The sequence below is a fragment of the Narcine bancroftii genome, chromosome 6 (genome assembly GCF_036971445.1).
Source record: "Narcine bancroftii isolate sNarBan1 chromosome 6, sNarBan1.hap1, whole genome shotgun sequence".
NCBI lineage: Eukaryota > Metazoa > Chordata > Chondrichthyes > Torpediniformes > Narcinidae > Narcine > Narcine bancroftii.
The window spans coordinates 80,261,970-80,548,050 of record NC_091474.1 but is presented as its reverse complement, the minus strand read 5'-3'; the positions used below and the strand labels follow the sequence as shown (position 1 = coordinate 80,548,050).

At 43.7% G+C, this 286,081-nt stretch overlaps 1 protein-coding gene and 1 long non-coding RNA gene across 5 annotated transcripts; one reads left to right on the top strand and one right to left on the bottom strand.

Moving 5' to 3' along the window:
- Window positions 1-54,390: 54,390 nt before the first annotated feature.
- Window positions 54,391-66,672, top strand: LOC138737541 (uncharacterized). Its single transcript, XR_011341008.1, has 3 exons — window positions 54,391-54,641; window positions 63,727-63,915; window positions 64,795-66,672. It is a non-coding gene; the product is annotated as an uncharacterized lncRNA (long non-coding RNA).
- Window positions 66,673-119,709: 53,037 nt separating this feature from the next.
- LOC138736266 (PH and SEC7 domain-containing protein 1-like) lies at window positions 119,710-284,992 on the bottom strand. 4 transcript variants are annotated; one of them, XM_069885488.1, is made up of 19 exons: window positions 284,700-284,992; window positions 240,386-240,487; window positions 231,568-232,594; window positions 223,495-223,606; window positions 220,872-221,346; window positions 215,447-215,947; window positions 198,710-198,763; window positions 191,548-191,742; window positions 185,511-185,591; window positions 184,375-184,487; window positions 183,229-183,287; window positions 177,920-178,009; window positions 154,167-154,210; window positions 145,137-145,327; window positions 143,223-143,293; window positions 140,380-140,537; window positions 139,490-139,634; window positions 128,547-128,690; window positions 119,710-124,344 (listed from the first exon to the last, which is right to left on the bottom strand). In XM_069885488.1, the coding sequence occupies exons 3-19, from the start codon at window positions 232,495-232,497 to the stop codon at window positions 124,102-124,104; spliced, it is 3,606 nt and encodes a 1,201-aa protein (XP_069741589.1). In that variant the 5' UTR covers window positions 232,498-232,594; window positions 240,386-240,487; window positions 284,700-284,992; the 3' UTR covers window positions 119,710-124,101. The 4 variants fall into 4 exon arrangements, with proteins under 4 accessions (XP_069741589.1, XP_069741590.1, XP_069741591.1 ...); XM_069885489.1 differs by lacking the exons at window positions 215,447-215,947; window positions 220,872-221,346; window positions 223,495-223,606; ... (1 more) ...; window positions 240,386-240,487; window positions 284,700-284,992 and adding an exon at window positions 206,631-207,281; XM_069885490.1 differs by lacking the exons at window positions 215,447-215,947; window positions 220,872-221,346; window positions 223,495-223,606; ... (1 more) ...; window positions 240,386-240,487; window positions 284,700-284,992 and adding an exon at window positions 198,988-199,416.
- Window positions 284,993-286,081: the final 1,089 nt, after the last annotated feature.

Below are 286,081 nucleotides of genomic sequence, written 5' to 3'. Positions count from 1 at the left end.
CTACAATGTGCAACCCCTCGCACAGATCCGAGTTAAACTCCATCTGCCGTTCCTAGGCCAACTTTCCCAGTTCAGAATTCATAAACCAGGGAAGGATGAAGGATGACAGACAGGTGGGGAGGCATCATTCTTGTGTTGTTTCAAGCTTGCTCACAGACGGGAATAGGACCTGTAATGTGGATTGAGGAGGGTCATGTGACCTCTCCATCTGAAACCTGTGGATTGTGGAGGTTCACATGACCTCTCTGCCTGGAACCAGGTGGGAGAGTAGATTGTGGAGGATCATGTGACCTCTCTGTCTGGAACCTAGATGGAAGTTGCATCACCAGTCAATCAAGATTTGACTCTGCTCACCCATTAGTGCACACCTGATCTATAGCCCCTTTGATCGCTTAGTGATTACCTGAGCCAGATCCCCCTATTTACTCCACTATAAACTCCATCACGTGCAACAGCTCTGAGGTCCTGTGATGAACCTGACTGCACTCCAAGTTGGAAACTGTGGACAATGCTGGAAGAATCTGTCTTTCAAGTCTAGCACTTCAAGCACTGTGTTTACTTTGAATGGCGTCGTTGGTAAGGTGTTCATTACACAGGGATTGGTGCAGTTAGATAGCATTGGACCTGTGCCCATGTTAGACAAGTGACAGCGGGTAGCATCTGTACATGATCAGGAACCGTTCGGCACCCTCAACACCCGCTTGCATCCCAGTTCTGATACCTGGTACTCTTTCAGCCAGTCTCCAGCAGTCTGCAGGCTGGTGTGAACGCTTGTTCACAGTCACCAGCCATCCGCAGCCTGCAAGGGTTCTTCACCTCAAGTCGCCAACAGCCCACCATCTGTGTTCTGCAGCCTCGGAGCCCCTCACTAGACTGCCGCCAAAGTCACTATCCCATGGGTCATCTCTTCTGCTTCTCCTTCTCAAACAGGGGAAGGGGCGGGAATGATCTCCTCATTTACTGATGCCCAACTTTGCTTTTCCAGAGTCTTTTTTTAACCACTCGGCCCCTATTCAAAATCCACCTGGGCAGCAGGTGAAGGTAGGACCATGTCCATGAATTTGTCAGAGAAGCTGAAAGGTACACAAATGAACACTGACAAATTGAGGGGAGAGGTATGTAGATTTGTTGATCCAAACCTAGGCTTTTATTAACTAAAAGACTGGAACATATCTCAAGTTGGTCAACCAGTCCAGAATGACCTGGTCTGGCTAGGAGCAATCTTTAAGACCTGCCAGTAGGTGTGCCTATGCTTTCAGCCAATCACAGTCATCCTACACTACAATCTGCACATATACACATTGGTGATAGAATCTGTACTATCACATTCACCCCTTCTTTGAGGGGGCCTGACCATCTGACGTGACCACCGTGGTGCCGGGATTGGGGTCACCGGGGTCGTGTCACCGGCAGGCCCGTAGGGTGCGACCACTGCTTTGCTCAATTAACCAATGGCATTGTTGACAGTCTGTCCTGAGATGGTGGGGTGGTGCTGGTCCCTCTGTTTAAGCACATGACCTGGGGGAGAAGGAATAGGGGAAGTGGGGTTAAAGGCACTGCTGCACCTAATCCAGGATGGGCTAGGTCCCTTACCAAGACTGTGACCTCCCACCCGTCCGGGTACTCAACGTAGGCATAATGCGGGTTCGCATAGAGCAGAGTCATTTGGTCAACCAAGGGGGTCATTCTTTCAGTACCGGACGTGGCGTCATAAGAGGACCGGACCGGGAACTGTGATCCACGCCAGTATGGTCTTTCTCAATTCAGATTTCCTCAGGAAGGAGAACATCCTTTCATAGGGGGTGGCATTGATCACGGTGCATAGGACGGAGCGGATGGAGTGTAGGGCACTAGTGAGCACATCCTGCCAGCGAGAGGTGGGGAGTCCTTTGAACCAGAAGGCAAGCGTAACCGCTTTCCAGACGGTGGCATTCTCTCTTTCGACTTGCCCATTACCGCGTGGGTTATAGCTGGTGGTCCTGCTTGAAGCAATACCACGTTCCAGAAGGTACTGCCGCAACTCCGCGCTCATAAACGAGGACCCCCTGTCACTGTGGATGTAACTGGAGTACCCGAAGATGGTGAAGATGCTGAGCAGGGCCTCTATGACTGAAGAGGCGGTCATGGTCGAGCAGGGCACAGCGAACAGAAAGTGGGAGTACTCGTCGATGGCTGTAAGGATGTAGGTGTTATGGTTGGTCGACAGTAGGGTCCCCTTGAAGTCTACGCTGAGACGCTCAACGGGGCGGGTGGCTTTGATGACGTGGGTGTTCTCCAGATGGAAGAAGTGGGGCTTGCACTCAGCGGGCAGGCTCGGGTCATGGAGCAAATCTCCTCAACTGTGTAGGGCAGGTTGCGAGCTTTGACAAAGTATGCGAACCTAGTGACTGCTGGATGACAGAGCTCCTCGTGGTGTCTCTGCAGCCTGTCCAGTTGTATGTTGGTGCAAGTCCACCTGGAGAGCGCATCTGGAGGGTCGTTGAGTTTACCAGACCGATACAGTATGTCATAATTAAAGGTGGAGAGCTCGATTCTCCACCTGGCGATTTTGTCATTCTTGATCTGACCTCGCTGGGTATTGCTAAACATGAAGGAGACCGCGTGTTGATCGGTCAGCAGTGTAAAGCACCTGCCAGTGAGGTAGTGTCTCCAACGACGTACTGCTTCGACTATGGCCTGGGCCTTGACAGTGGAATGTCGGCTCTCAGATCCTTGGAGGGTTCTGGAGAAGAAGGCTACCGGCCAGCTGGCCTGGTTCAAAGTGGCTGCCAGTGCAAAGTCGGACGCATCGCTCTCGACTTGGAACAGAATGGACTCATTGATGGCGTGCAGCGTTGCAGCAGCAATGTCCGATTTGATGCGGTCAAATGCCGCTCTGGCTTCGGTTGACAGGGGGAATGAGGTGGTCTTGATGAGTGGCCGTGCCTTGTCGGCATAGTGTGGAACCCATTGGGCATAGTAAGATAAAAAACCCAGGCAACGTCTGAGTGCCTTCTGGGTGTTGGGGGGGGGGGACGCATGCGGTCAGGGTCCAGCATGACCACCCCGTTCTCCACCACACAACCTAGAATTGCGAGCCGAGTGGTTCGGAAGACACACTTGTCGAAATTGTAGGTCAAGTTCAGCCGAATTGCAGTCTGAAAAAATTTCTCAAGGTTGGCATCATGATCCTCCGTGTCATGGCCGCAGATGGACTAAAAGACTGGAGCATATCACAAGTAGGTCGACCAGTCCAGAATGACCTGGTCTGGCTAGGAGCAATCCTTTAAGACCTACCAGTAGGTGTGGCTACACTCTCAGCCAATCACAGTCATCCTACACTATCATCTGTACATATGTACATATACACATTGGTGATGGAATCTGTACTATCACATTGTAAAAGCAATTGTAATTACAAAGCTCATTATTCCACACTACTGCTCGAATGGTGAAGGCACTTGTGCCCAATTGACCACAAGTCTCTTTCAATGGAAAACCAGCTCCGTACAAATGCAATTATTTGAAACTGGCTCTCCCCCGAATCACTCTTTGTTCTGAAACACCTGTGAGCCGGTAACCCGTGGCGATCGGATAATGACTCCACATTTCTCTCTAATGTCACCTGTCACGAGATTACACGGTGAATGATTCTTGTATTTTGTTGCGCCTCATGCAATTGGTTCCAGTTTGCTCTTACATTATGCTGTTTATTCCTGTTCATTCATCTAGTGATTCTGATATCTGTGAGACTCGATCACAAGGCCAATGCAGTATTGCCCACAGGTCACCATTAAAAAGGCTCAGACTCCAGGACACTCCTGTAGCGATGAGACAAGACTTTTTACAGTCAGTGACTATATTTGAGGTGTGGTCACCGAAGGAAAACAGTTTGCAGGCAGCAAGAGTTCTTCAGAAATAGCAACAAGTCAATGAAAACCAGGGATCCAGGTTCCATCCAGACTTGGGGTGCTGCCATTGCAAGCTTTCCCTTCTTTCTCCAGAACTTCATGGGATTTCCCTGGAAGCTTCCATTCCCTCCCTCGTCCTACTGCCATGTTGTTAGCTTAACCACAACGGAACGGCCCTTAGTCCAGATTAATGGGAAAAGGATGGGAGAGTTAATTGATGGGCATGTTTGAGAGAAGGGGGAACAAGGGCTGAAGAAGAGATGGAAAAAACAAATGGGATTATTCTTCTGGGAACTGATATGGACCTAATGGCTTCCCTCTGTGTCACAATGAGTGGCAGATAAAACTTGATCATTTGTGTTAGTGGTGTTGCTTGTGGGATTAATATTAGTCAGTTCTTCTATAGCAAAGTACCACCACACATTTCATATCAGCCCAAAAACATCCAACATCTCTTCGATAGGTCTGTGCGGCTTTGTCTCAGTAACAGAGAATAGACAGACTCGAACAGCCATTTTCCACATGGGCCCCAGCACATTTAAGTAAATGGCTTTGGGTATTTCACTGTCGTACGTGATTTCCTTGAAAGGAAATCCAGCAGAGTGTTTGTCAATCACTTTCGTACCACTTATCCCACCCTCCAAAACATGTTTCGGGTTGAGTTCCATCACAAATAGAACTTAGCCTTGGGCAGCATGGTTAGCATAGCGTTTAGTGTGATACTATTACCGTACCAGTGTAGCATTGACTGGAAGGATTTTGTACATATTCCACGTGGGTTTTCCCTGGGTGCTCCACCCCCCCACCCCCCCCCAAAATGTATGGGGTTGTAGGTTAATTTTGGTGTAAATGGGCAGCACAGGTTTTTTTCAAATTTAGACCTACAGTACAGTAATGGGCCTTTTCGGCCCACGAGCCCGTTGCGCCCAATTACACCCAGTTAACTTACAACCCCTGATACATTTTGAAGGGTGGGAGGAAACCGAAGCCCCCAGGGAAACCCCACACAGGCATGGGGGAAAACTCCTTACAGACAGCTCAGGATTCGAACCCTGGTCCCAATCGTTGGCGCTGTAAAGGCGTTGTGCTAATGCTATGTCAACCGTGCCTCCCTCCATGCTAACTGTGCTACCATAAATGATTTTTGGCATTTAAATAACTAGAATCAGCTTCTACCATGCTGAAATAATTTTTTTTAAATGAAACTGGTACCAAGAATAGAACTAAATCTCCTCCCAACTGAGATCTGAAGCACCCAGATCCAACGGGAATTCTCTTATCACCCTCTCTGCTCCCCTCTCATCCTCCTACTTTTTAAAACCTTCAATCAAGCCTTAGTCATATGTTGGAATATTTCCTCTTGTGCCATTGGGTCAAATTTTGATTAGTAATGTTCCTTAGTGACATAAAGTTAATGCTGGATTAGTATAATGACAGTGACACACAGTCTTTGACAGCTAGAGACAAACTCACAGCCAAACACAAAGAGAAAGGCAGAGAGATGGAAAGGAAGAGATGGAGGTGAGGGAGAGAGAGAGAGAGAGAGAGAGAGAGAGAGAGAGAGAGAGAAAATTAATTTCATTCTGTGTCACAGTTCATGTGGGTGTGAGACTGTGCATCAATCTTACTGCAAGTGAGATTGTGCCTGCAAATGTGTTTGTGTGAATACACAAAAATGCTGGAGAGACTCAGCCAGTCCCGTAGGAGGCAAAGATGTATCACCAACATTTCGGGCTTCGTCATTGTCTCCAGCACTTCTATGTCTACAATCACGGCATCTGCAGACTTTCGTGTTTCAATGTGTTTGTGTGTAGATGTGATTGTGGTCTTTTTGTGCCCAATTGTGTGTCACTGTGTGCGAACGAGGGTGAATAGTGAATTGCAAAATTCTTTCTCTGCAGTCTTCTGTCACTCTGTGTTGATGGTCAGTGAATGAGATTAAACTTATTCACAACAACCAATCGACTTTTTGATCAAGATTTTGTACTCTAACGGGGTAAGAACAGGATCCTTACAACGTCCTGCCAAATAATCCTGATTCAACCCAGAATTGCAACAGACTGCATGCTGAACAACTGAATGGAGTTTGTGCACAAATTCCTGCTGCATTTTTGACAACATAAATAGCTTAAGGGAGGGGTGGCCAACATTTTAATTTTAAAGTTAGACATACAGCATGGTAATAGGCCATTTCAACCCAAAGTCCATGGCGCCCAATTAACCTACACCCCCAGTTCGTACTCATGGGGAAATGGCCTGTTACCATGCTATATGTCTAACTTTAAAATTAAAAAATTGACCACCCCTGCAAGGCATTTCTGGTTGGGAACATGAAAGGTGCTATATGTTAAACAACATTTTTTTTTTAAACACAAACTCTAGGAGGGATAAATGCATCTTCAGAGTAGTCTGGTGGGAGGGAGGGGTTGTTGAGAAACATTAGCAATTAGATAGAGGTGGAAGTAGAAAGAACCCCAGGTAAATTAAGTAAGTCACGAAAATCTGTGGACACCATGGTTGCACTCATCTCTCCTCACCTATCGCCCCTCCCCTCCATGGAACCTTCCCCTGTGCCCGCAGGAGGGGCAACACTTACGCCAACACCTCCTGCCTCACCATGGTCTGAGCCACAAGCAGGCTTTTCAAGTGAAGCAACACTTCACTTATATATCCATAAGACTGATTTACTTCATCCGGTGCTCCCTTTGTGGCCTTCTCTACATCAGAGAGATTGGTTGTAGGTTGGGAGATCACTTCGCTGAGCATCTCCTCTCAGTCCACAGTCCAGTGGCCTCCCAGTGGCCAACCATTTCAATTCTGAGTCACACTCCCAGACTCACACGTCTGTCCATGGCCTTATGTACTGTCCCACCCTGACCACCTGCAGATTGGAGGAACAACACCTTATTTTCTGCTTGGGCCCCCTCCAGCCAGATGGCATTAACATTAGATCCTTTCAAACTGCCATGTAAAGTGGGGTTAACCAGGCAATTGGCCCAGTTAGTGCAGCAGTTAGAAAGGGTCTGACCCAGTCAACCCTGTCGGAATCCAACCAGGTCCATGACCTACCTCAGAGATAGTCAGGGAACCCAGTTAAACTTAACTAGGTCACGTCCAAAGGCAATTTGAACAGGAAAATGGCCGTGCGTGCATCACTGGGCAGCCAGCATCCGAACCTCCGATAGTAGGTGAGTGCGTGATGCATCATTGCAGGGTCAGGATTCAGGTGGGTGATTTTATGGGTAGATCCCTCTTCGATTTGAAAGGTGCTTTGCCCTTTGTTCTCACTGGTAGGTGAGACCAGAACTAGGGGAGAGCCTTAAGATTCAGGGGAGTAGATTTAAGATGGAGATGAGGAAAAACTGTTTTTCCCAGAGAATAGTGTATCTGTGGAATTTTCTACCTGGGGGAGCAGTGGAGGCAACCTCATTAAATATATTTAAGGTTCAGTGTGATAGAATTTTACATAAAAAAGGAATTAAAGGATCTGGGGAAAAGGCAGGTAGGTAGAGTTGAGTCAATGATCAGAACAGCCATTGAATGGCGGAGCAGGCCTGACGGGCCAGATGGCCGAAACCTGCTCCTATTTTTAAAAAATCTTATGGGGTGGATATTGAGACAGACGTTATTGTGATGTGTGAGGGGTTATTCAGATAACCATTGTGGAATTCTACACAATTTTAAATATAGGGTGTTGTATAAATGGAAACAGATTTGTAAAAAGTGCAGCAAGCTGGTGGCAAGGTTGTGAAAAGCACTCCACTTATTGTCGGCCAAATCTCAGAACAAGTAGCCCATGCCACTGTGAGTGAGTGAAGCTATATCCCATTGAGTAGCCATTGGGTTCTGTAAGACCCATGATATCTGGCACCTACGTAGATCAGTAGATGCTGGATAAGTACGATTTTCAGTTGCTTGTTGCATGAACTGACAATTTTAATCTTCTGTATTTTTTTACTCATTTATTTTCCACAATTTTTTTTTTTGCCAGTTGCTTGAGGTTACCTGTTGCTTGAATTTCTGATAACAGGGATTTTTACTGTACTTCGTATGGATTTGTAATAGAATCCTTTGCTGTGCTCACAGTCAAACATCTCTACCTCTATCGCCCTCACTCTTCTTAAACCACTCAAGCACAGTGCCTGAAGAGTTGACTGACCATTCCACTGACTTGGATTGCATTCCCAGCTCAGCTCATTTACCTGTCTGTGATCCCGTGACAGCTGTGCATCAGCCACTGTTGCTAGGCGCTGAGAAATCCCCTTAAAGACATCAGCAGAATCTTGTTATGTCGTTCCGAGTGCAGCGGTTGTTCCTGCTGACTCCAGCTAGCTGTAACTCCCAGCTTTTCTCTGCAGGGATTGACGATAATCGGGGGTGGGGGGGGGGGAAGAAGATGCAGGTCGGTGGGTGCTTGCTGGCTCTAATGAGCTTTACAAGGCGTGATAAAGCCTGGACTGTACCATCTGGAAAAAAAAAACTGCCTGCAGAAATCCCAAACTGAAGAGTAGGCAGCCAAACGAGATAAAGGAGCAAATTTAGCCATTTAGTCAAATTGTTGAAAAGCTGCTTCATTTTGCCAGCTTATGTGTTGTTCATAGATGTTACGCTGACAAAAGCTGCAATCTGCTTTCCCAGCAAGAACAGTTCACTGGCCCGAAGCAGTGATTGCAAAACATTTGGAGAGCTATGTATAGAATGCGTGAAGGAGGGAATGAGGAAATCCAGAAATAATCACGAGGTAATGATCAAAGCCGGCTATAAGCAGAGCAATTCCATCATTCCCACAACCCCATTTCTCATTTCCCTGTTCCAGTGGAACTTGTTCTGCAGTTATGGGTTATTCCCCACCTGTGTGTCCTTGTAAGTGAGCACGGTGATGCAGCAGGCGGTGCAGCTGCCTCACAGCCCCAGTTGACCCCAGGGTTCTATTCTGACTTCTGCTGAGATCCTGTGGGTTACCTTCATTGCTTACGCATTCTACCCTCACCCTGCAGGTGAGTTGGTTGGTAGGTTCATTGGGTCAGTGAATTCATGGGAATGGGTCACAGGGAAACAATTTTTAATTTAGATGTGCAGCGCGGTAACAGGCCCTTTCATCCCGTGCTGCCCAATTCCCCTACAATTCCCGCACGCTTTGAACAGTGGTAAGAAACAGGAGCATGCAGACATGGAGAGAACATACAAACTCCTTACAGAATATTCTGGATTCAAAGCTTGGATGCTGACGTTGTAAATACCGTTGCGTTGACCGTTGCACTAACTGTTATGCCCAATAATTGGAAGAATGGCATTGCTCAGAGCTGGTGTATATTCAATGAGACTAACTACCTCTTTCTAGGTCGAAAGGAAAGAAGAAATGGGATGAACTTCCTCCTTGGGTAAAATTGGATTGTAGTTTTGAGCCTGGCTCACCTCCTGTGCCATACTGATCGACTGAAGCTGTGCTAACAGAGCCTGGTGTTGTGACTGTTGTTCCACAAGATATCCCGGTCAGTCTGTGGGCAGTATGTAGGTCTCAGGCATCACATGCTTCACCCCTTACTGTTTCCCACCCAGGGCCTTCTGTGAGCTTAAGCTGTCAAAAGTCTTCTCCCTGTCCAACCATGGCAGATAATCAAAGAACCCATTGGAAAAAAAACCTAAGAGTTAAAAATAGGTTCCTATCTGGTGAAAATTAAAATATTAACAATTAAAAACCATAAAAATGTGTCCATGCATTCACGTATGGGTACATGTGCTTTAATGTGTGTGTGAGAGCATTTGTATATGAGTCTGCATATGGGTGCACAGGTTTGCGTGTGCACATGTGTGGAGCCTTGCATAATTAGCTGATTAAATGATGGTCAGGTCCCTTCTCATCCATGCTTTATCTGGAGACATTTAATTGCATGGGAAGGAAGGAAGGAAAGCAAAGTATTGCTATCAATAGACATGTTTCAGACATCAAGGAGCAATTAAGTCAGTTTGACTTAATGAACATGAGCACCAGATCATTGGAATTGCGGTTAATTTGTCAGATGGAAGGATGATTTATACCCAACATCAAAAATGAAGAGATAGAATGATGTTAGCCCATTTCAAAAGCTTTCTTGGCAATCCTACCTAATCAATATTCCCACAATTTCATTTTATGGGAGTCAGGTGTATCTCCAGTACCAATCCATACTAAATTAGCACAGTTAATCCCAAACTACCTTTATTGACATGATGTAAAGTAGGTGTGAGTTAAAAGGAGCCATCTAATAGAGATCACTTTCAGCGTGGGTGGCATGATTACAGCTAAGGCGATCAGGACTGGGGTCCGAATCCGGGGCTGTCTGTAAAGAGTTTGTACTGTATCTGCGTGTGTTTTCCCCGAGGGCTCTGGTTTCCTTCCACTGCTCAAACACCTCCCACAAAGCTCAGTATGCCCTCTTCTACAGAGGTGATGATGTTGAGGTCCTTCATTTCAAGAGGAATAAAATGAAAGATCAGGGATTTAATGTTGAGGCTCTAGAAGCCACTGGTGAGACATGACTTGAGTATTGTGAGCAGATTTGTGCTTCTCATTTGAGAAAAAATGTGCTTATGTTGGAGAGGATTTAGAGAAGGTTCACAGGAATGATTCCAGGAATCAAAGGGTTATCTTATGTGGAACATTTGATAGCTCTTGGCATGTACTTGTTAGAATTTAGGAGAATGAGGAGGGGATCTGAATGAAACATTATGAATGTTGAAAGGCATGGACAGAGTAGATGTAGAAAGGTTGTTTCCCACGTTGGGAGAGTCTTGGACAAGAGGGCACAACTTGGGGAATGAAGGCCGTCCGCTTAGAACAGAGATGTGGAGGAATCTCTTCAGCCAGAGGTGGTGAATTTGTGGAATTTGTTGTCATAGGTGGTTGTGGAAGCCAGGTCACTGGGTGAAATTAAGGCAGAGATTAGCCAGGGCATCAAGATTATGGGGAGAAGGGTGGACAGTGGGGCAAAGTAGGAGAATGGTTGAATGGCAGGGCAGACTCAGTGGGCTGAATGGCCTATTTCTGCTTCAAAGTCTTGCAGTCAACACAATTTTAGTCCCTGGTCCTCAGCTTCCTTGAATGTGACTTGAACCTTCCAAGTGAAATATACACATACAATACACAAGCCACTTGCAAACTGTACACAAAGCTAATGATACTCATTTTTGCCACTGAACACAGAGCTCCGGTCTTGCCTCGGAAGTGCGGAGCCAACAATGGCTTAACCTGGCAAACATGACCCTTCCAGTTGTGGTGACGACCAGCAAGTGGTTTGGTTATAACTGCAGAGCTATGAGCAAGTGCAGCTGAATTCACATCCCAAAACTGCTTTCCACTGTGAACAGCTCCCAACAAACTTCGGGTGCCATACTTTCATGGAATGTGGCATTTCAATTAAGACCTAAAGTTTTAATATGTGCAATGTTTTGGTCAAGATTCTCAAATTTTAAAAAAATCTATTTTTTTGCGTCAAATTCAATGAATTTTCTTCTATTGGAACTGTACTTTACCAAGGCTGGTGTAGATGGCGAGATTTAAAGATCAGTATGTGATCAAAGAAATAATCATTTCTGAATGGTTTTCAATGCTCAGAGAAGGAAGAGACTTTACTCTAAAGAATTGTTCTAATGTTCTGCCATATGTTTCGCAGTCTTGCAAAACCCATAGCATGAACCCCATCGTTCAGTAATTGTATATTTATCTTTGAATCACTGGGTTAACTGGTTCAGGTCCCACTTTGGAGAGATGAATACAACACCCAAGACTACTGTCACAGCAGAGGAGCTCTCCTACAGAAGTGATGCTAAAGCACAGTCAACATCAAATATCCCAGGGCACGACTGTGACGATGAGCAGGGGCATTGCCGATGAAGTCCACGTTAACCCTGAATCAACATTGCCAAAGAGACAGATTTGCCTCTGGAGGTGAGGACCCCACTTGCTCAACTTGGCATTAACATCAACTTCCCCGTTCCCCATTCACTACCCCCCCTCCCCCACTATCTATCCCCAAGTCTCTTTTCCTATAGTTCTCTGTCTCTTTTCCCCCAGCTCTGCATTCCTCTACCAATTCTAACTTTCCCTCTCTCGTACCCATATCCAAGACACACCTTTTGTTTGTTGTCCTACACTCCTCCCCCTGCTTTTTCTGTCTTTCTCCTCAGCCTTATTACCTTGAAGAAGAGCTCAGGCCCAAGACGTCAGAAATATATCGTGACCTCCTATGGTAGCTGGGAGACCTGCTGAGTCCCTCCAGCATTTTTACTACAATCACAGTGTGATTCAAGCTACTGATTTATTTGGTGAGTGTCTTTTTATTTGCTGTTTGTGGGAGCTTTTGTGCCAAAGTTGGATGCACAGTGTGAAATATAAAGTGTTCACAATCACTATTCTGGAGACAAAGTCTTGGAGAACAGCTTCAGCTTTATTTCGGGTCTGCAGAGCCGGGTGTCTCTTAGTCCCAAGACACACCGGAGGTCCAGAATCATCACTCTTTTGTACAGTCCCGCGCTCAACATCACCCCACCTCCATTTAGTCTCTTCCAATCGGAATTGCAATACCTTACAACCTTCCACTTTCTACTTTCATCCCTGCAGATACCGCACAATCCCTTCCTCATCATGCATCACATGTTATGTTAATCAGACAGTCTCATCATTGGGTGTTCATGCCTTCATTAAAGCAAGTGCAATGGTTACTATGGGATACCCTAGGTCATCTTGCCAATTTACACCAGATTCCGTTATCCTTGAGGCTTGTGATAAGAAAGGGGCCCACTAGCTGGTGGCTAATTATTTTCAAGCTCTAATCTACATATTTTGCATTCCATCACCCTTTACAGAATCATCTCCAGCCATTTTTCACAACAGTGATCGCGCTACAAAAGTATTTCATCGCATTTTGTGGCTCGCCAAGGTTGTAATGGCACTTGTTTAAACGGAAGTCTTTCTTTCAGAAGGGCTGCAAATCCAAATGACTAATAGCATGCATGCATGGTTACTCTGGCTATAACCTCATCACTACAGCACTGCCTACCTTCATCCAAATCCAGCTTGTGCACACTCATGCAATAGTAAATGATTAGGTTTGGCAATACATCTTTGTTTTTTTATAGATGTTGAAAAGACAGCTGAGTTCCTCCAACCTTTTTACTACAATCACAGCATCTGCAGACTTAGGTGTTTCAAATGATTAGGTTTGCCCATGGTTGAGCTGTGAAGTTCAAGGGCGCAGTTTATCCAGTGGACACCGACCTGCTTGTTAAGGCATTGACATTCAGGTCTGCCGTAGCAGAGATGAAGGAAAACTGTCGTTAAGGTGTCTCCCTCTTGGAAACTCCATTTTGTCTGGTCATTCATGTGTATTATGTCTGTATATTTCCCCTCGGAGAACGCTGTTTCATCTGTACTCGTGCAATCAGATGATAATAAATTTAACGTGACATTCATTGACAATAGTGTAAGTCATGTGGCTCATGCATCCAGCTGTGTACAAATAGAAAGGGAAGCCAACACCAAGATCAAACTTTGACCCTCATTCATTCAACACCAATCTCCTTCTCTTTCCTTTCCCCTCATTCCCATCAACTCCCCCTCAGATTCTATTACTCTCCTACACACTAGGGGTAAGTTACGGAGGCCAAATGACTGACCCAGCAACCTGCACAACTTTGGGAGGTGGAAGACTCTGGAGTACCTGGGGGGGCAGGGGGCCGGGGAAGAGTTGTGTGGCCAAAGGGAGCTCAGGCAGGATCAACACAAATAACACGGTAAGTCAGGACTGATTGCTGGAGGTAAGGGACAGCAACTCTACAAGTTGTATCACCGTGCCTTGTCCATTCGCCAATCTATCCTCAGACGACTTCATAACACACCTACTTACAACAAAGTTTGTGCTCAGCCGGACACAAATGTGATTGGAATCCAGGTCAATACAATGAAGTGATAAGGACACAGAAATGAGGTTTGATACTCTGATGGGGTCCTGAGAAAGTGCTTACTTGTCAGAGGAGCCATCGTTCATATATGAAGGTGCAGACATGACAGCTTTCTCATTGTAGATGTAAAATGAGTGGTATCACTTCAAAGGCAAAAACACACTGATATGATGAAGGAACTCAGCTGGTCTTTCAGCGTCCATAAAAGACAAAGATGTATTGCAAACATTTCAGGCCTGAACTCTTCTTCAGGGAATAAGCAGAATGAGGCAAATGCAGGAGAACTCAGATTTGGTTAGGGTATTTTTATAGAGGGGTAAATTTTCGAGAGTAGCTTTAAATAAATTAACTTGGAAATATGAGTTTGGGGGATTACGTTTATCACATTTTCAAAATTATTATGAGGCAACCCAACTTAAATTTATTAGTTCATTGATGGATTTGGTACGGCCTCCTAGTTGGGCTAAAATTGAGATGGCAAGTATTTCTGAATTTGAAATACATCTATTTTTTGTTTAGGTGGAATATGAATTTGTTACAACAATATAATGTGCCTATACTAAAACATTTAATGAATTATGGATAAAGAAAAATAAAATGATAGGTTTTAGGGGTAAATTATTGGCTTTGACTCCGTTATATAATAATCAACTTATTTCTTTTTCAATACATAATCAAAGCTTATTGCATTGGAGATTTAAAGGTGTGAAAAATTTGGGAGATTGTTTTAAAGAGGGTAAGTTTTCATCTTTTAATCAGATGAGGGAAGATTTTGCTATTGATAAGAATTCTTTATTTCTTTATTATCAAATTTGATCTTTGGTAAATTGTAAGTTTGGTAGAGATATGATTTTACCTAAAATGACTAAATTTGAGACTTTTCTTATGAAGGTACCAGAGAAGGGTTATATTTCATTTATGTATCAAATATTACAGGATGGTATGGATAAAAAGGGTTGGGATAGATCTAAAATTAAATGGGAAGCGGATATTGGTTTTATTTTTTCTGAAGAGGATTGGTTAGATATTTGTTATGATAGTGTAACTAGATTGATAAATGCACATTATGCAATGATTAATTACAATTTTTTACATCAATTATATTTGACACCTGAAAATTTTTTAAAAATATGGTTTTAATGAATCAGATTTGTGTTTCAGATCTGGTGATACGGTTGGAACTTTTTTTCATGCTGTTTGGTCATGTATACATATACAATCTTTTTGGAAGAAAATTCATTCGTTTTTAGAATATCTGTATAGGATTAAAATAGTTTTAGATCCAACAGTATTTTTATTGGGTATTTTGCAACCTTTGAAAGGCTTGGGATTAGATAAGTTTCAGCTTGCTTTTGTATATTTAGCTTTATCCATAGCGAAAAAATGTATTGCTAGTACATGGAAAGATACAAATATGATTGATATTAATAGATGGCATAATGAGATGAAATATTGTTTAATAATGAAAAAAATTACGTATGTTTCACGAGATAATTATAATTATTTATTAATAAGTGGTTGTTATTCTTGGAATATTTACATTTCAATTTATATTGATTAGATTTTAATATGTATATTTAACTTTTTAAAATATTCTTTCTTTTTTCTTTTTATATGGCTCTCCTTAGGAGAGTTGGCTGAAGCGGAGTGGGGGGGGATCTTTTCTTTCCTTTTTTATATATATATATATATATATATAAAAAAAATGTGCATATTCATGTTTAATTGCTGTATATGTCATATATTATTTGTTTTTTGAATGAATAAATAAAGTTAAAAAAAAAATGAGAAGAAAATGTTTCTTTGGCCTCCCCCTGAATCCTTTCTATTTAGTTTTGGTAATGTATGTCAAGGAGGATTCCTATGAGGGAGTGGCGAACATAATTAGACATACAGCTCAGCTTTTGGCCCATAAGGTCATGCCGCCCAATTACACCCAATTGACCAACAATCACTCCCCTCCCCCATATATTTTGAAGGGTGGGAGGAAACTGGAGCACCTGGAGGAAACCCATGCAGACATGGGGAGAACATACAAACTCCTTACAGACAGTGAGGGGATTCGTTGCACTAGTCATTTCACCTTATGCATCATGTGATATGATACTCCCAGTAACCCCTAAGAAAGTACAAAGACGTAAAAAATATGGACAGGAATAAGACATTTGACATGCAACAAATGGTTGTAGTCCACTCTCACTCTCTCTCTCACTCTCTCTCCATGGTTGTAGTCCACTCTTTCTCTCTCTCTCATTATCTCTCCATGGTTGTAGAACACTCTCACTCTCTCTCTCATTCTCTCTCCATGGTTGTAGTCCACTCTCACTCTCTCTCTCTCACTCTCCATGGTTGTAGTCCACTCTCACTCTCTCTCCATGGTTGTAGTCCACTCTCACTCTCTTTCCATGGTTGTAGTCCACTCTCACTCTCTCACGCATTGTTGTAGTCCACTCTCACTCTCTGTCTCACTCTCCATAGTTGTAATCCACTCTCACTCTCTCTCTCTCTCACTCTCTCATGCATGGTTGTAGTCCACTCACTCTCTCTCTCTCTGCATGCTTGTAGTCCACTCTCACTCTCACTCCGACTCTCTCTCTCTCTCTCCATGGTTGTAGTCCACTCTCACTCTCTGTCTCACTCTCACTCCATGGTCGTACTCCTCTCTCACTCAGTATCTCGCTCTCTCTCTCTCTCTCTCTCTCCATGGTTGTAGTCCACTCTCACTCTCTCTCTCTCTTTCTCTCCCACTCTCTTCATGGTTGTAGTCCACTATCACTCCCTCTCTCTCCATGGTTGTAGTCCACTCACTCTCTCTCTCTCTCTCTCTAGCTCACTCTCTCTCCATGGTTGTAGTCCACTCTCTCTCTCTTTCTCTCCCACTCTCTTCATGGTTGTAGTCCACTATCACTCCCTCTCTCTCCATGGTTGTAGTCCACTCACTCTCTCTCTCTCTCTCTCTCTAGCTCACTCTCTCTCCATGGTTGTAGACCACTCTCTCTCTCTCCATTGTTGTAGTCCACTATCACTCTCTCTCTCTCTTCATGGTTGTAGTCCACTATCACTCTCTCTCTCTCCATGGTTTTAGTCAACTCTCTCTCTCTCCATTGTTGTAGTCCATTATCACTCTTTCTCTCTCCATGGTTATAGTCCACTCTCTCTCTCTCTCTCTCTCTCTCTCCATTGTTGTAGTCCACTATCACTCACTCTCTCTCTCTCCATGGTTGTAGTCCACTATCACTCTCTCTCTCTTCATGGTTGTAGTCCACTCTCTCTCTCTCTCTCTCCATGATTTTAGTCCACTATCACTCTCTCTCTCTCGCTCTCTCTCTCTCTCTCTCCATGGTTGTAGTCCACTATCACTCTCTCTCTCTTCATGGTTGTAGTCCACTATCACTCTCTCTCTCTTCATGGTTGTAGTCCACTCTCTCTCTCTCTCTCTCTCCATGATTTTAGTCCACTATCACTCTCTCTCTCTCGCTCTCTCTCTCTCTCTCTCTCTCTCCATGGTTGTAGTCCACCATCACTCTCTCTCTCTTCATGGTTGTAGTCCACTATCACTCTCTCTATCTCCATGATTTTAGTCCACTATCACTCTCTCTCTCTCGCTCTCTCTCTCTCTCAATGGTTGTAGTCCACTATCACTCTCTCTCTCTCTCCCTCTCTCTCTCTCACTCTCTCTCTCTCCCCCTCTCTCTTCATTATTGAAGTCCACTCTCTCTCTCTCTCTCTCTCTCTCTCCATTGTTGTAGTCCACTATCACTCACTCTCTCTCTCTCCATGGTTGTAGTCCACTATCACTCTCTCTCTCTTCATGGTTGTAGTCCACTCTCTCTCTCTCTCTCTCCATGATTTTAGTCCACTATCACTCTCTCTCTCTCGCTCTCTCCATGGTTGTAGTCCACTATCACTCTCTCTCTCTTCATGGTTGTAGTCCACTCTCTCTCTCTCTCTCTCTCTCCATGATTTTAGTCCACTATCACTCTCTCTCTCTCGCTCTCTCTCTCTCTCTCTCAATGGTTGTAGTCCACTATCACTCTCTCTCTCTCTCCCTCTCTCTCTCTCCCTCTCTCTCTCCCCCTCTCTCTTCATTATTGAAGTCCACTATCACTCTCCCTCTCTCTCCATGTTTGTAGTCCAGTATCACTCTCTCTCTCTCTCTCTCTCTCTCTCTCTCTCTCTCTCTCTCTCTCTCTCTCTCTCTCTCCATGGTTGTAGTCCACTATCACTCTCTCTCCCATTATTGTCTGGTTCTTGTCTCACACCCAATAATCAATCATCTCAAAAGTTTGAAGTGGGTTTTCCTCCACTTCCCTCTTCCTCAGGCGTGAAACAGATTCTCCCCATATTTTTCCTGTTCTGTAGATGGGTCATTGGTGTTAAACATTAACCTGTTTCTTTGGATTATGTTTTGTGTTTCCATTATTTTTATTTTAAGATCTTGAATATGCTCAATGAATCAGTAGCCACAGCTCTTGGAGCGGGGAAGGGGTAGAGTGTGGAGAATAATCAATATTCACATGCCTCAAAGTGAAGTTGTTTGTCAAGTCAAGTCAAATTTATTGTCATCTGATTGTTCAAGTACAACCTGATAAAACAGCTTTCTCTGGTCCTCGGTGCCAAATACCCAGGCGTACAACCAGACTTAACTCACACAGAAACAAACAATACATATGGAGGACAAGTATTTCATCTCTACAAATAAATAAATAAATGTTACTTTATGCGTGCGAGAGTCTCAGAGGGCGAGTGTGAGCAGTTCCGTTGGTTGTTCCGCATTCTCACTGCCTGTGGGAAGAAGCTGTTGCCTCACCCTGGTGGTGCTGGCTCTGATCCTCTGTATCTGTTTCCCTATGGGTGCAGCTGAAAGATGCTGTGTGCAGGGTTGAAGACGCACCCTCTTCAGACAATGATCCTGGTAGAACACATTGACTTGAGCGGAGCGGGGGGTGGGGTGGTGAGGTGGAGGCAGGGAAGGGAGACTTCAGTGATCCTCTCTGCTACTCTTATGGTCTTGTGGATTGACCTCCAATCCATTTCTCTGCATAGTGACTGCAATAAATATGAAATCTGAATCTGATCCCTTATCCAAATAAGGGACCCTTCTCCTATCTACATGTAAGTATGACCTTAATTCGACATTCTCAGACCAGGAGAACCAGCCTGGTTGAGGTTAGAATCTAAAATCATTTGATTCATTGCCCTGGTCTGTCTGTTCAGCACCTTGCTGGGTTTTATAGTTGCACACTGTGTGCTGTTTTCCTGCCATCTGAGCTATCCTGAAAACAGATTGAACTCCTGTGTGAAACCTCCAGGAAGCAATTTTCCGCTATTCACCATTAATAGTCAGACCTGAATGATTCTAACCTACACACAGTGGGGAATGAAAATTGTGGCTTCAGTTGGTCAGGGCTTTTGATCTTCTTGTACACACTTGCGGTCTCACCACAAGCCTTTGGGGAGAAGTCATAAATATCACATCACCACCTGGATCACACAGAGATACAAGGATTTGGAATTTGCCTTGCTGCACTATAAATCAGTCAAACTGGAAAGATTCTAATCTCACATCAATGTTGGGTCAGTACCTGGGATTAATTATTCTGGGCAAGGTAAATCAGAGCTGGGAGATGAAATATAGCAAAACTCTGATAATCTGATAACCAATTCTTCGGAAATCCTGATGATTTGGCATCTTGTTTGTGGTTTATCTTTGCCTACGCTCCCTTTAAACTCACAGGGTGGTGTTTCCTGCTGTCCTTTTAAATTCTTTCGTGGCTTGTTTCCAGCACTCTCTTTAAACACACAGGGACTTTGTCACCTGTGCACGCTTAAAACAGACTAGGGTCTTGTATCCACACTCTCATTGTTCACTGAAAAATTAATTTTACGACTGCAATTTTATTTTAGAAAAGTGCACATGTTGATATATTAATTGGAGTAACTCCCAAAGGCCCAGAAAACCTATCAGTCTACGACTGGAGCAGGATTGTTGGAATTTTACCTGAATGGAAAGGCAAATTAATCCAATTTCAACTTGTTGCAATGATGAGGGTGCAGGAAAGAATGATATGCAGTTTCCTTTGAAATCCTGTGCTGTCTGTAAGACATTCTTCCCTTGTCTGCGTGTGTTTCCTCTGTGTTCTCTGGTTTCTAACCACCCTTCAAAGTGCACCGGGGTTGTAGGGAATTGGGTGGAATGGGCTCGCTGGCTGGAAGGATCTATTACTGTATGTCTAAATTTTAAACAAGTCATGATAAGTTACCTCATGCTATGAACTAGGCCGACAGAGGCAGACGTATGCTGGAAAGGATGAGGTCGAGTTTGAATGGAGTAGATGGACTACTCATCAACCATGTCTTGGTTGGTTGGATCTCGGCCATTAATGCAAGAATGCCTTCTTAACCCTCTTTCCCATCAATCATTCTCTCTGAAAGAGCTCTGGAAAAATGTTAAAGGGAGTGTTTTCTGTTGATCTCTCACTCCCTCCCATCCTGCACTGGCTTTCTCTCCTCTGCACACTCAGACATGATGAAGCCCACAATGTTGGCAACTCCCTTCTCTCCCTTCTCTCCCACTGATGCGACTTTACCCTCTTTGAGTTCCTCCAGCAGTTGGCTAATTGCTCCAGATTCCAGCATTTAAAGTATAGTCTTCCAGTTTATTTCTTCCATCAAAGTTCATGACCATGAACTTTCCATTTCACATTTGCCGCTTCTCTGCCCATTCTCCTAATCTGTCCATCCTTCTGCAGCTTCCTGTTTCCTCAACACTACCTGCTCCTCCACCTATCTTCATATCATCTGTAAACTTGGCCACAAAGCCTTTCATTCTATAATATAAATCATTGCTGTACAACATAACACTTTGAGCTATTGGGTGGATCCAAAGAAGGGATGTAGGCAGAAGACTGGAAATTATCGGCCAATTAGCTTGAGGTCTGTAGTTGGAAAAATGCTGGAAGCCGTCATTAAAGATGAAATAGTGAAACTTTTGGAACGTAAGGGTTCAATCAGGCAGACGCAGCATGGTTTTAGAAAGGGAAGATCTTGTTTGACAAACTTGTTAGGATTCTTTGAGGATATAATGGGGGTGGTGGATAGAGTGGAACAGGTTGATGTTGTATATTTGGATTTCCAGAAAGCGTTTGATAAGGTGCCGCACAAGAGACTTATCAGTAAGTTACAGGAAAGTGGAGTCCGGGGAAGTATATTGGCCTGGATTGAAAATTGGTTGTCTGACAGGAGGCAGGGAGTTTTTCAGGTTGGCAGAGAGTGGTAAGTGGGGTGCCGCAGGGGTCAGTGTTAGGCCCACAACTGTTCATCATTTACATTGATGACTTGGAGGAGGGGACAAAATGTGGTGTAGCCAAGTTTGCGGATGACACCGAATTGAGTGGAAGAGCAAATTGTAATGAGGATGTGGAGAGTCTCCAGAGGGATATAGTTAAGCTGGATGAGTGGGCAAAGGTCTGGCAGATGGAGTACAATGTTAGTAAGTGTGAGGTTATCCACTTTGGCAAGAAAAATAAAAGAGCTGAATATTATTTAAAGGGTGAAAAACTACAGCATGCTGTTGTGCAGAGGGAATTGGGAGTGCTTGTGCATGAATCGCAAAAAGTTAGGTTGCAGGTGCAGCAGGTTATTAAGAAGGCAAATGGAATGTTGGCCTTCATCGCTAGAGGAATTGAATTCAGGAGTAGGGAGGTAATATTGCAACTGTATAAGGTACTGGTGAGACCGCACCTGGAGTACTGTGTCCAGTTCTGGTCTCCATATTTGAGGAAGCATATACTGGCTTTGGAGATGGTCCAGAGGAGGTTTACTAGGTTGATCCCTCGGATGAAGGGTTGACTTATGATGAAAGATTAAATCATCTAGGATTGTATTCGCTCGAGTTCAGAAGAATGAGAGGAGATCTTATAGAGACATATAGGATTATGAAGGGATAGATGTAGGAAGGTTTTTTGAGCTGGCCGGGGAAACTAAAACGAGAGGACACAGTCTCAAGATTCGGGGGAGTAGATTTAGGACAGAGATGAGGAAAAACAGTTTTTCCCAGAGAGTAGTGAATGTTTGGAATTCTCTATCCAGGGAAGTGGTTGAGGCTGCCTCATTAAACATATTTAAAATTCAGTTAGATAAATTTTTACATGATAGAGAAATTAGGGGATATGGGGAGAAGGCAGGCAGGTGGAGTTAGGTCATAAATTAGATCAGCCATGATCGTATTGAATGGCGGAGCAGGCTCGATGGGCCATTTTTGGCCTACTCCTGTTCCTACTTCCTATGTTCCTATGTTCCTAAAGTTGAAAGTGATATGTTTGCATATCATGAGTTCATGTGATATGAGGAACAACCCAACTAAGCAGATAAACCTCAACCTTATTGAATGGCTTGACAACCAAATGGTCCATTGCTGATTTGATTTCTCATGGCCGTAAAATCTGAGACAGGTTTCCAAGAATAAGAAAACCAAATGTTTTAGTCAAGGAGGCTGTTTTTAAGGGAGACTTGGAGTGAAATGTGAGGACAAACAGGTTGATGGAGCCAATTTGAGATCTTGGAGGTTGGAGCACTGCCATTAAATTTAGATATACAGCATGGTAACAGGCCATTTCAGTCCACAAGTCCATGCTGCTCAATTTCATCGAGTGATTGCCATGCTAGGGTGGGTGAATTGAATTGTTTATCGTCACATGTATCATTGAAAGTTTTGTTTTGTGTGCTATTCAGGGAAGTCAATGCAACATAAATATAGCAGGTAGTGCAATAGTGCGGAGTATAGTGCTACAGTCAGTCAAAGAAGGAAGAATAGTGTGTTACGATGCAAAATGCTGAGTGTTGAGAAAAGTGTTTAAAAAAGTGCAAGCATCACCTTTGAGGTGACTGGCTACATCACAGTCTGGTATGGGTACACCGATATCCCCAAGTGTAAAGCAAAAGGTAGTGGACACAGCAACTAGGACATCACAGGCTAAACCCTCCCCACCATCAAGAACATCTGGAGGGACCTGCAGCAATCATCAAGGATTTGCACCACCCAGCACATGCTCTGTTCTCACTGTTACCATCAGGAAAGCAGTATCGGTGCCACAAGACACTCAGCACCAGGTTCAGGAACAGCTGCTCCCCCTCCACCATCAGACTCAACAACAAATTCAATCAGGGACTCATTTAAGGACTCTCACTTGTGCACTTTTTTGATTTTTTTTCTGTCTAATTTGCACAGTTTGTTTACATTTCTTTATTTGTTTTCATGTGTACATTGATTATAGTTTTTTTTGTACTACCACTAAGTGGTAATTCTGCCTCACCCCCACAGTAAAAAGAATCTCAGGGTTCTATGTGATGTCTTATATGAACTCTGACAAGAAATCTGAACCTTTTACTGATCAGAGGTTCAGGTTAGAGACTGACAACACCAGGAAAGAAACTGTAGGTTTTTTGCAAACTGGCCAACAGAACAGAAGTTAGGGAGGGGGAGAGTCAGAGAGAGTATTGCCTCACAAAGGCCTGCACAATTTCAGCAGGTCTTCCAAATCTGATGGGACTGGTGTGTTCAGAAACAGGTAGCACAATTCTCAGGTTTACGGCCAAAGCATGGATGGCAGACAGTTAGAAATGCCATTTTGAGGCATACTCTGAGCATGAAGGTGTTCCCGAGGCAATGAATCCATTAAGTTCCTCCTGAACAAATGTCCATTGAACAATTCAACGGTGAGACTGCTGACTGCATTACCTATTCCCCAGATGATGTGGAGAAAACAATTCAGTCACACTCCTTATAGAGCTTCGATGAAATGAGAATTGTGTATTCAACAGCTTGATCTCAAGTATTCTGTTTGCACCACAGGCATTGATATAAATTAGGATAATACAAGAAATGTAATTAATTTATTGCTGTGTGACTGATTTGTTATAAACATAAAAGGTTCTGCAATATCAGATGGGGCCGCTTGTGAAGGGCCAATCACCTCTGAAGTAGCATTCTGCATGAAATCTTGAAAATCCTGTTCGCTGGGATTAAAGGACTCTATGACAGGCAGGTGCAGACTCAGTAATAATGCTTTCATAACCCACACTGGAGTGGCTTACTTTGCCACTCAATCATTTGTTTACCCTTAAAAAGGTAATGCAGGAATGCTGGTAAATTATGTCAGAGGTGGCACGGTTAACGCTACGCTGTTACAGCGCCATCGACTCTCTAACCTTATATCTATCTTTTCTTGTTTTGGTAAAAACACAAGATGCTGTAGAGAAAGTCAACAGGTCAAACTTTATGTAGCAATGGCAAAGATACAGAACCGATGTTTCGGGCTTGAGTCCTTCATTAAAGTATTGTATTTTGATGAAACATCGGTTCTGTATCTTTGCCATTGCTACATGAAGGACAGAGTTTGACCTGTTGAGTTTCTCCACAGCATCTTGTGTTTTTACTTCAGCCATAATGTGTCTGCAAAATGTTGTGATTTCCTTCTCTTCTTTCAGACTTCTTCACCTGGTGAAAAGATTTTTGCCCTGTCCTCTATCCTCCCTATAATTTTGGATACTTCTATCAGATCACCCCCTCAACCTCCTTTTCATAAGGGAAAAGAAAAGTTTCATTACTGTGGAAACCAGACCTGGAGATGTTAAAGTGTGGACCCGGGAACGATTCCATAGCACCAATCTGAAAGGCAGTTCTAACTAATATCTACATGCCTTCAATCAATGATACCTCACATCTTCATACTGCTGTCTGAAGCTCCTTGTGGGGGACAAATTGGTTTTCCACTCGATTACATCAGAAAAATGCTATTACAGTGACAGCAAATCTGATGCTGTGAGGAGTTTGCACGTTCTCCCTGTGACATGCCGGGATTTCCTCTGGGTACTACAGTTTTGTCCCACTCTTCAAAACATACAGGGCTGAAGGTTAATTGGTGCATTTTGGCAGCACGGGCTCATGGGCTGGAAGGGTCCGTTACTGTGCTGTATGTCGACATTTAAAATTTTTAAAAAAAATCACTATAATGACCACATTTCAAAAGTAATTCACTAAAAAGGATGTGAAAGGATTTTTTATTTTAGTAGTGTGAACATTATTTCATTGTGCCACTATCTCATCTTCATTTGAAAATGGTAATTTAGAGACAATCCCTTAATAAACCCAGGCAATCAATTCTATCCAAACTGGAACACCTTGTCTACAAATGGAATCTTCAACCCAGCAGCAAGGCTGTTGAGGGTGGAATTGCTTTTAAATGTAATTAACCCACATCCATATCATTTAATCTAATACAGTTAGGAATCCTAAAACAAGCAAATTCATATGATTTAATCCAAAAGAACCATTATTTTAGACTTTATTCACAATAAATTATTTACACAAAATTATTGACTCCCTCTGTACATCCCCATCAATGTACATTGTCACATTTGTTCTCTAAAGACACTATTACCCCACTGTGGCACCTTATCATTTCTTCCTCCCCCCCCCCCCCCCCACTATTATTTGAGTGATTTCCCCAGGGTCTCAGCCTCTCAGTGCCCAGTAATTGTGGTCCTTCCCCACAGTGTCCTCATGTTGTCTGCATCAAGCCTCAGTGCATCCCTCAGCTCATACTTCTGCAACCTGGAATGTGCCAGTCGGCAGCATTCCCTCACTGACATTGCCTTGTGCTGAAAGGCCAAGAGGTTTCGGGCAGACCAAAGTGCATCTTTCACCGGGTTGTTGGTCTTCCAGCAGTTCTGGCTGCCTGATGCGGTGAGAGAAGCCCTCCCAGTGGGATCCTTCCTGGACAAACTGATCCTGAAGAACCTGCTGAGGTTCTGTGAACTCTGCTTGAAATCTGAATAGGATTGAATAACCATGTATGAGATAATCTTGGGCACATTCACACAATCACTGAACACACACCACTGAAATGGTTTAAAGTAAATAAAATAGAAATTTGAGTAAGTGGATTTTGAAGTGGTTAAACAATTAATATTTGTGGAGCACCTTGGGAACTCCTTGGAATACAGGAAATTACCTTCAGTCCTGATAACCTGAATAAATTAGGGAAATGAATTCCATTAAAGAAAGAAACACAATACCAGCAGCACTGTGAGGAAGATCGACAATGAATTCGACTTTGAATTTGCATGATGGTGTAAAACATCTCCCCAGTAGCTAGCAGGCAATTTTACATTTATTCCAAACTTTAGTTTCTGTGGTGATATGTAATTACACCACAATATCACCAGGGGTCATTCCAGTGACCTTGTATATAAAGCAGTCCAGAGCGACAGTCGAGCCTTCCAGGTTCATCTTGCAGAGAGACTGCTGGTGTGGTTATTGTCAGTACAATTTAATAAACTAATATGATAGCTACTAGGATGGAAGCTGCTTCTGCTCCAATGCGCATTCTCGACCACCTGGAGACTCTTCCTGAGGAATGGAATCCGGGGACAACTAGCATGCATGTGCATCCGAGGACAGAGATGGCGAGGGACCGCTGTACTGGAATCATGGTGGAATGCAGAGAAGACCACAGAAGTATGATAGGGCAGGTAAGAAATGGCCAAGAGCCCTGTCTGTCCGTGGGTGCACCGGTACAGGCACCACTGACCCTAAACCCTGGTCCGATCAGAAAGGGGCCATTACAAGCGCGGGTGGAAGACTCTCCACAACTCATGCTCCCGATCGCCACACATGTGCAGAATTCCCGACCACTCCAGAGCCAGGGAAAGCAGACACCACTACCACTCCTCCAGCAGCAGTTTCCCCAGTACCACGGAGACCTGACACTAACCCTGGGATACCACCCTAAGCCCGCTGCAAATGTCCCAAAGCCAAAGACTCAGCCAAACAGCCCCAAGCACCCAGGTTACTCCTCCAGCAGACACAAGCCCCACAGAGGCTCTACCAGCAGCTCCCGGTACCCCAGGGTCCACCCTTGCTACACCTAAGGGACCAGAGACTGCGGCTTAGCCATGTGCTGCAACCAGACAGGCTGGAGCTTGACACCAGAAATCCCAGAGCCGGCACGCACTTCAGCTGCTGACAGAGATGCTTTCTGAATTACGTGGAGGGTGTTGAGGCATCAGATAAAGAGCTATTAATGCTGCTGTTACCGCAACTGGGAGACCACCCTTACTCCCTTATACAGGATGCCAGGTCCTACCAAGAGGCAATGAGCACTTTACAGAGGCATTACAGTAAGACATTCATTGGAGCAACTTCATCTCCATCATCGAAGTACTCGAGATGGCAGAGGCTGACAGCATCGAATCCATGCTGCTGAAGATCAAACTGCGCTGGGTAGGTCTCGTCTCCAGAATGGAGGACCATCGCCTTCCCAAGATCGTGTTATATGGCGAGCTCTCCACTGGCCACCGAGACAGAGGTGCACCAAAGAAGAGGTACAAGGACTGCCTAAAGAAATCTCTTGGTGCCTGCCACATTGACCACCGCCAGTGGGCTGATATCGCCTCCAACCGTGCATCTTGGCGCCTCACAGTTCGGCGGGCAGCAACCTCCTTTGAAGAAGACCGCAGAGCCCACCTCACTGACAAAAGACAAAGGAGGAAAAACCCAACACCCAACCCCAACCCACCAATTTTCCCCTGCAACCGCTGCAACCGTGTCTGCCTGTCCCGCATTGGACTTGTCAGCCACAAATGAGCCTGCAGCTGACGTGGACATTACCCCTCCATAAATCTTCGTCCGCGAAGCTAAGCCAAAGAAGATAGCGAACTCCACTCCCGGTAGACACATGACCAGGTCACAAGTAGGGGAGTCTGCCAGAGACTTTGTACTCTCTCTGAACGACCTGGCGAGAGGCTGCAACTTTAAAGCAGTATCAGCTCAGGAGTATGCGGAGGACCTTGTTAGGGACAGAATTGTTGTGCGCATACGCTCCACTGAGATGAGACATCGATTGCTGGAGAAAGGAATGGTGGGGCTAGATGAGGCAGAGACTATTGCAGAAGCTTTAGAAAGCACCAGGAAAGTATTGGAGGAGTACTCACAGGACCCTGGGGCTGGGACAAACGTCACACTGCTGGACTCTCAGCCCCACGAAAAGAAAAGTATGCTGCCTCACAGGAATTCACAGCAGCAGCAGCACCTTGAGGGTCCCAAGTGTTTTTTCTGTGGATAAAGAAAGCACCCCAGAGCCCTCTGCCCTGCCAGAGAAAATGTCTGTTCCAACTGTGGAAAACGTTGGCATTATGCAAAAGTCTGCAGAAGCCCCAAGGCCACAGCCAAGGCCCATTCTCATGCAATGAGAGGATGAGAGGCGGGAAAGCTCTTCTTTCTCCACAGACAAACAGAAGAAGAAGAATGCCATGTGCAGCTGGCCATCTTGGATAAATGCTACAAAGCAGAGGACACAGTCTTCAGGAGATGAATATGATGCCGAGTACCATCGGATGGAAGGACATGAAGGACACGCCAGACTTGCTTCCCTACGCATGAATCAGGTGAGTCCACACAATTTATCTGATGCCACTGTGTGCATCAAAATTAATGATGTGAGGGTAAATTGCTTAATAAATAGTGGAAGCACTGAAAGTTTAATAGACCAGGGGTTAGTCAACCACCTTGCCTTCCCCACTCGCCCGAGTGAGCACCAGATCCTGTTAGCAGCCAGCAGCCTTGCGCCTGAGGTAAAACAGTTTTTCACGGTTACTCTAGAAATCCAGGGCACAAAATACAAAGGGTTCAAATTACTAGTACTCCCTCACCTCTGTGGCCCGGTACTATTGGGGTTAGATTTTTAGTGCCAGTTAGAAAGCATTACAATAGTCCACAACGGGCCTCACCCCCCATTACACCTTACCATATAACCAAATAACGAAGAAACAACTCTGCAGCCTGTCTGTCCTGAACATAGAACCCCCTCCGCTGTTCACACACCTGACACCAGAATAGCCACAAAGAGCAGGAGGTACAGCCCGAGGTACAGAGCCTTCATTAGGACAGAGGTCCGCAGGCTACTATAGGAGGGCATCATAGAGCAGAGCACCTGTCCCTGGAGAGCCCAGGTGGTTGTAGTAAGGTCAGGAGAAAAACTGCGCATGTAGTGGATTACAGCCAGACAATCAACAAATTTACACAACTAGATGCCTACCCCCTGCCACGCATAGCAGACATGGTCAATATCATTGCGCAGTATAAGGTGTTCTCCACTATAGACCTGAAGTCAGCATACCACCAACTGCCCATTAGAAACAGCGATCGCATTTACACGGCATTTGAGGCAGATGGCAGGCTGTATCAATTTCTGCGACTCCCCTTCAGTATCACCAATGGAGTGTCCCTGTTTCAGAGAGAAATGGACCGAATAGTAGATGAGTTCCAACTGAAAGCAGTGTTCCCCTACTTAGACAACATGAGAATCTGTGGCCACACTTAGGAGGATCATGACACTAATTTAAAACACTTCTTCCAGGCAGCCGAGGAAAGGAACCTAACGTACAACAGAGACAAATGCATCTTTAGCGCCAGGAAGTTGCCAATCCTGGGCTTCATAATGCAGAATGGGGAAATCAGCCCAGACCCAGACCGTATGCGCCCTCTCCTAGACCTCCCAGTGCCACACACGCTGAAAGCACTAAAAAAGTGTTTGGGACTGTTCACATACTATGCCCAATGGGTCCCCAACTACGCCAACAGGGCCCGCCCACTTATAAAAGCCTCGGTTTTCCCACTGTGCCCAGCAGCCACCAGAGCATTCAGGGACATTAGGGACCATATCGCTAAAGCTACCATGCGGTCCATAGATGAGTCAATCCCATTTCAAGTAGAAATGGATGCATCCAATGTGGCTCTGGCAGCCACCTTAAACCAAGACGGACAACCGGTGGCCTTTTTCTCGCGAACTCTACAGACGTAAGATACTCAGCAGTAGAGAAGGAGGCCCGAGCCATTGTGGAAGCAGAAAGGCACTGGCGGCATTATCTGGCGTGCAAACACTTCACCCTCATCATGGACCAACGGTCTGTGGCTTTATGTTCGATAACCAGAACAGGGGGAGAATTAAGAATGACAAAATCCTGCGCTGGCAGATAGAATTGTCTACATTTAACACCGCCCCAGGAGACTCAACGAGTCCCCGGACACGCAGTCCAGAGGCACTTGTGCCATCCTTAACCACACGTCCCAGTTGCAGAGCTTGCACAATGAGCTGGGCCTCCCGGGGGTCACTAGACTGTTTCACTTCATTAAAACCCAAAACCTCCCTTTTTCGGTAGAGGAAGTGAGGTCAGTGAACAAGGACTGCCCCATCTGTGCGGAATCTAAACCGCAACTTTACCGGCCAGACAAAGCCAACCTGATAAAAGCTACCAAACCTTTTGAGCGCCTCAGCCTCGATTTTAAAGGCCCGCTCCCGTCCAATAATAGAAATGTCTATTTCCTAAACGTAATAGATGAATATTCCCATTTCCCCTTCGCAATCCCGTGTTCTGATGTATCGGCAGCCACTGTTCTAAAATGCCTCCAACCCATCTTCAGCATATTTGGGTACCCGAACTACATACACACAGACAGGGGTGCTGCATTCATGAGCATAGAAGTACAGCAGTACCTGCACGAGAGAGGGATTGCTACCAGCCGCACTACAAGTTACAATCCCAGGGGGAATGGACAAGTCGAAAGGGAAAATTCCACTATCTGGAAAACTGCTTCTCAGACTGGAGGCCTGTGACTAGTGGGGGACCTTAGAGATGTGTGCTGGGACCATTGTTGTTAGTCATCTGTGCCAAACCATTGTTTTTTGCCCAGTCCCACTGAACCTGCAACCAGTCTATAGCCCTCCATACCTCTCCCATCCATGTACCTGTCCAAATTCTTCTTAAATGTTAAAATTGAGCACACATTCACCACTTCAGCTGGCAGCTCGTTCCACACTCCCATCATTCTCCATGTGAAGAAGTTCACAAGATCAAAAAGACAAAGGAACAGAAGTAGGCCATTTGGCCCATTGAATCTGCTCCACAACACTGCCCTGAGCTAAACTGTCATCACATCTTGTTCCAATTTCCAGCCTTTTCCTTATATCCCTTGTTTCCCCTAAACTTTGCTCCTTTCCTCTGGTTTGCTTCTCACCTACCCTCAGTGGAAAAAAACCTATCTACATTTACTCTGTCTATCCGCCTCAGGATTTTAAATATCTCTCAAATTTCCCCTTTCTTCTACGCTCCAGGAAATAAAGTCCTAACCTTTCCCTGTAACTCAGTTCCTGAAGACCAGACAACATTCTAGTAAATTTTCTCTGCATTTTTTCAATCTTACTGATATGCTTCCTGTAGTTAAATGTCCAAAACTGCACACAAAATTCCAAATTTGGCCTCATCAATATCTTGTACAATTTTACCATAACATCCCAATTTTCATACCCAAAATTTGGATTTATGAAGGCCAATATTCCAAATGTTTTCTCGACAACCCTATCCACCTGTGATGCCACTTTCAGGGAATTATGTATTCCCAGATCCTTGTATTCTACCACACTCCTCAGTGCCCTAACATTTACTGTCCTTTCTTGATTTTTCCTTCCAAAATGCAACACCTCACACTTTTCTGCATTAAATTCCATCTACCATTTTTCCAGCTGGACCAGATCCCTCTGCAAGCTTTGAAATCCTTTGCTGTCCACCACACCTCCAATCTTAGTGTAATCAGCAAACTTACTGATCCAATTTACCGCATGATCATCCAGATTATTGAAATAGATGACAAACAACAATGGGTCCCAGCACCGATCTCCGAGGCCGCCCACTAGTCACAGGCCTCCAGTCAGAGAAGTAACACTACTCTGGCTTCGCCCATCTAGCCATTATCAAATCCATTTCACTGCTTCACCATGAATACCTAGCATCTGAACCTTCCTGACTCATCTCCCATGTGAGACCTTGTCAAAGGCCTTACTAATGTCCATGTAGACCACATCCACAGCCTTTCCTTTTTCATCTTTCCTGGTAACCTCCTCGAAAAACTCTCAAGGTTTGATTAAATAACGCTCAAAGCCATGTTGACTATCCCTTGTACATCTGATCTCTTAGAACACCTTCCAGTGACTTACCTACTACTTATGTCTGGCTCACCGGCCTATCATTTCCAGGGTTAATTTTACAGCCTATTTTTTAAACAACAGATCAACGTGAGCTACCCTCCAATCCTCTGGCACCACACCTTTGGCTGAAAATTGTTTAAACATTTCTGCCAGAGCCCCTGCAATTTCTACAGGAGCCTCCCTCAAGGTCTGCGGGAATACCTTGTCAGGCCCTGGGGATAAATCCACCCTTATTTGCTTTAAGACATCAAATACTTCCTTGTCTTTAATCTGTATGGGTTCCATGACCTCACTGTTTGTTTTACTTACTTCCCATGACTCTGTGCCCCTTTCCTGAGTGACTACTGATGAAAAAAAAATTTAAGATCTCCCCCATCTCTTTTGGTTCCATACAAAGCCAATTACTCTGATCTTCAAGGGGACCAATTTTATCCCTGATTATCCTTTTGCTCTTAATATATCAGTAGAAACCCTTAAGTCTTTCCTTCACATTGTCGGCCAAAGCAATTTCGCATCTTCTTTTTGCCTTCCTAATTTCCTTCGAGGTTTTTCTTGTATTTTTTATACTCAAGTATCTCATTTGCTCCATGTTGCCTATGCCTGCTCTTCACCTCACTATTCTTCCAAACTAGATTCCCAATATCCCTCAAAAACCAAGGTTCCCCATGTCTGATAACCTTGCTTTTTATCCTCACAGGAACATACAAACTCTTTACTCTCAAAATTTCACCTTTGAAGGTCCTCCATTTACCTCACACATCCTTCCCCTAAAACAACTTATCTCAGTCCACCCATTCTAGATGCTTTCTTATTTCTTCAAAATGGATCCTGTCTGACCTGCTAAGTTCCTCCAGCAATTCTTTGTTTGCTCAAGATGTCAGCATTGACAACTTTCGTCCCTATTTGCTGGTGCTTGCAAAAGATCCCACGTATCTATTTTGAAAAAGGGCTATGATATCCCCAGAATGATGTTTTCCAAAGTCCTGCATTTTGATTGTATAGAGGATCACATGTGTCAAGTGACCCTACCAGCAGGCACCTAGTCAGAAGTCACCTGACCTGCCAATCAACGTCAAACCCTGCCCACAGGTTAGTGTACACTTCGTCATTGGTCCTTTTAATGAACTCAAACATACCTGGGCTGGATTCTCCAGCCAATGGCATCATAAACTCCACAATATGGGCCATCCGTCTTTTTTTTCTTTCCCTGGAATGGGGGAACCATGTGCACTGACTAAGGGTTGGGAGCTGTAATATTGTGTGTCTAGAAATCACTGTCCCTAGTTTAGTTTAGTTAAGAGCCATGCCTGCACTGTATCAAGCCGTGGCTGGTATCATATACTACTTGATTGTGCAGGTACCTCTCTGCTGGTGTTGCAAATATCTGGTAGTTGTTACATCCAGTGTGAGTGCGTTGTCCAATCCTATGAGTATGTGTGTAATTTATCCCTGTATCTGTAAATAAAGATCACTGTTTAACTAACCTGTGTCCAGACTCATGAGACCTGTTGAACATGTCTTTCCACGCACCCGGCCCTTCTGGCCCACGAGCACGTGCCGCCCGGTTACACCCAATTGACCACCACCCCGGTACATTTTGAAAGGTGGGAGAAACTTGAGAGGAAACCCACACAGACACAGGGAAAACATGCAAACTTACAGACAGTGCTGTATTCGAACCCGAGTGACTGACACTGTAACAGCATCATGCTAACGTATTCCAATAAAGAAAAACACTTAACGGGTTAAGCAGCATCCATGGAAGGGAAAATGACAACTGATGAAGGGTTTCACCCGGAAACTTCAACTGTCCATTGCATTCCATGGACGCTGACCTGCTGAGTTCCTCCAGCATTTTGTGCATTTCTCCAGGTCTGCAGTATGTTTTTATGTATTGCTCTCTGTGGGATATTGGTGAGCACAAAGTTGTTTGCTGCATTTTCTTTATTAAAAGTAGTTTAATTGGCAGTAAAGTGTTTTGCGGTGTCATGAGGGTGTGAAAAGCTGTTCAAAAATGTGCGTCTGTTTTCCATCTCGGATGTCAATATTTTTAGAGTTTTGTTTTCTTGATGAGGGATAAAATATGAATCTCTAACAATTTTTTATTGAAGTGATACTTAAATCCACAATATTCAAATATTTACTTGTGGTAATGGAGACCTGAGTTATTAAGGGACAAGCCTCAAATTGTGGGGTTGAAGTCTAATCGCTGAGCAGAGCTGTCTTTGCTCTTCCTTTCCCACTGCCATTTTTTTTATCCCCAGCTTCATAATAAACAGGGGGCCACTCCAGTGAATATGAAGCAGCGAAGAGGTCTGCAGAGATACTGCAGTGTGTGCTTGTCAGACTCCATGCTGAGCTGTGCATAAAATTCTTCAAAGCCTTCAGGAGTTTAGCGAGCCAGTGGATTCAGAAGAAAGGCTACAGCAAATCTTACTGGGTTCCTTAATCTCAGCTCATTCAAAGCTCTGCTGCACAAGTTCCATTCTCTCCTCTCCGTTTACACCCCTGCCCCTAAACCAGACTAAGTCAATTATAATTCTTATCCTTATATTTAATTCCTACAATTCCTAGTTTCCTCAGTGTAAATAAGAACTACATTTCCCAACACTCTCAGAAACCTCTTCAGAATCAATTGTCATGAACATCGTGAAATTCATTGTTTTGCTGCAGCGTTACAGTGCCATTAAATTACATTTAAATCGAAACAAATTAGTGCAAAAATAAGAAAAAAGGGAGGTTCTATTTGTGGTTCATAAATATACATTTTTTATTTTAAATTTATATTTATTCATATCGCATGATTACAAGCCATTTCAGCCCACAAGCTCATGCTGTCCACACCACCCAATTGTCTTACAACCCCCAGGACGTTTTGAACATTGGGAGGAAATCGGAGTCCCCGGGGAAATACCACGCAGTTATGGGAAGAACGCACAAACTCCTTACAGAGTTTGTCTATTCAGGGAACTGATGGCAGTGGAGAAAAAGCTGCCCTTGTGTCGCTGAGTGCTTGTCTTCATGCTCCTGTATCTCCTTCCCAATGGTAGCAGTGAGAAGAGGACACGGCCTGGGTGGTAAGGATCCTTGATGGTGAGAAGACTGGTGCCCATGATGGTGTTGACTGAGTTCACAACCCTCTGTAACGTTTTTGCTGTCCTGTGCATTGGCACCTCCATATCAGACAGTGATGCCACCAGACATAACGCTCTCGATGTTACACTGTAGAAGTTTTTGAGTCTTTGATGACATACCAAATCTCCTTAAACACCTCACAAAGTATAGCTACTAGTGAGCCTTCTTTGTGATTGCATCAGCATAAAGGTCCCACCACAAATCTTCAGTGGTTGACACCCAGTAACTTGAAATTCTTAACCCTTTCACTGCTGACCCCTCATGAAGACTGTTTTGTGATCTCCTGATTTCCCCGCCCTGAAGTCCACAATCAGCTCCTTGATTTTGCTAGCACTGAGTAAAAGATTTTTGTTGTGGCACCAGTCAACGAGCTGATCTGTCGGTTGAGAGAAAAAACAGAGTTCGTCTTTCAGATGAGAATAGATCAAATGTTTTTGACCTGAAATGTGAATGGCTTCTCTTTCTGCAGATGCTGCCTGGCCTGCTGGGCATTTCTACCTGTATCCAGAGAAGGCTTCTCATAGTTTAGAAGAAGTTTCCTCTTGTTGAAGATTCTAGAATTGGGGGAAGGGGGTCACTATTAAACAAATAAGTTTTTCCATTTTAAAATCCAGATGAGGTTACATTTCTTTGCTCATGAGTCTTTGAAACCTTCTTTCATTAGTTTGCATTTCAAATCTGGGACTTTTCAACACACCCTGTTAACTAAAAATGAACAAGATTCATATATTTATCTGATACACTTGGTTTGTATAATTTTATTGTATAAAATAAATATGATCTAAATAAGTAAAATGGCACAGATGCAACCCTCAAAGGGTACATATTAAAAATCCATTAAACATCTGCTTTCAAAAGAAATGCCAGTTCTGGTCTTCTATGTTTGCTTTGATCCACAATTAAAGGATTAAAAAAGAGTGCACTCTGCGGAACGTAGATTTGAATTGCAGTCTCCTATTGTGCTTTGAAACAGACAAATTTCTTTTCTCTTTCACACACACACACACACACACACACACACACACACACACACACACACACACACACACACACACACACACACACACACACACACACACACACACACACACACACACACCCTACCTACAAGCATACACGAGCATACATCACACTCATTCTTACACACATGATGCATATCCAGTTACATTAAGTCACATGCATAGCCTAATAGCCTGAATAGGCCTGAGATTGTCTGGTTTGATCAGTATTTGGAGGGGAGACCGGCCTAGGAACACCAGGTTTCTGTGACAAGCACTGGAGAAAGTGACGACTCTCTGTCTGCCTTACGGTAGACAAATGTTAAATAATTTCATGAATGTTACATCCTAAATGTAGTATTAGGTGACAATAATGGAATCTTTACCTTTGAACTTAAGATTGACACATTCAGTGAAGCAAGTTCCAAAATGGCGGCCCTGCCCTGTAATGGAAGTGCTGCTGCTGGTACAGATCTTGGAGAGTCGAGGCGCAGCACTGCTCCAAATGCTTCAACCACCCAGTCTCAATGTCAGTGACTCCATGCAGGCTTTAAATGGCCTGGTAAAGGAACCACGACGGCTGCGCCCAAGATGGTGGCACTTGTGCTCGGCAGCGGCCACAAGGGGTTGCAGAGTCCAGGGAGCAGCAGACTGGCGCAGGGCACCAGAAACAGGGTGAGCACCCCTCCCCCGACACACACCCAAGAAGGAGAAGCAGAGGAGATGATCCTGGGCCAAAATGGCCTATGAACATGCTGGATGTCTAATTTAAAATTTTACCTTTCCTGCCACTCATTTACACCAGGAGACACTTACATTAATCAATTAACGTCCCAACCAATACTTCTTTGGGACGTGCAAGGAAAGTGGAGCAGCAGGAGGAAACCCACGCAGACACAGGGGAAGACGTGCAAACTCCACTCAGACAGTGCTGGAGGTGAGGATTGAACCCGGGTCATGGGAGCTGTGAAGCATTAACCTGACTGGTTGAATCATGGAGCTGTGCTTTTCCTCTTTTGCAGTACTTGGTTAGAAGAAAGGCAGTGACTGGTAGAAAGACTATTGAGGAAACAATTATTGGCCAGCACATCTCACATTGCCCTCATCACTCTTCCTCAAGCCCATGGTGTGGGATTGCTCACTTTGAAATCAGGAGGATTTGTAACAATATTACAAGGATGATGGCACCCTTGATAGTGCAGCACTCCCTCAGTACTCCTCCGGAGATTCAGCATAGATCACTCCCAGAGTCTGACGGAGTGGGATTCGTTTTTAACCCGGCAAACACTATGTTTTCTGTTCCGATTTCATCCACATCCTCATGGAATGACTCGAATCGGGTTGGATAAAGGCTCAAAATCTCAGCCTGCTTCTGACTTTCATGCACACGAGTATCTATTCAGTCAAAGCAGAGGCCATGAGAGTGAAGAATAACTTGTTCTGATCACCGGTTTGAAAACTCAGCCTGGATTTATGCTCAAGACGGAAGAATCGGAGAGAGTTTAGCCAAATGCAGCACATGATCCCAAAGGGTAAAGCTCTCGAGCTGTGAGAAAAAGAAGCCTTGCATTCTTGAGTGAGTATCATTGAATTATATTAAAGATGAACTGGCAGAGATAAAGTACAGACAGATTATCACATCAATGTAAGCAGGGAAACCAGCCCCCAAGGACGTGTATGGAAAATACGAAACAATAAATTTTAGAACTGATTGTGTGTGACTGAGAAATGTTTGGAATTGCCTGCTGGGTGAGATAATCAAGGCAGGAGCACTGGTGATCTTCACCAATGGATAATATAGGGGAATGGCTGGTTGAACACCACTGAAAAGTTAGGCTGCATGGGATTGAACTAGAAGAGGGTGGAACTCATTGTAAAAGTTGATCTTGTCTGGACAGCCTCCAAATGGATGGCATTAACATTGACTTCTTTGGCTTGCGTTAAACTAGTGGCTCTCAACCATTTTTTTCCACTCACATACCACCTTAATCCCTTACTAATCACGGAGCACTGATGGCATAGGCAATACTTAAAGTGCTATGTGAATGGAAAGAAAAAGGTTGAGAACCACTACGTTAAACTATCCCCCTTATTTCTTCCCCGTCACCTTCCTGCCAGCTATCAGTATCTCTCGCCTTTCACAAAGCCAAAATCAATTCTCGCCTCTTCTCTTATCATATCCCATGAACACCTTTTGTTGGTCTGAACTCTTCTCCCTTCCTTATTCTGACACTTTCCTTTCTTTGCTTATATCTCAAAGGGCTCAGGCTTGAAATGGCAGTAATATATCTTTACTTCCTGTGGACCCTGCAAGTTCTGCCAGCATTTCTGGATGTTTTTCCTACAATCACAGTGTCTGAAGGCTTTCATGTTTCACTTGGATTTTGGATGCCCTGAAAATTCCAGAATCTATTCTGCATCTGAAGTATGTTTGCTGGAAATTACGTGAGTTTTGTGTGTATATTTGAGACATATCACACGTGACAAATGTTGTGCGTTAATGATAAAGTACACACTCTTGGCTTCTGGTGTCTCCTGCAGGTTATTATAGTTGGAACTTCTATAACAGGTCAAATCCAAACACATGTCAATTGGCAAAGAGGATAACAACAGTAAATCAACACCTATCAGCTCTGGTGTGGTGGAAAGAGCACTGATCAACTCCATCATAGTCTGGTATGGGGACACCAATACCCCTGGCCAAAAAGCCCTCCAAAGGTAGTGGACACAGCCCATGACTCACAGGCAAAACCTTCCCTACCATCGAGAACATCTACAGGGAACGCTGCTGTCGGACAGCAGCAGCGATCATCAAGGATCCGCACCACGCAGCACACGCTCTGTTCTCGCTGCTGCCACAAGACTCACACTGCCAGGTTCAGGAACAGCTGCTCCCCTTCCACCATCAGACTCCTCAACAACAAACTCAATCAGGGACTCATTTAAGGACTTGTCCACTTTATTGGTTTTCTTTTTTATTCTCTCTGTATTGTACATTCATTATCTGCTTACAGTTCTTTGTTTACATGTTTACGCTATGTAGTTTTTTTTGCACTACCAATTAGGTGGTGATTCTGCTTCACCCGCAGGGAAAAAGAGAAGAACCTCAGGGTTGTATGTGATGTCATGTATGTACTGACAATAAATATGAAGGGAAAAAAAAGTGATCTGGAATCAGGTGGTGCTGACAGGTCAACGGGCAGTGGAGCCAAAAAGTTGCACTCTTCATTTCAAGAACCACAGAGAGCCAAAATGTACAATTGAAAAATGGTCATTTAACCCTAGATCTATAATCATATTTTTCTGGATCAAATAAATGCTTCGAAAACTTTTCACAGGAAATGGAATGCATGTTATGGAAATACACAATGCAATGAAATAAGCACTTGACATCATTTTGCAATAAATGACACCACTTTGTTCTGAAATTTCAAGAACTCCAGGAGATTATTGTGGAGAGAATTAACACAGAGACTGGGTCATGGATCGCCACCAAATATGCTATACTTCAACTCCTTGTACTGTTGTGAATTACTGCTGATGTATTGACAAGTCTTGACAGGCATAGAAAGGTAAATTAAAATCGTGGTGCTGCTGTAACTGCAATGTTGGGCTGGTGTGGGCCCGTGGAGAGCAGAGACAGAGCACTCCCCCTTGGGATCCAACGGCCCATTCTGCCTGCTGTCATCTCCTTACAAGCTTTAAATGTCCTGTTAATGGAGCCAATATTTATTCAAATATTCTGTGACCGCAGGGTCTTGCGTGCCCAAGATGGTGGCACCTTTGATCAGCAGCAGGCACAATGGGTTGTGGGCTCTGGGGAAGCAGAGGACTGGCTCAGGGCCCCAGAAAGCAGGGAGAGCTCTGCTCCATTTGAGGAGGAGAAGCAGAGAAGATAACCCAGTGACGGTCTCTGCGGTGAAAGAACACAAAGGTGGAGGGCATGCTCGGGGTAGGAACATGCTCCAGCTGTCAGTCAGTGACGACTGCAGTCGAGGGATTCACTCCAGGTGGCAACTGCTAGAGACTGGCTGAAGGGGTACCAGGTATTGAAACTGGGTTGTGAAAGGGTGCTGAATGTTTCCTGATTGTGTCGGAGGTCTGGATCTGGAGCTCGGGTTACCGATGGTTGGATTAGACTCTGCGTGACTGCGACAGCTCTGGAGGCGAATCCACGGACACTCGGTGACTCCAAAGGGAATCTCTTTTGCTTCTCTTTCTCTGACTGTAAGAGCCGCTTCAGGCAATTTCTGCTGATGGCGAATCTGTCTGCCTTGTGGCAGACTAAGGCAAATATCAGGTAATATGGCTCTGTTGTTATTCCATGACAATAAAGGAATCTTGAATAAATGCAAATCGGCTTTTTCCACTGAGGGTAGGCGAGATACAAACTAGAGGATATAGGTGAAGGGTGAAGGTGGAAAAGTAAGGGGGAACATCGAGCAAACTTCTTCACACAGAGTGAGAGTGTGGAACAAGCTGCCAACTGAACTGGTGAATGTGGGCTCATTTTTAACACAAAAAGTTTGGATAGGTACATGGATGGGAGGAGAATGCAGGGCTATGGACTGGGTGCAGTTCAGTGGAATGAGGCAGAATAATAATTCAGTACAGACTAGAAGGGCTGAAGGAGCCTGTTTCCTGTGCTGTAATGTTATATGGCTTATTTTAAGGTTCTGTACTTTCGCTGTTCATTGAGCTTATGGTGGAACCCGGGATCAAGAGGTCATTTCAAAAACAGCATCCAAAGGAGATTAGGAACAGGCTTCAGTCAAGTAGCTGCTGGGAATCAAGGGATAACGACTACATAGGAGCGCGTCTTCCACAAGGTTATGAAAAGTGAATGTGCCTTTTGTGGAATAGAAAGCTGCCTCTATCCTGAGCACTGGTTGTATCTGGAAGGACCCTCCATTAGAAAGAGAACTGATAAATGACCCAATGGCAGTGTGCCACCTCCCATAGACTAAAGACCAGTCACTAATGAGTAATTGATAGAGACAGGGTATTATGTTTATTGAGGTTTGTTGCAGATGATTACATTGTAGGGGAGGGAGTTCAAGAGTTCAGCCTTTCTCCTCATTGCACCCTCAGTCCAAATTTAATATTAATTGCCTGGGGACAGCATCATTCCAACTGCATTGTATCATGGTGTAGTGTGGATTGTGGAGGTTCACATGACCTCCCTGTCTGGAACCTGGTGGGAAGTCACGTCATTGCCAAATCAAGGTTGGACTCTGCCTACCTGTTAGTGCACACTTGACCATTGGCCCAGTTAATCAACTAGTGATTAACTGGACAGGACTCTCCAGCTTACTGTATTATAAAGTCCACCACATGAAATAGCTCTTTCTCTTTTGTCCTGATGTGAACCCTGCACCACTCCATGTTGCGAACTGTGTACAACATTGGAGGAATTGTTGGTAAGGTGTGCACCACACAGGGACTGGGGCTGTTAGACAGCATTGGAACATCAGGTAACATATTTGTGGTGAACTGCTGTATTGCTGATTACCTAGTTCCGCCACATTCTGTGACTGTGCCTGTGGCCCCTCCCTCTTTGACCTCGCAGGAAGCTTCCAACACCTTGATCCTTCCCCAGAAAGCCCAGGTCATGGCACAGGTTGAGGTCCCTGTCCATTGTGAATAAGAGCCTGTAAATCAGTCTCAGTCTCTCGAGTTATTTACTGCGTGTCAGTATTCTAATCCTTGGTTGTGATAAGCCTGGCACAGTTGCTAGTATTGGTAGAGTTAAGTTCAATGTGACTTTGTACTGTGTTTGTATGACTGTATGCAGTAGCTAGTATCGGTAGTGTGGAGTCCGATGTGACTGATTAGACTGTGTTACGTGATTAAGAGTACTAGTGTGCATTATCCCTTTTCCGACCCCCTGACATGTGTTTTAATAAGGATCCTTCCTGTGCTCAACCTGTATCCAGACTTGTTGCTCTTTGAACCCAGCAAACTTTACCCTTACCACACAACACACAGCTATGGTATCACATTGTGCGCTTGGAGATTTAAGGGACGGAACCTCTAACTTATTGCAAACATCCACCGGCGTTAACCTTTAACAACCATTGTAAAACACATCCAAAGGCTTGCCATCTTATTAACGAAAATATTGATGATGTCAATCCAAACAGTTGAGCATAAGAATGGTTAGAGGAGGAGGCCCTGAGAACATCTGTGAGGTGGAGAAAAGTTGGCGAGGTTTAGGAAGGAGATTCCAGAATTTCGTACCTCCTGGTGGAGTGGAGATGTTCAGCAATGGAGGAGAGTGAAGATCCTGGAAGATTGATGGATAGAGGAGATGACAGCAAAAAAGAGGAGTGAGAGCATGGGAAAAGGATCTGAAAAATGCTACATTTCATTTGTATTTTCTGCCCTGCTGGGTTCGTGAACAATATCACATGGATTTCACAAGATTTGTTATCCATGATGCATCACAACAATAATGAATCAAACTACAGAGAAGAGGTGGAAAATCTCGTGATATGGTGTGAGAATAACACCTCAAGTCTCAACGTAGACAAGATGAAGGAGATGATCGTGGACTTCAGGAGGACCAGAAATGACCACCCTCCACTACACATCAACAACTCTATAGTAAAGAGAGTGGAGAGCACCAAGATCCTTGGAGGTCATTTAACTAGTGACCTATTGTGGAAACACATCTCCTCATTTGTCAGGAAGGCACAACAGCAACTGCACTTCCTGAGAAGACTGAGGTGGTCAAAGCTATCGGGCACTAGCATGTTAACCTTCTCTTGGGACACCATTGAGAGTGTCCTAGTCAGTTGCATCACAGTGGGATACATTTGCCATAGAGAACTAGATTGGAGGTCAATCTGCAATACCATAAAAGTGGCAGAGAGGATCACTGGAGTTTCCCTTGCCCCGCCCACTCCAACCTTCCATCAACATGATCTACCAAGATTGCTATCTGAAGAGGCTACGCAAAACTGTAGAGGACCCCTACCATCGTGCATGCAGCATCTTCCAGCTACTCCCGTTGGGATAGCGATACTGGAGTACCAGAGACAGCATCTCCATGCCGGGGAAACATTTTCTCGCGGACAGTGAGAATGCTGAACCACCAAAGAATTGCTCACACTAAAATCATCCATGGCTCTAATCATTACTAGGCAATATTTATTTCTTTTTAATCATGTATCTGTCCTGTATACATATTATTTGTCTGAGCGTCTGGTTGTGTGCCTGGACACTTTGCACCAAGGACCAGAGAACACTGTTTCGTCAGATTGTACTTCTGCAATCGGATATTAATAAACTAGAACTTAAACTTGAGCCAGCGGAGTCCATTCAATGTCTATATCATTTCATTCTGTTGTAGCCATTCCCCTTCATAGCCTTGGCTCAGTGAGTGATGGGCAAAGCCCCCCCCCCCCCCCCCATTTCAGATACCTAAGCTCCATGCCTGGTCTACATTGAGGGAACCGCTTGCCACACCTTCAAATTGAATGAGCCATTGAGCCACTGCTTCTCCAGTTCTCGTATTTCTAAGTTCTCAAAGCACGCCTCAGAAGAGAGATCTCTGAACCAACATCATTCAAATGCATTGCCTGCTCATCCTCTCATTGTTCATGAGATCTTGCTGTGTACAGACAGGCATTCCTTCCTCATGATATTGAGTACATGTCTAAAATAGTTCACTGGCTGGAAAGCATTGCTGGATGATTGAATGCTGCAAATGTTTTTGAAGAAGGTCTTGGGAATGCTTGGGCATGAATTGCAAAAGGTTGTTTTGCAGGTTCAGCAGGCTATCAACAAGGCAAATAGAACATTGACCTTCATTGCTGGAGGGATTGAATTTAGGAGCAAGGAGTTGACACTGCAATTGTACAACATTACAGTGAGGCTGCATCTGAAGTACTGCATGCAGGTCTGGTCTCCTTGCTTGAGGAAGGATGTACACTCTTTGGAGGTGGAGCAGAGGAGGTTCATCAGGTTGATTGCAGAGATGAGGGGGCTACTCTATGAGGAGAGATTGAGTTGTCTGTGACTGTACTCACAAATTTAGAAGAATAAGAGGGGATCTTATACAAAGATATAAAATTATGAAAGACAGATAGAGGTAGGTTAAATTGTTCCCATTAGTGGGTGAGACTAAAACTATGGGACAAAGCCTCAAGATTCAGGGGAGTAGATTTAGGATGGAGACGAGGAGGAGCTGCTTTTCCCAGAGGTTGGAGAATCTGTGGAATTCACTGCCCATTGAACCAGTGGAAGCCACCTCAGTAGATATATTTAAGACAAGATTGAATAGATTTTTACATAGTAGGGGAATTGCGGGATATGGGGGAAAAGGCAGGTAGGTGGATCTCATTGAATGGCGGACCAGGCTCGATGGGCCGGTTGGCCGACTCCTGCTCTAGTTTCTTATTTCTTATAAACACGTCTTCCTTTTGATAAATTCTAAAATATAAAGATCTTTAAGTGTTATTGAAACACAACTTAATTTTGCTTTCACTAGTGTTACAGAGAAAATTTATTATCTACCAATCTTTCATATTTATTGTTGCCTTCCATAAAATAATAAAATAATTTTGTAACAAATGAATCTGTTTGGCTGCAACAAGTAAGAATTTTGCTGTATTTGCACATTCTACTTAAATGAATGACAATAAACTCATTAGTGTTATTATCATTAATTAGCTCTGGCTCAATTCAATCTGAGTAACATCTTCTGGCAGAACATTGCAGCCCAGCTGTGGTTGCCAAGTGAACAAATGTGTTGAGTACTTGATCATTTTGGAACATTCCTCGAAACCTCCGCCACTTATCCTCACCAATAACACTGGACAACAATTTTTTTTCCAAAAGGTTTGCTTTCTGAAAACAAATTGGGGATTAGGATAGACAAACTGAATTCGAACCCAAAGAGAATTTCTGATTTTCTGTATCACGTAGGAAGTTGGAGAAACATTAAATTAACTTTTATTCAATTTAGCCTGTTTAATTGCATAATGATGCTGACACATTGCGTCAGTTCATTTGACCTAAAAATCTTGTGCCACTGATGTTCATTTGTACTCAGCATCTGATGCCTCTCATGTCAGTATCCAACAATAGTTGGCCAACATTGATGGATTCCAGTTGCTCTGATACTGCTTTTCCATGGTCACAATGTCCTGGTGAAACCTTTCACCGTGTCCGTCACTGACTGCACCAAGATCAGCAGGGAAGATGTCCAAGTGCGAACGCAGAAAATGAATTTTCAGTGACATGGTGCTCTTCGTGGCTTTGTATCCTTGAAGCATGTTAAAAATATTATGGGAAAATCACAAAAATATGTTACATCTAAAAAACGGTACGGGATAGGAAACTTTTCAGGTGATTTTCATGATCAGCATCCCAAAATCCATAAAATACACCCAAAAGTGTTCAGGAAGCAAAATCTCCGTTGTCCACCCTCTCAATGAGTACAACTATTCCCGTAGCTAATAACACTGTGAAATCTGGATTTCTCCAGAGAAGTTTTTGTTTCTTTGTCCTCTCCTCCTCAAAACCATTCTCCTTCTGCCATCCACCCTAATCATGGAGGTTGGCACATGATTTCTATGACAGATTTTCTCCCGTGGAGCAAACACAAGGAAAGAACAGAAAACCTCTGCAGTGACCCGAGATATAATCAGAAAACCCTCCACACATGCAGCAAGCCAGGCAGCATCTAAATTTAAATTTAAGCATACTGTACAGTAACAGGCCATTTCAGCCCACAACCTACAACCCTGGTACATTTTTGAACGGTGGGAAATAACTAGGAGGAAACCCACACAAACTCCTCACAGACAGCACTGGATTTGAAAGCTGGTCCTGGATGCTGGTCCTGTAGAAGCATTGCACTAACTGCTATGTTAACTGTGCTGCTAAGAGGAGAGAATCAGTGAGAATGTTTTAGGTCAATGTTTGATAATTGCAGTAATGCAACGTGACCTACTGAGTATTTCCACTGCTTTCAGTGTTTTTCATCCTGTGAAGTACCCTGGGTGGTCACTTATGTTCACATTGTTTCTAAATTAATATTTCTTTATGACATAGGAGGCGATTCATCCCAACAAACGCTAGTGTTCAAGACATTTGAATCAGTCCCATCCCTCAATTATTTCTCTGTAACCAATTGCCTATCAACACCACACTGATTCTCCTGACTACCAGGACTAATCAAAAGCTGTCAATTAACCGCCCAACCAGCACATCTTTTGGGATATGGGAGGAAAATGGACCCCCCCCCCCAACCAAAGAAAAATCACATGGTCGCAGAAACAACGTCCCAAGCCACGGCTGGAGATCAGGATTAAACCCAAAGTCAAAGTGAGTTATCAGTTACCTACAACAAATCGATGTCCCTTTCACTAGCAAATGGGAGCTGGCAACACTGCAGGGGACTCTTGGGTGAGACATTAAAACAAGAAGCACAAACATTTTCAAGTTGACGCAAGGGATACCAAGGGTTTAATTGGAAGAAAATCTTTGGTGTTCTTGCACCCTGGAGCAATAGTTAAGATTGCATTAACAAAGCATTTCTTGCATTGTTGTTGGGGTTTTTTTATTTTTAGGGTGTGCGCCTTGTTCATACGTTGAATTACATAGAATGATCAACTGAGAAATACGTCATTGAGTCCAACTAGGTCTCCACCCATCCTTCCTTAAGTAACGTCTTTATGTATCTGTCAGCTCTTTTCTCCCTTCTGCATTTATTCAGCTTCTCCTCAGCTACATTTGTTCCACTCTATTGAGATGTGTGAAAACATCTCAATACAGATACCACACACAGATTACAATCCAACACTAAGCCCTCAATGGGAAAGCAGATGGTTGAAGAGGACATGCCACTTGATTGGTTGGCTGGGCTGGGAATGATTGTAGGATACATTTCCAATTACCTTTATTTCTTATTTGGGTTCAGCTTTCACCAGGAAACATATGGCTGCCAGGGCGCAGTGGCTTGCTTGCACTAAAGGATGCCACGGGTGGCTTTCTTTTTGCTCAAAGAAGCCTTGAAAACAAGCCAGGCAGCTCACAATGTTCTTCCTCACTGAAAGCTTTGACTGGACCTCGTACAGAAGGAAGTATGTCACCATCTGCAAGGCTGACCTTGGCAGGATTTTCGAGTGGTGACCCCAGGAAACTGTGCAAAATGATGGCAACCAGACCACACCCTGCTGGAAACGCCTTCTCCGCACACTTGAAATTTGCAACCTCACACAAAACCTGTTTCCTGATTCAAGGAAATCTGCAGGAACCACAGGAAACATCCTGGTTCTGACTCTCTTAGATAACACGTCAAGAAATGTCATGACCCCTCACTGACAGTCCTGAGCAGTTACTGCTTTGTTTGGATAATTCTCACTTTATAAAGAGCACCCGGTTAATCTGCCACACTAATTAGTTTGCCTGACACAGAACATAAACTCTTTTCCTGCTGGGCACACCCCAATTACTAAGAACGAAATGCTCAGTTGGCAAGAGACAAGACACTCCCTTGGATGCTTGTAAAAGTTAGTTTGGCCTAACCCAAAACAAAATGCTGATAAATTTCTCCCTATTGTAATGCCAGTGAAATTACTTAATGCCACCAAATGCAGAAAATGTAATCCACTCACCCAGACAATTGAACACAATGCTGGAGAAACTCAGCAGGTCAAACAGTGAACTTCATATAGTAAATATAAAGGTAAATGATGCAATAACTTCAAAAGTTAAGAAGTTATGTAAAACTGATAGGCTTTTATTAGCAATAGAATGGAAGCATGTACATGCTGGTCGACTGTCCTGAAATGGGGAGGGGGCTATGGGTCAGTTACCTTCATTCAGGGTCTGTTAGAGTGGAGACAGGTACAACCAGCCAAAGTGGCCATGTCCAGACAGTTACATTTTCATACAGTGGTTTAACTAGTACATAACCAATGTTTCAGATATGAACCCTTCATCAAGATATGAGCAAAATGTAGGCAGGTGCCTGAAAAAAATGGGAATAAAACACAAAAGTCTGCAGACACCGTGATTGAAGTAAAAACACAACACTGGAGAAACTCAGCAGGTCAAACAGTGTTAGTTATTTAAATGCAGTACATGGGCAGGACGGTTGGCAACACCTTTACAGTGCCAGTGAGCTGGACCGGACTTGGGTTCGAATCCCACGCTGTCTGTAAGGAGTTTGTATGTTCTCCCTGTGTCTGCGAGGGTTTTTTCCAGGGGCTCTGGTTTCCTCCCACCGTTCAAAAATGTACCTGGGGTGTAGGTTAATAGGGTGCAAATTTGGTGGCACAGACTCGTCAGCCAAAATGGCCTGTTACTGTGCTGCATGTCTAAATAAATTTTAATATGTAACAAAAATAAAGATACACAACCAATTTGTTCATATCTTGATGAAGGGCTCAAGCCCGAAACTTTGGTGATGTACCTTTATCTTTGCTATACAAAGTAGACTGTTTGACCGCCAGGCTTCCCCGTTTGGCTCCCACAAGGATCTGAGGTACCTACAGTAATCCCTATTGTTTGACCTGCTGAGTTGCTCCCGATTTTACTTCAACCACAGTGTCTGCAGACTTTTGTGTCTTACCACAGACAATTAAAGCCCAGTCCACACCCAGTGGTCTGAATGACTGCTTCAGCTCTGTAGTTGTTTATATTAAACAGCCCAACCTCCAATGAAATGTTTTAGGAAAGTTCAAAAAGATTTTTAATTGTGCTTCTTGACTTGATTGTATTCAAGACCATTGATGCAACTACTGCTCATTGACCTCATGGCAACTGGATGTACCACTCTAACAAGTCCATGATGGTTGAATGATCAGACTGATGTCCCACCAATGCCCACAGTGTAGGGTAGGGTTGAATTTGACACAGGGACTTCCTGATTCCATTTCTGTGACACCAGTGCTTACAAATTTGTTATTGGGAAACCAGAATTCATTTGTACAAATGGAATTACTATTTCAACTAATTAAATCACAGCTACATTTCCACCTGCTTTACTGAAGAACCGATTAAATAACCAATTAGTTGTTCAATAATCTACAATGGGATTGAAAACACAAGGATCTCCACAAATACTCTTGGCCACGCAGGACTCCAAACATAGGAACAAAGGAACATAGGAAGTAGGAACAGGAGTAGGCCAAAAACGGCCCATCGAGCCTGCTCCGCCATTCAATACGATCATGGCTGATCTAATTTATGACCTAACTCCGCCTACCTGCCTTCTCCCCATATCCCCTAATTCCTCTATCATGTAAAAATTTATCTAACCGAATTTTAAATATGTTTAATGAGGCAGCCTCAACCACTTCCCTGGTTAGAGAATTCCAAACATTCACTACTCTCTGGGAAAAACTATTTTTCCTCATCTCTGTCCTAAATCTACTCCACCGAATCTTGAGACTGTGTCCTCTCGTTTTAGTTTCTCCAGCCAGCTCAAAAAACCTTCTGACATCTATCTTATCCATACCCTTCATAATCCTATATGTTTCTATAAGATCTCCTCTCATTCTTCTGAACTTGAGCGAATACAATCCTAGATGATTTAATCTTTCATCATAAGTCAACCCCTTCATCCCAGGGATCAACCTAGTAAACCTCCTCTGGACCGTCTTCAAAGCCAGTATATCCTTCCTCAAATATAGAGACCAAAACTGGACACAGTACTATATCCCTCTGCAGACTCTCCACATCCTCATTACAATTTGCTCTTCCACTCAATTTGGTGTCATCTGCAAACTTGGCTACAGCACATTTTGTCCCCTCTTCCAAGTCATCAATGTAAATGATGAACAGTTGTGGGCCTAACACTGACCCCTGCGGCACCCCACTTACCACTCTCTGCCAACCTGAAAAACTCCCATTTATCCCGACTCTCTGCCTCCTGTCAGACAACCAATTTTCAATCCAGGCCAATATACTTCTCCGGACTCCACTTTCCTGTAACTTACTGATAAGTCTTTTGTGTGGCACCTTATCAAATGCTTTCTGGAAATCCAAATATACAACATCAACCTGTTCCCCTCTATCCACCGCCCCCATTATATCCTCAAAGAATCCTAACAAGTTTGTCAAACAAGATCTTCCCTTTCTAAAACCATGCTGCGTCTGCCTGATTGAACCGTTACGTTCCAAAATTTTCACTATTTCATCTTTAATGACGGCTTCAAGCATTTTTCCAACTACAGACATCAAGCTAATTGGCCGATAATTTCCAGTCTTCTGCCTATATCCCTTCTTAAAAAGTGGCGTGACATTTGCTGTCTTCCAGTCTGCCGGAACCTGCCCAGAATCCAAGGAATTTTGGTATATGACCACCAATGCATCAACTATAACTTCTGCCATTTCCTTTAGAACCCTTGGATGCATATCATCAGGACCAGGTGATTTGTCTGGCTTTAGTCCCAGTAGATTCTCCATCACTACTTCCTTTGTAACAACTATTTTATCAAGGCCCTCCCCAGCATTCGCATCCTTAACTCCGCACTTGAGCATGCTGGACGTGTCTTCCACCATGAAGACTGACACAAAATATTTGTTTAATGCCTCGGCCATTTCCTCATTTTTTGCTACCAGTTTTCCTTTCTCATCCTCCAAGGGTCCTATGTTAACTCTGGCCACCCTCTTCCGTTTTATATATTTATAAATTTTTTGCTTTCTGTTTTTATATTTTGTGCCAATTTACTTTCATAATCCTTTTTCCCATTTCTTATTACCCGCTTTGTAACCCCTTGTTGTCTCTTAAAGTTTTCCCAGTCTTCCAGTTTCCCACTGCTCTTTGCAGCTTTGTACACCTGCGCCTTCAATTTTATACTCTCCTTTATTTCCTTTGTTAACCACGGTTGATTTTTCCCTCCCTTGCTGCCCTTTTTCCTGACCGGAATATATTTTTGTTGAGCATTACAAAATATTTCTTTGAAAATCTTCCATTGTTCCTCAATTGTTTCATCAATTAGCCTGTGCTCCCAGTCCACTCTGCCCAATTCCTCCCTCATCCTATGGTAGTCACCCCTGTTTAAATATAATATATTAATTTTAGATCTAACTATTTCCCCTTCCATCTGAATAAGAAATTCAATCATACTATGATCGTTATTTCCCAGATGGTCTCTGACTATTACATCATTTATTTTACCTATCTCATTGCACAACACTAGATCCAGGAGAGCATTTTCTCTTGTGGGTTCCTTAACATGCTGCTCAAGAAAGCTATCGCGGATGCATTCCATGAAGTCCTCTTCCAGACTCCCTGGGTGGTGGGGGTCTTTGAGGATAATGGCTGCTTTCTTAAGACACTGCTTCTTGTAGATGTCCTTGATGGAGTGTAGACTGATAGCTCTGGCCAAGTTCACAACTTCTCTGTCGTTTTTTTCCCGTTCTGTGCATTGGCTCCTCCATACCAGACCAGTGATGCAACCAGTCAGATTGGGGTGTGGGGTAGGTTAATTGGGTGTGAATTGGGCAGTACGGATGTGTGGGCTGAAATGGCCTGTTTCTGTACTGTATGTCTAAATTTTAAAAAAAATAATAATTTTGAGAGAGCCAATATTTGAATAGTGCTCTTTTGAGGGATGAATATTGGACAGGATACTAGGAGATTTCCTCTGCTCTTTGATATGCAAAAGCAACCCTGGTTTAACATCTTGTCCAAAGGATAACACTGCCTCATTAGATCTGACATCACTGCCTCAGTGACAGACCAAAGGTTCAGCTTGGATGACAAGCCGAGCACTGGAGAAGAACTTGAACCAACCACCTGTGACTCAGGGAGTGATCATCCTATCCATGAACATTAAAGAGACAACATGATTACCTGAAATTTAATTTGTATGGATGGCTGGTGCAACTAACTGCCAGAGATTCTGTAACGATTGCCAAATTAAAGCACAAATACATGACATATAATTAATCAAAGCCAGGCCCTCATTACACACAGACACGTATTCAGTTTAAAAGCCTGTTGCCATCTGTTCTTCACTGAAAGTTATTTAGTCTGGGCGGCTGACAATTTGTGTTCTCAGAATTTGGTTTCCTTTTAAGCTGAGCTTATAAGTTTATGGCTTGACAGGAACTCCATCACAAATGGGGCAGATTGAGGACCACTCAGAAGGGTGGGGAAGGGAAGATACCATTGGGTCAGCACGGTTTGTGCAACTCTGTTACAGCACCAGCGATTGGGACTGGGATTTGAATCCCGCACTGTCTGTAAGAAGTTTGTACATTCTCCCCATGCCTGCATGCGTTTTTCCCCCAGAGGCTCCAATTTCCTCCCACTATTCAAAATGTATCGGGTGGGGGGGAGGGGTGTAGGAAAACTGAGTGCATTCTCTGTGGATTGTCATCATCGTGGTGGAGAGGCTTCTGTGATCCTGAGATCTGGCAAGTGGTGTCATCTGGTGCTATGCTCCTAGTAGGGTCACCCAGGTCAAGGGGGAGGACTCTGACAAAGAACAATCCAACCAAGTCCTCAATGGTGAAACAGGCGGACAAAGTTACTCTGAACTCAATGGCTGTGAAGGTGGACGAAGACTGCAACAAATCCATCAGCTCCATGATTTCCATGCCATTTGGAACTAGTTGGTGATTTGTGAAGTATCATGTGCTCTTGGAGTGCAACATCAAGTACACGTTAAGCAAATACACGCACAGGCATCTTCGCTCTGTCAGAACAAAGCCCATCATCCTCGACCCAAGGGATAGCCACGATGGCGATTTGGACAGCATGGGCTCGTGCTTCTGGACTGAATGTTTAAATTTAAATTTAAAATCATAAAAGAATTTAATTTCTCATACTCAATGTTTATATGCCCATTCCCTTTTTGAAGTGGTGTTCCCCGCAGGACACGTTGACAAAACGTCTTTTCCATCTTATTTACCTGTTTATCTTTGGTCTTTCTCTTTGTCTCGGGACCAGAGTCATTGGTGTCAGAGAGGGTTACTGGGACAGGACAAGCTGTAGGCTGATCTTTGGGATATTTCTCATCTGGCCCTGCATGGGCGGTGGGGCAGGGGGTTATTGGGTAGAATGAAACAGGAGACACGTTGTCAGCGGAATATTGGACCACTGATGGGCAAAAGGCATTAAATATAGAATTTAGCAAGAAATGTACGATTACCACAGAAAATCTTCAGGACAGGTGAACAAAATGAATGATTCACCCTTCAGGGGCTTTACTTAGCATCACTTACACATCTGTGCCAGAATGACAGAAACGTCTTATTCCCTCTGACCAGGAAAGGTCACGTTATTACAACATTATTAAATTGTGCTCTCTGTGAGGGCAAAAAGACCAGGGTATGTAATTCAATTGGACTGTCATGTTCAATAGGACTCACAAAGGAAGACACATGAGACATAATTAATTCAAACATGCCTTTCTGTGGATGTCAGGTGAATTAGAACTGGTGGTTACACTGTGCTAACTACATTCCCTCTGCATGGTGCTTTAATAGAGATTGAGCAAAGATTGACATCAAAACCGGTATTCCAGAAGGTGATGGGGATCTTGGTGAAAGCAGTTTTGAGGAGAGCCTTTGTGCAAAGATGGAGAGAAAAGGAAATTTTCAACACCTGCTCAGAGATAGGGTGGTCATTCCAAAAGGAGGATATGGCCATAGTTTATATATTCATATGTGTACATACACAGTGTGTTTCAAAAATATATATATTTTAATATAAGATTTAAATGGTGTTGCAAAAACAACAAATGCAAACATACTGTATAGTAACCTTGGACCGTGTCCTTCTGGTAAACCATTGTCATGTAAAATTGTCTGGTCAGACACACCTATTGGCCAGTTGTACCTGTGGCCCCTCCCACAGGCTCTTGTATAAAGGTGACTGTTCCACAGCCCCCTTCCTCAGTGAAGGACCACCAAACACAGAAGAGGTGCCTGTTTTCTTCAGAGAATAAAAGCCTATTGGTTTCTCTAGAATAGTCTTTTGAGTAATTGGTGGTGCATCAGTTTTATTCACAAAGTTCTTTTTTCACAATGGAGCAGATCCACAAGCAAGAAAAGCTGGAAATCGATCCTCAATTGCCTGAGCTTTGAGTTCTGGCTGCACGGTGTAGTGAACAGGGATTCACTAGAAGTGTGCTGTACTGACGACTGGCCTGCCTCCCAGCTCCTCCCCCCGGGGGCCTGTGTATAAACTTGGTTTCCCGCCTAAACCCTGAACCACTCTGAAGCCTGTTCATGAACCCTACCTGCGTTGTAAGCTAATAAAAGCGTTAGTTCTCCCTCCATTCAAGTGTGAGCTTTTATCTACACTACACACTGTTTTAAAGCTTTCCTGCAGGCCTCCTCTGCCATTGTGCAATCGGAGACTGACAATCTGCAAGTGCTGCTCATCTGCGTCAGCACCCTGGTGTACTCCATGATCAGGGACGCTACATTGAACCAGGAAGCCATGGATTTAGTCAAAGAACAGTACTTGCATAAAATCAATGTTATCAACATCAGACAACTCCTAGTGACTTGAAAATAATGGGCCTGTGAATGCAAGGTTGTGTCTGCCACAGAAGACCTGATCCGGGACACCTGTGTCGCAGGGATCAGGTCGAACTACGTCCGACAGAGACTCCTTGAGCAAGGAGAGCTCAATCTGTGGAGATCAGTTGAGCTAGCAGGTACACTGGAAGTGGTTCTCCAGGACATGGAGGGGTGCGAGGGGAGGGGGGCAAGAGGAGGGTAAAGGGCGAGGGGGTGGTGAAAAGGGTGCAGGGGGGGGAAAAGGATGTGAGGGGGGGCGAAAAGGGTGAGAGGGGGGCGAAAAGGGCGAGAGGGGAGCTAAAAAGGGCAAGAGGGGATCGAAAAGGGTGAAAGGGGAGCGAAAAGGGTGAGAGGGGAGCGAAAAGGGTGAGAGGGGAGCGAAAAGGGCGAGGGGGGGGCGAAAGGGGGAAATTTGAGAGAGAACAGGGAGAGGAGCGAGAAGAGAGAGGTGGGTAGGCTGGTCTGGGGAGTGGGAGAGCAGGGAAAGGGGGAGAAAGCTGGGGAAGAAGTTGAGTCTTGTGAAGATTCCAGAAATTTCCATTATTTCAGGGATTATTGTAAGCAAACACTGTTTTTTGTGAAAACTATTCTTGTCAGGAGGAGGGCAGTGAATCATTGCTTCTATTTGGGTTCAGTTGTTGAGCAAAATATTATGTGTTTTCAACATGCAGTGAGTGTAACAAAGAGGCAGCTGTTTTACTTGTTGACAGAGGCAGGCTGGTCGGTGCTTTTTATCCCCAGCTCTGTGAAATCATTGATGTTCCCGCGGTTTCTCCCACTGACTGTGTTCAACGCAACAGAGATTCGGACAATCTGCATCAGGATCTTGTGAGAGGAGCTGGACATTTTGATATTAAAATGACCTGTGATTTTCACCAAACTGCAGCTAAAACAAGGAGGCTTGCATTCTAAATGTAATTTAAATTCAGGCATATAGCACAGTAACACGCCCACGTGCCCATGCTGCCCAATTACACCCAATTGACCTATGGAACTGTGGGAGGAAACCCATGCAGACATGGGAAGAACAAACAAACTCCTTACAGTCAATGTTGGATTTGATCCCTGGTCGCTGGTGCTGTAACAGCATTGCACGAGCTGTGACACTAACCGAGCCACCCCTTCAGCACTTTAATCCAATGCTCAGCAATGTCTTTAGAGTGGACTTTCTCTTCAGTGTAGTGAGTGTGGTGCAGAAAAAGCAAAAGTCACGAAATGCACAGTGAGATCCCATTGTGAAAAGCATGAAAATATCAGTTAACCTAAGCAAGTTTGCATAAAAGAGTGGGGGAAAAGAAAACTCAGCAGCGTTCCCTGTGTAGCAAAGAGATGTAACCAACATTTTGGGTAGGTTTGAGTAAAATGCAGGCAGCCGGCTGAATAGAACAGTGGGGGGAGCACAGACCCACAGGTAAGAGGGGCATGGTGAGCACAACGTGTTTACAGCGCCAGCAACAGGGATTCGAATCTGGTGCACTTGAATGTTGTTTGTATGTTCTCCCAGCGTCCACTTGGGTTCCCTCCAGGGGCTCCTCTTTCCTCCCACCGTTCAAAACCTAACAGGAGTGGTAGATCAATTGTGTACGATTGGACGGCACAGGCTTGTGGGAATGGAAGGGACTGTAAATGTCGGTCTCAGGTGGATAGGGGTGCGAGGGCAGAAAGGGAAACAAATCTGGGAAGTGACGGGGTTAAGGATGACTTTGAGTGGGTTGGGAGCTGGAGGAATGGCAACGGAGGCATGGGGAAAGAGAGAGTCGGGGAGGGGCTGAATAGAAACCAGAAACATGAAAATGTGATTTGTTTTTGCTAGAGCTGTTTGGGGTGGGAGGAAATCGGAGCCCCCAGGGAGAACGTACCAACTCCTTACAGGACAGTGTTGGATTCGAACCTTGGTCCCAGTTGCTGGCACTGTAATGGCGTTGCACTAAATGCTATGCCAACCATGCCACCCTTTGACTTCCACCATTACTCCATCTTCCAGGTCCATGAACATTGAGATTTCTCTCCCCCCACAACCCAAAGAACCTCCTGTGCCCCTCCAAGTGTTTTTGAAATAACAAAGAACATTACATCACAGGCCCTTCCTGCCGACCCATATAAACCTACACAGCAATCCTAACCTTCCCAACCTCTCATCCATAACCCTCTATTTTTCTTACACCCATGTGCCTGTCTAAAAGTCTTTTAAATATCTCTATTACCAAAAGAGGGAAGTTCTCTCTGAAAATTACCCCAACACTAACCCAGTTTTAACAGAGAGCAGATGTTTCTGAAGACCAGAATTCAGTCACTGGACAACTGCCCCGTTTCAGGGAGGATTTCCTTCATTCCCCCATCTTGTGTTCGGTCCCGAAGTGGGGAATCAATCTGGCAGCTTCACCCGCTGGAGAGGTGGTGCTGAGAGAGTACGCCGGACACCGGGCAGAGCTGGCACACATCCCGAGGGACTCCACTCTCCTGCTCTGGATGGTGGTGTTTGAATGATGAATCTGCTCCCCACCCTAAATCCTGTTGGGGGTGAGTGCGGAGCTCTAAACTCCGGACCAGGTGGACCAGGCGCGGACTGTCGGCGAAGATTTAAGCTGAGAAAAGGCTGTTTACCGCACCTCACTTCCCTCCTTCTCATCACTCCCATCAGCAACGTGATGAATCCTGACCACACTCCAGGTGTACTGTGAATTCACCAAAATCAATTCGTTAGTCAGTGATTTTTTTTTGGTCGATTAATTTTTCATCAGTGGGTTTTCCGTCAATGAATTGATTTTGATGAATTTACCACACACACCAACACCGTGCTGTATTTCTAAAAAAAATTAAATAGTCCTGGAAAATGGCTGACCAGAGTTGGTCTCTTGAGTTACTTGGGAGGCTTCTTAAATGACTTAGAGATCCAAGATTTCATTTACAGAAAAGACTTACCAATGCCTTTCCCCATCGAAGGAAACTGTTCGCACACGCTCATACATATGCCACACAGTGGGGCACTACTGTTACCACAGTGAGAAGGATGTATTCTTATGCGGTTACAAAATAGTTCACATTATCCCGACTATATAACAGTTGGTAAGACTGGATATTTTTCTTTTGCTTTACATGTAGCATTTGATGTTCTCTTGATCATATTCTTTTTTCCAAGCTAATCACCATTGCAGGGCCTTATTGCTAATTGGTTTCTCATGCTCTTTGTTGATATGCACTTCTCCCCAAATAGAATTCCGATGATTATCTCAACTTCAGTCCCATCAGAGGATTTGGTTTCATGTGATTTTCCGCTCCCCCCCCCCCCCCCACCAACCCTTATGCCTCTGTGAAATCTTGGAAATGATTAAAATATAGGGAGATATAAACCCTGCTGCTCTAAAGGGGTTGCCATGGCGACAGCATAATAATAATGGCATCAGAAGAATCTCAGCTTCTTTGCACTGGTGAAGGAGAAAATTAAACAACACAATAATAGGTGAATTCCAGAAGGACAGAGGCCAGGGAGGTGCCTTGATTTGTTTAAAACCTTGACAGCCATAGGCAAATTATGTCCCACATTAAGAATTACTAATTAACCCCACGCTTCTCATTTCTGATTGGCTCACAAATGCAAAACCAAAATTGTTTGCAGAATGATTGAAAATTTGTACCTTCCACATTTCTTTACGACATAGAAGGAGGCCATTTGGCCTTTTGAGTCCACACTGGTTCTGAGCAATCCCATTCCCCCCCCCCCCACCCCCATTTCTTCCACAATTTCATCTGCACTACCAACACATGGTAGTAAATGCTCAAACTCTCAATTAGGAGAATTAGGCGCAAATGCAGCCATTCTCAATCTTTTTTTTTTGGCTATTGCCCTCTTCAGATTATTCTCAAAGTGTACAGGCCCCTTTCCCTGTGAAGCAGTCAAGTTGAGTTGGTTTCTTCTCTCCTCCTAAAGAACATCAAAAGTATTTTAGGATTTCAGCCCATGGCCCATTTTAAACGTGCCTCAGTCTGATCCCCATTGAGAACTGGAGTATCCAGAGTCACAGGGAGGACACTCAGTTAATACCATCTCACTGGAGCTGTGAGGCAGCAACTCCATTGACTGTGCCCATAGGAGGAGGCCATTCAGCTCTTCGGGGCCAAGACATTTGAGAAAGGATTATTGGATGAATTCCATTTCTCCCTTTCACTCAACGTGCATGCTGGCAGTGTGATTGTTACTTGCCATTTATCAGGTGATGAAATAGTCTGCATGAACAAAGAGAAGCTGAAGAAACTGAGGGAGTCAGGCAAGATCATGGCTAGAAGTAGTCAGACAACGTTTCGAGACCCTTAATTGAAACAGACATTTCCCATTGCCTGGATCTTGTTATTTGTAGGCATCGGCTGATTCATCTGAGGAGTTGTTCTTCTTTGGCTTGGCTTCGCGGACGAAGATTTATGGAGGGGGTAAAAAGTCCACGTCGGCTGCAGGCTCGTTTGTGGCTGACAAGTCCGATGCGGGACAGGCAGACACGATTGCAGCGGTTGCAGGGGAAAATTGGTTGGTTGGGGTTACACCTTAGTTAAATCTCCTTCAATCTCATCGGTTCTTCTCCAACCCAGCCAATTCTTCTGAACGCTTGTCATCCCCATCAATGCAAGATCACACCCTCATTGTCGCTCCACAGCAGATATAACATAGTTGGCTCTGAATCACCTCGAAAACAGCAACTCATACATACGACTGCTCTTCATCGACTACATCTCAACCTTCAATGCCATTATTCCCTCAGTGCTTGTCAAGAACTATAAACTCTAGTCTCTGTACCCCCCTCTGCAACTGTATCCTCTACCTTCTCATCGGAAGACCACAGTCAGTACAAATTGGAAACAACGTCTCCTCACTGATCATCAACACAGGCACACCCCAAGGATGTGTGCTTAGCCCACTGCTCTACTCGAGACTGTGTTCCAATGCTATCTGCAAGTTTGACGATGACACCACAGTTGTTTGCAGAATCACAAACGATAATGAGGAAGTATTCAGGAGGGAGATAGAAGAACTAGTTGAGTGGTGTAATGACAACAAGCTTACTCAACGTTAGCAAAACTAAGTAGATGATTGTGGACCAGAAGGAAGTCAGGGGAACACGACCCAGTCCTCATCGTAGGGTCAGTAGTGGAGAGGGTCAAGAACTTTAAATTCCTGTGTATTAACTTCTCCAAAGATCTGTCCTGGAGCCTCCATGTTGATGCAATCATGAGGAAGGCTTGGCAGCGGCTGTACTTTGTGAGGTGCCTGAGGAAGTTTGGTATGTGGGTGAAGACTCTCAAAAACCTCTGCAGGGGTACCATGGAGAGCATTCTGGCCGGTTGCATCGCTCTCTGGTCAAATCTCAGGACTTGTGACTTGTTAACTCGGCCTGTGACATCAGAGGCATCAGACTTCACTCCATCGAGGACATCTATATGAGGCGGTATCTTAAAAAAGCAGCCTCTATCCTCAAAGACCTCCATCACCCAGCCCATGCCCTCTTCACTCTGCTACCATCAGGGAAAAGGTCCAGGAGCCTAAAGACGAGCACTCAGTGGAACAAGGACAGCTTCTTCCCCGCTGCCTTCAGATTCCTGAATGATCAGTGAACCAAAGACACTCCCTTACTTTTCATGCACAATTACTTTTAACATATTTATATGAATGTTTGCACTAAGATCAGTAGCATTAATAAGACCCCCCCCCCCACCACAGGCCTGGACCACCCCCTCCTCTCCGTTGTGTCCCAGGCTACCCCCATTGATCATCACTCCCCAGCAATGGCCTGGCACCAATCACTACTGGCCTCACATTTAGCAGTATCAGCTGCTGGACATGAACCCCTCTCATTGTTCACTTACTACCACAGATGACAGGCTGGACATTGGTGTTTCAGAGCCCCTCCTCACACACGCTGCAAATCTTCATGCCGCCACCGCCAGCTCCAAGAAACCACCTCACTTGTCACCACAGCAGCGGTGTGATGCCGACTCTGGCCCACAGTCACTATTTTACCCGTGCAGCAAGTGTGAAATGATAAACTGAGACCAGGCTACCCTTCACTTCATATAGATGGTGTGTGACCTGCTACAGCACAATCACAGTGTCTGCAATCATGGACATGGTCAACACAATATACTGTGTGCAAAAGCACTGAAATATCTCCGGCACCTCATGGTCCCCTTACCCTCCGGGCCCCTAGGCTTCAGCCTATTCAGCCTAATGGTTAATCCACCATTGACTATTATGTTGCCACAAAACACCGAATTTCATGACTTGTTCATGACAATAAATTCTGATTTTGATTGTCATGCGGTAGCAGAGTCACATTGCCATTGTTGATAGACCATTTCTCTCCAAGGGTGCTGTCTGACCCACTGAGTTCCTCTGGCTTCTCATTGCTTGTTCAAAGATCTCATTGTTTTAAACCTTTCTCTCCTCTGATGAAGGTCTATTTATTGCCAAACGAAAGCCTAATATTCCGGCTGGGCCCTCTCCAAACAGATGGCATTAATATTGACTTCAGTTTCTGCTTGACCACTCCCCATTCTCCCTCTCTTCCCCATCCTTCTGACTCCTTTCCTTCACCTCTCCACCCCTTCTCTCTATATTCAAAGAGTCATCCCCCCCTCCCCACGTTAGCTGCGTGTCCTCCATCCCTTATCCAACTCTCGGCTGTGGGTCTGCATTCCTCCCCCTCCCACCATCGTATTCAGATGCCTGCCTACACTTGCTCATACTTTGATGAAGGGCTCAAGCCCGAAACATCACTTATGTATCTTTATCTGATGAAGCTGGTCACCTGGGTTTCATCTTGCATTCGTCCCCACACATCAATGGTAGCTGCAGTGAGATTGGATATCATAGAATGGAACACAATAGACTTGCAAGCCGCTCTTCCCACGTTACTGTGAATGGTCTTGTGGGAGCTTTAAGGATCACTTGGCACCTCAAGATTGATAGACCAGGGTTGCCCCAAAGGAGTCCTCCACTCTTGCTGCTTGATTCAGCAGAGGTTCAGGTTGACACAAAAGAGCCATTGGCAATTGTTCACAGAGACCTCAGATAATTTTCTTTATCCTGAAATCAACAGTGTTCAAATAAAAAAGACAGATTTTATGATTTGCTGTTTATGAGAACCTCAATTTCAGTGGTTCTCAACCTTTTCTTTCCCCCACTCAGAGACCACCTTAATTAATCTCTTACTAAGCACAGGATGCCATAGGTGCTCTGTGCTTAGTAAGGGATCAATTAAGATGGTATGTGAGTGGGGGGAAAAAAGGTTGAGAACCACTGCTCTATTTCCTTTATTGCAACAAAGAAACTTCATTTGTGAAACTCTTTGGGATCCCCATAAGAATGATGGTTATCGGTAAAGAAATTCAAGTCTTGCATCTCTACCTTAGGCCAGCTGGTGATAGCATTTTGTCTCCTGCATTTTCTTTTTCCAGGTTTACCTATTCTGGCTGGTCTCTCACTTTCCTCTCTAAAAACCTGAGCAAATCTGGTATTCTACTGTGGCAGATAGAGTACAATCCAGATAAGCGTTTTGGAAAGTCAAACCTAAAGGCAGAGTACATGGCTAAAGGCAAGATTTTAGACATACAGCATGGTAACAGGTCATTTTGGCCCATGAGTCGGTGGAGCCCATTTTACTCCCAATTAACCTGCACCACTGTTATTTTTCAAATGGTGGGAGGAAACCAGAGCCCCCAGGAGAATCCCATGCAGACATGGGGAGAGAGTACAAACTCCTTAAAGACAGCACGGGATTCAAAACCTGGTCTGGTCCTGATTACTGGTGCTGAAATGGTGTTGCGCCAACTGTGCTCCCCCACAGTGTGGAAGCACAGAGGGACTTTGGGGTCCAAATCCATGCATCGCTCACAGTTGCTGCTCAGCTTGATAGGGCAGTTGGCCTTCATAGTTGGTGGATTGAGTTCAAGAGCCGTGAGGTAATGCTGCAGGTCTATAAAACTCTGGTTAGACCACACTTGGACTATTGTGTTCACTTCTGGTCACCTCATTCCAGGAAAGATGTAGAAGCTGGAGAAGATGCAGGGAGTCTTACCAGAATGATGCATGGATTGGAGAACGTGTCTGGTGAGACAAGGTTCACAGAGCTTGGGCTTTTCTCTTTGGAGTGAAGATGAATGAGAGGTAACTTAATAGAGGTCTACAAGATTATTATAAGCATAGATCAGGTGGACAGCCAGTTGCTTTTTACCAGGGTGAAAGTAGCAATTGAGGCTGATACAATAGCGATATTTAAAAGACTATTAGACAGGCAGATGGATGCAAGAAAAAGTGAGAGCTATGGGTGTGAGGTTGGGAAGGTTCAGATTGATGAGTTGGTTTATATAGGTCAACACAACATTGTAGACTGAAAAGGCTTTAGTGTGTTGTGTTCTATGACACACATACATTTTTTTTTTACCATTCACCCTGTATTCCACAGAGAAATATTGGCTGCCTGCAACATGTTTTATACACCTTTCTATGCTCACATCCCTCGCTATCTCTGTAACCTCCTTTAACTGGACAACAAAGATGTTCTTTAAGAGTGAAAGATATAGTCCTATTTGTGATAGAGGTCAATCAGAGGTGCCTTCTCTAACTTGTATGTTTTGGTCATGCCCCATGTTGGAGAGGTATTGAAGAGATATTTTTAAGACTTTGTCAGCTCAACCGGGTATCAGTTTGCAACCTAACCCATTGACTGTTCTTTTTGGAATTATACTTCCAGAAGTGGGAAATGTTCCCACTTCCACACATCGGGTTGTAGCCTTTTCTACATTGTTGGCTAGAAGAGCGATCTTATTGAAATGGAAAGATTCTAATCCACCTACTTTGACTCAGTGGCTCTCTCAAATTATGTCATGTTTAAATTTAGGGAAAGTTAGGAGTCAAACATTTGATACTTCTGTTAAATTTGAAGAGATTTGATGACCTTTTTTCCTTATTTCCACATGACTTAGTTAGTAGAATTTATTTAATTTTATTTCTTTTCTCTTTATTGGTGAAGACCAGATGATTAATTTGTATTAATAAATTCTCAGGATAAGGTGCCCAGTCTTTTTTTTCTTTAGAATAGATGGATTATAATAAAATATTTTTCTTTTTTTGAAGACTTCAGTATGAGGAAATGAAAACATATTTGTTAATTGTGGTTTAATGTAATATGGTCGATTAGATGATGTCATCTAGTGATTTTTCCCCTTTTTGATCAGGTACTCCTCCTCCTGTGTTGTTTACCTATATGATTAATAAAAAGATTGAAAATAAGAAAGAGCAAAGGATGAAAGTCCACAGACACTGTGATGGCAGTAAAAACAGAATTGCTGGAGGAACTCAGCTGGTCTCACAGTGTCCATCAGAAGACATATAACCAACGTTTCAGGCCTGAGTTCTTCATCAAGGTATGAGCAAGCTGTAGGCACTTCCTGAATAAAAAGGGAAGGGAAGAACAATTGGAGGAGTCTTTAAGATCCTGGAGAATGTTGAGTTGTGATTGGCGGAGCGGTTAGCGCGATACTGTTGTAGCGCCAACGACCCGGGTTTGAATCACGCGCCATCTGCAAGAGGTTTGTACATTTGCCCCATAACTTGTGTGGGTCGATCCTGGGTGCTCCAGTTTCATCCCACCCTCCAAAAGGTTAATTGCATGTGATTGGGCGGCACGGGTCTGAATGGCCAGAACTGGCTTCTACCAATGCTGAAAGAAAAATTTAAAAATTTTTAAAAGTTAAAGAATCTTATTGTTAGTCGGGATGCACTTTTAGTGCAACACTTTACAGCATCAATGACCGGGCTTTGAATCCAGCACTGTTTGTATGGAGTTCATACATTCTCCTCATGACCACAAGGGTTTCCACCAGGGGTTTTAGTTTCCTCCCACCGTTCAAAGCCAAGTGGGGTGTGGGTTAAATGGGTGGCATCGGCTCATGGGCCGAAAGGGCCTGTTACCGTGCTATATGTCTAAATTTAATTTTTTTTTAAATATAGTAATGCCCTCTGGTGGATGAGTATACACAAGAAAAATGACTTCTTGCCCAGAGATCCACGTTTTCAATGTGAGATCGTGACAGTTGCTTTTACCTGATGTGTGCATACATTCAAGTGTTGTTACGATAACAATCACTTCTCATCATTGAGGGGTATGCCAAGAGCTGAGAAGGCTCTAAGCTGTGAAATCTGCTCACTAAACCTCTCTGTTTCACTCGCTCTCTGCTCCTTTAAGGCCAGTTAAAACACACATCTTAATTCCAGCATTCATGATCTCTCTTTTATTTCCACAGTCTCCATTTCTTTCGGATTATACTGCTATGAAGTGCCTGGGAATGTGTTAAAGGTGGCGTAGGTTGGTGTTAATGCCTAACTGACGTTAGCTTCTGCCTAATAAAAAAAAGTGCTGCCAGCCCTTCTAATATGGAACAAAGTCATTTCACATCCACTACTCTCAGGACAGCAGTTTTACTAAGTGGTTCCATCTCGTCACAGCTTCACATTGCAGCACACAGAGTTCTTCATTTGCAGGGATCTCATTTAATAACATTGGTGGCACTGGAAAAGCGAAAACGGAGAAATAAAATCCAGACAAATGGTTTTAATAAACACAAACAAAAACAGTGAAATGCTGGAGCAACTCAGTAAGTCTCGCAGAATCCTTCGAAGGTCAAGATATTTAACTGATGTTTTCGACCTGAGTCCTTCTTCAAGGCAGGTCCCTGAATTAAAAGGCAAGGGAGGAGGAAAGAAAGGGAAGGGAGAGGAAATGCAGACCAACATTTTACATGGAGATGAGGGCAGGAGCGAGGAAAGGGGAGATTTGATTGGAGGAGGAGGAGGAGTGCTTGGCTCTGTGAATGCAGATCTGGAGAGAAGGGGACAGAGGGAAGGGAGACCAGAGAGAGGAGACATAGGGATAGATTGGAAGGGGGGCCTTACGAAAACTGGCGAAGATGATGTTAAGGCCATCCTGTTGGAGGTTGCCCAGTGGGTATCTGTGTGATGCTGTCAGTCTTTCGCTGTGCTTAGTCTGCTCTCTTGACATTGGATGTGTATTATCTCTATCTCTAAAGACACTCCCCTTGGGTATAACTGTGTACGCGCCCATTATCATTCATGCAGAGCTGCGCCAAGCTCTGTTACGCAAGGGGATAGCCACCAGCCACACCACGAGCTACAACCCCAAGGGCAATGGGCAGGTCAAAAGGGCTAACGCCACAGTCTGGAAGGGTGTCAACCTCGCGTTAAAGACACATGGTTACCTTGTTACTCGGCGACAGGAGGTGCTGCCTGAGGCAGCACATTCTATTCAGTCCCTATTATGTGCAGCAACAAATCAAACCCCTCATGAATGTATGTTTACTTTTCCTTGGAAATCAGGGACTGTGATGGACTGGCCAGCCTGTCTATCTGAACCTGGAACAGTACTGCTGAAGAGAAACGCTCAGATGTCCAAAATGGACCCTCTAGTCCAGTTCAACTACTGCACACTAATCCCAATTATGCCCACATGAAATTTCCAGACAGGAGCATGGACACAGTACCCCTAAGAGACCTAGCCCCACCTGGCTCACCCCTTCCGCATGCCCCCCACTCAGAGTGATCCTGATAGTTTGGATGTGCCACCCTAGCCTGTGACCCCAAGTAAGCATTCAGATCACCATGCTGAGGCCCCACAGCCTCATGCAAGTGATTCTGGAGCAGGTCCAGAAGTCCTGCCATCTCACACTACAGACCAGGGAACTGTATCAACACCACCAGTTCCCAAGGTTGTCACTCCTGCAAAACCACCATCTGCTCCGATAGGGAGGTCTTCTCACATTCGAAAACAACCCAAGAGGCTCCACTATTCATCAACATCTCATTATATTCTGATTGCGCTGATAGTTGCTAGCCTTGTTTTGGCTATGTCAGTAAATTCTCAGTGCCATTTATTCGACCATTATATGTTATGCTTACAGTAGAATTGCTTGTTCACTTCATTGTTACCTTAGAAACTGTTCGTTTAATATTAACCCAACTTCTGCCGGGGGGAGACTGTGATGAATCTGTGTCTTGCTGTCAGTCTTTCGCTGTGCTAAGTCTGCTCTCCTGACATTGGACGTGTATTATCTCTACCACTAAAGACACTCCCCTTGGGTATAACTGTGTATGCACCCATTATCATTCATTATTGTATTACTAAGTTTCTACTAATAAAAGCCATGATTTCTGGTTAACTACACAGCCTTCGGTTTCTTCGTTAACTGGAACTTCAATATACGAGGTGCTGGTCCTCCAATTGTGGGTGGTCTCAGTCTTGCAGTGCATGAGACCATGGAGAGATATGTCAGCAAGGGAATGAAAAGGGGAATGGGGACTCATGGTGTCGTTTACAAAAAAAACCTCAGTTTTACAAACTAAATATTCCTAGAATCACTTCTGCTGGAGAAATTCAAGGAAAGAGTTGAAATTCTGGACACCATTGGCCTAACCTGATGTGCTAACTGTTCTCACACAGCCAATGGTTTGTTCTCTGCAAGCCCCCACATACAGCAATGTAATTATAACTAGTGACTGATTAATTGTCGGTCAGTGTACAAGACATTGCACAACACGGAGTCATGGTATCTTTCGTTACCAGCTGAAAGTGCAGAGGGCTTAACAATAAAAGCAAATGGTTGACAGTTGCAGTGTAGAAGATCTGCAAAAGATTCCACAACAAAGTCCAGAGGATGGTGATATTTTATGCAAAACCTTATGTGTGCCCAACTACCTTTTTTTCCATCTTTATATTTGATTCAGGTCTTTACTTAGACTGAGAAAAGTAAAATATCACTGTTGGATGGGTTATCAGATCTCAGATTTAGATGTGAGTAGGGAGATCTCCCACTGCCCTGATCCAATATTCTTCCTCTTATCAGTGCACAGAGCAACAATAGCAAATATGTCACTGTTGTAGGGCATTACCAGTAACCTCAAAGACAAGCTGAGGGAACGATAGGCTTTAGTACACAGGAGAACCTTGCTGGCCTAAATCCCAGAATAGGAATGGTGGCAAGGGAAAGGTGGCTCAACCTTTATGGCCCAGGACTACAGGGGAGGAGTCATAGGGTATGAGTCATCCATGCTCCATATATACATTTAACCTAATGATAACTATATACAATGGAGGAAATATATCACCACAACTATGTCATCCAAAGATTTAGGGGTAGTAGAACCCAAAGTCTTCTCATTCAGCAGTGCCTCCTCGATCAGTCCAATGCATCAATCAGTCAACAAATATTTAAAAAGTTATAGCGAACTGGAGGAAACCAACCCCAAGAAGAGAGAAGCAAGATCATTTCTTGCCACTAAAATTTCTTTCCACGGGTGACACAGTTAGCACAACTCTGTTAGAGAGCCAGCAACCCAGGTTCGAATCTGGCGCTCTCTGTAAGGAGTTTGTATGTTCTCCCCACGTCTGCGTGGGCTTCCTCTGGATTCTCCGGTTTCCTCGCACCGTTCAAAGTGTAGTAGAGAGGATGTAGGTTAACTGGGTGTAATTGGGTGGCACAGGCTCTTGGGCCAGAAGGGCCTGTTACAGTGCTGGATGTCCACACTTTAAAAAATACATGAAGGAGATGGAAACTTCTGTTGGATACCTGGATAAAGTTCATCCCGGTCAAGCCATGTGTGACTGACAGGCGAGTTAGTCTATCAGCTGCATTCTGCCCAAGAAGAGGTACGTAATATAAAAAGGGGCCCCTTTATCTGTTGAAATAGACAGTAGAGTCAATGCTTTATTACTGATCAAATAAAGACATTGTGAGGTAAGTAAACCTTTTGCTGTGGCCACAGAATAACCTTCCAAAGCAGTGCCCTTGGATATGAATGAGGAGGGGATGGTTTCTTCAGGGTGGTAAATAGTGTTAAGGTTGGAATAGCCTTTAACCTAAATAGTTGAGGACAATTTGGAGAAAATTAAAATTGTAAAGAGAAAGGACAAAAAGATGATGTAGGAGAGGAAGAGGGGAGAGATACAGAGTATCAGGGCCAGCACCGCCAGGCCGAGGAACAGCCTCAACCCACGGGCAGTGAGAATGTTGAACGACTAAAGGAACTGCTCACACTGACCACCCGAGATTCTCATATTCATGAAACAATATTTATTTATTTGTACATATGAATACTTGCCTTCTGTATGTATTGTTTGTCTGTATGTGCGTTATGTCTGGTTGTGCATCTGGGAGTTTTGCGCCAAGGACTGGAGATCGCCATTTTATTGGGTTGTACTTGTACAATCAGAGGACAATAAACCTGACTTGATAGGCTTTGTCTGTTCAGAAGTATTGGATGTGGTTTCATTGAAACCACATTTCCATGGGCTTGGGGTAATAAATGGAGGGAAGAGAATTCACCTGTTTGAGAACCTATGATATTATCTTAAAATAGTGGGATAACTATTTTACCAGGAGTTGGGAAATTCTCCACCCAGATGAGCTATGGAAGCTCATGACTGATTATATTCAGGACAACAACTGACTGATTTCAGGATATTAGGGAAATCAGCGAATTAATGTACGATTCCAAGATGTGCACAAAACATCTTGTAGATACCCCACATACCCGCCAACTCCTGGGAACCTCTGACTGCTCAAAATGGAGAGGGAACGTTCAAGATGGCACGGAAAGCCTAAGTTGGGAACACACAGAGAGAACCTGCAGATGTATGGGGAGGAGTGCACACTTTGCAAGCAACCCACCCACACGACCCATCTGCAACCTCAGTGGAAGAGTCTGCAGGTCCCACACTCTCCTCGTCTGAAACTCAGAAGCCACAGGCTGGAGCAGGAGCAGCTCTTCCTCCACGTTAGTGGAGAAAGCAAGAAGCACAATCTGCTGTTAACTGCAGGCAGGGTGAAGCCCGTTGCGATAACATTCAGGGAAAGGGAGCACAGAGTAGACTGAATCCACTTTATGAAGGAGAACAAATTGCAAGACTCTGCCATGGGCATTGACAGCAGCTGATTTGTAAAACTACCTAACATTACAGATCAGCAGATATTACAGAGAATGAAAACTCATCATTAGACACTCTCATGCACAATAATAAAAGTTGTATGTTCAGTATTAGGAATACCATTTAAGATCAGATTCAATTCAGCAAGCACCTCATCACAGATAGTATCACACGAAGCACTCTGTCTCCAGAAGCAGTGCGCCTGGCTGAGAGAGAGAGTGTTTACCAAGCACTCCACTTTATCTCATCTCCAGTATCCTCTCAATCAACCCAGTCCAATCCCAGAGAGAGTGGGCCAGGTAATAACTCTGGGCTCCTGGAGTGTTGGGTTCAGATTACTTCAGCAATCTGGTTCTATTGTTCTGCTGAATAAATGACTTTTACCTTCCCATCGGACAGTAATCTAAGGGGAAGGCCAACACATTTTTCATTACCTGGACAGACCATGACAAAGGGCACAGGTGAGGGAGAAATGGTCACCTATCTTACAATTGGCTTAAGGGGAAATTATTTCACTTACATAAAATAGCGGGGCCCAATTCCCCATCCCATTCCCTTGCTGACATGTCTGTCCATAATCTCATGCACTACTAGACTGAGACCACCCACAAATTGGAGGAACAACACCTCATCTTCTCTCTGGGGACCCTCCAAACAGGTGGCATTAACATGGACTTCTTTGGTTTCCATGAACCCATTCCCCCTCCCGTCCTCACCCATATAACTCTCTCTCTCTCTTTTCACAAAGCCAAAATCAATTCCCACCTCTCCTCTTATCTATCCAATTAACATATCCTAATTTTGTTGGTAAGGACTCCTCCCCCCTCCCCCCCGCCCTCCCCCCCCCCCGCCACACACATTCTTCAGTCTTTATTCTGACTCCTTCCTGTTCTTTGATTATACCTTGAAGAAGGGCCAAGGGCCAAAATGTTGGTAATATATCTTTGCCTCCAATGGACGCTGTGACTTCCTCCAGCATTTCCTTGTGTCTTTTTCTGCTTTAAGTGGTCCCAGAAATCAAAACAGCCAAGATGATCACTCTCCCCTTCCTATTTTGACAGCATTTACTGGGAGCATTGCTTAAATAGAGCTCAAAAAAATTATTGAGGACCCTTTCTATCCAGCGCACAGTATCTTTGACCCACTACCATCAAGGAGATGGTACAGGAGGTGGAAAGTAGCTTCTTCCTGCAAGCTGTGAGACTTGATGAACAAACAGTAACCTGTAACGAGAGAGCAAGGTGCCAGGAATTCTAGACAGGCAAGTTTGACTTGATTTTCATGGATGCGATCGACTGGCTTTTGGGCGGCACAGGATATGTGGAGTGTTCAAGTTTATTTTCATCTAAGGACACAAGTACAACCAGACAAAACCACCTTCTCCAGTCCTCAGTGAAAAACATGCAGACACACAACCAGACAGCACACACCAACAATATAAATATAAAAATAACTAAATAAATATTGTTTAGCAATCATTAATCATTCCAAAATATTTTTATTTTATTTTAAAATCTATCTTTTATGTGAATATTATATACAGTAGATTGTGCACGTGTGTAGTGTTTCGTCAATTGTTTGTGTAGTCAGATGATAATAAATTTGAATTTACAGATGCTCAATCTCTGAGTTTTGTAAAACACCTATAATCCAGCCCTCTCAGGACTTTAAGTGGTGTTGGACCTGGAGATTTTCCTACTTGACTCTTAATACAGTGATTCTACTTTTCAATATTACATCATACTATAATAAATGTTCCAATGAATATAAAAGAAGTAGATAATGTGCAAGCACTCCAGATCCTAGCTCTGGACACAAACTCACCCTCATTCCCAACCCCAGTGTCCAAACCCCAATCCCTGCTTCAGCTGCACTCTCACTGTTCAGGTTCCACCCCTGGCTGCACTCTGGTCTCCAGCTGCACAAACTGCTCACCCAGTAAAGAACAGAGATGGTTCATGTGAGCAGATCCTTGGGTCATCCCGCATTCTCACTGCCCGTGGGAAGAAGCTGTTCCTCAGTCTGGTGGTGCCAGCTCTGATACTCCAGTATCTCTTTCTGATGGGAGCATCTGAAAGATGTTGCGTCCAGGGTGGAAGGGGTCCTCAATGATTTTGGGTGACCTCTTCAGACAACGATCCCAGTAGATTGTGTAGATGGGGTGGGAGGGGGAAGGAGGGAGATTCCAGTGATCCTCTCTGCCACTCACGGTTCTGTGGATTAACCTCGGATCCAATTCTCCTCAGCAACCGCACCACACTGTGATGCAGCCGGCCAAGGCACTCTCAATAGAAGGTGCACATGATGGTGGCCAGTAGACCTGCCTGCTTCAGTCTTCTCAGGGTTTGTGCAGTTGAAGTAAAGCATCTGACTGATGATAGAGCAGTTTAAAGGGAATGTGTACCTATTCAGGACGATAATTGAGGGTTGGGCATCAGACAATGACCTTGGCAACAATGCCCGCAATTCATCAACAGGTTTAGAAACTGCCTCATTTGTTGTTTTGTTACCAATGGTAACTCAACCACTTTCAGAGGAACTTTGAATAATTATGTTCCATGTTCAACCATGACTGTCAACAGCTGTTACTCCCCACGACAAACTTCACCATCTTTCATACCGGCCATTTCACCTCTCCTCTCCTCTGAAACCTTCATCCATTCCCTCATGGAGTGAGATCGTATAGAGAAGTGTCACTGTCAAATCAGTAACTAACAGCAAAGGCACAAAATGAGTGACTTTGGATTGAGTTTGAATGAGATCCATATTGGGTGCCCCTTGTTCTGGCTCTGAATGGAACAATCTTGGGTTAGTCGGAGAGGAGCTGACTGTTCTTTGTTTCTCCTCGAGTCTCAAAGATGCCATAACAGAAAAATATTTAATTATATACATATTCTCATTTAGCCCATGAATGATGATTGCCCATCCTCACTCTGTTAGGAGGTCAATAGTCTCTGATAACTCCAGGGCAAACTCCTCCACTAATTAATTGGTTTCCCCCTCTGTGATATTGATCTAGGTTGATCTCTCATCCCTTCCCTCACCTCTTGATCACTCTTCCTTCTCAATGCACTCCATCACTTGATGCCAACATGGACAATTGTGTGGGTGTGATTGGGTGGAATGGGACAGGAATGGCAGTGATGGAAGGAGTGCCAGAGTTACCTATGGGGTAGGTGGGGGGAGGGGGGGTGATGTGAGGTTGGGAAGGATTTCAGAAATTCCCACTGATGTGACACAACCAATTGGCTGAAAGCACTGTCTGGCTTCATGGGTTTTATTTCCCATTCTATGATTGACCAGAGGTACCTCACTTCACATAGGGTCCCCTTGCCAGCGAACGTCAACTGTCTTGGACTTGCAGCAGACCTTGATCTTCCCCTCCTTCAAAACACCTGCATTAAAAAAAATCTGCACCCCAGTCACTAAGAAGGGTGGAGGGTGTCAGTAGGTATGACCCCGAATAGAGAGGACATGGGTTGAAAGGTCGATGGGGTATGGAGAGTGCATATTCTTCATCTCAGAGGAAGGGGGCACTGGGTGCATTGGCCTATGTACAGAGACAGCAATCTGCCTTGATTGCTGAAAAGGGAGGTGGAACATAGGTGGGGGAGCAACTCCTTGGAGAATCGACGGGTCTCTACTTATGGGTTGAAGCCCCATGAGGGGTGGAAGTTGGGAAAGAAGTGAGTGTTGAGGGGGAGTCCAGGGGTCCACGTTGAGGGTCAGGTTGGATGAAGGTGATTGGGAACGGGAGTAGGGTTTGAGAAGGGGCAGCACAGTTAGTGTTACGGTTAGCACAATGCTGTTACAGTGCTAGCAACTAGGACCCAGGCTTGAATCCCGCATTGACTGTAAGGAGTTTGTAGGTTCTCCCCGTGTCTGCGTGGGTTTTCTCCGGGAGTTCTTATCCTCACACACCATTGATAACGTACCAGAGTTGTACATTGGTCAATTAGGTGTAATTGGGCGGCGTGGGCTCGTGGCCTGAAAGGGCCTGCTGTATGCATGTATGTAAGGTGAAGGAGATTGAAGAGGGAATAAAGTTGAGTTGGAGAATTACACCCCTTGCCCTGTAGCAACATTTATCCCTTAGTCAGTATAACTTGTAGTTGTTACTGCTATTGATGGGAACTTGCTGTGCATTCACTTGCATAAATTCACTTCAAAGATCCTTCACTGAAAAGGTGCTATGGAACTGTAAATCTTTGTTTGAAAGGTATATAAAACCTGTGGTTGCCTTCCACTCGAAGGCAACTGTATAACACATCACAAATCATTAAATGTTTACTCTGAGTACATGTCACCAGCTGGAGCTGGAAGAACCTGTACAGAAACGATGTCCCGAGGTGTTTGCAACGACGGTGCTAATTCTAAATTCACAATTAATCTATCGGGATGAAGATAGAGAAAGTGGCCTGATTTGCAGAGATAAATTGGTTGAGCGGGTGCATCAGCTGATGTCTCTGACAGCACTGTTCCCCACAAACTTGAAAGAGTAAAAAGGGCAAACTCGCCCCTTTTGCATTGTGGATTTGCCAGGTGTCCCGCCTTCCCCCTTGGTCTCATTCTGCTGGGTGACTATGAAACAGGGGACTCTCCCTGCACCACCCAGGGCAATCAATTGCTGGGAACCAGGCAGAGGTGTTTCTTCCCACACAAGTCTGTGACTGGCCTGGACTGATACCTCATTTGTTAAGATATCGGACCTTCCCCGGGCCTTTTCCGTCCAGGAAGTGTGTCAGAAACCTTGGCCTTCCTGTCACACCGCCCAACACCACACTTAAATATATTTCATACAGAACACTGGCAAGGCTCAAATGCGGCTAAGATTAACCCTTTGCACCTCTCAATGTTTTCTACTGCGTCAAGTCATTTAATTCCAACCCACTTTTGAGCTGAATCACTTCTCCCCAAGGGAGAGAGTCAGAGGAATATCCGTATTTGCTTGCCAACTTGGATGGTCAACATTATTCCCATCATTTTCCCTCATCTCCACCCAGATTCCAACACTCACATCACCCGACATACTGCGGCCAATTAACCCCCTGGCCTGCGCTCACCATTAAAAACAGTTCAAAGCTCCCGGAGGAACATTCAAACTCCAAATAGAGAGCGACAAGATTGAAACCAGGTCTCTGGAAGTGAAGCTGGGTCATCCTGATGAAGGACAAACTAAAGGATCAAGACACGGGGAAAGAGACAAGATTTCGACGAAGGCATTGAATAACATTCCACTTTTGCCTCACAAAAAAATTAATTTGAAGGGTTGTTCTTCTTTCTGTTATCCGTGCACTCACTGGGGTAAAATGGTCATTATGCTTTTCTGTTCTGCAATTACCTTTCTCTGCATCATTGCAGAGAGTTTCTTGTGGCACATATATTCATAGATTTTCTCTGTATGATGTCTTTTTATGCAGTAAAATCCCTGTTTTTGCAGAATTCAAGCAACAGGCAAAAAAAAATCACGGAAAATAAATAGGTAAAAAAATCCATAAGTTTAAAATTGGCACCCTCTAGTGGTTAGTTTTCGAAACACACAACACGCAATTTCAAGCAACCGGCAAATTCACTTATCCGACATCAAGCAATCCCCATACGTGCCGGATACCAGAGGTTTTAATGTATTTCCTTTGACAGAGACATTCAGGACTTTTACTTGTGCACTTTATTGTTTTTTTTAATCCACTCTTTATTGCACAGTCAGTTTGTTTATATTCATTATCTGTTTAGTTCTTTATTTGCTTACATGTATACAATGTGTACAATAAGTGGTAATTCTGCCTCACCCCCAGAAAAGAAAATCTCAGTTTTGGATGTGATGTCACATACGTACTCTGACAATAAATCTGAAATCAAAATTGAGCTTTCGGATTTTGAAAAACTTCACATGGGCGAGCAAATGTAAAAGGTACAACTTCATTCACTCCTGATGCAACTTGACTGAAGTTTATGCCACCTGCGGTCTCATATCAGCCATCATGCCATGGACAGAGGCAGCAGTTTCGAGGAAGTTCCACTGGCCACATGCACAACTCCACACATAGTCCATCCTGACTTGGAAGTGTATCACTGGCCCTTCATTGCCAATGGATCTAATTCCTGGAACTCCCCCTCCCCACAGCACTGTACCTCACTGCCTACCACCTCCTTCTCAAAGACAATCTGGGATGCTGGCTTTATTTGCCAGTGATGCCCACAGGTCAGAGAATTAATTTTAATACATGCTACACAGCTAAACATGAAAGTATGGAAATGCACAAATGTGCTGGGGAAAGTCAACAGGTCTCACAACATCCTTAGGAAGAAAATGGAGGCAAATGTTTTGTCCTCTGTTGAAGGAACCCATATCAATACCACTAACAGCATCACCTAACGTCAATGAACACTGAGGAACAATGATCACCTTTGGCTTTCTTTTGCACTGTTCTCGTTGATTTGCCTGGATAGCACAAACTCAAAAGTTTTTCCATTGTACCTTGGTACATGTGACAATAATAAGCAACTCAAATTATACACCGCTATGAGATCACATTTGATCCTGGAGTTCAACACCATAAAACAATCTTCACCCTCCTGAAGAAATTAGCATTTGAAGATCAATTACCTTAGTCTTCCACGTCCTGTGATGAACATCCAGAGCCTTCTGGGGAAGAGGTTTCCAAACTTCAACAAGAAATCTCTAGCATCCATTTGAGACGGCCTTGGTTCAACATCACAATGAAAATTGGCACCTCCAACAGCTCAAGTCCTCCTTCGCCACAGCACTGGAATAAAAATGGAGCATCAGCTCAGATCTTTGTGGTCTGGAATGAAGAAAGTTCTCCTTCCTTCACTCCGAAATGGGTGTACTCCACCCATTCCCCCCCACCCCCACCATTTCCAAGATAACACCTCAGCTCTGAAATCTCCTGCCAAAAGAAGCAGCCCAACACCAACAGACCCTCGACACCACACCAAACATTATCCGTTACAACATGATCCATTTTAAAAATCTGGATCAATTTGGAGAAAGAACTAAACAATAAAACTTCACTGCAACATAAGTGCTGAAATAGATTTTAATAAAACAGGTTGTAAAATCAATGAGCAGTAGTTTACTAGAGGTCAGTTAAGCAATTCTCTTCCCGAATTCTCTTTCCTCATCTTATGTGCGGGAGAAACCCTTGTCTGCAGACTTATTACTCCAGATGAGGTCTGTCTTGTAACAGGACCAATGTCCTCCTACATCCGTAATCTCAAGACTGTATTGGATTCCATGTGTCCTGTCCTACAACTATTGTGCTCTCTGATCCACACTCGAGTCCATCTTGCTTTAAAAAGTTATATCACGGCCTTACTGATGTCAAACTTCTACAGGAGCTCTCGAGAGAGAGACAGAGAGAGTGTCCTGGCCGGCTGCAACACAGTGTGGGTACGGATGCTGCAGAGAAATGGATCAGAGGTCAATCTAGAGGACCATAAGAGTGGCAGAGGGGATCACTGGAGTCACCCTGCCCACCATCAAGGTGATCTACTGGGATCATTGTCTGGAGAAAGTGCAAAATCGTTTCCACTCTGGGCATAGCATCTTTCAACTGCTCCCATTGGGAAAGAGATTCAGGAACATCAGAGCCAACAGCACCAGGCTGAGGAACAGCTTCTTCCTGCGGGCAGTGAGAATGGTGAATGACCAAAGGAACTGCTCGCACTGACCATCTGAGACTCTCATATTCATGAAAGAATATTTATTTGTATATATGATTATTATCCTGTATGTGCATTGTTTGTCTGTAAGCATGTTATGTCTGTGTGTTTTGAGCCAAGGACTGGAGAATGCTGCTTAATCAGGTTGTACTTGAACAATCAGGTAACAATAAACTTGACTTGACTTGATATCCCCTCTTTTGAACTCACATGATCTCCCTTCGTTCCCCCAAAAAACAACCATGGCCTCTTGCTTCTCCTCAAATTTAATGGCTCCATTAGTGGCCATCCTTTCAGCAGACAGAACACTAGATTCTGAACTCTTGCCTCCATCTTCAATTTATCTTTCCTAATACATGGCTTGGTGTCTATGCTTATTTGGCCTTTACTGCCCATGCTTCATGCATGAAGCGAGGTGATCAGGTTTCCTTGTGCCCTGTCAACTCTTTCAGGAGGTGACTTCAAAGTTGGTTGTGAGCCACAAATGATCGAGAAAAGGGAACGATGGCAGAGCAGAGCTCCTCGAGGGGCTGAGTAAACCTGACCAGGTTATAATGATTTGGTAGCATCGATATCAGTTCACCTGCATTTCCACCCAAATGTTTAAATTTACATTTAAATAAATTATTTACAGCACAGTGCCACCAATTTATACCCAAATTTACCTACGTTTTGAAAGGTGGGAAGAAACTTGAGCACTTGGAGGAAAATCCTGCAGCCATGAGGAGAATGGACAAACTCCTTTGAGACAGCACCAGTTTCAAACCAAGGTCACTGGCATTGTAATAGCGTCACGTTAACCGTGCTGATCCAATGTTTTATAAAGTTTCCAAATTTCCAGGCTATCATTTAAAATTATGTTCCTATTGATCAATGCATCAGACTCTGGATTGTAAGTAATTGAACCAGGTGTATCCACATCTACTGTCTGTTCCCAACATCCAGATGTTAAGAAATATTGAAGAAGCTTGAATAAAGTTTAACATAACATAACAATTACAGCACGGAAACAGGCCATTAGGCCCTTCTAGTCCACACCGAACCAAACACCCCTCTCTAGTCCCACCTCCCTGCACAATGCCCATAACCCTCCATCTTCTTCTCATCCATATACCTGTCCAACCTTTTCTTAAATAATACAATTGACTCCGCCGCCACTATTTCTCCCGGAAGCTCATTCCACACGGCTACCACTCTCTGAGTAAAGAAGTTCCCCCTCATGTTACCTCTAAACTTCTGCCCCTTAATTCTGAGAATCCCTGCAAATTAATCTGCCTGTGACAAGATTGTTCCACGAATCAGGCTTGCTCCTTGCCTCTCCTCTGCTAAACTTTCCCATCAGTTCCTCGTTGGCCCTATGTGATGCAAACTACCTTTTTTCTCCACTCACATACCACCTTAAGCAATTCCTTACTAACCACTGAATCCGATATGATGCCATAGGTGCTCTGTGGTTAGTAACGATCTGTGGAGAGAAATGGACTGTCGTCGTTTCTGGTCAAGACCCATTAACTAGACTCAAAGTAGAATTATTGTCACATGCACAGAGGTGCATTGAGACAGGTTGTTTGGCGAACAGTCCAACGAGTCAACCCATACACAATACAAGTGGTAAAATACAATACAGAATGCAGAGTTACAGAAAGAGAGATCAGTTAGTACATTTCACAATTCTGAGCTTCATTCTTGAATCTGATGGTTCACAACTTCTTTCCCGTGGGGCAAGGAGAAGCATGTGGCTGAGGTTGGATAAGTTTTTTAGTTCCCAAAGCAGCAGGAAGTGTAGATGGAGTATTTGGAAGGGAGGAGGGTTTATGTAATGGTCCGTAAAGATAGCCATCATTAGGAGGAGAGGGAACACAGCCCAGGACATCAGAGGAAAAGCCCTCCCCACCATCGAGAAAGTCTACAGGAAACACTGCCTTTGGAGAGCAGCAGCAATCATCAAGGATCCACACCACCCAGCCCAGCACACGCTCTGTTCTCACTGCTGCCATCAAGAAAGAGGTGTAGGTGCCACAAATCTCTCACCACCAGGTTCAGGAACAGCTGCTACCCCTTCACCAGCAGACTCCTCAATAACAAACTTAATCAGGGACTCATTTAAGGACTCTTACTTTACATATTATTTATTACTTAATTTTTTTTCTGTATTGCAGTCAGTATTTTTACATTTCTTTCTTTTTTGTAGATTTTTTTCTTGAATATAGTTTACAGTTATTGTTAAGTATAAATTCTGTCTGGCCCTTAAGAAAAAGAATCTCAGGGTTGTACGTGATATCAGATAATAAAATCTGAACTTTGAGGTGTGGGGCAAGAGCTGCCATTGCCATTGACCCAACAGGCCTCACCTCTTGATGCTGGCTCTCTGCCCTCTAATCTTTCAGTCTTGCAGAAGGAACTCAACTCAAAATGTTGACTGTCCATTTACCTCCCTGGACGCTGCCTGACCTGCTGAACTCTTCCTGCAGTTTGTTTTATTGCTTCAGATTTCAGCAAATGCACTTTTACATCTCCAGTATCAACTTGTTGTTGGTTTCATCAGATGAAACTCCCCACTGGCCAACAATCAACACTTGTTGTCTTCTTATAAGTTTCATCAGGTTTTGCTTTAACTGGCCAACTATGATTTGCAGGGGTTTTTTTGAGTTTTCATCATGAGACATCTGGTTTCATTGCCCCTATTAGATCCCACAGACTTTTTCTCCCAAATCCAATATTTTTCTTTCTGATACCAAACTATTTCAGGTTTTTTTTTTAAAGAGACACACAATCTTTCTCCAGTTCTAGTTGCTTCCAAAAAAATCTGAAGTCTCAGCACTAATTCATGACCTTGAGTTTATCTGATAATTTAGTTTTTATTAATTGTGACTGTTTTTGTTTCAATCTGCTGTTCCAAACCCACACAGAGATTATCCAACAAATTCTCGGGAATAATTAAAAAGAGAAAAGAGGAATTAAGAACAGAAAATGCTGACAGTGGGTCTCAAAGCATTCGTGGGAAGAACTTCAGTTTGGCTGGAAATCTACCCCACAAATTACAAACAAAGAATAATTGTGGATTGTCATCGAGTCCGATCTGGATCGTTGAAGGGACTCACAGCCACCTTTCCCAAGGGAGAATTTGTGATGAGGGATAAATGCCAACCCTTGCCACCAGACTTAATGCTTTCAAAGTGAGGGTCACAAAGCAAATTGGGGAATCATAGGCTTTTCCACAGAGGCGATGGTAGTTCATGGGTTGAGAGAGTTGGGGGTGGGGGACATGGTGGAACATGGAACTGAGGGCATGTCTGGGCATGTCCTCACTGGGCTGGGCAGGTTGGCTCATCTGTAGCCCCTCCCATAAGATCCCCTAGCCCTAGCCCTAGTTTTCTCCCTCATACCTCCTTGGATGAGCCTGCAGCATGTACAGGTATGTATGGGTCTTCTGATCAATAAAGCCTTTGATTCTTGCTTCATGTCTGCGAGTGGTCATTGATCGCGCCACAATTTATTGATCAGAATCTTAAAGTGCCATGGAGAAGGCAATCTGACTGGAGAAGCTGGAGATCGATCTGAAGGAACCAGAGGCCTCCGTAAAGTTTGATTTGTGGCTATATTGTTTGAAGGCCTACCTGAGGCACCATGAAATCACAGCCAATGGTGATCGGTACGACCTGCTCTTCACAGTAGTGGGCCACCAAGCGAACTGCACTGGATACGAAGAGGCAATGGCCCTACTCCGACACCAATACGGAGCCCCAAGGAACGTGATGCACACACACTTCCAGCTTGGCTACCGATGCCAGGGTCTGAGCGAGTCAGTTGATGACTTCAGGTGCCAGGATGTGGTGACTTACTAGGAGGAGGTCATCTGTAACGGGCTTGTCGGAGGATTCCACTCCCATCAAATATGGGAAAGACTCCTGGAGGAAGGCAATCGGTCCATACAGGAAGTAGCGCAGATGGTCCGTGTGATGGAGACTGCTCAAAAGAACGCAAAAGCCTACTCAGCGGGCCATGTGGCCACCAGGTGCGGAGAACGGGCAGCTCCATCTTGGGACTCAGGACCCTGACTGCCACTGCCACCGCTAAGCACGTAAGGTCCAACTACTGTGGCCAAAGCAAACATCCGCGAAAGAACTGCCCGGTCTGTAGCGCAACCTGCTTGAACTGCCGGAGGAAAGAACACTGTGCTAGGGTATGCTATTCTAAGCCCCTCTCTAACAGTGTCATGTGTGGACTGCAACCCATGTGGGCCGGCCCATCCCATCATCATTTCCAGTTGCTGAGAACTGAACTTCCTGGCCGAGGGCACGACGACAAAGAGGGACGTCACATCCAGACGCCACCACGTGTGATCCATGGGGACAGCCATTTTCACGATTTCCCAGGTGGCCATCTTGGTGGCAGCCAACCCAATGACATAGCAGCAGCGATTCGGACAGGGAGCTGACATTGGCTTCCATTGTGTTGGCCCAGAGTAGACCACACCAGCTAGGATGATCGATGATAGACATAAGGTAAATGGTCACAGCACAGGCTGCCTGTTCAACAGGGGAAGCACCGAGAGCTTCATACACCTGGGCTCGGCCGAATGTTATTCCCTGACCATGTCCCCAGCCAAGTGCAAGGTAGCACAAGCCTCCAAATCCCTCTCTGCAGAAATCCACGGAAGATTCCCCGTTGGGGGCACCAAATATAAGTACTTCAGACTGCTGGTGATGCCCCATCCCTGCGCGCCCGTCATATTGGGGCTGGATTTCCAGTGCCAACTTAAGGGAGTGCTGATGCAGCTTGACAGGCCCCAACCTCCCCCCCCCCCCCCTCACCGTCAGTAATAACCAGTTCCGGGAGGCCCCTCCCCTCCCCCTGAAGAGGCCCAATCACTCTCCCGAATGCCGAGCTCCCAACCTGCAGACTGGCCACTCTCAGGATCCCTCTGTCTCCACTGCTCCAAAACCTCACCCCAGACTGCAAACCTGTGGCCACTGAGGGCAGGCAATACAGCCATGAGGGAAGGGAATTCATTAAAATGGAGGTGGAGTGGCTGCTGGGGGAGGATGTAATAGAACCGAGTAACAGTCCCAGGAAGGGTGCAAGTAGTGGTGGTGAAAAGAGGGGAGAAATACCGGATGGTGATAGACGACAGTCAGACCATCAACCCGTTCACTTTACTGGATGCCTACCCTTTGCCCCACATAGCTGATATGGTGAATGAGATCGCCAAGTATAGGGTCTTCTCTATCATAGACCTCAAATCTGCCCACCACCAAATCCTGATTCACCCAAAAGACCAGCCGTATATGGCATTTGAGGCCAATGGCTAACTCTACCATTTCCTACAGGTCCCATTTGGCCTCACGAATGGGGTGTCGGAGTTCGAAAGGGAAATGGACCGCATAGTGGATGACAATGAATTAAATGTATTCATATCTGGACAATGTCACCATCTGCAGCCATGACCAGAAGGAACATGACGAGAACCTGCAGAGGTTCTTAGCCACCGCAAAGTCCCACAATAAGAAAAAGTGTGTGTTTAGCAACAAGATGCTGGCAATCCTGAGATACGTGATGGACCATAGTGTCATTGCCCCTGACTCCAAGCGCATGTAGCCCCTTCTGGAATTATCTCTGCCACAGAAACCCAAAGCTTTAAAAAGATGTCTGGGGCTCACTCTTCTCGTATTATACCCAATGGATCCCAAACTATGCAGAAAAGGCCCAACCTCTAGTGAAAACTATTACCTTTTCCCATCAGTGGAGGCCTGTGAGGCTTTCAACAACATCAAGGACGAGATTGCCAAGGTGGGGATGCCCGTCAATGATGAATCCGTCCCGTTCCAAGTGGAAAGTGATGCCTCCAACTTTGCTCTGGCTGCCACACTGAACCAAGCAGGCAGGCCAGTGGCATTTTTTTCCTGCACCCTCCAAGGCTCCTATCACAGGCCACCTGGAATGAGGGTCAAGGTATAGTGGAGGCCATGCGCCATTGGAGGCACTACTTGGCCATCAGATCATTCACCCTGCTGATGGACCAGAGAGCCATTGCTTTTATGTTTCAAATAAACAGCGAGGTAAATTAAAAAATGACAAGATCATGAGGTGGAGAATTGAGCTGTCCACCAACAGTTATGACATCTTGTACTGGCCAGGCAAACTCAATGAGCCACACGATGCCCTGTCCAGCGGAACCTGTGCCAGGATGCAAGTTGATTGCCTCCATGCCCTCCACGATAGTCTCTGCCACCCTGGGATCACAAGACTCATTTTGTGAGGATCCGTAACCTTCCCAACTCAGTGGAGGAAGTCAGGGAGCTGACTTGCAATTGCCCAATCTATGAAGAATGCATGTCAAATTTTAAAGTCCAAAGAGACCCCTACTCATCAAGGCCACTCGCCCCTTTGAACGTCTCAGCATGGACTTCAAGGGGCCGCTCCCGGCTATGAATCTGAACATCTACTTCCCGAACAACGTGGACGAGTACTCACATTCCCCATTCGCCATCCCCTTCCCTGACACAACCACATTAAAGCACTCCGTATTCTGTTCGGGTACCCCAGTTATGTTCATAGCGACCGGGGATCCGCCTTCATGAGCGAGGAGTTACAGCAATCCTTTCCAGGGGCATAGCCACGAGCAGAAAGACCATCTACAACCCCCGTGGGAACGGGCAGGTGGTGAGGGAGAATGATACGATCTGGAAGGCCGTCCTTTTGGCCCTCCAGTCAAAAGAGATGCCCATATCCCAGTAGCAAGAGGTCCTTCCAGAAACGCTGCACGCAACCAGGTCCCTGCTTTGCACAGCAACTAACGCAAAATTGTTCTCCTTACCTTGGAGGTCGGCGTCGGGAACCATGCTGCCAGTCTGGCTGATGACCCCGGGGCCGGACTTTGACTCTTGCACCCTCATTTTGATAGCAATTAGCCAGAGAAGTCCAGGATTCAGATTTCACATCAGAATTCAAACTTGTGGTCAGAGTACATACATGAGATTACATATACAACCCTGAGATTCTTTTTCCTGCGGCCCATCAGCATCTTTGTCAGTCAAGGCTCTCCTAACCACTCGAGGATACAGCCATTGTAACCTTGCTTGTAGTCAGTGCAACACTGTTACGGAGCCAGCAACCCAGGACTCATACCGTCAGTGAGGAGTTTGTACATTCTCCCCATGTCTTTGTGGGCTTTCCCTGGGGACTTTGGTTTCCTCCCACCGTTCAAAAACATATCGGGGGTTGTAGGTCGATTGGGTGTAATTGGGCTGCACAGGCTTGTGGGCTGTTACTGTGCTGTAGTTTAAATTTTAAAATTTTAACTTAAAATTCCAGATTTATCTGTGATAACATCGAAAGTTCAATGTATTGCTTTTTTAAAAAGACACAACCATTAATATGCCAATTATTTGAGTACACATTTATTGTCAGAGTGCATACATGACACCACATATAACCCTGAGATTCTTTTTCCTGTGGATGAGGCAGAATTACCACTTATTGGTAGTGCAAAGAATCCGTACTCAATATGCATGTGTAAACAAAGAAATGTAAATAAATTATCTGTGCAATACAGAGAAATAAAATCAATAAAGTGCAAAAGTAAGAGTCCTTAGTTGAGTCTCTGATTGAGTTTGTCGGTGAGGAGTCAGATGGTGGAGGGGCAGCAGCTGTTCCTGAACATGATGTTGTGAGTCTTGTGGCACCTTGACCTTTTTCCTGATGGCAGCAGTGAGAACAGAGCATGTTCTGGGTGGTGAGGGTCCTTGATTCCTCTGCTCTCCAACAGCAGCATTCTCTGGAGATGTTCTCTATGGTGGGGAGTGTTTTGCCTGTGATGTCCTATGCTGTGTCTTCTATCTTTTTCAGAGCTTAACGGATAGGGGTATTGGTGCCACCATACCAGACCATGATGCAGCCGGTCAGCACATGTTACACCACACATCTGTAGAAATTTGCCAGGTTTTCCGCATACTTCATTGGGAATGATAATGGCAATGTATTTATTGTCATACACAGGTCCACCAAAATTCTTACCTGCTGCAGCCAACAGGGATTTTTTGAAAAATCATCTGCAATTTTATACAGTCAAATCCCCATTATCTGAAATTGAAGCAACTGACAGCCTCAAGCATCCGGCTAAAAAAAAGAATGGAAAATAAATAGGTAAATAATACAAATGTTTAAAATTGGCCACCCCCCCCCCCCTCACATTCCCACCACAGTGATTACAGTACTTCACCAAACATGCAATCTCAAGCAACTGGGAAATTTACAAAAGATAGACATCAATAAAGATTCAATGTTACACTTAATGCAAGTAAAACACAGGGTTTCAATAGGGCACACAGTATTATTTTGTGGCCTGGCCTGGGCTACTTTACAGTAGGTTCATAAGGGGAGATTTAAGAACCTAATAGCCATTGGAAAAATCTGTTCTTGAACTCAGAATTTTGCATTTCTTCAAGTAATCTAATCGTGGCATCTGTTGGTTATTTATTGCCACTGCTCACTGAGGCAAATATCAGAGACGGAGCTGCCAGTAAAACATATTTAATTGAATGTAATCATCTTCAAAATTGAAAGCAATGTACAAAAATTCAAAACACATGGTGCACTCAGTGCTTACGTTGACACTCATTCGCATGTACACAACACCTTATAGTTCAAGGATCTGATTACATTGGGAAGGGTGAGGATCAAGTCACAAACTGCTTGTCCAAGTCAATGGGTCAGTGGGATCTGTGGAGGTAGAGGGAGCTTCAACATTTCACTTCGAGGTCCAGTCTTGGGATCCGATGCCATGCTCCTCAGCCTGTTGAATTCTTCTAGCTGTTTGGAATTTTGCTCCAGATTCCAGCATCTTCAGTCTCTCCATGTGTCCATGACCCCACAAGGACATTGCCTGGATTTGATTATTTGACCAGAGGGGGCTGGGAGATGACCTGATGGAGGGACACAAAATAATCTGGCAACTTTCTGCGGACTGTCTCCATCTTGGGAGACAAGCTTTTGGCAGACATTTTCGACATATCCACCAACTCCCACAACTACTTCGACCCAGTCCCCTACAAGGATTCTATTCTTTTCTCTCCATTCCTCTGGCTCCCAAGATGAAGCCTTCCAGTCCAAATCATCTGAAATGTTCTCCTTCTGCCAAAAATGTGCCTTCCCCTCCACCATCAACTCAGCCCTGACCCATATCTCCTCCATTTACCTGTTCATCTGCCCCGGTCACCTCTGCCCTGAGATGCAACTAAAACAGGATTCCCCTTGTCCTCACCTATCACCCACCAGCCTCTGCATCCAAAACATTATCCTCCATAATTTACATCACCTGAAACATGATCCCACCACCAGACACATATTTCACTTTCTTTCCCTCTCCGTCTTCCATGGGAACCATTCCTTCTATGACTCCCTCATCCCTTCTCATTCATTGCCCCCTTGGCACCTTACCCTGCATTTCTGGAAGTGCCACTCTTGTGCCCCCATCTCCTCCCTCTCCACCATTCAGGGCTCAAACTCTCCCCTTGTGAATATGCGGGAGTCACCTACTGCATCCGGTGCTCCCATTGTGCCCTTTTCCACAATGGAGAGGCTGGATGCAGATCCCCTCACCAAGCACCTTTGCCCTGTCCGCATCAATGACAGAGATCTCGCAGTGGCCAACCTCTTCAGTTATGCACCCCTCTCCCATGCTGATGTGTCTGTCCATGGCCTCATGTACTAGGAACCAAGGACATCTATAAATTGGATGAGTAACACCTAATGTTCCAACTGGGCACTCATCAACAGGATGGCATTAACAGTGATTTCTCCACTTTCTGCTAGACCACTCCCTGTTCTTCCCCATCCTTCTGTCTTCTTTCTGCCAGGTCTCCAACCCCTTCCCTGTCCATTCACAGAGCCATCCCCCTCTCCCCCTGTTTTCTGGTATGTCCTCCCTCCCTTATCTACTGATTACCTCCTGCCTGTGGGCCTTGCTCCTCCCCCTGCCCCTTTACCCCACCATTTTGTGAGAGGTGGAGAATTTTTTCACACACCGAGAGTGGATAGAATTTGGAACACTGTTGGAGTGGGTGGTGGTTGAGCCACATACGAGCAACACTGAAGAAAATATGTAGACAAGCACGTGAATAGCCAAGAGATGGAATGCTAGCACACCATTCTGATGGTGAATGCAGTTCCAAACATAACGCACATTCCTTCAAACACCCTCCCCCCCCCCCCCCCAAAGGACCCCAACCACATCCCCTGCTGCCTCGGAAAGGCAGCTGACATATTGAAGGACCCATCCAAACCCTGACATGAATTGCGGGCGGTGCGATTGGCATATCAGTTAGCACAAAGACTTTACACTGCCACCGTTGGTTCAAATCCCACGCTGTCTGTAAGGAGTTTGCACATTTTCCCTGTGTCTGTGTGGGTTTTCCCTGGAGGATCCGTTTCCGCCCACCATTCAAAACGTACCAGGGGTTGTAGGTTAAAAAATTTTAAATACACAAAAGTCTGTAGACACCGTGATTGAGGTAAAAGCACGATGCTGGAGAAACTCAAAAAGTCAAACAGTGTCCTTTACAGAGCAAAGATAAAGATACAGAACCAACTTTTGAGCCCTTCTTCAAGGTAGGTAAAGTACACTGTTTGACCAACCCAGATGCACTCTCTTCTCCCTCCTCCCATTCGGAGAAAGCCCAAAGATGTGAAATCATGGCCCCCAATAAGTTTCAAGATAGTTTCTTCCCCACAGTTAATGGTCTCTTGAATGCACCCCACACAAGAGCCCTCATGCTGCACCAAATGTGTATGAATTGATCTTTTGCCTGGTGACTCAATGCTCTGTAACTGTGCTTTGATCATGATACTATGCACAGCTGTATGATTGCAAGAGTTGATTAGCTAGATCTCCCACCATATTAACCTTCTCACTGTATCAGGTCTCATGTGGCAATTAATTTTATCTTGAACTTGACTGGGTTTCCATTTTCAGAAGCTTTTAGTCCACTCATGTAAATCTGGAGGTGTTTGAAAATTCCAATGTGCCTTATTAGTTATAGTGTGCTCCCAGTGTAAATATGTAATTCAAAAAACCCATTTGTCAGACTAAAATATTGCAGTAAACAATGCAATTGTGGGAATTGAATTGAATGGTCTGTTGTCATCTTTTTTCTTCAAGGTACATGTTGAAATGGGGTTGGAGGTTCTACAAGAGTCTGCTTATCAAGATGAATAAAGGGTGTTGCATTTACCAGCTTCAGTACATCCAGTCACAAGGTTCTTCTATATTCACAGTCACAACAAACATAATGGTCAGCATGGGCAAAGTGGGCAGAAGGGCCTGTTTCTTTGCTTATGACGGTAACCATGACTTTACATGGAGTAATTTATAGGTGACAATCCTCTACTCATTGCATTGCTCAAGACTGGAAGAAGTTGCTTCAGATTAACTCTCATCTGTCCTTCACATGGCATGTTTTCAGATTAAACATTGTGTTTGTTTTGCCGACAACATTTTGCTTCTGAATCTTTTGTTTCACCTCATCCCTCCCCCTTGCATCTCGAGTTCACCGAATGGTACAGTGTTGACAATAAATATTCTGACACCAGGAGAAAAATACGCATTGGGGAAACAAATTTTCCCTCTTACCTCATAGGTAGACGTGATCCACCTGGATGATTGTCTGAAGAGGGTGTGCAAAATCATTGAGGACCCCTTCCACCCCCCCCCCCCCCCCACACACACACACACAGCACCTTTCAGCTGCCAGAGAAAGAGATCCAGGAGTATCAGAGCCAGCACCACCAGACTGAGGAACAGCTTCTTCCCATGGGCAACGAGAATGCTGAACGATCAAAGGAACTGCTCACACTAATACGAGACACTCATATGAAACAATATTTATTTGTATAGATGAGGTTCTTGTCCTGCATATGTATTGTTTGTCTGTATATGTGTATGCCTGGTTTGTGTCTGCATGTTTTACACCGAGGACCAACAATGCTGTTACTTCGGATTATACTTGTGCAAAATCAGATGACAATAAACTTAATTGTCAACCCTTGGCAACGTGGGATTGTTGGCTGCCCTGTGAGATGCCCCAGTGAGCCGTACTGAACTTGGGTAGACAGCTACACCTGCTCCGTCAATGAATTAAGTTGAAGAAAACATTGTCAGAGGTTTGTGAATCCTTCAAACTCTCATCTTCAGAGAGCAGTGGAAGAAGGGCTTTGAAGACTGTTAGGGAAGTATAGTCATGACTGATGGGAGTGGAAGACCCGAAGTACACGCGTATGTCTGTTACTTCGGAGGGAGGGGGAGGTGTGACGGTGGCACACGGAGGAGGTCCATGGCAGGTATGTCAACCAGCACCCCGCTCCCCATCCCCGCCACCGAGTGAGTTTTTGAATGTCAGCTTGTCCTCATCACCCCACGTCCCCCCCCCCACCCCACAATCCTGTGGCTACCATAATGCCCCCATTAGATTTATTCTGACACCAATCCTGCCCCATAATGATAATCTTGTCAGCAAATTTCATGTAATATTACAGCTGGTTTATTACATGACTATAAAGGAATCTTGAATTCTCCCTGATCTCCCTCCTTTCACTTTGTCTTCAAAAAAGAATACCATTTTTTATAATTAAAATTTGAATACCTTTACTCCACATTGAAGAAACCGTTAACTGCCACCGTGGTTATGTCAGCATCGTGAGAGATCAGCGTTCTTCACTTTGGGCAAGCGCGGGAACAGATGGGAATTTGAAATTGAAAGTATAGATTCAAACTACTGTAACTTTGAAAAATCATGTCGGACCAACGTAAGGAAGGGAGCATCTGTATATTTAAATTCATGGTGTTTTTAAATGATGTTTTACTGGAGAACTATCAGAGAGAACTGCTGTGACCAAAGGAAACCAGACATTGAGAAAGTGAGAGCACAGTCAGAGTGGATAATTTTAAGGACTGTTCATAAGGCGAGACAGGTGGGGAGGCTATTTCCTGAGTTAATGGCATTGCAAACTGATGCCACGCTGGCAAACACAGTGATTAAAAGCAGAAACCTTCATCATATTAAATGGACTCTGGCCATTTTTAACCTCATATAATATAGACTTCGGAATGGGTCCATGGGTAAACCATAGTATAAACACCAACACAAACAAGCTGGTGGTTGGGAATAAAACCAGTCCCGGAAAACCGGGGCATGGAATACATGCACTTGATGGTGCCTGAAAACCAGGACACGGAATTCAAAGCAATAAACTAAAACTGATAAACCTCGGCCCCAGAGACCAAAGGGTAAAATACTCAACTGTCCAGTCAGAACCATCATAAACAATAGTTCTTCTGCTTCCATCTCCAACATCACCTGAACCCACACTGATCTGAAACAATGTCTTAAAATAGACAATATTCCAAGTGATTAACCATTGAATTCTCACCATTACCTTGGGCCATCTTTACTCCTCAACCGATCACCCTGGAGCCAATTGTCGAGCTTGCTGTGCACAACTTGGCTGCCATGCTCTCTTGCTCGACATCAGTGACCGTTCATTTCATGCTGGCTTGACAATGCCTCGGGATGTCCCTGAAGGTAACACTGGAAGTCTATCTTTTAGCTGAAATGCTGACCCTCATGCTAAGCAGTGTTCCCTCTAAGCTGTGTGCATGCACACTTGCACAAGCCAGCAGTGTGCGCACGCACATCTGCACAAATGCGCACACCTTGATTCCTTTTGTGTACGCGCACACAGATTATTTCGTACGAATGTGCACACACACAGCTTAGAGGGCACACCGATCATAAGAGAAGCAATACTGCATTAAGGGCAGGTAGGTAGAGATGAGCCTATCGTCAGATCAGACATGATCCTACTGAATGGCAGAGCAGGCTCAACAGGCCCGATGGCCAACTCCTGCTCCTATTTCTTGTTCAGTTTTAAACTGGATTGATTGAGATGTGAAAAACTGTTTTTATGTACATCACTGTTTCAGGTAATGTTTCTGTGATTTTCAAATCTAATTTAATCTCCTGTTGTTATAGCAGTTAAACAGCTGCATTGATGTGTGGGTAGACTCCAGATGGCTAATTAGTGCTATTATTAACCAGAATGCAATCAAATAATCACAAGATTAGCTGAGAGTTGCATCCCTTCACCAACATGCATTTCTAGACCACCTCTGAAGTCTTGTGATGCTTCACATGTCGAGGGGAGGGGAAAATGTGTGGTTCCAAAACTTTGTCAAGGAGACAGAGGACTCAAAATGGAGCTAGTGTGGTGCCGATGTTCAATAGGGATCACAGGTGTAAGTGAAATAAACCACAGAGAATACAAAGTAGTTCGATGCATGGAGAGAACATCATGTTTTCAATAACTGTTTAGCATGGGTCAAATCGTAGTGCAGGGACCGGACAGTTACAAGCAAACTATTGAAAGTTGGGCAGAGGGAGGAGAGAGGAATGGAGGTCATAATGAGAGGAACGAAACACAAAGGTCTGCAGACATAGAGATTGTAGTAAAAACCCAGAAATTCTGGAGGAACTCAGCAGGTCTTGCAGTGTCCATGGGAGGTAAAGTGACAAAACCAACTGTTTGGCCCTGAGCCCTTCTTTAAGGTATGAGTAAAAGCACAGTAAGGTACCTGAATTTAAAGGCTGGGGAGAAGGGGCACACCAAAGACAAAAAGTGTTAGTTGGAAATGGACAGGAGAACAGGAGAGAGGAACAGTAAGAAATTATTGGGGGAAGGGCTGGGAGAAAGGAGTCAGGGAAAAGTGAAGAGAAAGCGAGCTAATGGAAAGGAGACAGAGGGGAAGATGGGGGGGAGGGGGAGTCTAACGGAGACTGGAGATCTCTGTTACTGTCATCCAGTTGGAGGGTGCCTAGACAGATTATGAGGCGTGATTCCTCCAATGTGCAGGTGGTCTCAGTCAAGCAGTGCATGAGACATGGACAGGCATGTCAGTAAGGGAATGGTATGGGGAATTGAAATGGATGGGCACTGGGAGATCTGCACTGTTGCAGTGGACAGAGCTGAGGTGCTCAAGGGAGGTGATCTCCTAGTCTGTACCAATGAATAAGCGACCAGAACATGTGCTCTGGATGTAGTAAATGACCCCTGCAGACTCACAGGTGAAGTGTTGCTTCACCTGGAAGGACCATTTGGGGCCCGGAATGGAGGTGAGGGAGGAGGAGTGGGCACAAATGGAGCATCTTCTAAGGTCACAGGGGTAGCTGCCAAGGGGACAATAGGTGGGGAGGGAGGAGCGGACGAGTACATTTTCCTGTAAAGGGCTTAGATTCCATCAGGAAGGTTATGTGGGCAGAATAGAGAAATGCTAAGAGATCAAGTTCTTCATACATTTCTAATTACAGCGCCAGCGACCTGAGTTCAAATCCCTTGCTGTCTGTGAGGAGTTTGTACGTTCTCCCCGTGTCTGTGTGTGTTTTCTTTGGGTCATTTGGTTTCCTCCCACCATTTGAAACGTACCGGTTTGTTGGTTAATTTGGCAGCACAAGCCTAAGGGCCAAAGGGCCTGTTACCGCACTGTACGTCTAAATTTAAATATTTACATTTAAAATGGCTAAAAAAAAAATTTAGAAGGGGAGTGTCAGCATTTTCAAGAGGTTACTTTTCGTACAGTTGTCCAGTGAAAGAGGGATTAAAAATTCATTGTGGCTCAGTAAACAGATGTTTGGAGGGGGATTTTAGATGGTGTGTGGAAAGCAAAGTTAAAGAATCATTTGAGCAGTACTTTAACCAGTTAGGATGTTGAGCAAAAGATAACACTGGACAATGAAGATTTTTCTTTCTGAACAATTTTGTGTGGATTTTATGGATTTTGGACTGCTGATCATGAAAACCGTCTTAACATGTTCTTTTCACGTACCTTTTTTTATAGATATAACCTATTTTTATGATTTCTTGTCATATTTTAAGTCCCCTTGCAGACAAAGCAAGCTATTTTATTTTGTCCAAGCAGGCCTGGCCAGGCACTCAGTGCAGGTGTGATGCAAATGTTGTCTTAGGCCTGGGCATGCATGGAAGGTATTTAAATATGTTGTTGAGAATTTTCTTGGCAACTACAGAGCACCAAATTACAGCCATCTGATTGACAACATTCTTTAAGCATCCAAAACCATGAAGTGCAAATGTCGTTGAAAATTCATTTTCTGCATTCGCACTTGGACTTGTTCCCTGCTGATCTCGGTGCAGTCAGTGACGAACATGGTGAAAGGTTTCACCAGGACATTGTGACCATGGAAAAGCGGTATCAGGCCAACTGGAATCCATCAATTGTTGGACACTGACACAAGAGGCATCAGATGCAGAATACAAACAAAAATCAGTGGTAAAAACATTTTTAGATCAGTTGAACTGATGCAATATGTCAGCATTGTTATGCAATTAAACATGACAAATTCAACAAAAAGTTAATTTAATATTTCTCTAACTTCCTACATGATACGTAAAATCTGAAATTATCTCTGTGTTCAGCTTGAAGTTGTCTATCATAATCCCCATTGATTTTTAGAAAGCCAAACCTTTTCAAAAAAATTATTGTCCAGTGAATCTGCTGGAGGATTCAGCAGATCGGGCAGCGTCAGTGAGAGAAAAGGAATGGTCAATGTTATGGGCTTGAAACTCTTCATTAGAACAGCAAAATGTGGAGATATGGATGTGTTAAACAACTGTTCAGTGTGAAATGCACATAAAGTGAAATCCATGAACCAGTGTGATTGATGTAACAGCTGCTGGGATGGGGATTATGAATTATTTGCTTTGGTAAGGGCTTCTTTGCACAGATTTTTGGATCTCAGCTTTTTTTCCCCCTGCAATAGCTTGATTATTTTGAGCTGGTAAACGGTTTGCAAGGAATTTGAAATCAAGAAAGCTGTAAAACTGATTAATAGCATACTGTGTGTACAGTTAGGGAAGGGCGCTGGGATCAGGGATAATGATTATGAGAGATTAGTGGAACTGAGGCAATGGTTAGGAGAGATTACTGGGATCAGGAGCCATGGGTAAGCAGCTGGGGGCTGGGGGCGCTGCATGGGAAAAGTTGTTAGGATCAGGACAGAAAAAAACACAATGCTGGAGAAACTCGGCAGGTCAAACAGTGTAATTCATAAAGATACATAACCAACATTTATTACTTGGATTTTTGTGATTGTGGGATGTCCGACAAGCAAGATTTCAGAATGCGGAAGAAAGAGAAAATGACTGAGAAAAGCTAACTGGAAGAAGTAAAAGGCGTACGAGAGATTTTTTGATTGCTCTGGGAAAAGTCGTTTAATAAAGCTTTGGTTCCTGCTGACCTGAACCAGTTATTGAATTCACCAATCAAATACAATATGCTGGTGACCCTCAGAACCATATTTGTGTGACATTCCAGTGGGTGCTATTTTAGGTGGACAATAACCCACTAAATGTAAGTGCCTTAATATCTGTGCTGGTAGTTTGACAGGAGAATGGGATATCATGCCACATTACACACAACATTTTACAATGCAACAGGTTATTCAGTCCATTATGTGACTCTGTCTCTTTTTGGAAGAGCTGTTCTAATAAAGTCCTACACCCCCTGTATATTCTCCAATTACTTCAATTACTCTGGTTCTGTCCACCGCAATAGCTTGGATCTCCCAATGGCCACCCATTTCAATTCCCTGTCTCGTTCCCTTGCTGGCATGTCTGTCCATGGTCTCATGCACTGCCAGACTGAGACCACCTGCAAACTGAAGGAACACACTTCATCTTCCATCCAGGCACCCTCTATCCGAATGGCATTAACATCGACTTCTCCTGTTTCCTCCCTCTTCTTCTCCTGTCACCTTTCCCCCAGCTTTGTGTGTGTGTGTCTCTCTCTCTCTTCCCTTTTCCCTGTCTTGTTTCGCATAGCCAAAATAGTTTCTCACCTCTTATCATATCCTTTCATCTGTTGGTCTGGACTCCTCTCCCTCCCATTCTTCTCCCTTTCTCCAGTCTTTATCAGACACCTTCTTACTTTTTGCTTACTCCTTGAAGAAGGGCTCAGGTCTGAAACATCATTCATATATTTTTACCTCCTATGGACGCTGCAAGACTGGTTGAGTTCCTGCAGCAATTTTGTGTGTTTTTACTACAATCACAGCATCTGCAGATGTTTCACCAATAACCTTGCCAAATCGTCGTTTTTTGTGCATTTCAATGAAATCTCCTTCAAGCTCTTTTTTTTTTCCTGGCAGTATGGACCAAATCTAACAACTCTCTGAGTGAGAACCTTTTTTTGCTGGTTTCCTCTCTGGTTCCTTTCCCAATTCTTTTAAATCTGTGACATCTGGCTATCCACCCACTTTGAAGAAAGAGCAATTTGCTCCATCCAAAATCTTTGTGAAGATAAACACCTTCACTGAGTCCCTGTTCCAAAGAGAAAGATGTTAACGTGTCTAATTTCTGCAACTTGGAATGTATTTCTACATTCTCTGCCCAGATCCCTTCTAAACTATAATACTCAGAATCAGTTGTAAAGCCCCAAAGCAGTCATTTGTATGGCATGAATTCCTTGTTTCCATGTTTCTATTTATAAATCCAAATATCCCACAGCCTTTCCTCTCTGTCTTCTCAGATTGTTTTGGACTCCAAGGTTTGAAATGATCTTCTCTCAAGTCTCTCATCTCATGCACAGAAAGAGGTGACAACAGGGTATTGATGAATAAAGTGAGAGGGCCAAAGTCCAACAACAGGGCTATAGTGCAGAAAAATGTGAAACCATCTTCTTTGACAGGGAAAATAAAAATGAGGCAGACTATCTGAATGGGGAAGGAATTCAGAGCTCTGGAGGGAAGAGGGGGAGGAAATTTAAGTTCTTGGGAGTCACTCTCTCGGAAGGTCTTCCCTGGACCCAACACAATAATGGCATCATGAAGAAAGCACGTCAGAGCCTCCACTTCCTCAGAAGTTTGTGGAGGCTTGGTACGACATCAGAAACCTTGCAGATTTCTACTGATATGTGATGGAAAGTGTGCTGACTGGCTGCATCATGGTCTGGTTATGGGGACACCTGCAAAAGGTGGTGGACACAGCAGGCAAAACCCTCCCCACCATTGAGAACATCTCCAGGGAACGCTGTTATCGGAGAGCAGCAGCAGTCATCAAGGATCCATATCACCCAGCACATGCTCTGTTCTTCCTGCTTCCATCAGGAAAGGGGTATAGGGGCCACAAGATTCACACCACCAGGTTCAGGAACAGCTGCTCCCCCTCCACCATCAGACCGCACCGACAAACTCAATCAGGGACTCATTTAAGGACTCTTACTTGTGCACTTTATTGATTCTTTTTCTCTCTATGTGTTGTACAGTCTGTTTGTTTACATTATTCTTTTACATGTGCATCTTGAATTTATTTTTGCACGAAGACTAGGTAGTAATTCTGCTTCACCCGCAGGAGAGGAAAATCTCAGGGTTATATTTAATGTTATGTATGTTCTCTGACAATAAATCTGAAATCTGAGATGCAGAGGGAACTGGATATCACAATGATGAAACATAGCACAGAAAAAGACCCTTCACTCCACCACATTCATCCTATCCATGTCTACACCAATACTCACATACCCATTGATTTGCCTCAGATTTTATCGCTCACTCACCGATATTCTCACAGCAACTTACCACCAACTGGCACATCTTTGGTACATGGGAGGAAACTGGAAAACAGGGAGAGCATGGAAAACTCTCCAATGCAGCATGGAGGGCCAAGATTGAAACTTCCTAGGTTGGAAGGAAACAAGCATGTGCAACATCCACAGGTGAAGCAAGTCATTAGGAATATTAACAGAGCATTATCATTTACTAATGGTGGAATTTCAGAGTTCAAAGTACTAAGTTCAGATTTATGGTCAGTGTACAGAGTCAGGGCGGCACGGTTGGCGTAGCAGTCAGCACAATGCCTTTACAGCGCCAGCAACCAGGACCAGGGTTCGAATCCCACACTGTCTGTAAGGTGTTTGTATTTTCTCCCCATGTCTGCATGGGTTTAAAATGTACTGGGGGTTGTGGGTTAATTGGGCATAAATCTGGCAGCATGGACCCGTGGACCAGAATGTCCTTTCACTGTGCTGTATGTCCAGATTTAAAGTATGTAAATGACATCGCATGCAACCCTGAGATTCTTTTCCCTGCAGGCCAGGCAGAATTTCTAATTATTGGTCATGCAATCTGTACTCAAGATAAAGATACATAGATGAAAGAAATGAAAACAGAGAAAGAAATGTAAACAAACTGACTGCAATACAGAAAAAAAATTCCGCAATAAATAATTTGTGAAGTAAGAGTCCTTAAATGAGTCTCTAGGTGAATTTGTTGTTTCGGTGTCTGATGTTAAATTTTAATGTAAATGTACAGCACAGCAACAGGCCCTTTCAGCCCACGAGTCCATGTCACCCAATTACACCCAATCAACCTACAACCCCCAATATGTTTCGAATGATGGGAGGAAACTGTATATCCCCCCCCGCCCCCCACCCCTCTGCTGTGGAAAACTCATGCAGACATGGGAAGAATATACAAACTCCTTACAGACAATGCGGGATTCAAACCCCAGTCCTGATCGCTTACACTGTAACGGGATTGCACTCACCACTGCGCTAACTGTGCTGCCATGGAGAGGTAACAACTGTTCCTGAACTTGGTGGTGCGAGTCTTGTCGCACCTATACCTCTTTCCTGATGGTAGCAGTGACAACAGAGCAGGTCCTGGTTCATTTGGATCCTTGATGGTTGCTGCAGCTCTCTGACGGCAGTGTTCCCTGTAGATTTTCTCGATGGTGGGGAGGGGTTTCTTTGCCTGTGAAGTCCTACCTTTTGCAGGGCTTTCCTCCACACATCTGTAGAAATTTGCCAGTTTCCGATGTCATGCCAAACCTCTGCAAACTCCTGAGGAAGGAGAAGCGCTGATGTGCTTTCTTCACGATGCCATTAGTATCCGAGATAGAGACTCCCAGGAATTTTTTAAAAAGCTCACCCTCTCCACCTCTGATCCCCTAGTGATCACTGGATCATATACCTCTGGTTTTTCCTTCCTCGAGTGCACAATCACCTCCTTGGTTTTGATGATATTGAGGACAAGGTTGGTGTTCATTGGGGTAGTTATTTAAACAGGGAATTTGTGTGGTCACTTCTCAAGTTGTGTGTACAGTATTGATTTACATACTTAAGGATGATGGTGCTTTGGAAACAGTTCAAAAAGATTTGCTGGACCAATGCTTGACATTGCAGATAATCTTGTGTCCTCTGGAGTTGAGAAGATTGGTAAGGGCCTTGATTGAAATAAATGAACCGGAGACATCTTTACAGTGTAGATGTGGAGAGGATGTAACATCTCATGGGAAAATCTAGAACTAAGGATCCCTGGGAAAAACTAAGGGGTCATCCATTTAAGACTTAGATGAGAGAAGTTACTTTTTTCCTCAGGGCTGTGATTCTTCTGAATTTTCGTCCTCAAGGTGGAGTAGTGTGGAAGCAATTTAATTTTTTTTAAATTTAGACATATAGTACGGTAACAGGCCCTTTTGGCCCACGAGCCCATGTTGCCCAATGGCACCCAATTGACCTACAACCCCAGTACGTTTTGAAGGATGGGAGGAAACCCATGCAGACACAGGGGGAATGTATAAACTCCTTACAGACAGGCCTTGATTTGAATACGGGATACTGGCGCTGTAACAGCATTGTGCAAATGGCTACGTTAATCGTCCCACCTTTGAATATTTTAAGACAGAGGAAGATAGGGGAGGGTGAAAGGTGACCAGGATAGAAAAGCATGTGGAGTTGAGGTCATAGCATTATTGAGTGGTGCAGAAGACTCAATGGTATTTCACTTCAGTTATATTACATTCTTCCAGATTAAACACATAAGATTAAACATGCAGGAATGTTACCCTCAGATGAGACATGAGACAGTATTCATCATCAATAGTTAATTCTAGGCAAAGTCCTGAAGATTGTTTCACACCTAACGAACACAATGTCCTGCCAATCAACATAAAATCCTGGTTGTACAAGTTGATACACAGCTTTTTTCTTCCCTATAAACACTTCCATCTGTGTTTAACATCCTGCTTGGTGGGTACACCGTTTGTGATTGTATTAACTACTACTTAGTGCTTTATAAATAAACCCTTCTACAAAATCTGTCCAAACACAGCATATTTTCTGAAAAAACTTGATCATCACTTATTGTCCAAGACAAAAATAATATTACTATCGGTGACCTAACAGTGGAACACATATTCAGAGTCTTTCAACCTAAATGAATGATTAATATTTTTGGAAGATGTCCAATTGAAATGTAAATGTTAACATTTATGGTCCAGTCTGATAAAAAGGCACTATTTACACAACTGCACTCTGAGATGAGAAAATCCATGAAAAGAGTGAGGGTTTGTACCAGTGCAGTAAAGCCTTACCCTCACCTGTTGAAACAATCCATTTGTCTATAGCAGGGAACCAACATTGGGCTCAAACAATTAGGGAGGATACTTTCCATCCAGCTCACAGTATCTGTGACCCACTACCATCCAGAAGAAGGGACAGGAGCATCAAAATCACGACTGCCAGGCTGGGGAATAGCTTCTTTCTGCAGTCTGTGAGACTGATGAACGTCCCAAATCATCCCCAAATATTTACATCTATTTATTTTAAATTATATCTTTTGATTTAGATTTCAGAGTTATTGTCAAGAGACAACGACATGATATCTCATGCAACTCTGAGATTCTTTTTCCTGTGAGTGAGGCTGGACTATATACGGATATTTGAGATTATTATGTGCTGTGTATGTGTGTTCTCCGTGGTCTGGAGAGACACTGTTTCTCCTGGTTTTATACATGCAGTCAGATGATAATAAACTCGATCTTGAGAACACATTTAGATAAGCTTTTATTAGGGCTGGGAGCTGTCGAGAGTCTCAGGAAGCACTGATGAATCTGCAGAATGCTGAGAGCTGTCAAAGAGTTCAGCGTGAAGAGTGATCATTAGGCAGAGACCAGTGATTAATTAATGGACAAATGATCCAGAGTGATGATTTCAAATCCACCTCAGGCCGCTTGGGAGTTCAAACACTGCATGGTCTCTTTTTTTTTGCACTGGTTATTTATCTTTGAAAATCTTGGATTACAGAATTGCAATTTATAGTCATTCGGCACTTTGCCCTGCACAATACTGCTGCCTCAAAACAACAAATTCCATGACACGTGCTCATGACAATAAACCTGATTCTGATTCTGGACTCATTTCATTCAATACATCTCAGAAAAGAAGTTGCTAGCATCAGTCGCAGAGGTCAGGTCACCCTGAACAAACTTCCTCTCAGGAAAGGATGCTGCCACTCTTACTTGGTCTGCTTCTCTGGAATGAAAAAAAATCTTTGGTTTCCTCCCACCCTTCAAATTCTTCAGCCATTGCAGTTGGGGTATTCCTCAGGGGCTGGAAGGGTCCTGTTTCCATGCTGTATGTCTAAAAAAAAGTTTAAAAATGTTAACTTGGCTTCTGAAGTGGTCCAGCAAGGGTCTAATTCCACTTTGTGCAAACACACAAAATGCTGGGGTTTGAGTCCAATGAAGATCAGGCAAGAAATTCTAGCCTCAGCCAGCAATGTCCACACTACGTTAGTGAATGAAAAATAGGTTCCTGTGAGCCTAGAGTCATAGTGTCATGGACTGGACATTGGAAGGGGATGTCGCTGATAAATATTAACAGGCACAGTCTGACAGATTGTTACATTTTATATTTTATCCTTTATATGTTTTATAGGAGATAAATGGTGGCTGGTTTGGTTTAGTGTACAAACACTTCAAAATAGATCTTATTTAAAATGCCAGAGCTCTGCTCAAGCCAGACAGTCCAGGCTCTGGGTGCCTTTGCACAAACTTTGAAGAATGCCTATAAGGACTTCACAAGTAAGTGTGAATTGGACAGGCTATGGAGTCATGGATTATTGGTTTAGAAAGCAACAAATGAACGGACTCAGAAGATTGGGTCTGGAGCCGCAGTCTGAGTGCAGTTGGCTGTTCTCAGAGGGTCGTGTGATTTTCTCTGAGTGAGAGAGAGAAAAAATTCAGTTCTACTGTTCTGAAGCAGCAGCTGGGACTGGAATATGACAGGCTAGCAAGCTTGTGGGAGCCACCAAAGCATGAACTGGTGTTCAGACTTTTACCTGAATAAAGCTTGTTGTACAGTCTTTGAGCTCTTGTGCTTGCTTGTTGTTACCTCAGCGCACCACACACCCCCACCATTTTGTTCGGGTGCCTGCCAAGATATTGCTCATACCTTGATGAAGGGCTCAAACCTGAAACATTAGTTAAGTATCTTTAAAATTGCTATATAAAGTACAGTGTTTGACCTGCTGAGTTTCTCCAGCATTGAGTTTTTACTTCAATCACAATGTCTGAAAAAAACCTGGTATGGGAATCACAGGCAGCATGAAGCAAGCTGACAGCATGCAATTGGATCTCTGGGCCTTCGAGTGGAAGAGCATCCATCTCCTGTCCACCTGAAAGAGGCTAGAGGTACTGTTATTCTGAAGCTCTGACTGACTCCCCGACTCGCCACCAGTGCAAATATCTTCCACCTCTAGGAACAAAGAAAGAGCAGAGAGAACAGGGCTGATTCAACAGCTTTGTCAAGAACTCTGGGCAAACTGCCCCCCTTTCCTTCTGTGGCACTAACATCTGGGCTGCCAGATGTTGCTTGCTCTTAACTTTACTTCAAGGAGATGTAACAGTCCTGCATTTATGTCTCAGAGGATCTTTCTCAACACACAATGGCATTGTGAAGAAAACACGTCAGCGCCTCTCCTTCCTCAGGAGTTCGCAGAGGTTTGGTATGATATTGGAAACCCTGGCAAATTTCTACAGATGTGTGGCAGAAAGTGTGCAGACCGGCTGCAATACAGTTTGGTATGGGGTCATCAATATCCCTGAGTGTGAACCCTTACAAAAGGTAGTGGACACAGTCCAGGACAAATCAGCAAAACCCTCCTCACCAAAGAGAACATCGACAGGGAGCGCTGCCATCAGAGAGCAGCAGCAATCATCATGGATCCACACCATCCAGCAGACACCCTCCTCCCTGCTACCACCAGGAAAGAGGTATCGGTGCCACAAGACTCGCACACCAGGTTCAGGAACAGCTGCTACCCCTCCACCATCAGACTCAATCAGGGACCCATTTAAGGACTCTTACTTTTGCACTTTATGATATGTTGTATACAGTTTCTTTCCCCGACCAATAAGCAGTAATTCTGCTTCACCGCAGGAAAAAGAATATGATGTCATGTCTGTCCTCTGACAATAAATCTGAAATCTGAAAATCTTTATGCAGTTCCTTCCAATCCAATTGAACTCCACAAAATGCAATGAGTTCCAATTTTTCACAGACGGCATGTTTCTCTTTGATGGTAGAACAGAATAATGTGTTATCAAACCAGTGACATTTATATTACTTCAATTTTGCCTAATTAGCTGGCAGTTACAAATGGGTCTAAATTATTTTGACAAACTGGGGCACTGGGTTACTGAATTGATTGAAAGCTGCCCTTAAGCAAATTTATAAATCCACGAATTGAGAAGAGAAAACATTCAGAAGGTTCTATTTGAAATGAAGCATGTGACTATGGATCTGGATAAGGCATAGCAGGTAAAGGGAGACACCGATCAACTGGCAGCAATGAGGCTCCAGACATGGTTAAACATACATCAGACTAGCTACCTCCGTGTATGAGAAAAGCACAACATTCTGCATCTCCTTAGCACTTTTAACATCACTAAACAATCCAGACATGTTCTTCAACAAGTGGCAACTGGGGAACCAGGTGATTCGACCCCAGACCCGGTCGTTGGTGCTGTAACAGAATTGTGCAAGCTGCTACACCAACTGGGCCACCCCACTGGGCTGGAAGACCTTTACTGTGTTGCAATGTTCTACATTCCATGGGAATGATGTGTGATAGTATGGGATCCTATCAGCACTGAATATATTCACGTATTGTTGTAGTGATTGGCTGAGAGCTGTAGCCACGCCTACTGATAGGTCATAAAGGCTGCTCCTAACCAGACCCAGGTCAGTCTGGAATGGTTGACCTCGATGTAATACGCTCCAGTCTTTTGTTAATAAAAGCCTTGGTTTGAGTCAACAAGTCTTTGAGTCATTCGACGCGCTACAATTTTATTAACAAAAAGTTTCAACGGATGGAGCGAATGCTGCGACCAGAACGCCTCAGCAATGACCCGCAGTCAGCTACTGCCCAGAGTGATTTCAGGCACTGGGTGAGGTGTTTTGAGGTATATCTGCAGCACTCAGACCCCATCGTGGAGGAAGACGCCGATAAACTGCTAATTCTGATGTCCATGAGGGTCTACGAAAACATCCAGGTCGTGACCTCCTACACGGCTGCCATGAATACACTGAAGGGAGTCTACGAGCGGCCTGGGAATAAAGTCTATGCTAGGCACATGCTGGCAACCAGGAGGCAGCAGCTGGGTGAGTCTTGCAGAGTCTACCTCCAGGCACTAAGGTTGCTGGGTAGAGCTTGTGCGTGCACTGACAAAACTGAGGTCGGGATCATAATGATGTCCATGCATTCAGGTGGCAAAGCATTTCATCCAAGATAACGCTATGGAATTGAAATAAATATAAAAATTCTGATTGAAATTAAAATGGCAGCAGCATTTAGAAATAGCTTTGATGGAGATATCAGGTTGGACACTGGCGCGCAACAAATTCCATAACTAATGTTCCTGTACCATAATTGTGCCTGCTTACAGGGCAATTGGAGAGTGATTTATTACTTGGAAACCAAAACAGAATACACAATAAGTTTTATAAATGAGAGGTGATCAGGCCAATTGCTATGAGAATTGTAGGTTTTTGGGGGAAGAAAAACAGAGGGAATCCATCTAATATCCCTGTGGGGAATAAAAACTCTGACTGAGGACCTGGATTTATTGTCGATGATCTGTTCAGTGAGAATATCAGATAGATTTATTGATTTAACTTTGATGGATGTGGAAAGCAAGAACACTGAATGGCAATATAATCTGATACAATGTCCCCTCATATGATTAACAGGAGGTAATTGAACCAATTGACTAAACATAAGATTCCTTCTGGGTCCAAAAGCCTGAAGGATTTTGTACTGAAGTTATTATCTACTTGAAATGGAATTCTTAACTTTATTATGTTAATAGTTGCTATCACAGCAGATCGCCATTAAAATCAGATTTCAAAGTATTACTATTAAATGTTAATATCGTCATAATGTTCATCTGTTTGGCCATGCACACTCTCAGCTGAAACAGCGTGGATAATGAACATTTTCGCCCAACTCTTCTGACAACTCCACCCATGCCTCAATTAAAAGGATTGTTACAAATGTTTAAAGAGGATCTAACAAACACCAACATTGTGCTCGTTTCACCATCTTCCCTGCCTTTCAAATCCTTTCCCATTGGATCAGTGGTTCTCAACCTTTTTCTTTCCACCCACATCCCACTTTAAGTAATCCCTACTCCACCAGTGCTCAGTGATTAGTAAGGGATTGCTTAAGGTGAGATGTGGATGGGAAGGGAAGGTTGACAACCAATGCTCTCGACCCAATTGTTACTATTTGCTTGATAAAAATTGTCATTGGGCCCATTTCCTTTGGAGTTATGAGACCATGCACATAACGAGTCAATTAGGGACAATTAAAACAGTTTTTAATTGGCAACTTTTTCTTGCCACCTTACGCAGTCCCTTACTAATCACAGAGCATTGATGGCACAGGAATTACTTAAAGTGGGATGTGAGTGGCAAGAAAAAGGTTGAGAACCGTTACTTTAAAGCCTATCTGTAATTTAGGTCACATTTTTGTGGGGCCCTAGTTCAGCTGCACCACAGTAAATCTGGCACTGGAAAAACTCCATTTCCTCGGTGCCCTAAGCATATGCTTATTTTGCTTCTGGCCATAACCTTAACCTCAAAACTACTCTGGGACCACCAAAAAATTCTATCGAAACGTTACTCTTTTCACCAACAGCAACTGCGAATATTTATTATCTCTTTTGCTGTCTCACAGCATATTGTGGCAAGTTCATTTATATTATTGTCCTATCTTACCATCCTTTGTGGCTGCAGCAAGTAAGAAATTTTGTGCATCTGTACTTTGTACTCATGTATGTGACAAAAAACTCTCATCATTATCTGTTGTTAATAGACTATCAAGATGAGATTCAGTACAGAACATGTAATATTACCCAAAATTGCCTTCTTCCCACAACACCCCCCCTTACAGTAACAGAGAGAGCCCCTTCAGAATCACTGAGTGTCCATGGATTCACCTCCAGTGGTCCCACAGCCACGCAGATCCCCGCTCGATCTATTGGCAGCAACCCGAGCTCCAGATCACTTCTCCTTCTCAATAGCTGGGGGGGGGGGGGGGGGCGGGGAGTGTTCTCCCCATTTCTGGTGCCCTATGCTCCTCCGCCATTCCCAGAGTCTACCACTCCTCGTGGCCGCTGCCAAGCACATCTTGAACACAGATATTTGGGTTTGCAGGGTTTCTCTTCAAGACGCCACTGGCTTCTCTAACAGACCATTTAATGCCTGCACAGACAGTCAAACCCTTCAAGGCAGCGACATGACTCCACTCTACCCAGGTCTGCAGGAGTGGCAGTGCCACCATGTTACTTCAGCCAAAACGCAGGTCTATTTATGTAGAGACACAAGTTCAATTCCCATCATGGCGTCTGGGAAATGGAAAAAAGTTGGGAATTTCAAACAAAAGGCTCATCTCAACATTCAAATGCTGTCTGTTTCTGCCTACACTTGTTGTCTAACCCAATGAGTCCCTCCAGCAAGTCTTCCTTGTTTTGTCAATTGCCAAGATTGGACATGATTGAGAGTAACACTTTGCTGATCTCTTGTCAGGTTCCCACTGAATGTAGCAGGAGGTTTAAAGCATTTAAAAAAATGGCGCCAATGTTCAACGGCGACTTTCTGCAGGGACCCCTACTTGTTAAGGCTTCAAAATTCCACCTTTTCCTGGAAGATTTGCCTGCAGCAACATTTTAAAAATAGAAGTGGTGTGAATGAGATTTGACAAGTCCCCACTCACCAGAATGACTGGGAGTTTGTACGAGGCAATTACTGTTCTGTGTATTACATGCTTCTAAATTGAGCGTGGAGTGTGTATCAATACACTGCAATGTTCACCTCACTCAGCTGTAAAAGTATCAGCAAAAACCTCAAACTATTAGATTTTGGATTGTGAAATGAATGGAAGATTTTAACTGTCGGTTTGTCAGAGTAAATCATGATATCGCAGCTGAATATAGCTTGAATTTTTAAAATATAAATGACCTAGATGAAGGATGGGTCAGTAAGTACGCGTATGATACAAAAGTTGGAGGTGTTGTGGATGGTTCTGAAGGTTGTCATAGTTACCACAGGATACAGACAGGATGGTACAGTTAGGTGAAAAAGTGGCAGATGGATTTCATTCCAGATTAGTGTGAGGTGATGCATTTTGGAAGGTCAAACCTGAAGGCAGAGAACAGGTTAATGGTTGGTTACTCAACAGTGTGGGGCTTTGGGGTTCAAATCCATAAATCTCTCAAGGTTGCCAAGAGGTTGATAGGATAGTTAAGAAAGCCTATGGGATGCTGGGCTTCATTAGTTTGTGGATTGTTACACACTAACAACCCTTCTAATTATGTTTGGGACTAGAAGGTTTTTGTTAGCATGAACACAGGAACAGCAATGGAAAATTCACCAGACAATGGCAAATTCAAAATAATAGTTTTTATTCAACTATTAATAATAACATTTCATATTTAACTCTAAACTTAGTTAACTCTAAACTTAACCCCACCACATGCAAATATGTACATGTGTGTATAATTCAAAGTCCCATTCTGAAAAGTCAATCTTTAAAAGTTCTGTATCATTTTAGTCTTGCTTGAAGATCTTAAATTCTCAGTTTAGAAATAATTATAAAGTGCTTTTAAACATCATATCTTCAGGCCTCTTTACTCACAATTATGTTTTCCCCACAAAGAATCTGCCCTCTTCTCAAAGACAGCAAATGTGTCCAGACAAGGGTTAATCAACTGTGGTTATCTTCTTCCACGATGAGTCACAAACCAGATAAGGGTTAAATGAAGTGGCCAAACACAGAATTAGACCCTGGAGAATTCCGTTTTCTTTTCCAAAGAGATAACAAAGTAGTCTTCATTAATTCAATAACCACTGATTCTGTGTTCCCCTTCTTATGGGAGTAATACACAACAAACAGCACGAATTCTGGTCACTCTTACTCAACCCTGTCTTTAACAAGGTTTCAACCCCTGTATGTCATAGGATTTTGACTTCTGTGAACTCCAACCTGAAGTGTTCCAAAACTGAACTCAAAATGTCTGAATTTGGTAATATATTTCTCCAAATCATATGACTGTTACATTATCACCGAGCTGAGTCCCAATTCTTGGAAACCATGCGACCATCAGTTTTATTTCCACCAAAATTCTGTTCCTTTCCCAAAACCATTTCATAAACATAACAACCTTTGACCTCATCTCTGTTCAAGAAGCTTAAGTGGTTTTGATTAAAAACAGATGGCTTCCTCAACAGTTCTTGAATAATTAAGACCCACTTGAAACCTATTCGTTCTGTCTGTCCAAGACACCTCAGACTCAGAGAATGAACACTCTTCTCAGAAAATAATGGTTCCCTATAAATGTGCTGTGACCTGTGTGTGACCCTGTACCAATTCACATCTAACTTAGATACAATATTTTAACTCTATAATTTACTTTACTAAGACATTTTTATAAAATATAGTTTAACATGAAATAAATCTGACATTAAATCTGAACTTTGAGATAGTGTTTCAGGCCCTTGTTCTGATTAAGGGTCATCAACCCAAAACAAACTTTGTTTCTCTTTCTACAAATACCATCAGACCTGCTGAGTGTGACCAGTAATGTCTGTTTATGAAACTATTTGCTTCCTCGGATGATGTCAAAGATCCTGTGGCAGAGGAAAAGGAAACAGAAGCCACCCAGCCTGTCCCTCCTTCTTGTTCTGCCATTCAATTAACTTATTTCATTGAATTGAACAGGAATCTTAAATTCAATTAATCTATTTTCCCCATTCTCCTGATTGACCCTTTCTTTATCCCTTATTTCAAGCATCTCTCACTCTGGAGGTGAGATACAAGGCAAATAAGACCATAAGACACAGGAGCAGAAATAGGCTCTTCAGCCCATCGAGTCTACCCTGACATTTAATCATAAGCTGATCCATTTTCCATCACCCCCACTGCCTGGCCTTCTCCCTATCACCCTTTGATGCCCTGGTTAATTAAGAATCTATAAATCTCTTTCTAAAATACACCCAATGATCTGGCCTCCACAACTGACTGTGGCAACAAATTCACTACCCTCTGACTGAAGAAATTCTTCTGCATCTCTGTTCTAAGTGGACGCCCTTCAATCCTGAAGTTGTGCCCTCTTGTTCTAGACTCTCCCAATGCGGGAAACAACCTCTCTCCACCTTGTGAAGGGGTCAAGCCCGAAACGTTGGTGATGTACCTTTCCCTTTGCTACATCAAGGCACTGTTTGACCTGTTGAGTTTCTTCAGCATTTGTGTGTTTTTTCACCATTCTCCATCTATGCTGTCCACGCCTTTCAACATTCAAAATGTTTCATTGAGGACCCCCCGCCCCCACAAATGCCTCCTGCATTTCAAATGCAAATCGAATTTAGAAAGTGTGATTTCGAGGAAGAGCTCAAGCATGAAACGATGGTTCTCTATCTTTATCTTTGCAATACACTGTGTGACTGGCTGAGTTTCTCTAGCATTGTTTTTACTTTAGAAAGTGAGAGCTGTTCCTAAATTAGAATTGGCCTTCACTGAGCTCCCTTCATGATTTCCAATTTGTACTAAATCACCCAATTCATACTTCCAACCCTCCGAGAAAGCGGGAAAACTCGGGATCTTTTCCCACTGCACCATGACCTGGTACTCGAGATGGCAGAGGTCGACAGCATCGAGTCCACGCTGCTGAAGATCCAGCTGCGCTGGATGGGTCACGTCTCCAGAATGGAGGACCATCGCCTTCCCAAGATCCTGTTATATGGCGAGCTCTCCACTGGCCACCGTGACAGAGGTGCACCAAAGAAAAGGTACAAGGACTGCCTAAAGAAATCTCTTGGTGCCTGCCACATTGACCACCGCCAGTGGGCTGATATTGCCTCAAACCGTGCATCTTGGCGCCTCACAATTCGGCGGGCAGCAACCTCCTTTGAAGAAGACCGCAGAGCCCACCTCACTGACAAAAGGCAAAGGAGGAAAAACCCAACACCCAACCCCAACCAACCAATTTTCCCCTGCAACCGCTGCAACCGTGTCTGCCTGTCCCGCATCAGACTTGTCAGCCACAAACGAGCCTGCAGCTGACGTGGACTTTTTACCCCCTCCATAAATCTTCGTCCGCGAAGCCAAGCCAAAGAAAGAAAAAAGATGACCTGGTTAATCAGCAACTCAGCATTTTAAGGGGGGTGGGGGGGTGCAGAGTCCCACCTCCAGCAGTGATGAAGCAAGAGTAAGTTGTGGTTTCACACTGCCAGAAGGCGATTAGTGAGTTAACTCGGCCGATTTCTGACACTTGCCCCCACCAATTTACCCTGCCAGGTTGGGACATTTCACACTGCACGATTACCAGGAACGGACCCGCCGGATAACCCACACGGAATCAGCAGTGTGAAAGGGGATGTCTCAGAGTTTGTTCCTTACTGTTCTTCCTCCTCTGTCCATCCCACCCTGGGGGAATCTTTGTGTTCAGAGCTTTCTCTCTCTCCCCCTCCCTTTCTTTCTCGGCCTAATCTTCAAACCTTGGAGAAACCCAAGGAATTTAGAGAGCAGAAATTAGAAATGACTGCAGTATCTTCCCAATGGCAGCACAGTTGTCAGTCCTGGTCAACCATTGCCACCTGCAGGCACTCTGAAGTGCTGCAGGACATTTGGAAATGCAATGAAAATAAACCTTAAATACATGCAAAGCACTTTATCAGAAGCAGGACCAATGAATTTGATTTTCCACAATTAAGGAAAGATTATTTACTTCAGTGTATGGCTGATGTGGACTGCATGGTTTTCACAACTGACAGCTTGGGTGGCACAGTTAGCATAGCAGTTATTGCAACACTATTACAGAGGTCAACAACAGGATTGCCAAAGCCAGCACCGACCGCCTTTGGGAGACTCCATGAGATCGTCTGGGAGTGGAGAGAACTCAGGCTTACCACCAAGCTGAAGGTCTACTGTGCAGGGGCCCTTACCATCCTCCTTTATGCCAGCAAGACCTGGACTGTCTATGGCAGACACGCCAAACAGCTCAACCACTTTCACCTGAGCTGTCTCCGCAGACTCCTCCACATCGAGTGGCAGGACAAAGTCCCCGACACGGAGATCCTGGAATGAGCTGGGCTCTGCTGCGTACAGCCTCCTGCTGAAAGCCCAAGCTAGGTGGGCTGGACTTGTGGTCAGAATGCTAGACACCCGATTGCCTAAGCAGTTGCTGTATGGAGAAGTGTGTCAGGGCAAGCGCTCAGTCAGTAGGGGGGGGCAGAAGAAACATTACAAAGACTGCCTCAAAGTGTCCTTCAAAGCCCTGGGTGTCGACATCAACACGTGGGAGATGCTTGCCCTTGACCGTCCAGCTTGGCGCAGCAAGATCACCGTGCAGCTGAAGTCAGGCGCATCGTCAAGGCACAACAAAAGCGTGCTGTGCGCAAGGCCCGAGCAGTATCCACTGCTGTGACAGCACCCACCCATGTGTCCCACATGTGGCTGAGCCTTCGGGGCCTGGATTGGCCTCACCAGTCACCTCCGGACCCACAGCTACCAATCTCCCATTTGACTTTGAAGCCATGGTCATCTTCGACTATGAAGGACGGACAACAACAGCAACAGTGCCAGCGACCGGGGTTTGAATCTGGCGCTGTAAGGATTATGTATGTTCTCCCTATATCTACATGGGTTTCCTCCAGATTCTCCAGTTTCTTCCCATCCTTCGAAACATATTGAGGTTGTCATCAATTGGGCGGCACAGACTCATGAACCAAAGGGCCTGTTACCGTGCTGCATGTCTAAACTAAATGCAAAAAAAATTAGAGACTTGGTTGGGTTATGGTAACAATTTATTAAATGCTGATGACTTGGAGAATGAGCACATTTATGGTGCAGTCGATGTTTTTTGCCAGTAGGATACTTTCCCTTCTCTTCCAGGGAGCTGAAATCTAGATCAACATCACATTCTCCAGATCAACATCACCATGATATGTCACATATAAATCTTCCACGCAAAGTATTTGTGAAGTTGGGGGAGTCACGTGATGGAGTGGCTGGTCGAGTGGAAAAAAAAGTGTGAAAAAACAGAGCTCAATAAACATAAAATACAGGAAGAGAAAGATAAAGTGACAGAGAAGAGACAGAAAATGGCACCCAAAAGAGAGAAAGTAAGAATAACAGAGAAAAGGGAAGAAGGCCCTACCTGCACGTCGGAGCAGAGAGCCACCATGGAGAGGAGCGGCTGATCTCCGGTTTTGATGAGTCCCCAGAGGAGCGGTGTCCTCCTGACCGGCGGACTTCAAAAATGGATCTCAGAGCCAAGAAGAGGTGCGCAACTACGCATGCGCGAAGAGTTGCACACGCGCAGTGCGCAAGTAAAAGAAAAGGTAACGCCGGCGGGAGGGGGAACTCAGCTGGGGAACAGCCAGCTGCGGAGCAGCCAGCTGAGAGGCACCCAATATCGGGGCATTCAGCTGGGGGAAGTAAGCAAGAAAGAAGAAGAGTGGTGAGGAAGAGAATGAAGGGCTGGAAGAGGGTGAGTGGCAACGGGGCGACTGACAGTGGGACGACCGACAGTGGGACGACCTGTGGCGGGAAGGCCAGCAGTGGGACGACCTGCAGCGGGAGGCCCCAAAACGGGTCGACCTGCAGCAGGAGGCCCAACAACAGGAGACACAGCAGCTGGAGGCCCAGCAAGGATACAGAAGCAGCTCACCAGAGAAGGATGAAGATACACAGATACAGAAAAGAGAAGATGACACAGACCTAGACACAGACACAGAAGAGGAAGAGGAAGAAGAAGACCAAGAATTTCAAAGGAAAAAAGAAGGTAAAATAAAAGGACAAAGTTTAGATAAAGCCTTTATCGAAGAACAAATGAGGTCATTAAAAGAATGGCCATCATTAGAATTTAGTTCAATCAAAAGAAAAATGAAAAGAGCTGAAGACGGAATGCAAAGCTTAGAGTTGGTCACGACTGAAATAGGGAAAAGAGTAGAAAATGTGGAGGAACGAGAAGCTGCTGTAGAAATGGAGATAAATGATTTAAGAGGGAAGTTGGAAGAGAGCAGAAAAAAAATTAAAGAGACACAAGATTTATTGTCACAAAAAATTGACGTATTGGAAAACTACAGTAGGCGAAACAACATAAAAATAGTGGGTCTGAAATAAGGCAAAGAAGGGTCAGATATGAAGGAATTTATAAAAGGATGGATCCAGAAGGTGCTGGGAACGACAGATTCACATGAAGAAATCGAAAGGGCGCATAGAGCGCTAGTACCGAAACCGCCACCACATCAAAAACTGAGATCCATATTGGTAAAATTTCTAAGATATACGACAAGAGAAAACATACTGGAGCAGGCAAGAAAGAAGGTTAGAGAAGACAATAAGCCATTGGAATACAAGGGACAATTTTTTTTTTTACCCAGACATAAGCTTCAAACTTTTAAAGAAGAGGAAGGAATTCAACACGGGGAAAACAATCTTATGGAAGAAAGGGTATAACTTTATATTAAGACATCCAGCAGTGCTCAAAGTATTTATTCCTGGGGAATGGAATAGACTGTTCTCGGACCCAAAGAAAGCCCACGAATTTGCTAAACATTTGCAGGACAGGAGAAGAGAGGAGGAGGAGTGACAAAAAGGATGACCGGCAAGAAAATATACAAAAATATGTAAAAATGTAAAGTAAAGATAATGTATATATAAAGATTTAAAGATGGATAAGAGAAGGGGAAGAAGGGGAAAAAAAGAGAGCTTTGTTATATGTATAGGAAAATAGTGTTCTCGGGGGGGGGCTGGGGGTGGGAGAATAATGGTCACTGCGAAATCGGTTGACGCTTGTGATAAAATTCGCAAACCGAATGGAAAGGGGAGTTGTGGTTGCCGTCAAGGGACAGGAGGCAATCCAAGGAGGGGAGGTTCATTTGGGGTTAAAGGGTTATTGCTTGTGGGGATTGTTGGGGTATTTCATGTCTTAAGTGTGTTATCCTATATTGAGATTAAAAAGGAAAACTTAAAAAAACAGTCATGGAAAAAAGGGATGGAGGTGATGAAGAGGAGGAAAAGAAGTGAAAATAAAGATATAAGATGGCCATGTTGGACTAAATGACTATAAACATTAACGGGAATATATAACCAAGTTTAAGTGTCTCCCATTGGAAAAAAAAATCACATATAATTTAAAAGACAAAGTTATAATGATTGGGGAAACCTGGGAACCATATATGGAACATGGCAGAAAGAGCAGGCCTCGGACCACCACCACCTAAAATGATAAGAAGATGAACACGATCAGATTTAATGTGAATAAGTAGATGATGTGTCTATTTTGTTTGTATTCCTTTTGTATAAAGATATTGTTTTAATGTATTTTATATGACCAATATCTACTGTTTTTGGAGGACGTGGGAAGGGGGAAGGGAGGGATGGGGGGAAATGAGAAAATGTTACTGTGAATATTTAGAGATGCATCTGTAAATATTGGTTGATGAGGTTCATAGTGCGATAAATAAAGAATTAGAAAAAAAAGTATTTGTGAAGTTGCTGCTGAAGGTTGGAAATGGAGTGAGATCCCATGGCACAAATCCCATCCCATCTGCATCTGAATTGGGAAGTCAGTGACATTTAGAACAGCCAGCCAGCCTCCTGCACCTGTCTGTTACTTGGCACCATTGCAGCTTTCAGCCAATGTAAGCTTCACCTCTCTCCAAGCATGAGGTGCAGTAAATGTATATATACACAGGCACCTCTCCGAGGTGCATACTCCTTCTGAGTATGTGTGCGTCAGAAACTGTATGGCTGTGTCAGAAAGGCAATGAAGTGCTGGACATCTTCCAGGGGTACATTCGCACCCGGGTGTCTTTGGAAAAGGAGCACGCGCTGTCCACGGGAACCATGCAAGGGTTTTGGGAGCGCTGGGCACCTTGGAATGTGTACATCATCCTTGACAGGGATGGCAATATTTTAATATAACTAGAAAGTTGTTTTGTGGTTTGTGTATAGTAATTGGTGAATCCAGTATATTTGTGTAATGATGTACATGTGAAATAAAGTATATTTTTACCAAAAAAAGTGTCTGATAGCTTCTGTTCAAGTACATTTGTCACAAAATTCTAAGTGAGTTCTTCTGCAAGCAGACTGACAGGAAGCTCTAACATTCATACAGAGGACAATTACAGAGTATGGGATTACAATAAAAAGGAAGGTCAATGAGACCTCTATTGCTGGTTTCATTTCGGAGCCTGGTGGCTGAGGGGAAGAAACCATCTTTGAGCTTGTTGGTGCATGTTTTCACACTCTTACATCTTCTTTCTGATGGGAAGAGGGGTAAGAGAATGTGCCTGGGGTGTAATGGGTCCTTCAGTACGTCAGCTACCTTTCCAACACAGCAGGAGAAGTGAACGGAGTCCGTGGAGAGGAGGGGTTTGCTTGATGTTCACCACCTTCTGTGTGTGTGTGTGTGTGTGTGTGTGTGTGTGTGTGTGAGAGAGATTGACAATGTGTGTGAGATTAACTTTGTGTATGTGGTTACAGAAGGTGCATGTGTGTGTGAGTGATTGAGAGCGAGAGAGCTTAATTGTGTGCGTGTGACTGAGTGGGCGCGCATGTCTGACAAAGTGTGACTGTGGGAGAGGGAGATTAACTGTCTGTGTGACTGAGAATCACGCGTGATTGAGAGAGTGTATTGAAGATGATGTGTCTGACAGACCTTGTGTCAGAGACTGAGTGAGTGACGCTCTAAGGGCAGAATGTTCTAGCCCCATCACCTCTCCACAGAATTGCAGTTGAGACCTCATTGGCCACACATTTGCTGCAGTGTTGTCTCACAACAGTCACTTCAGCACTGAGCTCATGAGAGGGGTGAGAAATAAAAGCTTTTTTTTCAGTTTTGTTTCTTTCACAGAGTCACACAGCACAGAACAGGCCCTTTGGCCCAACCGTCCAATCAGCATTCCAGGCTCATCCCATTTGATCCATACCCATCTAAACCCTTCCTATCCATGCATCTCTCCAAATGTGTTCACTCCAGGTAGGGACCACCCTCTGAATGTTAAAGTTGCCCCACAGATCTTGTCTAAGTACCTCACCTTAACCCTACGCTCGCTGGTTCCAGAATTGTCTACCTGGGGGAATGTCCATGAGCATTCATTTTATCCATGCCCGTCATGACTGGAAAGACATCCAGAAGGTCACCCCCATCAGCTGGCTACACAACAGGAATGACCCACCCAGTCTATCCAGTCCGAGCAACATCCTGGTGAGTCTCTTCAGGGCCATTTCCAATAGTTGACACTCTCTGGGTAAAAACACAACCCTGAGAAACTGGAGACAATGTCGGCCATGGAGCTGCGCTCTGCAGATGAAGAGACTCGTTGCAAGAAGCAACCAAATTGCATTGTAACCTATTGTTCTCAATGTGGGGAGCAGCATTCTGTTTGGCCTTTGCTCACTCTCTGGTGGCTAAAGACTGCATCTGGGGATTTGGCGATGGGGTGCTCTGTTCTTTCTGTTCTCTACACACACATGCACATGCACACATACACACATACAAATGTAAACAAACGCACCCGCAAACACTCACTCACACGTGCACATATTCAAACACACTCGCAGGCATGCACAGATACACACACACATGCAGACACATGGATGGACACACAAAGGCTCACCAATAAACGGAATTGTTTATTAGTACATGTACCTTAGTACACTAAAAAGCTTTATTTTGTGCACTATTCAGTGAAATTTTGTCAGAGTTTACTCTGATGCATAAACTCTGAAAGACTTTTTACTGTGGTTAGAAAGATACAGGACAATATAGTTCATTCTAAAGTTTTAAACTTTAAATTTAAATTTAAACATACAGTACAGTAACAGGCCATTTTGGCCCACAAGTCCATGCCGCCCAATTAACACCCAATTGACCTACACCCCTGGAACATTTCGAATGGTGAGAGGAAGCCAGAGCCCCTGGGATAACCCATGCATATGCAGGAAGAACGTACAGACTCCTTACAGGCAGGCATTGCGCTAACCACAACACTAACCATGCTGCCTCTGTGGCAGGAGGTGCTCTCAAATTCCTGCTCATCTTTGATCAGACACTATTTGTTCTCATGTAATAAAACAGAAATACAATATTACAAGAAAATGCTTTTTGTCACCAAGAGTCACCATTAGTATTGCCTGGTGCCCCCTTACAGCTGGAGAGAAAGAAGCAAAAGGGAGTCTACTTTGAGTCACCGAGTGTCCGTGGATTCATCTCTCGTGCTCCTGAGACCTCTCCAGTTCAGTCCAGCAACCTGAGCCCAGATCCAAACCTCTGACAGGCTGAGGAAGCCTTCAACTCCCTCGAGTCGCAGGCCCGTCAGAAACCCCTTTTTCCCTCAGCACATTCTTGAATCCGGTTCCAGCACATTCCAGGCCTTTTGCCCCACAATGTTGCACCAACCAATATAAACCCTCTCAACAATCTAAACGTTCCCTACCTCACACGCATAACCCTCTATTTTTCTTGCATCCATGTGCTTGTCCAAGAGCCTTTTCAATGTCCCCATTGTACCAGCCTCCACCACCTCCCTGACAATGCATTCTAGGTACCCATTACTCTCTGTTTAAAAAAAAACTTACCTCCTTGATGTCTCCCTTAAACTTTCCTCCTCTCACTTATACAAATGTCCTCAGGTATTTCCTATTGTCATCCTGGGAAAAAAGTGCTGGATATCTCTAATAAACTTACTTCTTACGTACATAAATACTTCTCCTTCACCTCTGTCAGTCATGATGGACATGGGTATTGCACTTTTGGTAGTCACTGGTTTGTTTAGCAGCATCAACTGTGGCTATGGAGGGTGATCCTAGAACAGGAGGGTCTGCCACAGTTGCTGCAAATATTGGGCATCATTAAATTGCTGTCCGCTGTGCTCTTCACTCCTCAAACTGACTCAAGATCATTCTTTTGCCTTGCTCTAGGTGTTGATGGAAGAGTACCTCACCATTTGTGGTGGTCATCTGCTGTATCCTCCCAGAACTCTGTGTTGATTTTTAAGGCTTTCATGTCATGCTTGCAGAGGTTGTTGAAGCAAAGCTGAGGTCCACCAACATTCCTCTTGCCTATTGCTAGTTCTCCGTAGAGGATGTCCTTTGGCAGTCCACCATCCTTCATACGATGCATTTGGTCTAACCAACGTAGTCTGCATTGTCTTAAAAATGTGAATACATCCCTCTCCAATTCGTTTGGCACCTCTTGTCCCCAAGGGAAATTAACACAGAAGTTTGAGTTCACATTCTCTCACAGTTGCAATCAAGAACATTCTGTCAACATGTATTGTCTATTACATTTGAGTTACAAACTCTGAAGTAAACCAGAGGAAATGCTTTCATTGATCCACCAGGGTTTATTGCAGAAAAATGAAGAAGGATAAATTGTGGACAGTCTCATTTATGACATCTGCAATGAGGCTTTCAATGGAAATGTCAAGAAATGGCTTATTCATACACCTGTGCCATCCATTGTCATCGCACAAACATCAACCCTAATTTGATGTGGGAGAAGCAGCAAAACTGGTTAGACCGCACCCCAAATGAGGGACCCTTCCCCGGCTGGTGGCCTCTTCCCCGATGAGTGGACCCCTCCCCTATTGGTGACAACCTCCCCAACCAGGGGACTCCTCCCTGTCTGGTGAACCCTTCCTCTCTGACTGGTGAACCACTCCCCGATCGGTGGACCACACCCAGACTGCTGCCAACTGCAGAAGCCCTTCCCCCTTTTGAGGAATCCCTCCCAAAGCATGAAGTGAACTCTTTACTTTAAATGTAGCGTGTGTTTATTGTCATTGATAGGTAACCATTGACATTAACAAAGAGGTTATTTGCCTTGTCTGAGACATACAATGGTGACAGTTCCTCTTGGGACAAACATAGACTCACCAGGTTCAATGTCGTTGTTTGAATCAATCCATTCATTCATTGAATTATTTTTGACATTATGGATCACTTTTTGTTTTCAATAATAAAAGGAGGCTTTGATGCAACAAATCTTTGCTTCAATCTCCAAATCTCTGCTTTTGCCCATATCTTCCACTGTCTGCTTCTCTGCCCTTCTAGATCTGACCATTAGTGCTTTACACCTACCGCTTCACCATCACCACATGCTCGTTACCTGCTGCTACCTTACCGCAGCCCTCTTGTTAAGGCCACCAGTTTACTTTCAAATGGACAGGAATAAAGACAAGGGGAACAATAAATTACTCTGGGATGAGAACATGTCGTACTCACATCAATGAAGGCCGCATCTGTGATGATGCAAAGCTCTCCAAACTCTTACAATATTCCCTTGGTGCAAGCCCAAAGAGCCACTGACCTGAAATGTCAGCTAATCCACGTCTTTCTGCAGATGCTGCTGTGTTTAGATTTCCTGCCATCTTTAACTCTGTAAAAACAATAAAAAACCTGCAGATGCTGGAAATCTGAGATAAATTACTGGAAACACTCACCAGGTCAAATAGCATCGATGGAAAATGAAACTGTCAATGTTCAGCTGAAGCATTAGCTATTTGCCTTTCCACAGGTGCTACCTGATCTCAGTGCTCCTGGAATTTTCAGTTTTTATCCCGAATTCCTCTGCAGTAGATGTGAGATAAAAGCAGAACACTGGAAGAAGTGAGGCCAAGCAGCATCCATGGAGGAAAAAGATGTCAATGTTTCAGGTGGAGAGAGTCAAGAATGTCAAATTCCTGGGTGTCAACATCTCCGAGGCTCTGTCCTGGAGCCTCCATGTCAATGCAATCACAATGGGTGGCTCGCCAGCAGCTGTACTTTGAGAGGAGTTTGAGGAGATTCAAAAGACTCTTGAAAACTTCTATAGGTGTATCATGGAGTGGTTTCTGGTTGGCATGGATGTGCCAAGGCTCAGGACAGGAAAAATATCCAGAGGGTTGTTAATTCGGCCTGCAACATCACAGGCACCAGTCTTCACTCCATCAAGGCGGTGTCTTAATAAAGCAGCCTTGATCCTCAAGGACCCCACCACCCAGGCCATGTCCTCTTCACTCTGCTACCATCAGAAAAAAGGGACAGGAGCCTAAAGACAAGCACTCAGCAGCACAAGATCAGCTCCTTCCCTGCTGACATCAGATTTTTGAATGATCAATGAACCACAGACACTGCCTGACTTTGACTTTTCATGCTCTAATTTTATTTATATTTGTAAGGTATTTATATTTATATAAATATAAATGGTTGCACTGGGATGTAATGAATTTTTTGACATGTTCATGACAATAAATTCTGATTCTGAGACTCTGTATACGAGGATCGAGAAAAGATTGCCAGTACAAAGCAGCACATGGAGGGAGGGGTGGTAGGTGATAGGTGGGAACAGACATGGAGGCAATGATGAGAAGGTGGAATGTGGTGGAGGGTAGGGACAAAAGGGATGAACAAAGGATGGACAGGTGAGTGTGTGGGTCTGGACAACACTGGGGTGTTGGTGACCGGACATTGGAATACCTTTTAGTTGTAAGCTACTGAAACGGAACATGAGAAGATCAGATGAGGAGCACCCCCCTACCCACAGCTTTGCTGCCTAGGCTTGGGGATGGTGGATGCTGCAGGCTTGGAGGGACCAAAGTCAGGGTGGGTGTAGGCAGTGGTGTCAACATTGTGTTGACAAATGGAAATGAAGGGATCAAGGGAGGGTAAAGAGGGCAGAAGTGCGAGCATTGGAGGCAGGAGAAGGGGTTGTCAGTGGAGGGGATGGGGAGGACCTCTCATTGGAGGTGTCAGGGAGGAGGAGGACAGGAAGATAGACTGAGATGAGGTGTGCAATCAGGGGATGAAGAGGGAGAGGGAAGGGCGAGCTATTTGAGTGAGTATAAGAGAGTTGGATGGGAGAGAACGAAGAGCCCTGCCCTGCATCGGGGTGGGGGGCTGGAGATTGTTGTGGCAGTGAATAGGATCTCCAAGAAGCGACAGTGAATGTGGAAGAGGACAAAAAAATAAGAACAGTGGAAGGGGGATATTTGAAACAGTGAGAAACAAAAAGGAGGTGGAAGAGAGAGAGAGCCAAAAGTATAAATGGCTGGTGGTGAGGATGCAGGTATGAGGATGAACAGGGGGAGAAGAGATGAATGGCGTGAACCTACCTGAGATTCTGGCTGGAAACAAACTCAGAAACCTGAAGTGAAACACAAAAGTCTGCAGTAAAAACACAATGCTGGAGAAACTCATCCGGTCAAACAGTGCACTCTATATAGCAAAGACCATGATGAAGGGCTCAAGCTCTGACATTGGTTATTTAACTTTGCTACATAAACTGTTTGACCAGCTGAGTCTCTCCAGCATTGTGTTTTTCAGAGAAACCATTGAACACTACAGCATGGAAAACAGGCTATTCGGCCCTTCTAGTCTGTGCCAGCCATTATATCGCTGGTTCCACTGACCTGCTCACATTCCATCACCCTCCAGGCCTCTCCCATCCATTTATCTACCCAATTTATTCTTTAAAGTCAAGACTGAGCCCACATTCACCACATCAGATGGCAGCTCATTCCACACTCCCACCACTCTCTGAGTGAAGATCATTCCCCCAATGTTTCCCTTTCTGCTTAAAATTATGATGTTTCATATTTATCTCCCTGAACCTAAGTGGGAAAAGCCTATTTGCACCCACTCTATCTATGCCTCTCATGTGAACTCGAGCTTGGATGCAAGGATGTGGTGATCTGTTGCTCTTGTCCTTCCAGTTCTGAACAAAATCTCCTGACCTCGAGTTAGATGCTTACCTACATCCCAATCTCAGTCGGGGGACGTTGAGAGGTTCAAATGACTAAACCAAATTCTATAGGTTTGAGCTCCAGGGAACCTCTCTGCTCTGATATGTTCACACACCCTCTTTTTTCACATTTTATATGGGTTACCTTTGATTAAAACGGAATAATTAGACGCATGAGGCATTTAAAGATGGCGTGTAGGAGCTGAGCCCAATGTTGGAGATACAATATTAAACATGCTTCAGTCAGTCAGCTCCCTGTGTGTGGGGATACTGTTCTGTTCTCTTCCCTCTGAGTTACACATGCACCAAAACACTTGGTTCACCTGTCAAGCAAGGTTCAAGCACATGTCATAGAGTGAAAGCCATCACTAGCAGATCTGTGGGGTATTTCATGATAATTATCCAACACACATGTAATTCAACTAGCCAGACCATTGGTCCTCTTGAGAATAACAAAAGCAACCCTTCCAGCAAACATCTTGGACTATCTCCTCTGTCACCTGCCAGATAACTGGGAATGAACCAGTGCAAAACCCCTTTGAGAGTATAATTCAGAACAATTGGATTTCAATTCCACACTATAGTGCAACATGGATGGTGGTGCTGAATGGTCAAGCCCACCCACCTGACTCAAGGCAGGAAAAGTCACACAGAGTGTAGATCTGCCCCATTTACCCTCCTACATCACAAGATATAGGAGCAGAAGTAGGCCCACTGAGTCTGCTCCGCCATTCTACTCACGAGCTGATCCATCCACCCACTCAGCCCCCTCTCTCTGGATTCCTCTCCATAACCCTTGTTGCCCTGACTAATCAAATACCTGTCAATCTCTGCCTTAAATACACCCAACGACCTCGCTTTCACACCTGCCTGTGGCAACAAGTTCCACAGCTCTGTTTTAAATTGATGCCCTTTTATCCTGAAGTTGTACCCTCTTGTTTGATACTCCCCTACCATGGGAAGCATCCTTGCCACATCTACTTTGTCCAGGCCTTTCAGCATGAGACCATGAGGACTTCTCTCATCTTTCTGTCCTCCAATGAATATAGTCCAAGAACTGACAATTGTTCCTTATATGCTAACCCTTTCATTCCTCTGGTATCATTCCAGTAAATCCTCTCTAATGCCAACACATCTTTTCTCAAATAAGGTGCTTAAAACTGTTCACAGTACTCCAAGTGAGGCCTTTATAGAGTCTCTTATATGCTATTCCTCTAGAAATGAACACTAACATTACATTTGCTTTCTTCACCACCGAATCAACGTCATTTCATGTATTTATTGACTTTGAATTGTTGTTGAGTTTCTGTCATTAGAATTCCCCAGCACCTTGTCATCAGGGAATGTCTATCTTAGTATGGGACAATCTGCGAAACTTAAAAATGTCACCTTAAAATTGGGGTCCTATACACTGGGTATAAAATCAGTGCCTTGCCAGCGAAGTCACCATTTTCCCACCAGCTCCAATACAACGTTGCCCATTTAGTCGATTATTTACGAAGTCTCAGAGCTCCTCAGCAAGGTCCATCCGCCCAGTCCAACTGCTGTCGGCTCTGTACAGGCTTTGAACAGCCTGTTGTTTATAAAATATCCAAATAAAATTTAAACCTTTAAATGATCATTTGTAATTAATATATTGTGATTTGCTTTTAACAGCATCCACTGGTCAGCGGTCAGTGCAAGATTTTGGGCGATGGGGGGGGGGGTCAACTTATCCAAACAGTATCACTCAAAACCAAGTGGAAATTCGTGGGTTGACCTATACTCGAGTTGTCCTATACAGCGGCAAATACAATAAATCGCATCATCGACTTACGATTTATCGAAATTACGTCGGTTGTCATGATTAAAAATTGTTTTTTTTCCAGTATGGAATAAAAGGCATTCAACATTTAATTATAAAATTGAGTTTGTTTTAGATAGATTTTCCCAGCTGTAGGCTACGGTAAATGGTCTGAGCGTGTTTAAGGTTGGCAAGGCTATGATGTTCGGAAGGTGCGATACTGTATCTTTTAACACACGATTTTTCCACTTACGATGGGTTTAATGAGATCGTAACCCCATCATAAGTTGAGGAGCACTTTTACGCGGGCCCAGTGTACGCCACGGGATAGGAAGAGGTCCACTAAACCAGTTCCCATTTCATTCTGAGGTCCCGTTTTAAGAAACACGCATTCAACCATGGAAATAATTTAACATTCACAAGCTTGAGGGGAGAAAGCAGGTTCACACACAGAGCTGAGAGATAAAAGAGGGAGAAAGAAGAACGCAACATGAATAAAAGGTTAAAGTCTGCTGCCACAAGGCTGATGGGATGTCACCACGGCTGGGGCATTGGCCAGTTCCTCAGCCTCCATCAGAGGGGGTCCCAAAAGCTTTATTTTCCAAATGCTCTCGCCATGTAGCAGCAGCAGGGACCAAAATGCATCTCCAATTGTCCTTCTGGACCCTGATCCGGCCGGAACATCCTTACTCATTCGCAGCAGTGGGGACCACTTCAAAGGGCTGTCCATTCTTTCCCGTAGCTGAAGGGAGAAGGCCAAAGCGCTTTGCAGGGGGAGGATCTTGTTGGGGGAAGGTGAGACTGGGTCCCGCTGACTGACGACCGGTCAGAGACTGGCTGACCCTCCCCAAAAGTCTCACAGCGCAGCCTTGCTGTCTTGGCAATGGGAGCCTTTCTCTCTGCCATCCCGTCCTTGATGCAAACATGCGCCAACCAAATCGAGAAGCCTCCATTGGCTCCACACTCCCGTCCTGAATGCACAGCACTCTGGGTGGGACTGGCCATGTGCTACACCTTCTGCTTGGTGCTGGCGGAATGCCGATTGCTCCGACGCTCCGAGATGTTGCGCTTGACCTTCAGCGCGATCGCCGGCTGCTCCAGGTTGAGCGAAGGGCTTGACCGAGACTTCTTCAGGCCGTTTCCTTCGCTCTCAGCGGCATCCAACAGAGCAGCATCAAACTTGTCCAAGTCATCAGTTCCAGCCTTCAGCTGAGCCCGAAGCAGCGAGACATACGTGCAGAATCGCATCTCCTGTTGGAAAGAGAGTGGTCAGAATGGAATTAGAGCACTGCAGCTCTGCCCTGGCCCTTCAGCCCATAGTGTTGTGCTAACCTCTGCAAAGCTGTCCCACAATTGTCTAATCCTTCGCTACATCACTCCCACAACCCTCTAACATTTTCTTCGTTCGTTTACATTTTTCTCTCTTGTATATGCATCTTGTCTCGAGTACAATTTATAGTTACTGATAAGTAGAAATTCTGCCTGGCCTGCAAGAAAAATAATCTCAGCATTATGTGATGTCATGTCTGTAACTTTGAATATCCATGTGCCTGTCTCAGAGTGCAATACACAAACATGCTCAAGAAATTCAGCAGGTCATGCAGCATCCAGAAAAAGGAATTGGGAACCAACGTTTTGGGCCTGGGCCATTCGTCAGCTTTCTTTCACCTCTTATGGATGCTTGTGGCCTTCCATGTTTCTCCAGCACGTTTGTGTATCGCATCGGACCCCAGCATCTGCAAACTTTCTTATTCAACGCCCATCTGAGGGTCTGTTGAACGTCCCTATTGTACCAGCCTTCACCACCACCTCCGGCAATGCATTCCAGGTGCCCACCACTCTCTGTGTACGGTTGACAAAGCCAGTTAGCGCAATGCTATCACAGTACCAGTGACCTGGGTTTGAATCTGGCACAGTCTGACAGGAGTTTCTCCACGTGTCTGCAAGGGTTTCCTCCGGGTGCTCTGGTTTCCTCCCATCTTCCAAAAATGTACAGAGGTATTTCTGTGGCATGGGCTCATGGTCCAGAAGGGTCTGCTACTGTGCTAAATTTTAAAATGTTTAAAATTAAAATAATTTAAATTGAAACTCCTCCTCCTCTCATTTTAAACAAGTTTTCTTTGGGATTTGCTATTGGCATGGTGGGAAAAAGGTGCTAGCTGTCCACCTCATGCAAGACCTTCATAATGTTACATACTTCTCATCCTTCATCACTCCAAAGAGAAAAGCCTCATCAAGCTTGCTCCACAAGACGTGTTCTCCAATCCAGGAAAATCCTGGTTAAGCTCCTCTGCACCTTCTCTTCAGCATCTACATCAGGGGCTGGCAACCCAATGCAATATGCACCATGTGACCCGGCTGACCGATACAAGTACAGGCAGTCCCCATGTTACGAACAACACGAACAACTCGTACTTACGAACTGTTCACCAATCCATGCACGGGCATAATTGTGCCCTGATGGTAGCATCAGTGTGGCTCTCCGTTCAAACACTGACACACCATCTGGTCCATGCATGCTAAACAGTTGCCTGCCCTTGATCTACATCCTTCTTGCATGTGGCGGCCAGTTGAAGGGAAATGCATGGCAAGATTCCACGATGGGAGGGGAGTCCAAAACTGGGGAGTATCGATATCATAATGAAGATGGAGAGATTCAGCAGATCAGGCAGTATCTACAGATAGAAATGGTCAATGTTGTGGATCAGGAGATATCGAACCTTTGACTGACCTACATCTACTCAGGTTGCAAGTATGAAGAACTCTCTCCCAAAACCTCTCCATCTCTCTTTTCTCCTACACTCACCATAAAATCTTTGACTTGGCATCCACCTTGGTATCTTTTCAGACTACAGAAGAAATCCAGACCATCCGAGAATCCAGACTTTTCGAAAACACTCAAATTTTTTAAATTTAGCGGGCTTTTGTGTGCATGCGTGCATGCACAAGCGCCACAGATGAATGCACAGTGGCAACTATATATAGCCTACACAGTCACAAACCCATAATGGATCCTGAAGCAGATAAACTTCACGGTGTGAGGAGAAAGAAGACGTTGAAATTGAGTGACAAACTTGAAATAATTAAGAAACTAGAACATGGTAAGAGCGATACTGTTCTCTTGGGAATATACAGCTTTGGAAAGTGTCCAATTTACGATTATAAAAAAGGCTACAGGTCATCCCAGACTTTTGATAAGATTCCATTCTGGCACACCCGTCACAAGTCAAAGCAAGCTGAAAAAGAATATTGCCTCTACCCTTTTTAGAATTGAATGTTGAATACAGAGACTGTGAGTCGGGTTAAGTCAGCATTGCGAGAAAGTGTGCTGTATGTTACTCTCGTGGGATGCTGCCTTCGCCTGGCAATGTGCAAGAATAGTGTGCTGCATATTGCCCACACGGTGACACGTCAGAACTGGACATCTTAAGTATAGATTCAAACCATCGGAACTTTGAAAATTCCTTAGTCAGACCATCTGTACTGCAGGAAAGTCCATGGAAATGGTTATTAAATTTGTGGACAGAACCATCTCTTCAGTCTTCAAGACTTCATGCATGTGCAGATGGTGCAGAAAAATCTGATCACAAAGAAATGACCAAGTTGTGAAAAAGGTAATATACAAAAGAATTTAAAGAAAACAAAAGAACCGTCTAGCAGTGCAGCAGATACAACAGAAGCTGCAAGCCTTCCATCCACAAACAAAACACCTTTATTCTACCATCAGTTTGAATTTTAAAAGGTCTGCCTGAAAATGCAAAACATCCAAAAGTTCGGACCTACCCAATCCCCGAGCAGATCAGATTTTCAGACTTCCACTATAACTTGTTTTCTCAGTTTGGATAAAGGGCCTTGGACCTGAAATGTTGATGGCTTCTCTTTCTGCAGATTCTGCCTGACCTCGACAATTAATGTCTCCTGAAGGGAAATGATTGAGCACCTGAGGGGGAATCATTTGGGCGGAGAAGGAACTGACAAGACTGTTCTACCAGAAGCTAGAATTAAATCAATGGCCTCGCCTTGACCTGGAACAACTAGGCAGATTTTTGCAGAACAAAAAAGTTCTACCTGGTGTCCTACTCAATACTTATCCGTCAACCAGTAACACACACATTAAAATCAAAGTGATGTGGGGATCAGCATAATGCTGTTTATGGGATCTTCCTGCGTGTAAATGATCTACTGTGTTTCCAGTGTGCAAAAGGGACAGCTGGCTGGAGAGAACTTTGGGATGTTTGGAGATCACAAGAGTAGGCCCATTGAGTCTGCTCTGCCATTCTAATCATGAGCTGAAGGGTGCAGAGGAGATTTACCAGGATGATACCTGGTTTAGAGAGTATGCATTATGAGCAGAGATTAAGAGTGCTTCGGCTTTACTCTTTGGAGAGAAGGAGGATGAGAGGAGACATAAAGGAGGTATACAAGATATTAAGAGGAACAGATAGAGTGGACGGCCAGCACCTCCTTCCCAGGTACCACTGCTCAATACAAGAAGGCATGGCTTTAAAGTCATGGATGGGAAGTTCAAGGGAAATACTAGAGGAGGGTTTTTTTTAACCCAGAGAGGGGTTGGTGTGTGGAATGCACGACCTGGGTCAGTGGCGGAGGAAGGTACATTGGTGAAATTCAAGAGACGAGTGGATACGCATATGGAGGAATTTAAAGTTGAAGGTTATGTGGGAGGCAGGGTCTAAAAGTCGGTACAACATTGTGGGCCGAAGGGCCTGTACTGTGCTGTATTGTTGTATGATCTATCCTCCCACTCAGCCCCAGCTTTCTCCCTGTCACCCTTAATGCCCTGACTAATCAAACCCTTGTCAATCTCTGCACCCAATGTCCTCACGTCTGCAGCCACCTGAGGCAACAAGCTCCACAGACTCACGGTCCTCTGACTAAAGAAAATTTTCCGCATCTCTGCTTTAAATTGATGCCCTTTTGTTTTAAATTAATGCCCTTTTATCCTGAAGTTATGTCTTCTTGCCCTAAAATCCACCACCAAGGGAAACATCTTTGCCACATCTACTCCGTCCAGGCCTTTCAGCATTTGAAATGTCTCCATGAGGTTCCCCCCTCATCCTTCTGTTCTCCAATGAGCCCAGTTCAAGAGATGGCAATTGTTCCTCATATGCTAACTCTTTCATTCCTGGTATCATTCCAATTAATCTTCTCTGAGGCCTCTCCAACACGAGCACCTTTTATCAAATAAGGCGCCCAAAATTGTACACAGTTCTCCAAGTGAGATCTCAGCAGTGCCTGATAGAGTCTCAACATTACATTCCTGCTTCTATATGCTATTCCTCTGGAAACAGATGCCAACTTCTTCAATACCGACTCAGCCTGGAGGTTCACCTTTAGGGTGACCTGCACGAGGACTCCCAAGTCCCTTTGCGCCTGAAACGTGCTGTTTAAAACCAGCAAAGCTGTTCAAATCCTGACTGTTGCAATGAGACTACCTCAAATTCCAAGTATTCCTCCTTCTGTTTGTACTCTTCCAGCTCTTTTGGCTTTGCTTTCTTATCAGGAGGGAACGAATGATGGTCGGCCAGGTCCGCAGTCATTGCCTTTAATCTCGCATCGTGGGCCTTGATCTGCTCCTCCTACAAGATAAGAAAAAAATATAAAGAACAGGCTTTTAGTTTTCTCCCTGCTCCCTCCACAGGATGTATTAAAAGCTGAAAGCCTCTGATCTGGAGCCTGATGCGCGATCAATAACTGCAAAGACTCGAAGTTACCTGACTGATAGGCTTTTATTACCAGAAACAGAAGACATGTCTCATATAGCTGACCCGAGCTTGTTCTGGGGAAAGGGTTATTCGGGGAATCAAGGGGGAGGAGCCACAGGTACAATCAGCAAGGGGCGGGCCAGCCATAAACACACCAACAGTAGTTCCCCCTCAGGAACATCAAGCATTTAATTTCTCCCACGGATGCTGTTCGACCTGCTCAATTTCTCCAACCAGGTGGCATTAACATTGACCTCCGGTTTCTGTTCGCCCACCCCAATCTCTCTCCTTCCCATATCCCTCTTTCTCCTTACCTCTCTCTCCTTTTCCTCCACTCTGCATTCACAGAGCCACCCCTCCTTGCCCAATTAATTCTCACCTTTCCTCTCCCGCCACCCTCCCTCCCCATCTGTGTCCAAAGATCATCTTTTGGCTGTTCGGAGTGCTCCTTTCCCCCCCCCCCACCCTTTCTTCCCTCCTCTCCATGCCTTTATATTCAGAGACCTGCATGCTATCTGCACACACCTTAGTGAAGGGCTCAGGCCTGAAATGTAATTTATATATCTTTGCCTCCAAAGGACACTGCAGGATCTGCTGAGGTTTCTCCAGCACTTTTGTGTATAAACTACAATCGCAGGGTATGCAAACTTTCATGTTTCACTTCCTCCAGCAGATTGCTTAAGACTAAAATAAAAACACAATGCTGGAGAAACTCAGCAGGTCAATCAGTGTACTTTATATAGCAAAGATAAATATATAACCAATATTTCGGGTTTGAGCTCTTCATCAAGGTATGGACAATGGAGTAAAAACTCAGAAATGCTGGAGGACCTCAGCTGGTCTTTTCAACATCTATAGGAGACAAAGATATATTGCCGACGTTTCAGGCCTGAGCCCTTCTTCAAGGAAAAAAAATCAGAAAAGGCAGAACCAGGAGATATCAAAAAGTCTTAGAATTCAAACAATGGGGGAGGAATCCAGACCAACAAAAGGCATTAAATGGATGTGATAAGGGACTGAGGTAGAATTGATCATGTCTGTGCGAAAGGAGACAGGGAATGGAGGGACCAGGGGGGAAAGGTGGGAGGGGGAGGGGGTTTTAATGAAAGCCAGAGAATATTAATGCCATCTGGTTGCCCAGTCAGAAGATGAGGTGTTGTTCCTCCAATTTACAGATGGTCTCAGTCTGGCAGTGCACGAGACCATGGACAGACATGTTGGCAAGGGAATGGGATGGAGAATTGAAATGGGTGGCCACTGGGAGATCCACACTATTGCGGCGGACAGAGCCGAGGTGCTCAACAAAGCCAGTCTGCGTCCAGTTTCTCGAAGGTAGTGGAGACCACAGGTGGAGCACCGGATGCAGTTACAGTTAGGCAACATGTAGGCGGGTGCCTGAACAAAATGGTGGGAAGGAGAGGCAGGGGAGGAGCACAGGCCCACAGACACGAAGTGGATCAAGAAGGGAGGGAATCCCAGCAAATAGGGGGAGGGAGGATGGCTCTGTGAATGGAGATTGAGCGCTGGAGGAAAGAAGACAGAGGAATGGGGAATACAGGGAGAACGGGGAGTGGGCTAGCAGAATCCTAAGTCGATGTTAATGCCATCCAGTTAGGAAGTGCCCAGATGGAAATTAGGTGCTGCACCTCCAATTTACGGGTGGGCTTGGTCTGGCAATGCATCAAGCTATGCGCAGACACGTCAGCATGGGAGTGGGGTGCAGAATTGAATTGCTTCGCCACTGGGAGATCCCTGTCGCTGATGCCTCCAGGTTTTTCAGCATCCACAGACTCTTGGAAAAGAGCAGACTACCTATTGCCTTCTATGGATGCTGCCTGACCCGCTGAGTTCCTCCAGCACTTGTGTCCAGTTTTCCACGATCTGCAGTCGTTTGGGTCTCTCCTTGAATCTCACTGGCTTTGAAAACAAGAGCTGTGAAATTTCTGCCATTCCCCCTGCGACCACCAGAGGACCCCACAGCTCCACAAGTGTGTTGGGCCATCTCTGTGGGATTGCACGTTTCGGGCAATCTGGTCTGTTTTGGTTGTGGCTCAGTGCAAGATTTTTTGATTCATTCTGCCCTTTGGCAAGCAACTTACGTAACGTTCGTGACCTAAGAACACAAGAAATAGAAGCACTGTATGAAAATCTATTCAACCTTGTCTTAAATGTATTCATTGAGGTAGCTTCCAGCCTCCATTGCTTCAATGGGTAGTGAATTCCACAGATTCAGTACCCTCTTGGAAAAGCGGTTCCTCCTCATCCCCGTCCAAAATCTATGACCATGAATCTTGAGGCTATATCCCCCAGTTCTGGTCTCCCTCACCAATAGAAACAACTGATCTACCTCTGCCTTATCTATGCCTTTCAAAATTTTATACATTTCTATAAGATTCCCTCTCATTCTTCTAAATTCCACCAAATACAGTCCCAGACGACTCAATCTCTCCTCATAGGCCATCTTTGGGATCAACCTGGTGAACCCCCTCTGCATCACCTCTAAAGCCAGTATATCCTTCCTCAAGGAAAGAGACTAGAACTGTAGGCAGCACTCTAGATACAGCCTTACTGGTACCTTGTAGAGTTGTAGCATAACCTCCCTGATCCTACATTCAATTCCTCTGCATAAATGCCACAAGAACACAGGGTGACATGCTAACCAGCAGCAAATATCTGCAAGATACCTTGCAGATGACATCCGCAAGATAAGGTGTCTTAAGAGAGCAGCATCTATCCTCAAGGACCCCCAGCACCCAGGCATGTCCCCTTAACTCTGCTACAGGATCAGCGCCAGAATGCACGTTAAAGGGAGGTAATAGTGATTTTGAGGTGGGGGGGCTTGATCAGTGGGGGTGGGTGGGGTGCTAGCAGGGACCTGTCAACAGGGGTTTGTAAGCAGGGACCTACCTGATGATCGGAGCGGGGGGGGGGGGGTGGTTTTGGCAGGGACTGACTTGTCATTAACACCATCTGCCCTCCGACATGGGGCACAAGGGCGCACTTTTTATTGCATCAAGCAAGGGATGGCTGCTACCTTATGGGGGGGCATTGCACCTCGTTTAGGGGGGTAATGCCACAGATGCCCTCCTTGGCGCCGACCTTGCTCTGCTACCCTCAGGAAGGAGGTCCAGGAGTCTGAAGACAAGCACCCTGCGGCACAAGGACAGCTTCCTCCCATCCGCCATCAGATTCCTGAATGAACAACTAACCACAGCTCATTTTCCCCTATTATTTTTATTTTTGAAATGTAATTTATTCCAATATTTGCACAGTGATGTTGCCGCCAAACAATATGTTTTGTGACACGTTCATGACAGTAAATTTTGATTCTGAAGCAGAGAGAAGCTGGAGTGAATCCAAAGGTCAAGCGGCATCCAAGGAGAGAAATGGACAGTCAACATTTCAGGTCGGGACCCTTCCTTGAGTCTAATTTTTCCCGTATTCGAGTTCTCGCATCGTCCAGTTCTCTCCACAGACGCTGCCTGCCCTGCTGAGGTCCACCTCCCCACACCAATGCTTGCTCATAGATTCCAGCATCTCCACATTTTTTTTTCTGACACCTACCAGCTCATTGCAGTGGAACAGCTCGGGCAAAGAGAAACTGGCCTTGGTGGACTACAGGCCCACGTGGCTGGGTAGCCACATAACAGCCTCGACCAAAAGACCTCGGAATTCCTTTGTGTATTTGTAGCAGAGACACAGTGTGGGAACATTAGCCCATCAGTAACATACTGTTACATAATGTTATCCTTCCTTGAGGAAGGTTATTCTATTCCATTGTCTGCTGCTTCATCTGAGGACCAATTCTAGCCTGTTGTCCATCTCCAAACACAAAACCTTCAGTCGCTGGAATCTTGAGCTGTAAAAGGCTTGCTGGAGGAATCAGACAACATCCACGGAAGGTAATAAATAGTCGGCATTTTAGTTGATGTACCCCTCTGTCTTCTTTCTTCCAGCTCTCCACTCTCTTCCCTTTCCTCCCATAGAGCCATCCACCCTCTCTCTGCTTGCTGATGTTCCCTCCTCCGCCATTCTGTTTGGCCGCCTGCCTACGTTTTCCTCATGCCTTGATGAAGGCCTCAGGTCTGAAGCAATGGTCATGTATCTTTGTTATATAATGGAAGATTCTAACCTGTTTTTTTAAACTTGCAGCTCTGGGTTCTGCAAGACTGAGAACCTGCTTGTGTTTTAGAATCAGTAGACATAAGCTAAATTCCACCAAGGGGCCAGAGATGCTGTTATCTGACGAAAGGACATCTGTGTACCAAGAACATTTAATCTTCCTGCTTGTTTTGGTCACAGACTGTCAGAGGCCTAGACTTGATGCAAAATAAACCATTGTATTCAAAGCAATAAGCTGAAAATTATGTTATTCATTAGAAGCCTAGCATGCTAGATTGCTCGCTTATCTTTCTTGCTGTGCTGGGAATAGGTGCTTGGGTAAGCAGTTTTTGGGTAATATAAGCCATGGTCCCGCTGCTGAAGTGTGAGACTCTCCGAGAGGTGGCAACATCTCTCAGCAAGAAGAAGAACTTCTGGAGTCCAGCCAACGTCCCGGTCAGGGGAGGTGGAGAAGCTGCTACCGGCATCCTGACAACCTACCACAAGTGTGCAGTCGTTGCCTCGCTTCGGCAGTTGGGACCAGTCCAAGCGTTGATAAGTATAGTTGGGAAGGGCTTGCATATTGTAGTGTGAAATCAACTTTTGAATTTGAAATAAACATTTGTATAAACTGAACTGCTCTCAGTGTGTGTGTGTCTATTTTCTTTCGGTAGCTCAAACACTGTGACCAATGTAAAATGAACAAAGTGAGAGGTATAAGTTTACCCAAGACAATTGGCGCAGCGAGCAGGGTTGGTCTCAAGATGTTTCGCCGAAAGAAAGAGGTGAGCCCTGAGCAGTTCTTGATTCCAGGATGGAGTTCCAAAGGCGATGGGTTTGGCATGTTAGCCAATACCCTGTCTTTGTTGGGACCACCCATTAGTTGGGATGAGAAGTTAGAACCATCAAGTGCACCTCTGGGAGAGCGGGTTGACACTCTCCTTCGAGAAAGAAAATTTCCTGATAAAAAGGGGACGCTGTCGGATTGTTTTTGGTTGCTGGCCACAGCCTTACGCCACTCCGTTCAGCGTGAAGCAGAATCAGTTCAAAGAGAAGTAGAATCTCAGTGCAAGAGAAAGCAATTAGAGGAGGAGATAGACGCCATGCGACAACGCTGTTCCATGATGAGCGAAATTGTTCGCACCAGTCAGGACAGAGCCAAAGAATGGGAAGATAAGCATGTCCAAACGATCTGCCGTAATATTAAACTCCGGCAGCAGCACTATGCAGATAAGGAAAGGCAAGGAGTAAAACCCGATCCATATCGTATTCGTGCCATGATAATGAATGGTGACGATCCTGATGTAATTGAGGATTGGGATGGGAATATCTGGAAGGACATCCTCAGGATGTGCCTAAAATACTACCCTCTCCACCTGCTGTTCACGCCCGCCCCATAAGGCAGCAGACTTCCCTAACAGACGGAAGGGGGGATGATGCAAGGGTAGAGATTGAAGGGATAGATACCCCGATCTCCCAAGAGGACCCAGGGGAAAATACCCGAACCCCTGCTTATGCTCAATGGCCCACCCCCTCTACGGGATGGCCTAGGCCTCGTCCCATCCACTGGGTAAAGGACCCTGTGGGCCAAAGTGGGAGAAGAGGTGATACGTGACTTCTCTATAAAAGAGCTGGCTGCCATTGGAGATCGATTTAGGCAAAAGGCAGGAGAAACTCTGGCAGCCTGGCTCCTGCGTGTTTGGGAGCAAGGAGGGGCTAATGTATGTTTAACCCCTGAGGAATTGTTGGGGTTAGGAACATTATCTACTGATATCCGGGTCACTGCTGAGCTGCGGGGCCGAGGGAGAGAGATGGATTACTTATTTACTACTCTAGGGGATGCCCTGCTACGAGTATACCCATCACCAGTAGATTGGGATTTACATTTGCAGAATAATTGGGGAACCCCAGAGGAGGGTATAGCAATAATTCGTCAACAGGCCCTGGCCTCTGCCTTGTATGCAGGGCGTTTGAGTCTGTGGGTACATGGGGGGAGCCCTGATGAAGAGATATTCATGGCCGGAATGCATACCAGATTAGTTCGTTCCGCCCAACCCACTACACGGGGGCTGGTTCTGTCCGTAACTAGTCCACTAATTGGGCACCCTGTGTCTGAGGCAGTGCATGCCTTATCTGGGCTTAGAGAATTAGAACTGGGAGGTAAAATCCACTCATGTACAGCCCAGGTTAAATCAGACAAGCAGGATGAAAAGAGAGGGGCTACTGCTAATAACGGACCGACAAGAAAGGACCTTTTTCTAACCTTGTTAAAGTTAGGCGTACCTAAAAGTGATATTGATGGGAAACCTACTGCAGTCCTTTATGCCCTTTATAAGAGAAAAGCAGGGGAACATTATCCCCAGCTGCTGAGTCCTCCTGGCCCAGCTGTGCCCTCTGCTCCCACTGTTGCTTCTATCGAGCCGGCTTCTCCTGCTCCAGTTACTCGTGATGAGATGCAACAAATGGTTAACAAGGCTCTTATGGATAATAGTGGCATGTGGGCCTGGAAGCCCCTGAACCCTACTAAAGCATGAAGGTGTGGGCAGGGCTCCCGTGTCTACACCATTGAGATACAGCGGATACATGGCCCTACATACCGTTAACAATCCATTGGGGTGAGGGTAATGACCACCAATATTTGGCCTTGGTTGATACCGGTGCGGAACACTCGGTGATTCCGGGTAACTCCGACCTCTGGACTGGACCGAGCTTTCGAATAGAGGGGTTGGGAGGAGCGGTCACCCTGGCAAAGGAAATAAAAGTCCGTGCCACGGTGGGTGATAGCCCTTCCCCTATCTGGTTACATGCCCTGGTGGCTGCTACTGACGAGTGTATCCTGGTTATTAATATGTTGGCCGGTACGGCCCTTAATACTAGCCAAGGGAGATTTGCGTTTGGAATTCAGACTATTACAAAAAAACTAGTAGTGGGTCAGGCTAAGTGGGATCCTGTGGTGGTGCCACACCCCATGAAACCAGTGTGCATTCCACAATATCACCTCCCTGGAGGGCAAGAAGAGATTAGTGCCACCATTGATGCTTTGCAAGAAGAAGGGGTAGTGAGGCCCGCAACGTCGCCCTTTAATAGCTCTGTTTGGCTGGTCCAGAAGCCGGACGGCTCCTGGAGAATGACAGTTGATTATCGCTTTTTGAACAAACATGCCCCACCACTTGCTTCAGCAGCTCCGGACATTGTTACCCTTATTGAAAACATTGCTACTGGGAACTCAGGAACATGGTATGCTGTCAATGATCTCGCTAACGCCTTCTTCAGTATTCTTATAGCTGAAGACTCACAGGATCAGTTCGCCTTTACCTGGAAGGGGCGCCAGTATACCTTCCACCACATCCCTCCCTCACTATTTGCCACAGCCTAATTGCCCGTGATCTGGAGACAGTGCCAGTATCGCCTTCCCTCTCAATTCACCATTATATTGATGATGTAATAATCCAAGGGGCCACGTAAGAGATGGTAATGAAAGCAGAACAAGATGCCTGGTTTACTGATGGTAGCAGCCGGTGGCTGCAAGGAAAGAAAAAGTGGAAGGCAGTGGCTTACCATCCCAAGTCAGGAACTCACTTATCAGAGGAGGGGGATGGTGGCTCCAGTCAGTATGCTGAGTTGAAGGCAGTCACTTTACCACTAGATCCCCCATGATCACCCTCTTTGCCTGTTTACTGATTCCTGGGCTGTGGCTAATGGACTTGTGGTATGGATGCCTGATTGGCAAAAGAATGACTGGAGGATACATGACCGCCCAGTGTGGGGCAAACAGTTGTGGCAGCTGTTGTGGGATGCTTCCCACCACCGTGAGATAACCGTGTATCACGTCGATGCCCATACCAATGTGGCGACTAACATGGCACAACATAAAGCAGTAGCAGATCAGCTTGCCACTATCAGCTGCGCTGATACCGTCCCACTGGCTCGATGGGCACATGAACAGAGTGGTCATTTGGGGGAGAAGGGATCAGCTATGTGGGCATGTACACATGCTTTACCCATCCATCAGGATGATGTCCGCATGGTCGTGCGTACATGCCCAGAATGTCAGCTTGTGAAGTCCCGTACCATTCCTCCTGGTCCACATGGCCGAATAAGACAGGGAACTCACCCAGCTGCTGTTTGGCAAATTGATTACATAGACCCCATGGGTATGGGTAAACGTTACGTCCTAGTAATGGTTGACACCTTTTAGGGCCTGATTTTTGCCTTTCCCACCAAGACAGCTGGCCAAGCTTGTACTATCCAAGGACTAAATCATTTAATTTCTCGTTATGATGTTCCAGAGGAGATTCAGTCTGATAATGGCTCGCACTTCTCCGGAAAGGCAATCTGTGATTGGGCAAATGACAACGGTATCTTATGGGTTCACCATATTCCTTATTACCTGCAGGCTGCTGGGTTAGTTGAACGAATGAATGGCTTACTGAAGGAACAAATTCGTTTGTTAACACCACTGGGAACCCTGAAGGGGTGGTGTCATGTGCTGCAGCAGGCAGTTGACAATTTGAATCATCACCCTTTAAAGGGAGGTACACCTTTCCACCGACTTCTTCGCGCTTCTGAACTGCAGCCTATTCCAGAGGAAAAACAGTCATTGCCCCCCACTCCTGAACTAGAGAATGTCGGACAAAAGGTATGGGTGACACCACCAGGTAGTGCCCCTCCTGTACAAGGAGAAATAGTGACACCTGCCTAGGGTAACACTTGATGGGTAGCTATTGAGGGACAGGATGATTTAGTCTGTTTAAACACTGAACGCTTACGGTATCGAGAGTGACGTGTCAGGCTTCTTTATTCCAGGTTCTCCGTTTTACGCTCCTGGTGATCTGGCTTAACAGCTGCTTTGGTGCCAACAATTGGATTTGTAATAACGAGGACATTCCGAGGGAGTTGCCCGTGGGAGACAAGGTCCGATGCATTACATCAAGGAAGTCCTCGGTCTCCCGCCTCAAGTGCAGCTTGTATAAATATGTTATTGTTCAGCATGTTTCAAAATCTGTTCGTGAGCTCCAGTGTCTGAGTATTGTGGCCAACAAGGATAATGTGAGCCTTGGTTGGAATCCTTTTTCATGGTTAGCTGGTCCATTTGGGGGGTTGGGCCACACTATTCTCCGTTGGTTGCTCGCATTATTGCTTGTTTTTGTGATTATTGTAGTTTTAATTTCTCTTTTACGCTCTTTTTGTACTCTTATGCTTGTCAAGTCTCGTGTCCGACAGCCTGTGACCAAGGGGTGGAATGTAATGGAAGATTCTAACCTGTTTTTTTCAAACTTGCAGCTCTGGGTTCTGCAAGGCTGAGAACCTGCTTGTGTTTTAGAATCAGCAGACATAAGCTAAATTCCACCAAGGGGCCAGAGATGCTGTTATCTGACGAAAGGACATCTGTGTACCAAGAACATTTAATCTTCCTGCTTGTTTTGGTCACAGACTGTCAGAGGCCTAGCCTTGATGCAAAATAAACCATTGTATTCAAAGTGATAAGCTGAAAATTATGTTATTCGTTAGAAGCCTAGCATGCTAGCTTTCTTGCTTATCTTTCTTGCTGTGCTGGGAATAGGTGCTTGGGTAAGCAGTTTTTGGGTAATATAAGCCATGGTCCCGCTGCTGAAGAGAGAGACTCTCCGAGAGGTGGCAACATCTCTCAGCAAGAAGAAGAATAACTTCTGGAGTCCAGTCAACGTCCCGGTCAGGGGAGGTGGAGAAGCTGCTACCGGCGTCCTGACAACCTACTACAAGTGTGCAGTCGTTGCCTCGCTTCGGCAGTTGGGACCAGTCCAAGCGTTGATAAGTATAGTTGGGAAGGGCTTGCATATTGTAGTGTGAAATCAGCTTTTGAATTTGTAATAAACATTTGTATAATCTGAACTGCTCTCGGTGTGTGTGTCTATTTTCTTTCGGTAGTTCAAACACTGTGACCAATCTAAAATGAACAAAATGAGAGGTATAAGTTTACCCAAGACAAGTGCGCTGTTTGAACTTCTGAGTTTCTCCATCTTTGAGGTTTTGTCAGATTTTGGGGTCTGGACTCTTTATTAAGACTTGACAAGTGGTCCAGACTCAAAACATTTCTACCCGTGGATGATGTCTGGCCTACTGAGTTCTTCCAGCAATTGTTTTCCTGCTCCCATTTTAATGGTTCCATTTCTGGAGGCCAAACCTACATCTACTAAGGTTGTAAGGCTGCAGAGTTCCCATCCCTCTACTTCTCCGCCTCTCTTCCCTCCTTTAATGCTCTACTTAGAATCCCTTGCTCCTCTACCCTGCTATCCCCTGAGACTAATTTTGTTCATCCTTTTCACAGTTCAGATGCAGGGTGATGGACCTGAAACATTCATGATTTCTCTTTCCACAGATGCTGCCTGAGCTGCTGTTTAAAACATCTTCTGTTTTTATTTCAGATTTCATCTGCAGGCATTTTGATTACATCCTTAGTCTCGTTACCCTCTACTCGGTTGTGGAGCACCCTGTAGGTTTTAGATACATTAAAAGCCCTATGGAAATGAAAGTTGCAGCTGTTGACAGAGTTGGGATCTTTTGCTGATTACCAACAGTAGCTGGTTACTCACCAGAGACAGCCTGGTCACAGCAGTGGGCAGCAGAGGCCGGCTGAACTTCTTCTGGGAACCGATCGCAGCAGGAAACGGTGGGGCTGAAAACATGGCAGACACCAGGTTTATGCGGGTAATCCAGGACTGCATCAGCTCAGAACTCCTGGAGACAATAGAGAGTCGCATCTATGAGAGGCGGCCAAATCCAAGTGCTGAGAGAAATACTGAGGGGCACGTGGGCCGTAACACGGGTGTAATGGTGAGCGCGATGGTGTGACAGCACAAGCAGGTTTAAATCCCTCGCTGTGTGGAGTTTGTACGTTCTTTCCGTGTCTGCGTGGGTTTCCTGCGGGTTCTCCAGTTCCCTCCCACCATTCAAAACGTACCGGAGTTTGTTGGTCAATAGATGGAATTGGGCAGCAGGGGTTCATGGGCCGAAAGGGGCCTGTTACCGTGCTGTATGTCTGGGGGAAAAAAATCAGGATTAAATAAATTGGGGAAGGTGAGGAAGAGAAGATTTATACCCTTGCCGCCTTAAAATGGTGCTCATTCACCTAACCTGCTGCCACTCTCTCAAATTGCCCACATTATAATATCATCATAAAATTTGGCTGTGAGATGTGTTGGGATGTTTCAATTCATAAAATAAAGCAGTTTATAAATGGAAATCTTTCCTTTTGCATGATTTGTCCCCACTCCTTTTCATCTCTCAGCCACCTCACCCTCTCTCACAACACAGCTTAATTTAGAACATCGGTTTAGTTGTTATTCTTTAAGACCTAATTTAGAAATTGTTCGCCCACCAATGAAATATGAAGCTGGAGAGCCGGATTTACTTTCTAAACAGATAAGGAGCCAGTAATGTCTTCGCTGCTTATTGCAGAGGTGCCACAAAACTTGTCACTCACGGGGCTTGGAGAAGGAACACTCTCCAATCAGCTGTCTTCAGGTAGAAGACATTGGGCTTCTTGCTGTAGTCAGATGCTCGTACTGCCAGTGAGTGGTGAATGCTGATGGCGTTCTTCAAATCTTCTTCTGATAACTGCTTATCTGACTTGTAGGCATCCTGTCAAAATCAAAGGAAACTAATGAACACCCCTCTTCCCATTCACGGAGAAGGAAACTCTACGATTAAGACAATACAGCAAAGTCTGACCCTTCAGCCACAACAATCTAACACTTCCTCACCTCACACCCATAACCCTTGATATTACTTGTATCCATGTGACTTTCTTATTGTTACGAGCCCAAAGGACCCCAAAACCCAGCAGCAATAGAAATTCACCAAGACAAAAGGTTACTTAAACAAAAATCGCTTTTAATTATCTTCAAACATGAAAACAGGATCAAACTCTAACTTAACCCCTTTCTAATTCTAAGCACACGTGTATGTAACGTGTAAACAAGTTCAGAAAAGTTCTTTGATTCATAGTCCAATCTCACTTCTCATTCCTCCAAGTTTGCTGGTTGCAGGCAATTCTTATACTGTGTATAGAATTTAACTTTTATGAATTAAACCAGGCTTTAGTGGTTGAAAGGTAAATGGTTATCACTCAGGAAGGTCCTTGTCAGTTTTCAGAGAGAGATTTGTTGCTCGTTGGACACCCACAACTGATGTACTTCCATCAGCCACTTCAGTGTCTTGCCAGAGAAACTTGCCCCACCAAAATTTTCTTTCTTTTAGGTCACCACAGAGTTCTTTTTGTTTCCCTTATTTCAAGTGAAACCTTATACAGCCTGTCCTCACTTCTTGTATGGACCACAAGGGCTTTGACCAGGCTGAACTGAGAACTCACAACCCGTTTTCAAAATCGGGTTTTTCCACAAGCTTGCCAGCTTGTCCTGTTCCAGTCCCATCTGCTGCTGCTGAACTGTAGAACTGAATTCTCTCTCTCTCTCTCTCTCACACACACACACACACACACACACACACACACACACACACACACACACACACACACAGAAAACCCATATGACCCTCTCAGAACAGCAAACTGCACTCAGACTGTGGCACCGGACCCAATCTTCTGAGTCCGTTCATCTGTTGCTTTCCAAAACAATAATCCACTACTCCACTGCATGTCCAATTAACACCTACTTGTAAAGTCCTAATAGGCATTCTTCAAAGTTTTTGCAAAGGCACTCAGAGCCTGGACTGTCTGGCTTGAGTAGAGCGCTGGCATTTTAAATGAGATCTGTTTTGAAATGTTTGTAAGTGATCTACACTAAAAAAACCTGTAATAATTTATCTCCTATAAAATATAATATAATCCATCACACTTAGAGCCTTTAGATCATTCCTGGTAATACATTCCACCAAGATGAATTTAAAAAAAACTTACTTGGCATCTCCCCTAAACTTTCCTCCATCCACTTTAAACAGACGTCCTTTGGTATTTGCTATCGTCACCCCAGAGAAAGGGGGCTGGCTGTCCACCCTCATAATCTATCTCCTTCTATCAAGTCCCCTTTTATCCTTTGTCGCTCCAAAGAGAAAAACCAAGCTTCAATCCAGGCAAGCGGGTAAAAGGTACAAATTAAACCCCAGACACACTGGTGACAACGGTTCCTGCAGAATACGGTACAAGCTGCACCTGTGATTCCCTCACATGGTAAGCCTCCTCCTCATCCGGGCCCAAAGAAATAAGAGACAATATTCTACAGGCAGAATTACTCCTTCTCCCTCGGTTCAGACATTAGATTGGGTGATTACTTCTGAAGGAGTTTGGTTGTTGAATATCGGAGAAACTCAGCAGGTCACTCATACCCCTTTTACACAGCCATTAAAAGACGGGACTTAGCCACCTTTTAACCACTTCACTTACCTGTGTGAATGCAATGAACGTGGGATGGGGTTACTTTCATCCTGTGTATTACCTGCCAAGGTAGGTAGTATCAGAACCAATATGCGAGTTGCTACGTAAAAGGTCGCACTGACCTGGCTTTTCTTGGTTCAGTTTGAAGAACTTGACCTGGCTTTAAACACGGGTTGTTTACATGCCAATTAAGTGGGATTTTTGTATATATTAAAGATAAATAATGAATGTTTCAGGCCTGAGCCCTTCATTAAGGTGTGATCAGTATGTAGGCAGTCGCCTAAATAAAATGGTGAGGGAAAGGGGCATGGGGTGGAACACAGAACCATATAGCTGGAAAAGGAGGGAGGGCCCAATGGGGAGGGTGTTGGGGGAACAAAGGAGGGGAGGAAGTGGGGGGACTGGGGAAGTTGGGGGTGGGGTTTAACATCAATTTTAAGTATCTAGTTTTCTCTGCTATTGTAAAATATCAGGGTTATGGAAAAATTTACCAACGTTCCATGTAAAAATAGCAGTGTGCAAGTCTCACTAGTTTGTGTGTCACTTTGTTCCAGTAACACTGTTCTTGGGTTAAGATGCATTGAGCTATTCCCCTTCAAATTTTAGGTCAGTAATTAAAAAAAAACATTAATTTTCCCCCTAATTTATTCCTCAGGAATTAACTGTTATATTTTACAATTTTGTTGCATCGTGTTTAGTGAAAGATGGGGAAGTATGAACATAGAGGTTAATTAATAGTTTGAATATGAACATGCTTCGTTCCACTTTGCCCAGTTTTATGAGACAAACATGCTGCCTTTCAGTGGTCCTTGTGTATCGCTTTCCCACTCCTGTCGGGCCTTTTTCACAGATTCTCGGGAAGTAGCACTCTCCTTTCTTCACCAAGGAAGTATTTCTGAATTAGATCAAAATATCAGCCTGCAAAAACATCCCACCTTCTGCAAGTACAGGATCATCCCCTTCAGCACTCCGTAGAATGTCTTCCAGCCTCTTCTCCCTCGGGGAGCTGTATAGAGAGAGAGAGAGAGAGAGAGAGAGAGAGAGAGAGAGAGAGAGAGAGAGAGAGAGAGAGAGAGAGCAAAGACTGATGATTTGTTGTTATTTTCCAATCACATTGGGAGTTGATTTGGTGTGGAGGTCCTCTGATTACTGAGATACAGTAAAACCCCTGGTATCCAGCACCCACGGGGATGTGGATGTTGGATAAACGAGTTTTTCAATGGCTTGAGGCTGTGAGTTATGAGAATGGAGAACTAATGGCGAGGGGTGCCAATTTTAAACTGCTGTGATTTTTATTTTAATTCTGGATAAGACTGATTTTACTGTATTCGCAAATTAACCAGCACCTTCAGGTATCTCTGCTCCAATTCTTGCAGTACACTGGGTTGGGAGAAATAACAACTATTGAGATAGAGGAATGTAGACATTTTGAATTGGGTGTCCACATATTCCTAAAGATTACAGGGCAGGTAAGTCAGGTTAAGAAGGGGTATGAGACACTGTTCAGGACCTTGAAACATCAGCATTTGAAGAGCTCAATATCTGGACCAAATTCAATACCAAATTTAGGAACAGTCATCTTAAAAATCCCAGTCAAACAAAGATATAAACGACATCTGCTGTACATTGTAGTCCACCAGGGTAAGTTAAGTAGAAGCAATGTTGTGAGACACTGGTTGGAAACATCTACCTCATCTGCACGACAACAGCTCATTTTTTCTTGCCACTTTCCTTACTCAGTACCGAATGGGCGTGATTATTCCATGGGAAAGAGTTCATTCCTTGAGAGTGAAGGCTGATGTGCAGGAAAATATATTTACTGCTGCAGCAATAACTGGCATTTGACATCAAAAGTGGCCCAGAGTTACAACGGGGAAAAAAATGAAACCCAATTCCTAGCAGAAATCAAAATATCACAAGATCTAGGAGCAGAAGAAGCTCAATCAAACCTGCTCCGTCTTCTATCAGGAGCTGATCCATCCTCCCACTCAGCCCCTCTTCCTGTCAGCCTTGATACCCTGACTCATCAAATACATGTATCTGTCAATCTGGTCCAGAAGATTATTTTTAGGGTGGAAAGATAGTCATAGAACATTACATAACAGTAGAGACCCTTCAGTCCACGATTTTGTGCCTGAACAACTTGAGTACACATCCACCAGTGGCAAATCAGTCATACTGAATGAAAGCCGGCCCTTCGGCCCATTAAATCTGTGCTGACAATCCATCACACTAATCCTATTTTATTCTCTTTATATTCCCATCAGTTGCTGCCCACCACTGTTTCTACCACTCAATAGGGGCAATTTACAATGAGGTTTCGGTGGAGTAAAGGTCAAGGTTCTATTATTGTCATGCAATGCTATATTTAGAATGTACATACATGAAATTCTTTAACCTTGCCTACTGTAAGTAAGGCAAGAGTCGCCACTTTGTCCAGCCCCCCCTCAAAGAAATGAGGCCCCAGCAAGGAGTTTGCAGGATCTCCCATTGACCACTAGGTTTCCTCTGGGTACTTCGGTTTCCACCCACAACTCAGTGACCTGTGAAATGGTAGGTTAATTGGCCACTGTAAGTTGTGTTCATATATCTGATTTTCAACTGCTTCCTCAGTTCAAGGGCAAAGAGGGATGGCCAACAAATGCTGTCACGGCCGAGACATCCACATCGTGTGATCCACACTGGATGTTCACAGTGGCCAACATCTGGAGACCCTTGTGTTAAAGGCACGTCTGACCCCCATTGAATGCAGGAGAGTGATGGCATGTTCCTGGAGCTGATGGCAATGCAGCCGTGCATGCTAACCCTTCGGTGTCCTTGCCCAGCAGTCTGATTTCTGCGGCACTCACTTTTTTTCCCGTCCGAGTCGGCGTGCACCTTGCGGACCAGGAACCCGTGCTTGTAGGTCGCTGCCTTGGGGTCCTGCATGATGTCCAGGAAAGGGTTCCTACCAGTGCCGATCCTCTTCATGGCCTTCAAGCTTGGATCAGTCCGATCATCAGCCAACTCAGACAACGACTTTCGCAATTCCTCCTCGTTACTATCAGAAGGAAACAAAATATGCATCTTTAGCACAATTGAAGGCCTTTTCTAACCACATTCGGAGCTGATTTGGTGCCAAAGTCCCCCGATTACTGTGGTACCTTCAGATATTTCTGCTCCAGAAAAGAATTGCAGCTCTACCAGAATCGCTGCAACGGCAGAGCCGCCACTAGGGTGGACCTGCAGAGAGCAGGGAATAGAAACACAGTGCCACTCCACAGGTCCCAACTGCCCAGTCCAACTACCAACAGCTCTGTACAGGCTTTAAATAGCCTGTTAAAGGAACTGATGGAGGTTCATGTTAAAATCCTGTGACCTTGGGGTATGGGTGTTGCCTGAGATTGGCACCAGCCTCAAGGAGTTAGAGGTTATAGGGAAGCAGAGGACTGGTGCAAGACACCAGGAAATAGGGCAACCACCCTCATTTGAAATAAGCAGAGGAGGCAACCCATGGGATGGTAACCACAGTGGCGGATCAGTGACCGGCCACGTAGCTGAAGGACACATAGGCAGTGGGCTATTGGTGACTTGATGAGAGAAACCCACGGAGGATGCTGGTGACAGCGGTCAAAGGACTCACAACAGGCTGCGCACTACTGGAGGCTGGCTCAAGGCGTACCAGGTATTGGGACCGAGATGCGAGAGGGCACTGAGGGCTTTGCGTCAGAGGTCCAGATCTGGACGATGGTTTGGACTGAGGTCTGTGTGGCTGCAAAGGCTGCGGGAGTGCTGGAGGCGAGTCCGCGGACACTTGGTGACTCTGAAGGAACTCTCTTTTGCTTCTCTTTCAGGGGTGGCGGGCAATTTCTGCTGATGGCAAATCTGTCTGCCTTGCGACAGACTGAAGGAAGTTTTGTGTAATATTACATCTGTTTTATTACAATAAAATTAATCTTGAATCGATTCTTGAAGTTCACTGGGTTGGGAGAAATGACAATTAATGGATAAAGAAAAATGGAGGAAGTTTAAATTGTGAGTCCTAAAAATTACATCACAGTGGAGTAAGAATGTTATAAGAAGGCATATGACAAGCCAAAGCATAGATTATGAGGCAATCATGGAAGAGTTGGGCAGCATGATTAGCGTAGCAGTTAGGACAATGTTGTCATGGTGCCGGTGACCTGGGTTCGAATCCTGCGCTGTCTATAAGGAGTTTGTACATTATCTGCATGGGTTTCTTCCAGGTGCTCTGGTTTCCTCCCACTGAGCAAAGCATACAGGGTTTGCAGATTAATTGGTGTATTTGGGCAGTATGGGCTTGTTGGCTGGAAGGGCCTGATATAATGCTGCATCTCTTAATTAAGATACGATTGGAGACTTGTATGATTCCGGTCAGCTCACTGCAGAAAGGAGCTGAGGCCATGCAAGAGCTTGTAACAGAGACTTAAGAATTGTTGCTGAAGCTGGAAAATTTCAAGGGGAGAGATTGAACTGGTTTGAGTTGCTCTCTTTGGAACAAGGACATTTAATCAAAAATACACTAAAACCCCTGGTATCCAACACCTATGGGGATTGGTAGATTCTGGATAAGTGTATTTTCCAGTTGCTTAGTCTAACTATTGCAATGCCTAACTCATACACCTGCATTAAGAATAAACCATTTAAAAGACAAAAATTCTTCACTACTTCCACTGAACAAACTTTACCTGCATGAATATATAAACCTCAAAGCATTTTACTTTATTTTCAGTCAAAATCTTTGAAAACATTTAACCGTCACTGCATCTGCAGGTTCCTCCCCCTCCACGGAGCCGCCCAATAATTACATCATAATTAATCTCTCCCCCAAGTTTACAGTCTTACACATATATTTAATAATATACTAATAAAAGATAAAGACTCTTGCTCAGCAGGGATAAGGAGACACTTTAAGAGAGTCAGCCCAACAATGAGCGGCATCAACCAGGGTGATGCCATTTCATTCAAAAACAACTTTATTCAAACATAATTCAAAATAGCTGCAAAGCACGATCAATGCCCTCTGCTGGCTGAATATTTGCTCCAAAATTTTATATTTTCCTGCAAAATTTACAATTTTAAACTTTTATTTGATTTATTTATTCTTATTCATTTTAATTTTTAAAATATATTTATTTTCCTCATTTTTTTTTTGCCAGTTGCTTGAGATTGCCATTTGATTGAATTCCTGATGCTAGAGGTTTTCCTGAATCATATAAAATTATCGGGAAATTGAGTAGAGTGAATCGGAAGAACCTATTTTTTTTCCCTGGAGACTAAGTTGGAAGTTAATTGATAGATATTAGAGGAAAGTTATGGAAAATTTTTAAAGTGTACAAATAATGACGTAGGTCTAGAACTCACGTCCTAACAGGTTGATGGAAGCACTTTACCACATTGAAGAAGCACCTTCAAGAACTGCTGAAGTGTTAAAATCTACAGGACACTGGTCAGTAAATTGAGAATTTCAATTAGTTTAAAGTGCTCCTTCTTGCCAAGAAAATTATAAATGGGCTCCTTCTGCACCATCTTTCTGTGATTTATTTACTGCAAGAAGCCTCTTAAAATCCACCCTTCTTTTAAATTTAATTCTTGAAATTGATGAGGTTGATGCAGAAATTGTGTTTGCCTTTGTTGGACTGGCTTGGATCAGGATCAGAATCAAGTCAAGTTTATTGTCATCTGATTGCACAAGGACAACCCGACAGAAGAATGTTCTCTGGCCCTCAGTGCAAAATATGCAGACACACAACCAAACATTACACATATAAAAACAAAATCTATGCAGGACAAGAATTTACCAATTAATAAATAAATATTGTTTCATGAATATGAGAGTCTCTTATGGTTAGTGTGAGCAATTCCTTTGGTCGTTCAGCTTGGACTGACCAAAACAGCTTGCTTTGTGGGCAATATACTAGTTATGGTAAATACCTGAAGGGAACAGTACAATTAAGGTCAATGGGGAGGGCTAATTGGATAGCTCTTTCAGAATTGGCAGAAGAACTGTGGCCAAATAGTCCATACTGCAATGAGAGACTTTTTTTTGCTTATTCTTAATCCTTTGGACTCTGGCTATTTTTAACTTTTTACAACACATACGCCAGACGGGGTCCATGGATAAACTACAGCATGAACACCAGTACGAACCAGCCCTGGAAAACGGGGACACGGAGTATATGCATTTGTTTGTAGTCCCTGAAAATAGTGACACAGAGTCTTAATGATGAACACAGTGTGAAATGACACCAATACTTATTTTTAAAAGAGATACAGCACAGTATCATGTCCTTCTGGCCCACAAGCCTGTGGCGTCCAGATACACCAATTAACCTACAAAACCCATACTTTTTTTTTAAAGAGGGTGGGAAGAAATCAGAACACCGAGAGGAAACCCACGTAGACCTGGGGAGAATGTACAGACAATCCCAGATTCAAAACATGGGTCGCTGGTGCTGTAATATAGTGAATAACTGCTACGCTAACCGTGCCTCCTGTGACAGAGTACATAGATATGTCTTTGGGGGATAAATTGGGAACTGTTTGTTCGAGTAGGTTACATACAAACACTTTAAAACAGATCTTATTTGAAATACTGGAGCTTTGCTAAAGCTAAACATATCGGCTCCACAGCTTTTGCAAGAGCTTTGGAGAGTGCCCGAGCCTTCACTAATGGATTGTTGTTTACAAAAGGCAACAGATGAAAGATCTTGTCGGATCCGCCTTCTGTCTGGAGTAGAGCTTGCTGTTTTAAGAGGGTCATGTGGTTTTGCAAGCAGAGAGAGTCAAACAGTCTTTCACATAGAGAGAGAGAGAGAGAGAGAGAGAGAGAGAGAGAGAGAGACAGAGATCATTCTACAGTGTCACAGCCAGCAGAAGCAGCTGGGACTGGAACAGGACAAGCTGGCAAGCTTGTGGAAAGCCCCATTTGGAAGATGGCATGGTCAAAGCCCTTGTGGTTCATGCAAGAGGAGAGGACTGGCTGTCTAATGTTTCACTTGGAATAAGGGAAACAAAAAAGAACTCGGTAGTGACCTGAAAGAAAGAGGTTATCATCTGGAGAAGCAAGTTTTGTCAGCAAGACACTGAAGTGGCTGATGGAAGTACATCAGTTGTGGGTGTCCTGGAAAAACAAATCTCTCTCTGAAAACCAACAAGAACTTTCCTGAGCGGTAACCATTTACCTTTCAAGCACCAAAGCCTGGTGAACTTCATAAATGTTAAAAATCTGTGCACAGTATAAGAATTGCCTGCAACCAGTGCACTTGGAGGAATGAGAAATGAGATTGGACTGTGACTCAAAGAACCTTTCTGAACTTACACACACATTATATACATGTGCGCTTAGAATTAGAAGGGGTTAGTTAGGTTAGTTAAGTCAACAGTGATAAGTTAAAGTGTGATTCTGTTTTCACGTTTAAAAATAATTAAAAGCAACTTTGGTTTAAGTAACCATTTGTCTTGGTGAATTTCTATTGCTGCTGGGTTTTGGAGTCCTCTGGGCTCATAACACTCCCTTTCTCCATAATCCAAGGATGGCAGGGTTGGTTATTGGCAATCAAACTGGCAGAGTGATGGCTGGAACTCCAGCAATCTTTCATGTTTCGTTAAACCTTATTTTTCTGCATTAGTATTCACCACTCAACAGACATTAATCACCTATCGCAGCTTGCAACTTCCTGTAACCTTGGCAACACAGGCACCAGAATATTCTGGCATGCCAAGTTCTTGAAATCTGTTGGTTTATTAAAATTTCAGAGTTTAAGCTAAAATCCAGAGGTGTGAAAGATAATTACACTTGGAATTGTTGCATTTGACTGAATGAGGTGGGAAGATTTAATTACGTATATTACGTGTATAAAGTGAGTTTGGGACAACAGAGTCTGAGTCAACCATCAAGCATTCATTTACATCAATGCCATTTATTTGTATTAATTCCTCCCCATGATTTTCCCACTCACCTCCCTACTCAGAGCCAATTAACTTCCCAACCTGCATGTCTTTGGGACACAGGTGGAAGGCTGAACACCCGAAGGAAACCCACAAAATCAGAGGGAGAATGTGCAAACTCCACACAGACAGCATTAGAGACTGAGTCGATGGGGTACTTTAAATGAACCTTAAAACAAGGGCACAATCAAATTAAATTGGGCTTTTTTCTTGCTAGATGCGAAAAGATCTCTCCAGCTTCATCAGTTATTTGTAAAACCTTTGGAGAAAAGGTGAACCTCGTTCACCAAACAGCAAATGCATGCAGGAGTATCCCTTCCAGTTTTTAATATCTATTCCCTGATCTATTGGAGAATCAAATGAGCTTGGGTTCAGTGTATCTGATAATCAATAGCCTCACCCACTTCTGGTTATTGGTTCCTGACTGAAAACAAAAGTACAGTAACCCCCATTATCAAGCAACCGGCAAAAAATTTTTTAAAGTTGCAGTAAATAAATGGGTAAAAATTCTGGAATCTAAAACTGGTCCGTCTCATCATTAGTTCTCCGTGCAAGTCGCAGTCTCAAGTAATTGCAAAACTTGCTTGTTCAGCATCTACCAATCCCCATATGTGCTAGATATCAGGGGTTTTACTGCCGTAGAAAATGTGATTTTTTTTAATATTTCTATTTTAAATATTTTGATCTGCAATATTTAACTTACTTGAAAGGTGATTTGCTCTAACCTGTTCAAGTGATTGACCAGGTAATGAATTGCTTACAGAACTCACATTCAGCACAGCGCCACTGTGCAGCTTTGACAGAGAGAACAAGCATCTTTACAACCTATGATTCTCGCACCCCCTTCCCTAAAATCCCTCCACCTTCCTACACTCCTGATCTGCACCTCAAGCAACTAAAGAAGAACAGAGTTCATTTTTAACAAACTCTAAGTCAGAGTTTGCATGCAGACCGAGCCGAATGGTTGATGCAGCTCTCACTGAACCTGTTGAAGAGGCAGTGTTCTGAGCCTGCCCACCCACCTCTCTGGGAAGGCTGAGTGATCTTTAAATATTCACATTTGACGTCACTACTTTCCTCACCTAATCTCACTAGCAGCTGAAGCCAGCAACAATATTTGTACCACTGTCAAGAAAATGCCAGATTCCTCTGAACCACATTGGCTTTTTAATTCTCCCGACAGCACAATGACAGATTCCCAGTGGCATCGTACATGATGAGAGCTCTTCGTACGGTTGCAGAAAAACAGCTAGCCCACCTCCGAACTAACGTGCTAAGTATGCTGAATAACGAGGTATTCATTTTTTCTGTTTTATGCAGCATGTTTCTTTTAATATCAGAACATTTGCAGAGGTTTAAAGAAGGCAGTTCACCTCAACCTTCTCAAGATATGGGCAATAAATAGATGCATGAGAGAGGGTGCAGAGAAGATTTACTCGGATCATGCCTGGATTGGAGAGTATGTCATATGAAGCAAGGTTGGCTTTTACCTTCGAAGTGACGAAAGACAGGAGATGACTTAATAAAGGGGAATAGATAATTATGAGGGTTGGACAGCCAGCATCATGTTCCTGGGACAACAGCAAATACCAGATGACATCAGTTTCAAGTGAGTGGAGGAAAGTTTAGCGGAGAGGTCAGAGATGTCAACGCCATGACAGCGTCAGTGATCGAGACTGGACCGGGGTTGTCTGAGCTGTCTGTTAGGAGTTTGTACTTTCTCCTCTGTGTCTGCATAGGTTTTCTGCACGGGCTCCAGTTTCCTCCCACCGCTCAAAATGTGCCGGGCATGTAGGTTAATGGGGTGTAAATTTGACTCATAGGCTGAAATGGCCTGGCAATGTGCTGTAGGTCTAAATTTTTTAAAAATTAAAAATAAATTAAGTATTTTACTCAGAGAATTGTGGGTGCCTGGAATGCACCTGGGGTGGTGGTGGAGGCTGGTATAACAGAGGAATACAAAAAACTCTCAGCAAGGCAAATGGGTGTGAGGTAGGGAAAATGAGATTGTTGTGGAGTAGGTGACAAGTCAAAAGAACATTGTGGGCGAAGCTCCTGTCTTGTGTTGTAATGCTCTTTCAATGCTGGCCCAGTCAGCAGTGCCCAGGTCTAATCGAGGGAAGAAAAATAAAACATCACAAGATGCTTTATTGGAAATGGTCAGAGGATCAAGAACTGCTGCACCATGGTCAAGGTGAGTCACATTGTCCTTCAACCTTGTGTCAGTCAATACTTTACAGAATGATGTCCTAAATGCCATCTGATTTGCCATCAACTATCCCGTGGGAGATGTTGTGGCAAATACTTAGCTCTCAACATGCATCTGGAGCAGATAATTTCCTTTAGGACATGGTTTAACTGTCTGTATCAATTTGTTAAGATAGTAATCTATCTAATTAGTGTGCAAATACGAAATTGAGACAATCATTTCAACCCATTAGCAATAATAAAACAGAGGGCGACAATGTAGTTAAAGAAATCTTCCCGTCTTCCTCATTCATGGGCGGTAAAAAGCATCACAAATTCAGTGTCTTTCTACTGATCAAAGTCCAACCAATGACAGCGGAGAAAATCACCTGTCTGATTCCTGGGGAGGGCATGAGGATGATCAAAACAGTTCAAGTTCCAGAGACTGGAGTTGAATAATTTGCTTTTATGTTATTTCACAAATTGGGAGATAATCTCCATAAGGAATGCATCAATATTTACATGGTGGGTTCTCAGTGAGAGTCAACGTTGACAGGGATTATTGAATGTGTGATTAGGAGGTCCTGTGGAAAAATAACAATATTGGCATGGGGCTTCCTGGCAGTGTTAGTATTCACTAGTGTCTCCTGGAGTGTGCCAGAATTCACAAGGGCCCTGTGTATGTGCTAGTTTGTCAGGAAATTAGAGAGACAGATCAATATTTCTCATGGGGTGTCCATGTTCACAAGGGTATCTGAGCGTGCACAAGCAATCTCTGGGTGTATGTTTTCCTGGGAATTCCTTGGGGGTGTGTCCATTGGGGTTCTCTGGGAATATGACATTATTTACAGGGGGTCTGCAGGATGTAATGGAAAATATAGAGTGCATCAGAAAAGATGCCACATCTACATTACAACCCCAAACTCTGTAAACACCTTGGATTGAAGTAAAAACACAATGCCGGAGAAACTCAGCAGGTCAAACAGTGTCCTTCATGCTGCAAAGATAAAAAATACATCACCAACATCCTGGGCTTGAGCCCTTCATCGAGGTATGATAAAAATTGTAGGCAGTGTCCGAATAAAATGGTGGGGAGGATGGAAGGGGCAGGAGGTAGTCAGTGGGTAAGAGAGGGAAGGCACAAGAGAAAATGGAGGTAGTCAGTGGGTAAGAGAGGGAGAGCACAAGAGAAAATGGGAGGGGGAGAAGAGAGGCAGGGGAGGATCACAGGCCCACTGGCAGATGGTAGTCAGTGGATAAGAGAAAATGTTGGGAGGTGAGGGTGGATAGCTTTGAGAATGGAGAAGGAAGGGGATGGAGAGCTGGAGGAAAGGAGACAAGAATAGAGGAGGAAGAAAGAATGGATAGTGGTCTAACTGAAACCGGAGCAGTCTGCAATTACATCTGAAAAGTGTTCCTGACAGTGAATTACTGGTCATTTTATTCCTCCGTGTGGAATCTGTGGGCAAGTTCAGAACATCCTGCCCACACTTAAATGAGAAAAGTGGGAAAAGACTTCCTGAATCAGGGTCATCACTCTGGGTGAAGATGCTTCCAGTGGCGTTGTGTGGATAGCTCCGTGCTTTCACCCAGTAAGAATGAATGAATGGTGACATACTCCCTGTTCAGGATGGTGGGGAAAGAGTGCTGCTCTGACATGCTTGCCTTCTTGCTGGTGGGTGACAGGTTTTGAAGGTGGAAGCCTAGCTTAAGTCATATCAAGCAACAGGTTTTAAACTTACATTGTCCATTGTAGTTTCTCATTTTTTATGGAGCTGTACAAAACCTGCAGAGATACAAAGAGAGAGAAAGAACAGAATGAGTCATGATCATCAAGGAATTTCTTTGAATACACTGGACAATGAGGATTTTGCTTTCTGAACGCCTGGGTCCATTTAATGCATTTCGGGCTGCCGATCACGAAAATCACCTTTAAATTTCCCTATCACCTACTGCCTCCTATTTTTGTGATTTCCTGACACATATTTTAAGTGAACTTCAATTATTTTAAAAAAAACCATGAAGGGTCACGTTCCACTGCTCACTTGTCCCAAGGGCAGTGGGTGTTCAGCAAAATATTACTGAAATTTTCACAGCTTTCTGAATAATTCAATTGTTAAACACAAATAAAATATGCTAACAATCTCAATTATGCAGGAACGTGCCAAATTCTACAGATTATATTTATCAGGGTAGAACAGAAAGAAGTGGATGGCTTCCTGGTTGAGATTGGTTGAATTTGAGGGTGTATTTACTGCAAGCTTTAACAAGGTGAGCTATAATGCTTGACGGGATAATAGGCCCTACCCCATTACTAGGTATAATGCTCGTTTTTGTCACATTTAGTCTAAGGTTGATTTCTTTAATCGCTTCCTGCAAGTCCCAAAGCACCTGAAAATAATTCATGTAAAAACAGCTGCACAAGCTCTGGAGACATAATTGAAGGAGACCCAATTTGAGCATGCCAATACTCAATGTCACAGACTGTGGAGTCAATTGGTGGCCAACTGGGAGCAAGTCTGCTTTCAGTTTGTGAAACTGGGCCCCGCAGAGGACTTGCTGACAGAGACGGGTTGTGAAATGCATTTCCTCTCAGGGGGAGAAAAAAGACCAGACTGCCAAGGTAACAGGGAGTACAAGCATCTTGAGGGAGAGCTGGAAGATTCTTGGGTAGTAATTGGCGGTATCTTTTTCCATGAAAAATCTATCGATCTGGAAAATCATTCACTGATTTGCTGCATTTTGCAGCCAACATTTCCATAGCCCTTTGGACAAAGGGGAGGTGTGCAAAGATTACACTGGACAACAAAAGATTTTTCTTCCAGAACAGTTTTGGTTATATTTTATGGATTTTGGGCTTCTGAACACAAAAATCATCTTTAAAAATTTCCTATCACATACAGTTTTTTTTTATATAACCTATTTTTGTGATTTTCTGTAATATTTAAAGCCTCCTAGTATATTGCCCACAAAGCAAGCTGTTTGGCTCAGTCCAAGCTGACCTGGGCATGCCTTCAGTGCAGGTGTTATGCAAATATTGTATTAGGCCTGGTATGCTTGGAAGACATTTAAAGATGATGTTGAGAATTTTCTTAGCGACTACAGAGCACAAAACTACATCCAGATGATTGGGAACTTGCACTTGGATTTCTTCCCTGCTGATCTTGGTGCAGTCAGTGATGAACATTATGAAAGGTCTCACATGGAAAAGCGGTATCAGGGCAACTGGAATCCATCAATGCTGGCCAACTCTTGTTGGACACTAATACAAGAGGCATCAGATGCAGAGTACAAATGAAAATCAGTGGCAAAACATTTTTAGGTCAGTTGAACTAATGCAATGTGTCAGCATCATTAGGCGATAAATTCAAATAAAAGTCAATTTAATGTTTTTACAAATTTAATTTTTTTTAGATATCCAGTACAGTAACAGACCATTTCAGTCCACGAGTCTGTGCCACCCAATTAACCCACAACCCTGGTATGTTTGAGAACGGTGGGTTTTCCTTGGGGGCTCTGGTTTCCTCCCACCGTTCTCAAACATACCAGGGTTGTGGGTTAATTGGGTGGTGGCATTTCAAGTAAGCAGCCTCCATCCTCAAGGACCCTCACCATCAAGACTGTGCCCTCTACTCACTGCTACAATCAGGAAGGATGTCCAGGAGCCTGAAGACAAACACCCAACAGTACAGGAATAGCTTCTTCCCCTCTGCCATCAGATTTTTGAATGGACAATGAACTGCAGACTCTCTCTTCTTTTTAAAAAAAAAATGTGATATATAACTACCATAGCGTTACAACAAAACAATGAATTTAGAAACATAGGAAGTAGGAACAGGAGTAGGCCAAAAAAGGCCCATCGAGCCTGCTCCGCCATTCAATACGATCATGGCTGATCTAATTTATGAATTTGTGTCAGGTTCATGACATTAAATTCTGGTTCTCATTTTCATAGCTCCGATTGGTTTTTACACAGTCATTATAGCCATTACAGACAGAAATTCCATAATATGTACTAGCTTGAACTTAAATCCTCCAAAAAGTATCCTGGGATTCAAACTCATGTCTCAGATTGATGGTGTATGTTCCTGAAGGCTAATCCAGTCAACCTAACCATCATATGCTATTATACAAGTTCTGACAAAAGGTTTCTAACCTGAAATATGAACTCTCTTTCTAAAAATAATGCTGTTTCACCTGCTGTGCGTTTCCAGCATTTTTAAATTTTATTTCATGCCATCACATACCAATTGATCTATCAAACAATGAAATTTATGAACAAGGCTTAAAAAAGTCACCATGCAGACACTGCATAGTGTAGCAGTTAGTGCCACGCCTTTACAGCGCCAGCGATCGGGACCGGACTTCAAATCCAAGCTGTCTGTAAATAGTTTTTTATGTTCTCCCAGTGTCTGCGTTGGCTTTTCCTCTGGGTCTCCAGTTTCCTCTCAATGTTCGAAATGTAAGTTAATTGGGTGTAAATTGGCAACATGGACTTGTGGGCCAAAATGTCCAGTTACCGTGCTGAATGTATAAATGTAAAACGTGGGTGTATAAGACGACCCAGAATTTCCATATAAAATGTAGGTTTTGAGTTAATATTCACTGGATTAGACCACCCTAAGTCTGGCAATTACCACTGACCACTTGCTGTTTCAATAATTCTTTACCAACCAATCCCAATGACAAGTAGAGTGATGCTGTCACAATATTTTAAAAGCTAATTACCTGGTAAATTTTATTAGCATATTTTAAAATAGACCACTGTCAGCTCCTTTAACAGGCTTTTTAAAGCCTGTACAGAGCTAACAGCAGTTGTACCGGGTGGATGGATCCCACAAGGAGCGCTGAGACTTTGCTGTCTTCAGCTGTTGTAAATGGCGACTGATGTATGCTGTCAGCTTCCTTTGCTGTGCTGTTACTTTAAGGTCTGTTGGACAGGTTTATAATATATTTTTGTTATTCTAATATAACATTACTACTAATCCAGCTTCCCAAACAAAAGTTTCAGTAGAATAATATTTAGTGGTAGAGGAGTTATGCTGTTCTCCATCCCCATGGGGGATACTCTAAACCACAGGATATTAAGGTTCAGATTTTGTATTTGGTCTTTTAAGGTGACTCCTGTTTTTGGGGTGACATTTTTAAGGTTCAAATACTGTCTTATACAACGACATATATTGTAGTTTTATTCTGGGTTGAGAGCAGTATGTTACATGGGATTAAGATTTCAGTTTAACAATCCACTGTAAAATTTGCATTGAGTAGGTGTTTGGAGTCATTCATTTGTAGCCTGGAGTGTAAGCAGTCTTAGTCTTCCATCAGGGGAATGGATCACAGCACTTCAAGACTGCTTAGCTAGTTAAATGATTCATTGCTCATCTCCATATCAACATGACGCAACTCTACAGCGAAACTCCAATAATCTGGTACCCTTGGGACTTAGATGGTGTAGAATGAGCAGATTTCCAGGCTTTTGGATGTTACTCCTATTAATACCCAAACACACCTTTAATTGGCTTTGTAATACATTGCACAGTATTACAGTGAAACACTTGACATCCAGCACCTAGAAGGATTGGTAAATGCAAGATAAGTGAATTTTCTGGCTGCTTGAGAATGCATATTGCATGATTGGCAAACTTCTGGCGAGGTGCGCCAATTTTAAGCTTCCATATTTTTTTACCTATCTATTTTCCATGATTATTTTTCTTGCTGTTTGGTTGAGGCTGCCAGTTTCTTGAATTCCAGATAACAGGGGTTTAACCATATTATAACATTTTCCAAGAAGGCAGAGCGAGCCAGAGTTTTCCTGTAATTTCTTGTTTTCTACATTGGATAAGCTTTCCTTTTGCTGTCTCTTAACCCCTTGCTTACCTGAAAGAAGCAACTGAACTCTTTGTGAGGTGCCAGGTTCTTTGTTCAGAACAAAGAACCTGGCACCAATAAAATACAAAGGTAAAGATATCATTATTCTCATGTAATATCACATTTAGAATGTAACATAAATGAAATTCTTTAACTTTGTCTTAAAATAAACAGAGAGTCGCCCCTTTGTCAAGTGCGCCTCAAAAATGAGGCCCCAGCGAGGAATGAACTTGCAACCCCGGTTTACAAGACCAGGGCTCTAACCACTGAGCTACTGGAGCTAAAAGAACGAAGAAATGTAAACCACACTGTGATGGTCCATGGAGCTGCAGTGAACATCATGTACCTGAACATGGCTCACTGGTAATCTGCACATTCAGGCGAAGACACTCAAAGGAAATGTCATGAAACTATTCAACATGGAAACAGGCTCTTCAGGCAATCACAAGATATCAGAGCAGAAGATCATTCAGCCTGTTGATTCCACTCCACCATTCCATAATAAACTGATCCATTCTCCCACTCCCCTGCCTTCTCCCCATAACCTCTGATACGCTGACTATTCAGACATCTGTCAATCTCTGCCTTAAATACACCCAACAACCTGGCCTTCACAGCCACCCTTAGCAGCAAATTCCAAAGGTTCTCCACTCTGGCTAAATAAATTCCTCCACATCTGTTTTAAATGGGCGCCCTTCAATCCTGAAGTTGTGCCCTCTCTAATATGGGAAACAATTTTGCCACATCTACTCTGTCCAGTGCTTTCAACATTCAAAATATTTCCATGAGGTCTCCCTTCATTCTTTTGAACTCCAAGGAGTACAGTCCAAGAGCTAACCTTCATATGCTAAGCTCTTCATTCCAGGAATCATTCTTGTATATCTTCTCTGAACCCTCTCCAATGCCAGCACATCCTTTCTTAAATTAGGAGCCCAAAACTGTACCCCATACTCCAAGTGAGATTGACCGTTAAATATCCACCCCACCAATTCCATTCCTGCAGCAGCTGCTCTTCATTGGCTTTGCAATTCAAGTGCTTGTCAAGTTACTTCATGAACACCCTGAGAGTCCCAGGCACCACTTCCCATTCCAAATATCCTGTGGGTGAAGAAAAATCCTCAGAATCCCTCTGAACCTCTACCCTTGCCCTATCTCCTCTCGTTTTTAACCCCTTCTATTATAGAGAATTATTTCCTTCTATCTAACTGATCTCAATTTTATAAATTCAGTCAGGTCCTCCTCACATCAACTGGGAGTGGGCAAGTTCTAAATCAAACCAGGAACAAAAAGGAGACCAAACGAACGAGAAAGGGTTTCAATTGGAAAACAAGAAGTTTGAAGACGGGCATACAAATGCTCCTACATTACAAAAAGGCCCGCAACCCAACATGTTGGCTGTTTACTTCTCTCCATGGAGCGGATTCCCTCTGGCTCCTTCTTTGTTTACTCAAAACTTCAGTGAACAAACAGGAATTTTGAATTGACAATCATTCACTCTGGCGGATGGAACTTCACCTTTAATCTTTGATTGGCAGACAAATTCTGGCAGGTTTTATGGCAATTACTGCACATGCAGCTCGGAGCCTGGAAGAAGGTTATGCCTGAAATAGTATTTGGCAAAAATTAAAATTCTTGGTAGAGTGGTTCAATCCATCAATCAGCCCGAGACATTCATGATTCTCAGCAACTGTCTCCTTGCCTGTACCTTAACCACACAGCGCATCTCCACACTCTTCTCATCCGTTGATTCAATTCAAGATTCTTTTATTATCAATGTAATAAAACAGATGTAATCTTACACGAAATTGCATTTAATGTGCCTTAAGGCAGAAAAAAAAGATACAGTCAGAAGAAATAGAAGCAAGAGAGTCTCCCAGAGCGAGTCTGTCGAGGGTCATCACACCATGACATCAAACCAGTCCATTTCTCAGCTGTAAAACACGAAAGTCTGCAGACATGGTGATTGAAGTAAAAGCACATTGCTGGAGAAACTTAACAACTATTGTCGTACCTTGATGAAGGGCTCAAGCCCGAAACATTGGTTACCAGCTACACGAAGTAGTCTGCCCTGCTGAGTTTCTCCAGCATTGTGTTATTACAATATTTCTCAGCTGTTCTATGTTGAAAACAAATGCTGTAGAAACCCGGAGTCCACCCTCACCATTTTTCTGCCTGGACCCCACTTCTGAGGTCTGCCACACTTTGAAAGCCACGGATTGGGGATGGCATTGTATCAACAGCTTGCTCCCTTCCATCCATCGCTGCTCGGTCCCTGTGGTGGGCAATTTCACATCATCAGCACTAGGTGCTGGGAATTGCAATGAGGGTGGGCTGGTGCATCCCACCTTGGGGACTGCTCCCAGCTGCGGATTCTGCAGCCCCTGCCTGCCCCTTCCGAATAAATGAAGGGGGGGAGGTGGGCTGGTGCATCCCACCTTAGTGACTGCTCTCAGCTGCGGATTCTGCAGCCCCTGCCTGCCCTTCCGAATAAATGCTGCAATGGCAATGCAGCAAAACTGGGAGAGAAAAACGGACCCCCCGCCCCCTCCCCGGGACCCTGCTCTCCCCCGGGAAATGCTCTCCCTTCGCCTCTTCAACCGGCCGGCGCAAGGGAACAGGCGGACAGGTCGCCCATCCAAATTCGGGCACTGCAGCCGAGAGGCTGGGGATGGTTTACGCGAGGAATGGGTGTGCCATTGCTATTTTCACCCATCTGGAATGAAGCAGGCACACAAAGCAAGGCGCGAATCCCCCGTTTACCTTCTGCTTCCCGTGGAGTTTCGCCAGACCCTGAGGTCCCAGCGACTTGGAGCGCTGCGGCGGGCGGTAGCGAAAGGTCTCTGCCCCGTAGTAATCCCGGTGGTGGCGAGCCCCCGCTGCCCGGAGCTGCAGGCTCCCGCTTGAATGCATGCTGTTCAGTCCGATCATCGCTCGCTCGTCTGTGAGACAAGGCAGGGAAATGCACCGAGGTCCCTCTGGACGCCGCCTTGCAACCGCAGACCGGTGTGGATCGCACACACCAGCTCGCTCGGCTGTTGCCTCTTCCCACGGAGTGACAGACTTGGCCCCTTTGCTTCCCGACCTCTACGGGAAATTGGTGGGGGGGGGGGGGGGGGTCGGCTCTCCCCAAGAGAGGCTTCCGACTCCCACTGGCTTGTTGAGTAGGCGCAGAGCGTTTCAACGTGTCAGCACTTAATTAGCACTGTGGCCAACGCTGAGCGCTTAATAGAGCAACATCTGGCTTCAGACGGAGGCTGGGCTTTTTTTCCAGGAGAAAGATACATGTGAGGGGATGTGTTTTCGTTGGTAGGACCACCCACGCGCTCAAGTGCCTGGGGGTCTAGGTCCTAGCTGGTGGAGAACACGCCAACAAATACGTCCCCTCCCTTCGAGCAGCCCTCGGCACCCACCAAGGAGAAACAACCACGGTGACTGAAGCTGGACCCCTTGTCAGAACTGATGCTCCTTCCAGAGATGCTGCTGAGTGTTTCACCACGTTCTGCTTTCAGTTCAGATTTCAGATTTAACACCATTTTAAAGGGGAGCAGAAATGTTTCATGGAGGCTTCGAATCTATTCTATGGAACAAGACAGCACAGGAAGCCGGTTAATCTCCAGGATGAGTCAGTGGTGAAGAAGGCAAATGCAATGTTGGCACTCATAGCTAGAGGGAGGGCATGCAAGAGCAGGGGTGCAATGTTGAGATTCTAGAAAGCACTGGTGAGACCTCACAGAGCACTGAGAAATGTTTGGGGCACCCTGTTTGAGAAAAGACGTGCTGGCGTCGGAGAGGGTTCAGAGAAGATTACTGGAACTATAGCAGGAATGAATGAAGAGGGCGCACAAAATCAGTGAACCGGTGCGGACGCGAAAGGCCAAGGCCTGTTTCCGCTCCGTAAATGGTCAGCTCTTGGACTGTACTTGTTGGAGAACAGAAGGATGGGGGCAGGGGAGGGGGTGAACAGACCTCATGGAGACATTTCAAATGCTGGAAGGCCTGGACAGAGTCGATGTGGCAAGGCTGTTTCCCACAGTAGGGGTGTCGAGGACAAGAGGGCACAACTTCAGGACCAAAGAACATTAATTTAAAACAAAGATGTGGAAAATTTTCTTCAGACAGAAGGTCATGAGTCCATGGAACCTGTTACCACAAGTGGATGGTGAAGCGAGGCCGTTGGGTGTATTTAAGGCAGAGATTGACAGGTATTGGATGAGTCAGGGCATCAAGGGTTACAGGGAGAAAGCCGGGGAGTGGGACTGAGTGGGAGGATGGGTCAACTCATGATTAGAATGGCGGAGCGGACTGGGCCAACTTCTGCTCTTATATTTTGTGAGGAATAGACCATTCAGCCCACAATATCCTGCTCAAAACATGTTGCCGAATTAAAAATAGATCTCTTCTGCCAGCACACGATTCAAATGCCCCCTCCTACCCCCCACCATTCCCTGCATAGTCAGATATTTATTGAAAAACTTCAAACACTGCTATGATATGTGCTGCCACCACCGCTCATTCCGAGCATCCTCCACTCTGTGTGTAAAATAAAAACTAGCCCCACACATCTCCTTTAAAATTACCCCCATCAAGTTTAGAGCAATTAAAAAAAAAATCAAACCAAAAATTGACAGATCCCAAGGTCTTTGTTAAGGAAGCCAGGTTTACAGGAGTATATGAAAGGGGCAGTGGAAGATCTTCCATGGGGAGTTGAAGCTTGGCCTTTGAGGATAGATTAATGTAATTTGAGGATAATCAGGATGCTGGAATTGGAGGGCATGGAATCATTGAGAGAATACGTGCAGAAGCATTGGCCCTTCAGCCCATCCCAAACATTTACTCGAATCTTTCATCATCTTGGAATGTTATTGAGGTGGACGAGGAGAAAGAACCAAGGAGTGATGAGTTTTGAAAACAAGGGCTAGAATTTTAAATTGATGCAGGTTTAGAGTGTCAGATGAGATGTAGACAGCCACTTGCAGTTAATTCTCAATATTCCCCACAGTCCCATTGATGGAGTAAACTCAGTAACACAATCGTTCATGAGTGAGCAATCAAAGAATTCTTCAGGGAATACACTGTATCCCAAGCAGCTACAATTAAACCAGCCACTATTTGCAAAACCATGTGCAGCACTTTAAATTAGCCCACTGTATTCCAGACAGTTCATTTCAACAAAGCACTGTATGCCAGATAATGTAGAGTATGCTTCTTCATCAAAACTCACTGTACAGGCAGTCTGACTTACAGACAACCCGTACTTTCCAACAAATTGTTCCCCCAATTCGCGTATGCATACAATGTTACCTCACGAATGCCCCTTCTGGTGAGCAAGACGTCAACAGAACAAAAGTAAGTGTTCACTTTTAATCGTGATCTTTTTTCTTTTTTCCCCATAGAAAGATAATATATTATATATTAAGACAAACATTTGGCTAACTAAAGCAAACTAAGAATTAGTTCCGACTTACCTACAAATTTGTTTAAAGATAGGCTTAAGGAACAGGACTCGCTCGTAACCTGGGAACTGCCTTTACACTAAAACTATTGATATATTTGAAAGCATCCTATTGAATACAAGAATATGCACAATTGCATTATAAAATCAGCAAGGTGGATACTAGAATATACACAGTGTAGAATAGACACATAACTCTACAGGATTTACACAGTGGATGGTACACAATCCTTTATCCGGAACCCTTGGCGGACAATGTGCTCTGAATTTCGGAAAGCCAGATTTAAGCCCACCCAAACTGTACTGCTTTATCCACCCCCACCCCCTTCCAGTCATCCTGCCATCTCCCCCTCACCCCCCCTTGCCCGCCCAACTCGCGCTGCCAATCTCTCCCACCCCCACATCCACCCGACTCGCGCTGCCGGTCTCTCTCCTCGCCCGCCCAACTCGTGCTGCCGGTTTCTCGCCCTACTTCCAGATTTTGGAGCTTTCTGGATTTTAGATGTCCAGATAAAGGATCATGTACCTGTACACAGTGGGCTCTGCACACTGAACTAGACAATACCTATTAAACCATTTTGCCAGTTAATGGATATATAGCACATTTTAATCCAGTCCTCTGTATACTATCCCATGCACAGTACATATTAATCCATGCACACATTATACATGACCATTCAGTGGGCATTATATTGTGTTATTACACAATATAATATGTATTTTAAACCAGACCACACAACACATTCTAATTTCACAATGTGCATGCAAGACAATGCTGTGCATATTAAAATAGTATTCTATATGCAGGACCATATGGGTTCATATGAAACCAAGGACATATTATTGTGGAAAATGCAGCAAAATCAATCTAGTATATAGAATTGAAAACAAGTCCTTTGGCTCTTCTAGTCTGTGCCTAGTCCCATTGACCTGCATCCAGTCCATTGACCTCTATACCCTTCCCCTACATGTACCAATCTTTTCTTAAATGTTAAAATTGAACACTCATTCACTCCTTCAGCAATGCCTTTAGTATGGCATATTTGTCCATGTAGTGCATTTAAAACAGCTCTATGTAGTGAATACTAAGGTTCATATTAATCCAAGTACAATGTATACTCGTCCTGTAAATTAAATCAAAACATTGTATTCTGCATTATCTGATATCTACACAAGGTAGCACAATTTATATTGAAATAAGGAGTGCATACCAATTTAGTCCACTGCATGTCAAACCATGCAGGACCTAGTAACCAGGACAGTATATACCAGACCTTGGAGTGCATATTAAACCAAACACATTACACAATGGAGAATGGTGTCTATAAAAAAACAGCCCTTTGTGTACTGTATGTTAAATTGGCACCTGCATCTTGCAGTGCATGTTAGACAAAGGACACTGGACCTGAATCAGACACACACAAGGTAAAGACTGTACAACAGGCTTTAATCCACAAATCCTCCACAGAGTATGTAAGACCAATACGTACTTATTAAACCAAGTTCAATGTATCTTGTACCATTTGCTGTACATTAAATCAAGAGCATAATGAACTGGACCATACATAATGTGTAATTTGCCAGCACAAGGCCAACCAGACCATTCACAAGTATATTCTAAATTAAAATCTTTTATAATGGCATGCATATTTAAACAGCATAGCAGAGACTGGACAATATATATTCTACTTGTATAATATATGCCATTAGTGTGTGTGGTCCAGGAAATATCTTCCGAGATAGTGTCTCCCAAAAACTTAAATTTGCTCACCATCTCCATCTCTGATCCCCCAATGATCACTGGATCGTACACCTCTGGTTTTCCCATCCTGATGTCAACAATCAGCTCCTTAGTTTGGGTGATATTAAGTGCGAGGTTGTTGTTGGCACACCATTCAGCCAAATTTTCAGTCTCTCCCCCTGTAAGTCGACTGACCACCCCTTTTCCCTCTTAAATGTATTCCTGCAACTCTTAAAGAATTTGCTTAATTCTAGCCACCTCCACCTGCCACCTTCCTCCTCCTTTTCCCCAACCTGCCTCTGTGACCATCTCAACCTCTGGTGACTCAGCTCCTTCCAAGCTCACAAAAAAATCTTAATGAGCCCCGAGATGACAACAAGTGATGGGACCATTAGAAGTGCCGTCATGGCAACACCAGCTCACCGTAACAATCTGAAACACTAAACCATTGCAAATATAAGAAAGAAAGACTTCATCTAAAATTAAATTCCTGCTGGTATCCCAAGTGTGCAATTTAGCAGGTCTCTGAGCATAACAGGCAGAGGAACAAATTAGATGTAGGGGCTTTAAAATGTAAGCTTAATTATTTTGGTAATTTTAAATCTCCCATTCATCATCATCTGGGAAAATGTCCACTCAATTTTTTTTGTGCAGGTTGGGGATTTTATTAAAGGAACACATCTTTTGAAGGTTGAGCAGACTATTTTGTCCTTCTCAGATAGGGAAGAAAGCTTACCCTTATGTGGTGCACTGTTAGGCAGAATGAGACACACACAAGGTAAAGACTGTACAACAGGCTTTAATCCACAAATCCTCCACAGAGCCAGGCTGGCTGTAGCTGCAGCAACTTGGTGTAAGGCCTCGGGAGGCCAGAGGGTGATTGACACCCGACCGGATGGGGCTTGATCCCTTCAGGCCAACTGATTGGCAACCGGCCAGGTGTTGTCCTGTCCCCCTATACACCTGCAGGTACAGAGGTTACCCCCTGCAGTAGGCCGGCAGTGGACCACCTCACCTTAAACCCCCAAAAGTGCTTTGCTATAAGATGAGAACAAGCCTGTGCCACCGATATGCAATTGCATTTATTTGCAGAGCTAAATCAAGGTTTAGACTACGAGAAAATAATTAAGTATCCTGGTACCATCTGTCTGCTGGGCACTGCTACAAAGCTTGCACTGTAAACTCAGGTGTGAAATGGAACTGTATTACATCAGATGATAGCTGTCAGATGGTAATTATGATATATAATCTGCAAGTTTCCGGAGAGGCCTCCAGGAATTAAGAAATCTGTGCTGGTACCATGGAGTTCCACAAAGGCAGATTGTGCCTGTCTTCAGAATGCCATTTTACTTCTGTGTTTTATTCTGGGTTTTTTTTTCTCCTATGTGGTTGACAATTATTTCAGTTCCTATAATTCACTACAGGCACGTCGTTGCAAGGAGAGGGTCTGTGCTAAACTGGGCTGCCAATGTGGTCTTTCAACAAGTGTTCCTTTGAGGATTCCAATAGTGTCAGGATGGTCTCCCGAATTTCATACCCCCACCCCCCCCCCCCCCCCCACAGAGGATCGCGAGCAGACTGTTAATGCTTACAGATGTTGTGATCCTTCTGTCAATATTATCTGGGCAACTTGGACAATGCAGCAATATTTTGAAGTATCTGTATAATCAGGGGTTAGTGCGCCATGTACAAGTACTTTTAAGGAATCCTGGATCATCGCTATTAGCAGGAAGTGTTTCAACACTTTTGTGAATTAGTCTTGATGGACAAACAGGTCTGCGGGGACAGGGTGATCAGAAAGGCCTGTTCCTGTACTGTACAATAGCAAGTTTATTATTGGTGGTCCGTGGTGAGTAAAGAAATTCTGAAAGTGGCCTGAAAATTTTAAAACGGTTGTAAAAACACAGAAGTGCCAGAAGAACTCAGCAGGCCTGAGCCTTTCCTCCAGAATTTCTGGTTTTACTACAATCACAGCATCCGCAGACTTTCATGTTTTACTCAACAAAGGTTGCAAACCTTTCAAAGCCCTGGAACACCTGGACAGAAAAGATGCATTCATCAGAATGTTTCTTATCAAACACAATTTAGCATTGAACACCATCATCCCATCAAAACTGATCAGCAAACTCAAAGACGTAGGACTTAACACCCCAATGGATCCTGGATTTCCTCACCTCCAGACCACAATCAGTGAGGATTGGTAAGAACATCTGCTCCACAATCTCCATCAGTACTGGAGCACCACAGGGCTGCATTCTTAGCCCCTGCTCAACACACTTTACACCAATGACTGTGGCCCAGTACGACAATTACACCATTTATAAATTTGCAAATGATACATTGGTAGTGGGCTGCATAAAAGAAGGGGATAAGTCCACATACAGGATGGAGATTGAAAATCTAGCTGAATGGTACATTAACAACAACCTCACACTCAATGTTACCAAAACCATGGAGCTGATTGTTGACTTCAGGAAGGGAAAACCAGAGGTGTATGATCCAGTGATAACTGGGTGAATCTGGGTGAGTAAATTTAAGTTCTTGGGGGGGGTCACTATCTATCCTGGAACCTAACATTCTAATAGTATCTTGAAGAAAGCATGTCATCACCTCTACTTCCTCGGGAGTTTGCGAAGGTTTGCTTTGACATCAGAAACCCTGGCAAGTTTCAACAGAGGTGTGGTGGAAAGGGTGCTGACTGGCTGCTTCGCAGTCTGGTAAGGGGACACCAATACCCCTGAATGTGAAGTTTTCTAAAAGGTCGTGGGCACAGCCCAGAACATTATAACATCTCCCCAGATCAAGAAAATCTACAGGGAATGCTGCCGTCGGAGAGAAGCAGCAGTCATCAAGGATCCGCACCACCCAGCACACGCTCTGTTCTCACTGCTGCCATCAGGAAAGAGGCGTAGCTGCCCAAGACTCGCACCACCAGGTTCAGGAACAGCTGCTACCCCTCCACCATCAGACTCCTCAACGAAAAACTCAATCAGGGACTCATTTCACTTACTTTTGCACTTCATTGATTTAAAAAAAACTATTATACAGTAAGTTTTCTTACATTGTGTTATCTGTTTACGTGTACAGTTTTTAATCGCACTATCAATTCTGCCTGGTCCTCAGGAAAATGAATCTCAGGGCTGTATATGATGTCACGCATGTCCTCTGACAATAAATCTGAACACATTCATGTTCCAAATGTTATACGTCCACTCCCACCAGGCCATCCACAAACATACATACATCTTTGGCACTCCCTTGGGATTGAGGAAGACTTGCTCCCACTCTAATTTTGAAGTAGCTGGTGAGGGTAATATGGAAATTTCAGACTCTTCCAATGTAAGCAGAGGTAAGCTATGGTATGTCTTAAACAGGTACACGGATGAAAGAAAAATAGACGGTTATGGACAGTGAGGGAGGAAAGGGTTAGATTGATGGTGGAGTAGGTTTATATTGGTCAGCACAACATTTTGTATAAAATATACACAGTGTTCCAGATTCAACTTGTGTTCAAACTCGCACAACCCCCAGGCAGTAGGGTTGAGGTGAAGGAAGTAGCTTCAAAGACCAGCATTTCCACAGATTACAATCCTCTTCTATAGTCCCTGTCTCCACCTCTTCCTCTGGCAACCTCTTCTGCATTCAAGCAGAGCTGACAAACAAATGAAGAATACACTCATTCATTTCTTTCAGCCACACCATGAAGTCGACTTTCTTTTTATTATTCACTCGACACAACATTGCATTCCTCAACTCCCCAAACACCGCCCAGCTAAACCCCTCTGACCTTCTCGCTAGCTCACTGCCACACGGGCGATCCTGACACTCTCCTCCTGACGAAGGTAAGAGCACAACCACGACATACCCACCACCATCTGTGTGAAGTGGGTACCCCTCAGGTTCCTTTGAACAACCAAAAGAACTGCTCACAGTAACCATCCAAGCCTCTTGTATTCATAAAATTATATTTATTGACTTGTATACCTGAATATGTATTGTTTGTCTGTCTGCGTGTTTTACATCGAGGACTAGGGAACATGTTTCATCAGGTTGTCCTTGTGCAATCCATCAGATGATTTGGCTTTTAAGATATTTCCCTCTCATATTTAATCTTTTTTTTTACAACCTTAATGCAGAATTTCTTTGCTGCATCACTAAAGGCCTTCATTTTAACCAGCAATATTCTCCATGGGAGAGCCACATTAAAGGGATTTCAATTGTCACAGCACCAAAGGCAAGGTCAGCATGCAGCTGCCCAATAACTTCAGAGACCTGTTTAATTCTACTATGTGCTACATGTGGTGTTTGCATGTTTTCCATATGACAGCATTTGTTGTTCTTCAGATTCTCCCCATTTCCTCTGCATCCCACATAATTGCTCAATGGTTCTCAATCCTTTATTTTCCCCATTCACATACCACCTTAAGTGATCCCTTACCAACCTCAGAGCACCTATGGCACAGGATGTATGTGAGTGGGGACAAAAAATGGGTGTGAACCATTGATCTAGAGGGAACAACAGAAATGCAGAGAGAATAAAATGAGTTTGCATAGGATCATTGTAAAAAAAAAAGGTGTTTGATGGACAGTGCAGATTGAATGGGCTGAAGGGCCAGTTATCGTGCCCCATCTCCACCACTCTTTGGTGTGAGTGTGAAGTTAGAGTATATGTGAAAACAGAATGCAGAGAAGCAATGGATTCACAAACAGGTGAGGGTATCTGACAGCAGAAAGCCTGAGATAGGCTGTATCAATGCAGAGGCACTGGACTGTTCTTTGTGTGGCCAGAAATGGTCAGTTTAAACACAAAGTTTGATCACAAAAGTGTCATTTAGCTCAGTTACTGCCCAAGAACTATCCAGCAGCATATTCAGACATAAAAATATCCTGACAGGCTTCAAATGACCTGGTAAAAGAGACAACGGTGGTTTTATTTAAAATCCTGTGATTACGGGGTCTGGGCCCAAGATGGCGGCATCTATGATTGGCAGTGGCCTCAATGGGTTACAGACTCCGGGACAGCAGAGGAATGGCACAGGGCACCAGAAAACAGGGAAACCAACAACCCCCGTTTGAGAAAGAGAAGCAGAGGAGATGACCCACGGGATGGTGACCTGTAGCGGCGGACCAGCAATGGGTTCAGCGGATGAAGAACAGGCAGACCGCGGGCTGCTGGTAACTGTGGTCAAAGGATTCACTCCAGGCCGCGGACTGCCGTAGATTGGCTCAAGGGGTACCAGGGATCGTAATCGGGATGTGAAAGGGTGCTGAGGGCGTTAAAGGCTACCTGATTGTGTTGGAGGTTCAGATCTAGAATTCAGGTTGGCCAATGTTTTTTAATATATTTTTTTATTTTTCACACTATGAACCATATCAACCAAAATATGAACAAATGTTTCTCACTAAATTTACACAATAGTCTTTTCTCCCCTTTTTTTCCCTCTTTCCCTACCTCCCCTCTACCCACCCCCCTCCAAAACCCATAAATATTCAACATATACAATACAATAAAACCATAAAACAATATTTTCACACAAAGGAAAATAAACAAGAAAAATGCTCCATCTATTTATTACACACTGAATCTAGTCGTTTTGTCTTATCATCATTTTCATTCTCATTTTAGGGGATGGAGATCGTAGGCAAGCTCTCTCTGATATGTTCCATGTATGGTTCCCAAATTTGTTCAAATAATGTGACTTTATTTTTTAAATTGTATGTTATTTTTCCAATGGAATACATTTATTCATTTCCATGTACCATTGCTGTATTCTCAGGCTCTCTTCCATTTTCCAAGTTGACATGATACATTTTTTTGCTATCACTAAGGCTATCATAATGAATTTTTTTGCACTTTATCCAATTTGAGGCCTAATTCTTTACTTCTTATGTTACTTAAAAGAAATATCTCTGGTTTTTTTGGTACATTATTTTTTGTGATTTTATCTAGTATCTGATTTAATTCTTCCCAAAACGTATTTACTTTCGTACATGCCCAAGTTGCATGTAATGTCGTTCTCATTTCTTTCTTACAGTGAAAACATCTATCCGATAATGTTGAATCCCATTCTTTTTAATATTTGAGGCCCACCTCACTGACAAAAGGCAAAGGAGGGAAAACCCAACACCCAACCCCAACCAACCAATTTTCCCCTGCAACCGCTGCAACCGTGTCTGCCTGTCCCGCATCGGACTTGTCAGCCACAAACGAGCCTGCAGCTGACGTGGACTTTTTACCCCCTCCATAAATCTTCGTCCGCGAAGCCAAGCCAAAGAAGAAGAACCAATTATACTGTATCATGCGTAACCTTGTGTTTATTGTATTCTTCATAGTTCCAGAACATAACTTTTCCCACACTTCATTTTTTATCTTTATGTTTAGATCCTTTTCCCACTTCTGTTTAGGTTTATAGTTTATTTCATTTTCCTTATCTTGCAGCTTAATGTACATGTTGGTTATAAATCTTTTAATTATCATTGTGTCTGTAATCACATATTCAAAGCTGCTTCCTTCAGGTAATCTCAAGTTGTTTCCCAATTTATCCTTTAAAAAAAGCTTTCAATTGATGATATGCAAACATTGTACCATGAGTTATTCCATATTTGTACTTCAACTGTTCAAATGTTAATAAATTATTTCCAAAAAATAGTTTTCTATTCTTTTGATTCCTTTTCTCTCCCATTCTCTAAAGGAAAGGTTGTCTATTGTAAAAGGGATTAGCGGATTTTGTGTCAATAGTAATTTTGGTATTTGGTAATTCATTTTTTTTCTTTCTAAGTGGATCTTCCTCCATGTATTAAGTAAATGATGCAGTACTGGTGAGTTTTTATATTGCACCAGCTTTTCATCCCACTTATAAAGTATATGTTCTGGAACCTTTTCCCCTATTTTATCTAGTTCTATCTTAGTCCAGTCTGGTTTTTCCCTTGACTGGTAAAAATCTGATAAATACCTCAATTGTGCGGCTCTATAATAATTTCTAAAATTTGGTAACTGTAAACCACCTTGATTATACCTCTCTATTAATTTATCTAACGCTACCCTTGGATTCCTCCCCTTCCACAATAATTTTCTTATTATTCTCTTTAGTTCCTTAAAGAATTTTTCAGTTCAGGGAATGGGTAATGTTTGAAATAAGTATTGTATCCTTGGGAACACGTTCATTTTAATGCAGTTTACCCTCTCTATCAATGTTAGTGGTAATTCTTTCCAATATTCTAAGTCTTCCTGCAATTTTTTTTATTAGTGGCTGATAATTTAGTTTGTACAAGTGGCTTAAGTTATTATCTAACCTGATCCCTAGGTATCAGATTGCTTGTGTTTGCCATTTAAATGGTGATTCTTTTTTAAATTCTGTATAGTCTGCATTACTCATTGGCATCATTTCACTTTTATTTGCATTGATCTTGTACCCTGATATTTCTCCATATTCCTTCAATTTCTTATTTAATTCTTTTACTGATCCCTGTGGTTCTGTTAGGTATACTATGATGTCATCTGCAAATAAGCTGATTTTATACTCCTTCTCCTTTATTTTTATCCCTTTTATTTTATTTTTTATTCTTATTGGTTCTGCCAAAGGTTCCATTGCTAAGGCGAACAATGAGGACATCCCTGTCTAGTTGACCTGCTTAATTTAAAGTGACTCGATCCATATCCATTCACTGTTACCTTCGCCAACGGTCCATTATACAATGCTTTAATCCAATTTATATATTTTTCTGGTAAATTGAACTTCTGTAATACTTTAAATAAGTAATTCCACTCTACTCTGTCAAAGGCTTTCTCTGTGTTTAGAGCAACAGCCACTGTCGATTTCTTATTTCCTTGAACGGCGTGGATTAGATCAATAAGTTTACAGATATTGTCCGCTGTTCGTCTTTTCCTAATAAAACCAGTTTGATCTTGTTTTACTATTTTTGGTACACAATCGGCCAATCTGTTTGCTAATAATTTCGCTATTATCTTATAGTCTGAATTAAGTAGAGATATTGATCTATATGATGCTTCCCAGTGTTTGGTATTACTGTAATTATTGCTGTCTAACATGAATCTGGCAAGTTTTGTGTTTCTTCTACCTGGTTCATTACTTCCAGGAGAGTAGGAATTAATAACTCTTTAAATGTTTTATAAAATTCTATTGGAAATCCATCCTCTCCTGGTGTTTTATCGTTCAGCAGCATTTTTAATATATCTGTACTTCCTCTATTTCAAATGGTTTTATTAGTTTGTTTTGTTCCTCTTCTTGCAATTTCGGCAGTTCAGTTTTAGCTAAAAATTCCTCTATTTTATCATTTTTCCCCTCGTTCTCAGTTTGATACAATTGTTCATAAAATTCCTTAAAATTTTGATTAATCTCTGTTGGGTTATATGCAATTTGTTTGTCCTTTTTCCTTGATGCCAGTATTGTTCTTTTAGCTAATTCTGTTTTAAGTTGCTGTGGAGGAAAATCTGAACACAAAGGGTTCACCCATAAGTTGCTTACAAGAACATACAAGAGTCATTTGCATACTGCTTAAGTGGAGGCAGGGAACCTCAAGGTTGCGATTTATCTGCAGACATGATAAGCTTTGGAATTCTGTGAAACAATGATTAAATTATTGCCAAATGTTGACAACGATAAACTATTGTCAGGTCGACCGCAACAGGAAGCCCACATGCAGGAATGCACTGCCATTTATTGTATATAAACTCTGTTAAAACTGGCTGTGAGCAAAGCAAGCTCAGGCTGGATGCTGGGCATACTCTCCAAGATAACTTTCTAATAAAACTCTTCCGAAGCGTTATCCTGGTGTCGGTAGTTGATTCTTTCTCCGCAACAGTTGCCAGGCTAATATTTTATGTGTTTTTTCTCCCAGTTTGTAATACTTTTGCTTTATTTTCATTATGTTCTTCTCCACCTTGTACATTTGTAATGTTACGTATTTGATTTTTTTATCCGCCAATTCTCTCCTTTTCACTATATCATCCCTTTTTACTCATTCCTTTTCTGTACTTACTATCTCTCTTTCCAACTGCTCTATTTCCCGATTGTAGTCCTTTTTCATCTTAGTCACATAACTTATTATCTCCCCTCTAATGAAGGCTTTCATTGCGTCCCACAATATAAATTTGTCTTTCACTGATTCCATGTTTATTTCAAAATATGTTTTAATTTAGCATTCAATAAACTCCCTAAATTCCTGTCTTTTAAGTAGCATGGAATTTAACCTCCATCTATATGTTCTTGGTGGGATGTCCTCCAGTTCTATTGCTAATAACAGGGGTGAATGATCTGATAGTAGTCTAGCTTTATACTCAGTTTTCCTAACTCTCCCTTGAATATGGGCTGACAACAAAAACATTAATCCTTGAGTAAGTTTTGTGCCTACTTGAATAATATGAAAATTCCTTCTCTCTTGGGTGTTCCCTCCTCCGTATATCCATAAGTTTCATTTCCTGCATTGATTTAACCATAAATTCGGCTACTTTATTCTTTTTACTTGTCTTTTGTCCAGTTTTATCCAACATTGGGTCCAAATTAAGGTTAAAATCCCTTCCTATCAATATATTTCCTTGTGTATCTGTAATCTTCAAAAAAAAAATCCTGCATAAACTTTTGATCCTCCTCATTAGGCACATATATATTGAGCAAATTCCAAAATTCTGAGTATATCTGACACTTTATCATTGCATTACCTCCCTGCTGGATCTATTATTTCCTCCTCTATTTTGATTGGTACATTTTTGTTAACTAGTCTGGCTACACCTCTAGCTTTTGAATTATATGATGCTGCCATTACGTGTCCTACCCAATCTCTCTTTAGTTTGTTATGTTCTGCTTCAGTTAGATGTGTTTCCTTCACAAATGCTATATCTATTTTTCCCTTCTTCAATAAATTTAGTAGCCTCTTCCTTTTAATTTGGTTACGTAATCCATTAATGTTTATAGTCATATAGTTTAACATGGCTATCTTATATCTTGCATACACCTCTTTTCCTCCTCTTCGCCACCTCCATCCCCCTTTTCCCCATTTTCATCTCTTAGTTTTCTTTTATTACACTTAATGTACGACAACATATTTAAGACACAAAGTACCCCCGCAGTTCCCACATCCACTAATACCTTAACTCAAAAGATCCCCCCCTCTCTGAGTTGCCCTATACCCCTTGCTAGGCAATCACAACTCCCCTTTTCATTTGGATTGCGATCTTGTTCGCAGCGTCAACTGATTTTGCAGTGACAGTTATTTCTCCTCCCCCAAGCCCTCTCCAGAAAACACTTTTTAAAATAAAAATACATATAACAAAGCTCTCTCTTCCCCCCCCCCACACTCCCTTCCTTCCCTTCTCTTTTCCCTCTTTAGTTCTTTACATATACATTGTTTTTACATCTTTATATATACTTTATTGCTGTTCTTCATTCTTGTTACATCTCTTCATCTCTTCTCCTGTCCTGCAAACGTTCTGCGAATTCTTGCGCTTTCTCTGGATCCAAGAACAGTCTGTTTTGCTCCCCGGGTATAAATATTTTAAGCATGGCTGGATGTCTTAATATGAATTTGTAACCTTTTTTTCATAAAGTTGATTCCACTGTATTAAATTCCTTCCTCCTCTTTAGAGTTCAAAACTTATGTCTCGGTAAAAAAAAATTTTGATCCTTGTATTCCAATCGTTTATTATCTTTAATTTTATTCCTTGCCCGTTCCAGTGTATTTTCTCTTGTTGTGTATCTCAAAAATTTTACTAAGATGGATCTTGGTTTTTGATGTATCTGTGGTTTTGGAGCTAATGCTCTGTGTGCCCTTTCTATTTCAATTTCTTCCTGCATTTCTGTCATTCCCAGGACCTTCGGGATCCATCCTTTTATAAATTCCTTCATGTCTGTGCCTTCTTCACCCTTCTTCAGGCCCACTATTTTTATGTTATTTCACCTACTATAATTTTCCAACATATCAATTTTCTGAGATAACAACTCTTGTGTCTCTTTAATTTTTTTTGTCACTTTCTTCCAATTTTCCTCTTAAGTCGTTTACTTCCATTTCTATAGCCATTTCCCGCTCTTCCACATTCTCTACTCTTTTCCCTATTTCTGTCATTACCGGTTCTAACCTTTGCATGTTATCTTCTGTTCTTTTCATTTTTCTTTTAATGATGACCATTCTTTTAGTGATCTCATTTGTTCTTCAAAAAAGACTTTATCTATATTCTGTTCATCAGTTTTACCTTTTATTTCTTTGTCCATCAGTTTTACCTTCTATTTCTCTGTGAAGATCTTGGTCTTCTTCCTCTTCTTCTGTGTCTATATCTGTGTTTGTGTCTTCTTCTCTTTGTGACTGTGTCTCTTCTATTTTTCCTGATGAGCTGCTTGTATCTCTTTGTCGGGCCTCTCCTTGCTGGGCCTCTTGTTGCTGGTCCTCCCCTCCTGGGCTGCTCGTCTGTTATGCTTCCTGATGTTGGTTTTCTTGTCGGTCTTCCCTCCATCTATCTCCCACGTCTGTTTCATCGCTCCCTCTTCTGCTGTCTTCCATGTCCTCCAGCTGAGAGCCCTGGTGTTGGGTGTTCCTCAGCTGCTCGCTCTGTGATAGCCCTCCCCTCTACTGAGCCCCCCCCTCCCAGCCCTCCCCTCTACTGAGCACCCCCCCCCTCCCACTGGTGACCTCTTTCTCCTTTGATTGCACAGGCGTAGTTGCGCACTTTTGTTTGGCTCTGAGAGTCATTTTTGTAGTGGACCGGCTGGTGGGTCGTGACTCTGCAGGGCAGGCACTGACCTCAAGGGTCAGGTGTTCTGCCTCCACAGCATCCTGTTCCTTCGTGCAGGTAAGGCCTTCTTTTTTCTTCGGCGACTTTTCTACGTTTTTTTCCAGTTGTTTTTAATTTCTCCTTCTTGGAAGCCATCTTATTTCTCTTCTCTGTATCTTTATCTTCTATTTTTTTAATATTCTATTTTTGTTATGCTTTGCTTTTTCCTAACTTTTTTTCTATTTTCCTGGAGAGGGCTGGTTTTCCCAACCGCCTACTGCTCCATTACGCGACTCCTCCCCGGGTTGCCAATGGTTTGGACTGGATGCAGTGTGTGCCTCTGCGAAGGCTGCATGACCGCTGAAAGCATATCGATGGACACGGAGACTCTGGGTGGGGGGGAGGGACTCTCTTTTGCTTCTCTTTCTCTGTCTGTAAGAGGTGCCCGGCAATTTCTGCTGATGGCAAATCTGTCTACCTTACGGCACACTAAAGCAAATTTTGTGCAATATTACACTGTTTTTAATCTGACAATAAAAGAATCTTGAGAAATGCTTTCTAATTGTTTCATTGCCTTGTCCTCTGCCCTCTTGAATTCATTCCACTGACCAGAGCTAAAGCCATAGTTCAGCCACACACTGAGGAGCTGAACCAACCTAAAAAGGTACATCATCTCCTCCTGTATGCATGCTCGGACCAATAGAGATCTTACCTTGAGCAAATCTTTGGGGAAGTCTTGGCCATCATTTAGTCCTTCTAGATTTGAGATGAAGTCAGAGCAAGACATCCTCTTGCCAATATTCTGGAATCAGGAAAGGAAAAGGGGTCACACACAAAGCAAAGGCCATTTATACAAAAATGTATCTTCTTTCATTTGGCTGTTTGTGGATTTTTGTGCAACTCGGACTTAAAAAGGAAGGGACAGAGTGGTTTCTCAGTGGTGAAAGGGGCTGCGCATGCACTGCACATTGGGTTCTGGAGAGCTAAATTTGATTCTCATCTCCGATGCCCTCTCTGTGGAGTTTGTACATTCTCCAGCTTCCCCTGAGTGCTCTGCATTCTTCCCCCAGCCCAAAGATCTGTTGGCTGATAGAACTGTTGGCCCCTGTAAATAGTCCCTCGTGTTAGTGGGTGGTAGGAAGACTTAACTGGGTAAGGTCATGGATATGATGCTACTGGGAATACCTGAGAGATGAGATTAATGATAAATGGATAGAAGAGTACAATTGATGGGATTCCTTTGGGAGCCTGCACAAACCCGATGGGTTGACTGGCCACCTTCGACATTGTATTGATGAACAAGAAAACCTTGGGGGTTAAACAAGTATCACTTGACATTTTATTTGGACTGATGCAGCACAAAATCCTGAAAGTTATTGGAATGCTGGCTAAAAATAACTTGAGGATTAGATTAGTGCTCCTTATCCAAACAAGGCCCATTTTGGACCCTATTTGGAATTTTATAAGCAGGTCTGGGCCCACACTTTGGGCAATAGCTTGAATCATAGTAACTTAAACCATTCAGAATCAGAATTTATTGTCAAGAACATGTCACAAAATTCATTGTTTTGCGGCAGCATCACATCAAATGCAAACATTTCTATAAACCATATTTTTACATAAATAACAGTGCAAAAAAAAAGAAAAAAGTCAAAGTGAGGCCATGTCTGTCATTCATTGTTCATTCAGGAATCTGATGGCAGCAGGGAAGAAGCTGTCCTTGTGCCGCTGAGGGCTCGTCTTCAGGCTCCTGTACCTTTTTCCCCATGGTAGCAGAGTGAAGAGGGCATGGCCTGGGTGGTGGGGGTCCTTGATGATTGAGGTTCCTTTCTGAAGACACCGCCTCTTGTAGATGTCCTCAATGAAGTGAAGACTGGTGCTCGTGATGTCTCAGGTTGAGTTAACTACCCTCTGGAGTTTTTTTCCTGTCCTGAACATTGGCACCTCCGTACCAAGCAGTGATGCAGCCAAATCTGTCTGTTGTGTCAATGCTGACCATCAGGGAAGTGATCTAATTCAGGTGATAAGATGCTAGTAAGGCTGGATGGATAGAGAAAACCTACTTCCTCTGAAATAATTTTTTTTTAAAGTTGGAATTCTCTGGAACATGCTGTAAGAAGTCCACACCATTTTCTCAGCTACTCCTACATTACATTTGATGAGACTTTCTGCCGGAAGCCTCTGAAATGTGTCCCATCTTCTTGATCCATGGCTTCCTCTCTGTCAGAGTGAAGAGAGCTCTGGACCACAATTTTCGTAGTCCTTCTCCTTCTGAATAGAGGAAGAGTAGAGTTGTCTAGACCTTCAACTTCCTCCCCACATTCACCCTTCTCAACACCCACCTGCCCTGTCAGGATTCCACCACCACTCATATTCCCCTCCCCTTTCCTTTCGACAGTTCCATGGAATTGCCCTCTTTGTGACTCCCAAGTCCACTCTTCCATCTCGCTGAGCATTTGCAGCATTTCCTGTTTTTAGTTCAGATTTTTGACATCTGCACATTTTGATATTCTTAAACATGATGGTCAGGTGCACGAGTCCAGTGAGCACTCAATCACTTCTCCACAAGAATGTTAAAACGTTGAACTCTCTCCACACACAAGAATTGAGATGGGAGTGACTGAAGAAGGAGCAAATGTAGATTTGATAATGAACCTCACAAGGTTTAACTAAACAAAGACAATACAGAAAAAAAAACACAGTAAATGCTGGAGGAACTCAGCTGGTCTTTAAAAAAAAATTATTTATAGTTTTGTATACAGTACAATACAACATGGAATCATATCCAATTGATACTTACAATTATCAAAATAGAATAAAAAATAAATTGTTGAACAGTACATAAAGGTGAGAAGAGAGAAAAAAATGTAAAAGAAAAATGAATCCAAATATATGTGCAAAGCTACTGTGATAACGACCTCCCACCCCCACCTACAAAAAAGATATGATATTAACAAAATAGTAGAATTTAACCATGAAAAGGTTCAACCATTAAGACTAAAAGAAAAGTGGTGGTGGGGTGTCGAATAGAAAACTTTAGATATCCAATTCCATGATATCTAAATATGGTTTCCCATATTTAAGTATGCATCATACCCATTTCTAATATTAAGGGAATACAATTTTACATCTCCCTCTTTCAACAATCAATTTTAAGATGGGATTCAGATTTCCATGTAATTGCTATACATCTCCTGGCCACCGTCAATGCGACTTTAAAAAAATTTAATTGATATTTTGATCATTTCAATTTGGGTTCCAAATCGTATACATTTCACAAAAGAAAAAGCTCAGGTGTTAATAGGAAATATATTTTTATGATTTGTTTCAAAATCTTTCCAAAATGATGTCACCTTGGTACATGACCAGGTAGAATGTATAAACAGACCAATTTCTGTGCCCCTTCTAAAACATAAATTTGGAAATTTTCAATTAAATTTATTTAATTTATGTTGTGTTAAATATAATTAATGAATAAATGTATAATTAACTCATCTATAGCGAACATTAATTTTATCTTCCATACTGTCCCAACAAATATCAGACCAGCAAGAAGGATCAATTTCAGTTCTCAAATCTGCTTCCCATCTTTCTTTTGATTTATTCAAATCTTGTTTTGGCGACTCCTCTTGAAGTACAAGATACAATTTAGAAATAAGTTTCTTTTTAATTCCCTCATGAATCACAATCTCCAAGCTAGTCATCTGCGGCAAAATTAGTTCTGGGCCCAATATGTCCCTAGAAAATAATCTCAGTTGAGGAAAGCAGAAGAACATATTCTGTGAAATCCCAAATGTATTTTTAATTTGATCAAATGACATAAATACCCCTTGCTCACAACAGTCTCCCAAATATTTAATCCCACATTGGAACCAATTTTCTAAATGTTTATGATCATATAGGATTGGTCAGAGTCTGTTCTGAGCAAAAGGCATTTTCAACGTGACTCATTTCCTTGGTTACCATTAACTAATTCCCAAATAATAATAATATGTTTTACTAATGATGTCATATTATTCCCCACAAACTTTTTTGAATTCCATTTATATATCATGTCTTCTGCTATCTTTATGCAGCTCTATATTTACCCATGTTTGTCTCCTCTATTTAAAAAAAAGAGGTGACAAATTTCAATGGGTTGCCCAATAATATAATTTAAAATCTGGGAGTTGAAATCCTCCCAATTCAAAAGGCCACATCAACTCAGCCAGTCTTGCAGCATCCATAAGGTGGGGTGGGGGGGAGGGGGGGGGGGAGAAGCATGGTCAGTACAATGCTGGTACGGTGCCAACGATCAAGACCAGGGTTTGAATCTGTCACTGCCTGCAAGGAGTTTGTACATTCTCTCCATGGGTTTCCTCCCACCGTTCCAAGAACAACTTACTGGGGGTTGTAGGTGAACTGCGCGCAATTGGGCAACGTGGGCTCGTGGGCCGAAAGGGCCTGTTACTGTGCTGTATGTCTAAATTTTTAAAAATAGGAGGTTAAGATATATTACTGACATTTCGAGCCTGAGTCCTTCTTCAAGGTATAAACAAAAAGCAGGCACACTTCTGAACAAAGCCTGGGAGAGAAACAGGGAAAACTGGGGGGGGGGGGGGGGGGGGGGGGAGGTGGGTGGGGGTGTCCAACCAACAAACAAAAGATATCAATTTGATTTCATTATTAATTAATTTAAATCTTAATTTAATTTAAAAAGATATGATAAGAGGAAAGGTTTTGGCTCTCCATGCTTTTTTGTTATACTTTGAAGAAGGACTCAGGCCCAAAACGTCAGGAATATATCTTTGTCTCCTAAAGATGCTGAAAAAACCGGCTGAGTTCTTCCAACAATCCTGTGCTTTTACTAAAATCACAGCATCTGTAATCCTCAGTGCTTCACTCTAAAGATAACAGTCAAGTGAAGAGAAAATCCATAGAGGAATAGGAATCAGGCAGGTGCTTCTACAGGTTGAGATGAGTGATGAGGGCAATCCAGACACTTCCTTCGATCAAGCAGGAGGTGTTGATGGGCAGGCAGATACTTGGTGAGGTGGTGTGCCCTTTTGGCCATGTGTGCTGGTCTTCTCTGTGCACTCAATCCCACCCCAAATGGTGCTATCCACTTTGATTCATTGTGGGTCAGGTGTTCCCAAGACTCAGTGGGAATGCTGCATTTTTTTTTTGCATAGGAGACTTGAGAACTTCCTTGAATCACTTCCTCCATCCACTTGGGAATCTCTTCCTTTATATCAGATCTCAGGGCAGAGGGTCTCTGATGGGATTTTGTTCATGACCATAAACCTGATTCTGATCTTTGAATCCCAAGGTCCATTCTTGTATATCCTGCTCAACATTTATCCTCTAACACAATTGCAATGTGTAAATTGACTCACAAATTACACCTAGGATGATTCTAGCTATAAAGGCCTTTGGGATGGTGAAAGTAGCTATAGAAATACTAAAGCACAGAAGTTTGCAGACACTGATCGCTTTGCTGAGCACCTTCTCTCTGTCCACATCAATGACAGGGATCTCCCAGTGGCCACCCATTTCAATTCTGCACCACACTCCCCCACTGACATGTCTGCCCATGGCTTTATGTACTGTCTCACAAAGACCACCTTTAAATTGGAGGAGCAACACCTAATATTTTGTCTGGGCACTCTCCAACCCAAAGCAACTTCTCTGGTTTCTACTAGCCCACTCCCTGTTCTCCCTTCCTTTTCCATCCCTGTCTTCTTTCCTCCCTTTCCATCTCCATTCATAGAACCATCTCCCAACCCCCTGTTTGCTGGTGTGCCCTCCCTCCCTCATTCACCTATTACCTCCTGCCTATGGGGCTCTGCTCTTCCCCCTGGTCCCGCCATTTTGTTCAGGCACCTGCCTTCATTTTGCTCATACCTTGATGAAAAGCTCAAGCCTGAAACATTGGTTATATATCTTTATTTTTGTTCCACAACGCACACTGTTTGACCTGCCGAGTTGCTCCAGCATTGTGTTTTTACTGTTGATTAATACTCGAGTTGCTTTAGTACTTACATGTCCGTGAAGGTCAGTGTTTAGCAGCATCAGTGCACAGGTAAGTGTATGTATCCCATCTGCAAATAGAAAGAGTATGTAATACAATATAACTGGAACACACGTAACCAGAGGAGGAGACTTCTGACCATCGGCTGGCCCCAAGGAAATTTCACATTCAAGTTCATTATTGCATCCATATTTACTTCTAGTGATTATATAGTATGCAGCTGCCTAATGAATATGCCAAGATTTTCCTTCCCCACACCTCAGAAAACACTGCCAGTTCTCACATTAGAATTAATGATTACATTCAATTCATTTCTCAGATGAAGGTTAAGAAATTATGCAGAATTTTTTTTATATATATGAAGAGGTGAGTCACCAGAGAAACAGGTGCCTAGAAATCCATCCCTGAGCAGTAGCATAAAATGCTTAATAATAAAGGCAATGCCTCCAAACTTAATTCTATTCTCTTCAATGTCACACCACCCAGCCCATGCTCTGTTCTCACTGCTGCCATCAGGAAAGAGGTATCGGTGCCACAAGACTCATCCCACCAGGTTCAGGAATAGCTGCTCCCCCTCCACCACCAGACTCCTCAACGTTAAAACTCAATCAGGGACTCTTACTTGAGCACTTTATTGATCTTCTTTTAGTTGTCTTTGTATTGCAGTTTGTTTACATTCTTTATCCGTTTACAGTTCTTTGTTTGTTTGCATGCTCTATGCTGTGTACAGGTTTTTTTGCACTACCAATCAGTGGTACTTCTGCCACACCCACAGGAAAAAGGAATTTCAGGGTTATATGTGATGTCACATATGTACTCTGACAATATATCTGAAACATCAAATCTGATGTTTAAAACATCCTGATGCCACCATCAATCGTTTTAAGCATGGCTAGCCGAATAGGCAACAATCTCTTCACTGATTGTGGATTAGTTTATTCTTTTCTCCTCAACACATCCTGCTTTCATTCTACAACTTAGAGAGAGGCTGACTTGCCTGGTTACATGTGAAACAAAGCTTTTCACTCCATCCCAATGTATGTGACAATAAATAATTCAATTAATTTATACTCTCCAGCACACTAAAAAATATATCTATCCCTCATGTCAACATTTAACACGAGGCCATCACTGTGACCTTCGCAGGACACACCTACCCTCTGCAGAGATGGTGTCCGGATTACACTGGTGATATCTGTGTGAAAAGTGGATCAGCACTCGCTCCCTCTCTTGTGTCTCTCCCATGAGTGCAAATTCCTTCAGGAACGCCCTACAGAAAAATCAGGAGAAACCAGTGTGTCGTTCTGATGAACGTCAAAATTGCTTCATCCTCGTCCTGACACCCAGTACATCAGATTGGGAGAAATGTGCTCTATTTGGACAATGTGAAACCACAACAGCGTCGAGTTGCGCCCCATTTTCCTGATTTGCTCTGAAGCCTGTCATTGTACCTGCATCCTTCCTTTGTCTTAAATTGGTCCTTCATAACCTCCAGGTGCCAGGTTGTAGGATTGAAACGGACTCCAGAGCATAAAAACAAGCTGCAGCGTTTTTCCCCCAGAACAAATAATTCTAGAACTTGAAGGCATAGATTTAAGAAAGACCCGAGGGGAAACTTTTTTTTTTTAATCAGGCACTGGTCTGTATCTGGAAGCTATAGTGTGGTCCTGGGAGGTGAACCATGTTGGCAAGGAGATCTTATTGGCTATCTTGATTTGTCGTAAAAGGTATTGGTGGATATTTTACCTTATGTGAAGCTGTTATTTCCATGATAGTTAGATGGGAATTTTCTGCTTCTGATCCAATGAAATTATCATAGCCCCAAGTCAGAATGGTGGTGCCTTGGGGTCTCCCATTTGCCCAATATCCTTTTATATTGGCCCTTCCCTCCCCCTCCTTTTTAAGCTTGTGTTTCCCACTTTGGTTCTGGTGAAAAGTCTCAACCCAAAATATTGACTGCCCATTTGTTTCCGTGCATAGTGCCCGACTCTCTGTGCCCCTCCAGTGCTTGCTCAAGGTTCCAGCATCGGCAGTTCCTTTTGTCGCTTTGTTTCCTCCCAATCCCCTGCTGGGCTGAAATCTCATGTTGAAAATTACCCCGCCAGCTGCTGATTTCACTGGGATTTTATGCACATTATGTGGGCTTAAGTTTTATTTAATTCAGTTGAGGCAGCTCTGGAATAATTCTGTAATGAAATGGCATAAACACTCATTTTGTGAAAATAATTTAAAATGGCACAGCAGGGAATAAAAGAGTATCTCAGGATGTGGGGCTCGGATTTTCATTCCATACCTCAGTGCTTGGTCCAAGCTCAGTCCAGTGAAGTCGAAAAATCTCAGGTACTCCTCAGCAACCATCTTACTGAAGTCATTACTGAAACAAGGAGGGCAAAGAGAATGAGAGATGACAGTTATCTCAAGAGAGATGGATAGAGTGATTTACAGAGGGAGGAAAAATTAGACAGGGAATTTCCAAGACAGAGCAGCAGACAGGAGGCAAGTAGAGTGGGATGGGAGAGAAAGGATGAGAAAGAGAGAAATAAAGAATGAGGTGATGAGACAAATGGAAAGAGAAAAAGGAAGATCAATAAAGGAGAGAATGTTGGGGAGGAGAGAGGAGGCAGAGAAAGAGGGTGTGCAGAGGAGAGACAGGTCCCTTTCCCCTCCTCGCTACCCCTTCCCCTTCCTCACCATTCCTTCCACGATGGAGTATTGGAATTCTACAAATGTCAAGCTTTAGGTTGAGTTAAGGTGCACGGAATAACTTGGATAATTGATCGCACATCTTACTGAAAACACTAAAAATATCTGGTTAGGAGAGCTTGAGAATCATTAAATCCTCCTATTTTTCATCTTCAGGACCCTTGGGATTGAAGAGGATTTGCTTTCACTCTAGTTCCTTTGCTTGTGAGGTGACTGATAAGAACAATGTGGGTTCTGCAGACCTCCACAGGGCAGAAGGTGCCTGCCAATGCAGGATGTTGGATAGTTTGCAACATGGTGCGTTCCTTCCACATATAAACAGGGCTTCTATTTGCTCTCATCTCATGGCTTCAAGGTTCTCCAGACTATCCAGAATACGAGGCACTCGTGACACTGGATTTTGCCCAAGTACTCTTTGAATACATCCTTCAATCTTTTCCACTGTTTAACTTGTAATCTCCACCTGTGACAAGTTCAGAATAAAATATCTACTTTGGAAATCTGGTGTCAGGCACGCGAAGTACCTGGCCTTCCTAAAAGAGTAAAGAGACTGTAACTGGCCTCGATGATAGAGATAATAGCCTGGGAGAGGATGCTGGTGTGGGGTTGATTAACTTTCCAGTGGATTTGGTCAAGTTCATTCAGTCAGCATCGGTGGTAATCTCCAAAGCCTTGGGGTGCTTGCCACAGGTTGTTCAAGTCTCAGAAACATATCAGAGGGGAGGGTTCACTGATGCTCACCGGGCCATGCGTTTTGTGTTGAAAGCATGGGTGCAGGTTGTCAACAGACCTTGCTTTTCGGGATGAAGCCCATCTTCATCACATTTTCATGAACAAGCTGGCAATAACTTGAAATCTGGGCTCCAAAGTGGGCAAAAACTAGCATCATAATCGGAACAATATTAAATAAATTCCCTATTTAATAAATTCCTGCTTCCCCGCACTGTTTCATCAAGTAGAAGAAGAAGTGGCTCTCACAGCATTTTAATCACCATATCCAACTTTTTAAGTTTATTATAGAGGTGACACGATTAGCAATGCTTTTACAGTGACCCAGGTTCGATTCCAGTGCTGTTTCCTTGTGTCTCAACGAGTTTCCTCCAGGTACTCTGGTTTCCTCTCACCATCCAAAACGTAGGTTAATTTGAGTGTAATCGGGCAGCACAGATTTAAATAGCTGGAATCGGCTTCTACCGTGCAATAAATAACCATTCGCACAATGCTGTTACAGCACCAGTGACTTGGGTTAGAATCCAGCACTGTCTGTAAGGAGTTTGTACTTTCTCCCCGTGTCTGCATGGGTTTCCTCCGGGTGCCTCAGTTTTGTCCCACTATTCAAAAACATACCAGGGTTGTCGATCAATTGGGTGTAAATGGGCAGTACAGGCACGTGAGCCAGAAGGCCCTGTTCCCTTGCTGTTTGTCTAAATTATATTTTTAAAAATAGGAAGGTTGAAAACACAGCTCCTCAGAATCAAAAAGCTTTTTTTTTTTAAAAATGTACAAGAGAAATCTGGGAAGGTACTGGCAAATCAATTTAAAACTGCCTCAATTAAGAGGCAAATTGCCAACATTTGTAAACAAGATGGGAATCTGACTGTGGATCATAAAGAAATAAATGATGCTTTTAAAACTATTTATATGAATTTATATTCCTCCGAGTCCCCTCCAGATAAAATACATATGGACAGTTTTGTGAAGGATTTGTTACTTCCAGAGCTCTCTCCTGATTGGCAACATCAAGTAGATCAATCCATATCATTAGAGGAAATTTCTAAAGCAATTGGAGCATTACAATCAGGAAAAGCTCCTGGCCCTGATGGCTTCTCGGTTGAATTTTATAAATCGTTTGTTCAATTAATTGCTCCTCAGTTTTATCAGATGCTTTGTCCAAGCTTCCTGATACATTTTATGAAGCCTCTATTTCATTCATACCAAAGAAAGATAAAGATCCGACAGATTGTGCTTCTTATAGTCAAATTTCTTTATTAAATGTAGAAGCTAAAGTCCTTTCAAAAGTTCTGCCAAACAGATTAGAGAATATTTTATCTTTAATTATCGTGAATGACCAAACAGGATTTATTAAAAATTGAAACTCACATTTTAATATTTGACATTTAATGAATATAATTTATTTTCCACCATTTAAAGTTACTGAATGTATTAGTACATTAGATGCAGAAAAAGAGTTTGACAGGGTTGAGTGGCCTTATTTCTTTGAAATTTTGAAAAGATTTAAATTTGGTCCAGAATTTTATCATGGATCAAATTGATTACCACTGTCTCAGGCTTCAGTATCTACTAATAATTAAAAATCTGATCTTTTTAGATTTGTTGCCAAATAGCTCTTTATTATTTGACCTGGTACTCGAACAATTGGCTATTGCACTTCGGGACTCAGTAAATATTTCAGGCATTCAAAGAGGAAACAAAAAATATAGTTTCACTTTATGCTGATAATTTGTTATATATCTCACATGCACAGCACTCCATTCCTGCTATATTAAAATTATTATCAAACTTTAGTATTTTTTCAGGTTACAAGCTTAATTTGCACAAAAGTGAACATTTTTCCTTGAATGGTTCAGTTCCTATTTATGAGAATATTCCATTTAAAATAATGAGGGGCTCTTTCACCTATTTAGGGATTAAAGTTACTGAGGTATTTAAAGATATTTTCAAAGAAAACTTCAGTCCTTTGTTTAGACTGGTGAAAGAGACCTTATCTAAATGTCACTTGTTGATAGAATTAATGAAAATGAATGTTCTGCCTAAATTTTTATATTTATTCCAGGCAATTCTGATTTTTAATACCAAAGAAATGTTTTTGACTCAGTTGAATCTGTTATCTCTTTGTTTGTTTGGAACAATGAGAGTCCAAGGTAAAATAAATCTGATTTACAAAATTCGAAAATTGTTGGGGACTTTGTTTTGCCTAACCTGAGACATTATGATTGGGCTATTAATATTAAATATATTATTTTCTGGATTCATTGCATAGATAAATCGGACTGCCCAGAATGGACATCCATGGAGCTAAAAGGTTCTAACTAATTTGCTCTGGCTACATGACTTGTTGCTTCCCTTCCATTTACTTTGGTTAAGGCGAATAAATTTATAGGCAGTTTGATCGTCAAAAATTCATTACAAATTTGGTTTCAATTTAGGCGCTGTTTTGAACTGAAAATTTTTTATTGATCCGCTCAGATTATTAATAATTTATTTTTCCCTCCATCTTGCCTTGATTGTGTTTTTCATAAATGGAGAGAAAAGGGTATCACTTCACTTTTTGATTTAAAAGCTGTTACTTTTTGACAGCTGTTTTATGACCTTTGATTTAATCTCCCTAATTTCCTTTTTTTTCAGGTTAGAGATTTTCTGAGAAACCAAGTAACTACTTTTCTGTTCTCCCATGATAGCAATTGGATTTATTTATTTTTTTGTTAAATCCTTGCCAAAAGGATTCATTTATGGATCAATTTCTAAAAAAAGTTGTGTTTCTATGAATAAAATTAAGAGTGCTTGGGAGAGTGACTTACAAACTATTCTTTCCAAGGATATATGGACCATGTTTAAAATTGGCCCATTCCTCTTCTATTTGTGCACGTATTTCACTTATATAGATCTCTATATATAGATCTCTATATATAGATCTCTATATATAGATCTCTATATATAGATCTCTATATATAGATCTCTATATATAGATCTCTATATATAGATCTCTATATATAGATCTCTATATATAGATCTCTATATATAGATCTCTATATATAGATCTCTATATATAGATCTCTATATATAGATCTCTATATATAGATCTCTATATATAGATCTCTATATATAGATCTCTATATATAGATCTCTATATATAGATCTCTATATATAGATCTCTATATATAGATCTCTATATATAGATCTCTATATATAGATCTCTATATATAGATCTCTATATATAGATCTCTATATATAGATCTCTATATATAGATCTCTATATATAGATCTCTATATATAGATCTCTATATATAGATCTCTATATATAGATCTCTATATATAGATCTCTATATATAGATCTCTATATATAGATCTCTATATAGATCTCTATATAGATCTCTATATAGATCTCTATATAGATCTCTATATCTCTATATAGATCTCTATATAGATCTCTATATCTCTATATCCATATCTCTCTCTCTCTCTCTCTCTCTATCTACATATATATCTATCTATATATCTATATATATATATCTATATATATCTATCTATATATCTATCTATATATCTATCTATATATCTATCTATCTATATATCTATATATCTATATATATATATATCTATATATATATATATCTATATATATCTATATATATCTATATATAGATATCTATATATATCTATATATATATCTATATATATCTATATATATATCTATATATATATAGATCTATATATATATATATAGATCTATATATATCTATCTATAGATCTATATATATCTATCTACAGATATATATAGATCTATATATATATATATAGATCTATATATATCTATATATATATAGATATATATAGATCTATATATATATATAGATCTATATATATATATAGATCTATATATATAAATAAATAAATAGATAGATATATATATATATGTAGTACAAAGCTAATTTATCTTTGGATAAATGTGCTCCAAGATTTTTCCTACTATCAACCCTGTCTTTATGTGACAGATGTCATAATGGGGGTTGCTTCCTTATTTGATATGTCTTGGTCCTGTTTACCATGAGATCACAATTGGAAGGAATTTTTTTAAATGCATTTTCCCATATTTTCTCGATGCCTATTCAACCTCATCCCATTCCAGCTTTATTTGGTGTGGTGATAGAGAACAGTCGATTATCGGTGGCGGATTGCCATGTGATGGTTTTTGCCATTTTAATAGCTAGAAGATGTATTTTGCTAAGGTGGAAAGACTCTATCCCTCCGAGTTATTCACATTGGACGACCCAAACATTATCTTTCTTAACTCGCGAAGATTAGATGTAATGTTTTAAAAACTGAAGTTTAATAAAATGTGGCACACTTTTATGGAATATTTTAATGAATAATACAGTGGTTTACTATTTTGTGCATAACATATGAAACATTTATAATCTCTTCATTAACTTATTTAGATATCAAGCAATTCATTAACATTTGTTGGTTTAAAACATCCCAGTGGTTTTTTTTCCTCTTTTTTTTTTAAGTTCATGGGCTATAGATTTAGGATTAATTAGTCTTTTTTTTCTGCATGAACAAGAGATATAATATTACATTTTGTTTATTTATTATTAGTTGTGTTGTTCATTTTTATTCTAGGATACATGATAATTATTCTGAATCTGTACAGCGTCTGTTTCTTGTTCTTACACTGTGTGTGTGTGTGTGTGTGTGTGTGTGTGTGTGTGTGTGTGTGTGTGTGTGTGTAAAATTCAATTAAACAATGAAGCAAATTGGAAGGTTGTAGCAACATAGGTGGTCAGATTAAAAACGTTGAAGTGTATTCGTATATCAATAGGGTGGTGGCTGCGTTGCACCTGCTTCAGAAATTTGGTTCAATTGGGGGCCATTCCAGTTTTACTCACTTTTTCCCCAAGTGGCGAGCCACATCTGACCTCTTGAACCCGTCTAGGTAATAGAGGCGCTTGGCCAATCGTCGGGCAGCCTCCTGTTCGGTCCTGTTGCCATTGGCTAAGGTGTCAGTGCTTCCCAATGCCAGCTGTTCAGTGCTATCCATCTCAGACTCTGAGTCGATCACCAAGTGGTTCAAATTGCTGTCACTGGGGATTGAAACACATCAGGAAAGTGAATAAAGCCAGCCTTATGTTTGGTTCCTCTCACCTGAAACCATTCATTGTTCAGTCTCAAGAACCACAGGGTGGAAGTCTGAAGGGAAAACAGCATGATATTTAAATATCGTCAGGTCAGGCAGCAACTGTGGAGAGAAAAATCAGTTGATGTTTCAGGTCAATGAGCATCCAGAAAAAAATCAGATACAATTTTCAGCTGCCACAAAAGGGAAAAGGGATAAGGTTGGCTCAAATAATGCAGAGGATAGAGTGATGAAATAGTTGATGGTGCAAAGCAAAAGGGAGACAAATGAAGTTCTTTCACACATTTCCTCAAACTACACATTTCACTATTCATAAAATGGCTAAAGTTTTTAATTGATGCACCATAGAAATTATCCTGAGTAAAACACGGAAAGTCTGAAGTCACTGTGATTGAAGTAAAAACACAATGCTGGAGAAACTCAGCAAAACTCTTTGAAGGAAGCCTTGAAGATCCTTGGCTTTGTTCTCTGAAGGGAGTTCTGTGGGATTCTCTCTCACTTTTCCCCATCCGTAATCTATACCTTGATGAAGGGCTCAGGATTGAAAACTAATTAGGTATCTTTATCTTTGCTATACAAAGTACACTCTTTGGCCTGTTGATTTCTCCATCATTGTGTTTTTAATAGAAATTATCCAATCCAGATGCATCACACATTGGTACAAAAATTCCACTGCAAAAACTGCAGGAAATTGCAGAGTTGTGAATGCCGTTCAATCATTAACTTTGTCTGCACTTCCTGTCACCTTATCAAAGCAGTCAATGTAATAAACGTCTGATTCCCCCCTTGTTTTACCCTCCCCTCAGACAGAAATATACCAGCTTGTAAACATGCAACACCAGATTTAAGGACAGCATTTTCCAACTCATCAGAATATTTCACTGACGCAATTTTTTGTTTTGAAATATAGCACGGTAACAGGCCATTTCGGCCAACAAGCACATGCCGCCCAATTACACCCAATTAACCTACAACGCACCCCCCCCCCCCCGTACATTTCTAATGGAGTCCCTGGGGGAAAAAACCCATGCAAACACAGGGAGAATGCACCAACAGCACAGGATTTGAATCCCGGACCCAATCTCTGGCGCTGTAACATTCTTCACTTTTATTGCATGTTCTGTGTTTGTAATCAAAGACGAGTTGACTTGTCTGTATAGCATGCAAGATAAAGTTTTTCACTGCAACTCGGCACATGGGATAATAATAAAATTTCAATTCAATGCTGTACAAAAGGAACAACAGCCATTGCAAACTTGTAATGGTAGGAGTCATGCAATACCCACCATCAGTGGGAAGTACATGGAATGTGCCACATACTTCACCAATGTAAGTTGTCATCTTTATTCTAAACAGCAAATGCCAGGTTTCAGTTTGAAAGCTGTTTGAAGATCCAACACGGTAACATCCCTGTCGAACACCTATTCTCTTTGCCAGTTCTGACAAAGGTCTGTAGGCCTGAAACAATGACCACATTACTCTTTCCACAGATGTTTACTGGGTTTTTCCAGCACTTTCTGCTTTTGCTCGACACCCCAGCCATCCATTTTACCCATGTTTTATTCTCTGCTCGACATTATGTGCTTTTATCAAATGTGGGGGGAAATGTCAATGTTTGCAAAGACTTCACAAATAATTGGATTATTCCTTCCTGGTCGAACATGTATGGCATTTTATTGGAATATGTTCAAACCCTCTGACACGTGAAGCAAACTGTGCAGAGGAATTCACCACTGATAAAACATAAAATGTCAATACTTTATGGTGCTCTCTCAGATGAAGCCTGTTACTGATCAATTGATATTTGGGTTGAGATGCAAGGTTAATGTATTAGCCTGTAGTGGAGAGAGTGGAGAGCATCAAGTTCCTTGAAGTTCATTCGACTAGTTACTTATCGTGGTCACACAGCATCTCCACATTTATCAGGAAGGCTCCACAGCGATTGCACTTCCTGAAAAGACTGAAGCAGGCAAGGCTACCGGCCACCATTATGTCAATCTTCTACATGAGCTCTATCGAGAGCGTCCTGGCCGTCTGCATCACGATGTGGTATGGTTGCTGCAGAGAAATGGATCAGAGATCAATCCACAGGACTATAAGAGTGGCAGAGAGGATCACTGGAGTTTCCCTCCCCTGCCTCTTGTTGACGTGATCTACTGGGATCGTTGTCTGAAGAGCACACACAAAATTGTTGAAGACCCCTTCCACCCTGCACACACCATCCTTCAGATGCTCCTTTCAGGAAAGAGATCCAGGAGTAGCAGAGCCAGCACCACCAGGCTGAGGAACAGCTTCTTCCCACGGGCAGTGAGAACGCTGAATGACTAAAGGAACTGCTTACACTCACCCTCCGAGACTCTCATACTCATGGAACAATATTTAATTTTTTACTTGTACTACTGATGAGCACTTATGCTGCTTATGTATAGTTAGTCTGTATGTGTGTTGTGTCTGGTGGTGTGCCTGCAGGTTTTCGTACATGGTGACATTCCTGAGACAACCACAAGAGTCTCATCTCACATCACAATATGAACAGAGGCCATTCAGCCCATCTAGTCTTTGATGGCTCTCAGAGAAATCCCATCAATACAACTACCCCACTTATTTCCCTGTAACCAATTCGCTCTGAGACGCTCTTCAACCCTCTGATTCTCTTCCCATCCACCAAGACGAGTGGATGCCAATGCCTTTGCATCTTTGGGATGCGGGAGGAAGAACCTGCAAACTCCACACTGACAGTGCAGGAGATCATGAATGAACTGGGAATTAATTTTTTTTAAAATAGTAACAGGCCATTTCAGCCATGAGTCGGTGCCACCCAATTAGCCTGCACCCCGGAACGTTTCGAAAGATGGGAGGAAATTGGAGTCCCCGGGGAAAACCAACGCCAACACGGGGAGAACATCCCAACTCATTACATACAGCATGGGACTGGAACCCTGGCCCCGATCGCTGGGGCTTTAACAGCATTCGTTGTTTGCTATGCTAACCGTGCTCCCCAACAGCAGGCCTGCTGGCTGTACCATTGGGCCACAATGGTCATACAACTTGTCTTGGTGATGATAAAATCCAAAAGTGCTTGACAGCCAATGAAACAATTTCAAAATGCAGCCACAGCAACAGCCAGATAACTTATTTTCATTGCAAGGTTGCATGCGAGGTAATGATTGATGCGTATACTTGACATAACCCCTGCTCTCCAGCAGATTAGTGCATGGAATCTATCACACTTACGAGAGAGAATACACTGAGAACGTTTAATATCTCCTCTCAAACCAGCGGAACACTCCCTCAGCACGGTGCAGTATTGCCAGGCCAATTACTCACTCATATCACAAGAATGTCTTCAGTTCCCATTTACAAAATAAAGTCATAACTGATACATCATTGTGACTTTAAAAATCAGAGATTCCAACAAAGGGTTCACAGAATCTTTAAAATACTCACATTTTAAGGACTTTTGAAGTTCACAGTTTTATACTGAATCCACATATTTAAGGAATTATTTCCAAAAGAAAACATGATTTCATCTGTCAATCTGACCCATTCTCATTGCCCCCTGCAGCACAAATTATTTCCATCTGTTTGACAGCCCATCTGTTCTCACACCATCATGACAAAAGCAGAATCACTATCATGACCTTCCCTTCCTTGTGGTGTCCTCACAGCCTCTGTCTCTCTCCCCCTCTCTCTCTCTCCCTCTCCCTCTCCTTCATCCTCTCTCCTTCATCCTCCCTCCTTCCCCAATTGTTTCCCTTTGATCCCCCTCCCTCCCCCCCTCCTTCCTCTCCCCCACCCACTCTCCCCATCCAATCTCCTCCATCCATTCTCCCTTACCCTTCAATGTTCTGTACCTCCAGTTCTCCCTCCCAAAACGTCATGTGGTATACAGGCCACGTAATACTCACTCATAAGTCCACTCTGCAACCCTACTGTGTCACAATCAACCAAAGAATCTCAAGAGTTCAATTCAAGAAGTATCCATACTTCGGATACCTACGGCTCCAGGTCACAAACTCTGTCCTTACTCATGTCCTAGACTGAAGTCATGAATGCAGGTAGTTCTCACTTATAAGCTGTCTTTTACCATCAAATATTAACAGGGATACTCTCAAGAGTAAAGGGCTTCAGACTCCGTTTAAGCACAGAAATAGCCATGTTGTGGAGCGTATCTTTTGCCAATGTTTGCATGGATTGAATTCCTGTCCCTCTCTCTAAGCAACAGCTTGTTTTGTTAAGTGTGACATGCAGTGCCTCAATTTGTATGGCCGATGTAATAGAGCCAATTAATGATTAAACAGCTGCAGCAAACAACTTAGCCAAGCCTTCATGGGAAGAGCAGGAGCAGATCATTTGGAATGCAGGGAGTTGAGAACGCAGCTCAGACCATCTCACACACATCCCCCTCCCCTCCATCGATACCATCTACACTTCCCGCTGCCTCGGAAGAGTAGCCTACAATATTTACAAAATCGTCCCACACCCCCACTTCCTTCTCCCTCCTCCTGTTGGAAAGAGAAACTCACAAGTGTGAGATCACACACCACCAGTCAAGGACAGGCTCCCTCCCACCAGTATCAGATCCCTGATGAAGGGCTCAGCCCAAAATGTTAGATACGTATCTTGATCTTTGCTAGATAAAGTACACTGTTTGACCTGTTCGATTCTCAGCCATTGGGTTCTTACTTTATTAGTATCAGACTCCTGAACAGATCTCACACAAACAAAATAATGATGCCTTTCCTTTGTATGAACTGATCTCCCTCTATAACTCTGCACTGTATTTCTATTGCTGTACGATGTATAGGTTGACAATCTGGGCTGCTCACAAAACAAATTTTCTTACTGCACACAAGACAATAAACTTAAACCTAAATCTGACCCTGATTCACCATCATCTGTGAAAGGACATTTAAACGATTAATTTAAGATCATCACATTATCACCTTGTTCATGACTCTTCCCCCTGGAGAAAACATTTCAACATTTACCCTGCCATACCCCTCAGGAACACATGTGCCTCAATAAGTTCATTCTTTTAAACTCCAAAGTACAGTTAAAAACCCTATTATCTGGAATTCAAGCAACCCGCAAAAAAAAATCACGGAACATGTAGGTTAAAAAAAAAACAAGTTTAAAATTGGTGCACCAATCCACGCATCATGCAATCTCAAGCAACTGGAAAATTCCCTTAAATGGCATCTACCAGTTCCCATAGGTATGGATACCATGGGGTTTTACTGTATACAGACCCAAACTGTTTAATCCCTCTTCATCGGTCATCTGACTTATCACATATGTAAAAGCGTTCCAGCAGATTCCATTCCCCCCCCCCCCCCATCTCATTGTCTATGTACATTATGATTGAATCTGCCTTCATTATTCCCCATTACAGTTCAATGCAGCCCCTAACCACATGTCCAGTTAAAAAAAAAGTATTTCGCTTCTCAATTTAGGTTCTTTAGCCAATCTGTCCAAACTGACTTGTTCTTGACCCTGTGGCCAATTTTCTCACTCTAACCAGACGAGAACCTCCATCACTTTAAATACATGCATCTGATCTTCTCTCAACCTCCTCTGTTCCAAGGTGAACAACCCAGTTTCTCCAACCTACCCACAGAGCTGAAGCCCAATTGTGCTTCTCACAAGGGCGAAGCCCAGAGCTGGCTAGCTGCAGCCAGTGTTTTTTTTTCTTCATTGAAATGTTGCCTGATGTCCAGAGAGGGCCACAGTTCAATTTCTCATCTGCGGTAAAGTCCCCATCGCTCCGTCAGGGAGCTAGCCTGGACTTCTGCCATCTGGATTGGACCTTGAATCCAGAGCCTTGTCACCATGGCTGACGGGCCTCAGCTTTGGTGAGGGAGTGAGGCAAGGGGAGGTTGGAGAAAGCCTCAGCGGGTTAACACGCTGGGTCAGAGGTGCTCACTCATCTGCAACCAGATTTCCTCATGCGCTGGACTTTCTTTCCATCTCCCTTCAAATCGAGATCACAGCCAGCAGTTCCACCTGCCTCTCTACTGTCATCACCCTGTGAAAGTCAGCCCGCGCTGTAATAAAACAAACAGCAGAAACAGCAGAACTAATTAAGCATACAGCAGTTTCTTTATTTAGCCTTGATTATGTTAGCGGGAGTGAGGGGTGATAAAATAAATGGTTTAGTAACTCATTCTCAACACTGAACCCCACTCAAAGCATCAGAATGTTCATCGTGCTTTTATACACCTTTGGGCAGGGGTCTGCATGAGATCCACGTTTGGCACAAGTTTTACACAGCTGGCAATTTTGTGTTGACAATAACATGCTCCCCTGTGGTGTTTGCAAATGTCTGAGAAATGTCAGAGTGTCCTTCACTCAAGGTGTATTGACATTCTTGTTCTATTTTCAGAACCTCTAGTTTTATTGTAAAACCTGTCTTCTAACACTATTATATTACTCCAGGTGTAATTATAGAACTTCGGCTTGGCCACAGGGCTCAAGAGATGGGGAGAAAATTAAAATACAATATTCAGGATAAAATTGTAAGATGTTCTATTACCTTACAGATTGACTCTACAAATTAGATAACTTTATATTTGACATCTCTGTTGTGTATTTTACAAAATGTCTGTATACTTATACATAACTCAAAATATTCAGATAACAAAAACATTCTTGTGCAGTTAGATACTAGCTCACCTCGGCATAGGGAAGGTCATGTTGAGATGGCAATTATGTTCCCACCATCTTACAAGCAGCTACTGTATTTTCTCACCTAATTCATTAACCCTTTGTTATGCATATTCGTTAAACTCATTCTTTCACAACCCTACTCCCTAGACCCTCCGGACAGCAGCATGCGGCTGACCCTCTCTTGCCGGCAGTTGTGGTATGTGTCGGCCATCCCAGCGTCCGCCGGCTGCCTGCACGTTCCTCACCTGGGATAGCACTTGCCGCACCCTCTTCCCTCTCTCGCAATGGACCAGCAGCATCTGGAAAGAAGAAATGGGTGCAAGTGAGTACTAACCGTGTACTGCGCTGGGATGATCCCCAGCAGAAGGTGTCAGCTGCAATGAGGTCAGTCTGAGGTTGGCGTTGCAACATTAACAATGCAATGCTTAGAATGGATAAATTTCACTGGAAAGTATTGGATGCATGAGTATTTACAAGCAATGAAGCATGCACTTGTGGAATGAGAAATAACCCAGTCCCTTACCCAACCCTTGGTCCTCCTCCTCTGATCGTCACTGCCGCTGGTTCCACCTCGGTTCTACTTTGCATTCCCTCCAATCTGATCAACGCCAAAATCTTCTCTTCTTTTCTGCCGTCTGACAACTTCTTTCTTGTGGGTCCTTCTATGCCCCCAAGTCTCTGGTAGGCTTATATTGGCATTAGCTATTGCAGACACCACCGCTGAACCTGTGCTGCCTCCCTTGCCCCAGTTCTCAGGAGTGACAGGAGAAGATGATGTCATTTGGACTCTTTGAAGGCCTTGTCACTCACTCCATGCTCCCTCTCTGGGTGTTCATGCTGAGTAAACTCTTCATACCTCAGTCATCGTTCGCAAATACTGGCTCACACCCATGATCTTCCACATAAACTACACTTTAAAAGTACTTCATTGGTTGTAGACTGCATTGGATCATCCTGAAGTTAGGAAAGCTGGTGGGTGCTAGCAAATTTCAATAATTTTTTCAAAAAAAAAAAACATGATTATCCACATAGAGTAAAAACCTCCCCCCCCGCCCAGGTATCTGATACCTTTTGGGATTGAATTCATCAGTTGCTTGTGATTGCGCATTGAGTGATTGGCAAATTAACCACCAGGGGGCGCTGATTTTAAACTTTCGTATTTTTTTAACCTATTTATTGACCACGATTGTTGCTTGAGGCCATTGATTGCTTGAATTCTGGATAAGGGGAATTTTACTGTACATTGACTTTCTTCCATGATCCCATTTAAATGTTAGCATGCTAAATTTTGTTTATTTATTTTTTAATCTAGACATATAGCACAGTAACAGGCCCTTTCGGCCCCACAAGCCTTTGCCACCCAAATACACCAATTAACCTACAACCCTGGTACAATTTTGAGCAATGGGAGGAAACAAGAGCACCCGGAAGAAACCTACGCAGACATGGGGAGAAAGTATAAACTCCTTACAGACAATCCCAAATTCGAATCCCAGTCCCAGTCGCTGGCTCTATAACAGCGTTGCACTAACCGCTACACTAAACGAGCTGCCATAATTCCCATGAAACGCAACAAAAATATCGACTTTCCCCCATGATCCTCCACAGCTATCAACACACTTGGATGATTCTCCAGCACATTTGCACATTGAACTCAACCCCACTATCGCAGACTATCCTGTTGAACTCCACCCTGGGATAGAATTCAATGATTCGATTTTTGATTCTCTGCCATCAGTCACATTCTCCTCTGTCTGTTCACTTGCTCCAATGATCCTTTCCAAGAATTTACCTGTTCCCATGATCCCGTGCACATCTCGCATTTATCCCCAAGATTCTCTACCGTCATTGACATACTCGCAAGAAACTCCTTTTCCGATACAGAAATGCTCTCAGTCTGCTCACTGAATATAAATACATTCTAGAGGCTCCTTCTTCAACTTTCTGGAAGAAAACATCAGTCACACAAGATCATTGCATAGATCTTACCATCCAATGACAAAAAATAATGATTAATCATTTACAATAAATTACAGAAAGCTCTAAATGCAGACATTGGTATTAGTCCAAATTAAATAACAGAAAATATTAGAGTTGGTTTAAATGAAGACTTCGAAAAGGTATTTCACAAAATGCTGCATCATAGCTGGTCATTAGTTGAACACCGTGGATTAAAATGGACAGCTGTGGTGCTGAAAGTGAATTGGTCAGAAACCGTATACCTGTGGAAGGAAAATGTGCAAGAAATATTCCAAAGCATCACTGAGAGAGCTGCACTTTTGGAGGTACCATCTTCTTTCAGATGAATATGAAACCAGGGATCATCTGCTCTCCCTCAAAGAGCCCATGATGCTGCTTTGAAAATGATGAGGGAAATTCTCCTTCGAGTTCTCATTGGAAATTTCTATAGGCGTACCATGGAGATCATTCTGATGGGTTGCATCATGATTGAGCATGGAGATGCCAATGCACAGCGCAGGTAAACTCGGCCAGCACCATCATGGGCATCAATCTTCACACTCCATTCATGACATCTCAAAGAAGCGGTGCCCCAATCATCAAGAACCCCCATCACCCAGGCCCTCTTCTCACTGCTAGCAGGACAAAGGGGTGACAGGAGCCTGAAGATACACACTCAACTGTAGCACGATCAATAACCACAAGCAGACACGAAGCGCGTGATCAAAGGCTTTTAGGTCCTGAAACAACCAGCACATAACTGCAAGCTTCTGGCCGGATCCAAGGCTGGAATTGAGGGAGGAGATCAGGGCTCTCAGTCTTTATTGAAAAACTACGGGGAGGAGATACCATGTTGGAGGCGAGCCATCCTGAGCAGTCCAGTGAGGTCCCCACCTGCATTACCATGTTTCACCACATCAACGCTACAAAAACAGTTTCTTTTCTTCTGCCATCAGATTTCTGAATAGTCAATGAATGCTACCTCACTTCTTTTCCAGTTGTTTTTTTTTGTAAATTATTGTAATTTCGCACCTGGTTCTGCTCAATACTTCTGCCGTAAGTCAACAAATTACATGACACTTTCATGGCAATAAGCTTGATTCTGATTTGTCCAAACAGCCTCATTCAAAACAGATGTCAGGTTTACCAGAGATAGATGATCATGCTATCTGTGGAAGCTGGCTTTGACAAAGCAACTGCCACCTTTCTCTTATTACACAGGATGACATCAGCTGTAAAGCACTTTGGGAGGTCCTGCATTTCTTGAAGATGCTGCAGAAAGATAATGCTTTCAGTTCGATAGAAAAATACTGCAGACACCCAAAATCTATAAGTGAAGCAGCAGCATTTAGCAGGTCAGGCAGCACGTGGACAAAGAAACAGAATTACCATTTAAAATAGTAATCCTGCCTCTTTATCCCTCTTAGTGACCAAGCACAATAAAAGCCCAAGAACGATGTGGTAAAAAAGTCAGACGAATTCTAATTGATAACGTGGTTAAGTGAAGCGTGGCTTCATGTACGAGTTGACCTAATCATTTTGTATTGTATGCTTTGGAATATATTGTGAATAAAGTATATTTTGAAATAAACACAATTCTCCTCCTGCTCCCTCCCGCCTCCCCCACTCTTCCCCCCCCCCCACCCCTTTTGAAATTCAGGCACTTGTCTGTTTCTTGCTCATACCCTGATGAAAGACTCAAACCTATAATGTTGGCTACCCTTTATGGTGATATGACCACCAGCATACTGCAGGGGGCGATCTATGTACCTGCAGGAATACCACCTAAGGGCCTGACTCCACCTGGCCAGCTGTCAATCAGCCAACCTGACTATAAACCTGAGCCGGCCCCTCCTGAGCCAGTCACATGGGGAACCACCAAGGCTTGAACGGGTGGAATAAAGCCTTTTGTACAGTCTTTTGAGTTTGTGCTTGATTGCTGCAGCCTCAGTGCACCACATCCTTTGCTTCCCATGGAGGCTATGTGACCTGCTGAGTTTCTCCAGTGCATTTGTGGATTGCACTCAACCCCAGTATCTGTTTAACTTCACAGTGATAGATGTACTGTGGAGAGCATTCTGGCTGGTTGCATCAGTGTCCGTTATGGAGATGCTAATGCACTGAACAAGCAACATCACAGGCACCAGTCATCACTCCATTGAGGACATCTACAAGAGGTGATGTCTTAAGAAAGTAGCCTCTAACCTCAAGGACCCCCACCACTCAGGCTATGCCCTTTTCACTCTGCTACCATTGGAAAAAAGGTACAAGAGGCTTACTTTGTCTTCCCCTTAATTATTTAGTTATTTTATAAGGTGGTTTATTTAAACATTTACACTCTGATGTTGCCGCAAAACAACACATTTCATGGCTTGTTCATGACAAAAAATTCTGATTCTGATGTTCAATGATTGTTTGCCAAAGATTTCATGAAAATTCCTGCTGCAACTGGCAATGAATGAAGGCAAAGCACCATCGCTCCAAACTTCCCCAAAGTTGTAATCAAGAGTAGAGAACCAGGCAGCATGGAAGGCGGTCCACAGCTCAGTTTCCATGCCGACCAACAAGCACCCAGACACATTCATTCCATCTTTCCTCTCACATCCACTGATATTGGCAGCAGTTTACACTGGCTAATTCACCTCTCAACCTGCACCTTATTTGGGATGTGGGAGGAAACTGGGGCATGCAGGGATAAACCCATGTGTTCATGGGAAGAAGCGGTCAACTCCGGACACACAGGCATCAAGGTCAGAATCACTGGCCCCCCCCTGGCCCCCACCACCACCACAGAAGAGATCAGGAAAAGGCTAGGAGGAATTGCTCACCTGTGTCTCCAGGGCAGGAGCACTGACCTGGTGTTGACATTATTTGGTGTGTGAAGGGATGTAAATCGACAGAGTCGGACGTGCTGAGGTGGTGCATTAATATTAGCAAACATCTTGTTGGCCAAATGACCTGGTTTCGTTTAGAACACATATTAAACAGGTACAATGAAGAAAAATGTACCAAGTGCAACTAATTAACATCTCATGATTAGAGTTGAAGCATACAGCATGGAAACAGGCCTTTCAGCCCAATTAGTGCATGCCAGCCAAGTTGTCTGCCTAAACTAGTCACAATTGCCTGTTTTTGGCCCATATCCTTCTAAACCAGTGATTTTCAAACTTTTTCTTTCCATTCACCTTCCACCTTAAGTAATCCCTATGCCAAAAGTGCTCTGTGTAAAGGATTGATTAAGGTGGTAGGTGAGTGGGGAAAAAAGGTTGAGAATCACTGCTCTAGACCCAATTGTTACTGAAATATTTTGCTTGAGAAAAATTGCCATTGGCCCATTTCCTTTGGAGTTCTGAAACCATGCACATAACGAGTCAATTAGGTATGATTAAAACAGTGATTTTCAAATTTTCTTCCCTACTTGCATCCCACTTTAAGTAATCCCGAACTAACCACAGAGCACCTATGGCATAGGGAATACTTAAGGTGGTATGTGAGAAGAAAGAAAGTTTAAAACCACTGCTCTAAACATTTCCTATCCATGAACCTGTTCAACTTCCTTTTCAATGTAACATGACACACACTTCTGCTAGAACAGACATTCTCAATGAGGCCCCCACAGCCCCCCCACCCATTCCCCCAGGGACCATAACATGTTTAAATTAAACCCTTGTTTTCTTTTCACCTCACTTAACATAATTACTTTTTATAGTATTTCTATGTAGTTGGTAGAAGTACGGAAGAAACCAAAACCTGACTGCTTCACGGGGGAGGGGGGCATAAACTTTGCTCAAGTCCTAAGGGGGCCATAGCCAAAAAAAAGGTTGCTCTAGAACTGAAGCCTGTTCCACAGACCCACCATCCTGTGTGCGTAAAAGATTCTCTTTTAAATCTTTCCCCTCACACCTAAAATCTACACCCTCAGGTTTTACTCTCCTTGACCCAGGGAAGTAGACATTGCGGGCAAGATCAGGGCAGTGCGGTCAAAGCCAGCACTGATTGGCCATCCCAAAGTGCTGTTGATTTGTCAAGGAAAGATCTTCCAAGCTAGTGACTCCCGAGAATTTTGCTCACCCTCTCCACTGCCAGTCCCCGAGTAATTGCTGGATCATACACCTCTGGTTATCCCTTCCCAGAACCAGCTTAGCCCATTCATCAGACCACTTCAACCAACAAGCAAGTGTCAAATGCAACATGGGGCACAGAGCGCACATCGGCCTGACCAGGTATGGATTGTATATTCCTTCTTCATAGGGAACTAGCTAATAAGATGACTTGAAACAACAATCCAGGAACTCTGTAGGCATCATCACCACTAACTAAGATTTGATTTCAAGTTCAAGTTATTAAAAGAATGTGTTTCATTTCTGCCATGGTGGGACTTGAACTCCAATCTGTGTACAATTCTAATCAATGGCCATTGATAGAAACATCTTCCCTGTTATCTGAGAATGCTACCTGCTTTACTCTCTGCCCTGCCAGCCACCTCGCCTGATTGCTTGTCCTTAAGTCTATTATGACCCCATTGCAACCTCAATCCCTTCAAGCAACTAATTCAGATTTATTGTCAGAGTACATACGTGACATCACATACAACCTTGAGATTCTTTTTCCTGTGGGTGAGGCAGAATTATCACTTATTGGCATCACAAAAAAAAATTGACTCAATGCACATATAAACAAATAAAGAAATGTAATCAAACTGTGTCAGAGAAAGAAAAAAAAATCAAGTAAGTGCACAAGTAAGAAATCCTGAAATGAGTCCCTATTGTTGGGGAGTCTGATGGTGGAGGGGTAGCAGCTGTTCCTGAACCTGGTGGTGCAAATCTTTCCTGATGACAGCAGCGAGAACAGAGCGTGCGCTGGGTGGTGTGGATCCTTGATAATTGCTGCTGCTCTCCAATGGCAGTGTTCCCTGCAGTTGGTCTCGATGGTGGGGAGGGTTTTGCCTGTGATGTCCTGGACTGCGTCTACTACCTTTTGTGGGTTTTTCCCTTGGGGGCATTGGTATCCTTATACGAGACTGTGATGCAGCTGGCCAGCACACCTTCGACCACACATCTGTAGAAAATTTGCAGGGTTTCTAATATCATGCAAAACCTCTGCAAACTCCTGAGGAAGTAGAAGCTTTCCAAACAATGTCATTTGTATGTTGGGTCAAGGAAAGATTCTCCAAGATAGTGACTCCCAAGAACTTTGCTCACCCTCTCCACCTCCAATCCCTGAGTGATCACTGGATCACACACCTCTGGTTATCCCTTCCCAGAACCCAGCTCAGCCCATTCATCAGTGAAATATTCCCGAGATTCAAAAGCCGACAGTGTGAGCACATCACGATCCTACCAAAAGTTAAAGCACCAAGCCGGAAAACGGCTGGTTAATTTGACTCCTGGTCAGACTGAAGGACAGAGATACCCGAGATTACTTTCCACCCGCTTCCCAGGTCAGAAGATGGCCACATTGTTACCTCCCCCACTTGCAGGGTCTCCAACAGGGTGAGGAGTCCCACAGGGTAAAACTCCTAGCTGTAGTCTTCAGAAGAATGCTGCGGGGATCTTTTTTTTAAAAAAAAAGAAAGCACAGCTGAGTGGCTGGTCAGTCAGGGTCTGCGGGGAAGGATGAACTGACTTTGGATATGGTCCAGAATAGATTCACTCAGTTGATTTGAGATGAGGGGGATTAGCCAATGAGGAGAGATCGAGTTATCTGGGAACTGTACTCACTGGAATTTAGAAAAAATGAGAAACGAATAAAATTATGAAAGCATAGATAAGATAAAGAGAGGCAAGTTGTTTCTATTGACGAGGAGACTGGAACTAGGGGGCACAGCCTCAAGATTCAGGGTCGTATAGTAGAAGTCCAGAAATCTTGACCACACTCGCTGGGTGGTGTGGATCACTGATGACTACTGCCCATGTTCTTGACGGTGGGGAGGGTTTTGCCTGTGATTTCCTGGGCTGTGCCCACCACCTTTTGGAGGGCTTTACAGCCAGGAGCGTTGGTGCCTCCATACCAGACCACGATGCAGCTGGTGGGGACACTTTCCACCACACCTCTGTAGAAATTGGCCAGGGTTTCCAATGTCATTCAATCCACGCCTATGGAATGGTAGAGCAGGCTCGACGGGCCGAATGGCCAGCTCCAGCCTCTTTACGAGTGGCAAGGGTTAAAGGGGAAGGTGGTGGTGGGGGGAATCATTTTCATACTCACAGTTCTCCCGTGGCAAAGACAGGCCCAGCCTCCACCCGACGCTGCCAACAGCACAGGTTCCCCGTCGCTGCATCATCGCCCATCGCAGTCACCGCAGGTGGGGAGAGGTGCGCTGCTCTGCCCCGTGCTCCGCCGCCCGGGGGCTGGGCATTCGGGCTGCGCCGCTCCTTCAGATGCTGCCGGCGGGTCCCGGCCACCGCAGCGCCGCTAGCTGCAGGGCTGCAGGCATTCTCCGCACGCTTGCCCCCGGCGATCTCTCCGCTGCCCGCTGAGCCCGTGACCTTGACATCCCAGCCAGGGCCGCCAAACAGGACGAGCGGGTCACTCGCGTCTGGAAGGGCATCTCCCCTTCGGGCACTCGCCGCTCCCTGGGAGTTTGCCCAACGTTTTCTGCCCCTGTCCTTCCATGTCTCCTGCTCTCTCTCTCTCTCTCTCTCTCTCTCACCAGATCAGCCTCTTTTTCACGGTGCTAGAGAGGCTCTCGTTGGAGCTGCCGGATCCAATCTCCAAGCCATGCACCACCGCCTCGCTGCCTCACCTGGGACAGTACAGTGCCTGCTCCCTCTGCGTAAGCCACAGTCACCCCCACCTCATTCCACAGCCTGGCCACGGCTCTGTTTCAACTGAGCCGCTCCTATCCTTGAAAACTTTTCCAGGAGGTCGAGTTGAGGAAAGGAGGTGGGTGGAAGAGTCTCTATTTATAGCCTTGCACTTCTGAACTAATCAGTGCAAGGCTCATTTCTGTCCACGATTTTCCTTCAGCTCCTCCTTCTCTGACTCTTAACTTCAAAGAGCGCTCTCTCTCTCTTACCCTCCCCTTCCAATTCTCCCCTTTTCCCCCTTCCATTCTTTGCTTTCACTCCCCTCATTCTTTCCTTCTCTCCCACACCCATGCGTCCCCTCTCCCTGCCTCATTCCCTTCCTGCCTCCCCACCTCTCTCACCTATCTTCCCTCTCTCCCCACCTTCCTCTCTACCCTCACCTGCCTCTCTCACCTTCCCTCTCTGCCCATACCTTCCCTCTCTCTACTCCCACCTTCCTCTCTCATCTTCCTCTCTCATCTTCCCTCTCTACTCCCACCTTCCCTCTCTCTTCCCTTACCTTCCTCTCTCACCTTCCCTCTCTCTACTCCCACCTTCCTCTCACCTTCCCTCGCTCATCTTCCTTTTCTCCCTCTCATTTTCCTTCTCTCCCCTGCCTTCCTCTGTCTCTCACCCCACCTTTCTCCCTGCCTTTCCCTCCCTCACCACTCTCCTCCCCCCGCTTCTTCTCTCTCCCTCCCTTTTTTCTCACCCTGCCTTCCCCCCACCCACCTTCCATCAATCCAATATTACCTGGGCCAGTAAACTCTCTGCTGTAACTCTGTTCATTTTTGAGATTAGCCTGTCAAAACACAGCTGCGACCAGATTAGGGAAGAGTGGGATGATCCAAATGCCTGGTACCCCAGCCTGTCTCAGTTCCAGAGAGATATTGGACCACAGGTTAATTCTGTTGGGGCATTCAGTCAGTTGAGACTGTACAGAGCACTGTTAGTGTTAACCCTTTCCTCCTCAAAACCCCAGTATCCACACACCTCGATAATTGATAGTATTTCCAATTCAGCAAAGTCTCAATCGAAATGAGGGGCAAATGTGGTACAGCAGGTAGTGCCATTGCCACCAGGCCAATAGCCCGGGTTCGATCCTATCCAAATGGGGGGGGGGGTGGTCTCCCCATTTTCTGAGCCATGAATGGGCTTAAATGGCTTCTTATAGTGGGAAACATTCAAGAAGCTTTCATTTTTACTTTAACAACCGTTCCATTATCTGCAACCTCTCTCACTTGCAGGTTAAACCAGCTCCACTAAATGTGGTCTTACTTCAGCAATCATGGTCCTAAATTGTAGAATCCAGCCCTGAATCTTTCTTTGAACCTTTATCAATCTTTTGGAATGGATATTCAAGGTGCTGTGGAGAATCAATGTCAAACCTTCTGAGAAGGTCACATTTCAACCTTCCAAACTCTGGAGCACAAGCCAACTCAATGTCTCCTCACAACATAGAACCACCGTCCCAGGAACTGACGGTCAAGTTTCACTGCACTCATTTTCATACTAGTCTCTCCCCTTTTGGCAAGGAGACACAGCCTAAACTCAGTACTCCAGATCTGGTCAAACCAAGGCTCACTACAATTGTATTATTCCCTTTGTGTCCATGTAGTGTCTGTGAAAGGTCCACCTTCTTGGTTCTCTGACTCTCACCTTCAGAGTGCACTCTCTCTCTCTCTCCTTCCAATTCTCCCCTTTTCCCCTTCGCTTTCACTCCCCTCATTCTTTCCTTCTCTCCCACACCCATGTTTTCCTTCTACCCCTTTCCATGCCTTATTCCCTTCCTGCCTCCCTCATCACATTTTCTTCTCTCTCCCCCGCAACTCCCCCGCCTTCCCCTCTCCCGCAACTCCCCCGCCTTCCCCTCTCCCGCAACTCCCCCGCCTTCCCCCTCTCCCGCAACTCCCCCGCCTTCCCCCTCTCCCGCAACTTCCCCGCCTTCCCCCTCTCCCGCAACTTCCCTGCCTTCCCCCTCTCCCTCAACTCTCCCGCCTTCCCCCTCTCCCACCATCTATCCGCCTGACCCATTGAGTCTCTCCAGTTTCTTTGCTCATATTCCTTCCTTGTTCCCAGCAGATGGTTTCACGTTTTTAATGGAATTCCTTTCAAAATGGAAATGTATCTTATCTGCTCCTCGCAGGTTTGCTATCACAACTCACTGCCGCACAATCAGTCTTGTTTCTCACCGTGACCACTGTTTCCTCTCATTTCATACATTTTGGTCACTGGCTCTTTTGTCAGTGAAAGGTCGACTCAAAGCAAACCATCCTTGAGTTTGAATAGGGTTTCTGTTCTCAGAATCACTGAAGTTTTACATTGAAGAAGCCCACTTGAATACAATGTTTAATTTGGTCAAAAGAAAAATTTCCCAACCTAATCCCACCTTGGATGCCCCAGTTCTTCAATTACACATCGAAGTACTATTTAATTCTTCAACTTTGGGCCATGAATTTTCCTCATTTCCCCTTTAATTCTTCAACCATTCACCTGCAACTCCTGGCTTTTACCTTCCTGTTTGGGGAAATAGTATCTTTCTGCAAACTTCAGAGGGCTACAATGAAGTCTCCTCTTGGGTTCCTCGGTTCCAAAAAAACTGACTCCAGCTTATCCAATTTTCCTGTGGCTAAAATTTTCCGGTCTGGTGAATCTCAGCATGCCTTCCAATGCTAACACATCTCCCAATTTTCTTTGCTATTGGATCATCCTTTCCCCTCACACTGAGGCCTTCTCCTTTGCAACCTCTTGAATCAGATCTGTGACCTACCAGTTTTGCTCCATGCATTCTGAAGTGGCAGATCAGATAGTATTGTCGAAAGTCACAAAGGCCAAGTTTGCAGCACATGGTATCTTGGGTATCGATGGTGGTACAGCAAGGGCCCACCAAAAAGAGACATGGTGTGGCCTGGGTAACGCAACTTTCCAGACTGCTTAAGAACTTCTTCTAAAATGCGACGTGCAGAACTCAGTGTGATGCTCCAAGCACGTCTGAAACACTGTCCAAGGTTTCATCTCATTTGCTCCATACAGCTTACTGAAAGTGATCCATTTCAGTCCCACTCCTTTGACCCTTCCTGCCACATTGCGATCTGTACCTTGTGAGAAACAGGGTACAACACCATTTCAGTCCTACTCCCTTTACCGTTCCTGCCACATTGCGATCTGTACCTTGTGAGAAACAGGGTACAACACCATTTCAGTCCCACTCCCTTTACCCTTCCTGCCACATTGCGATCTGTACCTTGTGAGAAACAGGGTACAACACCATTTCAGTCCTACTCCCTTTACTGTTCCTGCCACATTGCGGTCTGTACCTTGTGAGAAACAGGGTACAACACCATTTCAGTCCCACTCCCTTGACCCTTCCTGCCACATTGAGGTCTGTACCTTGTGAGAAACAGGGTACAACACCATTTCAGTCCCACTCTCTTGACCCTTCCTGCCACATTGAGGTCTGTACCTTGTGAGAAACAGGGTACAATACCATTTCAGTCCCACTCTCTTGACCCTTCCTGCCACATTGCGATCTGTACCTTGTGAGAAACAGGGTACAACACCATTTCAGTCCCACTCTCTTGACCCTTCCTGCCACATTGAGGTCTGTACCTTGTGAGAAACAGGGTACAACACCATTTCAGTCCCACTCTCTTGACCCTTCCTGCCACATTGCGATCTGTACCTTGTGAGAAACAGGGTACAACACCATTTCAGTCCCACTCCCTTGACCCTTCCTGCCACATTGAGGTCTGTACCTTGTGAGAAACAGGGTACAACACCATTTCAGTCCCACTCCCTTGACCCTTCCTGCCACATTGCAGTCTGAACCTTGTGAGAAACAGGACCATTTTGTGCAGGACTGGGTTGGCCTTAAGCAACGCATCATCGTTAGCCACATACCTGCAGAGAGGCGTTTTCACTTTGAACATCCGACTCAAAGGCCTGCCTGAAGATCTGCCACAGGACAACTTGCCTTCTGACCTCATTTTAAATTAGGCCACACATTCACTGTTTGTTGGTTATTTTTAAAAGGACATCTCCAGGAATGGAAGGCAGGCAGCTTGCCCTTCTTTGGCTTCATGCCAATTCGGACTCCACGTTACACTGGAGACTTTCTTTACACAGATACAGTGCACTCAATGGAGTATTGTCCCTTTCTGTAGGCTTGTTTTTCTTTCAATTACAGAGTTATAAAACAATTGGTTAACAATTGGCTCTAAATTGTACTTGGCTGTTATCAAAATAATAACACAGTCATTCCAGTGTAAAAAAAACACTGGTATTGACACAACACTCCATTACTCTGAGAAACATTGCAAAGGGCTCCAAACACAATGACTGCTTTAGGTCACAAACCCAGATGCTACCTTGCACACAGCACAACCCTGCCCTGTCAGCTTCATCTACTCCTGGTGATGAATGCTTGCCCGGACATCAGGAGAATTCCCTGTCCTATTTCAAGGCCATGGGAGTTCTGACATTCAATAATCACCTGCACCAATGGCACCTGAGACCAATGTCTCACATCAATATACCCATGGTAATTCAGCACTCTCACTGCTGCGGGTTGGAACACACCACCATGCCATTGTAGCCAATGCTACATCATAGCTCATGTTTTCCAGTTCCTGGTGAACCTCTGTAGACCTGCCAGGGTTGAGACAAGAAAATACATTGTGCCATTCTGCCTGTGCTGCTATCCTCTCACCTTTGCCCTGCCCTATCTCTATCTCCACGAGTGCAAATCAATCCCACACAAGAGGAAACATCCTCTTCAGTATCCACCTCATAAAACCCCCCCACTCCCCGTCAGATTCTTTTACTTGCAAAAGCCCGCTTCTCATTCTTCTGAATTCCAGTGACAGGTGCCAAATCTGTTCAACCATTGTTTCAGTCCATGAGTCTGTGCCACCCAGTTTACACCCAATTAACCCTGGTACGTTTCAAAAAGAGGGAGGAGACCAGAACCCTGAGGGAAAACCCATGCAGATACCGGGCGAATGTACAAACTCCTTGCAGACAGCGTGGGATCCAAACCCTGGTTCTGATCGCTAGCGCTGTAAAGGCATTGCGCTAACTGCTATGCCTTGCTGCCCTTCTGTGAACTAGTTCCAGTTCATCCCTCCCTAAAAACGGAAATTGAAATGCCTGGTATACATGCATTCAGTCTTTGCTGCTTTGATACAGTAACTTCCCTGCAATAAAGGCCAACACATCACCTGCCTTTTGAATCACACTCTCCCTTTCTGTTCATGGACGCACAGGTCTCTCTGTACCAGAGCAGGTTCAGTTTGGTGATTATGTGACTCCATTACCAAATCCCTGTACTTCAAGTTCAAGTTTCCTTTCCCGTCAGATCAGCCATGATCTCACTGAATGGCAGAGCAGGCTTGACGGGCCGGATGATCCACTCCTGCTCCTATTTCTCATGTCATGAATGTACAGTACTCATGTTTACCTTAGTCTGCCCACATTATCGAGGTGGAAAAGAGGAACAAAAGAGAAGTCCCTTTAGAAACATTGAGCATCAGTGGACACTTGACTCCAAACTAATCTCGTCAGTGGAATAGAGGCAGACAAGGCACAGGGCTACCCAGTGCCCACAAATCAGGATTTTTAGAAAAAATTATAAACTTCATTAAAATTCATTTGAACAATTTGCCTTTGTTGGGATTTGGGCCCACAAATGATCAGATCTCAAGTCCACGGCTGCAATGACTGGACTTCACATGATAAAGCACGAGAAACGTGCATTCAGCAAAACGCCCTGGACATCACCAGCCGAGGATTAGTAACCGCATGAAATATGAGCTAATCTGGAGCAATGCAGATCAAGATGTGCACAGGGTCATTAAAGTGAGGCCACTCAACACACACACAGACTTGACGCCCTGAAACCAACTGCAAATTAATTTACAATCACAAAGAATTATTGTGGATTTCCAGATACCTCGTGAAGTGGGTTTGAATTGAATTAATATCATTCAATGTTCAGCTTTTAATCAGTTTTACATTTAAAAAGAGAAGGGCAAAGTGATATCTTGCACTTTAATATAAATGGAAGCCAATATATATTTTTTTAAATCAGAACCATCCTTCATTGATTATAAAATGCTCCAAAAGGGACAGATTCTGCTTAACCATTTGAAAGAGCAGATTTGGACATTGCACCATTCTTGTTGGTGACCTTCCTGGAACAGGCAAGGTGGTGAGCAGGAGACAGCGAGAGATGGACAAGGAGCTCACTGGTCCCAAGCCCCTTGAACACGTCCAAGTGCTGGTGGAATATTCGAATAAACTGAAGCTGTGTGCTTAATACGCCAATCCTGGCAAGGCACGGCGGACCAGTGCAGTATAACATGAACGTCTGCAGACACCACGTAAAAACACAATGCGGGAGCAACTCAGCAGGAGTAACAGTTGACTTTGCCGAGCAACGATAAAGATACCTCACCAATTTTTGAGGCTTGAGCCCCTCATCAAGGTATTAACAGAATGTAGGCAAGAGGCTGAACAAAATGGAGATGGACCAGTCAGTTGGACCATGGAGAACAACTTCCAAGAGGACTCAAACCACTTCACAGGAGTGTTTTGAAACAACAGGTGGTACGGCCACATACTGGGGAAAATAACCAAACCTTGATCGAAGAGATAGGTTTTCTCTGAGTATGAGAGAAAGTTATAGGAAGCTCAGATCCAAAGCTCATCAATAATGGAATGATTACTGTACAGCAAGAGGACAAGGTCTTGCCATCCCACATCTTGGAAACAAGCACAATGAAGCACTGAGTCCATCACCTCCATCAAGCAGCCACTTCAAATAATGCTGGAGAAACTCAGCAGGTCAAACAGCTACGTTAAAGTCACAGTGACATATAAACAACGTTTCGGGCTTGAGCCCTTCATCAAGGTACGGACCAAATGTGGGGAGGTGCTGAATTAAATGGTGGGAGGGAGGGGTAAGGGGAGGAGCACAGTCCCACGAGCAGGAGGGAATAGCTGGATAAGGGAGGGAGGGGAAGTGGGGATGGATCTGTTAATGGAGAGTGAAGGGGTGGAGAGATGAAGCAAATAAAACAAGAGGGATGGAGAAGAGATCAGGGGGGATCCCCATTTGCTGGTGTGCCCTCCCTCTCTGATCCTGCCTGTAGGACACTGCTCTTCTCCCTGCAGCCCCCCATCATTTTGTTCTCGCGCCTGCTTACATCTTGCTCACACTTTGATGAAGGGCTCAAGCCCTGAAATGTTAGTTATGCATATTCATCTCTATTGTTTGACCTGCTGAGTTTCTCCAGCTTTGTGTTTTTACTTCAATCATCGTGTCTGCAGACTTGCAGGTTTTACTCACCTACCAATGTTTTCATTCAGCCAACATCTCCATCATTCCCCTTCCCCTCAGATTCTCCCACTCACCTACACACCAGGGGCAATTTTTAGCACCCAATTCATGTTCCAACCAGCAGGGATGTAGGAGAACATCAGAAAACCTGGTAGAAACCCACGGAGAGAACGTGCAAACTCTGCACAGACAGCACCAGGGGGTCAGGACCAAACCCAGGTCACTGGAGCCAGAGCTCGGCCAGGTTTGCCACCCTGGGCATGAGTGGTCTGATCTCAATATTGGACAGTCACGCATCACAGAAGCTGCAAACAATCTGCTGGGGGAACTTGGTGAGTCGAGCAGCATCCGTGGGAGAAAGAGAATGGTCGACGTTTTGGATCAAAACCCTTCATCAGTACTGAGAGTTTAGGTCCAGAAGACATAGGAGCAGAAATAGGCCACTCAGCCCATCAAGACTACCCCACCATTTAACCATGAATTTTTCCACAGTCCCACTGCCCAGCTTTCTCCTTGTAACCTTTGATGCCCTGGCTAACGAAGAGCCTATCAATCTATTGTCTTACATTCACCCAATGACCTGAGGCGACAAATTCCACAGATATATCACTCTCCATCTGAAGAAATTCCTCCTCTCCTCTGTTCTAAGCTGACACCCTTCGATCCTGAAGCTGTGCCCTCTTGTCCAAGACTCTCCCACCATAGGAAACAACTTTTCTCCATCTACTCTGAACATTCTTTCCAACCCGCAGATGGTGCACGGCCTGCTCAGTCCTTGTTGCTCCAGATTCCAGCATCTGTACTCTCTCATGTGCCACACGGCAGCAGAATATTTGGTCCACAGTTCAAACTCAGAACCCACCCCCGGGCCATGTTCAAAAGGGTGTGCAACCTACCTGGATGAATAGTTGGACTTTGTCTCATCAGCATCCATTACAAGAACTCCCTTGAGTAATTTGTTGTCTGTGTCAAGTTGGCACTTGGTGAGAAGGTTCTCTGATTTGCTATATCCCATTGGATTGGTGCTCAGCTTCCTGTCCACTCTTAACACGTGTGTCCTTGGACTTCCTGGCACATTTGAGCCCACGGATGAATTAACATTGACCCACGGTGAAAACTTCTCTTCAATCAGATGGGCATTCTCCTTAATTTGCTCCTGGATCTCGGAGGTCAGGGTTGGAAAGTCAAAGGTGAAGTAATTCCCAAGGCTTCCGTTGGGGGAAGACAGGATTTCCACTGAGTCTAGACTGGTGTAAGAGGTACCTTTGGCGGTGTGAGACTCCAGGATGCACTCAAATTGCTTGCTGAAGCTGTCGGTACCATCTTCAGAGAGACTCCGGGCAATACCGATTGAGGCAGCAGGTGAAAGCACATTTTTGTCCTCTGAGACTGGTGACCTGAAGAAGGCAAAGATTTTGAATCATGCTGTATGGTTGGCCATTCAGCCCATCCCCTCGGGCTGGTTTTACAAAAGAGCATTAGAATTAGTCCTAAGCCACATCTTTTTTTCCCTGCCACCGTGGTGTTTTTTTTAAACCTTTTAACCAGTCTGCCCTTATCAACCCAATGGGTCTCAACTGTGCAGACAAAATAAAATGGAGAGAGTGCTGAAAACACCCAGCAGGTCAGGCAGCATCTGTGCAGAAGATAGCATGACATACTTTAACGATCTGGACGAGGGGATGGAGTGCACTGTATTTAAATTTGCTGATGACATGAAATTGAGTGGAGAGATATCCAGAGAGATTATGGGCAGATTAATTGAGTGAAAAAGGGTCCAGCAGTTGGAGTACAATGTTGTGAATGTGAGGAAGGAAAAAATGGAAGATCAGAGTTTTATTTATAGTTGAAGTGATTACAGCATGCTGCTGGGCAGAAGGAATTGGGGGCTCTTGTGCATGAATTGCAAAAGATTGGTTTACAGGTGCAGCACGCTGTCAATAAGGCAAATGGAATAGACAATAGGTGCAAGAGTAGGCCATTCGTCTCTTCGAGCCAGGACCGCCTTTCACTGTGATCATCCACAAACAGAACCCCACATCCCTGGACGTCATGATCTTTAACTTTTTCTTGAAAGCATCCAGAGAATTGGCCTCCACTGACCTCTGAGGCACAGCCCATGCCGCCCAATTACACCCAATTGAATGGTGGAACGAAACCGGAGCCCCCAGGGAAAACCCACGTTCAAACTCCTTACAGGCGGCACAGGATCCAAACCCATGTCGCTGACACTGTAATAGCGTTGCACGGACCGCTACGATAACTGCACTGCCCAGGTGTTGTTGGAGATCTATTAAATCTGGGAAAAAAATCCCACTTGGTGGACATGTGAACCACAATCAGAAAAGGCCCATTTAGAACAAAAACTGTGCTGATTTGGAGGATTGTGTGTGTGGTTTGGGCAGAACGGGAGATTCTCCTGACCAGCCTGTGCCAGCTCACATCAGCACCGCATCAAGGGATGGATGACTTGCTCATAATTATTCGGAGTCCCCTGCTGACAATCAGCAGTAGAGAAGATGCCGCAGAGTAAACCGTTAACAGGTTCTCCATTCACAGAGCCATCCACCTCGCCCCCCTGCTTGCTGTTGTTCCCTCCCTCCTTTATCCACCTCTTACCTCCTGCCTGTGGGACTGTGCTCCTCCAACCCCCACCATTTTGTTCAGGCTTATACCTTGATGAAGGGCTCAAGCCTAAAACGTTGGCGATGTACCTTTATCTTTGCCATATAAAGTACACTGCATGACCTGCTGAGTTTCTCCAGCGTTGTGTTTTTACTTCGATCACTGCATCTGCAGGCTTTCGTGTTTCACTGAATGCTTCCAATATTTCCCGTGCATATTGTGGATGCATTGTACATGCTGTAATGCAATGTGAAGCCAGCAGAGGGTGCACCGAGTCAGGGTACTGCAGTTACACCCACATTCACATCATCTAGCACAGTGGTTCTCAACCTTTTCCTTCCTACTCACATACCACTTTAAGTAAGCCCTATGGCGTTGGTGCTCTGTGCTTAGTAAGGGATTACTTAAAGTGTATGTAGGTGGAAAGAAAAAGGTTGAAATCCACTGTTTTAATCGTATCTGATTGACTCATTATGTGCACGGTTCCATAAGGAAATGGGCCAATGGCAATTTTTCTCAAGCAAAATATTTCAGTAACAATTGGGTCTCGAGCAGTGATTCTCAACCTTCCCTTCCCACCTTAAGCAATCCCCAACTAATCACAGAGCACCAATGGTATAGGGATTACTTAAAGTGGAAAGTGAGTGGAAAGAAAAAGGTTGAGAACCACTGATTTTCTGAGACAAGTGGTTCCAGATAAGTAGGTTTTCTATTGTCAAGGTTTTCAGGGTTTAGAGACAGACAACAAGTCTGACCTTGCCAACAATGTCACATCTCACTCAATAAAAGTTGTTTAAAATTGTACATTCTCCAAAAATCTTGTCCTGTGACAGACCTTCCCTTCTTTTCTTGATTTGAACCTGATTGAAATTACAGAAACATTTAGCTGTGTTCCTTCACTTTCAGTTTTATTTCCTCTTTTACGTACCTGCAGGATTTTGCTTGAGTTGCAAAAATAGTATTTCAAGAATTTGAGAGACCAATTTCAAAACAACCACCAATCCGGCAATAAAACTCACTATTGATTTTGCCTCCTCCTATTTCTTAAGTCCTGATGAGAAATCAGTGAAGGACAAGTACGGAGGTGGATGTGGACAGCAAGGGAAGAACAAAATCTGGGTCCAGTGTGGAAAGGTCAAGGACATAATTTCCTGTCTATTATTGAGCTCATGAAGATAAATAACAGGAGGAGCATGATGGGCCAAAATGGCCTGTTTCCAGGCATTAAATACTTTGTGAAAATAGACCAGCTCTCACTGGTTTCCTGCTAACAGCTGCTTGTCAAACAGATGGGAAATGATACGGGGGAAACCTATCCACAACTTGAAAATAGATCTGGTTCAGTGATTGCGAAGAGGTTTCGCCAATCAGTTATTGAAAGCGGGATCTGCTAATTTTCCTGGGAATTGCTGAATCCTGTGTTAAGAGATGAGAATCATTGAGTTTTTCCAGAGCTGAAGGAATGCATAAGACAAAGAAAATATTTGATTGGATGAAACCAGAGGCAGATTATGGTTATTTATCTGATTTATGTGTTGGTGAGATTGGAACATCAAGGCATGTCCTGCAAGTCAGCTGTACCAATGGAGAGAAACCCCTAATTAAAATCAGGTGTGAACAGAGACTTGAGGCACTGGTGTCACTAGGGGCAGGGTGGGGGGGCAGTGTGGACCACATGAGATGACATCATCAGAGGGGGTAACACCAAAATGACTGTCTATAGAATTTTTGTGCAGTGCTTCAGCAGAAATTTATTTTTTATAAAACTATCCCTGAAGTTAGTTACAACAAAAAACATTTTTTTGTAAGCCCAGTTTACATGTATCAATATACTGACAAGGATAAAACTCGATGCTCATTTACTTTTTGAACCTTCTAATGTGCTCTGGTCAGAGCTGTCATTATTACCCAATGACAATGGCACTTCGAATCACGTGGTTCCGTCTACACATGCTATAAGCACACGCTGTTGTTTTTGTTGCTGCTGATGCTTTTATAGTCACTGCTTTTGTCAAACTTTCTGGTGTTTCAGCTACAATATTGTGGTCATTAGTATTTTTGTTTTCAAATTTTGCTAACTTGTCTTTTTTTTTTAAAAAAAATTGTCCAGGGATATTCTATCATGCCACATTGAGAAACATTCGTACAAAAAAACATTACGAAGGATTCTGTATGGTTTGGTATGGGAAGAGGTCCATGGGGGAGGGGGTGACACCAGCCCAAGTGACACCACTGGCCTCACTAATGGGTTATTGAAAGAGTGATCTGCTGATTTTCTGGGAATCACTGAATCCTACATTAATAGGCGAGTGTGATCAAGTTTTTCCAGAACTGAAGGAATGCACAAGAAATTATCTCTAATCGGGTGAATAAATGGGGGTTTCAGAGACAGATTATCTATCTGAGTGATGTATTGGTAAGAGTGGAACTGTGAGGCAGGTCCTGTGAGTCAGCTGTTCTAATGGAGAAAAACCCCGAGCTAAAATCACAGATGTGAATAAAGATGCACTCAATGGGTCAGGCAGTGGCCATGACAGAAGTGGTTAGGTCATGTTTCAAGTTGGGACCATTTATTGAGACATAATTTTTTTTTAAATCTCGATCTTCTTCCTAATAATAGCGAATAATCAATTCAAACCAATAACCTTAATTGCGTCTCGATGAAAGGTCTCGACCCCGAGACATCGATGGGCCATGTCTCTCCGTTGGACACTGCCTGACCCACTGAGTTCCTCCCCTCCTTCTTGACATTTCCTCGAGAGCCCAGCACTGTAGCTTTGGGTTTTTTTTAAAATAAATAAATCGCAGCTGGGAGTTTGGAGAGGTGGCCAATTCTGACGCAGGTGGAGGGAAAGTCCACATGATTGAAAGTTGGAGAATTCAGTATCGAGACCTGGCTCAACATTGTGATTTTTATGATGTGCAGTGATGATTGGTTACCTCCATGAGTTCTGTGTCAAGATGTCACCTTTGAGCTCTCTCACTGGATGGTGTTGGAGCACATCTGAACACAGAGTTGAAATTATTACCACACAGCGCAGCAGGGAGTTTCTGAAGCATTGTTAGCCACCTGCGATTGTCACACAGCATTGTTGTGCTTCTCCAGACGTTACACAACCTCTCCATCAACACATTATATTGTACCACCATTCTGCTATGCTAGGCTCAAGTTATGGAGCAGGCAGTTTCCACTTGGCTAAGGGGATCCCTCATTGACAGCACGGAACTTTGTCATTGCCTGATATTGATCTTTCAATGCTCGTACTTAATTTTAGGCACGAAAATTGTCTCATGGGACTCCTTAATTCCCACACAAAAACAGAAAATGCTGGAAACTCTTAACAGATCAGGCAGCATCTGTGGGAAGGAAACCGGATTTTCACGTTACTGCTGCCCATCCAAAATAATAAAAGGAACTGAAGAGCCATTCTTATAGTTGTTACAGGCTCTCCCCGACATCAATACAGCACCCAAATGAAGTAAAATTTAGCTGTGCCAAGCACATAATTCATGGTGTCACTAATGTTTAATTCCCTCAACCACAGGCTTGTCAACCGAACTGGATTTAAAACCAGGGCCATGAGGATTCTCACGTTAACCAACTGGCTCTCAAGAAAGATTTCAAGGGAATTCTGCAGCAGTTTGAATTTTACAGTAGGGCACCAACTCTTATACTTGTCCGTTGAGAAGCATTACCTGTCAACAGAAGAAGATTCGTGGAACACTTCATCCTCTCCGCCTTCTGACCCCTCTTCTCCCCTCCCTGGACTCCCATTCGACATGGACAGTCCTGGAGAAGAGGGCTCGTCCACCTGAGCTTCGCCTTCACCCATTGAGCAGGGGTGGTGCAGACTCTGACATTTGTCTGGACTGACCACGTTGAACTCAGCCATGACTTCGTCCAGGTTGGTTTCCTGGTAGCATCTGACTGGCACTGCATCTAGGTCTGTCTCCGAGTATCTGGTTGTTCTGGGTTCATCTCCTGGTTTGCAATCCATGGAATTCCCATTTGGCAATGGTGATCCCTTCGAACCATTGTGTTGCTCCACCAAGCTGTGACCAAGAGGATTCCAAGCCTCAGAGGGACCAAAGGTGGCCTGTTCCTTCTGCAACGCTTTGTCATTCTCAATGGTGTGAGATGTTGCTAACAACTGCTGGATTCCAGATTCAGCTGTAAAGGGATGACAGAGTGTTAGATACTGCAGCATCTGCCTCCTTCAAGAGGTAGGGTGGCCACATTTAAACCCTCCAATGTGTAGTAGAACTTTGTTCAGAGTTTGACACTGGACACACAAGACTATGGATGGTAAGGTCTGAAGCAACAAACAACCTGATGGAGAAACTCAGCAGGTCAAGCAGCATCTGTTTGGGGTAGAAGGAATGGTTGGTCTTTTGGGTCAAAGTCCCTCATTGAGGTACGATGGCAATAAGCTCTTTTTCAAAGGCACTTGCATGAAGAGAGTGAGCCAATGTGAGATCACATCACAGAGGAAGTTTTCATTGCATTTGCTTGTGTTATTCACGTGCCACCACCAAGCAGTATTTAGATAAGGAATAGATTTGCATATGTGCAGAGATGTACAGTATGGAAACAAGCCCTTCAGCCCATTAAGTCCATACTGTAAACACTGGTCTCACACTTTCATCAGCTCTACCCAGATTCTGCCACTCGCCCACACCATGACAGTGATTTAACTTTTAAATTTGGACATATAGCACTGTTACAGGCCCTTTTGGCCCACGAGCCCATGCCACCCAATTGACTTACAACTCCCCCCTCCCCCATACATTTCAAACAGTGGGAGGAAACTCACGCACACACGGGGAAAGCATACAAACTCCTTACAGGATTCGAACCCCGGTCCTGATCACTGGCGCTGTAACAGCGTTGCACTAACTTCCACTCTAACCATGCCAGTTAACGCCACGCTGTTACAGCACCAGGATCCCAGGTTCGAATTTGACCCTGTCTGTAAGGACTTTGTACATTCTCACTGTGTCTGTATGGGTTTCCTCTGGGGCTCCGGTTTCCTCCTACCCTTCAAAACGTACAGGAAGGGGTGTGGTCATTGATTTGGGCGGCACGGGCTGGTGGGCCAGAAGGACCTGCTACTGTGCTGTATGTCTGAATTTAAAGTTTTATATCAGAAAGTGGGAAATGCACAAGTGACTCTTGTAATGTAAAACAGTTCATCAGTTCAACCAAACTGTCAGATGCCATTTCTCCAGCAGAGGGCAAATGTGGGCAAAATAATGGTTTGGCTCTGGTGATCACAGTTCAGTGCTAATCTCCAGTGCTCATCTCCAGTGCTCTCAGTGTGGAGTTTGCCTGCCCTCCCCACGACTGCATGGGCTTTCTTCTGCTGGTCCAGTTTCCTCTCATCTGGATTTGTGGATTGATAGGCCACTGTAATTTGTCCCTGGTGTGTTGGTGATTGGGAGTATCTGGATTCATAGAGTTGTACAGCAGGAAAACATGCCCTTCAGCGTAACCTGCCCATATCGACCAAAAATGCCCCACCCACACCTGACTTATTTGGCCCATATCCGTCCAAACCTATCCATGTAAACACACAATGCTGGAGAAACTCAGCGTACTTGACATAGCAAAGGTAAAGATACATAACTAACGTTTTTTGGCTTGGGGCCTTCATCAAGGTATTTGTAACTTGATGAAGGCCCCAAGCCCAGAATGTTGATTATTCATCTTTACCTTTGCTATGTCAAGTACACGGAGTTTCTCCAGCATTGTGTGTTTACTTTAATCACTTTTGTGTTTTGATCTATCCCTTCCATGTATCCTTCTAAGTATTTCTTAAATGTTGCTGGAAATGCACAGGGCACAGCTTACAGGGAAAATTATCAGCATCTTTCAGCTACTCCCATCGGGAAAGAGATACTAAAGTATCACCACCAGAACCTCCAGACTGAGAAACAGCTTCTTTCCATGGTCAGTGAGAATGGTGAACAACAAATGAACTGCTTGTACAAACCTTCTGAGACTCTGCTATTTATTTAACAAATAATACATTTTAATATCTGTGTATACGCACTGTGTTTGTGTATTATTTGTGTGCTTTAGTCTGGATATGTTTTACACTGAACACCAGAGAACGCTGTTTCATTGGGTTGTACTTGAACAATCGGATGATGAATGGGATCACTCTGAGCCAGCAGAGACTCAGTGGGCTAAATGGCTTCATTCTAGGTCTTGAAATAACATGGAAATTGGTTCAAGATGGGTCAATAATAGCTTAGCTATTTGTTGTGACTCTATGCGACGAGGAGCATCTTTCAAACATGTACAAGACAGGCTTACCTTGAACCTCTGATGCCTGCGGCTCTGATGTCCCATAGAAGAATTCACGCCTGGCTTTAGCGATCTTCTGCGCCCGCTCGGAATGTTCTCTGACCCAAGTGCAAGAGTAGGTCTAAAAAAAACATGTTCATCATTCAGCAAGGTGCAATATCGCCTCTGCGGAGAACAAGTGACGCACACAAGCTTAAGGACAGGCATCAAAGGAAGATGGGGAGTAGAATTGTGTTCTCTCAAACTTCACTGAAAATGGGATGATAAAGGGAGTGGCATACAGCACAGTAACAGGCCCTTTCGGCCCACAAGCCCAATTACACCCAATTGACCTACAACCACGGTACATTTTAAAGGGTGGGTGGAAACATGAGCACCTGGATGAAACCCACGCAGACACGAGAAGACCATCCAAAAACTCCTTACAGACAGCACCAGATTCAAACCATTACACTCAAGAAATGGGAATAGAATTGGAAATTCCAGAACTTCACTGAAAGCAAGGAAAAAAAAGCATGGCAAAAGGCTTGACGAGGAGGAGTTGATTGAAATGGGGATGGAAGAAATACTGATTTAGGGAGTGTCTTGTCCTGACAGAGAATAACACCTTCCTGAAGATATTCAAAGCAATTTCCCTCTTATTCCTCATCTCTTCCATTTTGGTCACCCTGAGCTGGAGATCCACTTCACGTCCACGTGTCAAGTGTGGCTCCACGGACAACATTCCTGACTCTTGGTGGGTTCAAATTTTGTCCCAGAGACTTCAACCAAACGTGTGTGTTGATGTCCCAGGGAAGGAATGCCGTGCACTGTTGGAAGGCAGGTACACGTCAAGAAAGCCCATGCTCTTTCTTGAAAGGACAGGATACACATCTGGGTATCACAGGCAATACGTCCTTCATTCAAGAATTCTAAGATGGGTGTCAGAGGGACCTTGCTGGGCACTACTGGCTCCAGTGTTTCCTAAATTATATGGATGTGGATTCCAGAAATCCACCCGAGAATCTGGAATACTTGAAAACTCTCATTTTTTGACAGCATAAGCGTCACAAATGCACAGGGGCAAAAAGCGACCATGCAGAAGTCACGGAAATGCAAGGAAAAAAAAAATTGCTGTGCTATCCAGGCCAGTTAACCTATCCTTGAGTACAACTAGCAATGCAAAGCAAAACCAAAGAGCCGAGTACAAAAAAATGGGTTCCATTAAAACAGTGCAGCATCCATTTTATAGCCTGATAACCATGGGAGTAGGACAGATGCAGATGTGTGGGGGCTTGGGTGAGTTTCAAGGGGAAGCAGGAAACATTGTTTGGTGAACCAGATATCAAGACATTGGGATTCCAAAATTGAATAGTGGATCATCAGAACTTTACTGCCCTGTGTTCACTTCATGCTCTGTGTCTATGTTGGTAAATGATGAGAGTGCCAATCCTCTGCTCGAGAGGTCATTTCAGGAGAATCCACAAATAGATCCCTAATATCGCCCGGAACTCAATGCAAGGCCTAAATATAGCATTTGATCCAACTTGATAAGTTTATGAGGTTGTTCCCCATTTTAAGAAAATAGAACAAAGAGTCAGTCCCTCACTGAGTCTGGCGGTGACTTAAGAAAGCAGCCTCAGTCCTCAAGGACCCCTCCCCCCCATCATCCAAACCATACCCTTTTCACTCTGCCACCATCTGGGAGGTGGTACAGGAGCCTAAAGAAGAGCACTCCATGGCACAAGGACAGATTCTTCCCCTCTGCCATCAGATTCCTGAATGAACCACTTTTTATTGTATTTATTTATTTTGTAAGGTGGTTTATATAAATGTTTGCACTGTGTGATGCCGCCACAAAACAATGGATTTCGTGGCATGCTCTCAACAATAAATTCGGATTCTGAACCTGCCTTTCAATCCATTCACGGGTGTCTGCCCCAGGCCGCATCTCCTCTTGTTTGAGTTTATGGTCCCTTCAAGGGAGTGGAAGTTGGTCAGAGCCACCTGCTTCTGCCTGGGGTGCAAGCGTGGAACCTTACTGGCCTGCTTCACTTCATGATTTGGGACAACACAATTACAGCGACCCATGTTAGAGTGCAGCACTGTCTGTAACGAGTTTATATGCTCTCCCCATGTCTTCATGGGTTCCCCCCACCTTTCAAAACATACAAAGGGTTTTAATTTTTGTTTAATTTTACGTATACTGCACGGTAACAGGCCTTTTCGGGCCACGAGCCCGAGCTGCCCAATTACACCCAATTAACCTACATGCCTCAGAACATTTTTGAATGGTGGGACGAAACCGGAGCACGCAGAGGAAACCCAGGCAGACACGGGGAGAGCGTACAAACTCCTGACAGACAATGTTAGTTTCAAACCACCTTCCTGGTTGCTGGCACTAATTGCTTTGCACTAAATGCTGTACTAACTGTAGGCTAATTGGGGGAATTTTGGAGGCATGGGCTGGAAGGGCCTGTTACCATGCCCTACATCTAAATATCTAAAATTTGACAATGCAAAGAGCACAGAATGCAGTTGACTGGATGGAGCGGTGGTGAGTGCTTCATGAATTTGTTCATTTATTTTTATGGTCAGGCAAGATATCTAGAATCTCCATGGGGAAAAAATGAGCTGGGATTATAAATTGGTAGGGTTAAAACCTCCTGATTTTCAGAAATATTATTGAGCTGCACAGACTGGATTTGTTGCTTCCTTTTCTTCAAAAAAAAATCAGATGGCCTGTGTTACAATTAATTTGTGCATGGTTGGAGAAGAGATGGCAGAAGAATTTGTATATAAATGGGACTCTAAATTAATCAGGAGAAAAACAAATGATCCTCTATTGAAGCATGTATTTTTTGTCTGGGACAAGATCAAACAATTTATGTCACTAACAGAGGGATAATCCTTAAAGCCGCCTTTATTTCAAAATAATTTAATACCCATGACTTTCGAGAAAATTATTTCAAACTCTTGGTACTTAAATGGCATTGGATCGTTACAATTAACAGAAGCAATTCATGTCTTTTGAGAAGTTAAAAAAAATAAATACAATTTGACGAATAGAACATTCTTCCACTGTCTCCAATTATGACCCTTTTTAAGGGACAAGTTGAGATCATTATTGACGTGGAGGTTCTCATTCGAAAGTAGAATGCAACGAAATTTATTTCTACTATGTATTTTGTGCCCCAAGACTAAAGCCCAGAATTGGGTTACATAGATCTTGGGAGAAATGGGAATCAGGTTTGGACATTTTCATTCATCAACAATGGTGGTCAAATTTATGCTTAGATAGTACGACAGCTCTTATTAATTCAAGATATATTTCAACTTTTTTTTTACATCAACTAGACATCACACCTCAAAAGTTACATAATAGTAAATCTGAAATCTCAAATCTGTGTTTTAGGTGTGGCAAAGATATTGGTATTTTTATGCAATCTACCTGGTTATGCATGAAATTAAGACCTTTTTGGATAAATTTGGGGGGAAACATGAACGAAAATGATGGGGGTGGACTTCTCTCTTGATCCGCAGTTGTTCCTTTTGGCCGTCATGAATGTTAACTTCCCAAAAAAGTACATCCAAATTTATTAAAATCATTTTGGCAATAGCGAGGAAATGTCGAGCGTTAACGTGGAAATCCAATTCCTCTTACAAATTGATTGTTGGAATATGGAAATGCCAAGTTGGATACCCCTGGAGAAAATTACTTAATCTTATAATGAATATAACCTTTTCATATTTATATGGCAGCCTTATTTGAACTATTTTAATGCCTGGATAGTTTTTTTCTATTTATTATATATTTAATTTTCATCCCTTGTTAGTAATTTAATATTTTTATTTCTTTTTGATTGTATTAAATGTTGATGCCAGCTCGTTCCCATTTTCTCTTCTCCCCCCCTCTGTCTACTGTTTCTTTTCCTTTCCCTTAAGGTACAGGCGGGCTATTTCGAGGCTTAATGTGCATTTTAAGGATATAATTTTTTGGTATATTTGTAAATATTCCTATATACATATATTCAATGAGTCCTTTATGCATGTGTGTATATATTTTTTTAAAAATTCTTTGAGACAAAGACTCAAGATAGTGTAAAGTAAGAAATCCGCACGTTAGAAAATATCTCAACCAATCAAGGCAAGCAGGTAATCCCATCCCCTCTGCCTCGTGTACTGTTTGCTGCTGGTATATCATGGACACTCTGCTCCGCCAGTCAAAGAATACAACAGAGTTAGAGAGAAGGTGATCAGCAGTCTTCCCCAGGGTAAGAAAGAGCACAGGTTTAAGGTGTGAGGTTAGAAATCTTTACTAATTTCCCCACCCCCCCCCCCTCACACAGAGGGGTTTGGGCATCTGAAATGATCTGCCAGAGTAATTGGTAGAGGCGGATACAATTATAACATCCAAAAGACATTTGTACATGTACCTGGATAGGAACTGGTCAGGTGGATATTGGTTAAAAACACACCAAAATGGTGGAGGAACTCAGGGAACGCCAAGGATGAAGGGCTCAGGACTAAAATGTAAGCGATGTATCTTTAGCTCCTCTGGACACTGCGAGACCAGCTGAGTTCCTCCAGCATTTTGGTGTGTTTTTAAATCAATATCCATCTGACCATTTCCTATCCAGGTACATGTCAAAATGTGTTTTAGATGTTATAATTGTACCCACCTCTACCAATTACTCTCGACTTTTGGCCCAAGTGCAAGAAAGTGGGATCAGCTCAGATGGGCAACTTGGTTGGCCTGGACAAGGGAAGTGGGACCAGCTCAGATGGACAACTTGACAAGCATGGACAAGTGGGGCTGAAGGGCCTGTTTCTGTGCTACATTGTTCTGTCTACCTGACTCTAACAGAATGAAAAATTGAAGTAGTGCACACCCGCATTGCATGCCATGTTGACAGAGCACTCAGCACTTGTATGGTTAACCCAGCAAACAGACAACAATGTAAAGCAATGTGCAAGTGAAGGCAGAAATTCAGGAAAAGAGTGGCCTTGCACAGCCTTGAAGGAAACTCCAAATACTGCAGATGCACAAACTCAGATTAAATAAAAGAAAATGGTAGAAACACTCAGCAGGAAAAGCAGCTATCGTGGAAAGAAAAACGTCACTGTTTCAGATCCAGAACCCTCCATTGGAATAGAAATAGACAGGAAACAGATCAAAAATGTGGCAGTGACAAAAGTATGGAATAAAAGGAAATATCTCAGATAGGTGAGACTATCGTGATAGGTTAGGTCTGTGTAAAATGTTGTGAGGAAAGCTGTGAAAGATCCCCTTCAAAGTAGAATGTACAAAATAACTGAGCCAAAATTATAGCAGGCATGAGTGGCTCTAAAAAAAATGGTTCTGATTGAAATGGAATGGAATCTACTGATATTCATTCATTCCTGAATTTAGGTGGGCTGTTATGTCCAAGATGGCAAATACCTCAACTTAGCCTGCCTCAGGGGTTATATTATTTATTAATTCACACCAGGAATTATTGTCTACTTTTGAACTGGACAGTTTGCCGAGTCATTTCAGAGCACAGTCCCACCAGATCGAGAACCTTTACCTGTGGAAGCTTTCTGTGAACCTATTTGTCTCTTTCATTTTTAAAATTACTTTTTAAAAAATTTAGACATATAGCACAGTAACAGGCCATTTTGGCCCACGAGCCCATGCCACCCAATTGACCTACAACCCCCAGGACGTTTCGAATAGCATGAAATAAAACTGGATTTATCCATGTTTTAAATGTGGTATTGAGGAAGGTACCTTTTTTGCACTCTATATGGATGTGTCTAAAAGTAGGAACATTTTGGGTAAAAGTAGGAGAATTATTGGAACAAATTACTTATACTGTATACTTGCAAAATCATGATTTATTTTAGTTAGGGAATGCTGAAGGGACTACACCTAAATTAGTTATTTCACCTGCTCAATGGAAATTTGTGAAAATAGTATTGGCAATGGCAAGAAAATGTATTGCAGTTACCTGGAAATCAGACTCTTACTTGGGAATAGATAGACTGCATGTGGAAATACAAAATCCGCCTCTTTGGAAAAAATTACCTACAGTTTAAGGAATAAATAGAATACTTTTCTGCAAATATGGAGCTTATACATATGCAAGATTGGTAATGTGGGTTAGTCTTTCCATGCCATCCCCCATGACCTCGCCAGGTATTATAAATGATACTTGATAGTTCATCCTCTGTGCTCTCTGACCTGCCTTAATACAATCCATTACTTCTAGGACTAATTTTTTTTTAACTATTTCTTTCTTGAGTATGCTATGATATGTTTTTAATAGGTATAAGGAATTATTGATTTGTTTTCTTGGGGTTTAGTTTTAAGGGCAGGGAGTATACTATGGTTTTGTTGTCAGTAAGAACCTGTATTAAAATGATGGATGTATATGGATTATATACACACGTATGCAAACTTTAAAATGAAGTATTTAAAAAATAAAAGAAGGTCACATGGTGGCTGAGACGGTGAATATTTTGGAGAAGACAGACTGCGGAGTCTGGAATCTTGAGCAAAGATATGGTAGAAGGATTCAGTAGGTCAGGCAGCATCCATGGATGGAAATGGTCTGCCAGTGGGTGTGACAGTTAGCGTAGCGGCCAGCGCTACGCTGTTACAACACCAGCCAGTGAGCTATGAATTTGGCACTATCTGAAAGGAGTTCGTATGTTCTTCCTGGCTCTATGTGGGTTTTTCTTGAATGCCCCTGCTTCCTCTCACTGTTCAAAAACATACCTGGGGTTGCAGGTCAATGGGGCTCATGGGCTGAAAGGGCCCGTTTCTGTGCTGTAAATCTTGATATATGATATGATTTTAATGTTTCAGGACAGGACCTTGTATTAAGACTAAAGTGAACTGGGGCAGATATTACTCTCCCTTTTTAGATATGCATCCCCTTTCCACATTTGGCTCGATAGACTCAAACTGTTGACTGTCCACTTATACCGCTGAATGCTGTCAGGCCCACTGAGTTGCTCCAGCAATTCTTTGTTTGCTGGTGAATACATTGGATCAGTCTGAATCAATTTGTAGGAGGATGGAATGAGTGGTGAATGCACTGTTTGTGGTCAGAACCAAAGAGCCTTCAGCTAGTGGAAGTGTTCTTCTCTCCTATCTCTCTATAGAACCCTTTGCTACTGTCCACCCAGAACATCATCTCCAGGTCAGTAGGCCAATCAATTCAGCACTGCACTCCCCATGCATGTTTAAACTCATTTCCATTGTGGTTTGACAAGTTCTATCCATTATTTGAAGTGTTCAACAACATCTCTCAGGCTCTGATGAGGATTAAAGATAAATGATGGCACTATGAGGCTCTGGACAACAGAGATTTGGCTTCCTGAACACTTTTGGGTTTATTTTATGGATCTTGGGCTGCTGATCACAAATCACCTTAAAATTTTCCTATCATGTAGTGTTTATTAGAAATAACCTATTTTTGGGATTTCCTGTTATATTTAAGTCTGGTTCAAGGATACAAAAAACAGGAAATGCAACATTTCATTGAAAATGTATTTTCTACATTCACACTTGGACTTGTTCCCTGCCGATCTTGGTGCAGTCAGTTACGCACATGGTGAAAGGTTTCACCAGAACATTGCAAGCATGGTTAAGCAGTATCTGGGCAATTGGAATCCATCAATGCTGGCCGACTATTGTTGGCCCCTGACACAAGAGGCATCAGATGCTGAGTATAAATGAAAATTAGTGGCAAAACATTTTTAGGTCAAACTATCGCAATGTGTCAACGTCATTATGCAATTAAACAGGCTAAATTCAATAAAAGTTAATTTAATGTTTCTCCAACTTCCTACGTGATACGGAGAGTGTGAAATTATGTTCACTTTCAAGTTGTCCATCATAATCCCCAACATTTTTTTCACAAAGCACACCTTTGAAAAAATTTGTTGTCCTGTGTAATCAGTGATAAAACAGCACAAATCAAATCCATTCATCCAGCCTCTTACGGGCAACCAACCCAATTACCATAACCCAGGAGAATCAGTCAATATAGTTTGAATATTTGTATTTTAATTGTCAAGACTTAAACAAATAGTTGCAATCAAAGAAGGTACCTGTTTGTAGCCACGACTGTTGGGACTCTCTCTTCCAATTAACAGCTCTGAACTATGACTGAATACAAAACTATTATTGCTACATGTTTCATTGAAAGTGGATGCAGTCATTGGATTTGTTCCCAGGTCCAGATTCCTGGTCATTGTTGGCTTTGAAGTTAACACATGGTCCATTTTGTTCCCATTTTGGAAGCTAATGCAGGAATCTTGAGCATCAGGACACGTTGGGCTTTCATGACCAACAAAGTGAACCAAGCCTTGGTTTGAACCCATTCCATCAGAAGGTCTGCCAGAAGTTCCCAGGGTCACTGTGTCTATACTTCCCATTGGAGGCAGTTTTGTTATAAAACCTGACAACACTTTGTGTGTAGGCAATGGACTTTGATGTCCAGCTGACGAGAATTGTGCTGTGGAAAAAGGTCTTGCTTCTTGAGGAACCACTGATGAAGTCAAAGGATTAACAATGGTCTTCACTTTCACTTTTTCAATGTAGCTGAAAGTAACCACTGAGCTTCTACCTTGAGCATTGATGGCCGCCTTCTTTGTGGTTCTCTCCAAGGTAAAAGGGCAGAAGGAATGTGTCCGGGTGCCCACAGGGGAAGTAGGAGCAGTGGACCTGCCTGGGGTGCTGGGTGTCCTTTCCCAAAAGGGATTGGTTTGTGACTGCGTGCGGACAAGCGAGGAAATGTCTCCACCGGGCAAGCCCAAGAAGTCGATCCTGGTGTCAGGTGGCAAGCTGCGTCTCTGCATACAGGATCTGGGGATCAAGGGACTGGCCAAGAGTTGGCACGGCGATTGGACAACAGCATCACACTGAGCTGCGTTCAGCTTACCACGCCCTGGCGAGTCAGAAGCTGTCATGATGCAGTTCCTGGCGGGACCAGTTCTCAGCTCCATGTAGAAAGTCATGACTTTAGTCTCCTGTGCCATGCAACGTGGATCCGACCTGATCACCAGTAAAAGGCAGGCAGTGGGAGCCACTGGACCACAATCACCTTCCTGCCTTCAGGTTCATCGGCTCCCCAACCTGGAAATTCCAAGAAGTGGATCAGTGAAGAACATTGTCAACGTGTTCACGAGCAGGCAACTGATAACTGTGTTACACTCAAATCCAGCCAATCTCAACGGGGGCCTGACAGCATCCCTGGGGGCCACTGCACTTTTAAGTAAAAAAACCTCATTTTCTTTTCACCCCGTAACAGATACTTTTGATATTTTTATCTAGTCAGTAGGAGAGAAGTATGGAAGAAACAAAAATGTGACTGCTTCACAGGGAAAGGGACCCATAAATGAGTCCTAAGGGAGGCATAACTGAAAAATTGCTGAGAATGGCTGCTCTAAACCTTCATGGGTCAGTTGAAATAGAACATTTGACAAATTGAGTCAAGATTGAGCCAAACACAACAGCTCAAAATGACAATGATGACATTTTGGACCCTCATTGGACAATGAGATTTTTTTCCACTCAGCCTACCATTGAAGAACTGAGTGAACATTAGAGACACACATGAGCTCTCTCATGTGCTCTCACACACACACACACACACACACACACACACACACCCCACCCCATGCTCACTCAGATTAACAATGACAAACCCAGGGTTTAACATGAAAAACACATATGGATCAACATGATTTGTAGACAGACACATAGACGATACAGAGATAATATGACATTCACATACATATAAATTCTCCAATTAAGGTAAACCTTGGGTCTTGAATCCCATTTTCTGTTGTATCTGGCTGCCAGATCTGCACAAAATAGCTGCCCTGTTTCCTACAACCGTGACTGTACCAAAGAGTTGGTGATGTCCAGAAGATTCCTATGGGTTGTTACACCACTTCACCTGATCGAGTGGAGTTCATTCTTATTTCACTTTATTGTCCTGTAAATTCATCTCTATTTTAATAAAATCACACAGAATATGCTAAACTTTAAGTTCCTCTGAGGAGGATGAAAAATATTGAGGAGAGATCACTGTTTGGGCTTAAGATTCACTTCCAAGACAAAAGCCATGAGGTGGGGAGCTTGTCCATGCAGTACCTCTTGCCTTTAGCCTGTGTACAACTTTGCTTTTTGTGCTGCCTGGCTAGAGAACTGATACAGGAATAACACAAGACATAGAAGGAGAAACAGGCTATTCAGTCCATTGAGTCTGGCTGCTATTCAATCATGAGATGATCCATTTTCTCAAGGCCCCACTGCCCGGTCTTCTCTCCATTGCTTTTTATGCCCTGGTTAATCAAGAACCTATCAATCTCTGCCTTAAATACAACCAATGAACTGCCATCCACAACCGCTTGTGCCAACAAATTCCATAGATTCACCACCCTCTGACTGAAGAAATTCCAATGGATCTCTGTTCAAAGTGGATGGCCTTTAATCCTGAAGTTGTGCCCTCCTGTTCTAGACCAGTGGTTCTCAACCTTTCTCTTTTCACTCATATCCCATACCATCGGTGCTCTGTGATTAGCAAGGGATTGCTTAAGGTGGTATGTGAGTGGGAAGGGAAGAATCACTGTTCCAGACACAATTGTTACTCAAATATTTTGCTTGAGAAAAATTGTCATTAGCCCATTTCCTTAGGAAACCGTGCACATTATAAGTCAATTAGGTACGATTAAAACGGTGGTTTTTAACCTTTTTCTTTTCACCTACATACCACCTTAAGCAATCCCATTACTAATTACAGAGCAACTATGGCATAGGGAATATTTAAAGTGGTATGTGGGTGGAAAGAAAAAGGTGGAGAACCACTGTACTGGACCCTCTCACCAAGGGCAACAATCCAAGTTGGGTCAGTGAGATCTTTTAGACAGGAGCCAATATGAAATAGTCTGATACTACTAACCTTGCAGTTAATTAATGGGATGAAAATGATCCACCCCCCATTCGTTGTGTTTATACAGGTATATTAAGCAGTTAAATCCTGTCTTTTAATAGCTGTGTGAAAGAAGAGAGAGAGCGAGAGAGAGAGAGAAGAGGAGAGAGAGAGAGAGAGAGAACACAAAACAGGAGGAAAGTGACAGAGCTAGAATAAAAAAGAAATAGGGATGGGGTGGCTAATCAGAGGTCAATGTCATTGTTATCCATTTGGAGGGTGTCCAGGCAGAATGCGAAGAGTTGTTCCCCCATTTTGTAAGTGGTCTCAGTTGAGTAGTGCATGAGAGTATGGAAAGATGCGTCAGTATGGGAATGGGTTGGGGAATGAAAAATAGACAGTTTCAAGCCAGGTTGAGGCATATTTGACAACACAAACTTGTGGGACAGGACGTTGTGTGGGAGGGAGTCTGCATATGAAGGGGAAAATGGATGGATGAAAACATAAACCTGCCGCCTGCAAATTAAAGCACAAACACTTCTAATTCAATACTGAACCCAAGCGGACAAATTCACTGTTGACCTACCTTTCCCTTTAAGGTTCAACTTCTCTCTTTCACCCCAATCAGCAATCATCAAGACAGCTGGCACCTGTAGTGAGTTAAATGAAACACCTTCCCACACAAATGCCGATTCAAATCTCCAAGGTCCAGGAAGCCATTTACAGACTATTCTTGGTCACAAAACAAAATAGAGTTGATTTCCAGACCCTATGTTAACATGTTGCCATGGGAGTCACTTAAATTCTAGTGTTAAAATGCACCTGTCGGTGACCGGTCTGACTTTACGCCCAGTCACGTAACCCGTGACTGGCCCTTGGTGCTATACCTTGCCTGGCAGAGATGACGTACACCAAGGATGCAGCCCTGAATACCGCCCCTGCCCCCTCTCCCCAGAGTGTTTACACCATGTCCACAAGGATGAGCTGCAATTGAAGCTGACCTAATCCTGATTAATATCTGCAGGCCACGTGAGAGGAGATGTAGCTCAGGAGAAAAATAGTTGGAGAGAGAGAGAGAGAGGCAGTGGGGGAGGGAGGGGCTGATTTACAGACATGGACAGTATGAGAATGGAGGCCTGCCAAAATTAATCAAACACACCCACATTTAAAAACTTTTTGGTTCACAAACTGCAGGCATTTATCTTGACCAAGAAAAATGGGGCAACGCATGACATACACTCCTCTTTTGATCATTTTCTTCTCTCGCCTCAGAACACAACTACTGTCGATGGATCAGATGCAGTGGCAGTTCAGGATCAAGTTGCATTGGCCCCACATCAATCTGTGCTCTGTAAAAGAATTACCTGCTTATAGCAGCGGGGGACTGTGCTGGTGGGGAAGAGCAGGTGAGAACTCTGCAGGATTTAGCATTGAGTGTCAGGTGTAATTCATTGCTCCAAAATGACTGACATTTATCTTTGAGGACAACAGTCCAAATTTTCATCTTTTACCCATTCACAGCACGGAGGTATTGCTGGAATATCTAGGATTTATTGCTGTTGAACTAAGAGCCATCATGTACAGGGAGAGATCAATCATATTGCAGCATCTGAAGTCAGATGTGATTTACACTGCTGGATTTCATTCCCCAAAATTATTGGGGAATTGGAAGGATTTTTATAATAATCTAGACATTACTTATATTGTTTTATAATCCCAGATTTGTTTTATAAATTGACTTTAAAAAAAAAACCCAAAATGGTGGCACTGCCAGAGCTGCTACTGATGCCATGAAGAGCAGGGAGCGGAGACACAGCACTCCCCCATGGGGTCCAACTGCCCAGTCTGCTGTCGGCTCTGTACAGGCTTTAAGCAACCCATTAAAGGAGTTGATGGTGTTTTATTTTAAAATCCCGTGACCGCGGGGTCTGGCCCAAGATGGCAAGGCCTGTGATCGGCAGTGGCCACGAGGGGTTGCAGATTCCAGAGATGCAGAGGACTGGTGCAGGGAACTAGAAAATAGAGAGACTTCTCTCTCTTCCCCCCCCCCCCACCCCCCAGTTTGAGAAGGAGAAGGAGAGGAGACAACCCTACGAGATGGTGACCACCTTGGCAGACCAGTGAGGGGCTCTGAAGCTGAAGAATGCACAGGTAGCGGGCTATTGGTTACTTGAGATGAGGAACCCAAGCAGTTTGCAAGCTGCTGGTGACTGCAGTCAAAGGACTCACACCAGGCTGTGGGCTGCTGGAGAATGGCTGGTTACTGGCCGAAGGGATACCAGGTATCGGAACCTAAATCTGAAAGGGTGTTGGGGACTTCCTGATAGTGACAGCAGAATTCATCTGGAGATTGGATGGCTGCAGGAGTGCTGGAGGCAAAGCGATAGACATTCAGCGACTCTGGGGGAGCAGGGGGAGGCTCTATTTTGGTTCTCTCTCTTTGACTGTAAGGGGTCCCGCTCTGGGCAATTTCTGCTGATAGCAAATCTTTGTCTGCCTTACAGTAGACGAAAAGAAATTTCATGTAGAGTGCGTCAAAAGAACCAAAGACTTGTTGATCCAAACTAAGGCTTTTATTAACTAAAAGACTGGAGCATATCACAAGTAGGTCAACCAGTCCAGAATGACCTGGTCTGGCTAGGAGGAATCCTTTCAGACCTGCCAGTAGGTGTGGCTACACTCAGCCAATCACAGTCATCCTACACTACCATCTGTACATATGTACATATACACACTGGTGATAGTACAGATCCCATCACAATCACATTTTCTATTTTATTACATGACAATAAAATAATCTCGAATTTTTAAATTCTCCATGATGGGATTTGAACTCATGCCTCTTCAGTCCAAACCATTGTCCATTTTCTTAGTTTGGTCACAGAAGCAGATTCTAATGCAGCAAAGATCAATGACCTTCAGCTCCCAAGCATTCACTTGCACAAAGCTAATTTTATTCTTCCTATTTTTCCTATAAAACTCCCCCCAGATTCGACCGAACACCTGCATCCAAGAAGTAATTGATAGAGGCTTGAAAACCTACCAACCTGCATATCTTTGGGGTGTGGGTGGAAACCGGAGCATCCAGAGGAAACTCAGGCAGTCACAGGGAGAACGTACAAGAACTATTAGGTGGAGAAACAGCTTTTCAAGTCCAGTCTATTTTCATCTGATTGCACAAGTAAAACCCGATTAAACAGTGATCTCCAGTCCTCAGTGCAAAACACACAGACACAACACATACAATATATACAGAACAAGTATTAATTTGTAACAATATTCCTAAATAATGCTTTGTAAATATGATGGTCTCAAATTTTTATTGTGAGCAGATCCTTCGATCGTTCAGCATTCTAACTGCCCATGGGAAGAGGCCGTTCCTAAACCTGGTGCGGCCGGCTGTGATTCTCCTGTATCTCTTCCCCAATGGGAGCAGCTGAAAGATGCTGGGTGGAAGGGGTTCTCAATGATTTTGCGCATCCTCTTCAGACAACAACCCCAGTAGATCACATCAAAGTTGCCGGCGGGGGGGTGGGGAGGGGGTTGCAGAGAAGGAAACCCCAGTGATCCTTTCTGACACTCTTACATTCCTGTGGATTGATCTCTGATGCATTTCTCATCACTCTGTGATACAGCCAGACATGACACTCTCAACAGAGCTCCTGTAGAAGGATAACCATTATGGAAGCGGTAGCCTTACGCACTTCAGTCCTCTCAGGAAATGCAGTCTCTGTTGTGCCTTCCTGACAAGTGAGATGTGTGTCCACGATAGGTCATTAGTTAGATGAACTGAGTTCAAAACTATTAGGATTTGAGCAAAAATATTAAAAATGGATCATTTAGTTTGAGCTTGAAATTTAATTCAGTGCTTTTATGCAATGCTGCAGGAGTACTTTATTTTATGTCAGAAGTACCTCATTGGCTGTGCAGCACTTTGGGACATGAAGGAGGCCTCAGAAATGCAATTTATGCCCTTCTTCACAGTCTGGTTTCTACAAATGCAAATCTGTTAAGAACACTTCAACCAATTGTCTACCCAAATTGAGACTAAAGGTTTTGACAGCTAATTATCAACCTCCAACCTCTCTTTACCATCATCCCTCCTCTCAGTCGAACATTCAAGCTATTGTATTCCATGCATTCACATTGTTTTCCACGTGGGAACAACAAGATCGAGATTTTTTTTTAAATCAGAGTATTATAGTTGTAGATAGTAGAGTGTCAAAGTATAAATCTATTGTCTCACAACTCCTATGATTCACATTCAATCGTCCTCCGGTGCTGACTAAGTGGAGTTTGCAGGTCCTCCCTGTGAGTTTCCTCTTGGCATTTCCCTGCCCCACATGCATGCACGTGCCCCCCCCCCCGCCTCATTCCAAGAGTAGTGGGTTAAATGACCACTGTGAATTGCTTCTAGTGTATCGATTGTTGATGGAATCTTGAAAGAGCGGATGTAAAAGGTGCCGGCTATAGGGCCTCTTTGTTTGTTGCATAATTATATGTCTCTAAACAAATTATGAAAATGCTGGAGTTAAGACAGGACAAGCACACACTCACATACGAGGGCACACGCATATATGCAATGCATGGATAATTATTATTTAAGATTATGTTTGAGGAAGATGACTCATCATTAATGGAGAGCAAATATCAAGTATTTTCTTCTTGACTTTGCCCCTCTCCCAAGAGAGCATGATTCCCAGTCAGAAATTTGACCACATCAAGCAAGTTTCCTGAACATTTAGAGTACCTTAAATGGTTGTACAGTGTGTTGAAGAACTTCTGATGTGCATCTGGGCACTTAGTCAGAGTGATGGATTTCCCTGAAGAATATAATGGCTCCATCTCCAAATAATATTTTCAACAAAATTTGCATTTCAGGGACCGAGTGATACTTCACATTGGATTACAAGTAATAAAAGCTGCACTTTGGTAAAACGTAAAGGGCTCATTTGTGATATTAACCCCCCCCCCCATCACTGATTTTAATGCAACTGAATGGATTAGGATTTTGGTGAGGCAGGGACTGAACATGCAACTATTCATCTTGCACCAGGGAATGAAAACCACCCAAACTGGAACATAGCAGGAATTGTAGCCACATTCAAAATGAACTATCAATTGACCATCAGGTTTAGGAGCATGTGCAGGAATGTAAATTTGCTGGCCTTTGAAGTGGAACAATGCCAAGTCCTTAATGCCATTGCCAGAGACTTGGTGTGAATAAACAAAGGTGCTATGCATCAGGACACCTGGCAGATGTGCATGAGGATATTGAAATCTAAGGGAAGTAAGTATAGGCCCTTCAGCCCTTAGTGCATTGCTGACATAACCTACCAGCAGGAAAGTGCCACAAGACACCCACCAACAGCTGCTACCCCTCCACAGCACACTCACTAAGAGACTCATTTAAGGACTCTCAACTTTTGCACTTTATTGATTTTTAAAAATCTGTTTACATTTATTTGTTTATATTTATACACATCTTGAGTACAGTTTTTTTTTGGCACTACCAGTAAGTGATAATTCTGCTCGCCCACAGGAAAAGGAATCTCAGAATTGTCTTTCCCGGACAATCAATCTGAAATTTTAATTTCCCTATTAAATATCCCTCTGTTTTTCGCAGTTTCATGTGTCTATCTAATCATCTCTTAAAAGACATATTGTACCGGTTTCCACCACTGTTGCTGGCAGTGCATTCCACGCACCCACCATTCTGTGAAAAAGTGTGCCTCTCACATCTCCCTTACAGGCACCTTAAAACTGTGGCCACTCATGTTAGCCATTTCAGCCTTTGGCAGCCCTCCTGTTCAATGCCTCTTGCCATCTTATACACCTCTATCAGATCTCCCTTCATCCTCCATCGCTCCAAGGAGAAAAGGCAAAGTTCACTTGACCAGACCAAGTTCATTCAAGGAAAGACTTCAGTCAGCAGAAAGCATGTGACGTCCTCTGGGACGCATTCATCACGAGGAGTTTGTAATGCCTACCTGATGTTAATCTGTTATTTCCCCTACGTTGCAACTGCTTCATTTCCCTTGTGACCCCTCTTCTTCCAGCACACATCGCACAAGCCTTTGCAATTTTTGCCTCTGGAAACAAGAACAAATTTGTCTGGTCATTCAGGGATTACAGTAGCAATGTTGACAAGTGCAGTTGAGGAACTGTTGCCCAATGAGAAAGAGATTGAGACATTTTTAAGGGCCTCAAGTTGTTTTGGCATTATTTATGTTGGATTAATATAAAATGGATGGCTTCTGGTCAGTGTGGACTTGATAGTCAGAAGGGACTCTACAAGACTATGAATTATGGGCATTCAGTTCTGGAAGGGTCAATCAGAGAATTTGACAAGAGGCTTGGAATTGACAGCAGGGTGGGGGGTGGGGGGGGGGGGGGGGGGGGAGGTGGGATTGGCTTCTTCCTAAAAGGAGCATATTCTCGTGGAAGATTATCCGAGAGGATATCAATGCTTCAGTGGACATCTTTCCACTCCAGAGCCAAAATCAAGACACAGTAACACAGGTGCACACACAGGGCTCTGGCCAGCAGCTTCTCAGTCTGCACTGTGCTTGGTGAACCAAGACTGCACATGAAAGCAAAATAAATGAGCATTTGCTTTTTTCCTTCAACGGCTTAAAGTCCTTCTGCACAGGACCTTCTGTTGAAGGGGTTGGAAGCGTTGTTTGCCTTGATATAAAGAAGAGCCTCTGACTACTGTCTCAGAAACTGAACTTACAATTTGACTGGAGAAGTGCTGGTATGCAAAACAGCCACATGCAGTGATGAAAGGGTTTCTTCCTCCAATATGTTCCATCGGTTCAGTTACATAACTTGCAGTAAGCCTTTCCTGTCTGCACAATGCATCAGAAACCAAGGATGGATCGGCAGATGCATTGTTTGCTTTTGAAGAGGAAATGAATGCAACAGCACGGTACAGGCCTTTTGGCCCACAAAGTTGTTCCGATTTACAGTGCCCTCCAAAAATATTATGGTGCCCTGAGCAGAGTTTGTATAGAAAATGCTGCGATTTCGACATGGTCACATCAAAATGTACACAAATAACCTTGAATAAAATCTGGAATGTGCCCTTTAATCCCATGTGAATTGTCCGATTTAAAACCACAGAGGCGAATAAAAGAAAAAATGTCTGTCCCAAAACATTGTGGAGAGCATGCCACATAAATCTTACCTCACACCAACCCTCTATTTTCCAATATCCATGTGCCTGTTTCAGAGTCTTTTAAATGTTCTTATTGTATCGGCCTCCACTTCCGCTCTTGGCAATACATTCCAGATACCCACTATTTTCTGTGCAACAACACTTACCCCTCAACTTTCCTCTAACGATTGCTACTCTTGACCTGGGGGGAAAAAAAGGTGCTGGCTGTCAACCCTATTGGCATGTCTCATATTCTGTTGTTTGAACTGACAAGTGCTGATTTTAATTTGATGTTTTTTAAATTTAGAAATGCAGCACGGAATTTCAGCTCACGAGTCCACATGCACCCAATTAGTCAACTAACGCAAAAGAGTCTTTGGAACGCGGGAGGAAACCTGAGCACCCGCAGAAAACCCAAGCAGACACAGGGAGAACGAACAATCTCCTGACAGACAGCACCAGGTTCAAACACTGGCTGCTGGCGCTGTAACAGCGTCGTGCTAACCGTATCGCTGGACTGGTTCCTGGAGTTGAGAGGCACCAGTTCGACTCTGCGCCGCAGTTCAGGAAATTCCACAGCTTAACACTTAAACCTGAAACCATGGGTGCCAATGACAGAGAAACTGAACAAATGGAAGGCCAGCATCAAGGAACCAAGGGCAATTCATAATACACTGTATTTGCTTTTCCTGAGCGTTTCCAGAAGCCCAGGTGTCTTTTTGCAGGAGTCAGCCCTTATCACATCAAAGTTCATTGCATCTTCTAACTTGTGCTCCTCCAAACTTGCTCCATGGTCAAGACATTCAGTACAGTGGCAAATCCATCCTATTTCACAGGACTCACCCAACGATAGACATGGTCAGCGCAACATGAATACAAAAATGCCAGCGACCCAGGTTCACATCTGGTGCCCTCTGTATGTCCTCTTCATGACCTGTGCAGATTTTCTCTGGGTTCCTCCCACCCTTCAAAACATAGGAGGTTGTTCGGTGTAACATGGACAGTCACCTTACTGGTTGGACCAGGGAAAAGAACAGGTTGTAGAGCACGTTGAAAGAACCAAAGACTTGTTGATCCAAACCAAGGCTTTTATTAACTAGAAGGCTGAAGCATATCAAATGTAGGTTGACCAGTCCAGAATGACCTAGTCTGGCAAGGAGCAACCATTTAAGACCTGCCAGTAGGCATGGCTATGCTCTCAGCCAATCACAGTCATTCTACACTACAATCTGTACATATACACATTGGTGATAGAATCTGTACTATCACACAGGTCATTGCTGCCTGTGTCACAAAATTTCTGACCAGCTCCACCCTACAATTGGAGTCACATGAACCAGTATCTGGTACAGCCCCTATGTGCCAGGTATTAAACCCAACCATGTGGTTTAGCTCCTCTGTCCTCTGGCTGAGGTAACTACTTGAGCTGCCCCAGACTGGGGATCTCGAACAGTGCTGGAGAACTAATGAATTGTAGATGGGTTGAGGCTCTCTTTCCAACACACTTCAAAAGGGTAGGTTGTCTAATATAACTTGTAAATAGCTTCTGTAAGTTGAGGGTGGGAAGTATTGTTTGTTTTAACCCTTTGTAGTCGTGCTTATTTGTTATTAAGGTAACTTGCATGTGGGTGTCCACATTTTCCGTTTCCCTTTGTGAATAAACATCGCTGTTTAATATCACCATGGTTCCAAGGCTGCCACTCATGAACCCTTCAAGCTTGTTCCACACTAGGGCAGGTTAACTGGGTGTAATTGGGCAGCATGGGTTTCATGGGCTGGAAGAGTCTTCTATCTTTGTACATTGTTAAAAATATGAAGATGAAGTGAAATGGAGCCAAGTCCCAATAAACAGGGAGAGTAAATATTTGGTGAAATTAATAAATAAATTCATCATAATTGTAATTCTTGGCAACATTGGAATCTCCAAACGAACGGAGGGCAGAGTGTCAATACCCACTAGCACTGCTTCAAAGAGCAGCAAAACTCTGGAACGATGTGATAAATCATGGCCCACTGTCATACTCCCATAGAACCTCCACAATGCGATTGGTTTACAATAAAAAAAAAAGCACTGAAAGGGCAGAGTGTGTCAGGGCTTCACATTGAGACCAACACAAGCCAAAGATAGATAACCAAAACAAGTTGAGGAAGTTTTGAAAGAATGTCTTCAAAGAGGAATGAAAAATTGGGAAATGGAAATGTTCATTCAGAAGACTTCAGAGCTCAGAACCTTGATAGCTTCAGTGAGGATATCCCTTATAACTCTCGTTAGCATAGGGATTAGTGGGACACTGTTTAAATCCAGCACTGTCTTTTAGGAGTTTCCTGCCCATGTCTGCGTGGGTTTCCTTTGGGTCCTCCAGTTTCCTCCCACCCTTCAAAAACATAGGGGGTTTGTAGGTTGATTGCTGTGCTCAAGGGCCACAATCTCATTGGCTGGAAGGGTCTGTTACTGTGCAGTATGTCTAATGATCTAAAGGGAGGTCAAATCTTGTGCAATAACTGTGTGTATATACCATTGTTGCTGATAAGGCCCAACTACTGTCGTATCATCCATCAGCTTTGATGATTCTGTGTGATGGGGCTTCAGATTTTGCCACTAACCCAGGCAGACCTTCAATCTTTCAGTCATTTAAGTCCAGAATCCAGTCACAGAGACGGGTGTATTGATTCCCAGCAAAGACAGTTTATCAACAAGCCTCTGAGGTCCGATGGTGTTGAACACCATGCTGAAGTCAATGAACAACAGCCTGGAGTACGAGACGTCGTCATCTAGGAGGGTCAGGCTCATTGGACTGCAGAGCTCACTGAAAACAGGTAGACAGCATGTTGAGTCAAGGCTAGAGCACCACACATGGAACAGTTTGGCTGATGAGTAAACTGGAATGGGTCCAGTGTTGCTAGTGCGTGGGATTTGATGCACTCCATTACCAGTCACTCAAAGCACTTCATTATGGTGAAGGTCAGTGTCACTGGGTGGTAGTAGTTTAATCCAGCTCCTGTCACTCTCTTGGGCATCAGGATGATGGGAGATGCCTTGAATCCTGCAGAGACAGTGAACAGCTACAGTGAGATTTTGAAGATGTCCATGATGACCACTGTCAGCTGGGCCGCAGAGTCCCTCAACACATGAGCAGGCAAGTTATCTGGTCCTGCTACTTTGCACGGGTTCACATTGCCTAAGACACTCCTCAGCTCAACCAAGGCTATACAGGATGCCTTTTGTTCAGGGGGAGACTAGGCTTTCTTTGGTGTCAGATTGGTTTCCTCAAACTGTGCGTAGAAGGTATTCAACAGGAAAGGAGGCATTATTTTTACTGACCGATCATCAGTTGTTCGCTGTGTACGGTTTTTTTTTTTGCACTACCAATTAGTGACAATTCTGCCATGCCCGCAGAAAAAGGAATCTCAGGGCCGTATGTGATGTCATGTATGGACTCTGACAATAAATCTGAAATCATATGGTTTGAATACTCTGCCATGTGTGCCTCGTGTTGTTGACACAGGTCCTGCAGGTTTGACATTGACACTAATGTGGTTGGCAAACAGCCTGTTTTAATACAGTATCCATTTAGTGAGATGATAGAATAGTTAAGCCTTAATTGTTGTCAAGGGCACAAGTAGTGGTTTTTGACGTTGAAAGTGATTATCAACACTCTTTCCTATTAGACAAAATTAAGATTTCAATATAAAAATTGTAGTAAAGATCTTGACATAATTTTTGATGGATTTATTCCATGATACAGTCCTACTTTCTGCAATAGCTTGGGTATAAATATCGGTGCTTGTTGAAGTTGATTTCAGAATCAGTAAAGCAGTGGAAACTGCTGCCTGCTCTTCATTATGCATCATGTGAAATTATGCTTGAGGTCTCCAAATCAGACAATTCCCTGTGCCTATTTGAATCAGTCAAGCATTCTGTACACTAATTGCAGAGGTGCACATCCTCATCCCTTTCACTTCGACCTTTCCCCTCAGATTCATTCCACTTTATATTGGTAATCCTGGTTCTCGCTCGATATTTCAATTAATTGTGCAGAGCAGCCATGATGGACAGACAATTAATGGACAAAATCAATGTCCTGATTGTGCTGGTGAGAACTGCCAAGAGAATGTATTAGTTTAAAAAAAATAATTAAAAAACTGTAACAGCAGCTCCACTGCTAACTGAAGGATCGCACAACCAGACGGGTTGAGTTCAGTGAGCAAAACTGATTTATTGCAGGCTGCCTGGCTGCTCGCCTGCCTAATGGCGTACTGCCACACAGCCCCCCCCCCACCCCAAAGAACCGGCGCCAATGTCCTTTTTTGCCGGGCAGTCTCGCTTCTTGGGTTGGGCCACAACTACTGGTTCGGTAGGGTCGAGGTGGGCTGGCTTTAACCTGTCCACCGTAAATAGTTCCCTCTTACCACCGATGTCCAGTGTGAAAGTGGATCCTGAAAGCTGGACGACTTTGTACAGCCCTTTGAATAGTCTTTGTAGAGGTGCTGTGCACCTGATAAAAATGTACTCTGCGGAGTACAGCTCGCTGGGGAAGTAAGAGGCCTGTGTGCCATGTCTGGATGGCAGTGGGGGTGTGAAAGAGTCCAACTAGCCCCAAAGGTGGGGAAGTAGACCATGCGGTGACTGCTGGGGATTGTGAGGTGCGTTGACGAACTCACCGGATAGGGCTAGTGGTGCACCATAGACCAGCTCGGCTAATGAAGCCCGTAGGTCTTCTTTGGGTGTTGAGCGGATTCCCAGGAGCACCCAAGACAGCTCGTCCACCCAGTCAGGGCCAGTGAGGTGGGCCATAAGTGCCGACTTAAGGTGGTGGTGCAATCGCTCAACTAGCCCATTGGCCTGTGGGAGATAGGCCGTGGTGTGATGTAGTTTGATTCCCAGCCTGTTGGCGATCTGTGCCCAGAGCACAGAGGTGAACTGGGCATCCCGATCACTGGTGAGGTGGTTCAAAAGCGCTTTGGAGCAGGAGTCTGTGGAGGCATCTGCCATTGGGATCACCTTGGGCCAATGAGTGGTGCGGTCTACCACTGTGAAAAGGTAACAGTTACCTCAGAAAACGGGCAAGGGTCCGATGATGTCCACATGTGGCTGAACCATTTTTGTACGGGTGCTCTGGTGTGCCTGTGCACCTTGGAAAGCTGGCAATGGGTGCAAGTTCTGGCCCAGTCCTCAATCTGCTTCCGAAGCCCATGCCAGATGAAACGTTCTGCCACCATATGGACCATGGACCTGATGGAAGGGTGGGAAAGGTTGTAGATATGGTGGAAGACTTGCCTGCACCACTGCTGGGGAACCACTGGTTGAGGGGTGCCCATGGAGACATCGCACAGGATGGTGCCCTCACCATGAGGAGTCGGGAGGTCCTGGAACCATAGGCCCGTGATGGCAGTCCTGAAGGCCCACGTCTCCATATAACCATATATATATATATATATATATATATAACCATTTACAGCACAGAACAGGCCAGTATGGCCCTACTAGTCCATGCCGGAACAAATCCCCACCCTCCTAGTCCCACTGACCAGCACCTGGTCTGTACCCCTCCATGTAATTATCCAGTCTTTCCTTAAATGTAAATAATGTCCCTGCTTCAACCACCTCTGCCGGAAGCTTATTCCACATCCCAACCACCCTTTGCGTGAAGAAATTTCCCCTCATGTTCCCCTTATAATTTTCCCACTGCAATCTCAAACCATGGCCTCTGGTTTGAATATCCCCCACTCTTAATAGAAAAAGCCTATCAATGTTGACTCTCTCTGTCCCTTTTAAAATCTTGAACACCTCCATCAAATCCCCCCTCAATCTTCTACGCTCCAGAGAAAAAAGCCCCAGGCTGCTCAACCATTCTCTGTAACTCAAACCCTGACATCCTGTCAACTTACTCGTGAACCTTCTCTGCTCTCTCTCTATTTTGTTTATATCCTTCCTATAATTTGGTGACCAAAACTGCACAGTATTCCAAATTTGGCCTCACCAATGCTTTGTACAATTTCATCATAACATCCCAACTCGAATTCAATACGATTTATGAAGGCCAACATTCCGAATGCCTTCTTCACCACTCTATCTACCTGAGTATCAACTTTGAGGGTACTATTTACCATAACTCCTAAATCCCTTTGTTGCTCTGCGCTCCTCAATTGTCTACCATAGGTAGATGACCTATTTAGATTTGCCTTTCCAAAATGCAACACTTCACACTTATCCATATTAAATTCCATCAGCCATTTCTCAGCCCACTCCTCTAGCTTTCTTATATCTCTTTCTAAGCTACGGTAATCTTCCTCACTGTCCACAATACCACCAATCTTTGTATCATCTGCAAACTTACTTATCCAATTCACCACCCCTTCTTCCAAATCTCCTCGTCAGACTTCTGGTCTTGGGTGAGCTGGTTGAAGTAGAGGCTGGGCATCAGCACACAAATGGCCGGTCATGAGAATGCGTCTGCAACCATGTTGTCTTTCCCCACCTTGTGCCGAATGTCAAGACACGAAGGAGAGGTGATGCTGTTGGCGGGCCGACCAGGGATCTCTTGCCTTAGCGAGCACCTGAGTGAAGGGTTTGTGGTCCGTAAAAATGGTGAAAAGCCTCCCCTCCAAGAAATAGTGGAAATGACGCACCACCAGGTGCATGCCCAGCAACTCACGATCGAATGCGCTATACTTGCACTCTGGTGGGCAAAGAAGTCGGCTAAAGAATGTCAGTGGTTTCCACTGTCCGTTCACCTGCTGCTCCAGGATGGGGCCGACGGCTGTGGTAGAGGCATCAATGGTGAGTGCCATATGCAGGTCAGTGCAAGGGTGGACGAGCAGGGTAGTCTTCACAGGGGCATCTTTAGTGGCTTTGAATGCCCTGCTGGTCTCCGGAGTCCAGGTGAGTGTCTTGTCTTTGGCCATGATGAGGGCGAAGAGCAGCTGCATGATGCGTGCAGCACCTGGAATGAAGCAGTTATAGAAATTGACCATACCCACGAACTCTTGTAGCCCCCTTGAAGTTGTCCGGGAAGGGGAACTCCCTGATTGCAGCGAACTTCGTAGCGGCAGGTATGGCTCCTTTGGCCGTGATGGCATGAACTGCATGGACTCTTTCCCAAACTGGCACTTGGCCGGATTGATTATTAAGCTGAAGTCAGCCAGTCCAAAGCACAGGTGAGACTTGTGTTGTGCACAGTCTCTGCTGGCGGCAAGGATGTTGTCCAGGTAAATGAATAAGAAATTCAAATCCCTGCCCACTGTGACCATAAGACGCTGGAAGGTCTGGATGGCATTCTTCAATCCGAATGGCATGCTTAGGAACTTGAACACGCCGAAGGGGGTGATGATGGCCGTTTTGGATATGTCCTCTGAGTGCACCAGGATGTGCACCAGGTCAACCTTGGAGAATTCCCTCACACCATGCAGGTTGGCCATAAAGTCCTGGATGTGAGAGATTTGGTAACAGTCCGGTACCGTCTCATCGTTAAGCCATCGATAATCTCCGCAGGGGCACCAGCCGCTGGAGGCTTTTGGGACCAGGTGGAGTGGTGAGGCCCAAGGACTGTCAGAGCATCGAATGATCCCCAGCTCCTGCAGATACAAGAACTCTTCCTTCACTATCTGGAGCTTGTCCGGCAGGAGCTGGCATGCCTTGGTGTTGTCTGGTGAGCCTTGGGTGGGGATGTAATGAAACAACCCGTGGCATGGTGAGGGAGTGGAGAACTGCAGCTTGAGGAGGGACGGGAACTCATCCAGGAAATGCTGAAACTCATCCTTGGGCATACTGACCATGGCCATTTGCAGCTGCTCTGTGCGGGAGGCATTGAAGTGAACAGATTGGAAGGTACGTGCATCGACCAGTCGCCTACCTCAAATATCAACCAGGAGTCCATGGGCGAGGAGGAAGTGGACACCCAGGATGGCGGTTGGAAGGGACGAAACTGTGAACTTCCACGAGAACTTCCGCTGACTGATCTGGTAGTGGGATCTGGTCTCCATATGTCCAGATCTCCATTGAATTGGCTGCATGGAGGGGAGGTCCTAAAGGCCAGTTCCAGAACTCGATGGCTGTGGCCGGGATGACGAGGAAGCATTGGCTGTTGAATCCCACAGGTAGAGGAGGCAGTGTTCTTGGCCAGCCTGCTCATTTCCCTGGAACGAGCAAGGCTGATGACACTTCCAAGCCTTAGCTCCCCAGTGCTGGTGGAAGAAGCAGAGGCCTGAAGTGGAGGACTTGCTTCTGGCTATGCTCTTTGAGGCCCCTGCAGGACCAGGTGTTCCACTGCAGTGATAGAGGAAGGCTTGGCGTGGTCATGTCCATGACTCGTAACCTGCTGGACTGCTGAGCCCTCTGGGAATTGTTCGAGCCATAGCTCCTCAGCCTTTTGAGCGACCTTCCTAGGGTTGACAAAGCACTCCTGGGACAGTAACAGCCAGATGTCTTAAGGCAGATAGTCGAGGAAGGTGCGTTGAAGAGTGGACAGTTGGTGTGATCACCCATGAGCACGAGCATTTCGTCCATAAACTCGATTGGATTTCTGTCCTCTAAGGCATCGAGGAGCGGCACGCTGGTGCCTGGAGAGGCCGAGGGAGCAGGAGAGCACCCGCTTGATGGTCCCGTACTTATCTTCCACGGGTGGGTGCTGAATGAGGTGCAGCACTAGTTTGGTGCTGGCCTGGTCCAGGGCGGTGACCACAGTAAAACTTGGTCGAATCTGATGAAATCTGACGGAGGTGAAACTGAGCCTCTGCGTGGCTGAACCAGATCTCTGGCTCCTGAATGATGGGTTCAAAGATGTTTGAACCTGTCGGGGTCACCATTTGTAGCGGCGGTTACACTGCTAACTGAAGGATCATACAACCAGACGGGTTGAGTTCAGTGAGCAAAACTGATTTATTGCAGGCTGCCTGGCTGGTCTTATACTCCCTGCCCAGACCTGGCCAAGAACCGCGCTGGGGGGCCCTGACGTCACCAGGGCGTCAAGTGGGTCCCCAAGCGCAGCCTTCCGAGCCTGGTGCAGAGGTCAGTTGGAAACCCCCAACAGCTCCATTTTGGCCAGCTGACCAACCACGTGTGTGACAAGCAGGGCCGGTTCGCCTGCCTAATGGTGTACCTCCACAAAACAACTAAAATGCTAGAGTTATTCTGTGGGCCAAACAAGCTTTAAGAAGAGAGAAAAACAGAACAGATTACATAATCAGAATTAGAAAAGTGTTTTTGGGAGGGGGTGCTGTGGAGTGAATAAAGGGAATGATTTGCATCTGGAAAGGGAAGATCTGGTGAGGAACAGTCAGTTTGGCTCTATAAATTGGAAAGTCATGACTGAGTTTTGTTTTGAAGAGTTGAACAAGATGAATAACAAGGGCATGGTTTTGTTAACATGGACTTTGCAATGGTCTTTGACATGGTCCATCTATGGTTGGGTGGTTTGGATGGTGAGAACAGGATGAGGTGGCTTGGGGGTAGTCGTCAGAGAGTAGCTGTAGAAACACGATCTATGGCGAGTGAAAGAAAAAGATCAGTGTTGGGTTCACTGTTTATTGTCAAGTTCATTGACCATTTGGATGAGGATGTTGCCTGGATTGGAAATAAGTCTTGTGAAGCAAGGTTTTTCTCTATGGAGCAAAGGATGAGAGGTGACAATAGAGGTCCACAAGATTCTGAGAGACAGATAAGGTAAACAGCCAGCACATTTTTCCCAGGGCAGGAGTAGAAAACACCAGAGGACATCTGTACAAAGTGAAGGGAAAGTTCTAGGGGAGGATCAGGGGTATTTTTTTTTTTAAAAAATATGTAAACAAGAGTTGTGGGTGCCTGGAATGCCTTGCCAGGGGTGAGAGTGGAGGCTGCAACATTAGGAGCAGTTAAGAGATTGAAAGAAAAATAGAGGGTAATGAGGTGAGAAGGGTTTAATTAATTTTGGTAGGAATATGTAGGTCAGCATAACATTAAGGGCCTGTATTGTGTTGTAATGTTCTATGTTGATAACACCAAAATTAGTGGTTTTATGGGCAGTGAAGAAGGTTGTCTATCTTTCCAGCAGGAGATGGATTGACTAGGAAAATAGACATAGAAACATAGAAGATAGGAGCAGGAGTAGGTCATTCGACCCTTCGAGCCTGCTCCGCCATTCAACGAGATCATGGCTGATCTTAAAGTTCAGTACCCCGTCCCCGCCTTCTCTCCGTAACCTTTAATACCCTTATACTGAAGAAATAGATCTAATTCCCTTTTAAATAGATTTAATGAACCTGCCTCTACTGCCCTCTGTGGCAATGAATTCCACAGATTCACCACCCTCTGGGTAAAGAAATTCCTCCTCATCTTGGTCCTAAATGGTTTGCCGATTATCCTCAAACCATGGCCCCGGGTTCGGGATTTTCCCATCATTGGAAACATCCCATCTGCATCCATTCTGTCCAGTTCTGCCAGAATTTTATATGTCTCTATGAGATCCCCTCTCAATCTTCTAAACTCCAGGGAGTACAATCCCAATTTGCGCAATCTTTCCTCCTAAGTCATTCCTGCCATTCCAGGTATCAGCCTGGTGAATCGCCTCTGCACTCCCTCCATTGCAAGAACATCCTTCCTTAGATAAGGTGACCAAAACTGCACACAATATTCCAGGTGGGGTCTCACCAAGGCCCTGTACAGCTGCAGCAAGGTATCCTTGTTCCTATACTCAAACCCTCTTGATATGAAGGCCAACATACCATTTGCCTTTTTAACCGCCTGCTGTACCTGCATGCTCATCTTCAGAGACTGGTGTACAAGTACCCCTAGGTCTCTCTGCACTTCCCCATCTCTTAATCTATTGCCATTCAAATAGTAATCTGCCCTCCAGTTTGTATTACCAAAGTGGATAACCTCACATTTATCCACATTGTAGTGCATTTGCCATGCATCTGCCCTGTCCCTCAATTTATCCAAATCACACTGGAGCTTCCTGACCCCCTCTTCTGTGCACACAACCCCTCCTAGCTTAGTGTCATCTGCAAATTTGAGATATTACATCCAATCCCCTCATCCAGATCATTAATGTAAATTGTGAACAGCTGGGATCCCAGTACAGATCCCTGTGGTACCCCACTGGTCACCGCCTGCCACTCAGAAAACGAGCCATTTATCCCAACTCTCTGTCTTCTACCTGCCAGCCAGTTCTCAATCCACATCAATACTTTGCCCCCAATCCCATGAGCCTTGACTTTGGAAGCCAGTCGTTTATGCGGGACCTTATCAAAGGCCTTTTGGAAGTCCAGGTACACCATATCCACTGGCTCTCCCCCATCTATTTTACCTGTCACCATCTCAAAGAATTCCAATAGATTTGTCAAGCATGATTTACCTTTTGTAAATCCATGTTGACTCTGTCCGATCCCTTCTCTGCTAGTCATATGCTCCGTTATTACATCTTTAATAATGGATTCCATCATTTTGCCCACTACTGATGTAAGGCTCACCGGCCAATAATTCCCCACTTTTTCTCTACCCCCCTTTTTAAATAGTGGGGTAACATTAGCTACCCTCCAATCCATGGGTACTGATCAGTCTATCGAGTTCTGGAAAATAATTATATGGGAGATGGAATTTAACCAGAAAAGATGTGAAGTGATGCATTTTGAGAAATGAAACCAGGGTGGGCTATATCCAGTAAATGGCTGGGCCCTGGGGAGTGTTGCTGCATAGGAAGACCTCAGGGTAACAGTACATAGCTCACTGAAAATAGGAACACAGTAGACAAGATGCTGAGAAAGCCTTTTGGCATGCATGCTTACATTAGCCAAGGCATCAAGTATAAGAGTTGGGATATCACATTAAGGATACCCAAAACTTTGATTCAGCCAGACATGCACAATTCTAGTCACCAAATGACAGAAAAGATGTGAGAAGATACACAAGGACGTCACTTGGATTGGAGGGCTCACGCTGTCAGGAGAGATTGGATGGGTTGGGCCTGTTTCTCCTGGAGTGAAGGTGGTGTACAGAATTATGAAAGGCATTGATAGGTTAGATAGGCAATGTCTGCTTCCCATTCCAGGGGTATCTGAAATGAGGTTGCATCGGTTTCAGGCGAGAAGGTTTAAAGTGAATTACACAAGGGAAAGTTACATCTGCAATGAGCTGTCAGAAGAGGTGTGGAGGCAGGAGCAGGAAAAAACATTCAAGAGGCATCTCGACAGGTACTTAATGAACAGGGCATACGGAAATACTGAATTATGGACAGAAGGAAGATGAGAACAGATGATAATGATCAGAATAGACACTTTCTATGTTGTGGGAATGCCCAACTCAGCATGGCTCACTATTGTTTCATCATGGAATCCCTCTCAGTATCCAACTGGATGAAGTATATTCACCAGCACGTGGACCACAACCTTCAGATTTAAGTGGTAATCGAGACCAATCATTGTCAAAAGGGGCTGTCTGCTTCAAACCCCCCCCACCCCCCCCCCCACCCCAAGATCTGCAGCACATTTAAGGGATTCATGGATTGAAATCAAAATGTTTTGTTCCATTCATGTCATCGGTAGGAGAGCAGCATGGAAGAAACTAACTAAACCCTACTACTATGCCCATAAATTTTGAGCAGAGTCCAAAGGAGGCCAAAGCCAAAGAAAGGTTGCGAATAGCTGCTCTAGACACTTAGAACATAATAGGACAGTACAGGCCTTTCAGCCCTCAATGTTGTGCTGACCCATATATACCAACCAAAAAACTCTCCCTACCTCATAACCCTCAATTTTTCTTTCATCCACGTGCCTGATATAGAGTCTCTTAAATGCTGCTAATGTTTCTGCCTCCACCACCATCACTGGCAAGGCATTCCAGGCACCCACAACTTTCTGTATAAACTTTCCTCCCTTCACTTTGTACCGATGTCCTTTGGTGTTTGCTACTCCCACCCTGGGAAAAGGGTTCTGACTACCTACTTTATCTATGCCTCCCATAATCTTATAGACCTCTATTAAGTCACCTCTCATCTTCTCTCCAGAGAAAAGCCCTTGCTCATAAGACATTTTCCATTCCAGGGAACATCCTGATAAATCTCCTCTGCACCCTTTAAATAGCTTCCGTGTCCTTCCTGCAATGAGGTGAACTGAACACAATATTCCAAGTGTGCTCTCACCAGAGATTTAGAGAGCTGCAACATTTCCTCACATCTCCTGAACTCTGTCCCTCAATTAATGAAGCCAGCACACCATAGGCCTTCTTAACTGTCCTATCAACCTGTGCTGAGACCTTAAGAGATCTATGGATTTTGACTCCAAGGTCCTCCTGTTCTTCCACATTAAGCATGCTACCATTAAACATATTCTCTGACTTCAAGTTTGACAGAAATTAAGTACCTTACACTTAAAAGTATTGAACGCCATCTGCCACTTTTCGACCCAATTCTGTATCCTGTCAATATCCTGTTGTGACCTACAACAGAGTTTAACACCATCCACAACTCCTACAATTTCGTATCATCTGCAAACTGACCAACTTGTCAAATGTTGAGAGGGTACCTCACACCACCACCCTCTCAGTTATCATTCTGCCCAATGAGGGATCCCTTTTCTTCACTCAGCAGAACTGATGCTCCACAGTTCATCCTTGCCTCATCCCCAGACATCATGCTGTCAACCAAAGGATCATTTCTTTTTTTTTTTTTTTTTTTTTTTATTTTTTTATTTTTCACACCATAAATCACATTAGCCATGATATACACTATTTCTTTTCACACATATACAGTGACTTTTTCTCCCCCCCCCCCTTTCCTCCCAAACCACCCCCCCACCCCCCCCCCTCATCCATTTTAGGTATACAATCTAGGTTGCATTAATCCAGTCAGACAATGTTGTCATTCAACAAAATTACACCAGAAATTCTACTGAGTCCATTCTTTTCTTTCCTTCTCCTTCCATCAACTTAGGTAATGTTTGTCCCCGGTAGGTTTTCGCTATTGTATTTAATGTAAGGCTCCTATACTTGTTCGAATATTTCAATATTATTTCTTAACCAATATGTTATTTTTTTCTAATGGAATACATTTATTCATTTAAATTTGGTAGTTTCTTCCTTTTAATTTGGTTATGTATTCCATTAATATTTAAAGACATATAGTTCAGCGTAGCCCTTTTATATTTTGTTTATCTTCTCTTTCCGTTTTTCCATCATTACCTTTCCTCCTTTTCCATTTCTGTTTTCTTATTTTCAACTCTTTATAAGACAACATTCCTACAACATCTAACATTTTCCTTATTCTCCTATTTCTATCTTATTTATCCCCAATCTCCCCTTCACCTCCTGAGTTGTCCTTTATCCCTTGTCGGACAACCACATCTCCCCTCTCCATTTGGATTTGCGAATCCACTCGCAAGCGTCAACTGATTGTGCAGTGACCGCTATTTCCCCCCACCCCGCCTCCCCCAGAAAAGATTTCACTTTTCATATGTCACAAAGGTCCCTCTTTTAATTCCCTCCTTATTCTCTCTATTCCATTACCTTCCCTTATTAATTCTTGTCTATACTATCTATATTTTCCTCTAAGTACAGATACATTCATGTATGCTCATTGTCTCTATTCACTCTTATACCTCTTTACCTGCATACATATCAATCGTGATCATTTTTACTCTCATTACCCGTCTTCATCCCTCAGTCTATTTTTGTCTTTACCCACATACATATCAGTCGTGATCATTTTAACTCTCATTACCCGTCTTCCTCCCTCAGTCTATTTTTGTAATTGTTCTGCAAATTTTCGTGCTTCTTCTGGATCCGAGAATAGTCTGTTTTGCTGTCCTGGAATAAATATTTTCAATACCGCTGGATGCTTTAGTATAAATTTATACCCTTTCTTCCATAAAATCGCCTTTGCTGTATTGAACTCTTTTCTCTTCTTTAGGAGTTCAAAACTTATATCTGGATAAATGAAGATTTTTTGCCCTTTATACTCCAGTGGTTTGTTGCCCTCTCTTACTTTTTCCATTGTCTTCTCCAGTACCTTTTCTCTTGTAGTATATCTTAGGAATTTTACTACAATAGATCTTGGTTTTTGTTGTGGTTGTGGTTTAGAGGCCAATACTCTATGTGCCCTTTCTATTTCCATTTCATGCTGTAGTTCTGGACATCCTAGGGTCTTAGGGATCCACTCTTTTATAAACTCCCTCATATTCTTGCCTTCTTCATCTTCCTTAAGGCCCACTATCTTTATGTTATTTCTTCTGTTATGGTTTTCCATTGTATCTATTTTTTGAGCTAGTAGTTCTTGTGTCTCTTTAGTTTTTTTATTAGATTTCTCCAATTTCTTTTTTAAGTCTTCTACCTCCATTTCTGCTGCTACTGCCCGCTCTTCCATCTTGTCCATTTTTTTTCCCATTTCTGTTAAGGTCATCTCCATTTTAATTATTTTCTCCTCTGTGTTGTTTATTCTTTTTCTTAAATCCTTAAATTCCTGTGTTTGCCATTCTTTAAATGATTCCATGTATCCTCTAATAAGAGCAAGTATATCCTTTACCTTGCCTCTCTTTTCTTCTTCTATTTCACCATACTCTTCCTCTTCTTCTTCCTCTGGGTTGACCATCTGTTGTTTCTTTGTTGCCCTTTCCTCCTCTTCTATCTTGTTTCTATTGTCTTCTGTGGTCTCTTCTTGCTGCAGGTGTTCTGCAGCTGTCGTTGCCGGCTGTGGAGATCGACTCCCCAGCTGGTCCCCCCTCCCGTCGGTGTGTTTTTTTTCATTCGCATCGCGCATGCGCGAAACTTCGCGCATGCGCGGTTGCGCACTTTTGTTCGGCTCTGCGAGCCATTTTTGTAGTCCATTATTTACCGACCTGAGGGAGCGGGTTTCTCTCTCCGCAGCGGGCCTCTTCGGACAGGTAAGGCCTTCACCTTTTTCCTCCTTTGTCTTCTCTTCCTCTCTTCTTACCGTTGCTTTCGACTTTTCTTTTTTTGTCGCCATCTTCTTTCCACCTTTATACTCACTTTTCTGTAACTTTTATTTCTGTGCCTTTGTGTTTTCTCTTGTTTTTCCCGACTTTTCTGGAGAGGGCTGGAGTTCACCGTCCGGCCACTACTCCATCACGTGACTCCTCCAACCAAAGGATCATTTCAAGTGCACCAGATAACAAAGCGCAGATGATGAAAGGAACTCTGGTCCTGTCTATTTGTTGGTGGGCTGTCATTATAGCCTTCAAACTAATGTTAAAATTTCACGATGAAACATGGCTTTTTCTAATTTGCTGCCTTTTCTTTAACACAATCCATCTGAGATGACTCCAGTCAACAAATTGTTAGAACATGGACTCCATTTGTTAAGTACATGCAATTAAGTTTGACTAAAATATGTTTTATGTGTGATATTTTAGATTTGATAACTTTTTTTTAGTATTTTTACTTGTTATTTTTTTTGTTTGTGAGTGTTTTTTTATATATAATATTATTAACTTTATTAATTCTTCACTTTATTTTGGGGGGGGGGAAGGGTGGGTTTTTTTGTTATATATATAGATTTTTTTGTGTCCGTATATATAGGGGGGTTAGACTGATTTAAGTTAGGTCATTAATGCTGTGTTGTAAAAATTACTTTATTTTTATTTTTATTTAAATGTAATTTTTTTTGTTTTATTCATGTGATAAAATCTTTAAATAAAGTTTAAAAAAAAAACAATATGTTAGAACATTAAAAAAAATCTGAGCAGGAGTTGGCCATCCAGCCCATCAAGCTTGATCTGCAATTCAATGAGATCATGGCTGATCTGATGATAGGCTCATCTCCACCTACCTTTGCACACCCCCACCCCTTCAATATCCCTTAATTCCACAACTATGTAAAAATGTATCCAACCTTGTCTTAAATACATTTACTGAAGTCACCTCCAGTGCTTCATTGGGCAACAAATTAGCGAGCCTCACCACCCTCCGCGAGCCTCACCACCCTCCGCGAGCCTCACCACCCTCCGCGAGCCTCACCACCCTCCGCGAGCCTCACCACCCTCCGCGAGCCTCACCACCCTCCGCGAGCCTCACCACCCTCCGCGAGCCTCACCACCCTCCGCGAGCCTCACCACCCTCCGCGAGCCTCACCACCCTCCGCGAGCCTCACCACCCTCCGCGAGCCTCACCACCCTCCGCGAGCCTCACCACCCTCCGCGAGCCTCACCACCCTCCGCGAGCCTCACCACCCTCCGCGAGCCTCACCACCCTCCGCGAGCCTCACCACCCTCCGCGAGCCTCACCACCCTCCGCGAGCCTCACCACCCTCCGCGAGCCTCACCACCCTCCGCGAGCCTCACCACCCTCCGCGAGCCTCACCACCCTCCGCGAGCCTCACCACCCTCCGCGAGCCTCACCACCCTCCGCGAGCCTCACCACCCTCCGCGAGCCTCACCACCCTCCGCGAGCCTCACCACCCTCCGCGAGCCTCACCACCCTCCGCGAGCCTCACCACCCTCCGCGAGCCTCACCACCCTCCGCGAGCCTCACCACCCTCCGCGAGCCTCACCACCCTCCGCGAGCCTCACCACCCTCCGCGAGCCTCACCACCCTCCGCGAGCCTCACCACCCTCCGCGAGCCTCACCACCCTCCGCGAGCCTCACCACCCTCCGCGAGCCTCACCACCCTCCGCGAGCCTCACCACCCTCCGCGAGCCTCACCACCCTCCGCGAGCCTCACCACCCTCCGCGAGCCTCACCACCCTCCGCGAGCCTCACCACCCTCCGCGAGCCTCACCACCCTCTATCTCTGTCCTAAATCTACTACCCTGGATTGCCAGGCTAAAAGAGAGGGTGCCAACCCTGAAGTTCTCCTTTGCTCTCCATCAATCAACTGTATCTGCAGACCTTCACGTTTTACTCCTTGTTACCTTAAAACTTTGAAATCTCTGAGGGATGCTGATCCTGAAGAAGTTCTCCTCACTGCTCCCCATCTGTAATCCCTGCTGCACACAAGCTTTATGACCCCCCCCAGCCCCTCCCCCACCAACATTTTGTTTGGGTGCTTGCCTACATTTTTCCATACCTTGATGAAAGGATAAAGCCCGAAATGCTGGTGATGTATCTTTATCTTTGCAACAAAAGTTTACTGTTTGAACTGCAGAGTTTCTCTAGCAATATGTTGTTATTTCCAGGCAATCTCATCTATTCACCACATCAAGGGTAAAGGAAGGTTTTTTCAGAGAGTCACCACAGCCACAATGGGTAGAATGGTCTCTCTCTGTGTTCTACCATTGAATGATTTATTGACATACTGGCGTTTGCTGCCTTACTGCATTTCCATTCTTTCTCCTTGTCTTATTCATATACTTCCAACAGGCTCCAGTTCAGTTCACATGAAAATAAGTTGAGAAAATACTTAGGCAAATTTCCTCATTAATTCTCAATTAATGCCCAACATACAAGGAGCAAATAACTGAATTCTTAATTCAAAGGAGTCATGCCAGATTGATTCTCAAATACCTGGGTTTGTGCCAGATCTCACCACTTGAAGGCCAGATGCAATGGTCTCTTGAAAGGAATCTGGATGTCGATGCAGTGGAAAATGAAAGAGATTTCTGCTGCTTCACTGACTGCTTGGTAACAGCTACTAAACCCCTTCATTATCAGAGCCTCAGAATCACCACAATGAGTCTTTTATTTGGACTCAAAAATCCAGTGTTGGACCGAACATTCACAGTCAGGAGCAGGTGTCTGGACCCAATAACAGTTTGTAAAGAGATAGGTACGAATGTTACAAATAATTTCCTCTTCTGCTTTACGCACGAGTCGGTGTCGTTGCACTCAGAAGCTTCGGGAGACACTTTAGGTGAAATGAGTGGTTTTCAAACTTTTTTCTTCCACTCACATACCACCTTAAGTAATCCCCATGCCATAAGAGCTCTGTGATTAGCAAGGGGTCACTTAAAGTGGTATGTGAATGGAAAGAAATGTTTGAAAACCACTGTTTTAAATCATACCTAAATGACTCGTTATGTGCACGGTTTCATAACGCCAAAGGAAATGGGCCAATAACAATTTTTCTGAAGCAAAATAGTTCAGTAACAATTGGGTCTCGAGCAGTGGTTCTCAACCTTTTTCTCCTCCACTCACATACCATTTTAAGTAAACCCTTGCTAATCACAGAGCACTACGACATAGGAATTACTCAAGGTGGTATGTGAGTGGGGAAAATTTTTGAAAGCCACTGGGTTAAAAGTACAGCTCGGTTCAAGTAGCAGACAGCTGAATGATTCCTCTTGCGGAGGTACAGCTGTTAAATTACTGGACTCACAACCTAGACACCTGGTCCAACAACAAATCAAATCTTACCACAGCAGCTGTGAGATTTAAACTCATCCTTCAAATTCACAATGAGGTTGAGGAATTCACACCAGGCTGCAAACTGCTGGAGACTGGCTGAAGACTATTGGAACCAGAACGCGAGAGGGGACCGTGGGCACTGAAGGTTTCCGGATTCCGTCAGAGGTTCAAACCTGGAGTTCAGGAGGCCGATGGTTTGGATCAGGGCTGCAGCAGAGCTGGATTTGAATCCACGGTCACTCGGTGACTCTGGAGGGGACTCTCCTTTGCTTTTCTTTCTCTGACTGTGAGAGGCGCTTCATTGCTGATAATGGATCTGTCTGCCTGACAGCAGCCAAAAGGAAATTCTCTTTATCTTAAATGACAATAAAGGAATCTTGAACCTTGATAAAACTGCATACTAGAAGTCCCTCCTCCTGGTATTGGGCTAACAGATCTATAATATCCACCTGGAACATGAAATAGAAGTAGGAGTTAGACCATTCAGCCCATTGATCCTTCTGTGCCATTCATTGTGATCATGGCTGATTTGTTGATAGGCTGAGTAATCGTGCTCAGAGGCACTTAGATTGTCGTATAAAAAAAAGTTTGTTCTCCAGTGACCTTCAGGAGAGGAAATAAACTTCCCTGGTCTGGCCCAAAAACAACTCCAGACCTACAATATACAGTTGACAATGGGCCTCACATGACCTGTGAGAAGATACCACCATGTTCTGCCCAAAGTAAAAGTCTGTGGAATCTAACATAATGATGGAATAGTTGTCAAATTAGGCCCAAATGAAACAAACAGCCCCAAGTGATGGTAAGAAAAGGTTACTCAGATCGGAGGAAAAAAAAGGAAAAAAAAACAGCATTCCAGAATCTGGATCACGGTTACAAGTGTAGGAATGAGTATCCAAATTTGTCGATGATACCAAACTCGAGAGAGGAACTAAAACAGGGAAATGCTGCAGCTCAGTGCAGGGAGACACGAGACTGAGCAGGTTGGCAAGCTGAGTGGAATGAAGTGTAATGTACAGGATGCAGGTGAGGACAAGACCAAGAAGGTCAGAAACTTCTTGGAAAAGAAGTCAAAAATAGAGTTGAAGAGCAAAGAATTTCAAGGCTCAGGCAAAAAGCCCTTGAAAGGAACATCAGATGTCATCAATCCAATACTAATAGACCAATGGGATTTATTTCTCTCAGTGGATCTCCCTCTGACCACCCATTTCAATTGCCTACCTCCATTCTCTTGCCAACATGCCTGTCCATGGTCTTATCCACTGCCAGACTGATCTTCAACAGATGTTACAAAAACATTTGTAATTTGGGAGGATTTTTTTGGAATGAAGATCAGCTGTGTAGAAGTCTTTAGCCCAATCAACCTGATTTTGTTCAAAGCTTGTTTGTAATTCTGCACGTTAATTCAGGAGTGCTGCAACATGGTCCCTTGCATGAGATGTTAAGGATCTCTGTTCTGGTCTCCTTTCTTGAGGAAGGAGGTACTGGATTTGGAAGTGGTGCAGAGGAGGTTGATTCCAGAGATGAGGGGGTTAGCCTCTGAGGAGAGATCGAGTCATCTAGGACTCGACTCCCTGGAATTTAGAAGGACAAGAGAGGAGAAGAATGAACCTACATGAAAATGGATCCAGGGCTGCATGTAATGTATAAAACAAACATATTAATCCAATAAATGGAATTAAATACATGAAAAAGCAGATAATTTGCACTACTCTAATAATACTTTCAGCATATATGGTATAAATTTTATATACCCTTAATTTTACAAACCCATTAAAACAAACCTTTTTCCAAAACATGTGGTAAACCATTGTCATGCTATGATTGGCTGCCGCTGGTTTGACAAGCCTCCCGAGACTGATCCTACCCATAGCCCTTTCACTCTACCTTGGTTGATAGCTGTTCCAGTCTATCATTAATAAAAGCCTGTCATTTTCACAACTACAGTCTTTTGTGATTATTGATGGTACAGCAACACTTAAAAAGAAAAACAGAAAAAAACCCTATTAATCAAACTCCTCCCTCTAATCAAGGCAAACTTGCACATCTAATGTAATTGGAAACCAAAGATGACATTGGGAAACCAGACAATCTCCTCAGGAGTGACCAAACACACTAATTTAAAAAAAAATGATGGTAACATTCCATGAATGGGGCCCACATCTTATATATAAAAAAAAATTCACCTTTACATCAGTATGTACTCTTAACAATAGATCCAAAACTGGATCTTAGAGAAACGTATAAAATTTTGAAAGGCATAGATAAGATAGAGGATGGCAATTTGTTTCCATTTGGTGGGGGAGACGAGAACTTGGGTACATAGCCTCAAGATTCAGGGGAGTAGATTTAGGATGGAGAGGAGGAAGAACTGCTTTTCCCAGACGCTGGTGTATCTGTGGAATTCGCTGCCCATTGAAGCAGTGGAGGTGACCTCAGTAAATATATTTAAGACAAGGTTGGATCAATTTTTTTTTAAAGATAGTCAGAGAATCAAGGAATACAGGGAAAGGAATCAGTATTTATTGTCATGAACAAGCCATGGCATTCAGTGGTTTGCTGTATCACGGTACAAACATTCATATCAACCACCTGGCAAAAATAAACTTTAAAAATACTTGAAAAGTGAGGCAGTGTCCCTGGTTCATTGACCATTCAGGAATTGATGACAGTGGGGAAGAAGCTGTCCTTGTGCAGCTGAGTGCTCATCTTTAAGCTGCTGTAACTTTTTCCTGCTGGTAGCAGAGTGAAGAGGGCAAGGCCTGGGTGGTGGGGGTCTTTGAGGATAGAGGCTGCTTCTATTTTTAAAAGACACTGCCTCTTGTAGATGTCCTTGATGGGAGTGAGGACTGGTGCCTGTGCACCACCAAAAGGCAGGTAGGTGGAGACAAGACTATCAACAAATCAGCCATGATCACAATGAATGGCACAGAAGGATCGATGGGCTGAATGGTGTAACTCCTACTTCTAGTTCATGTTCCAGGTGGATATTATAGATCTGTTAGCCCAATACCAGGAGGAGGGACTTCTAGTATGCATGTCATTTTGCTCAACCTACATCTTCTGAAAAGATGAACCATAATGGTTTAAAGAATCACATGATGTGGGAAAAATGCATATTATTGTCAGGAGCCATTACATTTAATCAAGTGTTTTGAAACCCAGTATAAATCTTCTCTTTTCAGAACAAAAGTTTTCAATCAATTCACATTTGTACCTGAGTCAAAGCTAGATCCTATCCTGCAAATAAACATCATTTGGGAACCTTCTCCAGAATTTGTCAGAGAAAGCTTGAAGAGTTTATTGTTAGAATTCTTCAGCTATTCATTTATCTATCTGGAAAATAGTTTCATATTCCCAACAGCACAATGCCAACTGTACTTCAATAACATATCATTGACTCAAGACCGCTTGGGATTTTTTGGAGTTGTCAAAAGTCTATTTGTACAAGTAGATCTTCCTTTATTTCTATCTTTTCTTTCTTCTTTCCTCATAACCTAGCAACCACTTAGTTATTCTTGGTAACTGACAATGGACACCAAAAGCAACTCCCACGTTGTCGAAATTGAGATGGAAGCTTCTGTTGTTCAGCTGCTCATCACATTGTATACACCCACACTACTCACAAAGTATTGACACAGGATACAAAGTGCAATGGCTTTACAGATGTCATTGAACATCCAAAATTCAGCGCTCCAGATAGTAGTATTTAGAGAAAAAAATTTTTTTAATTAAAGGAAAAGATTCACTTAAACTTTGACAGTGAGTGGTTGCAATCTTATCTAAAACCATGGTATTGAAATATTAAGTAGTTTAAATCTTAGCTTCCAATTAATGTCACAGATTTTGAAGTCATGTCAATTTTTATAGAATTCAGTCCACGTCATATTGAATTTACCTCCAAGAGGGTTGATATTAAACAGAAGTAAGAATCGTAGAGGGGAGGTGGTGGTATGGGAAAAGTCTCCATTGCTTTTACCACATTAATTCATTTATAAATGGGTTAGGTAAATAGGCCATCTCCCTCAAGGCTCATCAATATTTCAACACTTTTGCATGGTTAACTATTATCATTAATCACTGAGAGTCCTCAGCATGGTCAGAAAGTTTTAATGCTCCACACACAACCTCTCTTAACAAAACACCTCCACCTCCCCATGAAGACCCACAATAAGATATTGACTCACCAGAGATCAGGAGGTGCTTAGAAATTAAGAGAGATTACTTCTATTAGGCAATGGCTCAAATGTGTAACTTCCCTGCACAAGATGTAGTTACAGAAAATGCTTTTAACAGGATAATGGCAGAAATATTTGGAATAGGAGAAGATTTTATAAGCAGCATGAACACCAGCCATTGAAGAGTGCCAAATGAACAAAGGGTTCAATAACACTCTCCTCCAATGGGAGCATTTATCGCTGAAGGCTTCATCCCATGACTTGCTGCCTGCAACAGCTCATTGGCCTCCTTGTGGGCCCTATGTTCTAATTGGAATGAACTCATTACATGGTTGATTGGCTGCTGGAATTGCATGATATTGTTATCCAATCAAGAAAATTACTTTTCTTGCTGAACCATCCTTGAACATGAGTTGGTGCTTCCAGTTCAAACATGGAGCATTGGCAAATTGGAACAATGAGGTAAAAATATTTGATTTTGGTGTTTTCTTTTGGAGCAGACTTGATGGGCCTATAATGGGCTGATAGCTTGTGAACAAAATCATTAATCATTTCTATATACCTGAGGCTAAAATGGATAATATCCTGCAAATAATCTTGGGTTTGCATTTGGGAACCTTCTCCCAGAATTTGTTTGGTGATTCCACATGCAGTTATGGTCCAATCCGGGACAGCCAATCAGCAGCCAGCTCCACTCAGGCCACGCCCCAGTGGTGATGCAGCTGGTTGCCTATAAAAGGCAGAGCTGCAGCCCAATAAAGCTAGTGCCGATTATATTCCCTTGGTGTGTGAGTCTTCTTCTGAACCAGAATGACTCTGCTACAAGCCCAGTATTTTGATGAAGAACCACGACTTCAGTCTTGAAGGGTATCTGCTGAGAAGAGAGAGGGTGGTAAATCTGAACAATTTGTTGGCATAGGTAGTTGTAGAGGCCAGGATATTGGGTGTATTTAAGGCAGAGATTGATATTCTTGATTAGCCAGGGCATCAAAGGTTGTATGGAGAAGACCAGGCTGAGTGGGAAAATGGATCAGCTCATGATTAACACACCAACATGCTGGAGGAACTCAGCTGGTCTTTTCAGTATCTGTGGAGACAAAGATATATCGCCAATGTTTCAGGCCTGAGCCCTTCTTCAAGGGAAAAATCAGAAAAGGCAGAACCAGGAGATATCAGAAAGTCTCAGAATTCAAACAATGAGGGAGGAATCCAGACCAACAAAGGTGTTAATTGGATGTGATACATCAACAATATATCTTTGTCTCCTTGAGATGCTGAAAAGACCAGCTGAGTTCCTCCAGCATTTCGGTGTGTTTACTATAATCACAGCGTCTGCGGCCTATCAGGTTTCACTCAGCTCATGATGAAATGGCAGGGCAAGCTCGATGGGCTGAATAGCCTATTTCTTAAAAAATGTGGAGGAGAAACCAACTACAATACGAATTGTCCCTTTCAGCATTTATGACAGATTTAATTGACTAATGGGCACACATTTCGAATCTGGATCCCAGCTTGTTCAACGTATCAAATGTCACACAGCTTGCTGAGTACTGAATTTAACCTTGGGTCCTGTCGTGTCTCACTGCTATTGCTACATTGTCAAATTAATCTCATGAGAAGAAATCAGTAAAATGCTTCCAGAAGGTTACTCATTACATTTATCTTCTTTCTGGTCAGAATTGTATATCAACTTGATAGTGAAGAAGTAAAATAATCTATATTGGTATTTATACCAGAAAACTTTCCTTCCATCTCTGGATGTGGGCTATTCTCCACTCTGTGCATCATATTTGGACCTTTCCAATGGCATTACAGTATCCCAAATCAGTGCCCAGCCTTTCAATGACATTGAATCACTTCAGATGTATTGTCAGAGTACATTCATGACACCACATACAACCCTGAGATACTTTCTCCTGCAGGCGAGGCAGAATTACCACTTATTTATGGTGCAAAAAACTGTACTCAACCTACACATGTAAAGAAATAGAGATTTAAACATACTGACTGTGCAGCTTCCTGTGACTGCTCATCCAAAGGTGGAAATCCAAACACCCTGGGTGTCCTCATTGCAGTCCTTCTGCACCTCCTTCAACAGTGGGCTCCTCAGCCCTGCGACAGAGGACTAGACCCCTGCCTCTCCCTTGCAGGCATGCTGAGATATCTGCTCTTTAAATCCACATCAGGTAAAGGTTCTGTCAGTGGAGAAGGACAACTGCAAATTTCAGATCATTGACTTTTTTCATTATTTTACGAGTTAATTTAAATGTTTAATTGGCCCTTGGTGTTTTTAAGCTTTGTAATTATTTTCTGAGAGGTCTAATATTGTTAATTATTTTAATCATGTGATTATTTTTTCATCACTGTTTTCTGGTGCCTCCCAGACATTGATAGACACTTCTTTAACAGTAGGAAAGCCTGCAGATAAAGATCTGGCCACTTTCTGAGGGTGGGTTGGCATTTTCAATTAGACATACCCTTGAGCACAGATGGTCTGGGCAACCATTGACTCATGATAGATTTACCCACTGCCCATTTATCCGCAGGTTGTTCACCAATGTAATGATGGATGCCACTGCCCAGTTATGGCCCAGCTATAGTCCTGGTTCAATGGAGGGTCTCCCAAAACTATCCACCATCATTGCGTTAATCTTCCTGGGCACCATCCCAGGTAAAAACAGCCTACTGGGTCATTGACATGAAGTAGAGTGAGTCAGGATTAAAATATTAGAATTTTTATTGAACACACCAAGTTCAATGTGGGAGTGAGAGAGACAATTTCAATAATGTATAGCTCTATTCATTCAATCAAAAGACATTCACTTTCCAAAATAAAGACAGAATGGGAGTGAGAAATAAAAATGGAAATTGAGGAGAATCTGTGGGAAGAGACTGTTGAGAGAATTCGCTCGGCCACTTTCTTCACTGGCTTGGGACTCATTCAGTTCAAGGTGCTGCATCAGGCTCCCTTTTCTAAATCCAAACAGTCAGCATTTATTCCAGTAGTAGAGGACAAATACAATCGGTGTCATGGCTCACCTTGTTTTATCAAAGCCCCAAAATACAAGGGCTCAGCTATCTGAAATATTTAAAGGTCATTTGCAACCCTGCCCATTGACAGCAATACTTGGAATCTCTGACATCTCCCCAAATTCCCTGCAGAAAGAGGTGATAGCATTTACGTCTCTATCAGCCAAGCATCTTGTCTTGTTACAGGGGAAGTCAGATAGGGATCCCTCTACTACACAAAGGATGAAGGAAATCACTTTCTCAATTAGACTAGAGAAAATGAAATACACATTAAAAGGGGTCCATTGGAATTTTTTTTGTAAATGGTAACCCTTTATGTGTTATTTCTCTGACTTACAAATGCTTACGAAGTAAATGTCTTACTGTGTGATGCACGCACAAGAATTATCGGTAACATAGCAATGATACTGTCAGAAAAGGTGTCGAGATGGTCGTGGTGGGAGGTGTGTCTCTGAGGGTGCATGTGAACATCTATGTATATGTGTGTTGGTTTTGCAGTTAAAAAAAGGGGGGGGGTGGTGAGGAACCACGCACATCTGAAACAAGTTGTTTTGATGTTCAATAAATACATTTTGGAAAAAAAAACAAAAACAGTCTGTTGGCAGAGAAGAATTGCAGTAATATCTCCCAAAAACACAATGGTTCTTAACCTTTTCCTTTCCCCTCACATCCCACTTTAAGTATGCCCTATGTCATCGGGGCTCTTTTTTTTCCACTCACCTACCACCTTAAGTAATCCCTATCCCATAGGTATTCTGTGATTAGTAAGGGATCGCTTAAGGTGGTAATGTGACTAGGAAGAAAAAGTTTGAATACCACTGTTTTAATTGTACCTAATTGATTCATAATGTGCATGGTTCCATACTCCAAAGGAAATGGGCCAAATGGCAATTTTTCTCCAGCAAAATATTTCAGAAACAATTGGGTCTAGAGCAGTGATTCTCAACCTTCCCTTCCCACTCATATACCATCTTAATCAATCCCTTACTAATCACAGAGTACATATGGGATAGGGATTACTTAAGGTGGTAGGTGAGTGGAAAAAAAAGTTTGAAAACCACTGAAATAACAGAAGGGTAATTTCCACAGAAAAGTGTAGTGAGTGGAGTAGAGTCACATCAAAATTATGTGTTTCAAATCAATCGCACTCACAACAGTGTGGTGATAGGGTTTGATTGAACAGGGTAATTACAGAACTTCTCTGCTCTGCCTGGCTGGAAGATATGTAGCCTAAATAGAAAAGAAACTCATTTTCTGTCAAGGAGTCTTATTCATTAACCATGCACATTAGGCCAGCCATTCTCAACCTTTTTTTTTGGCTATGCCCCTCCTCGGATTCTGCTTAGAGTTTATGGGCCTCCTTCCCTGTGAAACAGTCAAGTTTTGGTTTCTTCCCTACTTCTCTCCTACTGACTACATCTAAGAAAATTTTTTAAATATTTTGTTACATGAGGTGAAAGGAAAACACAATGCTGGTGGATAGTTTTGGGAGACCCTCCATTGAACCAGGACAGATGTTTCTCAGGGGATTTTAAAGTCCAGCCTTTAATTGATTTATCCTCATAGACACATTGGGTCATTTACTTAAATGTACTGTGGCCCCACAGGAAGGCAGTAGTTTGCCCATTGAGAATGGCTGCATTAGACAACCATAGATGGGTTTTCTCAGTCTTCACACATGATTACCTTATCATAGGGCAAGATTTCACGTAATCCTCAAATAAGTACACATTCATACTCAAAGGATTTAATCATTAAAAGGTGAATGCAGAATATTGGAGGGACCCAGCCATCCACTGAACATCCTCTGAAGGTTTACATTTAGAGTGATGGTTGGTTGGAAAAGAGAGTCTCACTAAATCTGCTTCTCAGATCCAGAAACCCAGGTTCAGTGCTGACCTGCGGATTTATCCCAACGTGAAATTCGAAGTTTCTCCAAATATGCGATTGGCTTTGGGGACCGTTCTCGGGGTCTGATGATTAAATCCACCCCAGTCTGGTTCTAAGTCGAAGCATTTAAAGCTGAAATCATGTGTCAGCTAAACAACTTGAGGGGGAAAAAGCTGAGACGTTCGAGGTGCAGCAACAGGTTATAAAACTTCTGAAGAAAGGCAAGAACAACCAACGTAGACACACATCTGCTGAACCTATGAAGTACAGGTGTGACAACGACACCAGACAGAACTGAATTGAACAAAATTAAATTCAGGAGCTCAACCAGATGTTCTGGAAAATATAAAATCTTCAAAGGATTGTTTAAATTTTTTTAAAAATATGCCTGCACTCAAGTTTCTGATCTGAGATAACGGAGGGACTCATCTTACCTCTCAACAGAAGACGATTCCAAATGATCCACTCTAAATAGCATTTCCGGACTAATCTAGCTATGGAAATTCCCACGTGAATCAACCTGGTACAACTACAAGAAACAATGACAAAGGGAGGAAAAATGTTTCTCAGGGGATTTAATTATACAGCCATTTAATTGATTTATCCTCATGAACATATTGGGTCATGCAACAAGGAAAAAAATACCCTTGGCCCAATGATTCTGCACTGATTATCAAGCACCTATTTGCAACAGTCCTATTTTAATCTCCCCATACTCCCATCACATTCCCCCGAATGGGATGACTCACTTCTGGAACAGAGATGTTGTGTAAAGAACAAGTTCAATGGGTACTAGAAGCAATGAGTCTGGACGTGGATTAGTTGTAGCAAAAGGTGGAAAATCTCATGAAATGGTGTGAGAGTAACAGTCTCAACATGGACAATGCAAAGGAGATGATCATGGATTTCAGGAGGGTCAGGAGTGAACACTCTCCACTACACATCAATAACTCTGTAGTGGAGAGAGTAAAAAGCACCAAATTCCTTGGAGTTCACTTAACTAATGACCTATTGTGGACACACAACATCTTCTCACTTGTCAGGAAGGCAGAACAATGACTGCAGTTCCTGAGAACTCTGAAGCAGGCAAAGCTACCGGCCACCATTATGCTCTCTTGAGAGCTGCATCACCATGCAGTATGGTTGCTTCAGAGAAATGGATCAGAGGTCAATCCACAGGATCAGAGTGGGAAAGAGGATCACAGAGTCTCCCTCCCCCCATCGATGTGATCTACCGGGATCATTGTCTGAAGAGGACGCGCAAAATCATTGAGGACCCCTTCCACCCTGCACACAGCATTTTTCAGCTGCTCCCGTCGGGAAAGAGATACAGGAGTTTCGGAGCCAAAACCACCAGGCTGAGGAACAGCGTCTTCCCACGGGCAGTGAGAATGCTGAACGACCAAAGCAACTGCTCACACTAACCCTCCAAGACTCTAATATGTAAAAAAAAAAATTTATTTATTTGTATAGATTAAATACTTGTCCTGCATACGTATTGCTAGTCTGTATGTCTGTTATGTCTGGTTGAGTTTGCATGTTTTTCACTGAGGACCGGAGAACACTGTTTCGTCAGGTTGTACTTTTGCAATCAGATTACAATAATTTGACTTTATTTGCCCCAGGTGAAACTCACCACAGGGAATCACACTCAGTCACACATTCACACAAGGTTACATGCAGCAGCTTCATTGGACCCAACTAAAAAGGTAATGACTACAAAATGTGCTAAATATACATATTGTGTAGAGGAAAGATGCAACAACTGTACCTGCCACCCCTTGACCAGATGTAGGTGTGGCACTAAGATTAATTAAGAAGAAACATGTTAAAAAGTTGGTTCATTCATGTGCACCACAAAAACTCCGCACCCATTACTGGCACACACTTTGATATCGATTCTCCAGTGTCGGCTCCTGCTTGTGACCTGGAGTGGAGCTCAGGTTCGTTCCTCGGGGAGAAGAAACCCAGCTGCTCCTCGTGTTGGGCTATATACCTCCCTTTTGGTCAGTGAGGCTGGCCTAGGTTTACCCAAAATAGGACAGGTGATTAAAGGAGCCAATGTGCGTGCGTGCGCCTTTCATTTTACCTTCAGACCCAAATATTTAGCTCATGACTGTTGAGGGCTAGATAAGCATAAAACATTGGAAAAGCTACAAAAACCAAGATATTATCTTCAGTTATTTCAGACTTGAATTTGACCCTGCTCACCAACTCTCATAACGACATTTCAAAGAAGAAGAGGAGATATCTCCAGCATCAAGATGTGTGCTCAATTAACATCAGGTTGTCTGGACAGATTTTTCTCCAGAAACTGATGAATGCACATTGTTGAAGCAATCAAAGGAAATGAGGTATGAGTGTGGAAGAGTTTATGTCTGGATATAATTTTGTACTTCATGGCATATCAACTGCTTTTAAAGATGCAGGTCTAATTACAGTTGAAATATAAAATAAGATTACATGAAAAAATCCACTGCACATTTGTGCTTTGAAATTTACGAAATTGAGTCAGTTTACCAACTCTGGAGAGAAATTCCTGAAAGTTTACATCAAAGTCTCACCTACAACCAAAATTAAAGTGTTTGAATGAGGTTATTTGTTTTAAAAGCATGTTTTCTTGGGGAATGCCTCAGTGAATTTGCTCACAAAGAAATAAAATGTCTTGAAGGCAGCACTGGGAGACTGCAACTCCAACTCTCAAGTTAATTATAAAGAGGTGAGATTTGATTCCAGATTCCCAGCTGCAGATGAGAAAGTTTGACCTCCCATTCACATGGGGGCACCCAAAAAGAAAACCTCCAAGCCAACTTAGGTCAATTGTTTGGAGAGATTGTTCCCCTGCTCCTGCCACATCCCACAACTCTGGAATAAATCTCCCCGTCATCCCGCAACCTTGAGAACCGTTGATTGATGTCTTGCTCTAAGACATTGATTCAGAGATGAACAATGCTCTCATTATGCGAACAAAACCTCCAACAGATGTGAGCACATCAAATAAAACCTCCCACCGATGTAGAGAAAAGGGCACAAGGGAAAATGGAGATTTTGTTTGACGTGACGTCAAGCTTTCTTCAAGCACCCAGCTCAAAAAGTGGAGGTGTGGGGTAACTATGGGCTGCACAGCTCCATGAGATAACCAAGGCCATAATTCAAAAATGGTGGCACTGCCGGAGCTGCTGCAACAGCAGCAATGCCGCTGGTGCAGAGCAGAGACACAGCGCTCCCGCTTAGGGTCCAACTGCCGTCGGCTTAAAATGGCCTGTTAAAGGTCCCAAAAATGGTTTGTTTGATTTTAAAATCCTGCAATCGTGGGGTCTCCGAGGAAGCAAGGACTGGCGCAGGGGACCAGAAAAGGGGGGGGAGCACCCCTGTTTGAGAAGAAGAAACAGAGGAGATGGCCCACGGGACAGCGATCGTGACTACGGACCAGTGAGGGGCTCTGAGACCAAAGGACACAGAAGCGACAGGCTGTTAGTAGCTCGAGGCGAAGAATCTATGCAGGCTGTGGACTCCTGCTGACTGTAGTAAAGGGGCTCTCAGCTGGCTGCAGTTTGCGTGAGACTGGGTCGAGACCAGCCAAAGGGGTGCCAGGTATTGGAACAGGGATGTAAGAGGGTGACGAGGGTGCTGGAGGCTTCCTGATCATATTGGAGGTTTAGATCTTGAGCTCTGGTTATTGACGGTTTTGACTGAAGGCTGTGCGCCTGTGGCAAATCCATGGATGCTCAGTAACTCTGGGAGAACCCTCTTTTGCTTCTCTTTCTCTGACTGTAAGGGGTGCCTGGCAATTTCTGCTGATGCAAATCTTTGTTCACCTGATGGGAGACTAAAGGAAATTTTGTGTAATATAACATTTTCTGTTCTATTACATGACGATAAAAGATACTTGAAATAGTTTTCATCAACCTTTTCAACACCACAATTCCATCACAAACATGTTTCTGTGTAACCTTGAAGAAATTTAGGACAGCACGGTTAGAGTAATGGTTAGCACACTCCTGTTACAGTGCCAGTAATCAGGATCAGGGTTCGAATCCTCTGCGTGGGTTTTCCCCAAGGGCTCCAGTTTTCTCCCACCCTTCAAAATGTACCTGTGGTTGTCGCTCAATTAGATGTAATTGGGTGACATGGGCTTGTGGGCCAAAAGGGCCTGTTACCGTTCTGTCTGTCCAAACGTAAAACTATCGGGACCGGAAAAGTTATGCAGGTTCTTCGCGTTTTTATCTTCAAAGTTTGCTCAGTCTTCTTGTTTCCAGAATCACAAGCATTTTTGAAAAAAATTACCCAGGAAACATCTAGGTTCTCCACAAATGTTATCCCATCCATTTCAAACAACCAACAGGGAATACCATTTACATGTTCATTATTTTGTCTTTCAACTCTATCAAGACATAGCCCATGGGTGGGCATTAAAAAGACCATTAACACCCTCACCTCTTTCAACCTTCTTTGCAAGAACTCTGCCTTCAAGGATTGGCACAGATTGGGTATTAAATGTTTTCAAGACCTTCCTATTGACAACAATTTTGCATCATTTGAACAATTAGTGGTAAAATTTAACTTACCTAAAGGTCTTTTTTTTTTTGGATAGTTATAAATTAGATATTTTGTTCAATTTCAGATTTCTGATTTTCCAGGGACTCCCAAGGTGAATATTCTTGATTCATTTTTTTGAAACACAACCTCCCTATAAAGGCTTAACATGTCTTATTTATGACAAATTGACTGATTTAAGACAGGCCCTGTTAAATAAAATCAAGAACGCCTGGAAGCAGGATTTGAACCTTTAACTGTCCAATGAGGTTTGGAATTCTATTTTTAAACTGATTAACACTACATCTCTTGTGCACAACATTGTCTCCTGCAATTTAAAGTGGTCCATAGAGCATATACGTTTAAACTAAAATTGTCTCATTTGTGTAAGGCGTGCTCAAATGATTTTGTGTGTCCTCTTCAGACAACGAACCCAGTAGATCACATTGATGAGGGGGGGGGGGGAGAGAGACCCCAGTGATCCTCTCTGCCCTTTCTTGTGGTCCTGTGGATTGACCCCAATTCTCGACACCACACTGTGATGCAGCTATCCAGGACGGTCTCAATCGAGCTCCTTCAGAAGGTTGACATGAAGGTGCCTGCTAGCCTTTCTCATTTCAGTCTTCTCAGGAAGTGCAGTCACTGTTGTGCCTTCCTGACAAGTAAGGAGATGTTGTGTGCCCATGATAGGTCACTAGTTCAGTGGACTCCCAGAAACATTGATTCCATTATTCACAATACAACCTATTCACAACGGCAGATATACATCTCAGCAGAAACTATTACAGGAAGCAACCGAAAGCTTGGTTAAAGATTAGTTTGAAAGGGAAGATAAAGGTGGAGATCGCAGGATGGAATGCCAGAGCTGGGGACTGGAGAGTTTGAAGGTTCAAGCACAAATCTTGTGGAAGGAGAAGAGTTAAGTTGCAGCTCGTCCTCTTGCAGCTTTCCTTGGTCCCAGCAGAGCATGAAAAACTCATGCTGTTTGGTACGCAGAGCTTTGCCGCCAGCCTTCCAGACCTCTGGGGGGTGGATTCCATCCATACCTGCTGCTTTGCCACTTTTCAGTTGTTCAATTGCCTTATATGTCTCTTCCTGGGTAAGGACCTCATCCAGCTCTAGCCTCAAGGGTTGTTGAGGGAGCTGGAGCAGGGCGGATTCTTGGACTGAGTGGTTGGCACTGAAAAGGGATTGGAAGTGTTCTGACCATCGATTGAGGATGGAGATCTTGTCGCTGAGGAGGACTTTGCCGTCTGAGCTGCGCAGAGGGCTTTGGACTTGGGGTGAGGGGCCGTACACCGCCTTTAGAGCCTCGTAGAAACCCCTAAAGTCGCCAATGTCCGCGCTGAGCTGGGTTCGCTTGGCGAGGCTAGTCCACCACTCATTTTGGATCTCCCAGAGTTTGCGCTGAAGGTGGCTGCATGCGAGACAGAAGGCTCGTTTTCTCTCTGGCCAGGAAGGCTTTGCAAGGTGAGCCTGGTGGGCAGATCGCTTCTTTGCCAGCAGATCCTGGATTTCCTGGTTGTTTTCGTCAAACCAGTCCTTGTTTTTCCTGGAGGAGAAGCCCAGTACCTCTTCAGTGGATTGCAGTATGGCCATTTTCAGCTGATCCCAGAGGGTTTCAGGAGACGTGTCCGTGAGGCAGTTTGCATCGTCGAGCTTTGCTTGGAGGTTTGCCTGGAAGTTTCCTCTCACTATGTCTGACTGTAAGTTTCCAACATTGAACCTCTTTCTAGGGGCTCCACTGTTCTTGAACTTTGGCTTGAAGTGAAGGTTGAGCTTGCAGCGAACAAGCCGGTGGTCAGTGTGGCATTCCGCGCTGGGCATGACCCTGGTGTGGAGTACATCTCGTTTGTCTCTTCCTCGCACCAGAACGTAGTCCAGGAGATGCCAGTGTTTGGATCGGGGATGCATCCAGGTAGTCTTCAGGCTGAAGAAACACACAAAGATCAGCGTGTACAGAGCCGTTGTCATACCCACGCTCCTGTTCGGCTCCGAATCATGGGTCCTCTACCGGCATCACCTACAGCTCCTAGAACTCTTCCATCAGCGCTGTCTCCGCTCCATCCTCAACATTCATTGGAATGACTTCATCACCAATATCGAAGTACTCGAGCTGGCAGAGTCCGACAGCATCGAATCCATGCTGCTGAAGACCCAACTGTGCTGGGTGTGTCACGTCTCCAGAAGGGAGGACCATTGCCTTCCCAAGATCATGTTCTATGGCGAGCTCTCCACTGGCCACTGAGACAGAGGTACACCAAAGAAGAGGTACAAGGACTGCTTAAAGAAATCTCTTGGTGCCTGCCCCATTGACCACCGCCAGTGGGCTGATCTCGCCTCCAACCGTGCATCTTGGTGCCTCACTTCGGCGGGCAGCAACCTCCTTTGAAGAAGACCGCAGAGCCCACCTCACTGACAAAAGACAAAGGAGGAAACACCCAACCCCAACCCACCAATTTTCCATTGCAATCGCTGCAACCGTGCCTGCCTGTCCCGCATTGGACTTGTCAGTCACCAACGAGCCTGCAGCAGACATACCCCTCCATAAATCTTCGTCCGCGAAGCCAAGTCAAAGATATATCTTGTGAACTCATTGGAGAAGCATGTAGGGTGTCATCAAACTATAAAATTAAACTAGAGGTTTCAAGCTGGAATATTACCCTGCCTTTTCTTCTTGAAAGCCAGCTGCCTGAGAGAAAAATGTCTTATATGATTGTACAGTTTCTGGTACATTTATATTTTTGTTTTCCATTGATACATATTTCAGTTCACAGAGGATTTTTAATATGGAAATGACCTTCAACAGAAATGAGGTGGAAGGAGCACATGGACAAGGGAGAAGTAAATCACACATTACAGTCCCTTGGTAGTCTGCTCACGTTGTCGTTTTTACAGACTTTTCAGCAGAAAAACATTAATCAGCTTTGCAGTAAAGGCAATCTGTGTCATCCACAGCTGGCTCAACACTTAACGGCCTCCATTCAATGCAAGAAATGTGTTAATTAATGATAAAATGCTGCATGTGGAAACTTTGGCCAGCACACAATTCACTTAGTAAGCAACCTTCCCACTAACCAGTATCAGCTGCAAACCTACCTCTCCAGAGGGGGCATTGGGTTGGGGGATGGGCTCAGACTCGTATGCATGAGCTGATCTCCCGGCAGCTGTGGCTCAGTGAGGCAGGAGGTTGAGGGTTCAACTCCCACTTTGGAATCTTGCACACAAATGTCTCATCCAACGGGGGAGTGCAGCACTGTCACATCCGATGTGATGGTCAAACCTCACTGGCTCTCAGAGTTCCTTTGAGTGCACAGAAGAAGAGTAGGGATGTTGAACTGGCTGATAAACCCCCTTATCAGTTCAACTGTTAAAGGATCAGTCAGTTCAACATCCAATTTCTGGGATCTTGCTGTGAACAAAATGGCTACCTTGTTTTCTCCAGTCCAGCAATGACTACATTTCAGAAATTTTTAATATAATTTGTCACATTATATCTGGTAGAAGGCCTCTTCTGTGAGCACTCTAACATTTCAACACTCACATTCACCCAGACATATAAAGTACAAGAATAAGAGGACAATTACAAAGTAGAAAGAAAAAGATGGCAACAGTACAGAGCAAGGGTAGCAGGACAGAACTTAATAGCCATTTGACTGCAGGGAACCCTGTCTTGCATGCTTGAGACTTTTTCCCATTAAGAGAGGATTCAACTCTGATCAACTGCAGGGACTAAAATCCCCCTCAATCCTGATACACCAGGCACAATTCACATTTAGAAGCTGCTCGGCCCAAGAGACTTGCTATAAACAGTATTAGTTTTCTGCTGTCACATGGAGTCAGTGGGACCGCATTATGAAACTGTAGTCATACAAGTCTGCAAGGGAGTACATTGCAACACCTTCATGTCAGGGGCATAGCCAGGTTCTAAAGTTAGGGGGAGCAAAGCACAGTAAAAAAGGTGCCAAGACGCATACCAAATAATTTAAAATTCATCATACATTTTTAAAGCAACCTTTTACCATGCGTGGGCCAGATGGTGAGTCAGTGGTTGAATGGCAGGCTGCAATGATTTTTCTGGGGAGGGAGGTGGCAACAGTGTCAGATGGGGGGGTGGGGAGAGGTGACGGTGACATTGGACCAGAGGGGAGGGGTGGTGGCAGTGTTGGACTGGGGGGCAGGGGTGGCTTCATCGTCAGACCAGGGTGGTGGTGGCAGCAGTGGACTGGTGGCAGCAGTGGACTGGTGGCGGGGTGGGGTGGGGTGGGGTGGGGTGGGGTGGGGGGAAGCTGCCACCTTTGAAGAATGTGGTTTGGGGAGCAGTTGCTCCCCCTAATCCCCCTCGAGCTACACCACTGCTTCATGTCACCCACTACACTATTATCTGTCTAAGGTTTCATCGGTTACACTTATGAAACAAAATGCTCTTTAGAAATAAACCCTCACATTACCCTCAACAAACAAACTGTGAATGGAAAAGTAGAGCAAACTCTATCCATCTGCTTATCTCCCATTCTCACTCGGATCTATGAATTCTCTGCCTGAACCTCTTTGTTTCTCTTTTAACATCCACATTTGTTCACTGCTCTAACTTTCTTTCTTTCAGCCGATGCCAAACTTTCTCACATTTCACTCTTGTGCACTTTGTCTTTTGGCACATTCTGAATCGAAGTTGTTGCATCTGAGGAAACACTTGTTCATTTCGCCATGGAGTTTTGCTCTCTGCCCTTTGACTCGTGCAAATGTCAGACTTCTTGGTCTGTGGGGGTTCATTTGGGGGGAGGGTGCCACTAACTGTACTGCAGTATGCAGTATGAATGGCACAGAGACAGGCCATTCTTCACAACTGGTCCCAACTTGTGTTTATGCTCTACATAAGCCTTCCCTATCTCACTGGAGTCTGGCCCTATTCTTGTCTCCCTCATTGATATATAATCCAGTTTCTCTTTAAGTGCTCAGCTACTCTCAGGGGCAAGACAGTTTCCATATTCCTATCACTCTCTGTTTCCTCATCCCACACCCCAACTATTACAATGCTAGTGTCCTGGGTTTGAGTCAGGCACTATCTGGAAGGAGTTTACGTTCTCCCCATTACCTGCATGGATTTTCTCTGAGTGCTCCATTTCTTCCCACCCTCCCAAAACAGATGGGGTTGGTTGGTTAATTGGACAGCATGGGTTTCATGGGCTGGATTGTAAAGAAGAACATATACTGTTTCTCTAATTTTTTTTCTATCTTGGTCCATGTTAGCAGGGAATGAGACTATCATGCAACACTAGAGACCATTCACCTTCTCATGCCTGTGCCAGATCTTGGAAAAGGTTAGCTGATTAATTCAGTTCCCTGCCCCCCCCCCCCCCCCCCCCCCACCCACATAGCCTGGCAAATATCTCTCTTCAACTACATTTCTTTTGAAGGGTATAATTGAATCTACAAAATTAGTTTCAAGCTTGTTCAATAAAAGGTTGTGACCACTGTAAGCTGAAGAAGACAGATTGGAGGAAGCAGAGAATCCAATGATCAGGTTCTGATTGGCTCCTGGTTGCTAGTGGTGTTCCACTGAGGTCAGTGTTGGGGCTGATTCTTTTTATATTGTACAATAATGATTTGGATTGTGGAATGAATAGCTTTGTGGCCAAGTGTGCAAATTATATGAAGGAAGATGGAGGAATAGGTGGTGTAGAGGAAATGCAGAGGCTGCAGAAGGACTTCAACAGAATGGTCAGAGAAGTGGAATACAATGAAATATGATGTTGGAAAGTGTATGGTCATACACTCTGGTCAAAAAAATAAATGGCTTACTCTTTTTTAAATGGGGAGAAAAATGAAAATTCCCAGATGCAAAGGAGACCTTGTGCAGGAAAGCCTGAAGGTAAACTTACACATTGAGTTGGTGGTGAAGAAGGCAAATGTAATGCTGGCATTCATTTCAAGAGGAATAGAAGATAAGAGCAGGGATGTGATGTTGGAGTTTTCCTTGGAGTTTTGTGAGCAGTTTTGGGCTCCTCATTCAAGAAAAATGGTTCCAAAACTGGAGAGGGTTCAGAGGAGATTCACTAGGATGTGAAATGTTAATCACATGAGGAGCGTTAGCCTGTATTTGATGAAATTTAAGAGAATTGAGGGGGGTGATCTAATGGAAGCATTTTGAAATTGAAAGGTGTGGACAGAGTAGAAGTTGTTGGTGGGAGAGTTTCAGACAAAAGTGCACAACTTCAGGATTGAATGGCATCTGCTTAGAACAGAGACGTGTAGGAATTTCTTCAGCCAGAGGTGGTAAATCTGTGGAATTTGTTGTCACAGGCGGGAGGCAGGGTCATTTGGTGAATTTAAGGCAGTGATTAATATTTTTTGATTAGACAGGGCATCAAAGATTATGGGGAGAAGGCCAGGCAGTGGAGCTGAATGGGAAAATAAATAACTGAATGGCAGAGGCAGACTTGATCGGCTGAATGTGAAGGAGCTGAACCTCTGCCTATCATAGCCATTGAGAAACTTGGAAAATCATCTCTTCTATAACAGAAGCAGAAGGAGACCATGGAGCCCCTGCCACCTGTTGCACCATTCAAGGCTGAACTTTTACCCTTTAACCTCAATATATTTGAAATTTCCCTCTGAAAAACAAGAAATTTTTCAATGGCAGCTTCTAAATCCATGACCTGTTCCACCTGGAAGGACAAAGGGAACAGGTGAATGGGAACTGCGTTCCATTCCGGTTGGTCTCTCTCCAAGTCACAAGTCATGTCTCAGAAGTAAGGCCATGGTTGTTAATGCGACGCTGTGGAAACACCTCTGCCACATTCTAGTGAAGATGTCCACCACACCTTCCCATCACAAGAAATGTCAGCCTTGCCAGCAAAGGTGTAAATGAATTAATGTTTCAACCACAAGAAGAAAGGAACCATGTAAGACAATTAACTACAAATAAGTTTTTCAGTCAAGAGTGTGTACTGTAAAGTAATTCTGCGGTTAACAATTAGTGAAGCATTGGTAAAGTGGAGATATTTGATTTGGTGATAGATCTCACCAATACAGCATTTTCCCCATTCCTCCCATACACTGTTTTATTTCAACTTTATATGACTACATTCTTCTTTCTTTTCTTTCTTCTTCTTCTTCTTCTTTGGCTTGGCTTCGCGGACGAAGATTTATGGAGGGGGTAAAAAGTCCACGTCAGCTGCAGGCTCGTTTGTGGCTGACCAGTCCGATGCGGGACAGGCAGACACGATTGCAGCGGTTGCAAGGGAAAATTGGTTGGTTGGCGTTGGGTGTTGGGTTTTTCCTCCTTTGCCTTTTGTCAGTGAGGTAGGCTCTGCGGTCTTCTTCAAAGGAGGCTGCTGACGTTGTTATAACTACGTAAACTTGGTACAGTTCCATGACTCGCCGCCAAATAGAACTCAAATCACTCTAACGAGTAATAGCACTGCTGAATAAAGGTGCACATGAAACTTGAATCAATCATTGCAAATTGAACAAGAGGTCAGAGGTATCTGAATGACAGGTTTTTAGTAAAGGCAGTGCAGTGAATGAGCTGCCCCCTGGTTCTGACTTAGCAGCTTAATTACACAATCCTCTCACTTTGAAACATGGGCCAACAAATCTGCAACTGACCCAGAGAGTGGTTATCTCCGTGAATGATACCTGTTTGGAGCTTAGGGTCAATTAGAGGTATCATGGCCACATCATTGTGAGCCCCAAAAGAGGAAAGTTAGTTCCACACACATGGCCTGTAATCATCCACTTGGCAAATTTAGACCTGAATACCCTCCATCATTTCCCCTTCCTTTCTCTCAGTTTCCCACTCATATAGATTCTTTATTTATTTTTAGAAATATAATTTAGAGCAATTTTTTCACCTGAAATGCTGCCAAAAAACAATGTAATTTGTGACATGTCACAACAATAAATTCTGATTCTTTTCCTCTTCCATTTCTCCCCATTTCCAACCCCAACTCTGTTTCTCTGTCCTCCCTCCCTTTCATTCCTCTTCTGCTACCTTCCCTCACTGAAGCTTTTTCTACTGAGAGTTGGTGAGATACAAACCAGAGGACATGGGTTAAGGGTGAAAGGGGGAACATGAGGAGAAATTTCTTCACACAGAGAGTTGTGGGAGTGTGGAACGAGCTGCCAGCTGAGGTGGTGAATGCGGGCTCACTTTTAACATTTAAGGAGAATTGGACAGGCACGTGGATGGGAGGGGTACGGAGGGCTATGGACTGGGTGGCAGGCCAGTGGGACTAGACAGAAAAATGGGTCGGCATAGACTGGATTGACCAAAGAGCCTGTTTCTGTGCAGTAATGTTCTATGGTTCTATGGATGCTGCAGGACCAGCTGAGTTCCTCCAGCATTTCTGTGTTTTTATTACAATCACAGGGTCTGTGGATTTTCATGTTGCACTCCTCTCAACAGGGAACCATGCTTTTTGGGGATCGAGATGAAAGAGAAAAGACCCAGCACAGGCCCATATTCGCTCTGAATATTTCTCTATCCTTTTATATATTTATCTCATTTGTTGCTTTGTGTTAATTATTACTTTTTGATTGCTAGTGTGTTTTATACACCCATGTCGCTGCAGCAAGCAAGAGTCCCATGGCATCTGTAAATTGTACTCGTGTATATGACAATAAACTCTCATTATCATTAACCAGTCCCCTCCAGCAAACAACCACAATAAGAGAGCAGAGCAGAAATTGTCAGAGATGCATTTAGTTCAAGCCAGACTCCATCCACTGATTTCTTTGAGGCACATTAAGAAATCTGATAAAAAGCTGCCCACATTTTCAGCAGTACTCAAAATGCTGGAGGAAGTTATATATCACATATATCACAGATCCCAGCATCTACACATTTTCTTCTTTCCCTGAGTTGACTTTCTATTGATTTTTTTCTCTCATATAAGCATTTGGAAAGTAATACATAATTTTATCACCCATCATTTCCCATTGAGTTAATTATTTGACGTAATACAATTGGTACTTGGCTGATCATATTATCCACAACAAGAATATGAATAATATGCAGATCCAATTTTTTTTTTAAATTTAGACACATAGCACAGTATCAGGCCCTTCTGGCCCACGAGCCCATGCTGACCAATTACACCCAATTGACCTACAACACCCGTATGTTTTAGTATGAGCTATATATCATTTTAGGATGTTTGAAGGGGACTTGGAAAGTAATTGCAATCTTCTTCAAGCCTGTGTCATTTTGCTTTCATTCAGTTTTGTTGTCTGTTACTGAAATCAAGCCTTGAACCAAGACAGATCTTTCCCTTGGCATTGACAGACTGCTATATAATTACAATTCTGGTGGTTGTTAACAGACACGTGGAGAATGTACAAACTCCTTAAAGACAGTGCCGAATATGAACCCGGGATGTAACAATGCAGCACTAACCCAAAGTTGAGGATTAATTTGTGGTGCTGGCTGAGAGGAAAGTTAAGCAAACTATTCAGAAATCTTTCTGAGAAGAGTGCCCGTGTGCAGATGATCAGCTCACTGAAACAACAGGCATGGGCTACCCGCTCCACCAACAGTGCAGCACTGACTCAGTATTGCACTTCGCGCCTCAGGGCTTGACTCATAGCTGGAACACAACCTCCTTGCCCAAAGGCAAGTGGGGAGCCAAATTTACCCAGAATACCCACATCACTTTATGAATCAATGCACAATCACTGAGAAATTAAATTTATTGCTCTTTTCTAACAAAAATATCTCCTGTGAAGAACCCACTTCCTCAGTTTTAATGCTGGTATTATTTACTGCTACTGATGCCACGAAGTATAAGACCCCCCTGCTGTTCCAAAACATTAATTCTGCAATACTGAGTTTATAAAAGCTCTTTGCTTTCTGATCACCAGAGTAATTGATTCCTTTGGGTTCAAGAATATATTTGATCCCTGCTGTGAACAAACATCTAATGAGCTCTCTGGGTGAAGTCCCAAGATTTATTACCCCCTGAGTGAAGAATTTCACTACATATCAGTTTAAAATAACTGGCCGCCCCTCTTGGTCTGGACGGAGGAAACATCCACCTCAGTGATGTTTCAATGAACATCCCTCATTCCTTTAAACTTCAGTCCAAAACATATGCCATGTCCCAGCAATACAATCTACCAATCCAGAAAGTAAATTTGATCAAATCAATAGGTCTGATGTAATGAGAAGGTTAACAGGATACAGAAGTAAAATAAAGCTTATTTTCTGATTCACAACAGAATGAAGGACTGATAACAGTACCTACTTGTCAGGAACAATAGCAGCTTTCTTGGTTAACGAGAATCGAAGCAAAAACACAGGCACTCTCTAAATCCATATGGATGCTCGTGCATCCTTTGAACAGCTCCCTGCAACAGCACTCCAATGCTGGATGAACCCAGCTTGCTTCAGATTCCCCACCCACCCTGCATTTTAACTCCAGGTGCCGTGCAGAGAGAGAGGGAGGGAGACAGAGAGAGACAGAGAAAGAGAGAGAGAGAGATTCCCTCTCCTCGGTGCAGCATCTGCCGGGAGGTCCCTCACTGCTGTTTACCAGAAGCCAGCTTCTTGACTAGCAGTGTGAATTACCGACAGTCCGCAGGGAATCTCTGAAGACAAGCCTCACCGCACGTGATCTGTCTCTCCCACCAACCACCCTCTCCTCCCCAACCCTCTCCTGATTTCAATTATATTCCAGCCTGTCAGCCCCAGCAATGAAATGCACAGTTAATTTAGCAGTCTGGAAAATAACATGCAGACAAAAGGCAGTCACTCCAGGACACAACCACAGAGCTGAGGCTAACCCACTGAGAAGAGGCAATTAATGGCATCATATTGAAGGCTGTAAGGACCACAAGACCCCAGAGAAAACTGATCTCTGATGAGTTTGGGGAAAAAAAAAATCAAGATTCAAGATTCCTTTATTGTCCTGTAATAAAAACAGTGCAATATTGCACAGAATTTGCTTTCGTCTGCCATAAAGACAGAGATTTTCGCTATCGGCAGAATTATCTGAGGTACCTCATAAAGTCAAAGCAAAAGAGAGTTCCCTACAGACTCACTGAGTGTCCGTGGGTTCCCCTCCAGTGATTCTGCAGCCTCTGAGGCCACACAGACTCAAGTCCAAACGGGTGGCATAGTTAGCATAGCAGTTAACGCAATGCAGATGCAGCGCCAGCGACGAGGGTTCAAATCCCGTACTGTCTGTAAGGAGGTTGTACATTCTCCCCGTGCTTGTACGTTCTCCCCGTGTCTGTGTGGGTTTTCTCCTGGGCCTTCAGTTTCCTCCCACTGTTCAAAACATACCGGGGGTTGTAGATCAATTGGGTGTAATTGGGCAGCATGGGTTTGTGGGCCAGAAGGGCCTGTTACTGTGCAGTATGTCTAAATTAGATAAATTGTAAAATTGGAGCTGCCACAGCAGCTGTGTACTGAAACATTCAGCACAATAACCTCCTCATCGCCAATATTCAAGGTCAAATCATGCCAATTTCATCAAGGAGCCTCCCCAAACAATGAACCACAGGGGTTTTGGAGGAAGTCACTCACAGCGATGCCCTGTGTGATGTTCCCTCCTGGCCCGCTCTGTCACTCACATGACTGGTCAAGTTCCACGTGCACGCATCCCAGGGATCACTCCATGTTACC

Bases quoted from the DNA above. Each gene is read 5' to 3' on its own strand.
- LOC138736266 (XM_069885488.1), bottom strand. From the start codon at position 232,497: ATGGCACAGGAGACTAAAGTCATGACTTTCTACATGGAGCTGAGAACT. The intron at 178,010-183,228 runs GTAAGTACTAAA...TCCTGATTCCAG, and splicing joins ACACTGACCTTCACGGACAT to AATATTGGCAAGAGGATGTC. The intron at 124,345-128,546 runs GTAGTCTCATTG...TCTTTCCAACAG, and splicing joins AGGAATACTTGGAATTTGAG to GAGATGCGATTCTGCACGTA.